The sequence below is a fragment of the Pleurodeles waltl genome, chromosome 9, assembly GCF_031143425.1.
Source record: "Pleurodeles waltl isolate 20211129_DDA chromosome 9, aPleWal1.hap1.20221129, whole genome shotgun sequence".
NCBI lineage: Eukaryota > Metazoa > Chordata > Amphibia > Caudata > Salamandridae > Pleurodeles > Pleurodeles waltl.
The window spans coordinates 555,648,960-555,937,317 of NC_090448.1; the positions used below are offsets into that span (position 1 = coordinate 555,648,960).

Here is a 288,358-nt window from a genome sequence, read left to right on the forward strand (position 1 = left end):
ATGGGAGACAACACAAATGGTGTAGGGACAATTAGTTTAACTTTTTTCAAAAACAAACACCCACCTTGCGTGTTTGTAAAAGCGTTGTAAAAGTTTGAGGAACGTCCGTCATGTTTGACGCATCCGTCAAACTTTTACAACTGTAAAAGGAACTACGGTAGTATCTGTTCCTGTTAATGTTTAGAATCGTCCACAAGGCTGGCAGACAACTGTAAATTTGGTATTACTTGATTCTGTGATGCTACAGCAGTACATAAAACACTAGTCTTCTTATGGTATGCCTGAAGCTTGTAACTTTATATTTATATATCTGTTAGATGTTTTTCAGAGTGAGCTTATCTGTTTAAAATGAAGTTTGGGCTTTCCTAATGCCCTGGTTCAGTCCAGCAGCACAATTAAATTGTTTGTGCCAGTGTACGCCTAGTAGGCCCCTGCAGAAGGTGAATTGAAATTTTCATTGCATAGACTGGCAAACATGCCTGATAATGTGTACATGTGCTTCTATAAAGATGCACAATTCAGCGGGCTGCCTTTTGAATTAGCAGCTCATGCATTTTTTTGAAATGCCAGATGGTGGTTGGGGGCTATGATGAAGGAGGGTATGGCCTTCCAATGGGAAAAGCCATACCAGGAGAGGGCTTGTCACCTGCTGACCTAAGCCAGAACACATCCAAGTGATTAGAGTTGGAACACCCGAGAGATCTGGCAGGTCAATGAGGGACCAGCTACTTGAAGAAGGGAGATGCGGCAAGAGCCAAAAGAATATTGCAGCACAGCCATCAGTTCTATATACAGTTTTTGTTTGACAGGCAACCAGAGCAGCTTATTTAGTAGAAGAGTAATATTCTAAAAGTATACAGGCAATGAGATTTAGGTACAGATTTTCCTTTTAACATAATCTTCACAGTTAGTTTAATTAAGTCACATGACAATAGTAACCAGACAGATAATATTACAAATTCTTTTCAATGGAGATTGTTACCTCAGATGTTAAATAACACACTGTTAGCGATTGTATCATTTTACAAGATATTTCATGAACATTTCTATTTGCCAACTTATTTATAAAATGTAGTTCTTGTTTTTTAAAGTACTAGAGTGGACTCTTGTACTCTCATACTATGTTGCGAGAGTACTTGTATATTACAAATCTTGAAAGTCTGTGTTTATACAATACTGCTTTTCTTCTCATATTAATATACCCATTATTAACTTCCTTGAACATATATTCCCTTACTATGTATTTACATATCTGTTTATTACTCTAGTTCTACTGTACTGGAGAAAAATAAAATAAAATAAAATAAAAAATATACAAATAAAATTCAAATTATAAATGAGTTAATTAAAGTAAAAAATAATAATAATGAATCAATACATTAAAGAAAAATTAAAATTAAAATGATTTAAAAAATGTGTGTATATATATATATATATATATATATATACACAAACACATATATATGTATATATACATATATATAAAATTAGAAATACATAAAAATAATATACGTTTACAGTCCTGTAAGCGTTACTTTGTCTACCCACACCCTATGTCATGTCTATTATTCTATCCTCCATCCCCACTCAGACTCATCCAAACCCATTCTACTGCTTTAATTTCCAAAATAACCCTGCCTAATCTCTCCCCTCCTCTTCCACATCTAGCTCACCCCAAACCTCAGTTTACTTCCATGATCTCCCAAACAACCCTACTAAATTTTCCCTCATTTATCTCACCTTTGACTCATCCAAACCCCTCCTGCTACTATGATCTCCCTAACCCTTTCCACAGACTCTTCCCTCCTCCATCTCTCCTTTACTCATACCAAGTCTCATTCTATTACTATAAACTCCCAATTAACACTCCTCTATCCCTCCATTACTCTAGTGAATCCAACTAACAAACTCACATATCCTCTGCTCAAATTAACTCATAATAATACTAAAACTGTACTCATATTTCCCTATACTAATCCACCACTAATTCCTCTTGGGCTCTGGATTAGCGCGCTACTCGCCGAAAAGCGCTTTGACGCCTCGTCAGGGATAGTCAGAGCTAAATAAATGTAATTACAATTACAATATGAATATACTTCTAAAGCCTCACCCTCTCTTCCTTCCCCAAATAACTCAAGAGAGGCACTTAGAAACTCACAAGGTGTTAGACAAAGGTCAACAGCAGGGTCCAGTCCAGGTCCAGTTGCCACCAGTCAGCTGGGCAGTGCAGGAAATAATTTTTGTAGCTTGTTGGATCTCTGTAGCTTGACCGAGAGACCAGCCTTATAAACTTGGAGTCCAATTCTTTGTGCTGGCTGCAAGAGGAGAAGGTCCAGTCCTTCAGGGCTCTTCTCAGGTCACACACAGCAGATCCAATCTTCTTGTTCTTCCTCAGGTTCAAGAGTGTTCAAAAGTGGGTGCCTGTGGAGGCCACATTTATGCCTAGTATGAATTACTGGGTGGGAGTGACTGCTGAGCACACCATAACCAATAGGGTAAATGTTCCCAGGGCAAACTCTACCCACTTTGCACATTTTCAAAATGGCAAAAGTCTTTGGCCACACTGAACTTAACCGCTGGGGGAGGAGGTCTGTGGGCAGTGTTCTATGGTAATCCTAGTGTCCTCCCACATCCAACACTGAAATCCAGTTTGAAGCAGCCACTGTACCCACAATAAACTCAAAGGTAAACTTCTGGAAGAACATAAGCAGGGATTTCAGGAAAACAGACAGCGGATACACAAGAATTGTGCTGGCATCCTGCCTTCTACCTTTCAAATGCACCCCCAGCATTACATGTAAAACCCAGCAGATCCTGTCAAGCAGGGTTTGACACCCCAGCAGGATCCGACGCTGTCATGTCAAAAAGGATGCTCACAGGCCCACCCTTCTTCTAAACTTAAAAGAGTCATCCTTGCACATTGAAGTCGACCTATCAATCACAGAGACCTATAGTGTATCTCTTGAGAGGAATGTCACACCTCATTCACACCTATTGAAATCCTAATTATTGGCTTGGAGAAGTAGGAGTGAAAAATCAAATTAGTCTCTCAGAACTTCAGGCAGGGTAAATGTGACTTTTTAAAAGTTACTTTTGCTCATTGTTTATTAAAATCCAGACTTCACCATTGAATTGCATTTTTAATAACTATTAAAAATAGTTGTTTTATTATTTTGCTAGCTAGTTCCAGTTTCAAGATTTAGTATTAGAATTGTAATCTATACTCTGCTCTTTTCCATAGAACAGCTGCGCCTGCCACAGTGAGCAATAGCTTTTTGGTGTTAGTCACAGTAAGGACGTTAACATTACATTCCTACATGTCCTATTTTTAAAAAACATGCATCCTATGCTGTGGGATGTATGACCTTCATTTTTAATATTTAGAAGGGAAGACTGACCTGCCAAAATGGTTTATTTTGACCCCTTGAAATGCAGTGTTTAAACTGCCAAAGTTGGTCCGCAATGGTAGGCCTGAAGCCATGTTTTACAGTGTCGCTGTAGTGGATAACACAGTAGGTGCTACAGTCCTCTAGTGACATAACATAAAGGCCCTGTGTACATTTGGTGCCCCATAATAGGGGCTTAGTGGTAGATTAAATATACCGATTAGGATTAAGCCAATTTGACCATGATTAAAGTGGAGCACGGGCACTTTACCACTGGTTAGCAGGTTTAAAGAGTTCTAACTTCAGCAAAAATGTAGGGACCAGCAAAAGGTGAAAAATAATGGCTAACTATGCAGAAAAGGCAGATTTCCTACATTGTAGAAACCCTACCGAAACTTCCTATTATGTGATTCATAATGTCCAAAAATGGGGGCAGATATAAAGGTATGAAAGTGTCCAGTGTTTGGAACTACACAATGGAACTCCACTCATGAGCAATGTTTTTTTTAAAAAGAGCATGCTGTATGTGCTGTAACTACTATAGTTATCACACACCCTGTCTCAAACATCACTGGTCCTGAAACTACTGTCAACTGACCCCTATATGTTGCCCTTATCACTTAAGGCACAGCTGCCACTTTAACACAGATTCAGAATTTTCAAAATAAAATCGAATGTGTAAAACCTTTTAGTAGTCAAGCTTGACAACCCCCTCAGCAGGGAAGGAGGTCTTGTCTGAAAGGGAGGAAACGAATATTACAATGGACATCTTCACCTTAATAATTTTTGGTGATGTTCTGTGTACTTCCCAGAGGTAGTCAAAGCTCCACCCTGTGTTGGGCACTAGGATTCATTTTTTCAAGCTTACCAGAAAATACAGCCCAGTTTTAGAAATTCAAACCCCTCTGGAAAGAAGAGGATTAGTCAACTTCCCAACTTTTACTGGGAAATTACATGGATTATAACCCACATACCTCCCATGCATTGCTTAGAGATGGTGCATATAGTGCCTTAATTAGTACTGTGAGATTTTAGGATTATTTGTCAAGTGAGTTCCAGTGCCTCATTACCACATAGATGAACACACAAGAAATCCACACAGAGGCCTATTCAAACATTCATTTTGTAGTACCTTTAGTCGTACCACAATAGTGCTATTCTCAAACCTATGTGTGGAGATCTACTCCGTTGCCTCTCCTGCCTTTTCTTTCTGGAGATATCTGCCCCAACCTGGTAGATCTCTGAAGACATGCACCACCAATTAAGTAGTAAGTGCAGGAGGGATAGAGTAATGTGGCTAGAAAATGGGAAATACTATTAAATGTAATGGGTTAACGAAGAGCTAGTGAGGGGTTTAAGAAGGGAATTTCCTCCACAAAAGAGTAGGCTCATTGCTAATAAAAAACGGAACTTGCTTCTATAGATAGTATTTCAAAAAAGACCCCCAACAGAAGTAACTTTACTCTAGCTCCGGTGAAGAGTAAGCACACATACATAGCCACTGGTATTGCAACACAAACTCCCATAGAAAATAATCGGGCAGGGTCATAAAATAAATACCCCAAAGTAAAAAAAGATTAAATAAATTATTTTATTTAGACTTTTTTTTTTTTTTAAACAACCATATAGATACTTTTAAATCAATGTTTAAAATGGAATATAAATAAAATATATATTTTATTATAAAATAGTTCAGCAGCCTTTTTAAAGTAAAACTCATGGAACTAATTTATAAAATAGAATTAAAATAATTTAAATTGATTCTATACTTAACTTTTAGTACCTTAATAAATGATAAACACACATTTTACTTTCAATAGTTATTTTTAAAATATATATACATATTCCTAAAAAATGTAATTTGATTTTGTGCTTTAATTAAATAGTTAACTTAAAATTTAGATCCTAGCCATAGAGCATTTTCTTAAATGTGTTTCAAATTACATGTATAAACATTATTTACATAACAAACTTATTTTTACTATGGTCTTAAACATCAATAATCTTTAATGAACTTTCAGAAATTTCCATGTACTCTACCATAGGGAGTTCTCTGCCTCGGTTGTGGAGGTCTGCAGAACGTAAACCATGCTTGTAAAGTTATTATTACTAGTAACCTCAAGGTTATATTTGATGGTTTTTCAGAGTCTGCCCTCTGTTTCAGGGGAAGGGACATGTAAGTCTACACTTTGTAGTAATTTTACACTCAGAAATGGTGAATAGACTAAAAAATAAAGTCCCTCGCCATACTTTGTTTTAGTGTAAGCTTTTGCTACTAAAAACGTTTGCCCGTACTTTGTGCAAAAGAAATAAGCAATTACAGAAGCCTACTCAAATAAAGGTTCTTTAGAGATGGTCTATTGACCAAGAAATAGGTAAGGCGTTTTCTAGATAGGTCCAGAAGGGCCTGAACCAGTTTAGATTTTCAAGCTATCCATGTAATGTTACATTTCCAAACAATACATGTATATGGAACCTATTTATTTATATAATAATCAGTAAATCCTCTTGTTAAACATAAATGCATTCAGACTTCACGGACCCACATTAGGCATGCTTGGGCAAGATGGTTGGAGTGATGACACAGTAAACAACGGTGTAACAACTCCGATTCGAGTTGTCTAAGTTCTAAAGAGCTAGGAAAGCTAACCCCTTTACTCTAATGCTAGCACATCCCTTTCTTTAGACTACACATACTAGAGTAGACAGGCATAATGGCCATGTATTATTCCTGAAAGCGTCTGCACATGGACACCTGCGGCCATCTTTCATTTGACCCCAAAATTCTCCACTGACCCTGATCTTCAAACATAGCACGTTTCTGTTCCTCTGAGTTTCCCAACCAAATTCCTTTCCTCTCTTCCACTAGCCCCCAGCTGGGTTTTCCAAGACAGAACAGGACTGCATGTAAACTATTTACACCGTTGTATAAGTGCACATCTTATTTCACTCACTTTAACACTACTACCTCGGTTTTGGTGTGAACTATGTTGCTGTGGAGACTACATAAATGCAGACCTTGGGCAAGTAGGAGTTAATGCTAGTTTTCTCACAGTCACAGCCTAAAAAACATATTTATTTCATTTTTTTTCATGCCAGGCTTCATGGGCTTAGATATTGTCAAAGGCGGAAACTAATATAGGAAGGCTACAGGAAAATAAATGAGGTAAATAAGATGAGGTGTAGCCAGCAGAAAAAGGATACTGTTAACACAGCACCGTATAGACTGGTAAAGCAACATCAGCCATTATGTGGTCAGTTTTCGAACAACTGCATGGTGAGCAAGAGGACGTGAGAGTGCATTGGGGTTAAGTGAATGAGTGAAGTGTGACTTAGTGCGCAGGTATATGGGTAGGTATGTATATGGCATTTCTATCAAGTGAACCTAGCCAAAAGGAAGCATAGTGTTTTACATGGTCAAAGACAGCATTATTTCAACATAAGGAGTGGAAGCCTAGTAGTAGATAGTTAAGGCATTGTGATGCAGTGTTCTTTAAAGAGGTGAGTTTTGGGGGGCGCGGACAAAATGGCAGTCTAGTAGGATGTGATTTCGGTCCTCTCCCTCACCACCGGCAGGCCCGGACGTCCTTCCCAATGTAATGCACTTTGACGGCACCCAGCGTTGGCTTGGGCTGGTGGCCCTGGGGATTTAGTTACTCACCTGCCAGCTGGCAGGAGCCAAATGAGGACTGGGACCACAGTCCCAAGATGGAGGACGCAATGAGACTGCACTGAGCAGTGCCAGGTTCTGCTAGTGCCACTGTGAAGTTAGAGGCTGCTGGAGATGGAGAGCTGCCTTAGTGACTAAGCAGGATCTCTGATGCTGAGCCAGGGGGCCGATCCAGCACCCAAGCAGACCACGAAACACCTGGAGTGCCTGAGGCAGCAGCAGGGCAGAACAGGAGAGGCCAGAGGCACCCGGGCCCTATTGCAGGCAACAAGCATGGAATGAAGGTGAACCCGGCTCAACGCACCATTTGGGTCCATCTAGCCTGCCCGGTGCAGCGCAACCATTCCGGAGACTGTGAGACGATATAGGCAATTGTTGTATGAGACCCCATTTGCGAACCCAGTGACATGGCTTCCTGGGCTGATTACACGCCACTTACAGAAAGAGGTCGCCAGCCCCCCTGCACATTGGGGCCTGGAGGACGCCAGGGATTGATGCCAGGGGAGGGCCCGGCCTCTAAGGGGCATAGATAGACCATCTCAGAGCAACCATTCGAAAGCCACAGAGTGCCTGGCCTCGTTATACAACGCAAGGTCATCATCGAGTCATCAACCAGTGGCAGGGATGAGCATGAGCATAACATACTGTGCAGCTGGGGCCTGTGATGAGCCTGTTCTGCCTCACATGTCCTTGTGGTGCTTCCCCCCTCCCGACAACACTTTGGGTGTCTGATGGGCCACAACTGATCAGGCCACTTCCCAGTCTCCTGTGGCCTGATTGTGTCCTCCAGTGGAGACCACCTCTGGAAATAGCCTTAGATCCCTAGCAGCATGCAGTGAACAACTCTGTTCTTAGTCAGCAAGCAGATCGACTTGCCTGGGACTTGGTCACTGTGAGCACTTCCAGAACACCCCTGGGTGGGGACGTTAGCTGCAGAGATCACTGGGGTGGGGGGATGCAAACCAACACCGCATATAGTCCCTATCATGAAATATGGTTGCATCGGAGGTGAAAGAGGAGAGCCCCTGGGCACTAGCCTGGACAGGTCCACACTTACATTAAACAGGGCCCCCTGCATCAACCTGTGTCTTGCACATTCCGAGCAGACCTCTTCACTGGCAGCAGACTCAGACAGTCACACAGCTACAGGCACCACACGGAAGAAACATGTCAGCTGCAGAAATCAAAAGAGACAGGAACCTCAAGGGTATGCTGACGAAAGAGCCACTGGGACAGAGTGGAGACAGCGCCTCTCTAGCAAACCACGAAGTGAACCAAGAGAGTGAGGAAGCGGAGAGACCACGTCACTCGATCACTTCTGGAACAGCTATTTGTCTCCTTAAGGAACGAACTTCAAGTAGTCAAAAAGGACCTCTCCCAGGAAATGCAATCTGTCCACAAAGGCATTGCTGACCTTGGGGACAGGGTCTCTGGCTTGGAGGACAGAGAGAGAAACAGAGGCAAAGAAATCGAGCAGTTACAACAAGACAACCTATGCCTCAGGGACCAACAAATAGACCACCAAGCACACATAGAGGACCTGGAGAACAGGTCCAGGAGGAATAACATCTGCATCCGCGGAGTCCCCACCAGGGCAGAAAAGGACAACCTGGAAGCCTATGTCTAAGCTGTCTTCGCACACATCCTGGAGGCAACGCCAGGCTCCACTATTAAATTGGATCGCAGACATAGGGTCGGACCTCGTGGTCCCGGAACGCTCCTCCAGCAGACATCTTGAAATGTGTGCATGAATTCCCGGTAAAGGAACGAATCCTCTGCAAAGACTGGGAACGACATCCCTTCCAGTTCACAGCCAACTCCGTAACACTTTATCAAGACCTCTCCGCTTTAATCTTAAAAAATGCAAAGACTTCCGCCCTATATCCTCGTACCTACGGGCGTGCAATGTCTCATATTCGGGGGGTCACCCCTTCTGTCTTATCTTCTGGTGCGACGGAAGCTTCATCAGCTTTGCCTGGGCATCACCACAGTCTGCGAAGCAGTCTCCCTGCCCTCTGCTGGAACGACTGGACCCATGAAACGCCACAGAGGATGAGAGGGGTCCCTGGCTACCAGCAACTTTTGACACCAAAACTATGGCAGAGAATGCGTTAGCTGCCAGGAAACAACTGGAAGGGTTGGACATGGACTGAGCAGAGAATGCGTTATTGCGTCTCAAACACACCTTCTATACAGGTAGTAACAAATGTGGCAGACTTTTAGCAAATAGACTGCCCTCTGCTGGGACGACTGAACCCATGAAACGCTGCAGGGTATAAGAGGGGTCCCTGGCTTCTGGCAGCTTTCGACCAGACACCAAAACTATTGCGCAAGAGCAGAAAGCTGTCCTGGAATCATTCTCCCAGGATTCTGATAAATGAGACCCTCCATGTGTCATCTTTGCCTACATAAGCTGGGAGTAAGGGGAGAGAGGGGCAACATATCTTTGGAAAATCGAGGGTGTCCATATGTTGCCAGATCCTCGACCCTGCTCTTGGGGGTACCACTGGCTCTCCTGTGGCCCCTTCCGGGGCTCCGGGTGCACCAGAAACAATGTGTCTGTTGAAGTTGTGTTATCTTGTTAATGGGGAAAAGTACTCAAGTTGACACCTAACCCACCTGTGTTGATCTCCTACCACACCTGCTGCTAATATCACTCCCAGGCCCCTCTGTGACTTCAGGATTAGCCCATCAGAATTAAGTGTCCTCTTACACGCACACAGTATGCCTCCCGCACAAGTTACACTATGAATAGTTTCTATCAATGCTAAGGGGCTGAATAAACCAGTCAAGCGGCGGGCCTCACATCATATCTGGAGCACACAGGGGCTGACATATGTCTAATCCAGGAAATCGATTTGGTTTTGTCTGATTGGCACTGTCTAAAATCTTGCTTGTTCCTGCACCAACTATTTTCATCTGGTCCCTCTAAGAAAGCAGGGGTGGGGATACTAATATTCAGCAAATTTTGAAGGGCTATAGGCAGGGAGATAGCAGAAATTCAGGGGAAAGCTCTTGGCCTATCAACTTCAAGTAAGGATCAGGCCATGAAAGTGGGGACCTTATATGCCCCCAACAAGGGACAGGAATCCTTTCTCTGCAGAGCGATAGCAGATTCGCTGCATTCTCCTTGCAGACCTACTGGGGGGTGACTTCAACACAGTCTATAACGAGATAGACCACTCAGCACAGCGGCGGGGTGGGGGAGGCACATGGGCACTGTCCAAAGGGATGAAACACTGGCTGATGGTCCTCAACCTCTGTGATATAAGGAGGGCAAACAATCCCACAACATGAACCTATACATTTTATCTGCACGCACATAAGACCTATGCGAGATTGGACCACTTCCTAGGGACACAAGAGATGTGGGATATGATTAGTACAGTGACCATAAAGCCCCTCCCACTGTCAGACCACACGGCACTAACGGTGGACCTGATGATCCCAACCACACGGTCTGCTTGTCCGCCTTGGCATTTACGCACCACACTCCTACACAAATCGGAGGTAATATACCAGATCCAGAAAGCCCTCAAAACCTACCTAGCAACGAATGAAACAGCGGGCATGCGCATTACAAGATTGTGGGCAGCACTGAAGACAGTTGTACGGGTGGAGTTCTTAGCTATCTCTTCCACAGACAACAAACCCCACAGTGAGAAGCAGGAGTCACTGCAGGACCAGGTGAGGGAGTTGGAGTGAGTACACCAATGGACAGGGGCCTAAGGATATGGCAGCAGTTGGAAGCTGCCAGGAAACAACTGGAAGGGTTGGACATGGACTGAGCAGAGAATGCGTTATTGCGTCTCAAACACACCTTCTATACAGGTAGTAACAAATGTGGCAGACTTTTAGCAAATAGACTGCCCTCTGCTGGGACGACTGAACCCATGAAACGCTGCAGGGTATAAGAGGGGTCCCTGGCTTCTGGCAGCTTTCGACCAGACACCAAAACTATTGCGCAAGAGCAGAAAGCTGTCCTGGAATCATTCTCCCAGGATCCTGACAAATGAGACCCTCCATGTGCCCCCTTTGTGGCCTGCTTTCCAAAGTTCTATGCTGTTCTAGATGCAGCACAATCCCTGTCAGAGTACAAACCATCCCAGTACCTCCAAGTGATTGAAGTACCCCAACTGACCCCGGAGCAGGCACTGGTACTGGATGGGCCGATTTGTTTAGAACAAGTAATTTCGGCCGTAGCTGGGCTCAAACTCTATACATCCCCTGGCCCGGATGGATTTCCAGACGAATTTTATAAAACCTCTTGCACTGCCCTGGTTCCGATATTAACTAGGTGAATTAACTCATTTACAGGACCTGGGTCGATCTTGCCGGAGATGACCGAGGCCTTGATTACAGTCCTCCCAAAGCTCGGTAAGGACAAAAGTCAGAGTGGGTCGTATAGACCCATTTCCCTCCTTAATGTTGACTTTAAGATCTCAACAGGTATATTGGCGGCTGGCTTGAACCCGCTAATACCAGGTCTAATTGCAGCAGATCAGGCTTGATTTGTATTAAAGAGACAATGATCTGACAATACCAAGAGGCTCCTCCACCTCATAGATAAGGCATAACGGTCCACCTGACACCTCATGCTCTAATCCATAGATGCCAAAATGAGGTTTGACCATGTCCGTTGACCTTATCTGATGACAACCCTGGCACGCTTTGGTGAATGCTTCTGCACTTGGATACTCAGCTGCTATAGCTGCCCCAGCACCATAGTGCAAGTTAATGGTCTCTCTTTGCCCACCTTCCATATCCAACAGGGTACGCGACCAGGTTGCCCCTCGTTCCTCCTGTTGTTTGAGTTATACATGGAGCCATTCATTCATCAGATATGCAGCAACCCATATATCGTGGGGGCCCGCGTTGGAGGAGACACACATACGATCAGTCTCTACTTGGATAACATGCTGGTGACCTTGGACAACCCTGTAATTTCCCTGCTGGCCTTTCTCTGGGAAATAGATAAAGTACAGCAGCTGGCTTCCGCGTCAATATCCACAAATAACAGGGCCTTAACCTTACTGTTCCCTGAGCCCAGGAGAAGCACCTCTCCCAATGCTTTCTAATACAATGATCCGACCAAGCTATCAGTTGGCATCCAACTGACAAAACCACTCGACAGCAAACTATCACTCAACTACAGGCGACTTCCTGAAAAAGTGTTCAAAGACAGCACAGTGGCGCTCCTGCCGCCTCTCCTGGTTGGGCAGGATTGGCGCCATCAAGATGACGATTCTACTGTGAATCCTGTTCTTGTCCAGACCCTACCAGTTGCTCCCAAATCCCGACACCCTTTAGTTCTTGCAGCAGGCATTTCTGCAGTTCATTTGGGCCGACAGGTGCACTAGAATGAACAGAGCCCTATGTCACCACCCACCAGCGGAGGGTGGCCTACGCATACCAAATCTCCAACTATACTTCCAGGTAGCCCAGCTTCATTATCTGCTGGAGTGGTCCCGGCCAGAATCAGAAAAGCATTAGCTGTTCATGGACTGGGCTGTTGCTGGTAACCACCTCTGGAAGGTTCCCATCCTAAAGAAGTTCCATAGACCAAGAAGCCTATACGTCTCCCCTGTCATAGGCACTCTCTTGCAGGTGTGGAACACGACAGCCACACACAGGGGTCTAATTTCTCTGCCCTCACCTCTCATGCCTATTATAGGCAACTCGGACTTTGCACCAGGCTTAGACCAGACTGCCTTTCGCTTCCAGAGTGAGGTGGCTTGCCCATCAATGCGCAACCTTTTTGAGAAAGAGGTCCATATTCTCTTTGACAGGCTGAAAGACTCCTATGACATACCTGATATGGAGTGCCTTCATTATGGCCCTCATTATGAACTTGGCGGGTGGCTATCTGACCGCCGGGCGGCCGCCAATACAGCCGCACTTCTGCCGCGGTCATTTTGAGATCCCCGCTGGGCCGCAACACAGGAGCCGGCTCCAGTGGCATGGGCAGTGCTGGGGCCCCCAGGTGCCCTGCGACTCCCCGTACCGGCAGCCTTTTCCTGGCGGTTCAAACCTGGTGCGACCGCGGCGGAAAATGACCCGGAATGCACCGCCAGCCTGTTGCCGGTGCTTCCGTCACAACAGCCCTGCCGGTCTTCGACCGCCAGGGTTGTAATGACCCCTATATCTAGATGAGACACTGGCTTACCAGTCCCATCAACTAAGTTGCAGCAGGCCATCCCATGACGGCATCTGAGCAATGACCCTTGACAAAACCGAACAATAAGCGCCTTATTACGGAACTCTCTAGGATGTTGCTACACTCTACACCAGACTCTAAATCCCCTAGGCAAATCCGCTGGGAACAAGAAATTAGCAGGCAGTTTACACCTAAGGAGTGGAGGAAGATTTACCACTGAGTGTGACATACAGCTAGTAATATGGCGTGCGTAGAAACAGCCAGTAAAATCACCTCCTATTGGTATCTCACACCTGTCCGACTGCACAGGAGCAACCCTAGTGCGCAACCCACACTGCTGGTGACATTGTGGTCAACATGGCACGTTACTGCCCATACTGTGGGAATGCCCTAAACTGGCCCCCTTTTGGAACTCGTTAATGAACGATATTGATAGCTGCCTCAACACCACATTTCCCCGCTTTCCGGCCTACACAGTCTTGAGCCTACTAAATGCCCACACGTTTCCACTGAAAACCTGTAGAGGCAGGCAAATCAGTGTAGCACTGGGGGTCGGCTCACCAGACAATCCTGTCCCACTGGGGGGACAGATGGACTTCAAACACATTCACTATGGCTGCAACAGCTCTGGCATGTACTGGGGATGGAGAAGCTGTCCTTAGTGTTAGCTTTCCAAGGGGACATAAACCTTACATTACGTTCATATCAAAAGATTTTCGGGTACTGACCTGTCCCAAATACCCTCAACCGCCACTGACACGTAGATTTTGTTACCAATACTCATACAATACGATAGCACAGGTTGAGGTTCAGAGACAGCAAGAGTACACTGGGGGGAAGGGGTGGAAGGGATGTTAGGAGCGGGGTTGGGGGGCTTTATATATGTTCGGTTACTTCACATGCACCTTACATTAAACATAACATTCATCTGCCCCTCCCCCCCACTGGCCATTGGTTGCAGGTGGGTGTGTGCCTATTTTCGAATATACTCAATAATAAAAAAGAACTAAACCATAAAGAGGTGAGTTTTCACGTTTCCTAAATTGGAGCAGCGTTGGAGCGCTTCTGATGGGTATAGGGATGTTGATCAAGATAGTGCGTGCATAAATGGAAAAGACCTGCTGTCTTGTGTTTTTTTTTTATTTTACATTTATTAGTCTACAGTCTAATGGTCTCCTAGCTGTTGTCCTGAGATTCACAATAGATGGTGAGCCTGTCTGAAGTATAGGGGGGGGTCCTCGTCATGATAGCTTTGTAAATGTAGCTGGATTTGAAGATGGTGTTGACTGTTGAGGGGTGCAATAGAGTTCCATCAGGATAGGGGTGTTGTGATTATATTTCTTCAGTCCCTGGATGAGACATGCTGCAGTGTGTATATTGTCCCCCTGGGGGTTCCAGTGTGGGGTCTGGGAGGCCATGGAATATGGCATTACTTCCATCCAGATTTGAGAGTATAAGGGCTTGAACAACTGTTCTGAAGACACTTTCAGAAAGAAATGGTTTTACTTTCTTTAGAAGAAAGATCTGGTACCAGGCCATCTTGGTATTTTTTAGCAATATGTTCCTTGAGGGCGAAGGGGGCGCTCAGTGAATGCTGGTGTTCGAAGCCATCATGGTTCATTTAATTGAGCCACCTTTATAAAGTATCTTATTTTGTGCTTTTGGCCAATAACAGGAATTCTGTCTTGTTTGGGTTGAGCTTCAAGTAGGTCCTGGGCAACCATGTCTGGACGATGCATAAGTACTGTTTGAGGCACATAAAGACTGAAGGAAAAATCGCTGGTGAATAGTTGGGGTATGCCACCACTATATCACATGACCCAAATATTGCATATATTACATCAGCCTAATTGCAAGGTAAGTACCTGTGGAGTTAGGAATGGGCAAATAAAATGAATTCAGGTTGATGATGGATTGGTAAGTGATAGAGTGGATGACATACTTTTGTAGATCAATGTTGTTGTTCCCAATGAACAAGTTGCTACTTTCAGTAATTACCTTAGAATTATCCCCAGGACCAGACTAGATCTGAATTTGTTTTGTGAGCAGTACCCCTACCGGCAGGTAGGTGGCATCGTCCCACCTGAAGAGACATGCGCGATGCATGTATAGGTGCCACCCCAGCATGCTGACGTCAGTTTTTTTTCTCAATTTTCCACGCCAGGAGCGCTGAGCCAAGAAGAACACTGGCCGCTAGTATGGAAATTTAGAGCCCTGAAAGGGGAACAACCTTGACCTTAGAAATCTGTTCACAGAGCAGGGAGCATGGGTGGGTTAGTAAGGAATCTGTAGCTAGAAAGAGTCTATACCATATAAGGTGTTACCAAAGGTAAGCAACTTGTTCATCTAAGAGACTTCTAGCCACAGATTCCTTACCTTAGAATAGATACTCAAGCAATACCTCCCTGGTGGTGGGTCTACGTCACAAATTCACACTAGAAAGTCCTGCAGGACCGAATGGACAAAGTGCCCATCCCAACAGACCAGATTGTGCAGTCAGTAGTACTTGGTGAACGTGTACTGAGAAGCCCACATTGCTGCCTGGCAGATGTCCAGGATCGGAACTCTGCATGCTAATGCAGTGGTCACAGCCTAAGCTCTGGTGGAATGAATACACAAACCCTCATGGGGTTGCTTCTTGGCCAGTGCTTAGCAGATTTTAATGCAGAGCACAATTCATCAGGAGATGCACAGACTTCCCCTTCTTGGCTCTGACATTCCCCAAGATGAGCAGGTCATCCACCCGGAAATATTTTGTGAGGTCAAGGTTCCTTTTTGGGACCAGTCAATCGAGTCCCTCCTCTTCTTTAGAGGGATGCGGGGAGCAAAAATGGTAGGCAGGGTGATGGGCTGGCCAAAGTGAAAGGGAGTGACAACTTCCGGCAGAACCGAAGCTTTCGTGAGAAGAATCAGCTGTGATGGTTAGGTAGAGAGGCTTAGATGACAAGGTTTGGAACTCACTGACCTTCCAGGCAGAAGTTATCACCACTAGGAAGGCTGTCTTGATGGCATGAAGCTTGAAAGCTCAAAGGGAGCACACATCAGAAATGCAAGTAAGAGATTGAGATTCCCATTGAGGCATGATATAGGGTGAAGGTGGAAATAAGTTGGAGGCCTTTTAAAAACCTGTTTACAACAGAGGAATTGAAGAGGGATAGGTGATCTCGCAAACACAGGAAGGCTCAGATGGCAGAAAGAGAACCCTTTATGGCGTCCAAATCAGAGCCCTGCTGGGCAAGAGAAAGAATAAACAGAAGGACCTGAGAAAGGGGAGCAGAATGAGGGTCAACTTATTTTTCTGCACATCATGCCACAAACCTGCCCCAGCGGCATGCATAAATGTCTTGGGGAGGGATGCGAGGCTGGCAAAATAATATTGTATACTAGAAGTTTGAAAGTTGTCAACTGTCAGCTCAATCTCCACACATGAAGGCAGAACATTGGCAGGTTCAGGTGGAGAACCCTCCTCTGCTGCTGCAACAAAAAACCCTCCAAAAGGGGCAGCCTGATTGGACGACTGATGGCCATGCTCAACAGCTCTGGATACCAATCACTCCAAGCCCAGTCTGGAGCCACAAGGATGACTTTGCCCAGTCATTCCTGATGTTCTTGAGAACTTTTGGCAGAAGTGATATGGGCTTAAAGGAGTACAGAAGGCCTGAGCTCCACTTTGGACGAAAAGCATTTCTGAATGAGAGCCTCTCTGGAAACTCTAGCATGCATAACTGCTGACATTGCACGTTCTCAGTGGTGGAAAACAGATCTAACCAAGGTTCTTCCTATAGCTGAAAGAAACCTTGCACTACACCTCCGGGTGGAGACACCATTTGTGATCTTCGTGATCCGCTTGGCTTCTTTGGCTGTTTGTCCATTCTGATATTCAGCAAGCCAGCCAGGTGTTGAACCACCAGGGACATAACCAGACATTCCAGCCATGTCCAGAGGCACAGAGCCCTGTTTGTTGTAGTACCACATGGTGTTAATACTGTCAGTGAACATCTGCACTAGCCTTCCCTAGATAAAGGATAGAAAGGCTTTCAATGGTAGCCAGATCGGCCAGAGCTCCAGTAGTTTGATGTGGAATCTGGATTCTGTTGGTTACCAGATATCTCAGATCTCCACCTCTCCCGTATGTCCACCTCATCCCAGGAGTGGCACATCTATCACCACTGTCATATCTGATGGGGAAGGCAAAGGGGTCTGCTGCGGACTTAAACAGTCCATTAACCACCACTGCAGATCTTCTGCAATTCCCTCCAGGATATGGACTATGTCAGAGAGATTCCACTGATGCTGCGCCCCCTGGAATTTCAGGTCCCACTGCTGAGTCCATGTATGCCAGCAGGCATGTGTCACAAGCAGAATGCAGTGAGTCATGAGGCCCAGCAGCCTCCATTCAGTCTCATTGAAACCCCACAATCATCTCAGCCAGAGATGAGGCACTGCTAGATAGCCGGAAAACCCGGATTAGGATGACAGTTGTCACCTAGTATGGAAGTATACTCAGTACCCGCAATCCCTGTGATCTTACTGCCCGAATCCAGTAGCCTCATTAGCATAATGAGAACCTACGCGACAACTCGAAGCACCTTTGTCAAGACCTTAGCCTTGACTGCCACTGAGGGCAGGCTAAGGTCCAGAACCTTGACTGCCCTTTTCACCACCACAGCAAAAGAAGATCCCTTCTCTGTAGCCACGGTAGGAGGCGAGACCATACTAGAATCTGTGAAGGTGTCCAGCCCACTGACGTCTGCCAAATCTTCACACCAGTTCATGTTGGGCTCTCAGGGCTGGTATTCCTTAGGGTCCAGTGCCCCCCCCCACCCCCCTCCCCAATTTTTCCCAAGTCATAGCCCGTAGGAATAGAGCTCAGGCTCTTGCCTGGAGGACGGAGCTCCAGTTGGCGCCGTAGTCTGCGTTGGGCGATGCCCCTCCAGCTCCATGTCAGGGATGAGAATGAGGATGGTGGTGTTGGAAGGTGCTGTGGCGCTAGGAGCATTGTTATCGGGACCTGCGTCGGGGAAGGTTCGAGGTGGTACAACCAGTGCTGGTCCAGATCCATCTGTAGATCCAAGGGACCCCAATAGCACCAGAGGCTGACCAGCTGGCAAGGAACCAATTAGGGCCCCTCCCAAACTCACAGGGCCCCAAAGCATGCCATCAGGGAAGGACACAAAAAATGTCTGGATTCAGTCAGACATTTGGGGATAACTCTAAGGTACGGAATCTGTGGCTAGAAGTCTCTATCAGATATAGCTGCATATAACCTTAGTTCATAGATAGATAAAATATAGATGCTTCTATTTTAGGTGTATTCACTCACAGAGCCCACCTCTGCAGGGGATGAGCTAAGGGGTCAACAGATGACCAATGACAGTGTACTGGTTCCTCCTGAGCAACCACATATGCTTGGGTACAAAACTTGGTAGTGAGGTCCACTGTCTCTTCTGGGACCAAAGCAGTGTACCCTGGAAGAGATAAAACTGTTTACATAAACCATTTGCATAGCTGTAACTTGTTAGGATCTAGTTGAGACCTGGAGCACTTGCAAATTACAGGAGTAAGTAAACCTGTGCCTGTTTTTGATATGACAGTCCAACTCAACACATTAATCAGCAGACTGACAAATGAGGAAGTGAGAGTCCAGAGTTGGTCAGGGGGAAATAAAAAAAAAAGGCCCTCAATATTTGTTTTGCGGTCCAACCACAGGACTGCCAAACTCACGGGAAGGCCACCACCACCATGGCGATGATGTCCCCCCTCAGCGTTTTTCAATGTTCCCGACAGGCTGACCAGTGGGAACATTGTAATATCCCTTAAGGAGCCGAGGCCAATATCATAACACTCCAGCACCCTCAGAATGAGCACTGTTTGCAAAGCCGGAGTTTTTGGAGGGCAGGGGTCTGCCCTGTGGCCCCTTGAACTGGCTTTCCACCAGCCTTTTCATGGTAGGGTCCCCGCCATGAAAAGGCTGGCAATAGGTGGAGTTGTATTCAACCAGGCGGCACTGAGTTCAGGGCCGCCATGGCTGATTACAAGTCGGACCGCCGTCACCCCACCAGGATCTGTGATCCTGGCGGGGACAGCGGTCTTCATGCGGGTCCACCGGCCAAAGTTATAATTTGGTGGTCAGCCAAAGTCGTAATGAGGCCCTAAGTCAGAATTCCTAGGATAGTTTCAGCATGCCAACTCATAGGCGAGAATTTCTTAACTGGCAAGCCAGAGGCATCTTTCCATCTCAAAGGGATTAATAAGAAGTGAGCTCTCGTGCACTTACATAGCCTAGCAGAACCTGCACATTGATTGTGTTCTAACTTGGAGCACTCATCTTGCCAGGCACAGGCTGCTTCTTACGTGCCAGCCATCATTATCATTCATTCCTCGATTTACTTTGCCAGTGGTCTTCCAACAAAACATGCAATAGCTTTTCACAACAGAACCATGAGAAATGTAAGGAACGTGTGCCTAGCTTAGAAAATGGTAGGCAGCCTGCTAGCTGTCACGGTGGCAGAGGTAATTTCTGCTGCTGCTCTGGCCGGACTGCACCCACTGCTGGCCCTCCAGTGATCTCTGTTTCTTCACAGGAGTCACCACCATAGCAGCTTCTGTGAAGGCCCTGAAAGTTAGGTGCATGGCAACTGACGTTTAGTTGGAAGTGCACCACAGGTTTTTGTTTTCCAAAAACTCCCAATGTGCAAATTTGTTTCTGTAAAACAAAAAATAGCTATTGCTAATTTTATCTTCCTGACCACCTGTATTACTTAGCAGTGATGGGACAGGAAAAAAAGGGAATTAGATAATGTCTTATTCTGTTGGACTCTACTTTATTAGAGTGGGTTTTCTGATGGAAGTGCCAGCAGAGAAACAGCTGTAAAAAACAAACAAAAAAAAAACAATGGCCTACCTGACTCAATAAAATGCGGGCAAACTGTGGGTTTGGCAGACAGATTACTGCATCACGTTTGTGACAGAGTGCCCTGTCTGCCAAACTCTAAAAAGGCTTGTATCTTTCTCTGAGGTACTTCAGATTATTTGTGGCTAGGTTTGTTGGTATTTTGACTCTGGGAACTAGGAGGCTGCTAAAATACCTCTCAGTCCATATGCTTTGATCCCTAAAATATGTGACATTTAGGTGAAGCCATAAAAAATGTGAATTGAAATTCTAAGGTGAGTTCAAACTGCAGAAGGATTTACCAGATGCCACAAATATGAACTGCACTGTGGCTTTGCACCACTCACATAGGATATCTTAACACAATGTATCAGGGCTGCCACACCAGTCATCTTCTGAACAACAAAAGCTGCAGCAAACATCAGAATAAACCTTTACAAGTTTAAAAGTCTGCTTCCAATATAATTTGTCACTTCTGAAATGTGCATTTTAGCCGACAAACCCCAGGCGCATAATGTGCATAAGTGAGACATGTCAAATGTGAGGTTACTATCTCTCTACAAATCGAAATAGCTCAAAAGTGCTTTCTTATTAAGAAGCTGAAGCATCTGCTCTCATTAGCAAAAACCTGATTTAAGTATAAAAATCATATGACCCAGTTGGGTTAGGAGAATGCTAGAAAATCTGTCTTTAAGCTATTGTTAAGAATTAAAAATCTAATATTTTGTGGTGAACCTATATTTTTATTTGAATGCCATAAAGATGAAATCAAGAAAACTGTGTCACCTCTGTCGAAGCAAGTGCCTACAAGTCTTTCTAGCCCTGCAGGTACAGTAATTCAATTTTCTCAGTCCAGGTCTGATAAATATAAATCCTCAGCTCTTGGGAGCAAGGGGTCTTCTAGGGTGGTTGCCCTGTCGGATGTTCTCTGGAAGGAAGACAGGGAAGTTAATCGCAGGAACACCAACCCTTTCATAACAAGAAGGCAGGGTAAAAAAAAAAAAACAGCATGAACACTGTAAGATATCTAGTTTCTGTGAGGACATAGATATAATGACGCCCTTCCTCTGAGCTTGGCTTGTTCCCACTCAGGCTGACTCCACTCCCTCAAGTTTTGGCAGTATTGGGGACCAATTTAAGTTAGTTTTTTACTAGTGGGAATGAAGAGCATTTCAATGGTATGGGCTAGCCCAGAGGAGTAATAGCCAAGATGGACAGTCCTCTAGCATCTTGAAAATCTGCAAAGATTTCTGGCATTGTTTTCTGCAGCCACCAAAAATGCTGCAAAGTTGGGAAGGGCTGAGGGAGGAAAGTTGGCAGGGACAGCCAATGATCCTCCACCAATTCTGCTGGGTTAATACTATTTCTTGGGCTTAAGTCACTTGTGACTTGGAACACTGGTGGTCTATAAGAAGACAAGAAGATCACCTGATGCTGCTTGGAACAAGACTGCATCCTACTTCCTCACGTCTCTGCATTTGGGAATTTGGAAGCTATGCTTGGCATCAAGTAACCTGGCCTCCTGTGGTCCACAGGTAAATCTTAAACAAAAGAGGGCACTGTGGACAAAGTAACAAACAAGGTCAGGGGGACTGGACTCAGCTATGGCCCTAAACAAGTAGGGAAGAGTAAATCTCCCACCTCATTTGGCAGAACTAATTTTAAAAATTGTGGGAGTATCTTAGGAAAACTAGGAATTTTTTAACTTCCAGAGTACCTGGACAAATTGCAGAGGCTACACAAGAAAGCAGCGACACAGGTGGGTACCTTTCAATACTTTGTCCGGCTCTGATGTCTTGGCTATATAAAGGTCTAAGTGGGACCTCACACAGAAGGCTTCTGACCTCATGGAGCCCTGTCCAGCTTCTAGCCTAACCACACTGCAGGGCTGGATAAACCCCAAACGTAAAAGCTGAGTGTGAAAGAGCCAAGGCACAGTTTTCAAAGTCTATCATACACAGCGCTTTAGAAGAACTCCAAATTTAATGTACCTGGCCTTGTAGAGCCCTCAGTGACCACAGCACTCCTGGCTTTGGTTCAAGAATTGTAATTTGCAGAAAGACAACACAATCAGAAGGAAAAAATAATTGACTGAGTCGAGACGCATGACTTTAAGCTGACCAGCGCTCCATCATGGCTGGTCTAAAACAGTAACCTAAACCTGAGCACCCACTGCCCACATTCTTCATCCTTTTCTCAAAAAGCATTTTTGCTTTTTCTTTAAAAATCCATATTTCCATACACCTTTTGCCAGTTTTGGCTATATCTGTGCTCAAGAATGCAGCTACCCCAATTCAAAGATAATGAAGCTCACATCAGCATAAAGGGAATTAGCTTGAGACAAACACCCAGAAAAAAAAGTTACTTACCTTTGCTATCACACTTTCTGGTAGACTCTAGATAACCGCGGATTCCTCTTCTTCTGAATATTCCACAGGCTTCAGACTGAATCCAGAATATTTTAAGCAGTACCCTTTGAGATGACAGATTGTGCCCTGCGGATCTGCACCGCCATTGCTCTTGTCTGAAAGTGAGGAGCGGTGCCCTGTAAGTGTCATGCATGTGCACTGACATCAGTAGCTGTTCACACCCATAGATAAGGAATCAAAACTTCAGATTGGTAGTAACCACTGTGAAGATCTCTAAAAGGGAACTTTTTAAATAAGACAAGTCCAGTACAGAGTGGGGAGGATGGGCGTGTTGGTGAGGAATCTGCAGTTAAGAGTTTCTACCAGAAAGACCATTACAGAAGGTAAGTGACTTTGCCTTCTGATAGAGACTTCCAACCACAGATTCCTCACCTAGATACCAAAATAGTCCTTCCACGATGGTGGGTCTGTGAACGAACTTAAACCAAAACGTACTGCATGACTAAGTGGGTAAAATGCCATCCTGACGGATCTGATTGTCCAGACAACAGTGCATTGTCAAAGTATGACGGAACACTTACTTTGCTGCTTGGCAAATGTTCAGGACAGGCACCTGCAGGAGCGGAACTTTTACTGATTATTTTATTAATTAATAATGTACTGATCATTGATGAACTAATATGTGAAAAACAAGTGACTTTTGTAAATGACCACCATAATTAATTTTTCCTGCTTAGGCTAACAAGCTAAATTTGCAGTTGTTTTTCATTGCTCAATGCTTACTTAAAAGAGTGTGATTAATAGCTTATAGACATGTAGACAGCTAACCCTAGTGGGATTTTGTTTTATGTCTCATAAGGTCAGATTTAATAGGTCATTGCTCGAGTTTGACTGTCCTATTGTTTAAAAAATTGTCACTAATTTGTAGTTTCTTCCTCAAGGGTGGAAGTAGATGGCAACTATGTTAGATGTTTCTTCCTGAACCTAAGATTTGGACGAGATGGAACAATGGATCCACAGACGGGGCAGAAGAGAAGAAGAAATTGTTATAAATTGAGTCTAGCTAATGACTGCGTCAATGAAATGTTGTCGAATAAGAATTCCGTGTACAATGAATGTGCAACTTTTAGTTATCCAACTTTAGTTTTATTGGCTGAATGTATAACACTCCATGTCTTGACCAATCATGAGTTTTGTGAAAGTTAATATAATGTTCTGTCACCTATTCTTGGGGGTTGTTCTGGTTCTTGGGAATAGCTGTTGATGCAGACTAGACCTTACGAGATTTTCCAGTGATATGTCAGTCATGTAGGCTTGAGGGATTTATAGATCGTCCTACTGATGGTGTTCCCTTGCTGAAGTGATCTCCTTGTTGTTGGTCTATGGGTAATGTATAAAACTGAGTATTGTTATATGTGTCTTTTGTTTTACAGGGACCAGCTGCAACTCATAAATTAATTGCTGCATAATGATATTATTTTTGTTGTAACCCAAGCTAGTATATTTTTCTTAATTTGGGTTTAATTTGGGACATAAAGCCTAACATGTTAATGGTAACTAGTGGTTAGCGAGGGAATTTGTCTTTACATGCTCATGATTTATATTGATGGTGTTTGATCTATTGCTCAAATGTATTTTATTTCACTGTTGCAAATATTGGTGTTATTAAGTTGTGTTATAATACTTGAGTTAATTTGTTTACTTGCTTTGATTAAACTCAGATATATAAAGTGTTCTAATCAGCCGTGATGATTCTATTTGCTTATCATTTATGTTTGCGAATTATTTTCTTGAATTTAGTGTTGTTATTATAGGGAAATAAATTTATAATCCTTCTTAATAAACTAGTGTGGTTATTGCATAGTGATTAGATTACTGATTTCTTGTTTATTGATGTTTATTATGACATGCATCCTTGACATCCTCGCAAATGAATGTCATGTAGATCCATTGTCCTAAGGCGCGAAATCCACTATTTAGTATGGGGTAATAACTAGGATTTCCTGGCGCTGGAGCAGTTTTTGGTAGCAGAGGATGGTTATCTCATTATTTGGTGATGTCATGATGATGCTGATGTCATAGTTTGTGAAAGAATTCTTTTGAAATCATTTTACTAATTTTTTATGAAATGTTATACGGATCTGAGAAAATGAGTTGCTAGTTGCCGTAAGTAACTTTTCCCAGTCCTCGGAGATGCTCTAGGTTGAATGGTATGTTTCTAACGGTGAACATTTTGCGCTTGCATAGCTGGAGCTAATTTGCAGTTGATTGAGGTGTATATGAGTTTAGAAGGAGTGGGCGTACTCCAATAGGTATGAGAGTAGGCATTCTTCATTTGAGAGTTGCACTTAGTGCAGGAAATATTGGCCACGTGGTTGTTGATGACGAACATAATGAGAGAGGTCTAAGACTCCGGAGTATATTAACAAGTGTAGTGAGACACTTGGTATATGTTGTAATTTGTCCATTTAGTAGACCGATCCGGCGTGGTTGGTAAGTCGAGTTTGTGAGATAATTTGTGTAATTGAATTTTATTGAGATTTGGTGAGTACTAAGTGCACTAGGACAATAATCCAATGATCAGGTGAGAAGTGAAATTTGCAGGTCGAATTTTGCTCACAAATGTGGGGAACTGTGAAAAAGAGTAACTGTAGATGCAAAAGCTGAAGGCAAAATTTGGAAGGTTCCTGAAGCGATTGTATTACCCTACCTGTAGTAAATGGACAAATTTGTTTTCTTATTTTTGGTTTAAGGTTTTGCTTGCGAACTAATATTGCATTGGTTTGGTGTGTTAGTTGTGTAAAAGTCAGGCTGAAAGACTTGGCCAGCGTTCGCTCTGAGAAGGGGTGTGTGCATTAGTGTGACGTAAGTTGTGCCGCGCTAGGATAGGTTGGTTAGTGAGAAGGGTCGCGCAGGGATTCATCTATCAGTCCAAAAATAGTGTAGTGCGATTGGAAGGTGAGAGTGTCAAAGAGGATTGTAGTCACTTTTTCTAATTGGTTATTTTTGAACAGATTTCATTGTTTTGTTTTTGTTTGGAATAGATTTTGTGAATAATTTTTCCTGATTAAAATCGTTTTTGAATAAATTCTGTTGAAAATGAAGTTTTTCAAAGCTTTAAGAAGTGCCTTTAGAGGTGATGTGTATATTCTAGCACAAGAGGGAGAAATTTGTCTGCCAGAAAATACTCTGGCATACATTGTGATTGAGGAGAAGGGTACAGGAGCTTGCCTTTTGGTTGAAACATTGGGTTAAGATCACAAAGAAAGAAGGTTGTTTGGCTTTCCCAGAACATGGTACGCTTATATGAGAATTTGAGGCAGAAAATGTACAGTTTAAAACCTCCTCCAAGACCAGCACAGTATGAAGCCTTAGAGATTTGGGAGCTGGTAGCTGAACAGCAACAAGCATTGAAATTTGAGAAAAGAATCAGGAGAGTAGAAAAGACACTAGCAGAAGCTACATGGGAAAAGGAGCAGAAAGAGTGGAGATTAGCTACTCTACAGGGAATTAGATTATTTCCTGTAAGAACAAAAGATGATGAGGATGAGTCAAAAGGTGAGAAGAAAAAAAGAGTTCTTTAGTAATTAGGAAACAGAAATTAAAAGATTTGAAAAAGAGTTATATTTAATGACGAAGATGAATTGGATGAAGATATAATTAGTTTTTGAGACTTTGCAAATTTATCCACCACCACATGCAGCTCTAGGAGGTCAGAGAAATAGCGAGAGTGGAATGAGTTGAAGTGGGATTGGTAATATGAGTCCTACTGCACCATCCACATCGGGGGTATCACAGAATATCCTGAGCAATGAAAAAGTTCAGATGAAGAGTAGTTTTAATGATTCATTGAAAAATGGACATCAGTTGGAGATAAACATTCCTGAAACTTATCCAGAGGCTCAGATTATAAGGATGACTACTAATTTATTTGTTGTCTTCAGGGCAACAAGGGCTGAATATAATTCAGAAAGAGCCTGTTCAAATGCAGATTCCTCAAATGCAGACACAGAAAACTGGATCTTTTGCTAGTCCAGGTGCAATTTTAGTACCTATTACTAAGGGTCTGCTTATGCCACTATATGCACAGACTTAGAATAGTGGAGTGAGTTCTTTAGTCCAGTTTCAGAATGGGGTTTTGGAAAAATCGTCTCCAAGGCAAGAACAAAACCTGAACGAGACTAACTCTTTAATAGATTTGTCTCCTGTTGGGAATTCTGGGACCACATCCTACAGTAATCAGGGGGGAGAAACTATTGGCTTCACAGCAATGTGCAGTACGACAGCAAGATTTGCATGCACAGTCTAATGAGATTTCTTTAAAAGGCTTATCCACACAAGGAATAACCAAGTGGTTAGAAGACTTAAGTAATTAAAAAGTAATTCAAAGACTTTAGAGAAACAGAACAAAGAGGAAGACTCAATAGATAGAGTGAGGTTGTAAATGGAAGGAAATTAGCTTTTTTGAAGGGACAATGGGTGTGAACAGGCTTGAATCATATACCGAAGCTCAATTAAGATACTTATGTAAGGTAATTACAAAGGGAGCAGGAAAAGTACACCGGCAGTTACAAGAAATAGTGGATGAATATGACATTGATCTCACAAAATTGAAAAGCCTGAAGAGAAGTTATAGGTTAGATCTCGAAGAAGATTTTGCACATATGAGTCTGTAGGGACGAAAATACATCTTAGGGAATTACTTGAAAGAGTGCAGGTTTGGAGAGCATTAGACAAATGGGAAGGCAAATGGGTCAAGAAAAGAGAAAGACCAGAGAAAGGAGACATGGCACAGACAGGAGATTCAGTGAAAATGTTACAGATGAGGGAAACACCAGGAGGGAATTTTTTGTACATGTACCTTGGAGTAAGAGTGATATCATAAGTTTTACATATGATTATCCAAGGTGCAGAGAGAAGCCTGTAGAATGGTATCAGCAGACAGATAGGTTTGAGAAGCTTGCAAAATGTCTGTGGGAAGACCTGAATAATCTCTTTGATATTGTTGTTCTAGCAGATTTGTGGATTGAATGCAAAATGAGTGTGGATTGGCCGACAAGTGAGCCACAATGGGATTTGAAAACAGATGCACCATCGCCAGAAGTAATGAAATATTAATATAAAGTTTCGCTGAAAAATATTGATTGGCAACGCATAGATAGAATAGCACAAGAAGCGAAATAATTTATTCATGCATACTATGAAAGGCTGTTGAAAGTGTTTAAACATTTCAGTGGTACAGAGACAATGGAGAAAGAGAATATGCATCATTTTATGTTTAGGTTTGTTAAAGGATTGAGACCAGAAATGAGTCAGATGATAAAGAATAATTAAATTTGTTGGCAAGTTAAACTGATTGATGAGGTGTTGCAGTATGCGACATACTGTAGTGATGAGATTGAAATGAAGCAGAAAAAGTTGAAGGAGAAAGCAATGGGGATGCAGATTAAGGCTGCACAGACAGGAATGCAGGGACATTTTCATCCGCAGTCACAAGGAAATGGCATGTTTCGGAGTCGAGGCAGAGGTCTAGGTGGAATGATGCTTCCAGTGGTCAATAGAAATGTGGATTTGAATTCAGTGGTGATGCAAGATGAGTAATAAAGAAGAAGAGGGTTACCTTGTCATAATTGCAGGACAATTGGACATTGAAAGAGACATGTTGAATCAAGGTGGTGTTGTGCAACAGACAAATGGTGTCAATTCTTATCAGAGCATGAAAGGACATAGAATGGGAGATCAAAAGCAGAATTTCCAGAATAATGTAAATGCTATGCAGGGTGTTCAGTCTTTGCAGCCGATGCAGCAGATACAAAATGTACAACCACAGGTACAACAAGTACACATGCCACAGGTACAATTGCAGCCACAGGTGCAGATGGTGCCTGCACAACACATTCACATACTGAGGCAGGTCCAAATGATACAGGGTCCTATGGATCAACAAGTAATGCTTTCGCAGGTGGTCACGAATCAGAAATGAAAGTGAAAAAACAGTTGACCAATTTCCTTTACACAGTGAGGATGAAATAAAAGATGAATGGCCATTGGATAGTTCAGATGAGGAGGAGTATGTGATAGCAGGATCATTAGAGGTGGATCAGAAGGGTGCTTATGTAAAGGGTAAAGTACAGGGTCATGTAGTTAACTTCCTGGTTGACACAGGAGCTACACGCTCAACAGTAAGAACTGTAGAGGTTCCAGATATACCTATATCAGAGAGAACAGTTCAGATTGTAGGAGTTGCGAACAAGCATTTGACTAATACTCTTAAAGAGCCATTTTTTGTTAAAATTGGTAAGTTTAAGGATTTTCACAGATTTGTTATTTGCAATTCCAGTCCAGTGTCATCACTGGAAGAGATCTGTTATGTAAAATAAATGGTTTGATTTCATGTTCAACTAAAGGAATTGAGATTGGGACAAACAGTGATGAGGAAGATTTAATGATTACTGCTGAAAATGAACAAGTGTCTAGAGAGTTTCCTTTGATTAATTTCGATGAACAATAAAATGAAGAAAATAACTCAGTTGATTTGATTAATTTCTTTCCAGTTTTTGAAATAAAAGACCTTCCAGTTGATTTGCAGAAAAGCGTTAAGTCAAACGTTTGGGATCTTTCAGGGAAGGACATTGGCTTGATCAAGGGAGTTGAAGTAGTCAGAGTGGCAGTGAAAGAGAATGTGGTATTTCCACAAACTGCATAGTATTCAATGACAAATGAGGCAATCAAAGGAATAAGACTTTTGATAGAGCAGTTCTTGGAACAAGGAGTTTTGGAAGAAGAGATGAATAGCCTGTGTAATTCACCAATAATGGGTTTGAAAAAGCCAAGTAGTAAAATTCGTCTTGTCCAGGATTGAGGAAAATAAATGACATCGTAGTCAAATGCTGTCCAGTCGTGCCAAACCCAGCTGTGTTTATGTTCCAGATTCCGTGTGACACAGAGTGGTTTACTGTGACAGATTTATGTCAAGCATTTTTCTCTGTGCCTCTTCATGAGGACTGTAGATATCGCTTTTGTTTTAAATTCCTGACCAGAGTCTATTGTTGGTGTAGAATTCCTCAAGGGTTTTCAGAGTCACCATTGATTTTCAATCAGATTGTGAAAAAGAATCTGGAGTCATTGGTAATGCCTTACCAATCGACATTGGTGCAGTACATAGATGATCTATTGATTGCATCAAAGACAGAGGAAGGATGCAAGGAAGATACAATTGCATTGTTAAATGTTCAGGGAGACAATGGTCATAAGATGTCTCCTACGAAATTGCAATAGTCAGCGAGAGGTGAAATATTTGGATCATTTGATTGAGAAAGAGTCCAGAAGAATTTCGAGAGAAAAAGTAGCAGCAATTGTGAAAATGAAAATACCAAGTATTTAGAAAGAAATGAGGATGTTTCTGGAATGGTAGAATATTGTCGTCAGTGGATTCCAAACTTCTGAGCTGTTTCAAAACCTTTGGAAAAGCTGACTAATAATGATGTTACAGACCCCATTAAGACGTTTGTGTCAAACTCCAGCTTTAGGTATGCCTGATTACAAAAAAAAAAAATTCTGTTGTTTTCTCATGAACAAGATGGATGTTCCTTATCTGTCTTGATACAACACATGGTGGTGTCAATCGACTGGTAGCATATTTTTCAGCTTCTTTGGATCCAGTTGCAGCAGCCGTACCAGGATGCTTGCGAGCAGTTGCAGCAGTTGAGCAGAGTATTACTCAAAGTAGGAATATTGTGATGGGTTATCCTCTGACAGTAATGGTACCTCATTCAATAGAGATTTTGTTGATACAATCAAAGACGCTATACTTGACCACTGCAAGACTGACACGTTATGAAACCGTGATTCTTGGGGCACCTAATGTAATAATCAAGAGATGTACAGGGCTTAACCCAGCAACATTATTACCAGTTGAAAGAATTGACTCAGATAAAATAGCTGACACTGAACAGGATTGTTTGGAAGTTACAGAATTGTGCACAAAACCAAGGGCAGATATTAGAGACACTTGCTTAGAAGACAATGATCAAATTAACTTTGTTGATGGTTCTTGCTTGAGAGATAACATGGGTACACTGAGAGCAGGATATGGGGTATGCACAATTACTGGCATACTAGAAGCTTCAAGAAGTGTTTTCTGCTCAGATAGCAGAATTGGTGGTTCTTACTAGAGTATGCTAAATTTTGGACCAGATGAAAGTAACAATCTATACTGATAGCCAATATGGACTCAGCATTTTGAATGACTTTGGACAAATTTGGTCACAGAGAGGTTTCCTAACATCGCCAGGTTCACCTGCAAGAAATGGTGAAAGAATACATGAAATGTTACAAGCTGTTCAGAAACCTGAGAAAATTGCTGTGGTTAAATGCAGTGCACATCAAAGAGGACAGGATTATGTGGCTTTGGGAAATGCTTATGCAGATCAGGTTGCAAAATTCTGTGCCTTAAATAGTATCTCTTTCAAAGGAAAATGAGAACTGATGCCTGAACATGATGAAGTTTATACAAATTTTACAGTGCAAATTGTTGAGACTTTGGATGAGCTGAAGGCTATACAAAATAATGTTCCAGAAGAAGAGCATAGAGATTGGGTGAAACAAAATTGTATACAAAGGGAAGATGATTTCTGGGTGACAACGGAACGAAAGGTAGTTTTCCCAAATAGTTATCTGATGCAGATGGCCAGATACTACCATGGTCAAGCACACATAGGGAGAGATGCAATGATTAAGAGCTTAAACTGTTTTGGTTTAATCCAAAATGTAGATAAGTGCTGAATTAGTTTGCCATAGATGCCTTGTCTGCCAGCAGATGAATATTGGTGAAGGAACAGTTGTCAACATGGGACACATTGGCATGGCAGGAGGTCCATTCAGCAGAATGCAAATGGATTTTATTGAGATGCCTGCTTGTGCTGGTTTGAAATATGTGTTGGTGATTGTGTGCATTTTTAGTCACTGGATTGAAGCTTACCCTACAAGGATAAATGACAGCCTTACAGTAGCTAAGTCGATTCCACATTTTGGTTTCCCGGTCTCTTTAGAATCACATAGACAAGTCACTTTAACAATGAGGTGCTAAATTTACTATTTTCAGCTTTAAACATTCAGCAGAAACTACACTGTAGTTACCGCCCAGAAGCTTCAGGACTTGTAGAGCAGATGAATGGAACTCTAAAGTCCTGATTGCAAAGGTGTGTGAATCAACAAATTTGAAATGGCCAGATGCTTTACCTTTAGTTCTAATGTCAATGAGAAGTACTCCTGACAAGAAGACTGGCTTGTCTCCTCACAAAGGGCCAGATGTAGGTAGGTCCGAGATTGCGACTCGGAAATTGCAAGCCTGTCCGACTCGCAATTTCCGAGTCGCAATCTCACATGCAGAACAGTGTCTCAGACACCGTCTGCGACTCGCTATGGGGTCGCAAAGACCCACCTCATCAATATTAATGAGGTGGGTCGCACTTTGCGACCCCATAGCGAGTCCCTGCACTCACAGGGATGGTGGCCTGCTGAAGTCAGCAGACCTCCATGTCTGTGACTGCTTTTTAAATAAAGCAGTTTTTTTTTCATTTTGCAGCCTGTTTTCCTTAAAGGAAAACGAGTTGCAAAATGAAAAAAATACAGAAACCATTTGGTTTCGTTTTTTCAGAGTAGGCAGTGGTCCATAGGACCACTGCCAGCTCTGAAAAAATATTTTTGTTGACATTCACAAAGGGGAAGGGGTCCCATGGGGACCCCTTCCCTTTTGCGAATGAGTTACCACCAGTGTGACACTGGTGGTAACTGAGAGTTGCTTTGCGACCGCATTCGCGGTCACAAAGCAATTCTGAATTGCGATGCGAGTCACAAATAGGAAGGGAACACCCCTTCCTATTTGCGTGTCGCATTCCCAAATTGCGAGTCGGTACTGACTCGCAATTTGGGAATGAGCATCGAATTAGGCTGTTTGCATGGCGCAAACAGCGGTTTTCGCAGTTTGCACCATGCAAACGGCTACCTACATCTGGCCCAAAATTCTGATGGGGAGAGCAATGAGATTGCCAGCAATACCTGCAAATGCACTTGTAAATATTACAGATGCCATGGTGCTAGATTATTGCAAAAGTTTGGCTGATGTGGTCCGATCGTTTTCTTATCAGGTGGAAGCTACAATAGTTCAACAATCTCAAGGTCACAACTTGAGAGCTGGTGATTGGGTCATAATACAAAAGCACATGAGGAAGTCATGTTTAGAGCCACGGTGGAAGGGGCCCTATCAAATCATCCTTGTAACAACGATAGCTGTGAAGTTTGCAGGTTTGCCAAATTGGATGCATGCCAGTCACACGAGGAAGGTGAATAATCCAACAGAACAAGAAAAGGAGCTGTTGAGATTAGCAACAGCTAACAACATTCCAGGTCAAGAGAAAGAAAGAAGAGCTGGACAAGATTCCTGAGAATGTTCGAGATGTCCTATCCTATGACGGATGAAAAAGAGCAACGTTTGAAGGAGAGTGACGGTCTACGGGTGGAGTACAGGACAAATCAGCACAAGAAGAAGGAGGAACAGCGGATAAAAGAAGTTCTGAACAGAGGAGGGTGTCCTCAGAAGAGAGTGATCAGAGACAACCGAGTGAGAGAAAATCTGCTCAGTGGAGGGTGTCCTCAGTAGCAGGTGGTTTGACATACCAAACTGAACAAGTGACTGACCCCAGTGAAAAAGGAATTGCGACAGATCCTACCCAAGTGGATTTGAGACTTCCTAAACCAGCTGCGGGAATGTCAGAAGAAAAGGGTTCAAGCTCAAGTTCGGATCCAATTTTGAGAAAGTTACTGACAAGGAAGACACTAAAAGGAGATAATTGGCCAGAGAAAAGTTTGAAAGGAGAAAAGATAAATGTAGTTCCACCAATTCAGGAGGAAAGAGGACTGAATGAAGGAGAAAATAGTAGTGGGGAAGAAGGTAAAAGTAGCAAAAGACCAAAAGGGAAGATATTTGCAAGCAAGAGATATTCTGGTCCAGAATGGGCATATGTAACTATCAATGACCGGCAAGAAGAATTTTTTAATTGTTTTGCTAGAGACCTTGAAAATTTTAATTTTGGCACGTGAAGAACAACAGAGTATGTTTGGAAAAAGTTGAAATAGAAAGAAAAATGTTAAACTTGTGCTTAGAAGAGGCATTGATAACTGATTTTGCCAAATTGAGATACTGAATTTGACAAGCTGCTATACCGGATTTGACAAGAAGACTGTCCTTTGTGAATGAACATATAAAAAAAAAAAAAAAAAAAAAAAAAGGAACAGTTTTGAAATTTTGAAATGTTTTTGTTTTATTGTTTTCTAATTCTTCAGAGACCGTGAGACACTTTAGTGACCAAAACAGTAGAATTAGCTGATGTAAATGTGTAAGTATTGGTTTGAGGGTAGCGAGTGTGTTAATATGCTTATTGTTATTTGTAGGTGTGATTGTTTATGAGATGAGTGGAGCCAACCATACTATAGGTATTGATAATTCTTTGGAGACTGCTACTACTACATCACTAACAAAAGATAAGTTTAGAATAGATGTCAAATACATGAAGAAAAAGAGCTTTCTTCTAATGTTTTCTATTGCTTATTGCGCGAGTATGTTGATGTGATGGACGCAAAAGATTGTTATGTTTGTACGCTGATACCGACTTCGGTGGAAGAAGGAAATACTTACCATAGTCTACCTGTGACTTATGCTATAAGTTGTAGTCTTTTACTAACGCGTTTTTATAACCAAGAGTATATCAAATATTTAATTTCTAAGTTTGACGTTATGTTTCCGTTTCTGCCTTTCATTGGTTATTTGAATAAAATAGCCAAGGATAATAACATAGTTATTATGAGAGATTTCTTTGAGCCTACTTTAACCTTTGGTATTGATTTTGCTCATAGAAATAACCTAACCTGTTTACTAACACCTATAGAGAAGACCTTTTTAGACAACACAGACGATAGGAGAAGAGAACTAAAGGCTAAAACAAATAAGTGAATGATAAGTCATAGACCTGGGATTGATTATGCTTATACTAACATTTTAAAACAAGGAAGATTAACACTAAATGCTGGACATGTGAGAAAGCTTTGTATATATAGGCCACAGAGTAGTAGTGATAGAGTGTTTGTGGGTACGAGTGAATGTAGGCATGTGTTTATGTTCCAGAGTAAATGGGATTTTATGATGAATGGACAGGATCCACCAGTGCCTGGTGTTTATTATATTTGTGGAAGAAATGCTTATTACCGTCTTCCTAGAGGATGGTATGGCACATGTTATTTAGGAATCGTCTTTCCGAAAATATACCGACTAGAGTAAATTTCCTAAAATGACGAGAATTCAAATGAGACACAAGCGAGAATCAATTTCTAGCATTGTGGGAGACATTTGTGGAGCTATAATTCCTTCAGTGGGAGTAGTTCTAAATTCAATTAAGATACAGAAGTTGTCTACAATAGTGGATACCATGTTGACAAGTTATTCTTGAGCTATTATTCTTCTAGATACTGAATTAGCTGCTACAAGAGCTATGGCACTTAAGAACCGTCTTGCGTTAGACATTCTTTTGGCAAAAGAGGGCGGAGTTTGAAAATTACTTGGTTGGAGTCATTGTTGCACGTATATACCAGATAACGCTACAGAAATTAGAGGTTTGATTAGCAATGTAACAAAGAACAAAGAAGTTTTAAAAGAACTAACTGAAACTACTATCTGGGAGAAAGCTGGCAAGGGAATTGAAACTGTGGGAATTTGGTTTGGCAACCTGGGGAAAGGAATTATAATAAAAATAGTCAAATGGGTTTCAAGAATTGTTTTTTGTCTAACTGGAACTTGGGGATCATATAGATTAATCAAATGGGTGAAAAAGAAAAGGTCTGAAAAGAATCAGAAAAGATTTGATGTTCAAATGAATACATTTTATGGGAAAGGTAAAGGGAAAAAGAAAATGAATGCAAAAATGAGAGAGACAAGATTTAAAAAAATTTTAAAGAAAAATAAATGAATTTATTTAGGTTTTTTGTGATGACATAATTAGTCATCAGAGGAGGGATTGAAGGAGTGGAAATTTTACTGATGATTTTATTAATTAATAATGTACTGATCATTGATGAACTAATATGTGAAAAACGGGTGACTTTTGTAAATGGCCACCATAATTCATTTTTTCTGCTTAGGCTGACTTTAGCTAAATTTGCAGTTTGTTTTCATTGCTCAATGCTTACTTAAAAGAGTGTGATGAATAGCTTATAGATGTGCAGACAGCTACCCCTAGTGGGATTTTGTGTTATGTCTCACAAGGTCAGATTTATTAGGTCACTGCTTTAGTTTGACTGTCCTATTGTTTAGAAAATTGTCACTAACGTATGGTTTCATCCTCGAGGGTGGAAGTAGATGGCAACTTTGTTAGATGTTTCTTCCTGAATCTAAGATTCAGACAAAATGGAACACTGGATCCACAGACTGGATGGAAGAGAAGAAGAAATTGTTATAAATTGAGTCTAGCTAATGATTACGTCAATGAAATGTTGTCAAATAAGAATATAGTGTATTATGAATGTGTAACTTTTAGTTATCTAACTTTAGTTTTATTGGCTGAATCACACCATGTCTTGACAAATCGTGAGTTTTATGAAAGTTAATGTGTTCTGTCACTGATTCTTGGGGGTTGTTCTTGCTGTTGTTCCTGGGAGAGAGTTGGATTAGCTGTTGATGCAGACTAGACCTTACGAGATTTTCCAGTGATGTAGCACACTCCACCTACTAACGACCTGGTAGAAGCATTGGGCTGGTGCAGTGAGCCCACAAGCCTTCCAGGGGCTGCTTTTCTGGTTAGTATGTATCAGATCTTATTGCAGAGCATGGTCCAGCAACACATGGTCCTCTTCAGCAAAGCCTTGCTTTTCTTTGCTCCAGCAAATTTAATAAAGAGCTGATTTTCCGCCTGGTGTTCACTAATATGACCAATAAAGAAAACAACGGCCCTATTCTCATCTAATCAAAGGAGTCTCTCCTCCTCAGAGGGGTGAGGTGGAGCAAAGAATACCAGAAGAGTGATGTTCTGCTCAACATGAAATGGAGTCACTACCTTCGGAAGGAAGGAGGCTTACACGTGTAGAACCAGCTTATCTGCAGGAGGTGGTGTAAAATGAGTTGATGGAGAGGGCTTGTACTTCACTCACTTGTGAATGTTATAACTAAGATAAATGTTTTTTTGAGGGAGAGCAGCTAAGGAGGACAGCAGTGCAAATATTCTAAAGGAGCGCAAGCAAGGAATAGAAGAACAAGGTTCAAATCCCAATGGGGCATAATAAACAAAGGAGGAAGCATATATTGTAATCCCTGAAGAAAACACAACAATATAGATCATTTAAATAAGAGGGCTGGTCCGGCAACCACTAAAGGGCCAAAAGAGGCAACAAATACCATTTAAATGTTCCCAATGCAAGTCATTGCAACCAGTTCAGCACAAAGTGTCTATCTGCTTGGTAGCACATCAAGGCACAAACTTGGCCCAGTGGTAGGGTATACAGACTTGTATGAGGGATCTCTGTCTGCCAACAAGTCAGCAACTTCAGGAAGATCAAAAGTGCTGAACTGCTGCCGCTAAATCTCCAAGTATGGAAGTAGATCATGAACAGGTTGAATGCAGGACTCTGTCTTGCTGCTGCGAAAGGAGATCCTCCCAAAGGTGCAGCCTGGTTGGAGGTCAGATGCTCATGCCTAAGAGCTCTGTTGAGAAAGTGTGTCTGTCAATGGAACTAAGCTATACCTGGCTAAAGAGTCCTAACTAGGGCAAAACCGGTCCTACGTTGCTTGTGTTCCGGTACAGGGAGGACCTGGACTGGCAGTTCGGGCTGGCCTGTTCCCATGAGAAACAGTCAAGACTGATTTGCATATGGCTGGGTCCAAATTAAGGTGGCATGTTGTGTAAAAAAAAAATGAATGATGGAGATGCGGACCTAAACGATTGCCAGTGACTGAGATTAATTCAAGCATTCCATCCATCACCTTATTTTTGCATTTGCCGCCCAAAGTGTGCCGGGTAACCCAGTTGTGGATACTGGGCTCACTGTACCACTCGAACAAAGCTATACCTGCCTGAAGAGCACTAACTAGGACAAGAATGGTCCAAGGTTGCTTGTGTTCTAGTTCAGGAAGGACCTGGCCTGATAGTTCAGGCTGGACTGTTCCCTGAGGAACAGGGTCAAGACTGATTTTCACATGGCTGGGTCCAAACTGAGGTGGCAGGGTGGGCAAAAAAAAAATGGATTGGGGCACAACCCCAAGCGATTGACAGTGGCCGGCTATCAGCATGCCACCTTTCACCTTGTTTTTTTTTTTTTTTTAGGAGTTCTGGATAGCATAATTTCTGTGCCCAATCTGTTGCTGCTAGGATGACTTTGGAGTGGTTGTTCTGATCATCTTCACAACTCTGTGCAGGAGAGGTATTAGTAGAAAACTGTACAGGAGTTTCAAATTCCACTCTAGTCAGAGATGACTAAGAAACTCCAACAAGCAAAAGTGCTAGCATTGCTTGTACTCGTTGGTGGGGAAAAGATAGAGTATAGGCTCTTAGTATCTGGGTGACAGTCCTTGCACCGCCTCTGGCTGTAGGTGCTATCTGTGATACGCAAGGCCTCGATGGATGAGTTTGTCTGCCCTGATGTTGAAAATCTCCTGGTTTTTCAGTCATGTCCAGAAGCGCAGTGCCTCCTGTCATAGGATCCACGACCCCACCTCGCCCTGTTTGCTGCACTACCACATTGTGGTGGTGTTGTCTGTGAGCAGCTGCACCAGTTTCCCTGTAATGGAAGGAAGGAAAGCTTTTAGTATCTTTTAATACCAAGCATATGGCTTGGAGCTCCAGCAGACTGATGTGGAGGTGAGCCTCTTCTGGAGACCAGAGGCCTCAGAACTCCACCACTCCAACCTAGGAGTGAGGCATCAGTCACTGTCGGCTCTGGATATGGTGGGGAGAGGGGTCTGTCGCTAATGCAATTGTAGTCTAGCAGCCACCACAGCAGATCTTTTACAGTCTCCTCCAAAATGTGAACCTCGTCTGAGAGATCCTGTGTCCACTGTGAATTCAGATACCACTGCTGAGCCTCCACATGCCATCTAGACTGCTTGAGCTGGAGGATGGAGTAGGACATCAGCCCAGGCAAAGCCTCAGAGTCATCCTCACTGATATCCAGGATAGAGGTCAAAACATCAGGATCATTGGCCGAACGTCATGGAATCTCTTTTCTGGGGGGAAAGGCGCAAAACTTCACCTTGTCTACAATGGCTCTGATGAAGGGGAACATCTGTGAAGGTGTGACTTTGGCACAAGGATGTCAGAAGTTTCGCCGTAGTCAGGAGGTGGGTGATAAATGCCTGGGGCAAGCCCTCCTTCAACAGCCAGTCATCGAGGTGGGGAAGACTGAATCCCAGGCTTCCAAAGATAAGCTGCCAACACCACCATCACTTTTGAGAACATATGAGGGGCACTGGTAAGGCCAAAAGGGAGCAGAGCACCGCAGGTAATACCTGCGGGCCTTCAAGATGGGAATATAGAAATAAGCACCTTGCAAGTCCAGTGGTACCATCCGGTTCTCTAGGGTAAGGACAGACTGAACCTTGGTGAGTGTGAGCATTTTGAGCTTGTCTTTCCACAGAAAGGCATTGGGAGGCGGAAGGACGGAGATCCCCATCTTTTTTCAGCACCGGGATGTAGCTGGAATGACAATCATGACCAATTTCTGGCACTGGAATCTACTTTATGGTTCCTTTGGCTAAAACAGCCTGCACTACATACAGTAAGAGAGACAGATGGTCCTCTGTCAGCTGGTCGGAGGATTGTGAAAGGTATGGCAGGGTATTGACAAATGGTAAAGTGTAACTCTGCTGAAGAATTTGCAGGCCCAGTTGTTATTGCTTGCCACCCTGGCAGAAAATGTTAGACCCTGCCTCCGACAGGGTGGCTGTGCGCCATCAACACCATGCTAAAAAGGCTTACAGGGAGGGGAAGCTGGCAAAAGACTGGGCTGCACTCTGCCCTTGTTGTCCTCTACTGTGAGCCCCGCGGGCACGCAGTCTGTACTGGCTATGGATGCTGGTGGAAATGAAAACACACCTACCATGGCCATGGAAGGGGGGATGCTGAGGCAACTGGTGGGCAGGAGCAGAGAAACTCAGGGACAGTGAACTGAATCCGCTTTAGCCTTGTAAAGTCATTTGCAGAGCAATCAACAGCATGTCCATAAGACCAGTCTAGATGCCTCACGAAAAGCTAGTGGACCACATCCAGGTGTGCCTGAGAATGGCCACACTGGTTTCAATAGTCCTGCCGAGGAGTCACTGGTATCCAACACTCAACAAATGGTGAACTTGCCCGCATCACATCCATCCTGCATGATCTGAGAAAGTATGTTCCGGGCTTCTTCCAGGACAACAGGCACCTCTTAAGCCACTGAGTCCATCAAGGTATGACAGTAGCAGTCTAAGAGGCAGCTGGCAGTCACTGAGCGAAGGGCCAGCATTTTAGAGGGGAAAAACAGCTTATCAAAAGTTTCAATCCTATTTGATTCCCTATCAGGGGAACAATGGCGAATTAGTTCATGTTTACTCTGCTTGTCGAAACCTGCATCACAAAGCTCTTGGGAGTGCTGTGGTGGGCGAGAAAGGCTGGGTCACCCGGGGCGATGTGACAGTTTGCAGGTCAGCCTGAGCAGAGTTTGGCCCAGGTACTTAAAAGCATATTGGTAAGAGCCTCATTAACTGGAAGTGGGGGCTCAGAACTCAACTGGGCAGACTGCAACACCTCCGTCAAAACACTGGTTTTAACTTCCTGGGAAGGAAGTTGAAGACCAAGAACCTCCACTACCATTCACTTAAACCTAGCAAAGTAAGTGAAGTCTTCGGAGGCAGGCCCCAGGGGGAAACTAGCCCAATGTCTAGAGTGGTATCCAAACCACTGGCATCCTGGGTGTCTTTGCACCAACTGCCGTCTAGGGAGGTCTGGTAAATTTTCATCCCAAGCAACCCAGCCACCATTATCAGAGACTGTGCCAAATGATTAATTCCCGAAGAACATGAGCCCTTCCAGAAGGTAGAGGCACTGTACCAGAATTGGAAGGGTAGTAAAAATGTTGCAGATCAGCAAACTAAGCACACAGCCTCAGTCGAGGTCGCGCAATGCAATCTGTGTCGGATGGCTCTATAGGTTGTTGGGTGAATCAATAGTGTCGGCATCCGCAGATCGTGTTTGTGTGGGTCGTGGCACAAGGGAGGGAACCAGTACTGAAGTTGACCTGGATCCCTGAGCAGATTCAGCGGGCCCAGTTGGCATCAAGGGTGACTGCCAGCTGAAGCCCAGTTGGTGGGTCTCTCAGCTCCTTGTGGCCTGCAGGTTTATCAGACAGCGCTGGTAACATGCCACCAAGCTGCAGCATGGCTTCGTAGAAGTTCTTGGTTTGCTGCAGTGGCGCTGATGGCCCCAGGAATTGCGTTTGGTGCAGAACAACAGCAGGAAACAACTCCAAAGTGGAGTGATTTTGGAGCATGACCTGGGGCATGATGATGCCCTTCTGCCTCCCTGGGAGATTAAGATTGCCAGGACATGGTCGAATCTACTTGGATTTTTGAGCTTCTTTCTTGGATTTACATGAGTAATCTAGAGTGTAAAAAACAAGCTTGCAAGGGACTTACGTTTAGACCTTGACTGATCTTGGTGTGGGGTCTTACAGTAATTTGTGACTGAGAGCTTCGCTTGCTGGTTTCGAATGACCATGAGATACACCAAGGCACAATCACTGCAGACCTTGGAGTTGTAGTACGATCCTAGGCACTGCAGGAAAACCACATGCTCTTCAGTCAAAGACTGTTTGCAACATTCCTCACAAGGTTTGACCCTGAAGATTTGGGGAGATGACATTCCATTAGACATGGAGCAATTTTTCTAGTAATGTTTTAGCACTTGTCTCAATAAGATGAGCAGTAGCTTCGCATCAGCGTTTGTTGTCATAGAAAGAAAGGCACTGATGTCAGCACACAAGTGGTGCCTATTTAGGGCCCTGCGTGCAACTTGTGGAGCGATATATGTGTGGAGCTGTGGGGCCATATTTCGACGAAGGGGCTGTTAAGACGTAGGGAGTACTGCTTACATTTTTTTGGATCCAGCCTGACCCCTGGTGAGTATTCAAAAGGTGAAAAATCTGCGGTTAGACATTTCTATCAGAATAAACATTATGGCACCTGCCCAACTCTTACATTTAACTACAAGTCAATCCCACAGCTACACAGGTGCAATAGCAGCACTCTTTTGCGGAAGGTTTAGGAGTGGTGGTGAAAGGAAATAGCAATCATGTCTGTCCCTTCCATTATTCCCGTCCCTCGAAAGGGGGAAGCATCACCCAGTCACCCCTCCTCTGTACTACCCACCAGACAGCGTGGAAAAGTAGAAAATTCTTTTAAACTCCAGCGTCAGTTTCCCTTGCTAAAGAAAATCTTCTGCAGAAAGATTTCCCGAATCATTACCTTTATTAACTGCTTAAGCAAGCCTCAAACAAAATAACTTTACAATACACTGAAAGCATCAGCTTCAAAATATACAAAGAATCCCTCCCCACCCCCAAATACTTTGTAGTTTGTTACAGACAAGACCTTTGGCTAAAAAGAAAATTAGTCCTCGTGCTTGAATATGGCAAATTCACTAGTATTTAAAATGGAGATCGAACAAAAAGGAGTTTGGGACAGTGAAGTTCTCCAACGAACAGGGGAAAATGCTTAAGGTAAGGGTATAATATAACATGCATACTACTTACAGGCCTTCGTCTATAGACCGGAATTTAGAAAGAGCCTTAATACACAACAAATCTCACTTGAGACTCTTGACAGTAATGGAATATTCACCATACTTTCCAGTTTGAACAAGTCTTTCTACCAATGGTACATTAAATACACTTCTACAGAGGTACTTAGTCAATGTAATCATTCAGAGAAACAAAATAACAGGCAATTGATTATAATTGTGCTTTTAGGCATGTAGGTCAAATGGTTTCTCTTTTTGAAAGCGTTTAAGGCAAATGTCACTCAAAACAGACACAAATTAGAAACACTGAGATTATCAACTCCCTCTTCATGTTGTATCCTTAGCAGTAATCTGGGTGAGAAACAAAATTGTATTATTTTATATATATATATGTGTGTGTGTGTGTGTGTGTGTGTGTGTGTATATATATATATATATATATATATATATATATGTATATATATATATATAGACACACACAGGCTATAGGCAGACTAGCATTGTAAAGGAATAAATGAAACAATTAATAAAAAAAGGTGCAGTTGACCAAATGACCTTGGCTCAAACCTTTATCAATTTAAGAGTACTTCTTTAGAATGCTAGCTAAATTGCTCCATGGTACGCACCATCTCATTCAACAGTTTTGTGGGCCTCCCATGCTGATAAACTACTCTAAAACAAATTAAAACATCATACAGTTTCCTTCTGTGTAGGCCTGGTCAGAGTTCTGTTACGTGGAACTCTGCAAAGTGCAGAAAAAACTCTGCTGCGCTACGCAGAGTTCTGTGAGCGGCAGAGTGCGGGAACTGGTGCTGATTTTTAACGCTGGGAGTTTGTCCCGAACTGCAAAATCAGCACGAGCGACAATACACAGCATAAGAGGGTGCGGCTTCTTTGTGCTGCTCGAGTAGATGTTTTACTCAAACAGCAGCTTCCTCAACATGAGCAGCAGGTTTCTCAATGCAGCGGTTGCGACCTGCCGTGACCACTCGCATAGAGAAATTTCACCTGGGGGTGCTCTAATATTTGATTGGTCTGATTAGTCTTCCTCATCAACCTATGGTTGGTGAGCGAGAGGAAAATCTCCGCTCCACGCCGTTGAGTTTTTGGGAACTCCGCACTCTATGGCAGAGAATTCATCGCCAACCCCTAATTTTGCACTGGTTGTCATATCTTCCTATGAAGAGTTATGGGAAATTACAGATATTAATGTACATGTGTGTAGGAATAACAACAAGAGGACAATGTTACAAGAATTCAACTTGGTACCAAATGAAAGGTTATACTTGCACACAAGCAAAATACGTTGGTAATTTTAGATGCACTTCCCATGAAGGTCACTATATGGAGAAATTAAAACAATGCTGTCAATTAACTGTAAAAGCCCTCACATCTTCATATGTTCTGGAATGCATGTCACTTTCACTCTTCCATGTGCCCCCTCTTGTGACAGAGTGCTATAGTAGGATACTTAATTTGTGAATATGTCAGAAAGCACACAAGATAATCATCAACACGTTACAAAAACACAGTTCTTTAAATCCATGTCTTCCAAAGACCAGCCCAGGGACTATTTTACTATTCCACCCTTCACAAATGTAACACCTAAGGTAAGGGGCGAGTTGTAACAAGCCTCAACATCAGTATGGTACAGAAAAAAAAATATTGGTGCCGATATGGACGTCCACAACCGCAGATTTGCATTGCCTGTGCGTGGGCAAGCTTAAATGGGAAGCTCCCAGATTCCCTGTGGGGGTGCTACCAAGCAGTGAAACTGTCTATGCGAAACACACTAAGACATGAGATTTACAACCAAAGATTAGCAACAAGAACATTACAGGATAAAACCAACTGTAATGTGTTAACTGGAAAATCTCAAGATGTATATCTGCTCCCCACGCCTTGCCTAATCTAGCAGTGGTGTGCTTACGCAAATGGCAAGCGGTACCCGTATGGTGCATCCTGTGCAGCAACATCAGCACTCACATGTTGGGAATATATTGGGCATTAACGGGTGTGATGGAGAAATCCCAGGACATTTTCGTTGATTACAATTGTGGCGGAATCTTCTTTTGGAACAGATGACCTACTCTAAAGAACCAGAGACTATTTATGTCTTATAATACTGTTTCTGGAAAGCAGCACTATAAAGACTTCACACTATCAAGAGTTTTTCTCAAATTCCAATAAATTTGCTGGTTCCGTTTGAATCCTGTTTGTATCTTTGTTTTATCAATGAATGGTAATTTCTTAAAGCAGGTCAGGGTATGGTAATCAAAAATGCCATTACCACATAAATTATAGACGAGCAATGCACTCTACGTGCGGTTATGAGCAGCATTTCGAGAAAAAGCCACACAATTAGGACTTTTATTAGCCCAGCTGAACTGCTAACAGGCATGTAAGCAATGTGGCAGATTTTGCGTTCCCTAGCACACCAGCATAAGGGCCCAGTTCAAACCACTCAATTTTGTCTCACCACTGTGTGAGGGCTCCGTATGTTTCATACCTACCCTGGAAGTCATCCCTAATAAGGGACCACTGCTGTGGAATTTAAATCCTAGGAGATAAAACTGCAACAGGCCTTACGTATTTGCACAAAAAGCTTCATCTTTGGATGCTGATGACAAAACAGCAACTTCAGCCACTGACCACACGTCGTACAAGCCCCAGAAGTCAGCATCTGTCATTTCAAAAGTCCAAAATGCCTTTTATGCACTTTTTCCACTTTTGGAGCAAGAGATGCCCATAGCAAATATATTATTTATGGTAATAATCAATTCTGACAAGAAATTAATTACCGACATATCCTCATAATATAAATACTGACCAGCTGTTCACATGGTTTTTGTTAGCCCAGTTCATTTATTTGTGCCAGAACAAAATATTACCGATTTTGCCTTACTTCCAAATGATAAATGGTAAAAGTGATACACGAATGTAAAACTATTAACGTTTTGTTAATACTATCCACTTAAACGCTACTTGCTTGGTAAAACACCGCACATCTTCTGGGCACATAAACCAAATACAATGTCACTAGAATATATTTCAAGATCTAAGCCTGCAGATGGCTGTTGGTCACAGTTACGGTGGACTGGTGGGAAAAAGTAAGCTGCCAGACGTTGTACCGTGAGAATATAAGGGATAAAGTAAACTGCCATTTTATGAGTAAATCCTTAGGTTTGTCACACCAATGCCATTAGCTGCATTTCTGTAAGGTAGGGATAACTTGGCCATGAAGTCTTGATTCTTAAAATTCTTAGTCACCTGCTTTTCCAGGAGTACCTTATGGACTGAACAGTGATGCAATGTCACTCGAATGGTTTAAAGCCTTATCGAGTTACATTTCTCTACATTAGCAAAGATGTACAGGCATTGATATTCCCATGTTCAAATGATCTACTTGGAAAGGAATCTCATTCAGGTTTCAAACCTTTGTCCCTGAAGTGGTTACAGGCCAACAGCTGTAGGAGGTAAGATGCTTCACTGTATATGAACATACAAGTATTTTAACGGTGCTGTTTGGGGGTGAGGCAACAAGCTACATGGACACAAGAGTTACGTTTTTGTTTTTAACCTAGTTTGCTGATACGATTTCCACTGAGATTCCATAAATTCTGCCAATATCTTGTCCCATAATCGAATACGGGAGCTGGACCAGACTTACCTGCAAAATAAGGTTAAGGTTCTGCTTAGAGTCAGTTTAATGTCAATATATAAAGAACCTTGATGAATGACAATCGCACGGGACACCAATATATTGATGTTATCTCTTTAAGGAGTTTGGAATCCATTCTATTAAATTGAAGATTTTCTTTATGCATCGCCTTTCTGCTTTGCATTTTGGCAGTCATGAGAGAGCACGAAGCAACCCAGGGGAGGTCTATTTTTCACTTTGCTAGGAGGAAAGAAAGGGATAAATCCAACATCCACTGAGAAGAAAGAAGGTTCCAGTGAGGATATGTATGGTGAAAGACAGGGAGGTTTCTCACTTTATACCCCGATTCTAAAGAGAACCTGACAATTCTACCTTAACAAGACTACTCCTTAGACGAACGACACTAAGCACCAAAAATCAGTTTCAACATAAAAAGTACAACTTTATGATGGCATCTCATGGAAAATAAACACAATTATATATATAAAGTTTGCAAGGAATGTTCACAATCCTTGTTCTTCTTCATCGGTACACAAGGAGGGTTGTATTACACAGATGGCTGCATCTTCAGATTAGAGGGAGCAACGCGTCAGAGTAGAGGGAAGAGGCTCCACATATCTGCCAAGTCTTGAACACAGCATGCAAACTGACGTTTAAAATACTCAGCCACATTTGGTTGGAGGAAAGATGCTTTAAATCGTAAAAGGTATTCACAACCACTTTCCACCAGTGAGAATGTGAACAAAACGTATCTACAGGTGAAACGTGCATTCCTGATGGCAGGTGTCCCGCTTTGATAATAAAATATATTTTATAATGTAGGAACCCAAGAAGTGTTGTGTACTGGCGATAGAGAGACAGTACTGGAACGGTCAATTTGTGCTACATTCCAACTCCCTCGGAAAAAATACTTAGAAACACACTGGAACAGAGCCCAGTAGTATGCAAACCGCACGGCTTATATTGTAAATAAATAGTAATGCTCCGAGAGCCTGAAGAACAATAAAGCCCAAGTATAACTTTTGGTACTATGTCAATAGTACGTTATGGGGGAACATGCAAATACAGTAAGCGGGCACAAAAATTCCTAAACAGATGGGACGTCCCACTGTGACGTGTGAGGAGAAAGAAGGCAAAGGCATTCCAACATTCCAGGAAGGAAATTCTCCCTTTTAAATGAACAGAAAGTCATTTACCTTTGCTCCAAATCCTCCTTACTTTCCTGCGTAAAAACAAAGTAAACAATCCCAGCTGCACAATATTTCAGAATTTAGCTTGACAATAAAAACAGCTTTTCCAGGAGTTTAACAGCTTTTGCTCTCTAGAATCATGAACACAAAAAAAACCTGTTGCAGTCTTATACACAGGGAAGTTAGAATCCATGCATGCCAAACACCAGAGGCTGGCAGGCTCACTAGCCCTAAAAACAGTCATTCGGTTTGCTGTTCAAGGATTTCTAGAAGATTAAGTGTTAATATATTTTATTTAAGTCTTATATTGCTATCCTTCCCTCCCCCCACCCTCCAAGTTGATCCTTAATCCATGCAGCGTTTTCTTTTTGAAGCAGCAAAGAGTGACGTGTTTCCTTGCAGGACTTAGCGCAGGTCCTCCTCCTCCCCTTGGATAGTTTTCTTGATACGTAGGAGCATGGTGGTAAGCCACTGGTCCAGCCTGGATATCGAGTCATACTCTTTCACCTGGAGGAGGACAAACAACACAACCAACATGGGAAACAGACCAGAATGATAAGAAACCAATCAGAAAAATGAATTTAAGGAGTTGCCAGTCATCTCCAAATATAAAAACATCTGCAACCAACATTAACTTTGTACAAACTCCGAAGTAGCCAGTAGATGCATGCAGCACAGAATCAAACCACTTATGCCCTCATTATGAGTCTGGTGGTCCAAGGACCGCCAGACTTGGGGTGGCCAATGCGGTGGTCCGGCCTCCACATTATGACCGTGGCAAACGCGCCACAGTCGGACCGACGGCACACCACTTTTTCGCCGGCTGATGGCCTGGCAGTGCTGGAGGTCTTTATCTGCCAGGGCAGCACTGCCCTAGGGATTATGAGTCCCCTCTTTGCCGGCTTTTACATCGCAGTTGCATCGCCATGTAAAAGCTGGTGGAGACAGGGTGCCGTGGGCCCCAGCGCGCTTTTCACTGTCTGCTTAGAAAAGCACGACGGGTGCTGTTGCACCCTGCACCCTGCACCCTGCACACCACAACTGCTGAAATATAACTAGACACTTAAAAGATCTCCAAAGAAGGTCACAGCTTTGCTTCACAATAAGACTGACTACGCCTTCTAACCTCCCATGGTCAGTAAACTGGGTAACATGGAATTGGGCACTTGCAACACCCAATCCCAGTCTTCAAATCAAAAACTGGATTAAATTCTGCTTCTGGTCATTGCATCGTAACAAGGAAGTAACATTAGTTTTTATGTGCTATGGAAGTGAAGATTCTGCTTTGACCTCAGTGCACTCCTGTCTCCTAGTAAAGTAGAGAATGAAGACTAGCGGAGGAAATAGTAATCTGGTTTAAACACGAAAAAGGGAACTAGGAAATGAAGTTTAGAAAAGGGAGACAATTTGACCTAGCTGTGGTAAATGTCCTACGTTCTTACTTCTCTAGAAATAAATGGCAGTTTTTAATTTAAATTTTCCGCTACTTCAAACTCTCCTCCAAAGAGGACTTGGATACCAGAAGGTAACTTAATACCATAGCTTTGTCATGAGTGATTTCACAGGCTGAATGTGGCCATTAATCTCGTAGTTCCCATAGAGAACAGAGGGTAACTCCACTGGATTGTTCCAAGAGAGACCAGAAAATGTAGCTTACACCCATAAAGGTTTAAAACATACAAATACTGCATTTATCAACATGTTGAAATTCAGGAGGGTGGTTCATACCCTTACCAAGAGCATCAGAAACAGGATCCTATCGGAGCATTATGCATCACGCTTAAAATTAACAAATTCCTTATTTTTCAATGTAAAGCTATGATCTTCACAAAAAACCTAAGAAATAAAAGGAATCAAAAGGATATATATATATATATATATATATATATATATATATATATATATATATATATATATCACCTAGAGGCGGTCACCACTAGGAAGTTATAGTTAGGACCATGTTTCCATAGAAAAAGCGTTTTTTGACTTGCCTAAATCTGTGGCACCTTTTGACAAATATTCATAAAAAATGCCAAAAAAAGTACCCCGGTGATTCTTGTTGCGCATGGAAAGTTTTGGGGTGATCCATCAAGCGGGGACCATGAAAAAGGGGGTGGGAGGGTTAAAAAAGTTGCATTTCCAATGTTAATTTACATAGGAACTTTAGACACAAGTACAGTCTGAACCACTGGACGGAATTACACCAAATTTGGCAGGAAGCTAGCTTTCGGTACCCAGGTCACACCTTTGTTTATTTGATGTAAATCCATTCAGTAGCTTTTGAGATATAAAAGGGAAATTCAATTTTAATATGTCTGGCCACAACAATTCTCTAGAATCATGACACAAGAGAATAAGCTTATTTTGAAAAAAATATTGCTGCAGTCTTATACACAGGAAAGTTAGAATCCGTGCATGCCAAACACCGGAGGCTGGCAGGCTCACCAGCCCTAAACACAGTCTTATTCGGTTTGCTGTTCAAGGATTTCTAGAAGATTATATGTTAATATATTTTATTTAAGTCTTATATAGCTATCCGACCCTCCCCCAGCCCTCCAAGTTGATTCTTAATCCATGCAGCATTTTCTTTTATGAAGCAGCAAAAAGTGATGTGGCACCTCCTCAGGGCAAAATGCTTTGTATGTGTGGGGGAGGACTGTCGGCCTTCCCCACAGCCCTGGGGACCACCACCTCCACGTGGGGCGATACATAAAATATGTGCAGGAGGGCCGCCGGGCCGTGGGGACCACCACCTCCCCGGGCATGTTAAATTCAATGCAGGGAGGGCCGCGCACCTGCTCACTGGGGACCATTAACTCCCTGGGGCAAAACAGACTGTTGGAGGGGAGTCGCGCAGCCCCCCTTGTGGCGCCACTGATGGCCCTGGGAACCACCACTCCCCAGGGCCGGTTACTGCTATGTCCCAGGGTGCCCACCCCTGGGACATAGCTGTTTGTTTTTGCTTGGTGGGAAGTGACTGCTCCCAACAAGCAAAAGCAAACATAACTCCGCTTTCTGATAGCGGGACCTGTCAAACAGGTCCCGCTGTCAGAAAGCGGAGTTTTCATTGGTCTTCCCTGCATTCAGATATGGGTGCAGGGAAGAAAGTTGAAAACATTGCTCCAACAAGCAGGGAGCTGCTATTAAAAGCAGCTCCTTGCTTGCTGGAGCAATGCTGGCTCACGCAGAAGGCGGAGCAAGCTGGGACCACGAGGGAGGCCTTGAGGGGAAGGAGGCCGCGCAGCCCCCCTCCCCTAGCCTTTTTCAGGCCCTCGGAACCCCATTCCCCAGGGCAATTTATTTAAAATAAAGAGGAGGTAGGATGTGTGGACAGCCCCAAAACTTGTTAGGCCCTGGGGACCCCATCCCCAGGGGCTTGACCAAACAAAGGGAAGGAACCCCCCCCCCCACCAAAACCGTTATTGGACCCCAGGGCTCTTATTACATGAAGGTTGGTGCCCACACACGGGATCCACTATGCATTTGTTGGGGACCGCGGGAGTAACCTTGCGGCCCCAGCCAGCCTATCACATGCATCAGAAGCCCGAACCGCTCCCTGCTCCCTCTGGGCAGGAGCAATATTTTGATCTATTTCAATGTGGGTAGTCGGCTCCATGCTGGTGGAAGCATTTTCAAAGCTTCCATTGGCTAGAAGCAGACTTTTTGTAAGCTCCTGCATGACAGGAGATTCAAACCTTCACCTGACAAGCGGGGGTAAAAACTGGTTCCCCTGCTTGTGCAGACAGGGAAACCACCATTTCCTGGGGGTGGGCTCCCTGGAACATATATAACATAGATAGTCAGTCCTGGAGGATGGGGTGACTGAGGCATTAATGAAAAAAACATTGTGCCCCATGGTATGGGGATCCCCAGGGGTGAAAAAACCAAGCTGCCTTCTTTTTAAAATAATGTTGCAGCGGATCAGAGGATAGAATTAAGAAAAAAAAAAAGTTATGGGCCTCAGACAGTGTTCTTTTGGGACCCCACCACCAGCCCTAGAGGGTCAGTATATGTCAACACTGTCACTTTGTCTTTTTTGTTTTTTTCAGGGCTGGGTCATGAGTCCTAAGATGACTGCCACCACTTCTTGGTTGACATGGCGGCAGCCAATTCAATCCTAGCTTGAGATATGTTGGGATCTGCAGAGACTCCACGTCCCTAGATATACAAACGTTTTGAGCATTAATTGCGGATTTACACCAAAACATAAAATGCACTGTTTTGGGACCAAGATCTAGCTTCCTGCTAAATTTGGTGTAAATCCATTCAGAGGTTCAGACTGCATCTGTGCCTAAAGTTCTTTTGAAAAAATGAATGGGGTAAACCTTTTTTGGGACCCCCCCCCCCTTTATTTGGGCAACCACTTGCCGGATCACCCGGAAACTTTCAATGCACAAACTGGTCAAAAAGCAGCACTTTTCTGTAAAGGTTCGTGGTGATTCGTCAAAAAGCAGCAAAGTTATAGCAACACAAAAAAATAATTTTCTTATGGAAACGCAGTCCTAACAATAACTGCCCAGTGGTGAACACCACTGGGTAATATATATGGAAAATGTCACTTGCCCAGTGTACATCTGTTCGTGGCATGTAGTGCTGCAGATTCACATGCTATGCATATCCATTCCGACATGTAGTGTTGGGTTCGGAGTGTTGCAAGTTGTTTTTCCTCGAAGAAGTCTTTCGGAGTCACGGGATCGAGTGACTTCTCTCGGTTCCACTGCGCATGGACATTGACTCCCTTGTTAGATTGTTTTCCCGCAGAGGGTGAAGAAAGGAGTGTTAGAGCATAGAAGAGAAAAGAGATGTCCATGCAAATGTAAATGTATATACATATGTACAAATGTTATTAACTTAAACAACGACAGGCTTCCCGAGGAGGAAGGGGGGTGCATGTGAATCTGCAATACTACATGCCACGAACAGATGGACACTGGATAAGTGACATTTTCCGTTCAATGGCATGTGTAGCTGCAGATACATATGCTATGCATAGACTACAAAGCAGTTAGTCCTCCCAAAAAGCGGTGGCTAGCCTGTAGGAGTTGAAGTTGTTTGAAATAATGTTCTTAGGACAGCTTGTCCTACAGTGGCTTGCTGTTGTGAGAAAACATCAACACAGTAGTGTTTAGTAAATGTATGAGGTGTTGACTATGTAGCTGCTTTACATATATCAACCATTAGTATGTTTCCTAAAAAAAAGCCATTGTTGCACCTTTCTTTCTTGTAGAATGTGCTTTAGGAGTGATTAAAAGTTGTCTTTTTGCTTTCACATAACATGTTTGTATACATCTAACAATTCATCTTGCTAAACCTTGTTTTGCTATAGGATTGCCTGTATGTGGTTGTTGGAAGGCAACAAAAAGTTGTTTTGTTTTCCTAAACTGTTTAGTTCTGTTTATGTAGTACATAAGAGCTCTTTTGAGATCTAGGGTATGAAGAGCTCTTTCTGCCACAGAATCTGGCTGTAGAAAGAAGACTGGCAATTCCACTGTTTGATTGATGTGAAAAGGAAACACTACTTTTGTTAGAAAGTTTGGATTTGTTCTTAGTACAACCTTATGTTTGTGTACTTGGAAAAAAGGTTCTTCAAGAGTGAATGCTTGTATTTCACTAACTCGTCTTAAAAGAAGTAATAGCCACAAGGAAGGCAACCTTCCATGTTAGAAATTGATTTTGGGAAGAGTGCATGGGTTCAAAAGGTGGTCCCATAAGTCTTGTAAGTACAATATTTAAATTCCCTGATGGAACTGGTGGTGTTCTGGGTGGAATGATGCATTTTAATACTTCCACGAGGGCTTTAATAACAGGAACTCTGAATAAAGAAGTATGATGAATAGTTTGTAAGTATGCAGATATTGCAGTAAGGTGTATTTTTATGGAGGAAAAAGCCAAATTAGATTTTTGTAAATGAAGTAAGTAACATACAATATCTTGTATAGATGCTGTAAGTGGATCTATAGTTTTAGATTGACAATAGTAGACAAATCGTTTCCACTTGTTTGCGAAGCACTGTCTAGTAGTGGGTTTTCTTGCTTGTTTAGTGACTTCCATACATTCAGATGGAAGTTTTAAGTATCCAAATTCTAAGACTTCAGGAGCCAGATCGCTAGATTGAGAGCATTGGATGCCTGATTTGACTTTTGTTTTGTGTTAACAAATCTGGTCTGTTTGGGAGTTTGGAGTGAGGTACTACAGATAGGTCTAGTAGTGTTGTGTACCAAGGCTGACGTGCCCATGTTGGTGCTATGAGTATCATGTTGACCAACCTGCAACTTGTTGACCAGAAATGGAAGGAGTGGGGGAGGGGGAAAAGCCCTGACCAATTGATCCATAGAGCATTGCCCCTGGATAGGAGATGTGGGAGTCTGGATGCAAAGTTTTGGCATTTTGTGTTTTTGCTTGTTGCAAATAGATCTATGTCTGGTGTTCCCCGCCTTTGAAAGTACTTTTGAAGTACTTGGGGGTGAATCTCCCATTCGTGTGTTTGTTGGTGATTTCTGCTGAGGACATCTGCCAACTGATTGTCTATCCCAGGAATGTACTGTTCTATTAGGTAAATATGATTGTGAATTGCCCAATTCCAAATTGTTTGGGCTAGAAGGGACAGCTGAGATGAATGTGTCCCTCCCCGCTTGTTGAGATAATACATGGTTGTCATATTGTCTGTCTTTATAAGAACATTCTTCTGCTTGAGAAGAGGCTGAAATGCTTTCAAGGAATACAGCTAATAATTCTAAGTGGTTTATGTGTAGCTGTTTCTGTTTGACATCCCATTGCCCTTGAATGGTGTGATTGTTTAGGTGAGCTCCCCAACCAATCATTGATGCATCTGTTGTGATCATGGTCTGAGGCACAGGGTCTTGAAACGACTGCCCCATCATTAAATTGCTGCGATTCCACCATTGAAGGGACATATGTGTTTGGCGGTCCATCAACATAAGATCTTGAAGTTGACCGTGTGCCTGTGACCATTGTTGTGCAAGGCACTATTGTAGGGGCCTCATGTTTAATCTTGCATGTGGGACTATTGCTATGCAAGATGCCATCATTCCTAAGATCTTCATGATAAATCCTACAGTGTATTGTTGATTTGGATGCATAAGTGGAATTATAATTTTGGAAAGCTTGTATCCTTTGTGTATTTGGATACGCTAGAGCTAGTTGAGTATTTAGGATAGCACCTAAATACGGTTGTACTTGTGCTGGTTGAAGGTGTGGCTTCTGGTAGTTTATAGAAAATCCTAGTGTGTGCAGAGTTTCTATCACGTAACGTATATGTTTTTGGCATTGCGTACGATTGTTTGATTTTATTAGCCAATCGTCTAGATATGGAAAGACATGGATGTGTTGTCTTCTTAAGTATGCTGCTACTACCGCTAGACACTTTGTGAACACCCTTGGAGCTGTTGTTATGCTGAAAGGTAACACTTTGAACTGGTAGTGTTTTCCTTGTATGACAAACCTGAGGTATTTTCTGTGAGATGGGTATGTGGAAATTTGCATCTTTGAGGTCTAGGGCAGTCATAAAATCTTGTTTTTGTAGCAGTGGAATAACATCTTGCAGAGTTACCATGTGAAAATGTTCTGATAAGATGTAAAAATTGAGGGGCCTGATGTCTAATATTGGCCTGAGGGTGCCATCTTTTTGGGGAATTAGGAAGTATAGTGAGTATATTCCTGTTCCTTGTTGAGACTGTGGAACTAATTCTATTGCTTGCTTTAACATTAGAGATTGTACTTCTTGTTGTAACAGAACTGCATGTTCGGGGGACAACTTGTGATATCATGGTGGAATGTTTGGAGGGGTGGATATTAATTCTAGGCAATAGCCATTGCGGATAATTGATAATACCCAGTTGTCTGTGGTGATATAGAGTGGAATTCCGGTAATCTTCCCCCCCACAGGAGATGTGTGGAGTGGAAGGGAGGGAAGGAAGTCACTGCTTTGGTTGTGATGTTGGTTGTTTAGAGGTTTGGAATTTACCTCTATTTCTAAAGTATTGACCTCTGTATGTTCCTCTAAACCCAACTCGTTGGTACTGGGTTTGATATGGTTGCTTTGTTTGTGAGGTAGCAGCCTCGGAGGATTGTGCTCTAAAACCTCCTCGAAACTGAGGCTTACGAAATGACCCCCTATATGGTGTAGTGTACAGAGCACCTATTGCCTTTGCTGTATCAGTCTTTTCGTAATTTCGTAGGTTTTATGGCTTTCTCTTAATTTCTTAGAAAGTCCTTGCTCCTCTGTATATGATGTCTTTTTCGGTTTTGAAGTCTGTTGTTTGTTGGGTACCGAAAATGTTGTGGAAGGTCTCGGCTCCGAAGCTGCCTTTCGAATTTTCGACTCCAAAACTTTGTGTTTCCCGCTGGAGTCCGAAATGGAGCCCTTTATAGTTTTACTCGACTCCGAAGTAGTCGGAGGAGTGGCCTTTTTCGGCACCGAACCCAGAGGTCGGTCAGCGACAGCCTTTTCTCAGGCCGATCCATGGCCTTCTGGCAGTGGTGTACCCAAGGCCTTAGGATGTTTCTTGTGTGGGGGTGCAGGGGCAGACATACTCACATGCTGGCCAGCTGTGATGGGTCTGTTGTCTTCTGATTCCTGTTCGGAGTCTGTGTCTAGGATAGAGACTGCTGTCTGCACCTGCTCTTCTTCGGTGACATTGAGATGTTCACTGCTCTTCGACGCCATTTCAAGTCTTCGTGCTCTTCGATCTCTAAGAGTCTTTTTTGATCGAAACGGTCGACAGGCCTCACAGTTTTCCTCCCAATGGTCTGGACAAAGGCACAAGTTGCAAACCAAATGCTGGGTTGTATATGGGTACTTGGCGTGGCACCGAGGGAAGAATCGGAATGGAGTCCCATCCATCAGGCTCTCCCTGCGGAAGGCCCGGATAGGCCCGAGTTGGGTGCACGCACCCCGAAGGGCAAACAGTGATTTTCCGATGGTACTACTGGTTCGATGCTAGATAGAGAATGCGATCGAGACAATACCGATGAAAGGAAAGGTTTTCTAAAGTTTTTCAAATCGAAATCTCGGAGCGGAAAGAAAACAATCTAACAATGGAGTCGATGCCCATGCGCAAGCTCCGAAAGACTTCTTCGAAGAAAAACAACTTGTAACACTCCGAGCCCAACATCATATGTCGCAATGGATATGCATAGCATGTGTATCTGTAGCTGTATGTGTAGCTGTATCTGCAGCTACACATGCCATTGAACACACACACACACACACACATATATATATATATATATATATATATATATATATATATATGTATATAATCATAATATCTTGTACTCCATTGCAGAAGTCTTGCTGACCGTCACGATCACTGAATATCTCTATCGCCGTGGGAAATTCTGGATCTTATTTACACGAGAAATCTCTTGTTCTAACAGCAGTGCCAACTGTTAAAACAACTCATGTGATTATGAAATGAGGCATTTTCTTTTATTTTACCTGATTGCCTGATTAACCTGAAAACTATATATATATATATATTATATATACACACAATGGAGTACAAGATATTATGATTATACAACCACGTTTGTACTCCATGTTTCAAAGAATTGGTAGTCCTTTGTCATGTAGAAAGCACTTCTCCGGAGGTCTGCTTATAGGAAAGATGCTTATTGCTATTGATAAATATATTTGTTCCATCAAAATGTTAATGTTCATCGCCTTGTGATAAACAGATGCTCAATTTGCCTTGTGCTGATAAATGGACTGTGGTATCTCTAATTGTGCAGAGTGTTTCATTTTTAAAAAACAAAGTTGTAACTGAACAGTATTTATGTGCAAGACTAATGTAAATATTTCCTTAAAGCCTGAAAGGAATTTTTTGGGCCTTCTATTTATCACTCCACCAACTGGTCCCACAAGGCAAACATATTACTCTTCTGAAGCAGGATACAAAAAAAAAAAAAAAAAATCAAACAACTCAAGCATAAAAGATGTTCCTACTTCAAGAATGAATGTACAGTAGGGTGACAAGGAATTTATGTTGGGTGTGTGTGTGTGCATGTGTTTTGGATGAGGATAGCATTTCTTTGCATCTTGTGGTTCAGACAGATACAGTTATTTTAGTATTTAAAGGGACGTGTGTACTTGTTTCCTCAGTTATGAGGGGCTAAGTGACAAGGAAATGTGTAGATCAATAAACTTCCTTAATGAAAAAAAGAAATTTTAACAGTTTGAAAAACAGATTTAAGAGACATGGAGGTTGAGGCATTACTTGTTTGATCCTTTTCTTATTGCCACATGTTCAACTTATTCAACAGACATGACGCTAATTACTAAGAACTGTTCATTTGGGCTAGGTAGAAAGCAGACTGATTGGAGGCATACCTTGTTAGAGCAACAGGTGCCTTACTCTACAGTATTGCCTATTATAATTGGTGAGCAAGAAGAGACTGAACTGGGAATTTTAATCTTTCTTTTGACCATAGACTGGATAGCAAGACTAAAGGTTTATATACTTGGGCGCTAGACAGAGCCTACGGTAAACAACAAGTGCAAAAATCAAATTTCCATGATAAATTGCAAATATTAAGGTATGTAATTATCCTTTCCATTCTTCTCGCTTTTATATATGGCCAAGATTGGACTATAGTACAACACTGCTTGAATCTATTATGTATGCGGAGTCTTTGAAGAACCTCCCTGTTGTAAAGGTTTACTAACAATATGTGGAGCCGTTGGCAGAAAGGATAAGATGAAGTCCCAGGCTAAAGGTAGTGCTATTTTGAGTTTCATTAGACTCTGAGTACTTTTGTATTCTAGGGGGAGCTTCGGGGGGAGGGGGCAGTCTCACACGAGAAGCATGGGGTGCAAAGTGATGGCACCTTTTACGGGAGGGATCACCTTGGGGAGGATGGTGGGTAAATCCCATAATCAAGAAACACATTTATGAGGCAACACATCTAGACTGCATAATAGTGGTAATGTTCATTGGCCTTCTATGCCTTGGCAGAGGTGGCAATGTGGTAAAACTGCTTTCTAGCTGAATCTCTTGGGAATTTGTCAATTTCAAGGGATCATAAGGTAGGTGGATCTGGGTTAAAGTGAATGTGTTAGGTGAGGTTCTGAATTTTTGCAATTATTATGGCCCGTACTAGATGATACTGAAGCTTTACAACAAATTTACAGTTTGTCATTACAGACTGAGGGTTCACTGGTAATAAGAGTCTTGATATGTCCGATAGGGACAGGAGACAAAAGAATTCAAAAACCACCAAGCTCCTCAGTATAAATGAACAAGTTACTTACCTTCGGTAACGATTTATCTGGTAAAAGGATCTTGCATTGGAGGATCTCTGGTGGGCAACCTAGCCTAAATTTTCTCAATATACATACTATTCTCCAAAATTTCAGTCAGTTTCATACTTAGATGTTTTTTCTTGTTGCACAATTGTTAAGAAGAGCATCGTTGAAATAGGAGCCAATCCTTTTTTGGATCTTTCAATAGTTTTCTTAACTTTAATTTTAGATCTAAAGGGCAAGGCCAAAATGGCAATTTGACAGGGTGCTGCTCACACACATCTGGGTGGAGGATACTAAACAATCTATTTGGGAATTTTTCCCAATAAATATTAATACTGCTCCACTTTTTACAGTCTGAGAAGCTTTTTAAGCCGCATTTAGGAGGCAGGTTATCTCTTATAAAGCCAAACTAAGATGGGATAGGGCAGATAGGATCCAGGAGCTTCAGGCAGCGTTAGAGGATTCCTGTAGCCACACATGGAATCGATGGGGAGCCCACCTCTTTCATTAAATCATCAGGCTCTTCAAGATCAGGTATCCAAGGCAAAGCAAGAGCTAAGGGATTGTTTTTCCGTAGTGGAAATTGCGGGTGGCAGGGCTTACCAGCAGAAGATTTATGAAGAGAGACAACAGATGGGAAAATGTTTGGCTTGCTGAGCTAAGACTCAGAGAAAAACAACTGATTAATAAAATTAGAAATCCGGCAACAGGCACACTGGAGACGGAAAACACAGAAATAGCAGAGGCCTTTTTTTAAACATTATAGTTCTATTTATGAGGAAGCAGAGCCGGTTTCAGAATACGATTTAGACCAGTATTTTAATGGGCCGCAGCTTCTGCAAGTTTTAGATACTCAAAAAGCTTGCCTAAATAGTGAAAGAGTCCTGGGATATTGCCAAAGGCTTAAACAGTATGGTCAACGTCAAGGCTAGCGGAGGGGATAAAATCCCTACAGAAGTGTAAAAAAACTTTTAAAGGAACTTCTCCCATATCTTTTTTTTCTTTTTACGAGAAAGAAAGTGGGAGTTGCAATACCCAAAAATTTCAAAGAATCAGTTGTGGTTAGCTTTATAAAGAAAGGTAAGGATCCCACAAATCCCAATTCATACCGTCCCATAAGTCTACTGAATACGGACTACACATTATTTATGAAAATATCGGCAGATAAACTTGCCTCATGCGCACAATCTTTGATCCATTTGGATCAAAATGGTTTTCTGCCTGGAAGGTCGATGGCAACTAGTACCTATCAATTGATGTAGGCCCTCGATTATTTTTCTGTAAATAAAGAATAAGCAGTTTTTCTTATGATGGACGCGGAATAGGCACTTAACCTGGTTAATTGGTCAGCCCTTTTTCTTTTTTGATTTCTTTTGGGTCGGTTCGGCATCCCACCCATCTGTTATCAACATGATTAAGCAGCTTTATCAGGTGGCGAGGCTAAGATTATTATCAATATCCAGGAGGCAGGGGTAGTGAAGAGCCAACGCAGCACCCGTCAGGGTTGCCCTCTTTCACAGCTTCTTTTTCCTTTTTTTTTTTTTTTTTTTTTTTTTTTTTTTAAACTAGAGCCCTTGGCCTCCAGGATTTATTTTAATCAAACCATTTTACCACCATTTGAGGGGATGGATAATATTAAGCCATATGCCAATGACATGGTTTTATATTTATGGGCTGACAGTTCTAATATATTGAATGCCATGAATGAAATCAACCATTTTACGCAAATAAGTGGCTATAAAGTTAAGCAGGCAAGACTGAACTTTTATTGTTTAATTCACCTCGTTCTGCGCTTTCTCTTGTCTCACAGCATCCCATAAGGTATTTAGGAATGTTTGTGACAAATGATTTTCCACATTTATTTCCCTTAAATTATGGGGCAACTCTTGTCAAAACAAAAGAGTTATTGAAAAGGTGGGCTTTACTGCCCCTCTCCCTGGTAGGCAGAGTCACATAGATTAAAATGTATACCCTCCCCGTGTTTCTATTTCTCTTTTCAAATCTTCCTTTAAAAATACTGACAGCATACTTTAAAGAACTTGACACTATAATTAGAAGATTTGTCTGGACGAAGAAACAGTCCCGGGTTAGAATGTCGATATTACAACTGGACACTATGCAAGGAGGCCTTGCCGTATTTCAGAACATATTATCAAGTTGCCTTACTAGATCTTGTGGTTCAGTTATTAGCAGATACCTCAGTCTGTGACAATTTCCTATTAGATCGCATGATGGGAAAAAGTTAGGTTACGAACCACAAAACTCCCCAAGAAAACGCAGTATAAGAACCTGCAGTTTTTTTCTTCTCGTGTACAGAATTTTTTTAAAATCTTGGGTAAACATGCATCTACACCGCTGCTGGACTGTGAAGTCTGGAGGATGGTTCTATCTAAAAAGATGGCTCAGTCATGGCAAGCTTTAGGCTTTCTACAATTAGAGTATTTTTATAATGGGCCAAACTTGTTTACATGGAAATTATTAATCCAACAACTCAACAATCAGGATTCGTTTTTATGGTGTAGATTTATTCAGATAATTAGTGTTTTAAAAAGAATTATGTTGTAATGAAGGAGGAGATGTGATACATGGTTTCTTGTTTATATGAAACAAGGTTGGGGGAAGTAGGTAATTGGTATCAGTTGCTGCACCAACAGAGTAGTAAGGTCACACTTTCTGATCTTTTGCTCAAGGTCTATCACTTAACTAATTGTATGTATAATATCAAAGAGTGGCAGGTCCTCTCCGAGACAGGTTAGCGATCTCTTCGAGCAGCCCACGCAGATACTGCAGTGGCAGGTCTGAGACATGATTACAGAGCTACTTATGTGGGTGGCACAACCAGTGCTGCAGGCCCACTAGTAGCATTTGATGTACAGGCCCTGGGCACCTGTATTGCACTGTACTAGGGACTTACTAATAAATCAAATATGTCAATCATGGGTAAACCAATTACATACACATTTTGTAAAGGAGCACTTGCACTTTAGCACTGGTTAGCAGTGGTAAAGTGCCCAGAATAACAAAAACAGCAAAGTCCGAGTCCAGAACACATCAACAACCTGGGAAACAGAGGCAAAAAGTTAAGGGAGCCCGCACCAAGGATGAAAAGTCTAACACGTGTCTCCCCCAGCTGAAAGGGGAGAGCAACTACCCAACCTCATGGGAGTTCTCATCACTAAGGCGGAAGAACCTGGACAGACCATCAGCATTGGCGTGCTCTGTTCCAAGACGGTGTTCCACCGTAAAGTCCATCCCCTGTAGGGAAATGGACCACCTCAACAGTTTTGGATTCTCACCCCTCATCTGCATTAACCATCTGAGGGACCTGTGGTTGGTCTGAACCCAGAAGTGAGTCCCAAACAAGTAGGGTCTTAGCTTCTTCAGCGCCCAGACCACAGCAAACGCTTCACGTTCTATGGCACTCCACCTACGTTCCCTGGGAAGTAGCCTCCTGCTAATGAAGGCTACGGGTTGATCTAGGCCCTCTTCATTAAGCTATGAGAGCACTACTCCAATACCATGCTCTGAGGCGTCAGCACAACAAACTCCTTGGAGTAGTCAGGTGCCTTCAGCACAGATGCTATGCACATGGCAGCCTTCGGGGCATTAAAAGCGTTCTGGCAAGCCTCTGTCCAGATCACTTTCCTGGGTCGCTTCTTCGAAGTCAACTCAGTCAAGGGGGTAACAATTGTACCATACCCCTTGACGAACCTCCTGTAGTATCATGTGAGACCTGAGGAGGCTCTCACTTCAGTCTGGGTCTTGGGGGGCTCCCAAGCCAGAATTGTATCAATCTTTGGCTGTAGGGGTACCACCTGGCCACTCCTCACCTGGTGTCCCAAGTACACCACAGAACCCTGCCCTATCTAGCACTTGCTTGCCTTAATAGTGAGGCCTGCCTTCTGCAGGGCCTCTAACACTCTCCAGAAGTGTTACAGGTGGTCCTCCCATGTGGAGCTAAACACAGCAATGTCAACCAAGTAGGCGGCACTGAACTCATCCAGCCCAGCCAACACCTGGTTGACCAACCTCTGAAAGGTGGCAGAGGCATTCTTCATCCCAAACTGCTTGACTTTAAATTGAAAGTGTCCATCTGGGATAGAGAATGACGACCTCTCCTTGGCCCCCTTAGTTAAGGCAATCTGCCAGTACCCAGATGTTAAGTCAAACATACTGAGGTACTTGGCTGCTCCTAACTGGTCAATGAGCTCATCAACTCAGGGGATGGGGTGTACATCAGTCTTGCTGACCGCATTGAGTCCCCAGTAGTCCACACAGAAACCGAGATCGGAGTGGCACCAGGTGCAGCAGCCTTTGGGACCAATACCACTGGGCTGGCCCAAGGACTGCTGGAGTGCTCATTAACCCCTAGGGTAAGCATTTTGGATACTTCATCCTTAATGCATGCTCTGACCCTGTCAGTCACCCTGTAAACCTTTTGTTTAATGGGTGTACTGTCTCCAGTGTCCACATCATGTGTGCACAAGTGTGACACTCCTGGGATCAGGGAAAACAGCGAGGGGAACTGTCCCAACAGGTGGAGACAGTCACTCTGCTGCACTTCAGTCGGGGGGTGGGGAGGAGCACCCCCTCCACAGACCCATCTTTTACTCCTGCAGGCAGGAGGTCAGGAAGAGGCTCACTCTCCTCCTCCACCACATCATCTGTCACAAGGAGCATGGACAGTTCAGTCCACTCAAAGTGAGGTTTAAGGCAGTTGACATGCATGACTCTTAAAGGGTTCCTTGGAGACTGCAAGTCCACCAGGTAGGTGACTTCACTCTTGCGCTCCACCACTTCAAATGGCCCAGTCCAGCTATCCTGGACCGCCCTAGGCTCCACTGGCACCATCACCCACACTTTTTGACCAGGTTGAAACTAGACCAGAGTGTCATTTCGGTCGTACCACCGTTTCATGTCCTCCTGGATTGCTTCTAGTTTCTCCTGTGCGAGACGCCTGAAGCGTGCAGTCTGGTTTCTCAAAGCCAGCATGTAGCTAAACACATCCTGGTGGGGTTTACTAGGAGCTTTCTGCAAAACCTCCTTCACCAGATTCAAAGGTCCCCTCACCGGGTGGCCATGGTTTAGCTCAAAGGGACTAAACCCAAGTCCCTTTTGAGGCACCTCCCTGTAAGCGAATAGAAGGCATTACAAGAGGACGTCCCACTTCCACCTCAAGGGCTCTGACAGGCCCTGAATCATGCCTTTCAAGCCGCGGTTGGATCTCTCAACCAGACCATTACTTTGGGGGAGGTAAGGTATGGTGATCTTTTAGGTCACCCCGCACACTTTCCACAGAGACTTCATACATGTGGATATGAAGTTGGTACCCCTATCAGATACCACTTCCTTGGGGAACCCCATGCGGGTAAAAACCCCCATCAGTGCACTACCCACTACAGGGGAAGTGACTGACCTCAGAGGAATGGCTTCTGGGTACCGGGTGGCATGGTCCACCAAGACCAGGATGAACCTGTTGCCCAAGGCTGTCTTAGGGTCCAGAGGCCCCACAATGTCAATACCTACCCTCTCAAAGGCAGTACTAACCACAGGTAAAGGTTGGAGGGGAGCCTTACATTTCCCCCCACTCTTGCCAGACAAGTTGGGCAAGACCTTCAGTGTGCAGCAGAATGCTTGTGCATCTGGGACCAATAGAAGTGGGAGACAAGCCTCTTATAAGTCTTGTCCTGCCCCAGATGTCCTGCCAAAGGTACATCATGAACCAACCCCAGGAGGAAGGTCCTGAAGCAATGGGGTACCACCGGCATACAAGCTGACCCAGGCACAGGAACCTTAGGCTCACTATACAGAAGGCCATCCTCCCAATAGATCAGGTAAGTACTGGGCTCCTCGCCAGCCGCCTGGGTTGCAGCGTGCTGCCGCAGTCCCTCTAGAGCAGGGGAAGTTTTCTGTGCTTCACAGAATGCCTACCTGGTGGGTCCCCCTTCCTGCTGCCACTGCAACAGTTCAGCCACCTGTTCCCCTGTAGGCTCCCGGGCGTCACCCTCAGGCTCCGCTACCTCCCGGACCATGGGAACTTCTGGGGTCGGTTTCCCGCGCCCCCTGCCCTTCCTCTTCTTGGCGGTCCCCTAGGCCACTGTTTCAGGCTCCAGGGGCTCTCGACTACCCTGACGGGCTGCCAGTGACCAGGTGGATACACATACCCACCCAGGCAGACCTAACATCTCCAAGTGAGACCTGTGTTCCACCTCCTTCCAAGGAGAATCCTCCAGGTCACTGCCACAGCTACCTTCAAGGAACCTGAGACACCTCCCCCCCCCTCCCCCCCACCAATTCAAAGGGAACCTGCGCCACACTGCACAGGCGCTCTGAGCTGTTCACTGCAACTACTTGGTGAAGTACCCAGGGATCAATCTGCTCTTCAGACACCAGCTGACTCCTCACTGTAGTCACACTGGCTCCTGAGTCTCTCAAAGCCTCCACCCTCTCTCCATTGATGGCCACCCACTGCCTGTACTTCATAGTGTTCTCAGGCGCGCGGGTTCTCTGGACCATCTCACTGTCCCCTAGTGAGACAAGGATCATCTCAGCTGGCTCCCACCCACCTGGAACCAACTCCCCCCCAAGCGCTACACTGGCCAAACCCTGGGACGGCACACCAGTGGGTGCCGGTGTACTTTTGGGGCATTTGGGGTCCCCCCTCACATAACCCACCTGGTCACATGCATAGCACTTACGTGGGGAACCACCTGCCACTGGCTTCCCTTTGGAGAACCAAGGCTTCTCACTGGGGGGGGTTGGGAATCCAACCATGTTTGGGATTCCTTCTTCTTGTAGGACCTAAACTTATCCTTGTACAGCTCAGGGGTGAGACCACACCTTGTGAGTAGGGCATCCTTCATGATAGTGTAGGTGAGATTCTGAGCATCCCCTAAGGCTGTCAGTGTATCCCTCCCCTCTATCTCAAAGTGCTTCCACAGACCTGCCCCCGCAATGAGCTTCAGGGACCAGATTCCTATTGAGAGCAGACTCATACCCCTTAAACCACAAGTATTTGTCGTCCTCCTTTTTATAATCCTTTACAAGATCTTTAGGAATGGCCACCCTCCTCTCAGGCTGCACAGTGATGGCTGCTACCATCCCTACTAGACTGGCTTCTTTGATCCAGCTCCCTCAAGCTGAGCTCATGAGCCAACAACAACCTTTTCTCTTCAATGTCCATCCTCATTTTCTCCAACTCCCTCTGGTGCTCCCTCTCTGCCTGTCTGTCCTGCAATTCTTCAGGGGTCCGACCCTTAGATGAGACACTGCTACCTGCCCAAGAGACCCTACCTGGACATAACAGGCCCACCCACAATACCACTGTGTATGGAATGCTCTTCCTCCTCCTCCTCTGTGTGCCCTTCAGTGCTCTTGGCTGACACTCAAGCCCTCAGAGCTTTTTGTAGCTCCTCCTTCTTGAATGAGCTCTTAATGGGACAGTCAAAACCTTTACAGACACGCTTTAAATGAGCCTTGGTATAGCTATCCAATTTCTCTAGGTCAAAAGCCGCTCCAACTGATCCATCTCCAGATTGAGACATGATGAAAAGTCAACAAAAGTGCAAAGTTCCAAGAGGCAGAGAACAAGTTTCCAAATGAAGTTCAGAAGTCAATCAAAGATTACCACAAAAATGGATGTAGTGAAAAATCCAAGCAAAAGAGAAAAATCAAAAATCACAAGACAAACGGTATGTGGTCACGTAGTGGTCTGTACTCAAAACAGTAGTGTACACTTAATCACTGTATGTCAAGTACAAATACAAGTCCAAGCCCAACCGCTGATCACCAATGTTAGAAATAGGGTCTTTGGTTGGCAGTCAGGTTACCCCTTGTCCAAGCAAGGACCCTTACCCTAGTCAGGGTAAAAGAGAAACACCCTCAGCTAACCCCAGCTTGCCCCCTTGGTAGCTTGGCACGAGTAGTAGGCTTAACATCAGAGTGCTAGGTGTCAAGTATTTGTACCAACACACACAGTAACTTAATAAAAACACAACAAAATGACAACACAGGTTTAGAAAAATAGGAAATATGTATCTACACAAATACAAGACAAAAACGACAAAAATCCACAATACACAAGTCAAGTTATCAATTAAAAAGCAAAAAGAGTCTTCATGTAGTTTTAAACACACACTAACACTGTTAGCGTGAAAATGTACCATGGGTGCGTCAAAAATAAGCCCGCAGGGGCGAGTGTGCGTCAAAAAGGGCTCGTGATGCGTCGATTTCACTCACTCACGAGACCTTGCATCGTTTCCCCTTTCGTCCGGTCGGGGCGTATTGTTTCTTCTCTCCGCAGGAGAGCGATGCATCGATCCAGTCAGCACGCTCGGTCTGGGCAGGCCTTGCGTTGTTTTCACACACCTAGCGGTACTTGCGTCGGAAATCCAGCCGCACGATGATCCAAAAACCAAGCAGCGTGGGTTGAGATCTCACCAGCCTCCATCAGCGCTGTTGTGTGTCGTTTCTCCAGCCCCGGGCGTTGATCTTCGGGTCGCGTTGCAGGCAAGCGTCGATTTTCAGCAGCGAAGCCAGCGGCGCGTTGATTTTCCAGCTGCAGATCGGAGTTGTGTCAATCTTTTCCCCCGCACAGCATTCTGTGCGTGGATTTCTTCCTCTTAGGCTGCCAGCTTTTCCTTTCAGGGTTCTAAGAACTGGATGGGCATCACTTGGCAGAGTAGGAGTCTCTCCAGAGACCCCAGGTGCTGGGAGAGAGAAGTCTTTGCTGTCCCTGAGACTTCAAACAACAGGAGGCAAGCTCTAAATCAAGCCCTTGGAGATTTCTTCACAAGATGGAAGGCACACAAAGTCCAGTCTTTGCCCTCTTACTCTGGCAGAAGCAGCAACTGCAGGATAGCTTCACAAAGCACTGTCACAGGCAGGGCAGCTCTTCTTGCTCAGCTCTTCAGCTCTTTTCCGGGCAGAGGTTCCTCTTGGTTTCCAGAAGTGTTCTAAAGTCTGTATTTTTGTGTGCCCTTCTTATACCCAGTTTCTCCTTTGAAGTAGGCCTACTTCAAAGCAAAGTCTCTCCTGAATGTGAAATCCTGCCTGCCCAGGCCAGCCCCCAGATACTCACTAGGGGGTTGGAGACTGCATTGTGTGAGGGCAGGCACAGCCCTTTCAGGTGTGAGTGACCACTCCTCCCCTCCTTCCTAGCACAGACGGCTCATCAGGAAATGCAGACTACACCCCAGCTCCCTTTGTGTCACTATCTAGTGTGAGGTGCAACCAGTCCAACTGTCAAACTGACCCAGGCAGGGTATCCACAAACAGGCAGAGTCACAGAAATGGTATAAGCAAGAAAATGCTCACTTTCTAAAAGTGGCATTTTCAAACACAATCTCAAAATCAACTTTACTAAAAGATGTATTTTTAAATTGTGAGCTCAAAGACCCCATACTCCACATGTGCATCCGCTCCCAAAGGAAATCTACACTTTAATCAGATTTAAAGGTAGCCCCCATGTTAACCTATGGAGGGGAGAGGTCTTGCAACAGTGAAAAACTAATTTAGCAATACTTCACTGTCAGGACATATACAACACATTACTATGGCCCTCATTACAACATTGGCGGTAAATGCCGCTAACCGCCATGCAAAAGACCGGCAACACACCGCCGCGGAATTCCACCACAGCTATTACGACCCACAGCTCGGAATCCGCCAAAATCTAGACACCCACACAAGTCCGCCACACCAAAGGTCAGTGAAAAACTGGCGATAACAAAACCTCCACCGTCACGCCAACAGGAATACGCACACACTATCATGACCCACGAATCCATGCGGAGGTCTTTCAACCGCGGTATTCCATTGGCGGTACACACAGCTGCGCTCAAAATACACACACATTTACAAAATACAACCACATTGGACAATTCCAAATACACACACCTGATACACATACACACACCACTCCCACACACCCAATACAATATAAAACACACACCCACATTACCCACAAACCCTTACAACAAACAAATTGGAAGAAGCAGAGAGACCGAAAAGCAAAGACCACACCAGCATACAGAGGCACACAACACCATCTCTCATACACATCCACGCACAAAACAACACACACCACTCCATGGCACTGCAAAGACACCCCAGGTTTTCTGAGGAGGAGTTCAGGGTCATGGTGGAGGAAATCATCCGGGTAGAGCCACAGCTATTCGGATCACAGGTGCAGCACATCACCATAGCTAGGAAGATGGAGCTATGGCGCAGAATCGTGGACAGGGTCAACACAGTGGGACAGCACCCAAGAACACGGGATGACATCAGGAAGAGGTGGAACGACCTACAGGGGAAGGTGTGTTCCGTGGTCTCAAGACACCACATTGCGGTTCAGAGGACTGGCGCCGGACCCCCACCTCCTCCGCCACAACTAACAACATGGGAGGAGCAGGTCTTGGCTATACTGCATCCTGAGGGCCTCCCAGGAGTAGCTGGAGGAATGGACTCTGGTAAGTCAAATCTTTAACTACCATATACCCCACCTTACCTGCATGCTATCACATACCCCCACCCTCACCCTCACCCCCATCACTCCAGCTCCTCACATATGTCCCACTATCACAAACCACACATCCCAACACCAAGCCCTGCATGCAACAACAGAGCATGGACACCCATCACCAATGCATGTCCACTACACATACCCACATAGATCCCCAAAACAATTATCACACAAGGTCCTACACAAGAATGTAAGCACTGGGGTACAGGGTCACCCACCCATTGCACACACAGATGCAATAATCATGCCTTTACACCCCTGCAGGACCCCTACCCAACGTCACCGGACAGGAGGTTCCAGACATGTCCACTCTCCCCACAGAAGAGGACCACAGTGATGACAGCAGCTCTGTCTAACTGGATCTAGATGACCAGCCCGACCCATCTGGGACCTCGGGACAGTCGGTTCCCCTGACACAGTCACAGGCCACCACAGAGCCTCCCCCCTCAGGAAACACCACCACAGCACCCACCCAGCTGCCCATACCTCTGTCCCAAGGACACGTCAAGCAGCAGTGTGTCCACCACTATAGGGACCCCAGGCAAACCCACCACCCCAAGAACAGCAGGGACCTGGGGGCAGTGGCAGTAGGCACACGGTTCAGGGGACAGAGGCCCAGGAAAACCGGGGAACTGGGAGGTCTGCTGTGCGACAGGGGGAGGACAGGCCCAGGGAACCCACTCTCCACGAGGCCCTCTCCAACATCATGGGAGCATACCATCATTCCCAGGAGATGATGGCAACGGTACTGGACACGTTTCAGGAGACCCAGCGGCTGCAGGAGGAACCGTATTTGGGGTTCAGGGAGGAACTCAAGTCCATCAATACCACCCTGGGTACCATAGTGGGGGTGCTGAAGGACCTTGTGAACACCAGGAGGGACACTGTGGCACAACAAGGGGCCCCTGACACTAGCCTGGACGATGAACTGCCCACCACCTCGGCCGGCGTTAGTAGATAGGAGGCACCGCCACAGGAACATGACATCATCACCCCACCCCCTGCAGATGGAGAACCACCCCGCAAGCGGTCCCTGAGATCCAGGACAAAGACCTAAAACAATACCAAGACCCCCGCCAAGAAATGAGACCACCCTGAATGTCATCCTTCCTTCCCACTTTGTCACCCTGTCTATCCTTAAACTGCCCTAGCTCCACTTCCTATGCCCCTTTGGACAATGCACCTGTGAGACAAATAGACTGGACTCTGCATTGGACATTCCTCACCATCACCCCTTCCCAATTTACAACCCCCTCCACTATTTTGCACTTAAATAAACACCCTTGAATCACAAAACAATCTGGAGTCAGTCTGTGTTTTCACAACTGTGTATTTGCAATAACTGAGGAAAAACTCAATGTCCAATCTAATGTCTACATACCTATGTCGCACAGCTCTAGTCCATGAGGTAACATAGCAGAGGTCATACAGTGGGACCCACATGTGTGAAATTGAAAGGTAAAGGGACAAATCAGGGTCCATACACTGGGTGAAAGTGACATACAGATGATAGGTCGAACAATTTTATCAGATGTAGGAGGCAGTGATGTCTTCTTACCTGTGTCTCACTGGAAGTATTTCTGGATCACGGTGTTTCTGTTGTCTATGTCCTCTTCTTCTGCCTCCTCTTCTTCACTGTCCACAGGCTCCACAGCTGCCACAAGACCTCCTTCTGGACCATCCTCCTGCAGAAAAGGCACCTGTCGTCGCAAAGCCAAGTTGTGCACCATACAGCAGCAGGTCTCAATGATTTGGCACACCTTCTTTGGTGGGTAGTATAGGGAACCACCTGTCATATGGAGGCACCTGAACCTGGCCTTCAGGAGGCCGAAGGTTCTTTCAATAATCCTCCTAGTTCGCCCACGTGCCTCATTGTAGCGTTCCTCTGCCCTTGTCCTGGGATTTCTCACTGGGTTCAGTAGCCATGACAGGTTGGGGTAACCAGAGTCACCTGCAAATGTCGAGGGACAACTGTTAGACACACACTAACCCTTAGGGACAACCCCCAGACCCAGACAACTATTCACACGGTATAGGGTCCATGTCCTCACCTAATAGCCACACACGGTGCCTCTGGAGTTGTCCCATCACATAAGGGATGCTGCTATTCCGCAAAATGTAAGCGTCATGCACTGAGCCAGGAAACTTGTTGTTCACATGGGAGATGTACTGGTCAGCCAAACACAACATCTGCACATTCATAGAATGTTAGCTCTGCCGGTTTCTGTACACCTGTTCACTCCTGCAAGGGGGGGGGTGGGGTGGGGGGGTAACCAAGGCCACATATGTCCCATCTATGGCACCTATGATGTTGGGGATACGTCCCAGGGCATAGAAGTCACCTTTCACTGTAGGCAAATCCTCCACCTGAGGGAACACGATGTAGCTGTGCATGTGTTTCAGCAGGGCAGACAACACTCTGGGCAACACGTTGGAGAACATAGGCTTGGACATCCCTGATGCAATGGCCACTGTAGTTTGAAAAGACCCACTTGCCAGGAAATGTAGTACTGACAGGACCTGCACTAGAGGGGGGGGGGATTCCTGTGGGATGGATAGCTGACATCAGGTCTGGCTCCAACTGGGCACACAGTTCCTGGATTGTGGCACGATCTAGTCTGTAGGTGACTATTACATGTCGCTCTTCCACTGTCAACAGGTCCATCAGCAGTCTTTGCACTGGAGGATGCCACCATCTCCTCACCTGCCCCAGCGGACGTGCCCTGTGGATGAGAACAGCGAGCACAGTCGGCCAACACTGAGGTAAGTAAAAAACAATTGTATTGCACACATTTGTCAATACGCTATGTGCCTGTCTCTGTGTATATGCAAGGCCTTGTTATGTGTGACACATTTAAAAATAATGCCATGTGGCCACCTGAAATGGCAGCTTCTTGACCTGTAATGTGGGACAAGGGGATGTAAGGTAACTGTGCTGGCGTTCTACACCGTCGCGGTAGGCAGTCGAAGACCGCGGTATAATCCTGCATTGGTTAATATTGGGCCCTATGGGTCCCAGGAGCCAATGATGATGTATGCCGGCGGTGACGGTACGCACCGCCGCGGACGTGACTGCCATTTTCTCTCTGTTCACTCTCTTGATACCGGACCTTCGACAGGAGAGGACCTACACTGCAAATGCTGCTGTGACCTCCGTCTGGAAGCAGCGATGGCTCATGTGTCTGGGGAAAGGGTCCCTGCCTTCACTTTGGAGGAGTTGGAGAAGTTAGTGGAAGGGGTCCTCCCCCAGTACACGCAACTCTACGGTCCTCCGGACAAACAGGTGAGTACACTATGAGCATGCTGTATGGGCAATGCCTGTTTGGAGTGGTGTGGATGGAAGATACGGGGGTGGGGGGGAGATGAGGCCTGCATGATCAGACGGTGAGTGTATGTGCGTCAGGGCAAGGGAGGGAATGTGGGTCAATTCTGTAAAAGATGGGAGGACATTCGCCGCTGGAGCAAGAAGACGGCGGAGGCCCAGCAGGGGATGGCCTCCCAACGTGGGAGGGGTGCCAATCGCACCATGACCACCCTGATGTTCCGGATCCTGGCGGTGGAGTATCCGGAGTTGGATAGGCACTTGAGGGCATCACAGCAGCCACAAGGGGGTAAGCTGACTCTGCCCGCATTACGAGGTGTCTGGGTGGGGGAAGTGGGCAGTGAGTTCCCCTAGGCTAGGGCGAGCTTTGTAGGCATGGACCCTTCGTAAGGCAGGCTTAGTGGCACCCCATCCCCACCAGTGGTAAGAGCCATCTACACCTAGTCAGGCTCCTGTGACTTCCATGTGTGCAGCAATCGGGCATAGGCCATGTACCCCATGTCCCTGTGATGAATTAGGGAACTCCAAGTGCATGGTGTAGTGCAGAGGGCTGCTGTGTCTGTAGTGTCCGCCGACTGTAGCAGTATTGTATGCACAGAACATGTCTTTCTTCTTTCTCCCTCCCCCCCCCCTTTTTGTGGTCTCCCTGTTCTTGTGTGCAGTAGCATCATCAGGCGGAGAAGCTGTGTCACCGGAGCAGGAGGGAGCTGCATCCCACATGGCCCTGGAGGGCGAAACTACAGAATCTGAATTCACCAGTGGGACGGAGGGCGAGGGGAGCTCCACGGCGGGGACAGGAGCCGAGACCAGAGACACCGAATCTTCCTCTGATGGGAGCTCCCTTGCAGTGGCGGACCCGTCTGTGCCCACCGAATCAACAGGTACAGCCGCGCCCCCCCCCCCCCCCACCAGCACCGCCTTCCCAGCAGCCCCTCAGCGTGTGTCCAGTGGCTGCTCACCCAGGAGGGTGGGCATCTCCTTCGCCCCAGGCCTGCCCCAGTCAGCCCTGCTGCCCTCAGTGAGGAGGCTATTGACCTCCTGCGATCCCTCACTGTTGGGCAGTCTACCATTCTGAATGCCATCCAGGGTTTAGAGAGGCAGTTACAACAGACAAATGCATACCTGGAGGGCATTCATTCTGGCCAGGCAGCCCAACAGCGAGCATTTCAGGCTCTGGCCTCAACACTGATGGCAGCCATTGTCCCTGTGTCCAGCCTCACCCCTCCAACTTCTTCCACCCAGACCCAATCCCCAGTTCCTCAGCCTATCCCAAGCGCACCATCAGACCAGCATGCACACACCTCAACACACAAGGGTAGCTCTGGCAAACATAAGCACCACACATCCCACAGGCACTCAAACAAGCACCATCCCCATGCACACATACCAACATCCACTGCCTCCACTGTGTCCCCCCTCCTCCACGTCTCCCTCCTCCCTCCCTGTCTCGTCTCCACTCACACCTGCATGCACTACATCTTCAGGCACTACCTCCATCACCAGCATGCCCATGACCACACACTGCTCACGTGCACTCACCACCCCCACTACCATTCACACATCCCCAGTGTCCTCTACCAGTGTCTGTGAGCCTTCCTCCCAAACTACACAAATGCAGTCACACACCCACCCAACAGCCATCCACCTCACAACAGCCTCCAGCCCATGCACCTTCACCCAGTCAGCAAACGAACACCTCCTACAACCACTACCTCTTCCTCCACTCCCAAACCCCCTCCATCTACCCGTCCCAGTGTGTGAAAAAAACTTTTCCTCTTAAATGTTGACCTCTTCCCTACACCTCCCTCCCCCCCTCCCCCCACAGTCCGTCCCCTACGGCCTGCCCTTCCAGGTCCCAACCCAGCACCTCAGCCACCACATCACCGGGTACAGTGGTGCCAGCAATACTCGGTTTTTGAAGTGCGCCAAGCAGCAGGGCTGCCAGTGTCCCAAGGAGTGAGGCCAAGGACATTCCTCCACCTCCAAAACAGAAGAAGTTGCCCACATCCCAGAGGGAGAAGGCCAAAACACCTGCCACTAAGGGCTCAGCCAAGACAAGTGTGGGAAGTGGCAAGACAGCTGCGCCAGCATCCAAGGTGGGGAAGGGCCTGAAGCAGAAAGGCAAGTCACTATCGCCGCCAACCTGCACGGCGGACAAGACCGCCACATGCACCGCCGCCAAGGACACCGCCGCCAGCAGCCCAGATACAGAGCCCTTCAGCAGCACCGCAGTCAGTGAGCCCGCTACCAGCACCGCCTCTACTGACATTACCGCCAGCCCAGCGGTCAGTGAGCCCGCCACCAGCACGGCAGTCAGTGAGCCCGCCACCAGCACGGCAGTCAGTGAGCCCGCCACCAGCACGGCAGTCAGTGAGCCCGCCACCAGCACGGCAGTCAGTGAGCCCGCCACCAGCACGGCAGTCAGTGAGCCCGCCACCAGCACGGCAGTCAGTGAGCCCGCCACCAGCACGGCAGTCAGTGAGCCCGCCACCAGCACGGCAGTCAGTGAGCCCGCCACCAGCACGGCAGTCAGTGAGCCCGCCACCAGCACGGCAGTCAGTGAGCCCGCCATCAGCACGGCAGTCAGTGAGCCAGCCACCAGCACAGCAGTCAGTGAGCCAGCCACCAGCACGGCAGTCAGTGAGCCAGCCACCAGCACCGCAGTCAGTGAGCCAGCCACCAGCACCGCAGTCAGTGAGCCAGCCACCAGCACGGCAGTCAGTGAGGAAGCCACCAGCACCGCAGTCAGTGAGGAAGCCACCAGCACCGCAGTCAGTGAGCCAGCCACCAGCACCGCAGTCAGTGAAGCCTCCACCAGCACCGCCGCCACAATGACCGCCGCAATGACCGCTGCTAATGACACCGCCGCAGGCCCCACCAGCGCCCCGCGACATCCTGAGCCAGTGGCACCACTGCAGACATGGCTGCCATCCCCAGTGCTCATCCGTACGTGGCTGGTGGTCAGTTCCAGGGGCCTGGGCAGCTTCCATGTTGCCCCACCGCCAGTGGAGTATCACATCCACTACCTCTGTCCTTGGCAGGATAAAGCACTCTGGGCACAAAGCCCCCTCCAGAACCAGTGGAGAAAGACATCCACTACCTCTGTCCTTGGCAGGATGAAGCACTCTGGGCACAAAGCCCCCTCCAGAACCAGTGGAGACTGTTATCCACTTGAGAGACTGCGGCTTTGCACTCCACAGGATACAGCAGTGGGCAACCCACCCACTGGAGAGACTTGAGAGACTGTGGCTTTGCACTCCCCAGGATAAAGCAGTGGGCAAACCACCCACTGGAGAGACTAGAGACTGTGGCTTTGCACTCCCCAAGATAAAGCAGTGGGCAACCCACCCACTGGAGAGACTGTGGCTTTGCACTCCCCAGGATACATCAATGGGCATGGAGCCCCCTCGTGGAGCTGGCGTCGTGCACTCATTCAGCTGAGGTGCCCCCCCTTTTCTTCCCCCAGAGGTGCCTGTTTTATTGCGATCTGAGGCCCCTGCAGTGTTCTCTCCGTTTCGATAGGGTATCTTGTGTGGGTCTCCCCCATGCATTTTGGGCCCAGTGGTCCACGGACTATATAGGTGCAGTACCTGGACTTGAAGTCTTGGTGTACTTATTTGTTTATAGTGTATATACATTTTTGCCTAATGGATGTTTATTGATTACAATGGTTACAATCATTTCCTTTTGTCCTTGCGTTCTTCCAGGGGGAGTTTGGGGGGTGGTCTAAATATAATGTTTCAGTATGTATTGGTGTGTGTGTTGTTGTAGGTGAGGGTGAGGGTGTTGCGTGTGTGTGTCACTCTCTTTTCCCTCCCCCTCCCCTGTGTCGTAGGTGCTGTACTCACTGTGGTCATCGCCGCCGTCGGTCATGCTCCTGGTAGAGGAGCAGGAAGACAACGGCAGGGAGTATTTGGAGTTCAGGCTCCACGGCGTCCTGGTTCCTCGTGGGTTGTGTAGAGGTGAGTGCTTCCCCTTCCAAGTCCTGTTTCCGCTATGTTTTTGTTTGCGTTGAATCCGCCCCGGAAAAGGTGGCGGATTGGCCTGTCATAATAGTGTGGGTGGTACACTGTCTTCCGCCTGTCTGTTGGCGGTAACCGCCATGCTGTTTGTTTGTACCACCGTGGCGTTCGGAGTGTTAAAGTGGCTGTCTATGTTGGCGGTTTCCGCCATGGTCATAATTCCATTTTTTTTTACCGTCGTCCAGTTGACGGTTTTACCGCCGCTTTACCACCGACCGCCAGGGTTGTAATGAGGGCCTATATGTCCTACCTTAACCATACACTGCACCCTGCCCTTGGGGCTACCTAGGGCCTACCGTAAGGGTGTCTTACATGTAAGAAAAGGGAAGGTTTAGGCCTGGTAAGTGGGTACACTTGACAAGACAAATTTACAGTTAAAACTGCCCACACATACACTGCAGTGGCAGGTCTGAGACATGATTACATAGCTACTTATGTGGGTGGCACAACCAGTGCTGCAGGCCCACTAGTAGCATTTGATTTACAGGCCCCGGGCACCTCTAGTGCACTATACTAGGGACTTACTAATAAATCAAATATGCCAATCATGGATAAACCAATTACATACACATTTTGTAAAGGAGCACTTGCACTTTAGCACTGGTTAGCAGTGGTAAAGTGCCCAGAGTAACAAAAACAGCAGAATCAGAGTCCAGCACACATCAACTGTGGCAAAAAGTTAATGGAGACTACGCCAAGGATGAAAAGTCCAACAAATATCAACAATAATTTATCTCAATAGCAGTGGTAGTGGTGGCAAGATCGCTGATTCTTCAAAATTGGAAAACAGAGGTGGTCCCCGCATACTCGCATTGGCATAACAAAATGAACAGGACTCGGACTTTTGAAAAGGCATATGCCAAGCGAGTCGGGGACCTTCAAAGGTTTAATACAACATGAGGCGTTTTTTGTTAAACTGTAGTTCTGCTCATAGAAAGATCAGCGTGGGAATGTCCACGATTCTCTTATTTGTGAGAAGTAATTTCTCTGGATTTCTTTCGACATGGTGACCTATAAGTTAGGTAGTGACATCTTGAAACGTAATGCTGATTTTTGGATTGAGATAGTGCTCAGGGAAATTGGCCAGGTCATTCTATCGGACTAATAAGCACTTTTTGAACTTTAAATATTAGATGGTTAATGTATTCGACTACAATGTGCTTATGCACTTTAAACATCTGCTGCTATATAATGGATTAGGATTCCCTGGATTTATTTTTATACTATGGTGATTTATAGGTTAGGTAGTGACACCTTGAAATGTACACTGATTTTAGGAGCAGGGTACTTCTCAGATGAAATTGTCCAGCTCAATGAATGGGGCTGATATACACATGCACTTTAAATATCTGTTGCTTGATGTATTTGGCTCTCAACAGTGCTGACTAACCCAAAATTTGGGCGGGCTTGCAGGAGCTTCCACCCTCTTCGATAAACAGCCTGAGTACACAACTGATCATCCTTAAGCACCTATGGATCAATCAAGGTAGCTAGGGCTATTTTAGCATTGAAATCATCTTCTATTATCGCATGACATTCATTAGATACTTCAGTTGATCTATGCTTTAAAAGGGTCAGAATATAAAATAAAACATCAATCTGACAACCTAACTCACAAATAGATTATAAAAGTTAACAACAAAAACGTTAAACTTATTAGAAAGATTAGCCCACAAATCTATAATACCTTGATGGTTTACAGGCAATTGGCATAACTCTATAAATCTTCGAAATACGAATCACTGTCACTATTCTCACCCTGAGCTCTATGCCTGGGTGAGGCAATAACAGGAACAATCAAACTCTCAAAACCATCCCAAATTAAATCTCCCAATGTCCAGATTTCTTGCAAAATTACTATATCAAATCTAGAGATATAATCAATCCTGTACAGATTTTGTATCTTAGACTGATAACCAGCAATGTTCCAGCAAACTAAATCAAACACTGAGGCCATTATTGGGCCCCAAGCGTTCATGAGACCGCCAGGTCCGCGGTGGAGGTCAGACCGCCGCCAAAGTAGCAGTCCGGCCTCCACATTAAGACCCTGGCAGAGCCGCCACGGTCCGACCGCTGGCACCGCCAGTCGACAGCCTGGTGGTGCTGGCTGTCTTAATCTGCAGGTACCTGGTGATTACAACTCTCCTCTCTGCCGGCTTTTGTATGGCGGTCCCACCACCATGCAATGGCTGGCGGGAACAGCGTGCCGGGGGCCCCATGTAAAGCCCGGTCTCTCTTTTCACTGCCCGAATTACAGGCAGTGAAAAGTGCGATGGGTGCTGTCACTCCAGATGCAACTCAACATTGCCGCTGGCTTGATTAAGAGCTGGCATCAATGGTGTGGTAAGTATCCCGCTGAGTTAGCGGGCCAGCAGAAAACCGGGGTAGCAGTTTTCCGACCCAAAGATTTTGGCGGGCAGCCTCTGCCACACGCCAAACTCTTAATAATGGCCTCAGTCTGTCTGGTTGGCAGTAACCAAAGGGTGTGAACTCTCCAGACCATTATGGGATTTAACCATACTCTCCTCAACATCGGGTAGGTTACAATTAAATAATGATCAGTCATTGCCCTCCAAGCCTGATAATGCTGCAAACTTGTCAGTAACCAAAGCAGTAGACAACCATATTCCGCCCTAGCAATAGACAAAGGTCAACTGGATGCTGGCTCCATCCTAGGTTGCAGATGTTTATAAAAGACATGTGAACCAGATTTATACCATTAGGCAACTGGCTCTGTCGACAGGAGAAAATCAGGTGGCAAGCTAGGCGTGGGTAACAGCAATTAACAACAATAAAGTTCCTCTTCATCTGTTAGGACAGAGGCCCGATCCATCCAACCATCCTGACAAACAAAAAGTCATTATATTCCTTGACGTAAAAGTCAGCATTTCAACTTAGCCAGAAACACACCTTATTTCTGAGCTGGCTACTGGATTCTTCAAGATTAGAGGGTATGGGTGGCACATCTATCAGAAAAGCAACATATGGGCAACAATCAGAGAAAGATGTATACAAAAAAAAAAAATGCCCCAAATGAGATCCTGAATCGATCTGATCAGGCTCTATACTAGTATGTAGACCTTCAGGATTCCCACAGAACAGGCTCACCCAGCTTGAGAATCAAAGGGCCATGAGGAATCTCTTGGCATGCAGAAGAAACAAAGGGTATAACATTAGGGGGGTCTATATGTATTGTCAGGGTCGACCAAGGCTGGATGACTACACTATTTATTGGCTTGGTTACCCCAGTATTTGTAAATTTTGCCTGCATCTGACTCCAGAGTCTTCAGCTTCTCCACCAAAGGGACTAAACTGACCTCAACATTACCCTTAAATTGATCTAATAATTGATCAAAAACAAATTTAAGACTATATCATTGTGTATGCGCCCAGAGGACTCAATGTACTTGAGCTGAAGGGTCACTTCCAGGGGCTTTAGCAGCTTGTTTGTTTAATGTACAGAATCGTTCTTGCAGTCTTTCCTTTTTAGATAGTGGTCTACCATTACTCGTTTGCAAAGAAATTTTATGATTAGCATCCGTTTTCATCAAATGACAGTCCAAAGCATGAGAAGTAACCTCAAGATCACATCCTGAGGCCTGTGAACCTCCTGGTATCCGACTGATGTGTAGTAGAGAAGCCGTAATTGCCAAACAGTCATTAATCTCAAGGGAAAGGCGCAGTTCTGCAAGATCTATTTAGTTCGAGACCATCCCTACTGCTCTGACCAAAAAAGGAGTGCAGGGTAGTACAAAGGAACTCTTGGCTGCTTTTTTCAAAATCTTTGGCCCCCGGGATCTTCCTCTTTCCAGTTTTGTCTTGGGCTGAGGGTTTCAATGACCTCCTATGGCAAAAAAGAAATTGCTAGCCCACCGGGCTCTGGATCGCTTAGGCTATCTAATGGAGGTTACATCTAATACACCTACCAATTAAGATTCACTCATAGGAGAAGTGACAGTAAAGATTTTAGAAGCTCATCTTAAAAAGCTTTCCGTCTTTGGGCCAACAAGAATAGCCGGCCCAGCCTCTTCGGGTGATGACGGGCCCGCTCCTGGTCTAGCCTTCAACCAGGCAGAGACCGTGAGTGTCCCACATAACAGGGAAAGTGGGCACATTGCAGGGAATGTAGGTGCGCTATCAGTGGCCCCCCCTCCTCCACAGCACCAATCAGAGAAGGGCTACAAGATCAGGGGCAGCCGGGCGATGCAGTCCCCCACACCAGCAGAGTGTCCAATATAGGCACATCTCGCAGCCCCTCCTCCTCCAAAGGGCCAATCTGGAACAGCACTACAAGGGCAGTTCAGGCTGGGCGATGTAATCCCCCACACCATCTGCATGTCCAATATCAGCTTATCAAGGGGTTGGCTTCACCCAGGATCAAAGATTTGAGAAGCAGTTTCTCTTGATAAAATACAACCTGGAAAATACATTTAGCTTACAGAGTTTTGAGACCGGAGACAAAAATATTATAATTGATGCCAGCAGAAACAGTTTTGGAGCTGTGTTGCTGCTGCAAGGGTCTTGCAGCTCAGAAAGGACCATGATGTTCATGTCTAGAAGTGTAAACGCAGTAGTAACTAATTATTCTATAATATACTAGGTGCTGAGAAAGTTTGTGTGGAGCAACAAGCGTGAAAATAAAAATGGATCACAAACAGCTAAAATAAGTTTTCTTTAAAAAAGGTATTGATTCAGGTTCTAATAGAATTCGTATATGGCTGGTTGCACTGAAGAGGCTGATTTTGAGATGACATACATTCTCTGAGTGAAGAACTAGCTTGTAGATTGCTTCTTGAGGCTAGTTGTCTCATGTCTAGTTACCTGGATGTTGAGGAGAGTATTCCAAGAGGATGACTTCAGGATATGCATAATAACAGAAGGTACCATACAGGAAAATGAATGGAAATGTGAGCTGGGGAGTGACCAGCTGTTACAGGAGGTTATGTACAAAATAAAAGAAGGAAAATAGTGCACTGAAGATTTTTGAATTACTGGAGTATCATGAATGTGTTTTCATACAGCACAGCTTGATTATGGGTGGTACAAGATTGGCTCCATCTTTAGGGTTAAGGAAGCAATTACTTGATTGTCCACAAGAGAGTATTTTTGGTTATGTCTAAAACAAAAGAAAAATGTAGAGATGTTTATTGGTGTTCAGGGATGGATCGTTTAGCAGAAAGGTCACTGAGAGATTGCACAGACTGCATGAACAGCGACAAGATTTTAAAGCGTAGAGTACAACCTATGGTTATGAAAAAACTAACAAGTGGTCAATGGAAAGATGCTGCCCTGTATATTGTGGGTTCTCCTGTGACTAACAAAAGCAACTACACTATTGTTGTGTTGACTGTGTAATCCAGAAGGCCTGAGATATAGGCGGTGAACAATGTGGAAACACTGGATATGATAAAGTTTCTGGATGAAATCTTTAGCTGGGAGTATTTTCTCAGTGTTATGTTAATGGATAATAGGGAACTACTGGATTAGAAAGAGATAGAGTTTTTAGAGAAAAGAAGCACAGCAAACAAAAAGACAGTGGCCTATCATCCAAAGGCAAATAGTTTTGTAGAGAGGTTTAATAAGATTTGAAGGCAACCTTTCATACAGCAAATTTGTATAGCATGTGTTAGAGAAAACAGATAACGAGAAAAGTCAATATGTATAGAATAACACATCACTCTGCCGTGGCAAGATACCCTTCAAGACGTTTAGAAACAGGAAAGCCAACTCTACGATGTGCCCTTCTTGGAAGCGTACAGGTCACGAAGCTTTAAAAAATGAGTGTTGGAGAATGAAAGAGGAAATAAGATTGCTGAGAGGAAATTAAGGTCCAATAAGAGAATGGCAGTCAAGCCTAGTAACATGTTAATGGACAAGTGCATGTAATATTAAAAATCTGAGGATGGGAGGTGACATCTCAAAATCTACCAAGCCTATGAAGGTGATAAAGCGGAGACATAATGCCACCAAGACAAAGTGCACAGGAATTGGAACTCGAACAGGAGTAAATTGAATGGGGAATACACACTTTTTAGGTGGTGTGAAGATACCAAAGGGAAGACTGAACACAAGACCGGTTGAGCAAAGATTTTAACTAAATGTTATAACTCCAAACTTATGTTGAATACTTAGTTTATTTTTATCTGCACATATGGTTCTCATTTGTTTTCTTACTGGTTTATTCAGACTGGTGTGCTCTTGATTTGGTATGAAACAGCTTATCATATTATTTATTTCATAGTTTTGTAAATATGGGAGTTGTGTTGTATTCCTAGAACGTGGACTGAAAGAATGTTCTGATTCAGTCGAAGGTAGAAGACGGACACTTGAAAAGCTGCTGAGGATACTGTGCTGACATTTGTGCTGTGTCTGTGGACTCCCCATGTTGTGGAGCCCTTTAATTTGCCTTTATTTCACCTCGTAGGCGACTTTAGCAAAATGGACGGCATTGGTTTTGTAATCAATGGTACTTTACTGGTCAACAATGGTGTCTTGCTAGTCAACGACAGTAACTTCCTTGTTGATGTTGGATCTCTGTCATCAGATGGACCTTGGTCGACAAAAGAGCCTTCATTACAAAAGGGTCTATGATGTCAACAGTGGGACTTGTATCGTTGACGGGATAACCACGACCATAAAGGCTACATCGTCAAGGCAGGCCAGAGGGCCTTTTGAGTGGGCACCGCACATGATCAGTGAAAACACCTGTGACTGTATCTTTTACAGTGGCCATCACCAATTTGTGCTTTATATTTTTTGTCAATTTTTCAATGAGTTTCTGGAAGATTCAGAACTAAGGAATGACTGCATCTGACTCTGCCTTTAAGGGTTTTGTTGTTAAAAGCTGCACAGATGCTGGGTATATGGCTGGTTTTATGATGGTAAAAAAAAACAAAAAAAACACACATCTTGTGAGTAGGTTTTCAGTACAAGTCTTCACTGAATTGCACTCCTCACATGGCCTGGTGACAGTTAATGGATAGGAAAGCCTTAGTAATGGTGTCTAGACAAATACAACTATTTTTACCACACAGAGCAACAGACACCGACTAGTTTATCTACTAGAAGAGAGATGGAGGGCTTTTCTGAGACAAAAAGTTCAAAATATCAATCAGAGGAAAGGGTGAGCAGAGCCCAGAAAATTCCTTGTTACCGGATACTACATAGTATAAATAGTGACACTTGGAGTCTCTGAGGAGAGCTGGAACAACGATCCCCTCCGCTTGGCTTTGGGTGATCAAATCAGGTGGGTGGGCTACTTGTGGCCAATCAATGTTTTTCCATTTGTTTCTAATTCCATTTGTTGCATTGAAATACTGCTATATAAACATTGGCTACCAAGGGTTCCTAGACAGACTTTCAGGAATAATTAAAGCATGCAAATATACAAAAGATCTACTGCTGGAGACAATCATATATCCTAAAACAAAAAAAAACAAAAAAGTAATTGTTCAGTCATTAATGTTATTCAGACCAAGCGTATGGGCACTCTGTTCTTTGGGGAATTATCGAACAAGTTAATTACCTTTGGTAACACATTATTCTGGTAGAGAAAATATCTAGAAGCAGATTCCTTACCTTTAAATTTCCCAGGCATTAGGCTGGATATATAAGATGTTTGCATGGGCAGTACACCTGTGAGCCCAGCATCATCCACGCAAGAAGTGACAATGCAGTCACCTATAATGGTGCCACATTGGCGCACTGATGTCAGTTACTTTTTCACAACTTTCCATGCCAGGAGTGCGGAGCTATGAAGTGCACTGACACAGGTGTGTCCAATCCTTAGGCCTGGAAATCTGTCCGCAGAACGGGGAGGATGGGTGGGTCAGTAGGGAATCTGCAGCTAGATATTTTCTTTACCAGGGAAATGCGTTACCTAAGGTAAGTAGCTTGTTCATCTGATAGAGACATCTAGCTGCAAATTCCTTACCTTTGCAAAGATACCCATGCAATACTGTCCCTGGCAGTGGGCTGCAGATACATTTTCTAAACTAGGAAGTCTTGCAGGACTGAATGGGCGAAATAACCATTCCTGCGAATTTGTCTGTCCAGGCATCAGTGGTTGGTAAATGTGTGTAGAGATGCCCAAGTTATTGCCTGGCAGATATCCAGGAAGGGGCTTCACATTCTAAAATGCAGCACTCGTAGCTTTGACCTCGGTGGAATAAGCTCACATGAAATGGTGTCACCACTTTCAGGAGGAATGTGGCCCTAGTGCAAAGCACCAGTTTGTCCAGAAAAATAGACAAGTAGGGAGGCCTGGATGACCAAACCTGCAGATTACTTACCCTCGAGGCACATGTTACTGCCATAAGAAATGCTGTTTTGATCATGGGCAGCCAGAGGGGACAGTTGTGCATTGACTCATAAGGAACGCACATCAGAAAAGTAAGGACCAGATTAAGGTCTCACTGATGCATAACAAAAAGTAAAGTGGTACTTAAATAAGGAGGGTTGGTCAGGAACCGCAAGAAGACAGACAGAGCAGAAAGGTAACCATTAACAGTACCCAAAGCAGAGTTCTTCTGGGCAAAAGTGAGAATAAAAAGAAGGACATCAGACTGAGAAGCATAAAGACAGTCAATAGATTTCTCTGTACATTATATTATCAATTTCTTCCATCAGCAGGTGTATACAGTCTTGGTAGAGGGACACCTGGCCGGCAGAATGACATTACAGTCTTCTGGAGGAAGGTCGAAAGCCGTCAACTGTTGCCGTTCAATCTCCATGAAAGAGAGTGGAGAGTGGACAGGTTCAGGTGAAGGACCCTAGAGCATTGCTGCACGGGAGATCCTCCCAAAGGGCAGATTGATTGGAGGATCAATGCTCAGGTTGAGACGCCGAGGATTACTCTGGGCAGGAGTGTTATGGGCGGAAAGATGTACAGGGGGCCTGACCTCCACTCAAGGTGAAAAGCGTCTCCGAACGATAGCCGCTTTGAAAACTCTAGTGCGCAGTGTCTCTAGTGAGACACTGCATGTTCTCTTCGGAGGTGAACAGATCTAACCAAGGCTCCCTCCATTGCTGAAAGAGAACTTGCACCACCTGTTAAACACTAGGCATCAACAGGCATCCGCTCTGGCTTTCAGAGAACCTGCCAGGTGGTGAGCCACCAAGAATATGACCTGCTATTCAAACCATGTCTAGAGATACAGTGACTCTCGAAAAAGGGTCCACGACTTCACCCCGCCCTGTATATTGCAGTACCACATGGCGGTGGTGTTCTCCATGAACACCGGCACTAGCCTTGATGGACAGTAAGAATGCCTTCAATGCCAGTTGAATCGTTCGGAGCTCCAGCAAGTTGATGTGGATTCCGGATTCCACTGGAGTCCGGAGTCCTCTGATCTCCAACTCTCCCACGTGGCCGTCCCTTTCCAGGAAGGATGCATCTGTCACTACTGTGATATCTGGTTGGGGAGGGGAGAGGGGTCTGCCTCTGACTCAATCGCAGATCATTAGCTACCATTACAGGTCCTTTGCAGTTCCCTCCGAGATCTGGTCCATGTCGGAGAGATTGCCCTGATGCTACGCCCACTGGAACTTCAGGTCCCACTGCAGAGCCCGCATATGCCATCTGGCATGTGTCACAACTAGGATGCAGGAAGCCATGAGGCCCAGCACTCTGTCATTCTCACCGAAATCCAGGATTGAGGCTTAAACATCTGTATCATAGCCTGAAAATCCTGGACTCGCTGGTCGGGAGAATAAGCCTGAAAATCCATGTGTCCGATGAAAGGGAGCGTCTGAGAGGGAGCCAGTTGTTACTTCGCACATTTATAGTGAACTCCAGTGAACGCAGGAGGTCTGCCGGGACAAGCATGCCTTCAACAGCCAGTCGTCGAAATAAGGGAAGACTAACACCCCTTATTACTGCAGATGAGCTGCGACCACTGTCATCATCTTTGTGAACATCTGAGGGGCGCTGGTAAGGCTAAAGAGGAGCATGGTGAATTGAAAGTGCTTGTGGCCTACCATAAACTACTGGTAACACCTGTAGGCGGGCAGGCAGAACGGGAATATGGAAATATGCATCCTGCAAGTCCAATGCTACCATCCAGTCTTCCTGATCTAGGGCAGACAAGACCTGAGCTAATGTGAGCATCTTGAATTTCTCCTTTTTGAGAATGAGACTGAGGATTCAGAGGTTTAAGGTAGGCCGAAGACCTTTGTCCTTTTTGGATATCAGATATAACGGGAACAGCAACCACCATCTACTTCAGATATTGGAACATTCTCTATGGCCCTCTTGGCCAAGAGAGCCGTGACTTCCTCATGGAGCAAGGATAGATGATCCTCCATCAACTTGTCTTATGTTGGAAGTATGGGGGTGGGGGGAAACACAGGAAGGGAGGGAGTAGCCCCTCCGAATGATCCGTAAGACCCACCCATCCAATGTTATGGACTGTTAGTGCTGGAGATGATATTTTAGACCCGTGTATATCAGTATCAGACACAAGTGGCCCCCAAAGGGGAAGCGTAACCCTTGACTTCCACGGCCACTATTTCATTTGACAACCTCTTCTATGAGGAAATTCTTCAGTAATTAAATGTAGTTTTATTCTTATTTCCAAAAATCTATTTCAGAATATTAAAATATCATATCATCAAAATATCAAGGGTGCGCCTGTACAGTGACAATGCAGTGCAAAGTGACAAAGTAAAAAGGTGCACTGGTGCTATACATATACATGTGACTGAAAGGGATAATATGATGTTCTATGGGATATCTGAACATTGATTATCCCCATTCAAATTAAAAACTAGTGCACATTTACAAATTCAGTCGACGTTTCGACCCCAATAGCACAGAGGGTGGGAACAGCGGCCCAAAAAGCATGTAATGTTCTCCGACCACAATGCAAGACTGGCAGAAGAAAAAAAAATATTTTTCCCTAAGCTATCCAGCCTCTTGGATTCCAGAGATGCAGAAAATGCCCTATGAGAGGTAGAGGCTTAGGTAACCTAGCTCTCGGGGTGGAGTGTTGGGTGAGTAAAGGTAGCACACCTGGAGCAGGGTGATGGCAGCAGGCAATTGTCCTGTTTACAGGAGCCCCGGTGCTTAGCTTAGACCAGGCTCCCAGAAGGACATCGGTCAGTGCTTCATTAAAAGGGAGCAGGGTTCTGATGAGGTAGCTCCCGACTGAAGCACTTCCATCACGATGTTCACCTTGACTGCCACTGAGGGTATTTCGAAGTCCAGGACCTCAGCCGCTCTCTTCATCACCATAGCATATGTCGCGCCCTCCTCCGTCACCATGGTAGGGGGAGAAAGCAAACCAATATCTGGAGAAGTATCCAGTCCTCTGGCATCTCCCAGTTCCTCACAGCAGCCAGGGATTCCAGTTCTTCCAACTGGTATTCCAAAGAGTTCAGTGACCCCTCCCATTCTTCCCCAAGACCTTGCCTGCAGAATAGTGCTCTGGCTCGGACCGTAGACACACGAGTCCTGATGTCTAGAGAATCTGTGTCGGGGACACCGTTCCAGCTTCGTATTGGATTTGAGGTGTCGCCAGGAGCATCGGTGTCAGGACCAGCGTCGGAGAAGGTTGTGGTGGCACGACAGGAACCGGGTCCAGCTCTGTGATCGGATCTATGGGGGCCCATCGGAACCGAATCTGCTGGCACAGAAACTGACGGGGCTCCCTCTGACCCCACGCAGACCGAAGGCACTCCTGAGGGGGTCGGGCCCCTCAAATATGCAGTTGATGGCCTCATAAAACTCTTGATGTTGAGCGGGTGTCGTCTGGCTCCCAGAAAAGCACGATGGTCGGAAGTCGAAACTGCCAATGGCTCCGCAGAACCATGCCTCGATCGCTGATGTTCCGCTGCAAAAGTGGGTAGGTTTAGCTCTAGGATCTTTTATCCCTTTTATTAGGGAGAGGCCAGGTTCCCCTCCACCCACATGCTAGTGCCAGGCATAAATGTGGAATTCCCCTAGCAACCTCTTTAGAACACTAATGCCTAAGGAAGATCAGAAGAGGACTGAACATCCCGTCTGTGACTTGAGGAGACTTGAAGGACTGGACCTTCTCACTCTTGTCCTCAGGACAAAAAAGTGCACTCCAAGGGTCATAAAGATGACTTCCTGTTCATGCAACAGGGACACAAGCTGCAAGAGGCCTTTTCCTGTACCCATCCAGCTGACCACTTCCAACTGGACCTGCTCTGGACACTGCAGCTGGCTTCAGGAGTGAGTCCTGATACCAAGTACTGCTCTCGAGATTTCCAGAACCACTGTATGTGTCTGGACGGAGTTCCTCACCACTCCTAAAAACCTGGGACATTGAAACATTTTCAACTGCAAGACCACCAGAGGACCGGGACCAACATGCCAAGCTGATCTGTCCAAGGTGTGTTGCTGTTGGGCTGAACTGACAGGTTTCTCATGCTCAGAACTGCACCCTAACAGCAAATAAGCTTCAGGGGGACCTTGTGGAGAGGGTATACCTGGCCCTGTGAAGCCCTTTTTGGATACAGCCGTGCCCTGGCCGGTGAGAAGACTTCTCTGGCTGTAAATTCAAATTTCTCCTGCTCTGAGCTTTCACTGCTGAAAATCAACAGTTCCTGTGGGACCGCATCTAACAGCTATTCGATCTCCTTGATTCCTGCTGTGTCCTGCCGAAGATTTGTTTACTTCCATTTTTGACACTACGGGCCTACATATGAGGCAACGTCCCCGCCTGACCTATTATGACTTTCCCTCTGGGTTAACAGACTAAGGTTTCCACCCTTGAGCCCAGTGGGAAAGTGGCGGCAGCATTGTAGACGGCTCTTAAATGAGCCAGCAGCAATGCTGCCACCCGCAGGGCGCATCAGCACAGCAGACAGTGAGCATTGCAAAGGTGCTGGGCAGGGTGACCCCTGCAATGCCCATGTCCAGTGCATGGGAGGTGCAGGGGCCCTGTTGTGCCCACCCTGCACCTGCTGTGTTGGAACTACTTTCTGTATTGACCTTAGCTCCATCTTGGTCGGGCTCCAAACAACTTAGGTCCCAGTCTACTGTGACCAGTTGACCACACCTTAAACTTGACACTTTTTTGTGCTATATTTATTTAAATTTAAAAAAATGCATACCCCTTGTTGCCCCTTACTGGATTTTTGTAATTCTGGTGTAGTTTTATTGAGTAAAATGTACTCTATTTTTCTACCTGAGTTTAGGATTTGTATTGTGCTATGTTCTGATTTCATTACTTGTTGGTACTGCGTAAATATTTTACACATTTTCCTAAGTTAAACCTGGCTTGCTCTGTGCCAAAGCTACAGTGGGTTTGATCTCAGGTTAACTTGATGACTTGGGAAGTTCACCCTCACAAGGATTGTGATTATTACCCAGGTGTGGGGTCACCCAAATTTCTTACCCCAGGTCTCATTTTGCTCAATGGTTATCAAGTGAAGCTATATGCATACACAGAATTCCTACATATTATTTTTTATAAGATTTGGTTCAAATAACATTTTGCACTCTCCAGTTGTCTCTGTTTCACAACATGTAATATTATTTTATTGTATTTTGCAAATTAAAAGTTTCTCTGTTTTCTGTCACTATGTAAAACACTAACGCTTCTAGGTGAGGGCCGTACAAAAATAAAGAAACAGAATACAAAAATAAGATATTAGAAATTGAACACCTTGGAAAGCATTTAAGGGTATGCATAGAACATGGTTAATGGGACAATCAGAAACCATAAAAAAGCAGACGGCCTTGTGTCCCTGAAAAAATGATACAGACTGATTGTGCTCCTTTATTTGCATTTTATTTTGAATGGTGATTCACATAATTTCATAGAGTTTGGCTTCTTTATGTTTTAGGTGATTGTTGCAGAGAAGTATTAAGTATATCAACATTATTATGTCCTTGATGGGCGCTAGTATTATTGACCATCGCCTAACAACTGATTTCATTGTAACTTTTACGTATATATGAAAGAATGTGTATTGAAGCAAGAGCAATTGCTAAATATGTACAAATGCATATATGTTTTCTCTAAGGGATGAAAAGCTACACTCTGCAAAGATATTATACTGGATGAGATAATACAAAAAACAGTTACTAAAGAAGAATAAGGGACCAAGCTTTGATGAGCTTACCAATGAATGCTATTGACGTTCTATAAAAGAGCCTAAATTGATGGAAATATTTTAATTAAAGTCTATTAGCATGGATACTGGATTAAATATTTATTTTTCATTAGTATTAAATGCCATAAATGAAAAACAAAGGTCATTTTCACGGCAGTGATGACACTTAAGCAAAAGGTTGCTGCACCATTCTTCTCTTGCATCACCATAGGTCACCAGAGAGAAAGCAGAAGATGGAAAGGGAGTGATCCACTGCTTAACGTGGTCTCTAAAGATGCAGTGGAGAAGCAAATAATGGTCTGCACCCCAGCCCCCATTTTGCCCTACCCACACTTGGGTCACTGAAAACAAGAGGAAGTTAGAAAAATTTGGGTGACAGTAAAGCACGCCCATAAGAAAACTCCACTAGCAACTGCAAATTTCTGCATAGCCACAGCTGCAAGAAGATTGAATTCCTCTCTTTCTCTCTGTGCTAGCCGGCCTTGGCTCCCATATATTTTGTTTTGAAACATTGAGTTGATAGGGTGTAAAGGCATAAGATACTGCTTTTAGTAGAACGTGGATATAGGTGATGGCATTATGTGTATGAAATCATGTGCTAGTGTGATAAAAGAACAGGGTGTCTCTCTTATGGGGATTTAGTAATTTTATAAGTGTGTGAGGGCAGGCTAGGCAGCCCAATAATTTAATATAAAAAATTGATAAATTTAACTATTTGTGATACCACCCGAGTTGTCTGCCTTTTTTATATAATTTGAATGTGCGAGTTTTAAAAATAAATAAAACCGAATTACTCTATAACTGTATAAAGATGGATAGCTTTACTTCTAGGTAGTTTAAATTATAAATCTTCCTTTATTTTTTGGGAATAAGTATTTCTTGATATGTATTTAATTTGTATTGTTTTTGTCCTTGGCTTCATGACGCTAATAAAAAAATTAACAAGTAGGGGAGCTAGGAACATATTTGTGCAAACCATACCTCTGGTAACACTGTTGTGCCCAAGTAAATGATAAGAGGAGAACAATCTCAACGTAGAGGAAACAACAGTACTGGATCAACCTTGGAGTAGAAAGCCACGACTTGGAATGTTACATTAAAGATCTTCAGCCAGAGGAATCACACAATTTTTGACTGGGGTTGGAAGAATGATTATTAAGGTGGGATTCTGCTCATTTAACAATTCCAGCTCAAAAAGCATGCTTCAGTCAAAAGGGATTAGTAGAGGAACTTTGTCCTGAGAGTTGGAAACATGTTTAATCCCCTCAGAAAAGACTTTCGTTAATCTTTTTTGCCATTTCCCTTGGTGTCTCTGGTGTTAAATACAAAAGTTATTCCCAATTTTACATGCAAATATGCCAAATGCTTAATTCTGAAGTAATTAGGACAAACAGAGGCAGGAATCAAAGATTCTTGTCAGCAACTTGCTCAAAGCAAAAAAAATGCTGCAAATCTACCATTTAACTCTTTAGAAGTAAACCCTAGTTCTGCAGGAATAAAAAAAAAAATTGGAAAGAAGTTGAAATATGGGAAAAAGCCCTAATTTCAGGGATCCTCTGCCATATTAAAAAAATAAAATATATATATATATATATATATGTATATATATGGAAAATGTCACTTACCCAGTGTACATCTGTTAGTGGCATTAGTCGCTGCAGATTCACATGCTGTGCACATCCCGCCATCTGGTGTTGGGCTCAGAGTGTTACAAGTTGTTTTTTCCTCGAAGAAGTCTTTTCGAGTCACGAGACCGAGGGACTCCTCCCATTTCGACTCCATTGCGCATGGGCGTCGACTCCATCTTAGATTGTTTTCCCCGCAGAGGGTGAGGTAGGAGTTGTGTATGTTAGTAATAGTGCCCATGCAATGGAGTGAATACGTATGTACATAATGAAGTTTAAAGTAATATATTTACAAATTTACAAATGTTCAAGATTAACTTCTAAACGGCTACAGGCTCCTGGGGAGGCGGGTGGGCGCATGTGAATCTGCAGCGACTAATGCCACGAACAGATGTACACTGAGTAAGTGACATTTTCCGTTCGATGGCATGTGTAGCTGCAGATACACATGCTGTGCATAGACTAGTAAGCAGTTATCTCCCCAAAAGCGGTGGTTCAGCCTGTAGGAGTTGAAGTTGTTTGAAATAATGTTCGTAGTACCGCTTGACCTACTGTGGCTTGTTGTGAAGTTAACACATCTACACAGTAGTGCTTGGTAAATGTATGAGGCGTAGACCATGTTGCTGCCTTACATATTTCGTTCATTGGAATATTTCCTAGAAAGGCCATGGTAGCACCTTTCTTTCTGGTTGTGTGCGCCTTTGGTGTAATAGGCAGCTCTCTTTTAGCTTTAAGATAGCAGGTTTGAATGCACTTAACTATCCATCTAGCAATGCCTTGTTTTGAAATTGGATTTCCTGTATGAGGTTTTTGAAAGGCAATAAATAGTTGTTTTGTTTTTCTAATTAGTTTTGTTCTGTCAATGTAGTACATTAGTGCTCTTTTGATGTCTAATGTATGTAGTGCTCTTTCAGCTACAGAATCTGGCTGTGGGAAGAACACTGGTAATTCTACCGTTTGATTCAAGTGGAACGGTGATATTACTTTTGGTAAAAAATTTGGATTTGTCCGTAGAACTACTTTATTTTTGTGTATTTGAATAAATGGTTCTTGTATGGTAAATGCTTGAATTTCACTCACTCTTCTTAGAGATGCGATGGCAATTAAAAATGCAACTTTCCACGTTAAGTATTGCATTTCACAAGAGTGCATGGGCTCAAAAGGTGGACCCATGAGTCGTGTTAGGACAATGTTGAGGTTCCATGAAGGCACTGGTGGTGTTCTTGGTGGTATAATTCTCTTTAGACCTTCCATTAATGCTTTTATGACTGGTATCCTAAATAATGAAGTTGAGTGCGTAATTTGCAGGTAAGCTGAAATTGCAGTAAGATGTATTTTTATGGAAGCGAAAGCTAGTTTTGAATTCTGCAAATGTAGTAAGTACCCTACTATATCCTTTGCAGATGCGTGTAAGGGTTGAATTTGATTATTATGGCAGTAATAAACAAATCTTTTCCACTTATTTGCATAGCAGTGTCTAGTGGTAGGCTTCCTAGCTTGTCTTATGACCTCCATACATTCTTGTGTGAGGTCTAAGTGTCCGAATTCTAGGATTTCAGGAGCCAAATTGCTAGATTTAGCGATGCTGGATTTGGATGTCTGATTTGTTGTCTGTGTTGTGTTAACAGATCTGGTCTGTTTGGTAGTTTGACATGAGGTACTACTGAGAGGTCTAGTAGTGTTGTGTTCCAAGGTTGTCTTGCCCATGTTGGTGCTATTAGTATGAGTTTGAGTTTGTTTTGACTCAACTTGTTTACTAGATATGGAAGGAGTGGGAGAGGGGGAAAAGCGTACGCAAATATCCCTGACCAGTTCATCCATAGCGCATTGCCCTGAGACTGATGTTGTGGGTACCTGGATGCGAAGTTTTGGCATTTTGAGTTTTCCTTTGTTGCAAATAGATCTATTTGTGGTGTTCCCCAAATTCGAAATTAAGTGTTCAGTATTTGGGGGTGAATCTCCCATTCGTGGATCTGTTGGTGATCTTGAGAGAGATTGTCTGCTAACTGATTCTGAATTCCTGGAATAAATTGTGCTATTAGGCGAATGTGGTTGTGAATCGCCCAATGCCATATTTTCTGTGTCAGGAGACACAACTGTGTCGAGTGTGTCCCACCCTGTTTGTTTAGGTAATACATTGTTGTCATGTTGTCTGTTTTGACAAGAATGTATTTGTGGGTTATTATGGGTTGAAATGCTTTCAGCGCTAGAAATACCGCTAACAGTTCTAAGTGATTTATGTGAAACTGTCTTTGCTGTATGTCCCATTGTCCTTGGATGCTGTGCTGATTGAGGTGTGCTCCCCACCCTGTCATGAAAGCATCTGTCGTTATCACGTATTGTGGCACTGGGTCTTGGAAAGGCCGCCCTTGGTTTAAATTTATACTGTTCCACCATTGAAGCGAGATGTATGTTTGGCGGTCTATCAACACCAGATCTAGAAGCTGACCCTGTGCTTGTGACCATTGTGATGCTAGGCACTGTTGTAAGGGCCGCATATGCAACCTTGCATTTGGGACAATGGCTATGCATGAAGACATCATGCCTAGTAGTTTCATTACTATTTTGACTTGTATCCTTTGTTTTGGATACATGGCTTGTATTACATTGTGAAATGTTTGAACTCTTTGTGGACTTGGAGTGGCAATCCCTTTTGCTGTGTTGATTGTTGCTCCCAAGTATTGCTGTGTTTGACACGGCAGAGGGTGTGATTTTGTGTAGTTGATTGAGAAACCTAGTTTGTATAGGATTTCTATGACATATTTTGTGTGTTGTGAACACCGTTTTAGCGTGTTGGTTTTGATTAACCAATCGTCCAGGTACGGGAACACATGTATTTGCTGCCTTCTGATATGTGCAGCTACTACTGCCAGGCATTTTGTAAAAACTCTTGGCGCAGTTGTAATTCCGAATGGCAACACTTTGAATTGGTAATGTATCCCTTGGAATACAAACCTTAGGTACTTTCTGTGTGAAGGATGTATTGGTATATGGAAATATGCATCCTTTAAGTCTAGTGTTGTCATGTAGTCTTGTTGTTTGAGCAGTGGGATTATGTCTTGTAAAGTAACCATGTGAAAGTGGTCTGATTTGATGTAGGTATTTAATGTTCTGAGATCTAGTATAGGTCTGAGAGTTTTGTCTTTTTTGGGTATCAGAAAGTACAGTGAGTAAACTCCTGTGTTTAATTGTTGTTTTGGTACTAATTCTATTGCTCCTTTCTGTAGCAATGCTTGAACTTCTAGTCCTAGAAGATCTATATGTTGTTTTGACATACTGTGTGTTTTCGGTGGGACGTTTGGAGGGAATTTGAGAAATTCTATGCAATAACCATGCTGGATAATTGCTAAGACCCAAGTGTCTGTTGTTATTTCCTCCCAATGTGTGTAAAACTTGGTTAGTCTCCCCCCCACAGGTGTTATGTATTGGGGCTTTGTGACCTTGAAGTCACTGTTTGTTTGGAGGAGTTTTGGGACTTTGGAATTTTCCTCTATTTTTTTGAAATTGTCCTCCTCTATATTGTCCCCGAAAACCTCCCCGCTGATACTGGCTCTGGTAAGTGGGCTTTGTTTGTGAGGTTATGGCTTCTGTGGTCTGCCCTCGAAACCCCCCTCGAAATTGTGTCTTTCGAAATGTGCCTCTGCTCTGCGGGGAGTAGAGTGCGCCCATGGCTTTGGCCGTCTCAGTGTCTTTTTTAAGTTTTTCTATGGCAGTGTCAACCTCCGGCCCAAACAACTGCTGTCCGTTGAATGGCATATTTAGCACAGCTTGCTGTATCTCTGGTTTAAATCCTGATGTACGCAGCCATGCATGTCTCCTTATTGTTACTGCTGTGTTGACAGTTCTAGCAGCTGTGTCTGCAGCATCCATTGCTGACCGTATCTGATTATTAGAGATACTCTGTCCCTCTTCTACCACTTGCTGCGCTCTTTTTTGGAACTCTTTTGGTAAATGTTCAATAAAGTGTTGCATCTCATCCCAATGGGCCCTATCATATCTGGCTAACAAAGCTTGGGAATTTGCAATGCGCCACTGGTTTGCTGCCTGTGCCGCCACCCTTTTGCCTGCAGCATCGAATTTCCTACTTTCTTTATCTGGAGGTGGTGCATCTCCAGAAGAATGTGAGTTGGCTCTTTTGCGCGCTGCTCCAACTACAACAGAATCTGGTGTTAGCTGTTGTGTGATGTACACTGGGTCTGTTGGTGGCGCTTTATATTTTTTATCTACTCTTGAAGTAATGGCTCTCCCCTTGACAGGTTCTTCAAACACTTGTTTGGAGTGTTTGAACATTCCGGGTAACATCGGAAGACTTTGATATTGACTGTGTGTAGACGACAGTGTATTAAAAAGAAAGTCGTCTTCAATGGGTTCTGAATGAAGGCTGACATTGTGAAATGCTGCAGCTCTTGATACCACTTGAGCGTAGCCTGTACTATCCTCTGGTGGCGATGGTCTTGCTGGATAGCATTCAGGGCTATTATCTGACACTGGTGCGTCATAAAGGTCCCATGCGTCAGGGTCATCTTGACTCATTCCCGTATGAGTTGGTGATTGCATCATTGGTGGAGTGGCTACAGGTGATGGTGGTGGAGAGTGTTCACTTGTTTAGCCACCTTTGCGTGTGGCTGTTTGTCCTTGTCTTGGAAGGCAAGTTTACGTTTCATCTTGATTGGAGGAAGAGTGCTGATCTTCCCCGTATCTTTTTGAATAAAGAGCCTTCTTTGTGTGTGATCTGGCTCTATTGTCTCTAATTCTTGTTCAAATCTGTGTGTCTTCATTTGTGAGGACAGTCCTTGTTCCTCTGAATAGTAACTTCTTTTCGGTTCCGAGGCCGGATGTTTCGGTACCGAAACCTTTTCGGCAGCCTTTTTCGGCTTGGACGAAACCTTTTTTATTTTCGGCGTCGTGCCTTCTCAATGCCGACCCATTTCGGTGCCGCTGTCTCGATGCCGAATCTTCTCGGACCCGCTACCTCGGGCCCGAGATTGTTGTGTGCCGGTATCTCGACCGGAGTCGGATGACTTCGACACCAGCTCGCCCTTTTTCGGTGCCGATGGACGGTCACCTATTTTTCGGGTTAAGCCATGGCCTGTTGGCGGTGGCGTCCCCTTGGCTTTAGCGGTCTTCTCGTGAGTTCTCTGCTTCGACGTCTTACTCACGGTTTTCGGCGTTTCTTCGGGATTGATCTCCTCCGAGTCCGATTCCTGGGTGGAGAATGTTTCTTCCTCCTCTTCGAAACGCCCTTGTCCTGTCAGCGCCGACGCCATTTGCAGTCTTCTGGCCCTTCGGTCCCTGAGTGTCTTCCTGGACCGAAACGCTCGACAGGCCTCACAAGTATCCTCCTTGTGTTCTGGTGACAAACACAAGTTACAGACCAGGTGTTGATCTGTATATGGATACTTGTTATGGCATTTTGGACAGAAGCGGAATGGGGTCCGTTCCATCAGCCTTGAAGAGACACGTGGCCGGGCCGACCAGGCCCCGACGGGGATCGAAAAAAAACCCGAAGGGCCACCGGAGCTCTTCTTAATTCGGTGTTGATCTGTTGTAACTAACCCGATACCGAACGCAAACAATACCGACGATTTTTCCAAGATTCTAACTAACTTTCCGACCCGAAACCCGGAGCGAAAAGGAACACGTCCGAACCCAATGGCGGAAAAAAACCAATCTAAGATGGAGTCGACGCTCATGCGCAATGGAGTCGAAATGGGAGGAGTACCTCGGTCTCGTGACTCGAAAAGACTTCTTCGAAGAAAAACAACTTGTAACACTCCGAGCCCAACACCAGATGGCGGGATGTGCACAGCATGTGTATCTGCAGCTACACATGCCATCGAACATATATATACACACACACATATATATAAATATGTATTTGATGCACTGCATTCTGGGACCAACTTTTGGAGTGTTTAGGCCCCTTGATAGGACAGAGCATGTGTGGCACATAGCACAGTATTTGTTTGAAATCACTAATGCTGCCGGTACTGATGTGCTCTAAATGAAATCATTGCAAGAAATGTTACAGGACTCTCCCCACCCGTGGAAAGATTCTAAAACATAAGAGTCTAGGCATCATCCCCTGCCGAAGAACCTAACGATGTGCAGGTATGGGAGAGATCCAATTAAAAAATGAACATACATTTTAGGTGAAAGTGTACTTTAAAGTACTATAAAAGCTGTTCTTTATGTTCCTGATGGCTGCAGCGCTTTATGCGAGTGAACACTCTCTGGTTTACATTGCATGTTTGACTAAGTCTTACACAACAGAGTATCAGAGACACTCATGTGCTGCTGCAAGCTTTCATGGTCCCTTCTCACTTCACCCAGTTAAAAGAACAACAACATATTTACTTATTAGGTAACACAGAACACTTACAGAATCTGTGTAGCTATCAATACTCTGTTCTTCATGAGCTTCCAATAATTTCTGAGAAGAAACAAAGAAAAACCGTGGTTATGGACATTATCAACTGCAAATGTCAAATTGGCAGGAAAGTTTCCATACCCCTTTCTTATGACATACATTAAACAGTGTCTAGTTTCTCACCCTGTCCCGATCTTATTCATGATTAAACACTAACAAACATCTAATCTACATTTTAATCAGTTTCAATTAATATGTCTCTCCGCAAACAAACCTATACTACCCTACATGTCTGTTCTGGATTTACGTGGCAGCTACCATACAGTTGTACACCACCAGTCTCTGCTGAAAAGGGTTAGGTGTTGTTTCTGCAAGTAAGATCCACTGTTTAAAAAATAAGTGATCTTTATTCCTTTACCGAACAAGCATCTCTTACATTCAGAGTAGAAATACAGAAACTGCCCTTACTTTTACCAGCTTACACTCCCGGGAATCTGAAAATGCCGGAAACATTTCTTCATACTTCTGTACTGCCAACTAACAAAACATAAAATGTGCAACATTAAAAGTGGAGATATGCAATCTTTTTTATTCACATATAATCACTGTCAAACATGCCCAGATTGCAGGGCATACACTTTCCAATTCCATGGGAATATTAATGATACATATGCAATCCTTTGTAATGTTAAATATTTTTTCAAAAGTCATCCTCCATTCAAGGACTCAATTTAAGCACAGTGAGGTCACATAAAGGCTCAATTTTCAAGTGTAGCTACCTGGCAATTCCTTGTGCTGAAAGCAATACACTTTTAAAATCAAATAGAGTTACTAACCCAACAGAATTTAATCAGATGAGGCTGATACTATGTACCCTCCAAATTCAGCTGCTGTAGCACGAGACACTGTATAGTCATATGTGGATAGAATATCTCGTTCTCATGAAGCATCTTGCGAAACTGAATTAAGCCCCATTTCCCCGTCTTCCACAGAACTCCCCCACCCAGATGACTAACTTGTTTACTTCTTCTGCTGCAACAAATTTTCTACAAACATGAATTTTATTTTGGAAACTGTTTCTAGGCAATATCTTTGAACAATGCACTACTGACCTAATACACGTGTAATTTACATTCAATAACTCTTGTTTACATACTCTAACTGCATATTCCTCACCTTCACAATATCTCCAGGCTCCATACTGGATCTGGAAGATGCAACAGCCATGCTCCTGTGTGTTGCAAGGGGGTGTAGGGTGGCTTCACACTGCAAGGGGACCTCTTATAAGCACCACCCCTTTACACTGACTACAGTTTCTTTCTTAGGTCTGTCTGCGCCCTTGGACGTAATTGTGTTTGTATATCACCTACTACCCCGATGAGGCGTTTACGCACTTTTCGGCGAGTGGCACGCTACTCTGGAACCCAAAGGTGGGTTAGTGGTGGATTAGTAGGTGGGGGGGAATATAAATTGTTAATGGGAGAGGTGGGAGTGGTAGACATGTGAGTCTTTTAGTCGGATGAATAGCAGATAAATAGGATAGAGGAGGGAAGAGTTTAGAAAGGATTGTGAGTTTATAGTAGTAAAAGAGGTTTAGGAGAAGGACAGCCTGTTAGTTGAATGAGCAAGATAAAGGATGGATAAAGGAGAGAAGAGTTGGAAATAGTTCAGTGGGAGTTCACAGTAGTAAAAGAGGATTTGGATGGGTAGAGAGTGGAGGTACAGGATAATTTGGAAGAGGAGAAGGACGATTCAAAGTCAAAGTATGCTTTATTCGTTTTTACATATTAAAAACCATAAAAGTTCACAAAATAAAAAAAAATAAAAAATTCCATAAAATATCCATAAATTTGTAATAGTACAATACCTGTACTACAGAAAAGCAAGATATGATAAAAAAAAAATAATAATAATTCAGAACAGCTTATCCACCCAACTGTTTACGTTTTGAAATAACTCTCCACAGAAATTTAGACACAGCAAATAAACGCCATTGGAATATAGTTGTTGCAGAAAAGCTGGTCTATACTGTCTAAAAATAAAATTTCAAAAATAGAGGAATTTCACAATATTTGAAAAACAGAGTAAAGTGAAATATGCATGTCCTGTAGCACTATCACATGGGCAGACATAACATGTGTTGGAACAATCTATGCTTCGGGTTGTGCACAAGTTCCAGTTAGAATTGGATATCATTATTTGTAGAATGATTTCCATATTGCTTAATAAATTTATCCTCCTCTAACATGGTCTTTGCTGTGTTTAATTTAAGCCTTACAAACAACTATCAGGGAGGATGGATCATTAAAAAAAACTTCCCAGTCTATCAAAAAAGGCCTTGACATATTTAAACCTTGGAATTCTCAAGGCATAATCCTGAGACAAACAATCAGTAATTATTGGCCTATTTAGGAGTGCGTCATGCTCTGACTAGATTCTATACCAATAAGTTTGTATAGGCCCATATAACAGCCTCATTATGGGTCAGAATCGTACATTTCGTTTTATAAATGGTGCAAATCTCTTTAAGTGTCCTCTCCCCAAGTTGGCCACAAATCTGTTGAGTCCAGAAATAGATGTTTTCATCAGCAAGGTTCTGGTAGTAACCAACTGCTTCTGTGAGCCATAGGCATCAAACAACAATCCAAGGTATTAGAAGGTGGAAGATGTTGCAAGCTTAGTAGCTCTTACCTTAAATTGATAGGATTTATCAACCTTGTAGCCACATTTCATAATAAGAGTTCTGGCAAGTTAACTTTTAGATATAACTCAGCCATATATTCCACAAAATGATTATTCTGATTCTGTAGTCCCTTTAGGCTACGAGCCATGAGTACTGCATCATCAGCATACAGTAATATTGGTAAGGCTTTGTGTTCAACCTGAGGAACATTATAACTTTTCTCTTCTAAAAACCTGCTAAGGTTGTTAATGTAAAGGGTAAATAAAAATGGGGCCAAAGCAGAGCCCTGCAATAGCCCATTTCAATATCAGATTTCTCTGTACTCTCTCCGTTCATCCCAAACTTAATTCTGGCCTTAGCAGTCACATAGATGTCCCAAATAAAATCCACTACAGTAAAATCAATACCCATCTTAATGATCACGATCCATAATTTATCATGAAATACACAGTCATTAGAGAGGTCCATAAATGGCAAATAAACAGGACCTCTCCTTGCTAGTGTATTTACCAATGAGAAAACTTAAATTAAGAGAATGTTCTACAGTTCCCACCCCCTTTAAGAAACTGTACTGAGCCACTACCATAACTGAATTTTCCACAGCTCAGTTTTCCAATCTTCAGAGTATTATTCTCCCTGCCATCTTCAAAAGTGACTCCAGCAAGGAGATTTGTTGCTAGCATGCAAAATTAGGACCATTAAGGAGGTGGACCAAGATTTAAAAGGACCAATTCTGCAGATCACGTTTAGAAACTTAGTCAGTAATGGTCCCATAGCTCCAAATTAGTTTTGAAAAATTCAACAGATACCCTGTCAGCAACAGTGGTGTCCATTGCATAGATATTAGATAAATGTGCTACCCAATCTTCTTGCGCTATACCGCATTCAATGGATGGAGTAGAAGGGTGTTTACAATTGGGATTATTAAGAATTTGCCAGAAAGTGCGACAATCCTTGTACCTGCTGGTATTAATAAAAGCTAACCATGTCTCTGATTTAATTTCCTACTTGCCAGTGCAGTCTTATAGACGTGCCTACATTCTGCCACTTCATTAGTTACTCTAGGTAATCTATTTAATGCCTTCTTCAATAATTTCTGGGCTTTCGTACATATGGAATCAAACTGTCCCATATGGTTCTGGGTAGTTTGCAATGAGGTACAAGCGAAACTGGCCTTAACATGCTTGGAAATCACTATAAAAACATTCTTAATACCCCCATCCTCAGCACTGTCATCAAGACAGATATTCGCTACAGCACGATTTTCTAGCACTAGGTTTAAAAGAAAAATTCACAGAATAACACTGCTCAATTTAGTTCTAATACCATTTGAAGTAGCCAATTCAAGCTCATTAGTTAATGCCAGACTTTAACTCGTTTTCTGGGCAGGTTATATCAACACTTTGAGCATTATGGGCACTAAGGCTGTTTAAATACATCCTAAACTTCGTAATTGAAAACATAAATGCACGAGTGGCTAAGATAAAATCAATAGTAGATCTGCATTCACTGCTCATAAAAATATACTGAAATGGGGGTTGGGGGTCAGAGACCTCATTGGCAAAAGCCAGCTCAAAATGAGAAAGTAAATTATTTAATTTCTCACTATACACATCATGACCAAAGAGAGATACACCCAGATACATGTGGTTCACATATCTGCATACTCCCCTAGTGGGACAGGGTCAAAGGCAGGTATTGATCCCCTCACCCCACCCCAAGTTATCTCTACCTTTCACAAAATAGACTGTTTACAATTTGTTTGCAATACTATTAATCACCACTATTTTCTCCTAAGTAAATATATAGTTTTAATAGTTACAAATATATCAATGCATACCTCTAGAGATTTTAAGACCAATAACTTGATAGTAAGGTGAATCAAGCTTTTTATGAAAAAAAACTTTCCAGACATCAAGGTAGAAACACTGGCCTTGGAAATGGGTCAGACAAGGAGGTGGCACTAAGCACAAACCCCAGAGGGGTTAGAGTCAGCGTCAAACAATGACCCTTGGATTCATCCAAACCAAAAACTTACACTAAATTTTGTTTCTTAAAAGATGCTAGCTCTGTCCTCTTTTCTAGCAATAACGGAATTCCCATCCTCCAACCTCTCATGCAACCTTTAGATGCATGCAGAGCAAAGAAAGGCACTCCACTGCCCCGTGAAGAGAGGGAATGGGGGATGAGCTACCATAGTGCAATGGCCCAGGTATCTGATTTGGCCTTGCCACTGCCTAGGCCAACTAGGCTCTTGGTTCAAGTATATGTGATCACTTCATTCGATCAGGCCTCGGGGGGAGCAGCTAAGCGGTGAAAGACCTCTCAGCCCATCACACAATCAGAGAGCCCATCTGCCAACACAACCTATACTCCCAAACCCTGCAGAAGTAGGCATACCACACATGTGCCAGGAGGAAGGTGGCCCCAATAAGGGCACTAGGACTAAGACACAAACAGCTGACCAGGAAGACAGTTTTACCTCTCTGGGTCCCTGCCTCTTTTACTCCTCCAACCTCCAGCCTCCACCCCAGCCGCCTTCTGCTCTCCACCTACATCCAAACTTTGACGGGCCTACCCTCTGAAAATAAGGAGGGGGTCCAGGAGCTGTTGACAGAAGAATGGGTCTCTTTTTAGCCCCTTGAGTCTTCTAGAGTGAGAGGACACACAAGAGCCACACCCTCAAAACCCTCAAATTTCTCAAAATTCTCAAGATCAAGATACCCTTCTAGTTCCCACCTCTAAAACTGCTCCATGCTCAGCCTCACAGGTTGCTAATGTCACAAGAGAAACAGCAAACCATGGCACCGCCTATTGTGCCAATACAGACAGCGCCAGGGCTTCACTAGTCAACACTATGGAACTTCTGGTTATGGGTCTCCAGTATCAATCTGACAAAATGAATGTACAGCTAACTTTACTTAACACCATGGCGTATTTGTTGGGGCACTTTAAGTTTCTTATTAAGCGAGTCCAGCAAGAAGTTCTGGATGCACCCCTGTGCTGCGGATGCGGTCCAATTGTGGAAAAGTTATCCACACTGCCTGATATGCTTAGCACCCTCCGCACAGACCTTAGAAAGGATGTCACAGATTCTTCAGCTACAGTACCAAAGCAGGAATTTGCCTCAACTGCAAGGAGTCCAGCCTTAACCTGCAGAATCAGCCACTCGGAGCACTTAATAAATAACCAGCAGGCAGGCACAGGTTCCCGGCTGGTAGAAGGCTGTCACACTTGCACCGACCCCACTCAATAGGTAACCATGTCTGCTCCCAGCCTCTCATCAGACACAGCATTAGAAAGAAATCTGAAAACTAAAACCAAAATGAAAGCAACAACAAATGCAAAGCATGGGAGACTTCAAAGGAGAAAAGGCCGCAACAAAAAGACAGCCACAAATCATGCTGATGTCTACTTGCTCTTTAAACCAGCATTCAGTACAAATCAAAACAGAGATCCAACTCTGGTCGAGGGGGAAACAGTTCCCCAAACCGAATCCAGAGAGTTCAGTGCAGCAAATAAAGCAGTCAGCACTTTTCAGCCACCAGGGCCTAACAAGAGACAATCTGAGTCCCCAAGTCCAAAGGTAGCTGGGCCTGAGGCGATGCAAGGTACACATCGCACAAAGGATACAGATGTGATGCAGGTCCCTTTGTTACCTTACTGTTCCTCCCCCACGCACCTTACGAAATCAGTCAATACAAATAGAAGGCCTTCCTCCCTGTCCACTCTCCCAACTGGGTCACTGTTAGAAAACTGCATGCAGCAAATTTAGATCACGGCCATTATGGCCCTGGGGTGGGGGAAAACCGTGTTAATGGTGGGCTCCTAAAAGGCACCACTACGTGTGAAACTAATGTCCCTACTATCTCTGCTCATGCTCAGAGTCGCTTGGCAGGGTGCCCCTAGGTTCTTGGAAACCTAGCCACATCCTCCACCATCTGACGTACCACTTCAGGTCATAACGTGGGGCCCATACATTGTAGAGATAACCAGGGAACCCATACAGGCCCCAGAGGGAATCCTCCCCAATCCAGCAAATAGCGACAATTTAGGTGGCCAAATTTAGTACCAGCCAAGGAGCACATCACAGGATCAATGGACAATTACAATACAGACTGCACAACCCCTGTTCTTATCGATCCACTTGTCCCATAAACTTCAATTCCAACTCTACCATGCTGCTACCTGGGGCTTGTGATCATCTCTCTTTTTCAGCTCACTACAGCCACAGAAACCATCTGGGAACAACGCCACCCCTGCCCCTCCCCCTCCACCCCCAGGAGAATACTTATATGCAGCCCAACTCAAATATCTTAATTTTTCACCCTGAATATAGATCATGGGGAAACTGAGACGTACTAAACAGAGGCAACATCTAACTATTTTTATCACACATCCCTTCAATGTTGGACCCGCTCTCCTCAGGCCTTGAGTCTATAGGGTTCACGTGAGGATGAGCCACCATCACTGGGCTAAGTGACCAAAACTATCTTGCGCACACCAATATTTATCCAGAGAATTTTAGAGGAGCACTTTACCTTTAAGAATTGGGGGGGATTCGCATTATCCCCTTCAGTGAGCCTGGCTACCCGGGCCCCTTTACTATCATCATGTCTGTGCATAGGGCAGATATCTTGAACAATGTAACTACTAGTTCTGTACTGAGAGGCGCCTTAGGACACTCACTGAGGAATGAAAGACTAAAAATAATTGCCTATTGAACTACACCATGTATCTCCGCCTCCACTCAAAACTCTGCGCGGATCTACAGATACGTCACTAACCCCTCTGCTGGCCAATGACAAAGCAAGGATTATGGGGCCAACATTACGCTCTGTAAAAATCTCTCTGATTATGCTCCTGAAACGTCAACGGCCTTGCCAGCAAGACTGCTGACTATGCTTTTCTTAGTTACATCACCAGCTTTGACATTGTTTTGATGCGAGAAACATGTTTAGCTGAGCCACACTATCTACAAGGCTACTTAGCCATTTTTACACCTGCGGGCAGGTCGGGGAGACATGGTCACCTGTCTGGGGGTCTATCAAAGTATAGCGCAATCAGCTGTGTAGTCTCAACATGAGCTTTATGCTGCGACTCTCCAGACATGAACACAGTCAGAATCAGTACATCACTCCATGATGGTACGAAAGGGATAATACTTACCAATGTCTATATCCACCTGAAACGCAAAGTCACCGTTGCCTGTAATCTGTTGAATCACATTACAGATGATCTATGCAATGGTGAACCTTTTAATACTGTTCTCTCCAGAGACTTCAACTTACATCTGCTCAGCTATTCCTCTGATGAAGCAGTAGCTGCCCAAACCTTATGTTGGAATATACCAGCACAAAGACAAAGAAGATGGGGATGCGCAACAAAGACTGGGACAGGACTATTGACTGACCTGGAGCACCTTAACCTCAGAGCCCTTAATGGCAGCTGTGCTGAGGATTACACTCCAGTAGCATCTTTTTACTCCAAAGGCCCCAAACAACAATAGACTATACCTTTGTCTCTTCACCACTCTTCTATTGTGTTGCCTCTTATCGATTGGGGGATAAAGGAAAGAGTGACCACCGGCTTCAAGAAATAACAGACAACAACAAATCCTGCCTTTGCCCGGCTGCCATAGGCCTCAGGCACTGTCCATATAGTCAATAACAAAAGGATAAAGTCTGCTCAGGTTAACATAGAGCATATACACTGGACCGACCACAGATGTGTCCACTTCACCTTCCGACGCGAGACTCGCCACCTCCGCACACAACCCATCCCACGTCGACAGTGGAACAAAATCCCAGAGGAACAGCTTCTCTCCACTCTCAACGACAACCAACCCACCTTCTCCTCCGACCCCAACGTCGCAGCCCTCAACCTCACGAATTGGATCACCAACTGCGCAAACAACCTTGCGCCCCTCAGACGCCTCCCAAGACAGACCAACACCAAAAAACCTCTCTGGTTCACCGACTCCCTTAAGGAATCAAAGAAAACCTGCCGCACCCTCGATAAAGCCTGGCGCAAGGACCACACCACAGATAACATGTCTGCCCTCAAGAACGCTACCCGCGAACACCACCAACTGATCCGCGCCGCCAAAAGAAATTTCTTCACAGACAGACTGGACAAAAACAGCCACAACAGCAGAGAACTCTTCAACATCGTCAAAGAGCTCTCCAACCCTAACGCCAACGCCAACGCCATCACGCCCTCACAAGACCTCTGCAACTCCCTCGCCACCTTCTTCCATCTTAAGATCACCGACCTACACGACAGCTTCGGACACCAGACCCAGCCAACCACCACAGAACCTACAACCCGAGCCATCACCCTCAATGCCTGGTCTCACATCAACACGGAACAGACCAAAGCCACCATGAACTCCATCCACTCCGGTGCCCACTCGGACCCCTGCCCACACTTCATCTTCAACAAAGCCGACAACATCATAGCCCCGCACCTCCAGACCATCATCAACAGCTCGTTTCCGTCTGCTACCTTCCCCGAGAGCTGGAAACACGCTGAAGTCAACACCCTACTGAAAAAACCTACGGCAGACCCAAGCGACCTGAAGAACTTCCGCCCCATCTCGCTCCTCCCCTTCCCTGCCAAAGTCATAGAGAAGACCGTCAACAAGCAACTTACCAACTTCCTTGAAGACAACAGCCTACTCGACCCCTCTCAATCTGGATTCCGAGCCAATCACAGCACAGAAACCGCCCTCATCTCAGTCACAGACGACATCAGAACCCTGATGGACAACGGAGAAACAGTCGCCCTCATCCTCCTCGACCTCTCGGCTGCCTTCGACACCGTCTGTCACCGCACCCTAATAACCCACCTCCGCTCCACCGGGATCCAAGGACAGGCCCTGGACTGGATCAGCTCCTTCCTCTCCAACCGCTCCCAAAGAGTCTACCTCCCTCCTTTCCACTCAGACCCCACTGAGATCATCTGCGGCGTCCCACAAGGCTCCTCGCTCAGCCCGACTCTCTTCAATGTCTACATGAGCCCCCTCGCCGACATCGTACGCAAACACAGCATCATCATCACCTCCTACGCCGACGACACTCAACTGATACTTTCCCTCACCAAGGACCCCACCAGCGCCAAGACCAACCTGCAAGATGGAATGAAAGACGTCGCAGATTGGATGAAACTCAGCCGTCTGAAACTGAACTCAGACAAAACTGAAGTCCTCATCCTTGGAAACACCCAGACTGCCTGGGACATCTCCTGGTGGCCCACGGCCCTTGGCACCGCACCGACCCCCTCAGACCACGCACGCAACCTCGGTTTCATCCTGGACCCGCTTCTCACCATGACCAAACAAGTCAACGCCGTATCATCCTCCTGCTTCCTCACCCTCCACATGCTCCGAAAGATCTTCCGTTGGATCCCTGCCGACACCAGAAAGACCGTGACCCACGCCCTCGTCACAAGCCGCCTGGACTACGGCAACACCCTATACGCAGGAACCACCGCTAAACTCCAGAAACGTCTGCAACGCATTCAAAACGCCTCCGCCCGCCTCATCCTCAACATACCCCGCAACAGCCACATCTCCGCCCACCTGAGACACCTGCACTGGCTTCCTGTCAACAAAAGGATCACCTTCCGACTCCTCACCCACGCACACAAAGCCCTCCACAACAAGGGACCCGAATACCTCAACCGCCGCCTCAGCTTCTACACACCCACCCGTCCTCTTCGCTCCGCCAACCTCGCTCTCGCCGCCGTCCCTCGCATCCGCCTCACCACGGCGGGTGGGAGGTCCTTCTCCTACATGGCGGCCAAGACATGGAACTCCCTCCCCACCACCCTCAGGACCACCCAGGACCACTCCGCTTTCCGGAGACTACTCAAGACCTGGCTCTTCGAGCAGCAGTAACCCCTTCCCCCTAGCGCCTTGAGACCCGCATGGGTGAGTAGCGCGCTTTATAAATGTTTATGATTTGATTTGATTTGAACTACCTGAACCTCCAACAGTGCTCTTCAACATCCAATGGAATTTGGCCGCAAACAACCTAAGGAGGTGGGAGGCTTCCAGCTACAGTCTAGCAGAAAAGTTTCCTTCAGTGCCGAAAATCACGCCCTGCAAAGCAACAGTTGAAATAGGGCATATCTCTACAGCACACCGGATGGAGATAAGGTTACTCAAGAGATCCATAAACAGCACTTCAAGATTCCTGCAACTCTACCAGAGGACAGTTGGCTCCAAGCTGCTCTATGTAAACATAAAACAACACTAATGAAGCTGAAGTGGTCTGTAAATCAATTGCGTGAGGACGATATCTGGGTAAAGTTGCTTGCCGATGCAAAACATACTGATGGGGCCCACTTCTGGAAAACAATAAATCAACTGGCATACCCATCACATGGTGGTATGTCCTCGCATATAGTAGAGGAAGACTGGGCCAAATATGTATGGGAACGCTTCAATCAAGGAGGCCATGCCACCATGGGGCAACCGATACGGGGCTTCTCAACATGGATGGAAACTCTCCTCTGCCCAAGGGGAACCCTAACGTGCATCTATCATGGTCAACAAATGGGCTACTGCCCATTCCCAGGACTGCACATGTGAACGCAATCAAGCGGCAAAAAGGCAAGGGAAGGAAGGAAGGAAGGAAGGGAGGGAGGAAGGGACACCAGGGCCCAATGGAATCCCTTCGGCTCTTTTGAAATAGCCCTGTCTTTTGGACTGAGGCCATAGAACCACTTTTTTCAGAAATCCGTCTTGCATGTACAATCACTAACATCCCAATTCACAAAAGCGGGGATACGTTGCTGGCAAAAAAAATTCTAATTGCCTTAATCAATAACGAGGCGAAATACTTGCGGGGACCTTGCTCGAGGACCTGCAGACTTGGGCGTCAGAAAAGTCAATAATCCCAATAAACCAAACTGGCTTCTCAAAAACATCCGGGACGACCACCAGTATTATGTCCACTGAACTACTGGCAGACAGGGCAAAAGTTACAAAACAGTCACTCCATCTTTGCTTTGTTGACTGCACGGCAGCCTTCCACCATGTGGACTGTGCCAGACTCTGGGGCAAGCTGGGGGATCTCAGGACACCTCTAAAATACATTGGCCAAGGTTGAGTTTGGGGGAGGAATACACCTCTCAAAACGCATACCAACTGCTAAAGCAGGGGTGCGTCCTCGCCACCCACACTCTTCAATCTATTCCTGGCCGATCTGACCACAGAACTGGACAACTGCAACTCCCACGCTCCAAGGCTGGGCAGCTTGTCAGTTACGAGTCTCCTTTAAGCTGACAATATTATTTTGATTATACAAACCCCAGAGGGACTACAACATCTTCTCTCCGCAGCACAGAAGTGCTCTGACCAAAATAATCTTGTATGAACTTTGATAAAACACATACTCTGTCTTAGAATCATACATGGAAAAGGTCACCAACCTCGTATTGGAGGAGCACAGCTATTCTGTCAGCAGCAGAAACAAATATCTACTGGTAGACAAAGAAGGCAACTTTACATGACAGAGGGAAGTGACGAAGAGGAAAGGGCTGTCTTTGGCAGTCTCACTCAGGACTCTGAAGTGAAAGCTAACCAGGCCTATAGTCGCCCGCTTCTCCAGGTACCACAAGCTTAACGTTTATCAACACTACCTTATGGCAGCTAACCCCAAAAAGGAAGGGACGCAAAAACTCTGGATAGCTTAATAGTAAAAGTCTACAGAATAATATTTAGCCTGCCAAAGTATATGTCTCCGGCACAGATTAGGCTTGAATTTGGTCTGACAAAACAAGCCCTAGCAAGGCGAGGAGCTTTCATCCTCTTTTGGGATAAAGCAAGGAAGGCGTCAACTGACTCTCTAAACCATGACTTATGGCAGCAGTTGAACAGAGAAAATTATCCCCAGCTGGGGCCTATCTCAATGACTCCCTGCTCAAGGTTGGGTAAACCGAGCTGGGGAAAACCCCGATAAGCCACACTGTGGTAAAAAAAAAAAAAAATGTAGTGTAGAAGACCACGAGGCTCAAATTACTGGTGGAAGACAAGGCAACAATTTTGTCCCGAGCTCATACCTGGATGGCCTTGCACACATATTCCAAGTTGGCACCCTAAAAATATCTAAGTTTGGGTTTCTCAAGAGCAATGCAAGAAAAATATCATCTGGTCTGTTGCCCTGCTCCCAGCATCTTCCAAAATGGCACTGAGCTAATGTGATGATAACCTGCAGACTGTGTGTCACGGCTTTGGAAGACATGCCACACATACTGTGCAGGTGTTGAGACGACTTTTGTTTAAAAAAAAAAAAAAAAAACTTTAATAAAAGGAGAATTCACCCCCCCAGAGAAAGGCCAAGATGGCCTGTTTTGCCCCGGCTGACCTCCAACTGACTCGTAAAATATCTTACGCAGGTCTCTAAGAAATTGCCATAGGTGGACAGCGGAGAGTCCTGATATAGCCTCCTGCGATTTCCACCTGCCTGCAGAGGTGACTTTATATTCGCATGCTACTTATAACGCTTTTCCCACTCATGAAATCCGCACTTCAGCCTTGGCCACTGCAGTTGCTGTTACAAGAGCTTTGCCCAAGTCACTTTACCCTCCTTGTTGCACCATGCGATGGTCGGTGTCGTGAATCCCTGCTACTAATCGTTTAGGCTTGTAAGGCTGAACCAAGCCTGATTTTGCCAATGATAGCAGGTAATGTAAGATTTGCTCTAGCGGTGCTAAGAGAGTGTGAATATTCATTTTTTAGTAACATAAACAAACAAGTTTCCACTTTAATCTGTATGCTTTGTTCGTGCTATCAGCCCTGGCTCTTGCAAATGCATCTGCATTCCTGAGGGACATCTATAGTTGTGAATTCATGGTGTTCAGCAGCAAGGAAGATAAGTGCAGGGAACTAGGGTGTGGGTAAGTACTTGATTGGGGTTCATCAATAATAAGTTCCTCTGTGGTCTCATTTGAATGTGGCTTGTCTCTGACAGTAGTAGAAGTTCCGTGAACCAGTGTTGTCTGGGCCATCGTGGAACATTCAAAATCATCTGGCACGGCTCACTCCTCATTTTCCTGAGGAGTCTGGGTATAAGAGGGACTGGGGGCAAAGCGTATGCAAAGATTCCGGACTATCTGATCGTAAATGCATTACCCCATGACCCCCTTTGAGAATGCCACTTTACGTAAAATCAGCATTTCCTGTTCTCTTGTGTTGCAAAGAGGTTGAGTGTCGTTTTGCCTCATCTTTGAAAGGTTTTGTCCAGAATGGACTGTTTTAGTTCCCATTAATGTCAGCTGTGGTATATTATGCTCAACGTATTTGCCAAACTGTTGTTTGCAGCTGGCAGATGTTCTTTACGTAATGTAATTTGATGTGCCAAAGCTCATGTCTAGATTCTTTGAGCTTCCTTGAACATAACAAGAGATCTTGTGCCCCTTGTTTGCTTTTGTAGTGCATACTGGTTGTGTTGCATGCGTGTATTAGCACTGATGACCTCGTTATTCTTGACAGGAAAGCTTGAAGACTTAGTGAAATTGCTCGGAGCTCCAGAAAGTTAATATGCATCTTCCTTTGACTCAGTGCCAACCTTCCACTTACTTGGGGGTCCGGCAAATGAGGACTCCCACCATCCAGGAGAGCGTCTGTAATAATGACATAGCCGGATATTTGGGATACGAATATTAATCCAGATGACAGATTGTTGGCCTCTGTTCATCAGCGTAGAGCCTTCATTATGGTCAGTGTGTTGTTGATAAGTTTTAACTCTTTGTTTATCAAATTATTTCTGGAAGGGCTTCATTCTCAGTCGGGTAAAAGGCATCAGAGAGAAGGCAGAGGACATGATCATTAGAAGCGATTTGAAAAGGAAAACTGAAACAGACTTTATTTTCGATAATTTGTGTGCTAACATTATGAGTCTTTTCTGTCTTTTGTTTGTTCAGAATGCTTTGTCTTGGAATGTATTCATAACTGCTCATAGAAACGCTATCTTCATTGATGGATGGAGGCATGACTTCTGATAACTGAGTATTAAACCCAAACTTTAGAATAACTGCAGACACTTCTTAGTCGCTCTCAATGCCTGATGGGCAGTTAGTTGATGCTTTAATAAGCAAAGGAGGTTGATGCTGTTATTAGCCAATCATTGAGGTACAGGAAAACCTGGAAACCCTTTTCCCTTAGGTGGTCTGCACATGGAAGGCAAATTTTGTAAAAATGAGAGGGGCTGTCTTGAGAACAAAAGGGAGGACTAAGAATTGATAGTGAGTGCCGACTACCCTGAATCTGAGGAATTTGTGGTATTTTGGATGAATAGGGATATGAAAGAAAGCATCCTGTAGATGTAAGGATACCATGTAATTGCTGTAGTTGAGTAGATGCAGGATGCCTTGCAAGGTTATCTTACGAAAGGAATGTTTTTTTCAGTTATATGTTTCCCTTCGTAGATCGAAAATGGGTCACCATTTCCCCGATTTATTCTTTATTAGGAAAAACCGAGAGCAGAAACCAATTCCTTTTTGAGAATGTGGGGCTTTCTCTATTGCTCCCTTGTGTAACATTGCTAACACCTCTTGCTGAAGTGGAAGGAGATGAGGTGTGTAGGCTCCTCTTGGAGTGTTCAGTGGAATTTTTATGAATTCTAAAATATGATCATATGTGATGAGAACCAATATCCATGTGTTCAAGGTTATTTTCTGCCACTGATGGTAAAAGTTCGCTCCCACAGGTTGAAAAGGGTACATTCGGCACACCTGAGATGTCACTGCTTTCTGTCAGTGTCTCTTGTTTGAGATGCTTGCTTTCTTCATGGCAGTTGCTTGGTGGAAGGTGCTGCTGGCGGTGATCTGCAAGTTTGCTGTTGGTAGGTAGGTCTATACAGCTGCTGAAAGAGCTGATAATGCAAATACCTCTGGTAGCCCCTTCTGAATTAAAATAAACCTCAACCACTTGTCCCTTGAAAAGGCATCTTTCTAACTTGCAAAGTGCCCATGGATCTTGCCATGTCTGTGTCAGCCTTGATTGTTTGAGGCATCATCAATGTGCTAGCCAAACAGAGCCTCTCCGTCGAATATGATATCTTGCTCTGCACCTCAGAGCTGAATGAAGTGGCCTTCAACCATCCTTGACGCCTAAGGACCACTGACCCTGCCAACTGTCTGAAACCTGTTGAGGCTATATCCATAGCACAATCAATAATCTCTGATGAAGTTCTCTCTCCTTCCTGCAAGATTTACTTTGCCGGACCTCTTACCTTCAGGCAGAAGATCTATATATGCGGCAATGTCTGACTTCATTTGCCTGTCTTATCTGCTTAATATTGTTATTGAATTGGATGCTCAAACCATTGTCACTGACATTGAGGAGAACAACTTGCTTATATTATCAGGACATCTGCCTTCCCTGTCAAGTGGGGTTGAGAGTAGTGTGGCAGTATTTCTTGGACCAGTGCTGGGCCGCCTGTGTCACCACAGAATTTGGCTTTGGGTGTCCAACCAGACATACAGGCGGGTCCTCAGGTACCTTGTATTCCTTACCAATTCTTGGCAGGACAGCTGATCCTGTGGCAGGATTTTTCATAATCATTATGCCTTCGTCCCCAATGTAATCCACTATTGGGATTGCTCTAATAGATGCTTTTGTGGGTTCCTTAAATTCATACATGAAGTAATCAGATTACATAATAGTTAAAGGCAGTTGGAATCGTTTTGCAGCTCTCTCCATGAGACTATGGAAGCCTCCGATATCATCCGGTGGGGAGTCCAGTTGAAGTGCAAATGGGGAAGGCGTTTGAATGAGATAATCATCCTGTTCATAGGGCACAGACTGAGTATCAGGGATTTCCCCCTCTTCCCTACCCTCACCCAAGGAAGATCGTATCATAGGAGCATTGCAGTGTGACAGGTCTTACAGTCTTTTACCTCACAGGCAGGATGAAGGCAGTAGATGCACTTCGGGGTGGATTTTCCGAGTGTAGCCTCTTTTTTCCACAAGTCTCAAAGACTCTGGAAGGTACTTTTGTAGATGGTTCCGACATTTTATAGTCAGTCTCCATTAGATGGAAGAGTAAACTTCTGTTTGGATTTCTAAAAGTTAGTTAAATGCTAAATAACTGAACAGAGCTCAGTGATACACCCTTCACTAAACGTGCAGTAGAAAATCTGAGGGAAGATGCCTTAGTAGTGATGTGGATAAGTTAATGAAAGTAATGTCTTCTAGCCATTGTAAGCTATGTGTAATGGTCCTATTGCTATTAAAAGGTACCGTGGGACTCCCACCTAGATGACAGGGAATGATTCAAGCATGCAAATCAAAGAAAGATCCAATACTGGAGAACAAATCACCTGTGGACATTAACAGCATTCCCTAAAGATTCCTACTTAAGGAACCTGGAGTCCAATGTATTGAAGTGCTTTACCCATTCTGTGTTTATGGGAAAAGGTGTACTTGCAGGTCTTTAAATGCATAATCACATCATTTTGTGTTTTCCTTCGTGATGGGAAAATCCAGAAGAGCCACACCTCACTTAAGAAAGAATTAAGACTACATGGATGTAACTTTCATTTGTGTCAATGTGGAAGGTGAGAGACGTGTACGTCTGGAAGGTGTTCTGCCTTCATATACAGTGGCATGAAACGCAGAGAACCACAAGCTCTGGGGTTTAAGTGTATAGACAGCACAGGTAACTTCGCCATTTCAAGAGGTAGCACAAGGCCATAGTGCTGTCAGTCTGGATTAATACTTTTCTATTAACAAATGAGATGAATGACATAAAGGGGAATAAATCTGTACAAAGGATAGATCTGTACAAAGGACAGTGAGATGCTCCCAGTCCATGGGCTGGATAGACCATGGTCTCTCGGAGAGTTTACTCTTTAACCCATGAACAACTGATTAGTAACCATCTTTAAATATGGACCTCAACAAATGTCACTGGACCTCCACCAATGTCACATGCCACACAACTGCATTAATGCCACAGGCTGCAATAAACTTGCAAAGCGCTTGCATCTTAGTATACCCCTCTGAAGCACACCACAATGGTAGACCAGGAATTTTCAAAGGTGAGCAAACAACAATAATAAGATAAGCATTGCCATTAGTGTTTGCAGGTCCTTAAAAAGGTTCTTATTATTGGAAGTTAATAGTGAATACAGAATAATTTGGGGGAAAGGTCAGGACTCAGCATTAACTTTTTGTTCCTCAAATGCAATTACAGTGTTGAGGACCTTTTAGAGACTAAATACAATAAGCTGATTAAAAGTAAGATTGAGTCAGATGACAAGAGCCCAAAGACTCCATCTTAGTAAGGGTATACATGAATCCAAATGTTATTTGAAAACTATGCAAAGCTGCTCATGGACCTGATTGGGGCCAACATGCCCTACTTCTCATATATGCAGATGACACAAATGTTTACATTTTTACACAATGTAGAAGGAGTTGCCTACAGTGGCAGGCTTTGTCTAAACAACCAAAAACTGAATGAAGGTAAGACACATGGAAGTTACTCAAGTTTAAGAAAATGTTCTCCTTCTGGTAAGACCCCACTGAAATCATAAGTACTGAGTAGTCCACTCACATATGAGATACCAAGCACCTTTTGCAATATGCGAGTATTTTTCACTTTATGTTAAAAAAACAATTGTTAACATAAAAAAGATATATTTTTGGAAGTTTATCTGAAGCTTATATTAGTTCAATTGCATTTATTTTCTTCCAAAAAAACAGAAAATCAATATAAAGCCCAAAAAGTGACCAGTTTTAGAATAGGTAAGAAAAAAAGTCTTATAAACCTTTTTCAAATGAATCATGAAGGAAAACACGTGTAATGTTGCCATCAAACTGTTCTATTTTTAGTAACAAAACTGTATATATATTACATATTCCGTCTAAAGAGCAGCTGTTTATGGAACAGGGCTCCCTATGCAGACCTTGGCACAGGTGGGGATATATTGCCAGGCGTTCTGGATTTCCTTAGTCATCCACAATTAGCACTCCAAAGCCCACCTCATATACAGAATGCAAGGGCTTATTCCACTAACTTCCCAGAACTTTCTATTAAAAAAAAAAATAAGGATATGTGATTATGTGAAATTTCAACACTCAATTATGGAACAAGATGAGTGAGCTCTTTAAATAACGAATTACCTACTATGGAAAAAAAATTCCTGGCTACAAGGTCTTCTACTACTATCATGATCTTATTAGCAGATTCGAAAGAGCTTCACCCAGAATAATAAGGGCCGCCACTTTCACATGTAGATATTGAGGGAGGTACCTCTAAAACTCTCTATTTTGCCCCTACTGTTTCTGTCCAAGATACCCATAACGTACGCTGCATCAACAGCATGCAAGCTACACTGGAAGCATGCAACTTACAGTTGTCGAAGTTCAAACTTTTATCCCTAAAACATCCAGATGCAGATACTGGGGCACTGACAGGGGCTTCGGAGAAAAAAAGTAGTATGCTAGAAGAACAAAACTAGGTGGATCACACAAGAGGCATTTTGCCATGAAACGTGGACTACATCCACCAAAGTGACAGGTAAAATACTCTTATGCTTGCTTGGAATCTTCTTAGGGGAAGAATTTTTCCTGAGTCTCGTTTCATTTCAGCCGTAGAAGGCCTACACCAGTGCGAAAGGTATGGTAATCATTTTAAGTGATGACTCTCCCTGATGGCCTAGAGCCTTATTTTCATGTAGTGACTGGAAGCTTGAATGTCATGGCCAGGACGATAACAGTACAGATAATGGAATTGTAGATCCTAACCTGGAAGACTTATAACACTTGGTCCAGTGTGAGAACTAACACATTTAAACTAACCCATTTCACATGAAGGGAATAATAAAAACATAACTATCACTTGATTAGATTGTGAAAAATAAAGAAAGATATCAAGAAAACCTTTTTGGAGACAAAATGTTTTGCAAACATGCAAAACACTTGTGGGCCCTGTTCATATGAGTAAGACCAGCATAGCAAAGACAATAAGTCTCAACTTTTTTTTTTAACCTACTGACTTTACCAATGTTTTTTGCTGACACTGGTCAGCATCAGAAAAAGAAAAAACAAAAATGCAACGAATTGTATGTGCATAGATGTCATGATAAAGTGTACATTCACATAATGACATGCTGGCAGGCCCCCTAAGCACGCTCATGCATACAGTGTGAGCGAGCTGCCATTTACAATGTTTTTATCCACCATTCCAAGATGATTGACATCAATCTTGGAGTGGTAAATATGGAAAAAAAATTGAGACACAGAAGTGCATTGAACAGCAACAATCAGCAGTTGCTGGACCCTTCCTATTTTTTTTCTAAAGGGCACAACAGATGGGTAGGTAGGGGGGAGAAATAGAGGACCACTTTTGAGAAAAAATCAATGAGGAGTGAGGAGTAAAAGGGGAGGGGGAGGTGCAATAATGGAGGTGCCTTATGTGGCAGATAAAAAGCACAAAAAAAAGCCAAGGAATGGTGGGAGAAGCAATTGATGAACTACACAGAGTGTGTGGGTGAGGTGGTGGTATGTGAGTGGGCAGGCAGCATACAAGTGAGAAAACATAAAAACGCACATTCTCATGGAGCGCTGAAAGAAAAAGAATAAGTAATATGTTACTTACTCTGTAAGCATCTGTCCGTAATGTGTAGAGCAATAGATTCACATGCTTTGAATACTCCTGCAATTTAGTGTTGGGCTCAGAAGTCTGTAAGTTGTTTTTCTTCGAAGTCTTTAGATTTAAGAGGTATGTGGTATAATACGACTCCTTCTGTATTCGGCACTGCACATGGACACCAGCTCCACTGTTGGTTTTTTTTTTTGCCCAGCGAGTGAGAGAGAATGGAGTTTTGAGTACAGATAGTATAGTGACTGTGTGTAGATTAATGATCCAAGTATTAAGGATTAAGTAGCAACCACCAACTTCCAGAAAGGTGGGTGAGGACATGCTTACAACACTTCACATTTAGAAAAGATGCTTATAGGGTAACATATTCTGTTATAGCATGTGTGGCTGTCGATACACATGCTCAGCTTAGACTGTGAAGTGGGGGTTAGTAAGTGGAAGGTGCAGAGCTCTGAAAAAAGGTTATTGAGTCTGTTTGGCACCCCCTAGTCTGCTGCTGGTCTAAGACATCCGCTAACAGTGCTTGGTCCGTCCATCATTCTTTTGTGTTGCTGAAGACGCCCCAAGTGGGAAGGGTATGCCCAGACATGGATCCCGTATTCACTGTGCCACTGGATTCAGGCTAGCCTGGCTGATGAAGGGCGATACCCTGAAACCGGTCCCATGATGCTCGTTTCCAGTCCAGGGAGGACCTGCCTTGGCAGTTCTGGCTAGACTGTTCCCATGGAGAGCAGGGTCAAGACTCATTTGCATATAGCTATGTTCAAACCGGGGTGGCATGGTGAGCAAAAGAACGATGGATTAAACCCAGATCTGTGAATGGGGTTGAGTGTCTGACAAGTTTCAGCACTCCGTCCACCATCCTTTTGTGTTGTTGTTTGTTCTCACTAAAACTACCTTAGTCTGGACGTCCGGGGAAATGGCTTTAAAAACAAACTGAATTGTTAGAAGTTCCATCTGGATGATGAGGAGAACTTTTTGGTTAGCTGCCCACAGACCCTGAACTGTCATGTTGTGGATATGTGCACCCTAGCCAATGACTATACAGGTGGGCATCATCCCCTGTAGGCTCATTACTGTTCTGACAGTGAGGGGGCAATGTGGCTGCAAAAGGCAGTAGGTGCTTGAATCCTGAAAGCCATGTTGGTTTGGTTAAGCTTTGCCTTTTATGGCATTTAGCATACACCCTAGGAAGGGCTGGATATGAGAGGGTGGAAGGTGAGATATGAAGGCATTCATGGTAAATCTCTGGCAGTGGAGCAGGGATATAGCTGCTTCAAGTGTCTAGATACTGGTGCCTGCCTGCTCTCTTGACCAGCGTATCATCAAGGTAGTGGAACACATGAATGCACCCTCTTCTGAGGTGGGCGGCTACTACTGCTAAACATTTAGCAAAAACCCCGAGGCTTGAACTGGTAGTGGTGGCCACTTAATATGAAGCAGAGGTAGTGTTGATGAGCTAGATGGACCCGTATATGAAAGTAGGCATATACAGGTCAAGTAGAGGATGAGGCAGAGGCAACCATCCTTCTTGGGAATAAGAAAGTAAAGGTACTACACCTCTCTGCATCGATATTGTGGGTGCACTTGTTCTATTGCTCCCTTGTGGAGGAGCACCTGAACCTCCTCTAGCCGCACACAAAGTTGTTGTGGGATGAGGGTGTGTGTGTGCAGGGTTGGATCTTTGGTGGAGTTGAAAGGAGTTCTAGGCAATAACCGTGCTCGATGATTGATATACCCCACAGGTCCGAACTAATTTCCTGGCAGCATGGCAGGTAACCTTGTTGTTTCCCCTGACAGGTGTTGTGCGACTGTAGAGGATATGGGGCAACTCAGTGCTTGGTGGTAGTGGTTCCCCTACCCGGACTTCCTGTGTAATTGTTGGAGTTATGCGCTTGAAGATACCCCGAGTATAACCTCTATCCCCCTGCTAGTTGAAGGCCTGCATTTGTTTTTGATGGCTCAGGGGAAGCAGTTTTGGCTCCTCCATTATACTGATTTCGCAATGTGCCAATGGGAAGCTGCCCTGACAACTATGGTTTTACCAGCTGTGCTGATGAGTTTGCTCTCCTTTTCAGGTGGGGAAACATCTCCTGTAGCTTGAGCAGCAGCCTATTTACAAGCAGCATGCACCATAAGAGAGTCTAGGGGGCCGTGTTTCTTTATGTATGTAGGATTAGAAGGAGAAGGCTTAAGTTTCTTCCTTACTCTGGGAGTGAGCACCTGGGCTTTTACAGGCTCATGGAAAATGTCAGAGGCAGGTTTAAGCATCCCCTACAGCACAGGCAGAAACTGCACTGAGCATTGTGTTCCTAGAAAGCCTTTCGACCAAGAAGTCGTCATCTTCAGGCATGGTGTGCATATCGACTTTGTGGTATGCAGCTGCTTTTTCTATGATCCTGCGGTATATGGTGATTGTCATTGGGGATTTCGGCTGTGGGAGGTACTTGGCCAGCACATGCTAGAGAGCGGGACAACCAGGTTGGGGAGAGGAAGTGGGGGAGGGCGTGTGGGGGGATAGGTGGTGCGGGGGTGGTTTCAGCTCTATGTTGTAGTTGTCTCATGGGTCATCTGTATGCTATAGGTAGAAAAAAAAGCAGCATTTTCCAGCAGGGGCGGGGTAGTAACATGGACTGGGGCTACCTGAGTAGGACTGTGGTGATCTTTGAGGAGAATCTGGGGGAGGTGGTGATGGTGGTGTGGATGTTGTGGAGGAGGTGGAGGGCTTGTGGCTTTGTCCTTGAGCTGTGACTGAGGTTCTGAAGGGAAGTACAGTGGAGGAGCACCTTCAAAAGCTAGCCTTCACTTCCTAGACAGAGTCTCTATGTTGTGCGAAGAGATGGTTCCAGTAACAAAGGGTGGATAAACATCCTTTTCTGACTCTCATCCAGTTGTTCTTCTAGACTTTCAAGGATAGGCCTCGTAGATCCGTCGGAGCTGGCTACTGGAGAGTGTTGTGAAACCAAAGTGCATACATGCATGAAGAAAGAAGCAGGCAGTGACAAAGCCTTCAGCTTCAAGGGATGTTTTAAAATCTTTGTGTCAGATGCTTTCTTCAGACTTTAGGGCCAACTGGATTCTGAGCTTATGGATAGATCCCTTTCCAGCTCAGCGGTCTTGTCTCAGTTTCAACAAGGGCCTGAAAGCATCAGAGGACCTGTAGGTGGCGTTGCTTTCTGCATAGGACTGAATGTCTGAATCAACTGGAGAGGTGCTGCTGCTCAATGTGCAGCCTCTTGTGAGGTGTGTTTTGACATCAGCCATACATACAGCCGATGTCTTTGGAGGGAGACATCTTTGTATGCAGATGGTGTCTATAGAGGTAGATGGTGTGCCACCAACCTACTCTTCTCCAGATTCGGAGGAACTGTAGTCAACAAAGTCTGGCTGGGCTGATGGGGAGCGATGCCTGATGACTCAGGGTTCTTCTCTGCAGGGAGGATCTGGTTCATCGAAGATGTCAGGCGTGACATTTGATGACTGCCACTGCATTCTGATCTGCACCCACGATCTGTCTATCAGGTAATGAGGTGTTTTCCTGCACTGAAAGGCCAAGCAAAACGTGCACTCTGAGCCGCTGTGGTCTGGGAAGAGACAGACAGAGACCTTGTGGAGGTCTGCCTTGGGATACCTAGAGCGGTACCAGGGGCATATCCTAAACTGTCCATTACTCAATAGCTTCTATGCCTCTTAATCCTCCAGAGTTGATGGGATATGCACTGAAGGGGAGAGATTGCCCAAGAGTCGAGGGGCCATTCTTCAGCCACAACTTCTGAAATACGCTGAGGGAGCAGGACAGGAATGACCGTTGATGAAGGAAGTGTTTCCCATCGACAGGAGAGGAAGTTAACTGTGAGGTCCCAAAAACAAAAGTATAACACTTAGGGTCCAGGGGTTCCATGGGCAATCAGCCACACCAGGTAAAAGAGAAGAACAATATAATGACTCAGCCAATGATCATTCGCAGTATTGAATACAGGAGTCACTTTGTAACTTGCTAATCAAGGTTTTTTCAAACAATAACAACTTGTAAACATCCCATCCCAACACTAGATGGCTGCAGTATGCAGAACATGTGTATCTACAGTCAAACATGCTATGAACAGTAGTTTCCTGAATGTGAGTAGTGGAAGGAAACATGTCATCCAATCAAAATTATGGCAAGGAAACTATCCTCCAGAGAGGGGACAAAGACAAGCAGAGGAAGGTAAGACAAAAAAATTGTAAGCAAGCAAATATGAAACACAGGACTATCAATCAACAGCAAGCAATGGGCTGGCTTTAATATGACCCTCAAGAGGGATTTCAATTAACTAAAAGCAGCCTGTAGGCAAGGGCTCAAAAAGCAAAGGTGAAATTGTTCTGTCCTGAAATAAGGTTCACTCACCCCAGATTATATTTTTAAAAATCAACTGTATGGTGGGTGTTGTAATTCAGAATTCTTTAATTCTTTATTGTAGCTTCTCATTTTATAATGCATTTATAAAAGAAAGGTAGAAAAATGAGTTTTGTTTGATTAAATGTAAACAAATTCAGTATTTTCAGCACACAGTTTGGAGGCCGGGAATCATTCTGCTACTGTTAGCATAATACTGTATGAATGGTCCATGAAATATACCCTTACTGGTAACTCTAGTTTGGTCCACCAAGCAATAACTGCATTCTTTTACAATGACAATTCTTTGCAACGTATGTCCCTATACTGTGTGTCATATCATGAACAAAAAAAGAATGTGGTAAAGGATTCCATGGCTTTTTTAGATACCGATTTAGCTTGTCCTCTCAGAGAGCTGCAGTCTTTACCTGCCTCAGAAATGCCAACTGAAGGTACAGAATGCAGAAGTCATACTGACATGTGGTCTTAAGATTTCAAAGCTCGCAAGACAACTTCTCAGATCTGTTCAGTGGTAAACAGATGTGAGAGTTGAATTTTGTACTAATAGTTTTCTCATACATAATCATACTTATATTTTGATATAAAGATAATTTTTTGTTAAATAATATGTATCACGCATAATGTGCTTGCTAAACTGGCCACCATCGAACGTGAGGCCTACATGAAAACTAACTGTGTGATGTTAGTGTTATGTTAAGAGTTAAATTTCTTTCTGCAGAATTAATTTTCTGAAATAATACGAGTATTTCTTGTTCTCTGCTGGGCCTGAAGCTGAGCAAGGCCACCACGCAATATTATCTGTATTAAATGTTTCTAGTGTACTTCACTCATGACTTCATGTCTGCCGTTTGACTAGCTCTATTCACTTGTGTAAAGACATATTTCTAACTCTTGTTTTCTTCCGAAGATTCACAATATTACATCTTGTTCCTACTGTTATTAAATGTAAAAACTTTCCCTCACGATGTAAAACAAAAGAAAGTACTGAAACCGTACGGAAGGAACCTACAAAGATAATATAGTATACATTTTAGAATAAGTGAATGGAAACGCAACCAACCAGGATCCTGTGAACGTCTAGAAAAGTAACTGAGAATGAAAAGTCAATATCTAAAGTCTTTGTAATTGGTTGTTCTTTCTTCGCCTGCCTTTCTTTATCTTATCCAATGGGAAATTATATCATCTTTTAATATAACAAGACTACACAGTCATTCTTGAGCCTTTTCAGCCATTATTCTTGGGAGCTATTCTTCTGAGAAGAGCGATTACTCTATGCCAGATAGTCTAATGATTTTTTGGTACTTTATTAATTTCGGAGTTTAGCTTATCTGTTGTATGATGAACTAATAATCTGATGGTTTAGGAAAATTATAGTCCAAACTTCTAAACCGTCTCGCCTTTCCCTGTTCCTGTTTATTCCTGACGTTGCTGTCCACTTAATGAAGCTAAACTGTTTGCTGTTTCCAAATAGGATAGGTAATTATGAAATTGTAAAATGACATCTTGTTCTTTTTTTTTGTTTTACAGGTACCAAGCTGCTGCAAATTTGATAGTGCCATAGTTAAGTATTTTTCCAAGTTAGTCTTACTAAAACTTTGGCTTTAAGCCCAACATGCTAATGCTAATCAGTGATTAGTGAGGTATAACTATGAAACTTATGAACTATCATTTATACTTTTCTTTCTGTTTAATTCAATGTATTCAATTTCTCGTGCTCACAAATTATTTGCTATTAGTTTTTGTACTCTCCATTGAAATTATTGTTATTGCATTGATTAAGCTTAGATACTTTCACCAAATAGATCAGCCTGTGTTGTTTCTTTATATGCATCAACTGGTTTTGAGATTGTTATTCGTGACCTTAGCTTTGTTAATAAAGGGAAATAAACTTTCTAATTCTTAATAAAGTGGTGTAGTTATTCATGGTTGAATTGATCATGGTATGTTCTTTATTGGTTTTCTAATGTTGTATATTGTATTGTTTGGTAATTGACTTATAGTTATGATGTTTTCCTTAAACCAGATATAAAAAGGTTCATTGACCTCGAGCATGAAATCCACTATCTAAATATAGTTGTGAATTCCACATGAACAGTTTTGGTAGCAGAATGTGATGGCTGATATCCCTTTAAGTGACATCATTGATTGTACTGATTTTGAATTGATACAATATGGAGAAGATGTGTCCCTAAATGCCAAAAAGTGACTTTCCCCGATCCTTGGAACTCATCTAAATAGAAGGGAGTGTTCTCAGTGGTTTGATTGTGAGAGAGAATGGAGTAGATTATGCGCTTGCACTGCGTTAGCTAATTTGCAGATTAATTGAGTTGTCTGTGAGATTTTAGGGGAGTTGGCGGTCTCCAAATGTTGTTGTAAAAGGAGTTGGCGTACTCTGAAGTGTGACAGTAGGGAAGTCGGCGAAACTCACATGCGTGTGCCGCTTTGTGCTAAAAAACAAAATAATAATAAAAAATAAAAAAAATAATTGTCCAAGCAGTCGTGGAAAGGATATACGGACCTCACAGGTAGGTCAAAGACTCCAGAGTATATTAGTATATTAAAAGTGTATTGAGACATTTGGTTATTGTTGTAATTTGTCTGTTTAGTAGGTCAATTGGGCGTGGTTGACAAGTCGAGTTTGTGAGTTGAGTCGAGTGTAAGGTCCTTTCGACTGAGATTTAGCGAGTCCTATGTGCACCAGGACAGTATCCACTGATCAGTTGAGAATAAAATTTGCAGGTCGAACTTTGCTTGCGGTTCTGAGGAACTAAGAAAGAAAGAACTAGCTGCAAGAGTGAAACGCCATCAGTGAAAGTTTCCCTAGGGTTCCGGAAGCGATTGTGATTTCCCCTGCTTATAGTAAACAGACAGATTTTGGTTTTATTTTGTTTTGATGAAGTGCTCGCAAATAATTTTGCATTGGCTTTGAGTGTTTTCGAATTTAGGAGGACAAGCCGCAAGACTTTGTCAGCCACTGGTGTGTAAGTGTGACGTCATATAGTGACCAAAGAGAGTGGAGATTAGATACCTTACAGGGTATTAGGTTATTTCCTGCTATCTCTAAAGACAGTGAAAAGGATGTAAAGAAAATTTCTAAGAAATTTGAAAGGAATTCCTCTTCATCAGATGAAGAGCAGAAATCAAAGTCTTTGATTAATAATGATGAATTGGACAATGAGGAGTTTATTTTAGAGATATTGAGAAATTGTCCACCACCTTATGTGGCTCAAGAAGATCAGAGTATAAGTGGTACAAACCCTCCTGCACCAATACCAGTTACAGTGACACAGAGTCCAATAAAGAACTCAGTGCAGAGTTCTATACAAGCAACAATACAACATGACGGGGAGTTGCATGCAGGTTAATCCTAACATGACACAGACTTCAGTACAAACTAGTCCTCATCTAATACAGATACCTATGCAGAGTAGCTTTAACCTGCCGAATGATTCTGTACAGTTATCGCAGTCCAGTATTTCTAGGATTTTTCCGGATGTGCCGATTGTGGACACGACTGCTAATCTAGTGGTACCCACAGGACAGAATTTCCAGAAACTAATGTTGATCTAGACAGAAACAACTCCACTATTGCTGCCACAAATGAAGCCACAGGGAATTTCAATTCTGAAGTTTACTTATTCAGCAAGCACTCAGGCTGACATGTCTGTACAAGTGGGTCAGAACACTGGTGGTATACATACACAAAATGTAGGGACTAGATTAAATCCAGATGCAGTGTTGATACCTGTTACAATTGGTCCGCCTGTACCTTTATATTCTCAAAGCAATAACATTACAGCAGATAATCAAAGAGTTCAAAACCAAAATGAAAACATTAGGTTGATTTCACCTATACGACAGACTTTTAGTAAATCAAGGTCATTATTAGATTTAACTCCTATTAGAAATCCAGAAAATAATGGATCACATAATGGTCCAGATTTGAAAACGTTAACACCTCAACCTGCTAGTTCAATGCAGCAACAGATGTTGAGTATGCGAGCTGGCAATATTTCACGGCAGGGTATAAATGCACAGCAATTAAAAGTGTGGTTAGAAGAATTAAGTGCTTCAGATAATCCATCTAAAGAAAAGGAATTTATAAATGGGACATGATTGTCAATGGAAGCATATGAGCTTCCTGAAGGGAAAATGGGAGTAAATCGACTGCAGTTTTACACTGAAGCTGAGTTGAGATACTTGTGTCCGGTAATTACAAAGGGAGCAGCTGAAATACATCAGCAACTACAGGAAGATAAACACAGAATAGATCTTACAAAACACCTGAAAAGAAGTTATAGATTAAATTTGGAGGCTGAGGATTGATCAGCAGGAATGAAAACACACCGTAAAGAGCTGCTTGAGAGAGTACAAATTTGGAAGGCTAAAGAAAAATGGGAAGGCAGATGGGTCAAGAAAAGAGAAAAGCAGAGAAAAGGTTCAGATACTCCTCCTATAGATACATCACAAAATAAAGAGCCAGTGAAAGTCTTACCAATGAGGGAATGTTGTACATGTCTCTTGGAGCAGAAGGGACAGAAGTGTAATTTACAAATGATTATCCCAGACTCGGAGAGAAACCAGTAGAATGGTACCAAAAGACAGACAGGTTGGCGAAACTTGCTAAATGCCTGTGGGAAGATTTTAATACTCTCCTAGAAATTCTTGTTCCAGCAGACTTGTTGATTGAGTGTAAGAGGAGAGTAGATAGGCCAACAAGTGAGCCGCCAAGAGATCCAGCAACAGGTGCACCGCCTCCTGAAGTAATGAAATACTACTATGAAGTCACTGAGTTTCTGAAAATGAGAATTTTGCCCAAAAAAACTGATTGGCAGCGCATAGATAGGACAGCACAGGAAAGGAAATAATCAGTTCATGCATACTATGAGAGGTTGTTAAAACCATTCAAACATTACAGTGGTACAGAAACAATTGAGCCGAAAGACATGATTTATTTGGTGTTTAGATTTGTTGAAGGACGACGACCAGAAATCAGTCAGATAATTAAGAGTCATTTGATTTGTTGGCAAGCAAAGCCTATTGACGAGGTGTTACAGTATGCAAAATACTGTAGTGATGAGAATGAATTGAAACAGAAAAAGTTGAAAGAGAAAGCGATGGTGATGCAGATTAAGGCTGCACAGAAAGGAATTCAGGGAGTTTTATAGGTACAACAGCAGCAGGGAAGTGGTATGTTCCAAAATCAAGGCAGAGGTAGAGGTAGAGGACGTGGAGAAATGGCGATGAGAAATGTTAATCACGGTATTGATTTGAATTCTGCAATGATACAAGGAGAGCCTCAGGGAAAGAAACTGTTTCCTTGTCACAATTGCAGAGGCGTCTGACACTGGAAAAGGCAGTGTCCAATGGTAAATCAGGGAGGTATTTTTCAACAGAGGAATGGTGTCAATGCTTTTCAGAATATGAGAGGACCAGGGATAAGAGGTCGAATTTCACATTTTCAGACTAATGTAAATCTGATGCAGAGTTTCCAACCCTTACAACCCATGCAGCCCCTGCAAAATGCACAACCGCAGGTGCAACAAGTACAATTGCCCCAATTACAACAGATGCAACCACATGTGCAGATGGTACCTGCACAACAAATTCAAATGCCAAGACAATTTCAGGTACCACAATCTCCTACGGATCAGCAACAGGTGATGCTTTTTCAAGTTAAAATGTAAATCAGAGTAATAATGCAGTTCACCAATTTCCTTTACACAGTTAGGATGGAATAAACAATGTTTGGTTGTCTGATAGTTCAGATGAGGAGGAATGTATGTTTGCTGCTTTGTTAGAAGTGGATCAAAAAGGTCCTTATGTTAAAGGGAAAGTGCATGGCCACAAAGTTTCTTTTCTGGTTGACACTGGAGCTACACGCTCGACAGTGAGATCTGCAGAGGTTCCTGATTTACCTTTATCAGGGAAAATAGTCATGATTGTTGGAATAGCAAATCAGTATTTGACGAACACAATTACTGAACCTGCCATGGTTAAAATTGGAAATTTTAAAGGTTTGCACAAATTTGTGGTTTGTGATTCGAGTCCCGTGTCCTTACTGGGAAGGGATCTGTTGTGCAAAACAAGATGTTCAATCACTTGTTCAGACAGGGATATTGAAATCCAGACAAACATGATGACGAAGAGAATCCAATAATTACTATTGACAGTGAGTCAGCATTGACAGAAGAGTTTCCATTGATTAGTTTTGATGAACCAGGAAATAATAGGGCAGAAGTCGAGGACTCTCCCCTGATTAGTTTCTTTCCACTTTTTGATGTGAAAGAACTTCCTGTTGATTTGCAGAAAACTGTTAAGTCTAAAGTTTGGGACCTTTCAGGAAAAGACATTGGGTTAATAAAAGGAGTAGAACCAGTTAGAGTCACAATTAAGCCTCATGCAGGTTTCCCTCAGACTACACAATATTTGATGCCAATAGATTCAATCGAGGGAGTGAAACCCTTAATTGAACAATTTGTGAAGAAAGGAAAATTGAAAGAAGTGTTGAGCAGTCCATGGAATTCACTAATAATGGGTCTGCAAAAACCATGTGGAAAAATTCGACTTGTGCAGGATTTGAGGAAAATAAATGACAGTGGTCAAATGTTGTTCAGTTGTGCCAAATCCAGCAGTGATTATGTTCCAGATTCCAAGTGATGCTGAGTGGTTTACTGTGATAGATCTATGCCAAGCATTCTTTTCCGTGCCTCTTTATAATATCTCTTTTGTTTTAATATTTTTAATAAAATCTACTGTTGATGCAGAATTCCACAAGGGTTTTCTGAGTTACCATCCATTTTCAACCAGATCTTGAAGAAGAATTTGGAATCATTAGTGATGCCCTATAAGTCAACTTTGGTACAGTATATCGATGATTTACTGGTTGCTTCCAGGATCAAAGAAGGATGTAAATATGATAAGATTGCTTTGTTAAACTTTCTGGGGGACAAAGATCATAAAGTTCCAACTACCCAGAAAGATATGAGGATGTTTTTGGGAATGGTGGGTTACTGCCGCCAATGGATCCCGAATTTTTCAGTTCTTTCAAAACCCTTACAAAAGCTGACTCAAAGATGTTTCTGATCCAGTAAAGATGGATGCAGCTTGTATAAAAGCATTTACTGATCTGAAAGAGAGTTTATGTCAAGCTCCAGCTTTAGGTATGCCTGACTACACAAAACAATTTCTACGGTTTTGTCATGAACATGATGCATGTTCTTTGTCTGTCTTGACTCCCTCATAGTGGTATGAATCGACCAGTGGCATATTTTTCAGCTACTTTAGACCCAGTCGCAGCAGCCTTACCAGGATGTTTGCGATCTGTTGTGCCAGTTGAACAGAGCCTCACTCAAAGCGAGAGGATAGTAATGGGTTATCCTCTCACTATTATGGTTCCACATTCAATTGAGATTTTGCTTTCAAGATCTAAAACCCAGTATCTGACCAGTTCTAGGCTGACCAGATATGAGACCGCAATCTTGGGGTCTCCTAATGTTACAATTAATAGATGTGCAATACTTAACCCAGCAAACTTAACCCCAATTGAAAACATTACTACTGACAAACTGGATCACACTGAACATGATTGTTTGGAGTTACAGAATTATGCACAAAACCCAGAGCTGACATTAGTGATACATATCTGGACAAAAATGACCCGATTATTTTTGTTGATGTTTCCTGCTTGAGAGATAATGCAGGTACATTGAGAGCAGGGTATGCAGTGCGTACTATTTCTGGCATACTGGAGGCTTCATTGCTTCGAGGAGTGTTTTCTGCACAGGTAGCAGAATTGGTAGCTCTTACTGGAGCCTGCCATATTTCAACTCGCATGAAAGTCACAATTCACACAGAGAGCCAATATGGATTAGCCATTGTCTATAACTTTGGCCAATTATGGTCACAGAGAGGTTTCCTGACCTCATCTGGTTCACCAATAAGGAATGGTGAAAGAATTAATGAGTTGTTAAAAGCCATCCAAATGCCTGAAAATGTTGCTGTGGTAAAATGCAGTGCACATCAGAGATCACAAGATTACATGTCAATGGGTAACACATATGCGGATCAGGTCGCAAATTTTTTCGCCTTGAACGGCATATCCTTCAAAGGAAACTGGGAATTGTTGTCTGAAAATGATGAAGTCAATGCAAATTTTACAATGCACATCATTGACACTGTAGAAGAGTTAAAGACTCTCCAAGATAACGTGCCTGAGGATGAGCACAGAGAAAGGCAAAAATTCAAGTGTATTCAGCGCGAGGATGATGTATGGGTCAATGGAGAAAGGAAGGTAGTACTGCCTAACAGTCTACTGACTCAAATGGCCAGATAGTATCATGGACAAACTCATGTGGGGAGAGATGTAATGGTCTGCTGTTTTAAACAGCACTGGTTTAATCTAAAATGTAGACAGGATGCCGAAGGAATTTGCCGTAGGTGCATTATTTGTCAACAAATGAATGTTGGCAAGGGGACAGTGGTCAATATGGGACATACGGGGATGGCTTGAGGACCATTTGGCAGAATGCAAATGGATTTCATTGAAATGCCTGCATTTGCTGGTTTGAAGTACGTATTGGTGATTGTGTGCATTTTCAGGCACTGGATTGAGGCATACCAAACACGGAGAAATGACAGCATCACGGTAGCAAAGTTACTGCATAGAGAATTAATTCCTCGATTCGGTTTTCCGGTCTCTTTGGAATCAGATATGGGGAGCCATTTCAACAAAGAAGTGATTAAGTTGCTATGTTCAGCTTTAAACACTGAGCATTGTAGTTACCGCCCAGAAGCTTCAGGACTTGTAGAACAAATGAATGGCACTTTGAAATAGAGGTAGGCAAAAATGTGTGCATCCACAAATCTGAAATGGCCAGATGCTTTGCTGTTGGTTCTAATGTCAATGAGAAACACCCCTGGCAAGAAAACAGGATTGTCGCCCCATGAGATCCTCCTGGGAAGAGCTAAGAGACTGCCAGTTGTACCTGCAAATGCTCTTGTGAACATTACAGATGATATGGTTTTAGACTACTGCAAAGGTCTAGCTGATGCGGTTCGATCTTTCTCTCATCAGGTGAAAGCTACCACACTTCAAGCATGCAAGGCCAGGGGCACAACCTCAAAGCTGGTGACTGGGTTGTGATCGGAAAGCATGGATGAAAATCATGTTTGGAGCCTCGTTGGAAAGGACCCCACCAAATGATATTGATCACTAGTACAGCTGTAAAGTGTGCAGGGATTCCAAACTGGATCAACACAAGTCACACTCGGAAAGTGAATAATCCATCAGAACAAGAAGAACAGCTGTTGAGATTACCAGCCCCTAAGCATATCTCAGGTCATGAAAGAGAAGAGCTGGAGACTGTGCCTGAACATACTACAATCGACTTGCCCACTCCTGTGTCAGACGAAGTGGTGGGCATCCTGGAAGATGAGTCTGAAACTTTCTCAAATGAAACAGTAAGAGAGCAAGAACCTGCTTAGAGGAGGGCATCGGTTACAGAAACTGGTCTGGATAACCAGACTGAACAAGTGACTGACCCCAATGGAAAAGGAGTTGAGACAGATCCAAGCCAAAAGGGTTTGAGTCCTCCTGAACTAGTTGCGGGAACGTCAAAGGAGAAGAATTTGTGTCCAAAACTGAAGAGAGCATTAACAAAGAAACCTCTGAAAGGTGATAACTGTCCAGAAACAAATTCAAAGAAAAGAAAGATTAATGTGGTGCCACTAATTCAAGAAGAAGTCGATTTAACTAGTGAAGAAGATCTAAGTGAAGGAGAAATCAGCAGTGGTCGAAGATTAAAAAGAAAAAGAGTCCCCAATAAAAGAGATTCTAATCCTGAATGGGCATATGCAACTACCAACTAATGGCAAGAAGAATTTTTGAATTTGTTTCGATAGAGACATTCCTGGTCTACATTTTGGTACATGCTAATTAAATGAGACTTTGTTGGGAAATCTTTGCATTTGAAATTAAAAGAAAATAAGAGACTGTGCTGAATTTTACCGGAAAAGACTTTGATAACCTGATATAACAGCTGTTATTTGATTTTTGACAAGCTGCTGAACTGATTTTGACAACCTTACCGGACTTTGAGAAAGGATCCTGAAAGTATAAATTAATTTTTGGGGATTTTTTTTTTAGGAGGGATAGAAAACTGAAGATTGAAGATTATACAAATGAAAATGTTTGTTTTGATTTTTGATGCATAGCCATATATTTGTATTTGCTTTTACTTTCTTATTCCTTACAGACTATGGGAGACTCTTGCAAACAGCACACTAAAAACAAATGCTGTAAATGTATAGGTTTGGCAATTGTTTGTGCAGTTGTATGTTTGTTGCTGATTGTGAGAATGACTGTATTTGATTCAAATGGAGCCAACCATAATATAGCTGTACATACTACTACTCCTTTGGAATTAAATTCTACTCTTTTAGCAAGATAGGTTTAAAATAGATTAAAACTACTCATACGAAGAGAAAGAACTCTCTTCTAATGTCTTCTATCGCTTATTGCGAGTGTATGTTGACACTATGGATGAGAGAAATTGCTATGCCTGTACGCAGATTCCAGTCCCTGTTGAGGAGGGAATTTCATATCACAGTCTACCATTAACATATGGCATAACTTGCAGTCTTTTACTAACAAGGTTCTATAACCAAGTGAGTATACAGTATTTCTATTCTAATTATGACCTTGTGTTTTCCTTTGGCCCCATAAATAGATATTTTAGTAAAGTAGTTAAGGATAATGACATAGTATTAGTAAGAAGGTTCTTTGAACCTACATTAACATTAGGGACGGTATATGCACACCGTAATAATCTAACCTGCTTACTAACACCTGTTGAAAAGAGTTTCTTGGAAAATGCTGAGAAAAGAAGGGGGGCAGTAAAGGCTAAGATAGTCAAGGGAATGCTTCCACGTAGCCCTGGAACTGATCATGCTTATACTGACATCTCAAAACAAAGGAAATTCGCTTTAGATGCACAACATGTAGGCAAGCTTTGTATATATAGGCCAGAATCTTATTTTGATTGGATATATGTGGGAACGAGTGAATGTAGGCATGAGTTTTTGTTTCAGAGCAAATGGGCATTCATTTTAAATGGTCAGGATCCAGCAATGCTTGGAATCTACTGCATCTGTGGGAAAAATGCTTATTACCATCTTCCTAGAGGATGGTATGGCACATGTTATTTGGGAATAGTCTTCCTGAAAATGTACCAACTTGATGACTTGAGTAAATTTCCTGAATCACAACCTAGACACCAGTGAGAATCAGTTTCTAGCATTGTGGGAGACACATCTGAAGCAATAATTCCTTCAGTGGGAGTTGTTCTAAATTCAGTGAAAATACAAAGGCTGTCTACAGTAGTGCATGACATGTTATCAGATTTTTCAGGAGCTAATCTCCTTTTATACACAAATGTCTGCAACAAGAGCTATGACTCTTCAGAACCGCCTCGCGTTAGACATCTATTGGCGAAAGAAGGCAGAGTTTGTAAATTGCGAGGTCCGCGTCACTGTTGTTCTTTTATACCAGACAACAGTAAAGCAGTTGGAAGCCTGATTAACACTCTAACAAAACAAGAATCTGAACTAAAAGAAATAACCGAAACTACTATTTGGGAAAAGGCTGGCAAGAGAATTGAATCAGTGGGAAATTGTACAAATTGTTTAAAACAATCAAAAGGAGAATATTTTAAAAGAATCAGGAGAGTAGAATTTCAAATGGAATAAATATATGGGGAAAGTTCTAGTAGAAAGAACATTTACAGAAATGAACAAGAATCAAAGTTTTAAATCATGCATTGAAATAAATACATTTATTTGAGGTTTTTGTGTGATAACATATAGTCATCAGAGAAGGGATTGTGAGAGCTGAATTTTGCACTAATATTTTTCCCATAACCATACTTATATTTTGATACATAAATAATTGTATGTTAAATTCTATATCACGCGTAATGTGCTTGCTAAATTGGCCACCATTGAACGTGAGGCCAACATGAAAACTAATTGAGTAATGTTAGTGTTATGTTGAGAGTTACATTTATTTCTGTAGAATAAATTTTCTGAAATAATACAAGTATTTCTTGTTCTCTGCTGGGCCTGAAGCTGAGCAAGGCCACTGCGTAATGGTATCTGTATTAAATGTTTCTAGTGTACTTCACTCTCATGACTTCATGTCCAACGTTTGACTAGCTCTATTCATTTGTGTAAAGACATGTTTCTAACTCTGGTTTTCTTCTGACAATTCACAACATTACATCCTGTTCCTACTGTTCTTAAATGTCATGCCTTTCCCTCACGATGTCGAACAAAACAAAGTATTGAAACCAGATGGAAGGAACCTACAAAGATACTATTGTATACGTTTTAGAATAAGTGAATGGAGGCACAACCAACCAGGATCCTGTAAATGTCTAGAAAAGTAACTTAGAACGTAAAGTTGATATCTAATGTCTTTGTAATTGGTTGTTCTTTCTTCGCCTGGCTTTCTTGTCCAATGGGAAATTATATAATCTGTTAATATAAAGAGACTACACAGTCATTCTTGAGCCTTTTCAGCCATTCTGCCATTATTCTTGGGAGCTATTCTTCTGAGAAGAGTGATTACTCTGTGCCAGATAGACTACTGACTTTTTGGTACTTTATTTTTTTTCCGATTTTATCTTATCTGTTCTATGATGACCTAATAGTCTGATGGTTTAGGAACATTATAGTCCATACGTCTAAACCGTCTCCTCTTTCCCTGTTCCTGCTTATTCCGACGTTGCTGTCCTCCTGATGAAGCTAAACTGTTTGCTGTTTCCAAATAGGATAGGTAATTATGAAATTGTAAAATGATGTCTTGCTCTTTGTCTTTGGTTTTACAGGTACCAATCTGCTGCTAATTTTGATAGTGCCATAGTTAAGTATTTTTCCAAATTAGTCTTACTAAAACTTTTGCATGAAGACCAACATGCTAATGCTAATCAGTGGTTAGTGAGGTATAACTCTTATACTTATGAACTATCATTGACACTTTTATTTCTGTTTAATTCAATGTATTCAATTTCTCGTGCTCAAATATTATTGCTATTAGTTTGTGTACTCTCCATTGAAATTATTATTCTTATTGCATTGATTAAGCTTAGATTCTTTCGCTGAATAGATCAGCCTGTGTTGTTTCTTTACATTTATCAATTGGTTTTGAGATTAATATTCATGACCTTAGCTTTGTTAATATAGGGAACTAAACTTTCTAATTCTTAATAAAGTGGTGTGGTTATTCATGGTCGAATTGATCATGGTGTGTTATTTATTGGGTTTCTAATGCTGAATATTGTATTATTTGGTAATTGACTTCTAGTTATAATGTTTTCCTTAAAGCAGATATAAAAGGTTCATCGACCTCGAGCATGAAGTCCACCATCAAAATATGGTCATGATTTCCGCGCTCACACAGGTTCGCGTCTGAGTGTGATTAAAATTGCTCATTCACTTCTTTATAAGCTTGAGTGTACAATGACCCTGTAGCTAGGAGATCAAATGGGAAACTATACCTTTCAAACATGTAAAGAGGCAGAAACCTCTCATGCATCACCTTTCTTACTTCGAATAGTCTCCACCTCTTCCTTTCCATGGGCCTTAATTCATACTTTAAGAAAACCCATGCAGACTTCTCTTTACAGCCAGCTTCTTCAGAAACAGAAGTTACGATTTGTAATTCCTGCTGCTAGAAGAATAAGGTGGAGGTGGGGGGGGGGGTGGGGGGTGGAGAGGGGAGAGGGGAGTAAAGCGATAGGAAATTTCAGATTGCATGATATCATCAACATGCATAATGCTAATCCTTTTGTCCGGAATGCAAGACGAAAATGTGCAAACACCACTGCCTGAAGATGGAAGAATAGATTATGCATTTCTTTTACTTTTATTTTGAATTAACCACTGAAGCTATAAAATCACATTTCACCAGGTTCAACAATATGAGCAAGAATGGTGCAGAAGGCTCAGCTCACCTTTGCGTTGAGCATGTCCACACAAAAGTGGCAAAGGGCTGCTTTGAAGAAATATTCCTTAGCGCTGTATTTCAGCAAGGGGCTGTCCATTGCCATTGTACCAACCTGAAGAGAGAAGCGACACAATGACAAGCTGAGGTAATAAATGTCAAAAATAGGTTCTTGTAATATCAAGAAGATAGGAACACCGATAATTCAAGCTAGGAATGACAGTTAAGAGTTTATTCTGTCAACTTTTACTTTCTACACTTCTCATTCAGAGCCGGAGTTCGAAATCAATAGCTCACTGCAGCTAGAAGATGTAATGAATAATGTGGAGCCATTCTCATTTGTTTGAGAAACGTGACATATTAAACATGTTTCTTAAACAGATAAATATAGACCCTGTAACAGTATCAAATAAACTATTGCTCTGAATATCTAGCAACACCAAATATTTATTTTAGGGAATATAGTCTGCACAATCAGTTATGTAATAATAACGCAGATCATGACCCGGTTTTTATGGTGCACTGCCCATTTGAAAACAGAAATCAAACTCAAGACTATATGGAAAGCATAAACCTATGTACTTTCAAATTCTTAACGATCTAAATAATCTAATGTACTGGGTGGCCAGTAGAACACACTGCTAAATTTATAACCAACATCTTGTTTATTTTCCTTCCAAAATGGTAATTCTCTCCAGTTTCCCTCATTTGAGAAAATGTCTCTGTGGAGGCTAGAGCCACAGCTTTGGTCCTCTTGTTCTCCTGAATGTGGTTATATCAGACTTATAGGTGCTCAAAGGCAATAAACTGGGTGCTGTGAAATTTGCTACAAACAATCTGTTCAGGGTGCATTTATTTTGGTCTCAGGTATCAGCTCTGAACTGTATGGAAAAACATTGCAAACGTATATATGTTTACTATCTACTCATCTGATTTCTATTCCTGGGAGCCAGATTGCTTTAGCCCAACTCTTCTGGCTGGGATAACACAATGAACAAGACATTTTGAATATTTTCGACATTTTCCTCAAAAGCATGCTAGTTTCCTTCTGTGTTCCTCACAAAGGAACACATTCCTCCCAAGGCCTTGCCCAATTCTTTGTTGCCAATAGGTCTTCTGAGTCTGAGGACTTCAGACAAGGGTGGAGTTTTCATGAGTTTGATCAGGGATCCGCACTCCACACTCCAGAAAATGTTTTTGATGGGTGGAGGTGCCACTGGGGTGGACCGCAGTGTTTTCACACAAGGTCGGTCAGAACTCAGGTGAACGGATTAACATGGGAAATTTCTGAAAGCTATGGTGATGCGGCTTGCAGGAATTAAAACATATTAATCAGAATCATCTGCAAATTTAAAAGCAAAGGTAACAACAACAACAAAAAACTCACAATTTCTTCACTTTTCTCTAACCGAAAATTCTAGAACTTCTGGAAAATTGCAAAGGTCCTACTATCCAGTGTTCCTACACTTCTCCAAATAAAAACTGTGCTAGAAGTGTGAGTAGACCAGTTGCACTGGAAATGAGAACAGGCCTAAATTCTGACTGTATGGTTACCCACTGATCCTACAGAGCTATCACATATTTGGTCTGTTCCTGTCAGTTAAGATAGGCCCACCGATAAATGTGAAGTACTTATTTCTACTGGTGGAAGTAAGGGAACTGTACTGGGAGGGAGTGTTGTGTTGTGTTTCTCCACACACTCTGGAACCTTCCGTCACAGAAATGTGAGGAAATCCTTTTTGTTTTTCATCCTGCAGGGCATCCTCCCAAACTACACCACCCAGAACTCCTTGTATCTAGAGTTCAAAATGTCTAGGATTAACAGGTTACCTGAATGCGGAGTGACCTCAGGCCCAGAAGTATGTTTGTGTCCTAGCAGGAAACCACGTTCTGTATGAAATTTTTCTGAAGCTATGAAAATTCAAAATAGTGTCCAGGCTCCTGGCTGGGACACGGAGGAGTGTATGTTTCTGTGCCCCCGCAAACATCTAACTGCTGGTTTTTCCTGAGACTATGAAAACGTCAAACATAGTGCAAGATCCATGCTGCCATGCAGGCATGTGTGTCTTTGTCTCATGAAGCATTTCACTTAGGATAAGAAAAAATCCAAAACAGCATTTGGCTTATTACTGGGACACAAAACTTGGGGTCTGCTCTCCAGACAATACACAGACACTGTTTGGATTTTTTCTTAGAACAAAGAAAATCCAAATAACATCTGGCTCCTTGATGGGGCACGGATAACAAGCTACTTCCGCTCCTAATGATTCTCTTGGACTAAGAAGCACTGGGAGAGGTGAAGGAGAAGTCTGAAAAATAAATCCTGAAGAGGGGATTGAAGAGGGAGGGACTAGAATCAGCTCTAATCCATCCCCTATCAATTCCCTCCTCCTGCTTCTTTTTAGGTCGAGCGCGGAAGCGCTTTTTTTACCCTGTATTAAGTATTTTGTGGGCTGCCTGTCTCACGCCCATCACTTTCACTTCTTTGTGGACTTGCCTTTCAAAAACTCCCTGATGTTATTGGTAAATGCTTTATATTTGTCCCGCCTTGGGGCAGTTTTGTTACTGCATTGTGAACTGACCCGGTTACATGGATTATTGCCGATTTACTTCAGCATGGGCAAACTATTTTTTTTTTGGTCTCTCACCTTCGGGCTCCATGGCAGCCATGGTGCTCACAGCACAGAACACCGCAAACTCCTTCGGCGGTACTGAAGCGCTGGCCCCATTGTTCACTCTGTTACCTAATCAGAGTAATTTCTTTTGGCTATCCCCTTCATGCTCCATAGTTTTCACAAACTAATAAATGTAATTGATAAATGCCTTGCGTAAAAAAACACAGAAATCCTCAAATCGGCTCTCCCGACATAGCAGGAGAGGCGATACTACAATACACACTGTACTCAGGAAACTCACCCCATGATGTTTTGCAGGTCATTACTTTTAGAAAACATTTTTTTTCATAACTAAGCCTGTGGTGGCCCTGGGACAATTGTACCACCACCAAAACGTTCATGACAACATGCTATGTCTACATAATCTCTGGGTCCCCACACAAGGTTAGTGGGAAGGCCAAAATAATAACCCCTTCGACCATTATGTGTCTGTTTAAGCTCTCTCATGGCTGGAACATTTGTTTTACAGCTGGGAGGCAGTTTGTATTTTAAGGGCCTTGTTTGTAATATCATTGCATTTGGCCTGTTAGCTCAGAAAATGTGTAAGTCACTACGCCCTCTAAGGGCTAAATATATAGTTACACTGCATTACTTTCTGCCATTTTCTTTTCATGTGGTTATGCCCTCTAAGGGCTAACTATATGGTTACGTGACGATGTTTCTTACAAATGCTATTTTCTTTATGGTGTCCGCAAGGGGCTGTTCTAAGCATTACAGTCAACATAGTACAATATTCGCAGCACGGAAACTCGTCCCATAATTCTTTGCATGTGCTCTATATACATAATCTCGGGGTCCCCATACTACATTAGTGAGGACCCCAAAATAATAACCCCTCCCACCATGCAGTGTCATTCTAAGCACTCTCATGTTTGTAACTCTTTTTTTACAGCTGGGAGTAGTTTGTGGCATAAAGGCCTTGTTTGTAATTTCATTGCAGTAGGCCTGCTAGCCCTAAAAATCTGTAATGTGCTATGCCCCCTAGAGGATAAATATATGGTTACGGTGCATTACTTCGACATTTTCTTTTCATGTGGTTATATTCTCTAGGGGCTAACTATATGGCTACATGACTATGTGCCTTACAAATGCCATTTTCATTGTGGTGTCCTCTAGGGGCTATTCTGAGCATCACAGTCTAATGCCAAATGTTTATTTCTGATAAAGGCTTTTAATGGGTTTTCATGATAATTGTATATGTTTTATTTATCTCTGGTTACTGCAATTAGGACCATGATTCAGGCCAACTTAACATCCTTATTAAACTATGACTGTTTGAGCGTTCTTGATAAGTGTGGGTGACCCCTCTACTTTATTTCTCTTGTTACTCCTCTGTGGCTGTCTTTTTTTGGGCATTGTGTTAGCCAGCCAGCAGCTCTGATGGTGGGGTAGTAAAAGTGGTATTCAATTGTAATTAGCATGGCAGGTGTAACTAGGATGCTAAACGGCAACATTTTCATTTTTGGCTACAGATAGAGGAAGAAGGCAAATACAAGTGTTTTAGTTATATGCAGGGCCGCTGAAATTATGTGGCACGAAAAGACAAAGTTATGAGGCAGAGCTGACCAATTTATGTGGCAAGAAAAGTCCAGTTATGAATTTACAATGCCAATAGCTCTAACTGAAGTAAAAGTGAGACCTTTTGCATTGCAAATGCTTGTTTTCAGTTGGTGGTCACAAAAGGGGTTAGTGAGAAGGAGGATCGGAAGAACTGGACCACACCTCCTGCCTTCTATCCATCCAACATAAAAAAATGTGGTTTGAGCTGGTGGTCATGGCCAGGAAGAAGTTGAGGGCAGTAATAGCTGTTTAGGAAATTCCTCCGAGGTCCAATGATGTGTATGTGACATAATTTATGACCTCACACGTATACTGATGAGGTTGCCTAGAAGTGAGCGCCAGCCGTCTCCTGGGAGTTAGCTGGGGGCCAGAAAGGGTAGGTGTAAGGAAACTGGGCCTATAGTTGTGCAGGACGAGAAGCCTGCACAAGTAATAGGTCCACAATTATCCAGTCAATGAGAACCAAGCAACCCATTATATAGCTCAACTTTCTCAGTGTAGCCGAAGTGGAGCAGTCCACTGCATACTAATGGGAGGTTAAGTGGGCTAGCTAATAATCACCGTTCCCTGGCATTCAACAATGACACTCAAAACAACGAACACACACACACACACACACACACACACACACACACACACACACACACACACCCACACCAACACACACACAGAAGGGTGATGGAAATACCTTCGGTGACCTTCTGAAATCACATTAGCCCATAATGGGTCATCACAAAAAAAAAAAAAATGTTCCTGACCCCCCCACGCCAGATGGTGTATCACCATGCAGGAGGCTGTCACTTTAAATAAGGCAGGCTTATTGGCTGTGTCAGAGTTACTACATTATAAGACCAAGAATCACATGTTAACAAACCATCTCTATCACTGAAATCAGTAACCATGTTTTCCACACAATCCTCAATAATAATAAAGCACTGCAATATTTAGGAATCAGTTCCCAATACCATTCTAAATAAGGTACTCTTAAATCAAACAAACATAAGTCTGTCTTTGTTTAACCACTTTAGGGCAAAAAACATGCAGCCATAAAAAAAACAAAAAAACCACTATGGTCTCTGCACTCCAAGGTTCCAGCCTAAGGGGTGTTTAAAACTTGATAAAAACCTGGGTGTCCTGGGTTTCATGGCCCTGCATACTTAGATGAATTGTTCACTTGCACAAGGCTTTGTGCTACATGTCTGTTTTACATGTCTATTTATTACTGGTGTATGTGCCCACTGAACACCTGGATACTCTTTATGTTGGCGGTTGTCCACAAAGTTTACTCTAAGATGCCCCAGTTGACTTCCTGCCTGGCCGGTTCTCCTGGTTGCCGGTGCATGTGCTCCTCCTAGACAAAGGAACTGGAAGGAGGGGGGCAGGAGGTTGGAAATGAAGAGACCACCATGGTGCTCTGCCTCCCTTCTGTTGCTTCAGGGAGCCAGGATTGGGATCCCAGGCCCATTTGTGCATACACCATCCTGGATGAAGGGATCCCCGGGCTTTGCTGGACTCTGGGGTGGAGCCCTCAGCATGCCCCCTCCTAGGCCATAAATAATTAATGACCTTTGCACCAATCCATAGGCACCAAACTACTCCTGGGGGTTCAAAGGAAATAGCTGAGGAAATCCACATGCTTGTTTTCTCATTTGGGGCATGTTTAAATAGGCAGAATTCCAAATGGCATAACTCTGGACCTGCTGGAGTTGATTATTATTATCTTGGCTCCTTTTTCTCCTGGTGGGATGCCCTACCCACATAGAGCCTTTGTAGCAGCCCTCCTGGCCTCCGAAATGGCACTTTGCAAGGAGCTGGTTTCACTGGCTCCCTGTACCAGTTTTTCTCATTTGCTTTGTGTAGTAAAGTGCCCTCTTTCTTGGTATGGTTATCCCCATTTTCTGCCTGTTGTCAGTGTGTCTGACTGTGTTCACTGTGATCCTGCTAACCGGGACCCCAGTGACTATGCTCTCTCCCTTCTAACTTGGTAACTGCACCTTTTTCTTCCCACAATTGGCATACTGGTCCATGGTATATCCAGATGTACCTAGGTACCTAGGGCACTGGGGTGCCAAGGGATCCCTATGGGCTAAAGTAGTTATTCTGCCACCCATAGGGAGCCCATGCAAAGGGTTCTGCAGGCCTGCCATTGCAGTATGCATGAAACGGGTGCATGTACCCTTTTCCACTACAAGTCACTGCACCAAGTCACATAAGTCACCCCTACGGCAGGCTCTCTCAGCCCAGAGGGCGGGATGCAGGTACCCATGTGTGAGGGCACTCCTGCACTAGCAGAGGGGACCCCACAAACTCCAGGCCCATTTTCCTGGACTCTGTGAGTGCAGGATGCCATTTTACGCGTGTATTAGACATAAGTCCAGCTACATAATTGTAACTCCGAACCTGAGCATGTTTGGTATCAAACATGTCGGAATCATACCCTAATACTGTTGCAAGTATTGGAAGTAGGATTCCATGCACTCTGGACGCTCCTTAGAGGACCCCCAGCTTTGCTACCACCAGTTTTACAGGGTTTTCAGGGCAGCCCAACTGCTGCCACCCCTCAGACAGGTTTCTGCCCTCCTGCTGCTTGATCTGATCAAGGGCAGGAAGGCAGAACAAAGGATTTCCTTTGGGAGAGGGCCTTTAGAAATAGGTGTGACAGGCTTGGGAGGGGTAGCCTCCCCAAGCCATTTGTATGTTTTGAAGGGCACATTTGGTGCCCTTTGTGCAGAAACCAGTACACAACGGTTCAGGGACATCCCCCCCCCCCCCAATCTCTGCTCTGGCGCAAAACGGGACAATGGTAGGGGGAGTGACCACTCCTCTGTCCATTACCACTCCCAGGGTTCTACAATCTTGCTTCCAAGGTTGGCAGGGAACTCTGGGAGCATCTGAGTGGCCAGGCCAGGCAGGTGACGTCAGAGCCCCTCCTGATAGGTGCTTACCAGGCTACATGACCAATCCCCTTTCAGGGCTATTTAGGGTCTCTCTCTCTTGGGTGGGTCCTCAGATTCAGCATGCAAGATTCCAGCTGGACTTCTCTGCAACCTCCTCTTCGACTTCCGGCCACTGAAATCCTGACTGGACCCTACAGGAACCGACAACGCTGCAATCGACCAAGAAAACTCTTCTGCAACTTTGTTTCCACGGCTCCTGCCAGTTTTGCAACATTTCCCTGCAACTCTTCATCCTGCACAAGAAGAAGGAATCTCCCTTGGAGTGAAGGAGTCACTCCCCTGCATCCGCAGGTCCCTGCTGCAACTACAGCCAGCTGCGTGGATCTCCTCTCATCCCGAGCTGTGTGGATCCTGCATGAAGGGTGGTGGTCCGGAGTAGTCCTCTTGGTCCTCTCTGTCAGCTGTCTAACTTTGGTGAAGGTAAGTCCTTGCCTTTCCACACAAGAAAGTACCCCCGTGCACCGCATCTCTTGCAGCTGCTAAGGCTTGTTTGCATTTCCTCCAAGGGATCTTTAGGAAACGTGTAGCTCCAGTCTCCAGCACTCCTTCCTGCGATGCACAGCCCTCTGAGCGGTTCTCCTGCGGCGTGGGATCCCTTTCTGTAGTACTGCATGGGCTCCTTCTGCAACTTCTGTGTCCCCGTCCTGTGGGACTCCTGTGGGTGCTGCCTCTGCTTCTGTGGATCCTCTGAGTCGCCGAGGGTCCTCTGTGACCCCCCCCTCCTGGGTTGAGACCTCCTGGGCCATGCTGGTCCCCGGCAGCACTGCTTTTCCAAAAACCACGAGTCTGCCTTTGCCAAGACTTGTTGGTGGAATTCCTGCACCAACACCCGTCTGCAATCTTCACTCCAGCGTGGGACATCTGCCTCCATCAGGAACGCTTCTTTGGCTCCAGGGCTTCAGTGCTGACCAGTTCTTCTTCAACAGCGACCAACTCCTGCAAGTACAGCTGAGTGGGTAGTAGCTCCTAGTCCTCCTGGACTCCACTGTGAGTTTTGGACTTGATCCCCTCTTTCCACAGATCTTCTCCAGGAATCCACCACTGGTTTCTTGCAGTCTTGTCTGGGTGTCTTCTTTTCTTTTTTTCCTTCCTTTTGGGTGACTTGGGGAAATTCCAGTGATTTATTGCTGCTTTCCTGCTCACTGGGGGGTACTGTGTTACTTACGTCTGTGGTTTTCTAGTACTTCCAGCTCCCCTCTACACATTTCACTTACCTAGGTGGGGGTTCTGTGTCCGCATTCCATTTTTTTAGTATATGGTTTGGGATCCCCCTAGGGTCTCTATTGGTTATTGCTATTCGCACTATTTTCTAACCTTTTCTATGCCTATTACTGTTTACTAGTGTATATATTTAGTGCATTACTTAACTCCTATTTGAGGGTTGCCCTACTAGTCTTTGTGGTATTGTGTTCCAAAAATAAAGTACCTTTATTTTTGTACAACTGAGTGTTTTCTTTCATGTGTGTTAGTGCTGTGTGATTACAGTGGTATTGCATTAGTTTTGCATGTCTCTTAGACAAGCCTTGGCAGCTCATCCACAGCTACCTGTAGAGAGACAGGCTTCTAGACACTGCCTACACTTCACTAAGAGGGGATACCTGGTATAAGGTGTAAGTACCTGGGGTACCCAGCATGCACCTGGCCAGCTTCCTACACTTTGTCTCTAGTGCTCCTTCTTTCCTTCTGGGCACAGAAGTCCTTGCCTTCCTCCCACTGGTCCTTATGGGTTGTAAGGGAACCAGTCACACTGGTCCTTGAGAGACCACTGGTCATGGGGTCAACTCCAGACAGAGTCCTAAGTTCATTAGGGCATCAGAGGGCTTGTCCTTCCTGATGACCATGGTGTGGCTGACCTCCATTTCAGTGTCCAAAACGCTGTCTCTCCATGGTGCAAGAGCCTTTAGGTGGCGGTGGATCGTTCTAGATTCCAGGCACCCCTGGCCAAACCTGTGGAGCCTGGCCACCCCTCGAACCATGCCCCAACCCTCCTTCATACGAAGCTGGGGCAATCCAATACAGCGCTGTAAAGTGGTCTCTATGCAAATTTCCTCTGGAGGCTCCGCTCCACCCCTAGCTGACATCACTGCAAGGGACTTTCCCACCAAAACTTTAAAATTAAGCTCCTTTCTGTGCTAGCTTCAGATGTCTGGGTTTCCTCCTTTTTTCAGTGGGCCTAGCCTGTCCCAAACCTGGTGCAGTGTATCAGCTAATTACTAGATGCAGATTTTACTCGCCATCCCGTCCTCCTAAGGTGATGAGTAAGGCACTATTAATTGCTCCTTTTGTGTAGGGAGGCCTTTGTGGCCTCTGCTGATGAGCAGAGTAATTAACTTGGCCCAGTAGGGTGACAAAAGTCCCTGGAATGTGATCCTGAGCTGAGCCACAGAAATATAACAATTATGGATGACCAATAAGATGTAGATGTAGGTCCTTGAGACTTGTATATTCAAACGTGAGAGACATGTTTCACCCCAGTTGGATACCTCACTGGACTTTGCTACCTATGCACAATTACTGGGCTGCACACAACTCTAGTCTCATAGGTGTAGCCGACACATATGTTTCTGTGCAACCAGTCCAGTGCACCTTACCCTAGATGCGTCACAATGGCCTTACCTTAGAAGGCAGTCACTGGTGTTACATGCAGTCCAATTAACATGTAAAAATTGTAGGTGCGACTTAAGTAGTGAGACTCACCCTGAGTAAATGTTTAAATCTGGCTAAGCAAAAAGCAAACAATCTGGGCAGAATAAATGGGCAGAACCCATTTAGCTGCAATTGGGCGCTGGCAAACTCTTTCCCTCTAACCCCATGCCACGGAAGAGTTCGTCTCCCATCAGGGGGAACACAAATAAAAAGAATAAAAAAATAATCAAAAAGAGCAGAGAGAACCTTGACTGCCTAATGATGTATATACAATTCGTAAGGACATCTTGAAGACATTCTTACATGATTGATATATATAAGTGGGACAGCAAAGGGGTTAATGCAAGGTACTAATAAAGACCAGAGATAACCAGGAGGGTTGTGACAGACACTGTCTTTGGTAAATATTTACAGGTAAACCCACTCAACCATACAAAACACCTCAAACGGTTTAAAGGTGGACACACTGGAGAATATTTTGTCAGTGCTCATTCTAGTTTCAAAAGCAAAAAAGTAACGAGAGAAGCAAAAGAGAACACCATTCCACAGAGTTCACATGAGTAAAGGTCAGTCCCACTAATTTGTCTTGCATCTTCAACCCCATCTCTCTTCTGCCTCCTCCTTACCCCTGTAAAACTTACAAAAAACATACCTGTTCATATATTTCAATGGCTTTTTGGTACTGTTCCAGCTGTGCTGCATAGGTGGCAACTTTCAGTAAACACTTGTTGGCAGAGCTGCAAATTAACAAAGAAAACATCATCTTTCGGCTGCTGATGCATAATGCAAGGTAGAGCCAAACAGGAGCTCTCAGACTGTTAAAAATACAGTGCAGCACTCTTTCATCCCGGTTGCAGCTATCAGAAACATGCTTCCTTCCAGGCTGGGTCTGGACTACTAGCTATCTCTTCAGCTTAACATGACAGGGCCCCGTCTTTCTCGTCTACCACACATTACTTGAACATATAACGGCAAGTACAAAATAAAAAAACAGGCATTTATCATTATTAAGGGCGTTTAATATGCATAATAAGTAGGCGATTGAGGGCCCCAAATGCAAATAAGACTCAATACCATAATAAGACCATTACTAGATGTCTGGAAATGGCACCAGGAACCTAATGCATATGAATGCACATACAAAAGCTTCTGTCCATTTCAGTCAAGGGCCCAAGAGCGACCAGTCGTTCCTTTGTCATGGATAGGTCCCCGTTGTACACGCTCCCTTGTTGAATTTAAGCACAAGATCTCATACATTCAAACATTTTTAAAAAAAAACTTTAAATGCAGGCTCTGTGGGTCAAACACTATAACTATCCACTGCAGTTTATGGATCACCAATAGTAGTACAGTGAGGGGTAATTCGACAGAAGAGACTAAGGCCTTTTCCTCAAAGAGAAAATTACAAAATAATTTTGCTACTAAATAAAGAGCAGTAATCAGTAAAGGTTGAACATTTAGGCCTGCGTCATTGGGGGAAAAATATGAACTTAGTGGAAATAGCTAACAAATGACCTGTAGTGTTGTGTCCTGGTAAAACGAGACCTAAAGCAAACCTTGTACGAAGGTTTCAACTTTTCTTTGGTTGTGAGCAAAGATTCACTTTAGGTCGAGGCTAGTCATCTGACAGTTGAGAGAAATGTTAGGACTATTGGGGCTTATGAACTGATGAGTTAATTCAAAGTACTACGTGGATTCCTAGCTAGGAGGCACCCTTCCCGATTCAACTTTTGGGGTTTTGTTGCATATTTTGAGCATATATGGTTGGTTATTTAAAATGGCATCCCTAAGACTTTCCTTGGTGTTCAAACTGTTTCTCTTATGAACATGGTGTTCAGTTACCTTTTTACCCCTTCTGTTTGGAGCATAGAAGATGGAAAAGCATCGAGTATCACCCAGTTAGCTACTATGACTTTCAGAGCTCGGAAACTGTGGTAAATCCATGGTGTGAAAAAAACTATAATGTAGCATTGTTACTTTCCATGTGACTTTTAAACACTGATATACATCAGCTCAAGGAATGGATATGTGAGTGGAAAGGATATCTGCATCATATTTCACACAACAGAAAACAAATTATTTGAAGGAGTAGACAACAAAAGCACTCTTCAGAGCAGGCCAGAAAATGTAAGAATAGACAAAAATCCACAGACCAACTGTTAAGTCTAGGAAGTGACCATGCTGAATGCTTTTTCTAGGCCTGTTAATTATTCATGCACCTATTTTCTAGTTGAGCATATTATTCTCTTGCTCTCATACCACTGATAAATGGCTTGCTTACTGAAGTGTACTGTTTTGGAGACTGAAATCCTCTCTGACTTGAAAAAAAGAAAGCCTAGGCCCATATCATCAAATGGGCTGCCAACCAGAATCTGAAAAGCCAGAATGCCAAGGGATGGAAACAAAGTAAGAGGTGAATGTTAAGTGGCATGTTTCAGGAATCCGTTTTTGTGTGGCATGCTTAAAACTGACAAACACAAAACAATTCATATATTACCTGTTGGATTCTTCACCCTTGTAGTAGTCAGCTGCCTGTTCATAATGAGCAATTGCCTAGACGAGAAGAACATAAAGACTAAATGAGAATACTGAGAAACCAGTCCATCAGTTCATGTCCATGTCAAGAAGTGTTTGCAGGGGTTGAGCAATGATTGAGACAAGTGTTTACATGGATTAATTGCTCCTACGACATACAGGTCATTAGACTGCCTTCAAAAAGTAAATGCTAACGAATTAGCAGGCCTGATTAGTAGCTCATTACAGCCATTTTAAATGTAATAACTGAACATCAGGAAACTCACTTTAATGCACATCTGGTGAGTTCTTCTTTGATAACAGAAGGCAAATAACCTACCATATGGATGAGCAAGCTGCTGCAAACCTTACAGAAGTAATTGTTACTTACCCACAACTACAGTGCTGGCTTCTCTTATTTACTGACATGCCTTAAAGTATCCCCTATTTTCAGGCAAGGAAATTCCAGTATTATCTAAACACACAAACAGGAGGTTTATAGTCAACATACTGCATTTATGAGGTGGAGGGGCTTGTATTTCAACTGCACTATTCCCAACTTAATACTATCAATCCTAAGATGTTCATATCAGAAGTAGAGAAGGCAAGTAAACAGAAGCCAAGGAAGGGTCAGCTGTGGTCGATTTGAAACACCAATACTGGAGAACTGTAGTTAGAGGTAAACAAATTAAGGATTCACACCTACTGAATTAATACCGGGATTATATTAAGAAAACCACAGAAGGGAAGAATATGACGCACCTAATTGCAACAGACCTACAGTCTTACTCTAGATTCTGCTAAAGCTTAAATGATTACTGGAGTAGCGATCCATTGAACATTGGCATATCAACAGTGTTGCTGTTTGCATATGTACAGGAGAGGCATTTGGGCAAACACTGATGTCATACCCATAAACTATGTTGTGAAATGTGTAGTGTGTGAACACTTACTCTGACAGAAGTGTTCAATACAGTGAGCAATTACTTCAATTTTTTTTTTAAAGTTGCAACTTGAGTTTTTTATTAAAGCTTAACAAAAGGATACATTTCTGCTCTAAGATGATGGATCTGAAAAGAGTCCATAATTATTGTTTTAATTATGTCTATCAGAACTTACAGAATTATTTTAGGAATGCATCTTAGATTCACATCTTTGAAGAAAATCGGGTTCTTAGAATAAGTGTGGACATTGCCCATGTATCTTGCAAACATGGTGGTCAACAGGAATGTCATTTTTTCATAACCAAACGATTTCAAACCTTCTGGACAAGTCCAAAAGGAGAAATAATTAACGTAGGAGGAACCATGTTGAGATCCAAGGCAGGTGCTGCCCTGCACCAAGAGTGCACAGGTGTAAATCTTGGTTTTTTTCTGTACTTTAATATGGCTACAACATGCACTTGAATATAGAAGTTTGAGGGCAAAGGGCCCTACGTGTATTTGATGTGGCAATACCTAATGGGGTTTAAACAGGCGTGGATACATCCCTTCCTTCTTAGATGAGTGGCTGATTTGCTCCAGCATCATAGTATATCACTGGCTGAAAATGTCTCTAAAGTCTTCCAAAATGTGTGGATTTCCAAACTGTGTATGTTCAAGAGTTTGGCTTTCGATTAAAAGAAGCCAGTGTGTAGTTCCTTCATTGCTAGTGATGGATGAACTAAGACCTTAAATGTTGAGTTACTTGGCAAGCCATTTTTGGGACCCTCTTTGGCTAAGACTATCAACCTGTAACTCTTCTTCACTTTGAATATGGGGAAAGCAAAGAGAACAGAAAATCAAATTAAAACAATTTTGAAATGAATAGTAGCCAATTCCTACAGGCAAAAACTAGCATGTCTTGTTCCTGTTCGCTGCACACAGAATTGATGGATAAGAACCAGGACGGTCACATTTGTTTAAGACTACCTGAAGCAGGCACCATGGAATGCGTTTCTGTCCTTGTTGAAGTTCTTGTATCAGCCAGCTTGCTAGCCCATCACAGCAAGTGCGTTCTAAATAGGGAAACTTTATTTTGACGTACCTAATGCTATGCCACTGCTGCTTCAATGAATAGCAGTAGTGACCTGATGTAGAACATGCAGTCCTTGAGTCCAATAAGATTCTCTGCATGGAGTGCTGAACCCAGGGCAGAATGGCGAGAAGTGCTAAGCTGATGGCTCGTAGCTACAAAACATTCCTGCAAAATTCTCTTTCGAGGTTGGCCAGTGGCAATGAATTGGTAATCCCAGAAGCTGGACACCCTTGCTCTTTAAGGTTGCATCAGCTGTCAGAATGGCTTAAGCAATGTCAAACAGAGAGGGAATTTGATGGACACTGAGCACCTACGCACCAAGAAATGGCTGTTGTTAGATCCCTCGTTACCTTGAAATTGGTCATACTACTTATTTTCCATTTGTTGCCACCAAAAACTCAATTTCTCCCAAATCAACATCATGCATAGCCTAAAATAAATGATCACGAGTAGGAAGCTGGAAACTGTCCGTAACAAAGATCTGCACTGTGCAGGATAACTTCCTTCTAATCTGGGTGAATTGGAGATCAGACATAGTTGATACCATTTTCAAACACCGATTGACCTTTCAGCAGTCTATATTGCAGGTACAGAACACAGAGATGGCTCAAGCAAATAAGGAGCACTGTAACAAGGGGCTAAACAGATTTTATATCTGCCACCTCAAGACAGACAGGTGTCTCTTAGTACTGATAGTGTTGACCGTATGGGTGTTTATTCACCAAAATACCAGAGGAAGTGGAAGTGACATCCTGTGTCCTTTGATGCTCTGTGAGATCATAGGAAGTGACATCACTTTATTCTGACAGCTCAGGAAGTGACATCACATGACCTTTGAGGCTGACATTGTTTTTGAAATGACATTATACTGGATTGAAATACGGGACAATGCAGGACGTGGCACTGTTGATCAAGTGCTATGCGAAATTATTTAAAACACTTTGTAACGTAATTGGAGCAACTGCAAGAATCCAAAAATAAACGGAGTTAACTACAACTGACCCAAATCATATTAAACTGTTACCAAATGATGCTATGACAAAAAGATAAGTGTAAACAGATCTCAAATTATGTAAAGGTGTTGATAAATACAGATTTAAATTGTAAAATAGTCATGCCAGTAACATGTGCAGTGTTATCCTGCAAGGAATCAGTAGTAAAATCAGCCTCTTTGCCACTGCTGCTGGTGATCAAATAAAGTGGTGGCAGAGATGCTATGCAGCACGCATGCAGCAATCTAGTTGTATATAATGTACAGGCTGTGTACTCTGGTGAAACAGAGTTAGAAGCGGAATGGGCACTATCTTCTTGTTTCTCAGGAATAGTAATAGAGAATGCAAACATGTATTTCATGTAATTTCAGCGTCTGACAGATTTATGCGAAATAATAGAATGGAAAGGAGCTGTATACAGATGCTAATCAATACAAATGTCATGAAATGAAATTAATCTGTTGCTGCATTTCTTATCGCATGTTCTCACACAGGCACTCCTCTAGTACTTGAACACACATGCAGCTTTGTCATGCTCCTCCTGCCATTACAGTTTTGGGACCTCTGTGCAGCTCATCCATATGCCTCCTGACCCTAAGCAACAACCACTTATCTTTTAGTACTGGAGTTAGCTGGCAGCTCTGACTTTTACCTCATTCCATGACAATACATGTCTCAACATGAAGCTCTCTTATTACAGCGTAGGCCTCATGTGAAGCATCCAGCCCTATTCTCCCAGGACTTGCATCTGAAATTTGATCTGCACTGCTCAACGCTAATATTTTTGTATTTCTGTACTGTGACATGTAGCAAATGACACACCTCAGTCATGACTTACAAACGCATGGCACTGTTTTTTGACATGCATCCATACATCTCTACCATTACTCAACTCATCACTTTTTCTACCGATACTCGGATGCCCCAATAGCTCTATAACATATCTCACTCGCCACCCACTGCTCTGCTAGTACCGGGATCCAAAAGAAGCACTATTATACTGCTGAATCTTGACATGCAGCAATCAACACTTTTCTTCCTCTTGTTGGACCCAAAGAAACAATATGTATTCTCCAACAACATACCTGCCAAATTTCCAGTTTGTCTATGTGTGACGTTTCCATGTTTTCAGTGCGCTTGAGTGTGACTTTTCAGTCCCATATGTGTGACACTTTGAGACTCTATTGTGAGTAGAACACAGCAGTTATGTCTAGGTAATCGGATAAATATGACATTGCTGCCAATTCTACAACATAATGGTATAGAACTAGCCCTAAAACACCCAATTCTCCTGGAGGGCTCATTTTTCTAGCATGATTATACTGAAAACATTTGTGATCATGGTGGGACTCGCCCTTAGGGCAATCAGGCAGTGCCCAAAGGGCCACTCAGATGGGTCAGGGTGTGGGCCGGTTTTTGGATGTTTGTGTACCTGTTTTATGGTCTGCTGAACCAGTTTTTACTACTGATTTTCCTAATTTAAAAGAACAAAAAACATTGTCTGCAGCAAGAGCTCAATCCATGCAGCCTTTCACACCCAATGAACTCCTATGCAGTGGGTCTTTACAAGATCAAAACTGCCCACATATGTATATATGAACCACTTTTTAGCTATCTAATTCCCTAACAAAGACACTTATTTTTGTGGGCTGGTCTATTTTCTGTTCCAGCCCGACCTGTTTGGGATGTTGGAATAAACAGTATACACTTTTGGTGGTTGTTGCTTAGTTTATTAAAGTTGGATGTTCGGTCCAATACCAATGTGAAAATACAAGTCCGGGAATTCAATGTGATTTTGACTTAAAAGCCAGGCAGGCTGAAAGTGTCATACACATAAGCTACAGGGTTTTGGAAGTTATGTTAAAGGTTGCCAAATCAGCATGACCAAAAAACAGAACACATTGCATGCCTAAATGCCTATGTTACCACTACAAGTTGTTCTCCCTAGTTACTCATGGCAGCATTTAAAAATGGTGCAAAATCTAACACTAACTAAAATTCTACTGAATGAAAGTCACGAGGTTCTGAAGTCTAGTGCAAAATATACAACACATATAAAGCACTCACTAAAACCCTGCACACTTTGTGGTAAGAATTTATGCCTTGACCAATAAGGCTTCACAATCAATATCGTTTTTCATGTCTCCTACAAGCTCACAGATACAGGGGAACTGCAATGCGTTTTAGTACTTTGAAAATGTATTTCATTGTGACATTCACTAAAGGACATTTTCAACCTGGAAATTATCTGACAAGTAATATAACTGTCAAAAATGATGAAATGTACAGTTCTGTAACAAATTCAAACACTATCTACAGTATAAAATACACTTTCCAGTAAATTATATCAAATAAGCCAAAGTCTTTGGCCAAAAGCAAGTACTACCTGCTATGGTAAATGATGTTGGCTGTTAGCGCAGCATATTAAAGTCATGACAAGCTAAACAAGCTGTTTAGTATATATTGGTCAAGTGACCTCATCATTTGACATTGTCAGCCCGTACTGACTTTTTAGCTCATTTATTGTTGAATTCAGGTTGGTGTAGTTTTGCTTATCATCATTGCAAGTATGGTGGGTTGGCTAAAATGACTCAACTGCCTGAAAGGATAAGGAGGGATGGAGGTACCTGATTTGGAGCTATGTTATTTAGCAGCACATTTGCACCATTCCACCCACTGGCTGGACGGTGATTCCAACTGGGAGAGATCTTTGTTCGAGGGCAAACATAATGGATTCCAGTCGAGGAGCGGCGGGGGCTGGGCATCACAGATACCTTCTCACACTTGATCTGACTGATGGACAGAATCTAGGACAGGACAGTGCAATCGGTGATCAGACGAACACTGTGTGCCCCTGACTTAGACATCTGAATAATACTCCCTTTTGTTCAAATAGGAAGCTTAATGTCAGTCAAAAAATGGCAGGAGGGTGGCTGAATAATGCTAATGGACCTTTATTCAGAGGGAGGCTTTCTCACTATTCAGGAGGCGATGGAGTCATTCAACCTAGGAGGTGGACAACTCCTCCAAAATGCTAAAAACACGACCACGGCGCACCAGCTATGTCCGACGTTTCTTGAGGCTATCAAGCCCTCGCACACACTGGTGCCTTTGTTATCTATGGCAGGCGGGCATAGGCTCAGAACATGCCTATATTGGGTGCTGTGCACAGGCCAGCACCTAGTGCCGCTGCGAATAGAGGAGGTCTGGCCACAACCCAGCGAGGAGCCCATTACTCCTACAGCTTGGCTCAAAATGTTTGCTGATGTACGTAAGGTGTCAATTTGCGCTAGATTTAGCTCATACAGTATAGAATCGTTCATATGGCTTAACAAACCCCCAAAATGATGCACTGCATATAACCCACTAGAGATCAGTGCTGTCCCCGTTGTGGTGCGCGGCTGGCAGATTTCCTACATGTAATATGGCACTACACTGTTTTGCATCTTACTGGACAAAGATACTGTCCCAACAAACAGGCAACAGGATTGGATGCGCCACGCAGTTTACCTGGGACTACTCCCCGACAACCCGAAAAAGACACTGAGTAGGCACTACACAAAATTGTGGTTCACTGTGGCAAAGAGGCGCATAGGGATAAGCTGACTGCTGAGTGGTCAACCCAGACAAGGAAGGCCAGGAAAATAGACTTGCTTGAATGTGCCGGGCGGAGAAGGAACATAGGAGAAGAACGCCCCAGGTTGCGAAGGCGGCAGACGCCCTGCTTGCCTGGGGAGCAATGACTCAAGCTTTGCTGGAACCCCCTAAGGGAAACCACCTGGAAGTGGGGGATTAAGAGGGCCTGGATGTGTAGAGTGGTCTTGCAAGAAAAGCCAACCTGAACATGAGTAAATACCTACATTAAAATTTTCCTAACAGCAAGTATGTAAACAACACCAAGAGCAACCCCTGAAGTGTAATAAGATATTCAAATGGAATCTAAGAGGGGAGGGGCTAGGGGGCGCGGGGGACACGGAAGGGTGTTTCATCTAATGTTCATGTAAACTAGGTTTGTTTCGGTTGTACCCTGCAAAACTTGTTTTTTCCCTTTTTTTGGGCTAATTACGGTAATCTCAAACTGTTATGTGGCAGATATCATTGATCTTCACTTTGACCACTGGAGGATTATCTGTTGCACATTGCTTTGCTCAACTGTTTTACTAGAATAAGATGCACATATATGTTTACACTCCTTTTTCTGGGATCTCTTTAATAATGACATTCCACTGTGTCATGTAATATGATTTGCAATGCCAATAAATATATACATATTTTTTTTAACTGTCTGAAGGGAATCACACGACAGCTGCTTACACTTTACATAATTAGGTTACTTAGTATAAGGGTAAGCGGAGGGGTGGGGTGCTGTTGAAGGTGTCTTCATTAAGGAAAAAAATACTCTTAATCAACAATGCAAATAAAAGTGCACTGGGGACTTTAGTAGTCATTTGTAGTAATTTGTGCACAGACAATCAACTTGCATTTTTAATAGATGAATTTGTGGAGAGTATTGTAGTCCCAGAGTGAAATGGCAGGCAATTAAAAGTGGTTGATTCTTATGAGTGCCTCACGCTAAGCTGAGCTACGGTGAGCCCGTGCAGCAGTTGTCGTCAAGAGTCCCATCTTGCCCTCAATGGCTAAGTTTGTCCCCTCTCTAGAGTATTCATTAACCCTCACCACTAATGGATGAGGCAATAGTTTTTGCCAAAATTGTTAAACAATATCATGTATTACTTAGCACACTGCTGTAACAACTGCCATGAATGAATACATTTTGTTTGGTACCTAAACTTACGTGCCCATGATTCTCTGCATTTAGAGGCTGACAGATGTCAGCTACTCACTTTCGAACCAATCTTGTGTAGGATGACAGGGGTCAGAGTTTGAAAGCTACTGTCACATAACAGAAGAAGTTTTGCCTGATACCATGTAGAAATGTGAGTGGCAGAGGTCTTGTAAGTGGGCTGGACAGACAGATTCTTTATTTCAAAGAAGCACCACAACTTTGTGATGGTGTGAGTCACAGACAACACACTCTAAGACAGAGTGAAGAAGGGAACTCAAATTACTGCAAAGCAGGGACATAGTTATCTATAGTGTAGGAGGGTCAGTGGCAAAAGGGTCCAAAGACCCCAGGGGACTCATTAACCTGATAACTGCTGTACTTAACCACCCATCCAGTAGTTAGAGGACCCATTTTACTTGCCTGCACTAGGGCAGTTAGCCCCATTGCTAAACCACGGCTGACCTATAGTGTTTAAAAAATAAATATAATAATAATGCTGCTGATGTAAACAGAAAAAGGTTAATGGAACACTGGTGACTGTGGTTAGTGCTCAAGTTGTATATAATAGGTGCCTAGTATTCTTCAGTACCATGCTGCAAGTGTGGCAAAACGTATGGCTTGAGGAATACCAAGGCTGTGTAGTCTTGATTCTAACCCATGCAGCGGTTCATCCACCACAGCCATTCTTGCCACTCAGATTGTTTTTCTTACCTTCTTTCTCCCCTCCTCACTAATTTTACATCTTTCTCGTCTCTCTTTCTTCCTTTCTACCCTTCTCTCAATTATTTTGGGCCCGTCTGCAGCTGAAAAATAAGTTTTAATCCCAAAAAATGATTGTTGGTCGGCCCCAATCGCAACCACTGGCTCAAATTAAGGGCTAACTGTGGCCTTCTACACAAATGTTGGCATTTCAGAATTTTTGCCAAAGGATGTCAATGGTCCACTCCAAGCACCTGAAAATCGAACTCCTTGTCCTGTGCAGACCAATCTGTCTGTTTAGTTGCACACAAACAGTAAAAAGCCTTGTGGATAAGCATACTCATGCTAGGAGCAGTCTGTGACCTGGGAGGCCCAAGAAGTGTGTTGCTAGGCGACACCTCTGCTGTTCAGGCTGATTTGTAATAATAGTTGCAAGTTTTAACCGTTAGAATCTCAAGTGAGCTACTGTCACAAGAAGCTCCTGTTTTCTAAACTCTGCAGCACTTTACTCAGTAAAATGTCCATGTTCCTCTCTGTTCATGGTGTTGTCTGTTCCCCTCAGAAGCCAAGGGGTTGCAAGGGCATTGCTAGGGGTCACAAGGGAACTGCCAGTGTCCAAGTTGTGACTCCTGGCGACCCACAAATGATTACCATGGTCGCTTGCTTATCATAAAGCAGAAAAAAAACTATTGGTAATAGATTAGTGGCCGCATAGCATGTCTCAGTCAGGTATCTTAATGCCCTGGCTTCAAGACTTCTGACACAAACCGGAATATATTTTCTATTAAACATCAGTAGTGTTGCAGTGACCTACATTTATTTCATAAATATGTTTGGTTGCAAGTTGTATTGTCTGAATACATTTTAGCCTAAATAAATCCTTATCTATTGAGGCACCAGCCATGGAATATATATGTGTACTGCCTGGCTCAGTGTAATAAGTTAACTATGGTGTCTTGTTGGAGTCTACAACTGTTCAGCTGTGGTGTGTTGGCTGGATGTTGATTTAGTGTGCTATGTGTTGTCCTCAATGAGTCTGTTACTTCTGATGAGTGCAGTGGTGCTGTGAGCTTCAGCTATACAGTATGTCCGAGTTATGTTATATGTGTGGCACTGTTCTGAATAAATGTGTTCTGCTGGAGGTTGTGATTGTTTATTATTGAAACTGGTACTGGTCTAAGTGCAGCAATACCCATCTATGAGGAGTACCTGAGTAGTTTTGTATGTGTACTTCGAATTCTGTCTAATGTGCGTTCTTTGACGTTGTCTGGTACATTGTGTGCACAGTGTCTTCTATTTACCAGTTATATTATTATAGGTTTGCCCTCCCAGGTGTAGCTGTGTGATGAGGTGTCAGTTCTGTGTGTTGTTAATGTATGTGGTGTAGCGAGCTTGGTGCTACGCAACTATATGGAATATCTTAACTGTGTTGGATGGACAATCAAAGTACTGTCTGATGTGTTGTGGACACAATCTGCTGCTGTCATGAGGGTACTGCTGCCACGAGTGTGATGATATCCACAAGCATGGTGTATCAGCAACGATTCTATATATAGATCTATATATATATATATATCTATATATATATATACACACACACACACACACACATCTATATATATATAGATATATATATATATATATATGTTATATATGGAAAATGTCACTTATCCAGTGTACATCTGTTCATGGCATATTCCGCTGCAGATTCACATGCTGTGCATACGTCTGCCATCTAGTGTTGGCCTCGGAGTGTTACAAGTTGTTTTTCTTCGAAGAAGTGTTTTCAAGTCACAGGATCGAGTGACTCCTCCTCTTCGGCTCCATTGCACATGGGCAGTGACTACATGTTAGACTGTTTTCCCGCAGAGGGTAAGGTAGGAGTGACAGAGTATAAAGAAAAGAGATGTCCATGCGAATGGAATATATATATATACACACACACACACACACATATGTACAGGTGATTGTTTAACTTAAACCGCTACAGGCTTCCGGGGAGGTGGGAGGGTGCCTGTGAATCTGCAGCGGAACATGCCACGAACAGATGCACACTGGGTAAGTGACATTTTTCACTTAATGGCATGTGTAGCTGCAGATACCATGTTGTACATAGGCTAAAAGCAGTTGTTCCTCCCATAAAAGCGGTGGTTAGCCTGTAGGAGTTGAAGTTGCTTGAAATAATGTTCTTAGTACAGCCTGACGTACTGCGGCTTGCTGCACTGCTAACACATCTACACAATAATGTTTAGTGAATGTATGTGGTGTTGACCAAGTAGCTGCTTTACATATTTCAGCCATTTGTATATTTCCTAAGAAAGCCATTGTAGCCCCTTTTTTCCTTGTGGAATGTGCTTTAGGTGCAACTAAGAGTTGTCTTTTAGCTTTAAGGTAGCATGTTTGGATGCATTTTACTATCCATCTTGCTAAACCTTGTTTTGAAATAGGGTTACCAGTATGAGGTTTCTGGAAGGCCACAAATAACTGTTTAGTTTTTCTGAATGATTTTGTTCTATCTATGTAATACATTAGGGCTCTTTCAATATCTAATGTATGCAGGGCTCTCTCTGCCACAGAATCTGACTGTGGGAAGAAGACTGGTACTTCCACTGTTTGATTGATTTGAAAAGGTGATACTACTTTTGGAAGAAATTTAGGGTTAGTTCGAAGTACGACTTTATGCTTATGTACTTGTATAAACGGTTATTGAATTGTGAAAGCTTGAATTTCACTAACTCTTTGCAATTAAGTAATTGTGACTAGGAAGGCTACTTTCCATGTTAAGAATTGTATTTGACATGAGTGCACAGGTTCAATGGTGGGCCCATAAGTTGCGTGAGCACTATGTTTAGATTCCACAAAGGTACTGGAGGCGTTCTAGGAGGGATGATGCGTTTTAACCCTTCCATGAAGGCTTTGATAACAGGAACTCTAAATAAAGAGCTGTGCTGTGTATTTTGCAAATACGCGGAAATTGCAGTGAGAGGTATTTTTATGGATGAAAAAGCTAAATTTGATTTTTGCAAATGAAACAAATAGCATACAATGTCTTGTATTGATGCTGAAAGAGGGGTAATTTGTTCAGATTGACAGTAATACACAAATATATTCCATTTGTTGGCATAGCACTGCCTGGTAGTGGGTTTTCTTGCTTGCATAATTACTTCCATACATTCAGTTGGTAGTTGTAGATACCCAAATTCTATGACCTCAGGAGCCAAATCGCTAGATTGAGTATGTTGGGATTTGGATGCCTGATCTGCCGTTTGTCTTGTGTCAACAGATCTGGTCTGTTTGGGAGTTTGATATGTGGTACTACTGACAGGTCTAATAGTGTTGTGTACCACAGTTGACGTGCCCACGTTGGCGCTATGAGTATCAGTTTGAGCGTGTTTTGACGCAGTTTGTTGACTAGAAATGGAATGAGTGGGAGAGGGGGAAAAGCGTAAGCAAATATCCCTGACCAATTGATCCACAGAGCATTGCCCTTCGATAGGGGATGTAGGTATCTGGATGCAAAGTTTTGGCATTTTGCATTTTCGCTGGTGGCGAACAGATCTATGCCTGGTGTTCCCCATTGTTGAAAGTATTGTTGAAGTACTTGAGGGTGAATCTCCCACTTGTGTGTTTGTTGATGATTTCTGCTGAGAACATCTGCCAATTGGTTGTGTATCCCTAGAATGTATTGTGATACCAAGTGAATCTTGTTGTGGATTGCCCATTGCCAAATTGTTTGGGCTAGGAGGGAGAGTTGGGACGAATGTGTCCCTCCTTGTTTGTTTAGGTAATACATTGTTGTCATGTTGTCTGTCTTTATAAGGATATTCTTGTGAGTGAGAAGAGGCTGAAAAGCTTTTGAGTGCTAGGAATACAGATAACAACTCTAAGTAATTTTTGTTGTAACTGTTTGTGTTTGGTGTCCCATTGTCCTTGAATGTTGTGATTGTTGAGGGGAGCTCCCCAGACAATCATTGGTGCATCTGTTGTAAGTATGGTCTGAGGCACGGGGTCTTGAAATGGCTGCCCTTTGTTTAGGTTTGTGGAATTCCACCACTGAAGGGACATCTATGTTTGGTGGTCTATCATCCCTAGATCTTGAAGTTGACCCTGTGCCTGTGACCCTTGCTGTGCAAGGCACTGTTGCAAGGGCCGCATGTTTAGTCTTGCGCGTGGAACACTCGCAATACAGGATGCCATCATGCCCAATACTTTCATGACGAATTTGACAATGTACTGCTGGCCTGTCTGTATTTGTGCTAACATATTGTGAAATGCTTGTATTCTTTGCGGATTTGGGCTTGCTAGTGCTCTGAGTATTTAGTGTCACCCCTAAATACTGTTAAATTTGCGCAGGTTGTAGTTGTAACGTTTGGTAGTTTATGGAGAACCCTAGGGTGTGCAGGGTTTGTATTACATAATGCGCATGGTTTTGACACTGTATATGACGGTTTGATTTTATTAGCCAATTGTCTAGATATGGAAAGACATGAATGTGTTGCCTTCTTAGGTAGGCTACGACTACCGCCAGGCATTTTGTGAATTCCCTGGGAGCTGTTGTTATTCCGAAGGGTAACACTTTGAACTGATAATGCTTTCCTTGAATGACAAACCTGAGATATTTTCTGTGCGCTGGATGGATGGGTATGTGACAATATGCATCCTTGAGGTCTAATGTTGCCATGAAATCGTGTTGTTGAAGCAGTGGGATAACATCTTGTAGTGTTAACATGTGAAAGTGTCCTGACAGGATGTAAAGATTGAGGGTTCTGAGATCTAGTATTGGCCTTAAGGTCCCGTCCTTTTTGGGAATGAAGAAATACAGTGAGTAAACTCCTGTCCCTATTTGTGTGGCACAGCATCTATTGCTTGTTTGAGTAATAGAGATTGTACTTCTAGCAACAGAGCGATATGGTCTGTGGACAGCTTGTGTGGTTTTGGTGGAATATTTGGTGGAGTTTGTGTAAATTCTATGCAATAGCCATTGCGGATAATTGATAATACCCAGCTGTCTGTGGTAATGGGTAGCCAATTGTTGTGGAACCTTTGCAGTCTCCCCCCCCACAGGTGAGGTGTGAATTGGGATGGGATGGCACGGCACAAGTCACTGCTTAGTTTGTTGTGAGGCTTGTTTTGCTGTTTGATATTTTCCTCTGCCTCTGGGGTACTCGCCTCTATAAGTACCTTTGAAACCACCTCGTTGATATTGATGTTGGTAGGCCAACTTTGGCTGGGAGGTGGATGCCACAGCAGTTTGGGCTCTAAATCCATCTCTATATTGGGGCTTACGAAAGGATCCCCTGTATTGCGTGGTATACAGAGCACCCATGGCCTTTGCGGTGCCTGAATCTTTTTTCATTTTTTCAATTGCAGTGTCAACCTCTGGGCCAAAAAGTTGTTTTTGGTTGAACGGCATATTGAGGACTGCCTGTTGTATTGCAGGCTTGAATCCTGAAGACCTAAGCCATGCGTGTCTTCTTATGGTTACAGCAGTGTTGATGGTTCTGGCTGCTGTATCTGCAGAGTCTAGGTCTGACCTGATCTGATCTGATTATTGGTGATGGCTTGCCCTTCCTCTAATATTTGTTGTGCCCTCTTGTGCTGTTCCTTGGGGATATGTTGAGTAATGTCTTTCATCTCATCCCAGTGGGCCCTGTCAAATCTAGCCAACAATACCTTAGAGTTGGCTATCCTCCACTGGTTGGCTGCCTGAGATGCCACCCTTTTCCCCGCAGCATCAAACTTTCTACTGTCCTTGTCTGGTGGGGGTGCATCACCTGATGACTGCGAACTTGCTCTTTTTCTGGCTGCGCTTACAACTACAGAGTCTGGAGGTAACTGTTGGGTGATGAAGACAGGATCAGAAGGAGGTGGCTTATATTTTTTCTCCACCCTATGAGTAATTATTCTTGCTTTTACTGGCTCCTTGAATATTTGGTCACCATGTTTTAACATGTCGGGGAGCATGGGAAGAGACTGATAAGTTGCATGTGTAGAGGAGAGTGTATTAAAAAGGAAATCATCCTCTAATCGCTCATTGTGCATGGCGACATTGTGATAGGATGCTGCCCTAGCTATGGCTTGAGTGTAGCCTGTACTATCCTCTGGTGGTAAAGGCTTAGAGGGATAGCAATCTGGGTTGTTGTCTGGAATGGGGTCTGGATCATAAAGATCCCATGGATCCACATTGTCCTGCTGCGAGTCAAATGAGTGTGCCGGTGACTGCATAGGTGTAGGACTAGTAGGGGGAGGGATATGTAAATGTGGAGAGTGAGGAGGAGACTGAGGAGGAGAAAAATCGAGGAGGTGGCGGTTTCTCCTTTGTTCTTGGCACTTTAGCTGGAGGCTGTGCAGTGGCCAATTCATCTTGAAAGGCTAATTTCTTCTTTGGTTTTGGAGATGGTGCTGTTAAAATTATGCCAGTCTCTTTATGGATGTGAATCCTGGCTTGCCTTTCATCCATTACCTCCATGTGTGAGTCTCCCTCAGTAGCTGTATGGCTTTCTTTAAGTGCCTGTGAAAGTCCATGCTCCTCTGTGTAAATAGGCTTTTTCGGCTCCGAAGCTGTTTTTTTTTAGTATCGAAAAAGTCGGGGTTGAGGATGGTCTCGGCTCCGAAAACGATTTTCGAGATTTGGACTCAAAAGAGCGATGTTTGCTGGGCTCAGAGACAAAGCTTCAGCTCGAGTCCGATGGCTTGGGAGGAGTGGCCTTTTTCGGTGCTGAAGTTGTGGGTTGGTCAACGAAGGTCTTTTTTCGGGTTGAGCCATGGCGTTCCGGCAGTGGCGTCCCCAAGGCCTTATGTTTGGGCATGGCTGGGACAGGGGCAGGCGTACTCATGTGCTGTCCTGCCGTGATCAGTCTGTCCTACTCAGACTCCTGCTCGGAGTAGGATCCTCGAATGGACACAGCAGTTTGCATGATATCCTCCTCTTCGACATCGAGACGTTCGGTGCTTTTGGATGCCATCTCGAGTCTCCGTGCTCTTATGTCTCTGAGAGTTTTCTTGGAACGGAAGGATCTGCAGGCCTTGCAATTTTCTTCCCGATGGTCTGGGGAAAGGCAGAGATTACAGATGAGATGTTGGTCTGTGTAAGGGAGTTTAGCGTGACAAAAGGGGAATGGAGTCCGGTCCATGAGGCTTCCAAACGGTCGGTCCGACTAGGCCCGAGCTGGGTGCGGGCGCCCCGAAGGGCGACTAAAAATGTTTGATCCGACGCTACCGAAGTGTTGATAGAAGATGGAACGCGATTGAAACAATACCGACGAGAAATAGAGAGTTTTGAAACTTTTCCGACTCGAACTATCGGAGCGAAAGGAAACACGTCCAAACCCGATGGCGGAAAGAAAACAATCTAACATGGAGTTGATGCCCATGCGCAATGTAGCTGAAGAGGAGGAGTCACTCGATCCCGTGACTCGAAAACACTTCTTCAAAGAAAAACAACTTGTAACACTCCGAACTCCAAGCCCAACACTAGATGGCAGACGTACGCACAGCATGTGTAGCTGCAGCACAGTGATATAGATATAAATTTATTACCTAGTGGTGGTCACCACTAGGTAGTTACTGTTAGGACCTAGTTTCTATAGAGAAAGCTTTTTTTTTGCCAATAAGTTTGAGGTTGTTTGATGAATCTTCACAAAATGTCCCTCCCCCCCAAAAAAAAACAATGGACGTCACTTCAGTTGCTGTTTTGAAACTTGTGGGGTGATCCGTCAAGCGGGGGCCGAGAAAAAGGGGGGGGGGTCCCAAAACACGTTTTTCCAATTCATTTTTTCTTAGGAATTTCAATCAGAGATAAACCTGATGCTGAAACCACTGGATATAATTACACAAATTTGGCGGAAAGGTAACTCTTGGTCCAGAAAGAGGCCTTTTTGTTACTTGGTGTAAATCTATTCAGTAGTTTTACAGACATTAAAGGAAATTAAAACTTGTATATATTTGTGTACGGACACTCTGACCCCTTAACTCTAGTGCCAAGGCAAACGCCCCCCCCCCCAAAAGGGCTAAGGAGCATTATTATTTCCCCCCCCACAAAATCACAACGGGGTCGCTAATGCACAGCAAAAAAAAAAAAAAATTACAAATAAAAATAAACAAAATGGAGCACCAGCTTACCGGCTGCCGCACTCAGTCTGTTTTAAGCCCAGGGCAGGGCCAAGTGCCGGGGGCATTGCTTATATGTAGTGTGGTTCCCAGGGCAATGCATAATAGATGTGATGGGGGCGCCCCCCTGCACCCCAGGGACCCCCATCACCTCAGAGCAAAATGTTGTATTTGTGAGGGGAGACCCATCGGCCTCCCCCACGGTCCCGGGGACCACCACCTCCCTGGGGCTTCAAGTTTATGGGATGCAGGGGGCTGTGTGCCCCCCCACCCCGCAGCCCCGGGGACAACCACTTCCCCAGAGAATTCATCATGTTCTGTGTGGGGGGTTAGGGGGTGCAACCCCCCCCTCCCCAACAACCCAGAGGACCACCACCTCCTCAGGGCTATAATAAAAAGTGAAGGGGGTCTGTTTCAAACTCCCACACCCTGCGGACTACCACCTCCCTAGGGCTTCTTCTACTCTGGATGGCGGCCACACTGTCCCCCCTCGTGGAGCCACTGATGACCCTAGGGATCTCTACCCCCCAAGGCCAGTTCCTACTATGTCCCAGGGTACCATCCCCCGAGACACAGCTGTTTGCTGTGGCTTGACTGCAGTTTTGACAGCTGCAGCCGAGTCACAGCAAACACTCTGCTGTCAGAAAGCGGAGTTTTCATCTCTGCCCTGTTCCCTGCACGCAGACATGTGTGCAGGGAACAGAGATTAAAGCATTGCTTTTTTATGCAGCTCCTTGGATACTGGAGCAGTGAGGCTCTCCCCATTCCCGTCGATCCCAGATAGCCCATAAAGGGCTAAAAAATATATTTTAAAAGAATGAATAGCTCAGGTGTGAATGTCACAGACCTTCACACAGAGCGTTGGAGTCCAGGTGTATCCCAGGTCATGTACCTCCTTTATTTATTTATTTATTTTGAAGTACAAATGTTTAATGCTCATACTGAAAGGTGATCTTACTCTTTTTAAATGACAAATACATTTTTCTTTTCAAATTGTGCAGATATATTGCATTCTAAGTATATCATACATCAAAATCGAAAAAACTCTCTCTCTCCCTCTCATTCTCTCTTCCTCCCACTCACACATCCAGACACTTACGCATCCACTCACAGACCCACAGACACTCAAGCACCCCCTCACAGACCCACTGTCACCCTCATGCACCTGCTCACAGACCCGCGCACACAATGACGCATCCACTGAAACACTGATGTACGCACTCTCACACCCAGACAGACTCTCACAGCCACTATCACCCCCAGATACACCCTCTTACACACATTCTCACTCTCAGAGAGGCCCCAGCAAACTCCCACTGCGCACGGCCAAAAGGTTGTGCGCAGCGTGGGTGTTGGAGGGTTGGCCGCAGGGTCTGGCTGCAGGCCAGGTCTTGCGGGCAACCTCCACTGTGCACGGCTGAAGGCCGTGCACAGTGCAAGGTTGGGTGCTTATAGGGAGTTGGCCTCAGGGCATGGCCGCAGGTGGTTGGATTAAATTATAGCAATACGAAATTAACTGAAAAAAAAACAAAAAGGTCACAGAGACTTTATATTGAGGAAATAGAATTTGAAAAACCATATGAATTATCTTAAAAAAAAAAAAAAAAAAAAAATGTTACAGGGACATTATAGTTAGCCTCAATTTTAAACGTACAAAACCATAAACATTCACCAGTTATAGTTATCTCATGTAACTATAACTCATGCCTTAAGGTAATTATAACTCACTCCCTCACCATGCACTGCTAATTACCCCACAAATTACTGCACTCATGACATCTTTGATAACATCATTGATAATATCAATGTAATATTTGCAGTAAAATTTTGGAAGAAAAAACTGCATGAGGGGGCGTGAGTTATGGTTACTTTAAGACACGAAATGGTTGCCTACACTTCCTGGTTTAAATGTTTGCAGCCAATCAGAGCTGTGCATTTGCCGTGCAGGAGCTCTTAATCTTCGTGAAGTTGTCGTGACTTCAGATATACACATTTGTTTTCCCTTTAATATCTCCTAATCTACTGGACGGATTTACACCAAATACGTTAAAGCGTAATCTGCGTAAAGAAACCTAGCCTTCTGCCAAATTTGTTGTAATTCTGTCCAGCGGTTCGGGCTGTAGCCATGTTTAAAGGTCCTATGGGAATTAACATGGGAAACAACTTTTTAGACTCCCCCCCTTTTGTTTCTTGCCCCCCCCCCTTGACTGATCACCTCAAAACTTTCTGTGCGCACAAGAATCGGCAAGGCACATTTTTTGGAAACTTTTGTGAAGATTCATCAAATGGTGCAAAGACACTGCAAGTCAAAAAATTATTTTTCTATGGAAACATGGTCCTAACTATAACTACCTACTGGTGACAGCCACTAGGTAATATATATCTATACAGGGACACATACATACAGAGACACACATAACTATTTGCAGACAGTGTTAAACATCCCTAGTTGGACTCTTTCACACAATGTGCATGATAATCCCATTTTTCTTTTTCAGACAGGGCAGATGACAGCGTCAGATTACGATCTGTAGTGTCTGTTAATTTGAGTTGAATATCAAATGTGAGTGGCCTCTGAGAGACTGTAGACCGTGCAGCTGGTATCTGGCTGGACCTATTCAAATCTTTTTCAGGCCGATACTGTAACTGCATCAGACTGCAGGATGTATAATGGTCCCTGGATGGTCAGCGCTAATGTATGAGTCTCTATATGTGGTAGCCCGATGAGGGACATGCTTGTAGTAAATGATTTTCATCTACAATCAGACAATCCTGTTCAAAGAAGAGACAACCATCAAAGGCCTTAAACAGCGCACTGGAATGAATACCTCTTAGAGTCACAAGGGACCTACAAGGTGTGTCTATGAATGACCACAAAATAACTTAAAGACCTGGCCACTCAATCCATGTGTTAAGATCAGTTCTAATAAGTTGCCTAGGCAACCTCAAAAATGTCAAATAATTTCAACATAGAAACCTCTCAGGTAGTCTGACGCAAAAAGAACCACTAGCTGGGTGAGCTAGGAAGCGTGGGACTAAGGCCAATGTACAGGTGCCTTTACAGGAGTGACCGCCACATTAAGACCATGGCAGTTGCGGTCGGATCACCAGCAACGCCAGTCCTCCTCCATAGGAAGTACTGGAGGTCCTTATCCTCGAGGGCAGCGCCGCCATGGGGATTTTGACCCCACTCTCTGCCAGCTTTTATATGGCAGCAGCACTGCCATGTAAAGGCTGGCGGAGAAGGGGTGCAGGGGGCCCCAGGGAGGCACCTGCACTGCCCATGCACTTGGCAGGGGCAGTGCAGGGCCCCCCATGGCCATCCCAGTCACGCTGTTCACTGTCTGCATTCAGTGACCAGCGCGATGGGTGCTAGTGCACCCTACACACCGCAGCATTGCCGCCGGCTCAATTATGAGCCGGCATCAATGTTGTGGGCTGTTCCCCGCTGGGCCAGTGGGCAGAAACAGTTACCGCCCACTGGCCCAGCGGGGAACTCGTAATAGGGCTCGCAGGAAGTCGGACGCACTGGCGGGAACCTGACTGCGGAAGTTTGGCGGATGGAGTTTTCCATCTGCCAAACTCATAATGACCCCCTACATTTGGAGCCTCTAAGTTAATTCTAATAGTTCTGCTGCTGCTTCAGCTGCTGATATATTGCAATTTTAAGGAGTTGATTTTCTTCCTATGCTATAGTTCCTAGTCAGTAGATATGCTAAAAAGCTTTTCACAAGATAGCTTGTGCATACAAAAAAAAAGCTTCACTGAGAATTTGTACTGGTAAAACAAAGAATCGAATTGGCAGTGGTTGCAGAGTTCTGTATGATGCATCATTCATGCTGTAAGTTTTGTATTTTCTAAGGAAACAAGCAGGGGTAGCATTCTTACTTTGAGACCGCGCTTGAGATAGTTTGGGAACTCAAAGAAAATGGCTCTTTTAGTATGCCCTTCCCCCAAATCTTGGACTGATGCTGCTTGTGTTTCACCTTTGTGAAAGCACTGGGGCCTGCTGACCATTCCTAGTGCATGTGCTCTGACCCCTTAAATATGTATGCGCAATTGCCTAATCCCAGATTGGCATATTTAATTTACCTATATGTTCCTAGTATGGGGTACAAGATGTACCCAGGGCTAGTAAGTTAAATGTCACTAAAGGACTGCAGCACTTCTTGTGCAACCACTACAGTGACCAGGTGAAAACATTGCTCTACACCGGTCACTGAAGTTCAGTCGAGTAGATTTTAAACTGCCAACCAGACATGGTAATAATAAATAATTTGGCCAAATCAAGACCTTCCTCTTTAATATTTGTAAGTCACCTGTATGGAATGCCTTAGTAGGCTTCAACGCAGTGTGCTTAGTATTAAAAAGAAAGATGTGCTTCCTTTATGTTTGACATGTCCTGACCATGAAAAATCACAATTGTTGTTTTCAGTATAGCAAGGCTCGTGGTCCTACTGGCTGATATGGAGGTAAGCTAGCACACATAGTAAGAGCTAACTTCCATTTGGAACCCTCAAACATTGATATATGGTATCAAATTAATCATTACATTACACCAGACTTATTGATGGAGTCGGATTTAAATTAACTTTTCAAATAAATAGGTGACTTTAAATTAGAAAGTCACCACTTTGTTGCCAGAAGCTCTCGTAGCCTTTCCTGTTCCACTACAACAGTTGTCACCCAAGACAGACTGCTGCCATCCTGCTAGGAGATGCGAAGGGCTCCCAGAAACAGGAAACAAAAAGGACTATTGGTGGGAGGTGGTGTGACCTCCTCCAGCTGGCTGGCCAGAGGGTGGTGCCCACAGATGGCCCAGCTTCAAAGGGGCTACCGTTTCAGAGAAGAAGGAATAAGTCACACCTTAGCTTGCCTGCTCCTTTGTGTAGGTAGACAGGTTCTCCAGAGGGGTAAAATCAATTGCAGAACAGATTTTTCAGGAGGAGTGGCTACTTATACTGGACACACCTCAGAGGATTTTTACTTATACTGGAGTCACTTCACAGGTGCGTGCATAGCTCTGACTCACTGAAGAAGGGTCCCAACATTTTAGATTAGAGCAGAAAGATGCACTGTGGGATTGTTTATTGCCAACCTCACAGGAAATTATGTCAGAAGGGGTAGGTTTGCCCTGTGGGAGTTATAGCCCCATTGGCTCAGGAGTCCTCTCCATCCAGAAACTCGAAATTGGCATAAGATTGGCACCCCTGGCTTCCAGCCTCAGAACACTGCTGGACTCAGAAAGGACAGAACAAGAACAGCACCTGCTGATGATGTGGAACTCAGAAAGAAAGGCTACACCAAGGAAGACTGCACCTTCTGAACCAAGACAGGACTTCAGAGAGAGTGGCTCCTCCTACTTGTCAACTTTGTGGTGAGACCCCCAAAGGTGTGGACCTACTCCCACTCATGCCAAGGTTTAGTGAGTGGGCTCCAAGGCCTAGTTTGCTAATATCCTCTTAAGATTTAGGGACACAAGTGCTAAAGAAGCCTGCATGTGTGAAGTACCGATAGAAACAGTAACCACTGGACCTGGCCTGGATTCCCTTGGTGTAGGCCATGAGATTGAGTCCTAGCCCCTAAGAGGTGCCTCCTATGTCCTGGACCCTTGGATGATGCTAGAGTGTACTCTATTTCTCCCAACAACTGCAACTTGCAAGATAAAAGCAAAAGATAACTATTAATGGGCAAGGGGTCCGGGGCTCATAAACTGCTGGTAACCTTGAATACCTTCAAGAACCAAGACTTTGCCTATCGCTGGACTCTGCCTGTCCATCGACATCGAGACCACAGCCAGCCTCAAACTACAGATGACCTTGTCAACCTCACTGGTCATGAGAAAAAGCCCCAGAAAAGATTCTAAGGGTGAAGGTAAAATTTTGACCAGAACCAACAAGACTCTGCATCCGACTCAGACTTCCAACGCTGTCAGCTTGAAACTTAGACTTTGCCTCGTACCATCACGTTTGAGGCTCATAGACTACCACTGAGACTGAAATTATGTGATTTATGAAAATCTTGCAAAGAACATAATTCCAATTCCCTTCATTCGATTGTTGTTGCTTTGATATTTATTTAAAGAGAGGATTATGTACCATTGTTATAATTTGGGGTTGGATTTTTATTGTGTCGTGTTTCTTACTTGCTTACTGTTTTAGAACTGGTAAATGCTTCACAGTTGTTTTCCTGTAAGATAGGCCTTACTGCTCTGTGCCACAGCTACTTTAGACTGAGCTAAGGTTTGACATAAAGAAACTTAACTGGACCAAACACAGAATTGGGAGACTATTACTAGGTGAGGTCTCACAACCACTTTCCCCAACAGTAGAAAATCTTATCCCCTTATGTGCGACACTGCGGAGTCGTGCATTTCAATCATGTGAATATTAGGCAAAGTGCTTTATCTGGATACCTGCTCAAACTAACAGTCAGTGTTAGTTGCACAACAATACGGAGAAGATTTAATCTATAGTGGTTGAAATGTTTGCAGCCTTTGCTGCTAGTATTACAGAAGGCCAGCTTATGGAGGGTAATTCAGCTTGGTAATGCCACCACTGACTAACGCCTGATTGTTCTCATCTAGACAACACTATTCTGAAACAACAAAGTTTAAAGATTGCATTTGTAAGCACAGGATCGATGCAGATGTGTCTGAAGAGGAGGCTTTATTGTCTGGCTGTTTTTGTATAACTGACAGAGTGGACAAAGGAGCTACAAGTGTTTGGAGGTGAATGTGGGACCCTAGAGGCCACATCCATATAACAATTGCAAAATGTTCTTTCAGATTTCCTCTTCGCAGGAAACTAAGCAATTAGACAGATACCATGCTGCATTGAGACTAGATTTCAAAAATACTCACCTTCTCAATGTCAACCAACTCAGTCTCATAGATCTCAGCTATCGTGATGTGGTGCTTGGCTGCAATTGTGAACCGACCCTGTAGGTTGAAGAATAGAAAGTGACTGCCCAATAAGTTGAGGCTGAAAACAATTGATTCAGGCACCAAAGGAGTGTGTCCTGGGATAAAGGAGAATTACACAAAGCCAAGAACTTAAAAGAAAACCAAAAAACAACACAACAAATTAAAAACAACCCCATTTTGCATTTTCAAAATACTTTCTTTATGCACCAGCTCCTGGCCCTAAAACTCTTGTAGAACCTTGACGTGAGGAACAACAAGCTTTCAATACCAATTTCTTCAGGCACACATTGTCCTGTACTAAAGCTGGAAACCTGAGCCTGATGAGCACCACTAAAAAAAGTCTAACACATTGGTTGCGCTGGGCCATGCACTGAGGGCTAGAGAAAAAAGGAGAGTTCTTTATAGGTATAAACCTAGAATTCGAGTTTTCACATTTCTAAGTGAACAAAGAAAGAACACTATATAGTGAAGGTTCTGAATAAGCATTCCACATTGTTAGAAGACAGTTTTTAGACACATGCTTCAGTGCTAGAAAGCTTGTTAAGCTCACCATCTTGACACTACCCAAGAGGCCATACTCCGCTCCACTGCTGTATGAGGTAAATGTAAATAATGAGAAGCCTGCAGCCTCTCTGTGGCCCCAGGGTTCTTAAAGACGCTCTTTCAGTACTGTAACTCTATCCCATTCCCATCCCCCTCAAGCTTGGAAGGACGAAATGCTCTTCCATTAACATTCAGCTACTTTAACTAAAGGTAGGTATGCCAACTACAGCGAGAACATAATAGTATGACAGCTAAATAGGATGCAGTGCGTATTTTGCAGATGATTCAGTTCGGCATCTAACCTCCCACAATCACCCCTTGCAATCAAAGTCAACAATGGATCTCCTTGGCATTAAAGTCAGTTTTGTAAAGTCTGTTCTGGTTCACCAATTTCTCTCACATCTTGTGAAGAAACAAATTGCTAGGATACGCACTTACTGGCAGCCAGAAAGACAAAAACTCCTAAATATTTTAATGTGCGTATAAGCCAGATGTCTATACTTCAAATAAAACTACAGCAACTTTAACTCCAATTTAGAGTGGGCCCAAATATTATGATGACGTGACTTCTAATCCACTTACCCCAATGAAAACCCTTCACATTCCATGCCACTACTATTACCTACCATTCCCGGATGTCTTTTTGTCTAAATGTGGAGAAGTATACACTAAGAGTTATTACACAATTATCAAAGTGTGTAAACCAACACACTCCACCAAAATCCACAGTCATGAAGGACACGATCCCAATCCCACCATGCTTCTGAGTTACAATTAATAAAGTTGGTTAGCAGCTAGAACAGAGAGAATGCATTGGTAATCTCAGAAACTGACTAAGGGCCTCATTACGAGTCTGGCGGTCCAAGGACCATCATACTCACGGTGGTGGTTCTACCACTGCACTCCAGGAAGTCTGACTGTCTTGAAGGGTCCCCCTGCACAGCACCCTCGAAATGTGCTTTCTAGATCTCTAATTTTACACATAAAAACACAAAAAAGGACTGTTCTGACCACATCTACTCACCATGTCTGTGTAAATCTCAATAGCTCGGATCAAGCAGTTGATGGCCTCTGTAAACAAAAGAACAATTAATTATACAATTTCAAACAAGCAAATGATATCTTGGAAACGAAAATTACATCAAAAAGAGGTCAATGTTACAATGCAAGAATCATTTAAAATAGAGAAAATAATGCAAATGTGTAGAATGTGAAAAGATTTTAAGGCTCTTTTTCTGCAGCAATTGAGGCTGGGTGAATTATCTTCAGCACACAAATTCAGCTCATCATGAAGGGAACAAGCCGAAAGGCTGATATGGATAGCACATTCTAAAAGAAAACTGCAGAGGCTGAAATAGTTCCAAACATGTAAAAGCCTCTGCAAAGATGTAGCTGATAAATATATAACCGACTACCATGGAGTGCAAAAGTTCGACTAAGCATAAAACAAAGGAATACTGCAGCACACTCTTATCGTTTCTGAGCTGACAGGTGAGTATGATACAATGAGACAGATGCCTGCACCTTTCTAATGTTCAACTCCGGTGGTCATCAGGGTGTGTCTATTAAGTTTCCCTTTAAATGCAAATCCATGAATAAAAAGGAAACCTGCTGTATCAAGATTATATATATGTATATATATTCATTGGAAAAAAAAAAAGGTTACAGGGACGTTATAGTTAGGAAATTGAATTTTGAGAAAAACATAGAAATTCACTTAAAAAACAAAGGTTACAGGGATGTTTTAGTTAGGCTCAGATTTTAAATGTACAAAACAAGAGAAATTCACCAGTTATAGGTAGAGTTACCACAAGTAACTATAACTTGTGCCCTAAGGTAACTAGAACTCTAGCCCCTGCCATGCACAGTTTTTTCATCAAATGTTTTACTGCAAATATTACATTGATATTATCAATGTTATCAAAGATGTCATGAGTGCAGTAATTTGTGGGTTAATTAGCAGGGCATAGCAGAGGCGTGAGTTATAGTTACCTTGAGGCAAGCTTTACTTATAGTTATGTTGCGAAACTATAACCCATTGCCTAAAGTTACTTTCTGGCATGAGTTATAGTTTCTTCAGATGTATACAAGTATAACTATGACTGCTGAATTTCTATGGTTTTGTATGGGTAAAAGTCAACCTAACTGTAACCTATCATTTTTTTCATTGGATTTCTATGGTTTTTGTAATACAAATGTTAATATTTCTGTAAGGTAGCAGCCAGCCAATCAGGGCCACGATCTTCCCCTGGATTCGAGGAGAATTCAAGGATCTGCACATCGGCCAAAAAAAAAAAAAAAAAAAATATCGGCAATTATTTTGCCCATGAGGTGTTCCTAAGGGACCACTACATGTGCCCAATGGGGTCAGGATACCTGTGTTCTGACCCCTTATATGTTTTTACACTGTTTTTTCTCAAACCCCCAGTCAATGTGAGAAACAAAATAGCAACCACAACTTTTCTGTCAGGTTGTGGCCAGTAAACTGGGGCCTTGCTTTACCTCTATATCCGAGGAAGATCCGCGCCTCTATAAATGCAAATTTGGTTTTCCTTTACTATCTACCAAAGTATTGAACGGATTTACAGCAAACAACAAAAAGCGTAACCTACATACCAAAAGCTACTTTTCTCCCACATTTGGTGTAAATTTGTCCAGCGTTCAGGCAGTAGTCGTGTTCAAAGCTCCCATGGGAATTAACAAGGGAAATGCATTTTTTTTTACCCTCCCCTTTTCCTCGACCATTGGTTGACGGATCACACAGAAACTTCACACGCACAACAAGATTCTCCAGCATACGTTTTTTGGGGGGAAAGCTTTGTTAAGATTCATCAAACGGCACTAAAGATATAGGCAAGTAAAAAACACTTTCCATGGAAACTAGGTTTTATATATATATATATATATATATATATATATATATATATATATATATATATATATATATATATATATATTGCTGAGAAAAAACAAGTGAAATTAACTTTCTAGCTAGGTGAAAATGTCAGTTAAAATGTAACGTTTTAAACAAAAAAAAACAACAACAAAAAAACTGGAATCTGCCAGTTATAGTTAACTGAAGTAACTATAATTCACGCACTTGCCATGCATAGTGTTAACATCTGAAATGACTTCATTGATATCAGTGATGTCATCAATGATGTCATAAAACATGTAATGAGTGACGTACTATGTGAAATCTTGAGCAGTGCATCATGAGGGTGAGAGTTACTTCAGCTGGTGAATTTTTATGTTTTTTTACATTTAAAAAGTTACGTTTTAATTGACATTTTCACCTAACTATAACATGACCTTAAACTTTGTCTTTTTCAGTGAATTTCTTTTTTCCTAATGCAAATTAAGATATTATTACCAGACCTGACCATAACTTCACTTTAACCACTTTTTGCAGTGAATTTCGGAGTCGTCTTTTTTTAATTTATTTTTTACCTAAAGTAACAATATACCAGATGTCATTTTAAGTGATGCAGATCTACTGGCTTTGTCAAAGGGTCAGAACAACAAAATATAAAAGGATAGCATATTGACTTTAGCAAAGGGGCAGCACATGAACCTATATAAAGCGGACATATTGGCTTTATCAAAAAGTTGTTACAATAATATACTAATATCCATATTCCAAAGTAATCCTTATAAATACACCTATGGCAATGCGTAATAAATATGGTCACAAAGACAATTTAAAAAGCATTTTGATTTCAAACAACATTAAATGTGTGTTTGAATTTTTCTTTAACTCTTCAGGCTAGAAAATGCATCCTAAAAAACAGCCAGATCAAGGAATCCCCACATTGCAGCTGAAGAGCATACAGCTCCATCTTTGGGTGCTTTAAAAATAATAGAAAGCTCTCTCAGGGTTTAGCATTCAATGACCCAGGAGACTCAGGGCCTGATTTAGATTTCGGCAGACCGGTTACTCTCTCACAACAGTTAGCTCGTCAGCCGAAATATAAATCCCGTTGGATACAATGGGATTTATATTTCAGCGGATGGGTCACCTTTCTGACGGAGTAACCCATCCGCCAAATTTAAATGAGGCCTTTAGAGTTTTTCGTCTTAAACTTTGCTTAGGGGCTGCTGTACGTCTTGCAGCTCCCTACACCAGTACTGTAAATTGTTGGCGGTGCCCCTGTCCCTCCTTGGGGCATAAGGAAAACAAATATTTTTATGTATGCAGGGCATTATGGGGCGCACCAAGTGAGCAGCCTGGCTGCTTGAATAGTGAAGTGGTGCGGGTGCAACTATTTTTTTTTTCTTTTACACTCTGGGCCCCACCAGTCCCACCCAGGGCTCCAATAGCATCTTTTTTTTTTTTTTTTTTTTTTTTTAAGGCAGCATTGAGAGCCCACTCTTGCGCAATGCCATTAAAAAAATTAAAAAAAACGTCAATGTGGTCAGTGCCCTAGTCCTACCCCGGGTACCAATAACCCCTCACATTGGAGTTGCAGGGAGAGGCCCAAGGCCCTGCAGCCCCCCTAGCATCTTGGATGCCAGTGAAAGTCAAATGCATTGGCTTGTTCCAACCCAGCAGGGGCAGCTTTTGTTTCTGCTCCCACACGGTAGAAGTAAACAGGTTTGTTGTGCGGTAGAGCACATACAAAGATTTTGCTTTCTGTTCCCAGACTGCACCTATTGGGGCAGGGAACAACAGAGTGTCCAGTGGGATGAGGTCACTGGGAAACTGCCTGATATCAGTTCCCATGCCCTTTATATGGCTAGGGGGGCAGGGGTGTGGCCCCAGGTCTATCTCCTCCCCACCCCAAAAAAAAAAACAATGACCAAGGCCTCGGGGGATGGGTCCCCAGGGCCATTACATTGCTCTGGGATGGGGTGCCACACAACCCTCCCCTAAAAATGAAAGTGAGCCAACCCCAGGGGGATTTTAAAAGGGCGGGCTTGTTTTTTTGTGTTTTTTTTTGGCCCCAGACTCCTCTTCAAGTCCTTTGGGATCAGGATATCCTAACCTGTCCCCTATTCTTTTTAAAACATTTTTTGCAAGACGGGGAACAGTATCCCCACGTCTTAAAACAGCTGCCAAATATCGGTGTGGATGTGAAGCAGCCAATTGGATCAGATCTTTTGAGCTGCCGGCACTGAGGTACTCTCGCGACTCTAGATATTTATACATTTTGAACCTTAACTTCTCAAACACTACTGAATGGATTTACACAAAATCACACTTTTTGGGTAAATATCTAGCTTCCTTCCTAATATGGTGTAAGTAACTGTGTCTAAGATTACTATTGCAAACTGTAAAAGAAAAACAAGTTTGGGGTTTCCCCCAACCCCCAACAAACCTTCTAGGAAGGAATAACTAATAACTTTGATGCTACTTGTTGAATCATCACAAGATATTCCCAAAAATAGGTTTATTCCCCATCCAAACTTCGCCCTCATGGTACTGCAGTACCCAATAAGCTTCCCTTGCTGAAGCTTGCACTATAATGTGGTATCTTGAGGATGAGACTTGGATGTTTGTACAGTGGTATCTGCAAAAACAAATAATAAATAAAATGTGAGATGGTGGTCGGGATAGGATCCATGGAGGGTTGGTTGCCCTCAGCGGGGTTGGTCACATAGTCTGGATGGAGGGCAGGTGCTGTGGCCAACACACTTTTGTGCACGGCCAAAGACTGTGCACAGCAGGGGTTTGGCAGGCTTGGGCATAGGTTCTGGCCAGACACCAGGCTCACCATCCAATCCCCTGCCGCGCACAACCAGAGGCAGCCGTTGTCCACACACCGCAGGAGTGTTGGCTGCAGGGCATGGCCAGAGGCTCAGCACTGAGGCCACTCCCCTGTGTAGACTGCTGAAGACCACATTGGGAGGGGAGGTGGGGGGGGGGGGGTTGGCTGTCCACTGCGGCGTAGGCCGCGTGGCTCTGTGGCTGACTCCCTGCTGTGCATGGCCAAAGGCCGGAAGCAGAAGGAGGTAGGCCGCCCGCAGCAGGCTGGGCGCTAGAGGCCAGATCCTGCTGCCAATTTCCAGCTGCTGCAGGGGGTTATTGGCCTACTTCTGAGATGGGCACAGAATTTGGCCAGAGACCAGGCACCGCTTCCAATCTCCTGTTGAAAATCACCAAAAGCCGTGCTCAGCCTAGGAGTTAGCAGAATGATAAGAAAGCCCCAGAAACTGACTCAAAAAGACAAAAGTTAAAGAGGCACTATAATTAGACGTTCAAAAAGATAAAAACTAATGTATTAAAAAAAAAATAATAATCTGAAATACACCTGTTATCTTTTACTGATCCAACTATAAATAGTGCCACTGCAATCCGCTGCTTATGACCTCACATATTACAACACTTCTAACATGTTAGATGACATCACAAATAGCATCATCCAGTCACTGTTACAGCGAGCTACAGGATATGTGGACTTGAAGTAATTCAACATGCTAAACATGTGGCCAACTTTCTAGTCACATTAAAGGAAACTCCTTCTTAAAAATTTTATCTGAACTGCAATTTTAAGTCAAGAGATTTACCAGTATACATTTGCCACTAAAAAAACATCCTTCGTCAGACCCCTTGGACAACACTCCATAGTTTGATTAAAAAAGGCTGTGGTTTAAGCCCCTACTTAGCTTAAAACACCTATGCAACACACATCGAGCACACCGCTCGGTCTTTACTTTAACATGGAGTAATACTTCCACCCCAAACTTTAGCGATTTGTGCACGGTGCACAAGGTAACTTTCAGCATGCACCTCCTTCCAGGAAGTCTGCTATTTCCATGCTATGTGTTCACACAGTAGCTCTTCGCTATTTATGACTGGTGCTATCAGACATGTCATCAATGATGGCATTTAACATGTCGTGCGTGATGTAAAGTGAGATCATAAACAGTGAATGACAGGGGCGCAAGTTATACTTAGCTCAGTGAACTGTAACTGGTGAACTTCTGGCTTTTAAATGTTAGTGTTTTCCCCATTTCAACAACTAACTACAATGTCACAAACTTTTTCCAGTGAATACATACATTTATTAAATAAAAACATGCTGAAGGCTCCTTTTAAAAAAAATAACCTAAGGTTTGTCAGGGTTCGGTTCAGCATATAACCGACAAGAGTTGTTGAATAGAAAAATGTGAACATTAATTTGAAAGAGCGTTGTTGAAACCCATTGCTGCTGCTGCTTCTTTGGAAAGTGATATTGTCAATGCACTTTCTCAGGAGGAGTCTAGTATGAGTTAATCTCAAAACCCCACTAAATAATCAAGAATAAGACATGAGCATATAGGAGGTACAAAGAGATAGATGTGCAAGTGAGGAAAAAGGAGAAAACCGGGTACCCACGTACCATTGGCTCTCTATGATTCACCTGGTCCCTTATGGTGTGATCATAAGGCGTTTTACTTGCAGTCAAACATTCTTTTGAAAAACAATAATATATTTTCAAGAGCATAAATATTGCTGATCGACATAATAGTTTGCCTGAATATGTTTCACAAAGATATCCAAGGGCACCATCATATAAGATCCGACAGATATCTGAATTTGACTTTTTGTTTTAAAGGTGCGCCCTGCTCTGCTGAATCTGCAGATTTCTCTATGGAAAGCACGTTTACCAAGGAAACCCAACCCTGTCTTCAAAGCATTGTTGCAGAATCTAAAACATGTTGTTACAAGGTAACCCTGGATCTTTATTTTAGAAATTGGGTCCCATCAGCACTTCCTCAGTTTTCAATTGTGAGCCTTAGTGCTCAGTCATTCAATCAAAGGAACACTGCAACCCAACAGACAAGAAAACTAAACACGATTCTTTCAAAACACACTAGAGCTGCACAGCTGAGCTGGTGCGGGCAGAAAGCCTGTCACAGAACCCACCAATAACAGTCACAAAAAGTGAAAGAGCTGCAATACTACCGCTAAATAATCACAGAGGGCATTTACTTATGGACTCGAGGTCCAATTCCAGATCTTTTTAGTATAAGGCACTTTTTAAAAGAAGAGATGGATGAATATATATATATATATATATATATATATATATCTCCCATGACCAGACTAGTTTCTCTTTGTACTATCCTCCTGAAGTAACTCTCTGCTGTGAGAAGTCCACACTGTGCTAATTCAACACAATAAGACTGCTGATAATAATGACTCTTTTCTTTTCAACTTATCCACAGACCGCAGGTAAAAAGAAAGGAAACCATTAAATGCAGTAGACCTGCTTCTAGTAGAACTGAATACTTTTCTTTTCTGGTGAACATGTTTTAGATCAGTGGTTCCCAACCAGTGGCCCAGGGACACCTGGGGGTCCGCAAAGCCTCTTCAGGCAGTCGGCGACAGCTTAGAAAATGAATTAACATCAACAGATTAGTCCCCCAGGTTTTAGTAAAGACTCATTGGGGTGTGGGGGGGGGGGAAATCGAGGATTACAATAATGATTCACTGGGGGTCACTGGGTTCCAGTAATGATACAGTGGGGGTACACAGAAGTCAAAGATTTGGGAACCACTGTTTTATATTGATTCATCTTGAATATATTCCTTTTGCTGTAAGGACTGTTTGCAACTGATTGCACGATAGGACACAGCACACTTGGCTCTTGTACTAATGAATTTTCAACAAGAATTCCAACATGCATAACTGCCATGTTTACAGGATAAACAGGGTATCAGAAGTAAGGCAAATCAAGGCTTAGAGATTCAGAACAATCATATGCCGAGACCGCTTTACTTAAAGGAGTGCTAATTCACTAACAGTTTACTTTACTACACGGTATCAACACACACCAGTTTTATCGACATGCTGGCAGGTCGATAGTCGGAAGATAAGAAAAATGCTATTTACAAAAACCTGATAGGCAAATTATGTAGTAGTCGAAAATATAGTAGTGAAAAAATAACTTTTGTCAATAAATAACCATAGGCTTATATGTAGCAAAAGCTACAAGACAGGACCTTTGTGAAACATAACTAAACAATGAACAGAAAAACATGTCGGACAAAACAGGACCTGTTGCAAAAACAAAGGCCATGGAAACAGAAAACCAAGGCACTTAGAAAAGCGGTACAAGCAAAGAAACCAGACGTGTTTTGTTTTATATTACCACAAATTATTTCTAGAGCAAAATAACTTTTCAGAGGCTCCAGGTCCTTCCCGAAATAGTCTTACAACACACTAATACATTGCCTACTTGGGGCTTGCTTATGTTTTAAGGACCAAAGCTGCTACTGTAGCACAATCCAGGACAGAAGAGGTGGGTTGGTTGGGGGTCAAGCTGAGCCGTCTTGCTCCAGGTTCAAGTAGAATTTAGTCTAATGGAACTAGAAAATCATTTGAGATCCTACTGGGATTCTAAATGTTAAGCAGTTGCTGAATTTGACATGAGAAATGATGCAACTCCTGATCTACTTCGTTTTTTAAATCTATGCTGGTAAACATGTAGATGATAGTACGAAGCAGAAAGGAATAAACTATTTGCCTGTGTACCACAGTGCTGTACAATTTGTGACTGTGAGGATGCGTTCTTGCATTTTTACATTCAGACCACATCAGTGGAGCGATAAATTGGCAAAAAATAAATAAATTCTGACTGATGCACTCGCAGTAGCTAATTTTCATACATGCAGAATGATCAGATTCAGCTGGTGGAATAGATAGTGCCTCAACCCATTTAAAAAAAAATCTCTACAGCACTGCAGTCTGCCTCCAGGGGGTGGGTGGGCAGAAAGACTGTTGTGGCCTTCACGAATAGGGGTAAGAACTGATGCCATGGAAGACTGCCCACACCATTTCTTTGAAAAAAATAAAACAGTTCCCTGGAGATTAGTGGGCTTTCTGCAACGGGGTGGGGTGGCAGATTGAGAGTAATACTCTACCATTAACACCTCCCCCCCAACAGGCCAGTATCAGGATGGCTTCTTAGAGAAGACTCACCACCACTCAAAGTATCACGCTTACAATGGGAATGAGGTTGACATTTCGGGGCACACACAGCACTGTAACGCTGTTAAAAAGTCTTAGGTAAGTATATAAATTACAGTGTTTTTCTCTGGCAGAAGCCCGGGTGTGGGAAACCATATTATCTAATCACTTGACAGGTCTGTTGAGCCACATGTAACACTTTGGCGACGTTGAAAGGGAGAGCAAAGAATTCCAGGACAGTTCGGTGTTATCCCAAGTCTGGTTGCTGGAGGACCCTGCTGTTGTCCTACCAGGGTTCTGCTTTGGGTTTGTCGTGGGTACAATTCCTCTCAAACTGGTGTTTAGTGTTATATGTGAACGGACACTGATAATTACCACAGTTCACTCCCTTACACCTGCACAACCTTTGGAACCAAAGTTTAGAGTGGCTGAAGACTTTTGCCATCTGAAATTGCCCAGACTCTTGGCAATTTGGGCCCGTTTGCAGCAAGGCAAACACAATCTTTGAAAATAGTGGGTAGGGTTGCCCCTGGAAACTTTTAACCCATTAGTGCCAGACTGTCAGATCCCTGTTCAGAGGGCCACTGGCCAAGCAGAAGCTACTCGGCTAAACCGTGGTGATGAGGCCTTTTACTACTGATGTCCCAGGGCCCGCACTACAATGGATTTTGAGCAACTCTGATGCAAAAGCAAATTTCCTTTAGCCTTTCACTCAAAGAAGGAGGGGTCAGCAGCTTCTGGTTCCGATACTAGGTCAGGGATCGGGCCTGTACGGGTTATAAGCACCTGGATACCCTCACAGGTGACAAGCTCACGATTTACAAAACCACATTACATTACCACACCGCCTTTATTCACAACGATGGCATCCACCAGACTGCAATCCTTCTCTTCCTCTGATGACACACTCTGACATATAGAGTCACAACACCTGCTCTTCACTCTAGCGATGGACCGATTGACACATCAGCAGCTACCTCTTCACTGCAGCCCCTTCTGGCATACAGCGTAGCCGGCTTGAACCTGCACACAGGCGATGCCTGGATCGGTGCTGCAGCTCCCTCTAGGCAGGCATTGGAGCTCCAGAGGCTAGTGGTCTTGGATGTCCCCTCACCCAGCTCTGAGACTTGCAGGCCTTAGCCTTCAGCCCTAGCCACAAGCGTAAGTCCTGCAGAGCTTACTCTCCCTGCACAACCCATCTGGCTATTTGACAGCTGACAATTTTTAGGGGCCTCACACTCCCCTTCTTAAAGTCCATTCTCTCACACCAAATGTGATTCTGGGCCTGAAGTCTCTGAAATTTGCGTTGGGGTTTTGCTTCCTTTTGAAGTACCCTCTCCTCTGCCCTGCCTTCCTCCAGAAAACAGTCTATGATAGTAAAAGTGAGTCTACATCTGATAGCCCCACAACACAGGCTATGGGAGTAACTAGTGGTTCACAACTGGGTGTCAACCACAGTTATATCTGTATCAAACGTTTACTCCAGGGCCTCAGTCCTACTCGATTTAATTGTCTTATCAGTTCCATCTCCTTCCTGAGATGTGGCCACGCCCCCTTCCAATGGCCTCTATCTGAATCAAAGTGCACCCTTCTCAAGTGTGCAGGAGAGCCTGGCTCTCCTTCATTCAGTGTATGTCCCACCCAGCTCACAGGAATGCAGCAACCCACCAATCTGTCTTGGGGATACTAATACCACCACATGCTCCTCTGTCCAACCTTGGGTCTTCCGAAATAGAACCCAGAATCTTCCATGTATTGTACCACTCACAGGCACACATAGACCCGCACATACCTATATCACACATGTATTGCACAGCACTACATACTTACTTGGTGTAGTCCAAAGCTAAATTAAGCACAGAGGAGTAGAACTATACAAGAGTGAGCCAGCAGGCTTCACTCCAGTGGCAAGGGTGAAAAGGTTTGTTCACGTCTACTGATCACTACTCAGCATGCAGCCACCACCGTGCATGTGTTGCTTAACACCTGTCAAAGGCAGTAGCCTTTCAAAAATATAAGTCTAGCGCTTTGGGCCTCCTCCTGGTCCAATAGGACAGCAATACGTGAGACAGCCCTATATGATTCTGCACACATATTACAATGTTCCCGCCAGTCAGCTGCGCAGGGACATTTCAATATGCTTTTGGGGGGAGGGGAGTAACGTCACCACCATGGCAGTGGACTTCTCTACGTCAGTTTGGCGGTCTGAGGTGGGACCACCAACCTTAGTTTGCAAACATTTGTGTTATTTACCCATGTTGTCAGAGTTAGTATGGTTGTGGGAACTGCACCAGTGCCAGATTTAGAGTGGTGTGACCGAAGCTACCACAGCGAGCACCAGCCTAGCGTGCCTAGCAATTTTCAGGTAGTAATAAAAACGTAAAGATAACTCTGGTAATTAATGTATCCACTGGGGAGACTTGAGTTTAGGCTAATAGTTTTGACACATCAACTAGTCTCACAGAACGTTAATGTGCCTGCTGCAAAGCACAATTAACTTCCTGATCACAGAATTATATTTTATGTAGATAGCTTTGTGGGTTACTGCTTTTGACACAGAGATCATTTGGTTACTTGCTGTCTCTAAGTTACAATCGTTTTAATGTAGCACAGTGAGTTATGAGCTAACATCAAAGAGCGGCATGAAAACTGCAAGGCATAGGTTGAGGACCTTATGTTTAAATGCTTGTTTGGGTAGAAATAAATTCTAATTAGTAACGCCAGCCACTGTGCTAAGCTCTAAATCCTAAGGGTGTGCTTTTCCAAACAAAGCACTCTTAAAATATAGTGCCTACCAATATGGATGACATGTTACTCCTACACCTGCAAAGAATTATGTAACGTTCCCTATACATTAATTAAGAAAATTGCATGATTTATTATCTCTGTATAATGTGTATGTGACAAAGTGCTCTGACACCATGCATTGACATAAGTAGAGCTATAAAAGAAATTAAATATGTCTCCAAGAATATCTAAGAAGGTATAAGGAGGACCCTATGAATGGTGGTATGGAGGGTATCCGTGGAAGAGGGCATCAACAAAGATTACAGCATCCGGCACCACAAGAGCTAAAGTCTGCCCTGAAATGCACTGTGGTTTTATCATGGGAATTGATAATAGAATAGGAACATGGGCTATATGGAGTAGAAAAGGTCAGAGATGTGTTCTGTGAGATGCGCTAGTCGTAGATGGCAGCAGATGAGAATTCAGTACAGAATTAATTTTACATTTAGCTTGCAGTGGAAGCAGATTAACCACACTTGAAGCCTTATATGATATGGTGCCACTTTACGCAACAGTTTCGCAAACAGCCTTCACAAATCTACAAATAAGAAAAACAGCCAGACACAAAACAAGCCGGCATTTTAGAATAATCTGAAAACAACAGAAATCTAAAAATAGCAAAAATAATTATTTGTAGTCTGTTGGTAGCGTGACGCAAACACTCTCATCCTGAATATCCCACTAACTTGTCCCAAAGTCATTTGACATATTTCAATTCCTGTAGAACAAGTAGCCAATGCTAATGTCAAATGACTTAAACCGTTGGATAGATAGACTAAATTAAACGTATTAAAGCGGCAGAAAATTAACCATTTATAATATTGTGTATTTGCATCGACCACTCGCATGATTACTTCTGTAGGTGGGTGTGTGTGGAGGGGGAGAATACAAAACAGATATGCTTTCACTTCCTCGATTCGCTCTCCTCAGTCAATTATTTACTTCCTTCTACCCTAAAACTTCCATTTTACCTTGAGGGTCAGCTTTCTTGAAGGCATTTCCAGCATCCACAAAGTTAGTTGCAGCGTCATGCTTGCTCTGCACCTGAAGATGAAGTTGTGCTGCTTGGCAGAAGGCATTCCCAGCCGCTAGAGCATAAAATGACAAATGCAGAACACCGTTAGCCCAATGTGTATAACAAAGCATGTGCACGGTTATCAAAAGTTCTATAGGGACAACGACTATGTAGATTTTCATCACACATTTACAGGTTTCCCAATCAACTAAATTCCCAACACCAGTAGAGTTACATCAGTTAAATTGAATCATTTTCTTAAATGAAACATAAGCAGTTTGATCTAAAGGTGGGATAAAAATGTAAAGGTGAGGTACAATCCAGCGTCCAATGCAAACATTTCATCAACAGAGAAAAACACGTGTTAGAATACAAACTACTACATCACTATGTAATTCTAGATGTAAATGTTACCTGCTGGTAATCTTAGGACTCTGTGATAGAAACATCACTCTGCCTCTGTTCGGGGTCCTGGAACACTTTAATATTAACATTTTTTTTTTTTTTTCCAAATATTTATTTACAACTAAACAATATGACTTTATGAATTCTGGCATATTTTCTTTCATTTTGACTCCTTTTAATTCAACTAATCAGAAGAAGCTACAATTCCATGTCACATTATTTTGCAAAACATCTTTTGCAAACAAATATGACTTCAAAACCCTCGTTTACAGTAACATTTTGCTATGTAGAATTTTATTTTGACCAAAATATTTTCAAAAATGTCTCATATAATTTAATTTTTTAAACTGCATACCTATCTCTCAATAGAGTTTATTATTTATGTTTTTGGCGGGTAAACAAACCCTAAAAGCCCAAAACCCCCATTTTATATAACATTATATATGTCATAATAAAATTAAACATGCATAGATGTTTTTGTTTTAGTGAATATGTGTGTTCATTTGGGGACCCCCCTTACTTTACATACATATTTTTTGTTTTTACATTATTTATATTATTTTATTATGTTTTTTGAAAGTATATTTTCCACACCCTCTAAATCTCCTTTCATTATATGTCTTATATACTCCTTTCCTTTATATCTCTATGCATACGTGTATTCATCATATATAATTATATGGTTTATATGCCCCTTTCCTTTATACCTTTATGCATACATGTATTCATCATACACACACACACACAAATACATACACACACTTATTCCTATTTATAGACATCCGTCTCCATTTCATTTTATCATTTTAAAATGTTTTTTGTGAAATTTTTAACATTTTACTTTTGAAATTGCTACAAAATTGAAAAATACATACTTTAAAGCTAAATGTAGTTTTTTGTGTGTCATTGAATACAGTTCAACTTAATACACTCCATTGTGAGAATCCCTGAACACTGCACACTTCAACTTTCAGTTTTGACACTCCATTGTGAAAATCACTGAACAATGGACTCTTTCACTTTCAGTATTTTATGCCATAATTCCAAAGTCAGAATAGCGATTAAAAAGCACAGCATCACAACTAAAATTGTTTTGAAACATTTTCAATTTTTTAATTACTAATAGAAATGGCAGAATTAGGTTTGAAGAGTGTCCTTCTACCAGAAAAAGAAGGGGAAAGGACAGTTCTATCCGGGCTCCAATAGGTCTGTAATTGGCAGCCAGTATCATGCATTCTTTTTTTATAATGAATTGGTAAATATTTATTATAAATAAATAGAAGAATGTTCCAAAGATAGCTAAAAAAAAATGGAAGGTTTCAAAGAGAGGTAAATAGAAGAGGGTTTCACAGATAGAGAGGGTTACAGAGACAGATGGGTAGAGAGGGTTGCAAAGATAGCCAAAGCTACAAAGACGGTTGAAAATACAAGCAAGGGTTGAAAAAACAGAGAAGGTCGAAAATCTAAATAGAGAGGGTTGCACAGAGAGGGAGATTGACAGATAGATGTGCAAAGAAAGAGTTGCACTTGATTGTGTGCATACTAAAAATATGACAACTTATAGAACAGTTTCAAATGGACAAAGTCTGGTATGCTGTGAAATAGCGGCCGGCAAATAAAAATAAAATGGACTCTCCAAAAGGAAACTTACAACAGCATTATAAGAAGACAGGAACCAGTAAATTCTGTCCAGTGCTACATCAAAAACAACATAAAGATATGGTAGAAATAGCAGTGCGATCACATCAGGATCGAAACACAGATCGGAAAGGCAACACTAACAGAATAACAACAATCACTGGCCTTGAAAGGAACTACTTTGTGTCTGGCTGAGCTCTCTCTAAAAAGGTGTAAGCTATCTCTCATAAAGAAGCTAGCCAGTGACTGTAGTAGGCTGACCCACTGCCTCATTGCTGTATTCTGTAGTGGGCAGAAGAAAAATGTGACTGACATACCCACAGACCAATAGATAAATAACTGTCTGAAATCTCTAATGAATAAGTATATCATACACATAATTGTAGTAAAATTAAAAGGTATGGCTAATTCCAGGCTTAAAAGCAGAGCGACATTCTGCCTTCACCTCTATGTCACAAAGACATCTGTTTCAGTTATAAATACACATGTTAAAAAATGCTTCTCTAGCGGACGTTTTCCATGGTCTTACAAGGAGATGTTCACGAACTTAAGTGATGATCCCAGACCAGACTTGACTATCGGAACAACAATGTTTTACCACAAATAGGTGTGTGCTAGACCCACAGAAGTAGCTTGCCATTGAGGTCAGTGTAGATTTTTAGTCTCTTTAAATTGCAAAAATAAACAAAACCCCCAACGTTAGAATTTGTTGTAAATTTCATTGACATGCGTGATAATCACATTCAATGCACCAGACAGAGATTTACAGCAGACATTATACAATTTTAGCATTTATAGCACAAATAATGATCCTATATAAATTAGAGAAATTAACATTCTACCATTCAGCAAGCACATACATAGGAGATGAATACATTTGAATGGCAACCTTCTATATCAAAATGCGAATATGTCTTTAACCACAAATAGAACAATTTCATGTGAAAAAGAAGTTTAGTGACAAAGACGGATATTTCCAAATGAGCTCTGTGGCAACTATGGTAGAACAGAGGCTTATTACATACCGCTCCAATTCTTTGCCATTTTAAACATGTTGGCAGCTCTAGCATACATTTCACATGCTTCTTCCACTTTGGACGATCCTCTGAAAACAACAGTTAGAAAAAGTGTTTAAGAAAACATAGGCAAGGCAAAAAGCATAAATACATTTAGCCACAATGAGACAAGCATGATTTACCATAAACGTAAATGGAACATAGTAGAGTAAGAATATCATTTTTGTAGGGTAAACACCTGAAATTGCTTGGAGGGTCTAACAGTAGAGGACAAGTCCAACAGGCAGCTACTTAAAAGAACATCTCCCGAAACAGTGAAGTGGTGCACTATGTTCAAGTACCTATTTTTCTGAGTAACATGCAAGGCACATTTACTTGACCATCAAGAGTGAAGGTAAAAAGACCATCAGATCTAGGACCGCAAAATGAAACAGGAAACTTTCTGAATTTATCAATGCTTACCATCAATGCACAAATTCAGTATTTATTGGATTTTTTGGACTGCATGATGTGTCAAGCACGTTAGTAACCTTTTGACATTTGAAATTTGTAGAATATCCAGGGTAAGAATTCTGGTCATGGTAATTTTTTGACAAAACAAAGCAGAAACAGTGCAAAGCCAGCCATCAGATATTCTGTTTCGAGGCCGCTAAAAAATAATACAAGCTTACATTCAGCCACTATTCAGATATACAGCAGAAGGTATCACTTAAATTTCCAATTTCCATTCACAGAGACACACAGGTAAAGCAAAGTATCATGAACTTACACAAATGTTAACCTGTGTTGAAAGCAATCAAAATACATCACAGCACCCTTAAAGAAAATCAGACAAGACTACGTATCATGGGTACTTCACATACTTCAAGACTGGTCTTCTTACATCAAAAGGATTCCAAACTGCCAGTCATTAGTAAAGTTTATGTCTGTGTACTGATTCAATCAACCTAATTCGCATTCACATTTCTTAACCCAACGTCTGTGCAGTAACAAGAGGAATAGTAAAACAACTACACAAAAGATTAAATACAAAAAATGTTTTCCTCCAGTGTTATCACCTCCTTTGTTTAAAGGTGTTATTAATGTGAAAGTATTTTTCCATGATGCCATATGGACAAAGCGGCAGAACGGACAAAGTCAGGGGGCTGTGAAGTCTAAAGAGAAAGCCTGGATTCCTAGGAGGTTTCCTTTTCCTCTGTGCCTCTTCGTTCAGCACTAAAGACTCAGGTGTCTGGCTCCACCCTTCTGATGCAGCACTCTATCTTAGAGCGAGCTACTTCTTTCCAAGGCTCTACCTCAATCTCTGATCAGTACCTTCTGGACACAGATGGGCACTGGTAGCGCTCATGCCAGGGGTGGGGGGTGTTCTAACAAAGACATTGGTAATGTACAAAGACTGACAAGGTGATCAGAGGTATAAGGCAAAGTAAGATGTAGTGAAGGAAAATAAAGGGAAGAAAACAAAGAGGCAATAAATGTGACTTTGTTGCACCCTAAATAGGTTTTTCTCACTCCTTAAAGAGTTTACACAAAGATCCCTCTTGACAGTAGAAATGGCACCCAACGTCTCTAGCACCAGGGAGGATGTTTTTGCCTGTTCCTCCAGGGCAAGAAGACATAGAAACTTACAGAAAAAAAAACAATGTTCTCAAATGGGTCAGAAGGCAAAGTTATGTACCAAAAGTAAATTTACACAGATCTAGCACACCTTCCTTAGAGGTGTCACATGTGTACTGTGCATGCTTCTTTGGACATCTGGCCTGATACTTGAAAGGAACCAAATCAGCTGTGTGGTCTCAACGTGTACCACCATATTACTCATACTCATACTCATGCCAGACTCAAGGCCATGTCCTCTACTACTACAAACGGCAGATTACAGTCTCTTACGTCTATGGCTTCACAGACCCTAAAGAAAAAGTTAAAGAGCTTGGATGTTGTTGAAACAGCTCATATGCATTAGCTAGTCTCCTATTCAGGACTATTTATGCACAAACGACAACTGCCAATTACTGTAAGCACCTGTGGATCGTGACTCTCCTGGGAGAACAGCCATCACTCGGATTAAAAATGGCTTGCAAGTGGTTGTTCTAGCTCCTACTTGTCATCTTAAATCTAAATAAATTAAAGTACAATTCTGTCTGATGAAAGATACACAGACCATGTTAGAAGAGTGGAACAAAAAGCCAGTAAGGACCAGATGGTAATTTACAAGTTGTCAATTAAAGGCAAGCACAAATTAACCTACACTAGGTCTATGATACAGTTCTTAAAATAAACTGGCAAGGAGGCTGCTTGGAGGCTATTTCTGCACAAGGGAAGTAGTCTGGTGTGACGTGCTAAACTTGGCTATGCCTATTTCCACATATCCATCCGGTATTCTCTGAAATTTGTGTCCGGCCTGTCCATTCCTGATAAAGTGTACTGGCATGGAATCAATTTCACGCCAAAATTATTTACCAAGTACACACTTTTTGAGACTAAAGTTTTTTGTTTAAACAAAACATGCCTATTAATGTCAGGTCTAACGGTCCCATGCTCACTGTGCCACTGGATTCAAGCTAGCCTGGCTGATGAAGGGTAACGCTCTGATACCAGTCCCATGATGCTTGTTTCCAGGCGAGGGAGGCACAGGCCTGGCAGTTCGGGCTGGACTGTTCCCATGGGGAACAGGGTCCAAACTGATTTGCATACGGCCAGGTCCTAACTGGGGTGGCATGGTGAGCAAAAGAATGATGGATTAAACTCAGATCTGTGACTGGGGGAGAGTGTTTGAAAAGTTTCAGCACTCCTTCCATCATCCTTTTGTGTTGCTCAAGGGAATTGTGCTGGCACATTTGTGTCAAAGGTGGCCACCTCCAGATGTGTATGGCTCAGTAGCACCTTAAAGGATTGCGGGTACACAAACATCCCTCCCTTTAAATATGTTCAACTACACTTATTACTACTGGCTCTTAGGTTGGGATGGGGGTTTAACTGAGAAGCTTTTCTAGCAGTGGCACTGGACACCTGAAGAACAGAATAGGCATTTAAAATGTTTGGTATCTGAGGTATGAAGTGACCTGGAAGGGCCCTGCACCTCATATTCACATTATCGTATGTGTTACTCCAGGCACACAACAGGAATATACAACCTGAACAAAGAAGAAGAAAGTGAGTCATGGCGTAAGTGGGAGGAAGCAATTATACACTGGTATAGTCAGAAGACAATCACATGCCACATATGGAAAACAAAACTCCAAACAACTAATCAAATCTGTCTTTCACAGGTGAAAATTCAAGCAGTCAGCAGTGGGCCTGCTTTTCAGTAATCTGGAAGGACGGGTCCCAAAGTTAGATTTGCATCCAAAGTTAGATATTTAACTTTTTCTCTGTTCTACTCAAGAATGAGGTAAGGACAATTCTGTGGGGGGATACAGAGTGTCTCAGGAAAGGGAATCCAAACCTAATCTTCAACTAATGTATTTCACATTCACGCAGCTGAGTAGAAGAACGAGTTTCAATTACAACTCATTTAACCACTGGCATATTGTATGAAGAAAAACATTCATGTCCAGCATTTGGGGAAAATAACGAGTAATTTATACATAAGTTTAAGTCAAAGATGTGGAGCAATATATATATATATGTAGAATTGAAAATCTCAGATTCTAAAAAATCTACAAGAAAATAAACATGACTAAAACGAGAAGGCTTCCCATCTTATACATTAAAGGACAGTTGGTGTAATCAGTGTGTTATATGAAGTTACTGACATCTAATTAGAAAATATTTCTTGTTTTAACACTGTGTAGGTTAACTAGTGAATAAGAGAGATAGTTAGAAAACATTCCATAAATCTCACATTTTACAGATTTGAGCACAGATGGACTTGTGAAAATACTACATGAATGTTCTAATGTCAGGGACTAATCCAAAAAGAATCTTGAACTTGGTATTAAGGATATTGGTTGGCTCTCCTTAGGACATGCAAGCACTGACCATCACGAAACAGTGATAGTAGGTTATTTCTACCCACCAGTAAAGCGATTAAGGCTTTTATTTCAAACATCAAAACCTATTAGGTGTCTCTTAGAATTCATAAACTTCCTTTTATGGTGATCAGGTCCTCTTTTTACTGACAGCAGCCTGTCACCCTCCTGGTTCCTCTTTCAACCCCTCACTTCTCCATAATGGCTTAAGGCTCCACACAAAAAATGAAAAGGAAGCATTGAAAATGTTGAGTGTAACAATCTTTTGCAGCTTGTTTCTCTTGTTGATTATTCACATACTGCGCAAAAATCACCACCCATTTACTGTTTAGCTAGGCTGATGCCAAATTGTTTTGATCAAAGTTTGTGGGCAGTGGTTTATATATTCCAAGAATGGAAGCAAGGTGACAATACTCAATTGGTTCAAAGAATCTTGTGCAATACCAAAGCAAAGAAAACACAAAGGTATTACTGCCTTTTCAGTAAAAAGCTTCACCAGAAAGAGTGTGCATTTTATGGCAGGTTTCTTCACCGACTCAAAACATTATTGTGCAGATTGAAGAAAAAAACCTATGTCAGGTTTAAAATGGTGAACTTTCAATCATTTTTAGATAACACATTTTAACATTGCACCTTTATAGATTGGCTATCAGTTTTAATAAGTGAACAGTAGAAAGTGGTACCCCAGATAAAATATAAGAAAGAATAATGCCTCAACCCGCCATCTAATTTTTTGCTGAAGTGGGAAGTTCCTGCCTACCTCTAGGGATGGTCCTTGTGAAAGGTATAAGCAAAGTAAAGAAACATTGGCAAAGACGAGTGGTCTGGCATTAGCAAGCTGGTGCATTTCTTAATCCCAAAAATATGCTACAAACCTAATACAAAGAAAAATGAAATATACCATTCCCTGAAATGTGACTGCCTTATGATTACAATTCATTTTCTTAATTTGAAAAGCATTCAATTATGCTGTTGGATTATGCGGATGTTTTAAGTGATTTTTTTTAGGGCCAAACATTTTACTATTATTTGAAAAGGTGACTACAAAAACAAAAATCAGGACCTAACCAAGCACCCCAACCGCAGGCAGCTTTAGCTTCTTGCCAGGCAATTGCTGTTCCGGAAAAAACCCGTCACAGAATACATACATAGAAGGGCTTTTGGTCAGTAGGCTTCATCCATTGGTTTGTTACATTGTCATTCACATTTTGCTTCCGCCCACCACAGTATACAGCATCGGTCAGTAGGTCAGCCTGCCGTATCCACTGGCCCGCTTCATTCCGCATGACTGCACAAAGACTGGCTTAAAGTGCATCAAAAACAGTTTATAACAAACTTTAAGCAGGAGTGCAGACAAAATAAATAGGCAGTATTTAATATTAATTTAAACAATTATTACATTTTAAAATAGCACAAGTGGTTGGGGCCATTATAACTTTTGCCAACCTAACATTCACCTCTACTATGAAACCTGTTGATTCAGACTTGCTTTCATTTTTATTAACTGTTCTTATGCTGGTGCACTACATACAGGTACAAGAGCTCTGAGAAAACACAAGAGTTACTAGTCTAAATCCACAATTACCAAAGATGCTGAAGGGTGAATTCCTTTGTACTTCGTATGGAGTGACTGTATACATAACCAGTGTGATAACTACTTAACGGCTCTCGCACACAACAATTGTCATGCTTTTGATGAAAACTGTTCTACAATTGCGCTCTTCTGAAGCCCTGACGGGAACAAAGCAACAGTCTCTCCAAACCCAGTTGAAGATGCAAGAAATTAACATTCAATGTCATAATAAAGGGAACGCTGGTGACTAAATTCAAGATGTTCACAAAATACTTTAAACTGACTGAGACGTCCTCCAAAGTAATAACAGAATAGGAAGTTGCCTCTACATACAAAGTGTCTGGACACTACAGAAAGGAGGCTTAATGAAGTAAACAAAAGACATAAAACATTTGCTTTTTAAAGGCTATATCTCCATTCCAGCAAAGTTATAGATCTGGAAGAATGCACATAGCAGGACCATATCCATGGCTACTTTATTTCTAAACAAGCCGAAACGGCTGATATGGTAACTTTCCTGCAGAATCCCACCTTTTTTCAGTTGAACCTGCATCTTTTGAATATGTTTAAATTCCAGAGGGTGCATAGGATTCCACGGCATGAACAAATAAACTCTGCCGCTCCTGTCCTATATAAGCCAGTCTGCTGCCTCACCGACATACATGCACCATGCTCCAAACGATGAAGAAAAATTGAGAACCATTCCTGTTTAATGGTCAGGCTATTCATATCTTAGTTGACTAGTCACATAAAACTAACATTAAGAGAGAGACATTTTTAGCACTGGGCACCAGACTGCAGCACAGAGACATTACTTTTGGACTCCTAGACACCTATGTTATCATTATGTCAATGGAAAGACTACTGAGTTCTCCAAATATGACAAACTGGAAGACTATCCAGTGTCTCTTAGCACCTCACTTTTCAAGTGTGGTGCTATGAGAGACCGCTGGCATTGAACCATATAACCAGAATCAAAGACCTTCCATCTAGGAGGGCTTATACCAACTGGATGAAGCTTTAGAATTAGAAAGAGACAAGTCATGGACTTCCTACACATCACCCCCTCCCTTTTTTGATGACCCAAAGACTGATCCCTCTCAGTGCCTGATCCCCCACTCGCCCCTGCCCATACTTCAGGGGACGTGTATCATTCCAACCCACTCTCCATTCCAGCTGTCCTAGAGAAAGGTGGGACTTTTCTCACATACTCACCTTGGAACCCGTGAACCGCCCTAACTGTGAAAGTCTTTCCCGCAGGACTTCATCCACACCCCATGCCCTAACTCCCCTGGGTCTCCTGACGATTTGTACTTCTGGTTATGCTCAATGTTCTACAACATGTCAATGCTATGAGCTCTCAACTTGTAGTAACCTAGCTCCGCTCAATAAAGAAAAGTGAAAAATAAATAAAAATAAAAATTTTAAAAAGAAGAAGAAAGAGGCAAGTATGGCTTCCTCCAAATAATTTCTCTATGGACTGTAGACATATGAACAAGCCTTGACAGGTCTTTCAAAGTCCGATATTTCCCACAGCCCTTCTCTCAAGTTGACCAACCTTTCACTCCCTTCTCATCACTCTTCCATCCTCAAGCCTTTGGGCAGCATGAGAGGAGCCCAGGGAATACAAACACCTGTCCTTTGCTGAATCTGAAAAGGTCCACCAGGATTTGATGGCTCTATAAATAGGGTCTCATAGTCTCCTCACAGTTTCCCGGTTACAAAGTGAACTCAGGAAATTGAAATTATTAAGCAATTATAATTATGGGCCCTATGACAAAACAAAAGTTTATTTAGTCAGATTCAACATGAAATTGGTTCAGAAAGGTGTAAAGTATTTCAGCATCTTGGTCAACTGTGCTTTTGGATCTACTAATTTTCTTTGGCTTTGAGACATTAAGAATTACAAAAAGGCAATTAGTTCAACAATGTGCCCATTTCTTTGAGATGTTGATAGAATGTTTTTGTTTTGCGTGACCTTGCCTGTAAACAGCAATACAATGAAAAGGTTAGTGATCAGAGGTATACGTGCTTGGCAGTCAAGGATGACTATTTTCATGTTACATATGCCTTTTTGTGGAATTATATTTTTGAAGGAAACTAAAATCTTGATGATTTGGCAATAAACTCACAAGGATGGTCATACCTCACATTTAGAAGCAAAAACAATGGTTGTGGATAAGGCCAATGTTACATTCTTTCAATTTTCTTGTGGGTGTAGTTTATTAGGTGACTGCTGGATGGAGTGGAGGTGAGAGTAAAGGGAAAACTAGAACAGTTTCCAAGTTGCATTCCCTGTATAGGTTACCGGACCTCAAAATCTGTCACCATACCAATTCAATTTGCAATCGTGAATTGGGCCACTGCATCTCAAGTATTCAATGATGCTGCTGCATTTCATTTTGAAAGGTTATCTTCAAGGAACCAATTGTTTTCCTTCTCTTTTTTATTTGATGGCTTTGTGTAGCACAGCTGGTATAAGCTATTCAGGACTGTGGGTGAAGAATCCTAAAGGGATCTCATTATGGAACATATGATGCAAAAACAATTAGTTTAAAGAAGCCCTTTGATATCCCATCTGTCTTCGATGGCATTCAACCTGTACCAGATAATCTACCAGTTAAAAGCTACCTAAAGAACAAGCAAGATGAGAGCAGAAAGGTAGGGCACCACCTCCAATTTATTTACCAAGGTGGATTTGGTCTCACTACAGATTGTGAAGGCATCACAATATATACAAACAAGCAGTGGCAAACCCAATAGGTTTCGCCTTTGGAACCCAGCGGCTCATCAATGTGTTATGATGATGCTATACAGCCTGTCCATCTACAAAATGTTGTGGGTGTCAATTTTTTTTAATATGGATCTGTGATGGATCAGTAAATAAAAACAAAATTAAGAAGCAGCACAAAAGCACTTTCTTTGTAATGTGGAGAGGCCAGGCAATTTGTTGCCTGGCCTTCCCATAGATTAATAAATAAATAAATAAACAAATAAAATGTTTTTTTTTTTTAAAAGGGATGGCCTTGGGATGCAATAGAGCAGTAGGAAAAGCAACAGAAGAGCATGAAAGTAATAGGGAGTGTGCAAGGGTGGGATAAAGGAGCACCTAAAGGAGAACAACATGGGGTGGAGAGAAGCAGACAGAGTGAGGGGGAAGAATAGAGCTTGTTTATTGAGCCAGGCAGGGGAGAAGCAAACAAGAAAGCTTGCAACACGATAGAGACAAAAATATGGAGCATTAGGGGCAGGTATTTGGTGAAGGAGAAGCACACGAGAGAGACATCTGGAAAACACATGCGCTTTAATGGACCTAAAACTGTGTGATGTCCCCATTTCCACATAATCAACTGCGTAGATTTGAGGCTTGGTAGTAAAAACAATTTGTTGATACATTTTACCTTGGAGAGAAGCATAAGCATGAGAGAGAGCAACACCAATTGGTGGCCTGGGCAGGAAAAAGCACACAAAGGATACAGCTGGATAACACATGCACTCCAGGTGCGCTTAAGCAACAAGCACTGACACAGCTAATAGGTCATGGCTTTCAATTGCATTACCCGAACATTTGACTTTGCCAAAGGTTTTTGCTGGTGCTGTTCAGCAATATTTGCTTGCTTATGCCGAACAGCATCCGTAAAATACAACAAGCATTGGCAAAATGAACAGATCGGAATTGAATGTCCTAACACACACAACAACAGCACACTGAAGTACAGGTAGATAGACAAGCCCAAACATTCAATAAACGTATGTGACAGATGAGTACTCCACTAGGCTGACTCAAGAAGTGACTGACAGAGTTTCCAACCAATAGCTGAGAGAGGTTGTTGGGTGAAGAATGTCAGTGGCCGAAAGGGGTTGTTGGACTTTTTTGCTTATGTGGGGTCATCCCCAATCTTTGTGCCTCCTGCCTCCTATTTTTTCTGACCTGTTGCTGTTGGCTTTTGAACTCTGAGCACTTTACCACTGCTAACCAGTGCTAAAGCGCATATGCTCTCTGTGTAAGTTGTATGTGATTGGTTTATCCATGACTGGCATATTTGATTTACTAGTAAGTCCCTAGTAAAGTGCACGAGGTGCCAGGGCCTGTAAATCAAATGCTACTAGTGGCCCTGCAGCACTGGTTGTGCCACCCACATAAGTAGCTCTGTAATCATGTTTAAGACCTGCCACTGTAGTGTCTGTGTGTGCAGTTTTAACTGTAAATTCGACTTGGCAAGTGTACCCACTTGCCAAGCCTAAACCTTCCCTTTACTTACATGTAAGGCACCCCTAAGGTAGACCCTAGGTAGCCCCAAGGGTAGGGTGCAGTGTATGGTTAAGGTGGGACATATAGTAATGTGTTTTATATGTCCTGACAGTGAAATAATGCTAAATCCGTTTTTCACTGTTGCAAGGCCGGTCCCTCTCATAGGTTAACATGGGAGCTACCTTTGAATCTGATTAAAGTGTAGATTCCCTTTGGGAGCGGATGGACGTGTGGAGTTTGGGGACTCTGAGCTCACAATTTAAAAATACATCTTTTAGTAAAGTTGATTTTAAGATTGTGTGTTTGAAAATGCCACTTTTAGAAAGTGAGCATTTTCTTGCTTATACCATTTCTGTCACTCTGCCTGTTTGTGGATTCCCTGTCTCGGTCAGTTTGACAGTTGGGCTTGTTGCACCTCACACTAGACAGTGACACAAAGCGAGTTGAGGTGTAGTCTGCATTTCCTGATGAGCCATCTGTGCTAGGAGGGAGGGGAAGGAGTGGTCACTTACACCTGAAAGGGCTGTGCCTGTCCTCACACAATGCCGTCTCCGACCCCCTGGTGAGTGTCTGGGGCCTGGCCTGGGAAAGGCAGGATTTCACATTCAAAAGTGACTTTACTTTGAAGTAGGCCTACTTCAAAGGAGAAACTGGATATAAGAAGGGCAGCCAAAACCAAAGACTTTAGAACACTTCTGGAAACAAGAGGAACCTCAGCCTGGAGAAGAACTGAAGAGAAGTGCTGCCCTGCCTGTGACTGTGCTTTGTGGAGCTATCCTGCAGTTGCTGCTTCTGCCAGAGTAAGAGGGCAAAGACTGGACTTTTGTGCGCCTTCCATCTTGTGAAGAAATCCCAAAGGGCTTGATTTAGAGCTTGCCTCCTGTTGTTTGAAGTCTCAGGGACAGCAAAGACTTCTCTCTGCCAGCACCTGGAGTCTCTCGAGAGACTCCTGCTCTGACAAGTGGTGCCCTATCCAGTCCCTGGGCCCTTGAAAGGAAAGCTGGTGGAAATCCAAGGAAATCGACTTCGGACTGACGCCGCTGCTGAATCTGGTGACGCCGCCTGCAACAGACTCCGTGATCTTCGCTGGAACGCGACGACCTTCGCAGGCCCGACGCCGCTGCAGCCCCGCTGAAGTCCGGGAATCCGTGGAAGTCGCCGCACCACGTCGTGACCGACTCCGCTCAAAGTGCGTGGATTCAACGTTTTGCAGACGCTGCGATCCCCTACTTCGCGCATCAACTTGATTTCACTCTTCACCAAAGGTACTATACTTGGGGGTCTACGCGACTCCGTGTTCGGCGCCGCTGGTGTCGGCTTGTTGGGAACAACTCCGTCACAACGTCGTGTTAACACCTCATTGAAGCATTTTGTGTTTCTAAGCGCTATTTTTGAGTTTAATCTTTAAAAATTCATAACTTGACTTGTGTATGTCGGATTTTTGTTGTTTTGGTCTTGTTTTGTTTATATAAATAGTTCCTATTTTACTAAACTGGTGTTGTGTCATTTTGTAGTGTTTTCATTAAGTTACTGTGTGTGTTGGTACAAATACTTTACACCTAGAACTCTGAAGTTAAGCCTACTGCTCTGCCAAGCTACTAAGGGGGTAAGCAGGGGTTAGCTTAGGATGATTCTCTTTTACCCTGTCTAGAGTGAGGATCCTTGCTTGAACAGGGGGTAACCCGACTGTCAACCAAAGACCTCATTTTAACAGGGGTGCACCCGAAGTCCACTCTTTGTATATCGTTAGCAGTAGGGCTCTATTACAGCTCTGATGTCAAAACCCAAACCTAAGAAAGCACAATGTTTGTTATCATACATGCACACATATGACCATGCAGCGGCCCCAGCATAATGATGTACATGCATCACCAGGCATTTGGCATGTGACACAGATGTGATTTGGTTTTTAATTTACTGTTAAGAAGCCCATCAGTTAATTGTAGCTGCTTGGTCAGGCAGCAGGAAGCTTTACATCACAACTCCACTGCAATAAGTTATTGTAGTAGGGCAGCTACCTCATTTTATTGTTAGAGATAACTATAGAAATCCCAACTTGATGATAATTAGGACATTAGAGACTGGGTTTTACATAGGGATTGCAGGAATAATAATTTGAACAACTGTAATAATAAACTGTTTTAAATAGTGATTCATACTACACTTGCACTAGATAACAGTAGTTAGCATTACCCAATTAATGGTACCCAATGTACAGGCTTCAGATGCATGGACGACTGAGCCTGCATTTATGGGATTACATTCAGGACCTGAAAAACACCCTCATTTTGTCAGAGGTACTCAACCAGCTCATTTAGCCACCCTAGCAGCTTAGAGGGCACCTTTATTTTTTATACAGGCTAGCATTGGAGTTTGTCCAGTTCATATTTTAATTGACGAAAACAGTTAATATGAAAACCACAAAAGGTGGTGGGAGGAATGCTTGCAATTTGTCTATTTACTGGCAATCGCTTGCATCCAACCCATCACTGCGCCACCTCACTTTGAACCAAGCCTTATGCAAATCAGTCTTGACTCTGCTCCTCACGGGAAAGGGGCAGCCAGAAGTGCCAGGACAGGTCTTCCATGAACTGGAACACAAGCAACCCAGGACCAGTTTCACCCTAGTTATGGGCTCATCAGCCGGGTACAGCTTGTTTCTAGTGACACAGTGAAAACATTCTACATGAATTGCATAATAACAAGGTAAACTACATTCTATGACTTAAACAAATGTGTAATGTCACATTATAACTCTGCCTGAGTGCAAAATGTACTCATCGATGACCAGATTCTATCGATGTTGCATAGGGCCATAAAGTTTCAGCTGGCGACTGCTAAAATAAACAATTGGTGTGAAAGTACACCACAAAAACAAAAACATACTTCAGAATTGCATCTTTAGAGTACATCATTAACAAATAATAGGGACGAAAATGGGCTACAGTACAACAACTGTGATTGGTGCTCAAACTGCCAAACAGGAATTTGGAGATACATTAAAAGACACATTCAAAATAAAAAATGGTCAATTATTTTTGCTTAGACAGTCAATATACTTATCAGTGTTTATCAGAGTTTGTAAACTTGTTGACTGTAAAAAGCAAGATGGATTGCACATTCGTTACATGAAATTTGAGAGATTTTCTTTGTACTGACAGAAAAAAATGCATTGCTCACTACAAGTTGCAGCAGTCTAAGCAGCATTTGGACTTGGGGGTTCCTCAAAAAGGCACACTGGATTAATCCATGAGAACTAAAATTACAAAAAGGAAGGTAGCACCTACCTGGTGATGAGCCATAAATCGTACTCCCAGTGTGATCTATAGAACCTTGTGGTAAAACTTTGCCCGGGCGCACAAACACGGCGTGCTGTCTGAATATGTACATTATAACAACACGTTTATCATGCTACTGAGCTACAGCAGTTCATGGAATTAAAAAAAAAAAAAAAAAAGAAAAAACACAGAGGTGCTGCTGTGCTTGGTGTTGGTGGTCATTCGGCCCTGAATGTAATTTCTCCTCTTCATGAAAGGCCCTTGCAGATAGTCACCGCTGCCAACTCTTCACAAATGGCATTGATGGCAGATTTGTGGTAAAACCCTATTTCAAATTAACACGAATTTGCAAGGCCAATGCTCGGGGTGGATTTATAGTTGCAGGGTAGGTAACACTGAGACAATGAATGATGCAAGCCTCATGGATTATGCAAAAGTCGCAGAGCACTTAGGTGGTCTCGAGGACCCCACATCTTGGGGGCGCTAAGCAATATCTGTTTTCTGTTCAATGTAAGAGGGAGGGCTGTTGCACCATACTGAACTCCGCTCAGAGATCTCGCAATACCAGCAGCTAAAACAGAAGAACTTTCAGTAATTAAAAAGAAAAAAAAAAAAAAACACTCTCGAATATGCCCCTGTGCAATTGAGTTTTTTAGCACAAGAAAGCAAATGTTAGTGGATGAAGCAAAACTGGTCAAAAGGGGAACAAAAATCACAAGTTACCGAACTGAAAGCTGCAGCGCTGGCAATGATTCTTACTAAAAGGTCAATTCTTAAATTGTGGCTGCAATGGCTACATATTAGCTGTTCTTTTAGAAGTGGGGTCTGTCAGCTTTAATCGGTCCTTTTTTTCTGCCTCGCATGTTTTGCTGAGGGTTTACACGTCCATAAGGAGTTGGTGTAACGTGTGTAATTTCCTGTAGCATAATTAAGTGAAATTAGTTTAAAAGTACTCAGGATTACGTGAGGAGCAAAACGTAGCATTGAGTAATCTTTTCTTTGCACAAAATGCAACCGCGCATCGCAAATGGACCAAAGGATGCATTAGGCTTTAATAAAATAGCGCTAAATGTAATAGAATACAAACAGCAGCAGCCGGCAGACACTTACGCTCATCAAATTAGTTGTTCCTGTTCTTCTGCCGTAGGATTTGTTTTGCCAAACTACTCATAATTACCTAAATGGGCATAATGCTATCATTTTTTTTGTAATTTCCATCAAAAGAGCAATGTAAAATGACTACGATTAGTCAGCTGCTATTTAAATTTTAACCCAGGTTAAGTGTTCAATTAATTACTTCAATGCTAAAAGCCACATACATGCCTGTTTAGTAAGAAATCAGTGTGATGCTGGAAAGCAAAAGGTGTTCCTGCTACATTTGTGACTAGAGACTGTAAAACATTCTGTGGGACGCTCATAGCTTTTCGCCGGCTGGCAAAGAGCATCCATAAATAATGTAAATGGCGCTGGGTTGAACAGTCCCTCCCTGGGGATTGTCTGCGGAGAGGAACGAGGGAATTACCAGGAGAGATCTAGTAACAGCAAGATGGAGAGCCCACAGAGCAGAAATTCTAAGAAGAAAGAGGGGGTAGAGAGCAAGAAAACGCATGCACTCTTATGGGGTGCCTAACCAAAAAGAAAACACGCATTTGCAATGCACTAGGGTCTCGCATTTGTTCGAGTTACAGCTATTACCAGTTGTAAACTCCCAACCGGATTTTTCTTGCCACGTAAAAAAAAATAAAAAACACACAACAACAGCGCGATCGCGCTTCTACAGTTCATCTTAATGAAACCTATCAGCAAAAGTGCAATTATGTACGTAACCGGCAAAAGTGCAATTAACTGTGTAACAGGGTCGATATTATGCAAAGCGCTCAACTTCTGTCAAGCGAGATCGCATTGTGAAAATAGAGAAAAAGTAGTCCACAAACCAGACAGAAAACAGCGAGCCTCGCATGTTTTCTGTACTTGGTCGCTGCGCTCGAGGAGGGCTAACCACCGGAAAAGGCATGACGTATGCGTGCCTTCCACTAATCAAAGCAAGCAGATTCTAACAGGCAAGCCCACAAACCAATGAAAGACACTGACGTGAGGTGGACGGGGCTCCGAGCCCTTTTCTAATTCCTAAAGCGTCTTGCTAGTGATACGCATGCACATGCGATGCAGGCTTGACCCTAAAAATAGTCACCTAAAAGTGAACTGTGGAAGGACTCAAGTAAGTCAACCAAAAGGATGGTAAAGATGCTACACTGCAGGGGTGACAAACCCAAGATGGACAAGAAAATCCACTGAATATGAGCTATGATAAAGCCAATTACAGTAGGTTGGCTTTAAGCACACTGTAAGATCATGGTAAACTGAAAATAGGTCGTTTTCAACCAGGCTGTTGCGCTGCCTAGTAGGCTCGACCTAAAAGGGCAACTACGTGGCTAAAAGCTCAAAACCTTCGTTTCTCTGCAAACACTGTATGCATTTCAATGGGCACTATTATGGCTATTAGTCAAAAGACAAAGACTGCACAGTAACAATACACTAGGGCTGCAGTCTTTCTTCTGAATGAAGCAAGTGCTCAAAGTCCCTTTCCCTGTGCTTTCTGCCAACAAAGAACCGGTCCCTCCAAACAGTAGGAACTCTATCAAAAAATGACTCAAATAACATCGAAAGAAGAGTCAAACCTGTCCTTGGAAATCACTGATTAGAGACAGGAACAAATACCATGTGTGTCAAAGGTCAGGAACGGGTTTCTAATCAACAGCATCCTTCTGGCCTTCGCTAATTAGAACAGTTTTGCACAACCGTTATTCCTCGGGCTGTGGCTGCGGTACCTTGGAGTATTTTTAGCTTCATGCGTGGTTTGCTTCTTCAGCAATTCGAGCGAGCAGTCCTCGTCGATACTCTAAAGCAATCCATCCTTCTAACAACGGCAGGAACGCAAGTTGATGTATCTACTGCTTGCACATTGGCATTCAGCAGATCACCAATCTGCTTATCCTGGCAAAAATATGAGGCAAAAATACAGAGCCGCTGACCTCCGTGGGAACCTCGCTTGCAGCATTAAAGCCGACTAACACTATAATATGGTTTGACAAGGTTGTTCTTTTCACCTTGCTCCCACATACTGCCTTGTGCTTCTACTAGTAACGTTTTGTATATGTGAGATGTGCAAGAGAAAAGCAGACAAAACGACTGAAATGTGAAGTTTTTTCAGCACTCTCAACTACGTTGAATCACAACGCAAACTTGTGCAGATTTTTGTACAACGCTGAAATGAGGTTACATAATAGGACTAGACAGCAAACCAAACAAGCATTGGAAAAACCAATAGGTCTCGCCTATGCGAGAGCTATCAGCTTTGACAATATGTTTTAGCCATGATGTACACCAGTATGGCAGCTATTCAGCATGGCTAAAAGTTATTGGCGTATAGGAGAGTGTTGTGTAGTGTTGTAAAATAGAGTGTCGTACAGTAAAGTGGGGTGTTATGGAGTGGCCTAGAGAGTCGTGGTGTGAGTAGAGCTGAGTAGCGTGGAGTGCCATGGAAAGCATAGAGTACAGTAGAGTGAAGCAGAGTGGAAAAGAGTGTTGTGGAGTGGCGTAGAGGGTGTCATGTAGAGTGAAGTAGATTGTTGTAGAGTGGAGTGGCATAGAGTGGAGTGTCAGAGAGAAGTGGCAGACAAGCACAGAGTGGAGAAATAGAGTGGAACAGTGTGTTGTATAATTGAGAGGAGTAAAGCGGCTTAGAATGGTACAGAATGAGCTGCATATAGCGTTGTAGAGTAGAATCAAGTCGCAGAGTGGAGGGGCATGGAATGGGGAAGAGTGTCAGGTGGAGTAGAGTTTAATAAAGTAGAGAGTCAAAGTGCAGTGTTGTAGAGTGGAGTAGAGAGGCCTAGAGTGAAGTGGCATAAAGTCCAGTGGTGCAGAGTAGATTGGCATAGAGTGCAGTGGCTTAGAGTACATTGACTTTGAGTAAAGTGGTGTAGATTGTATTGGCATAGAGTGCAGTGGCGTAGGATAGAGTGGCTTAGTGTTCGGTGGAGCAGAGAAGAGCAGAGTGGCGCAGCACAGATTGCATCAGCATAGAGTGGAGTGGCGTAGGGTAGAGTTGTATAGAGTGCAGCAGCATAGAGTAGATTGCTTCAGAGTAGAGTGAAGTGTTGCACGGTCAAGGGGTGTGGTGCAGGATGGAGTGCAAAGGTGTAGAGTGATGCAGAGTGCAGTGTAGATTACAGTGGCATACAGTGTATTGGCGTAGAGATGAGTGGTGCAGACTAGAGAGCAGTGGCATAGAGTGCAGTGGTGCAGAGTAGCGTAGAGTTCAGTGCCGGAGAGTGCAGTCTTCCAGAATAGAGTGTCTTAGAGTGCAGTGGCACAGATTAGAATGTTGCAGAGAAGAGCACTTTAGAGAGCAGTGGTGTACACTACAGTGGAGCAGACTAGAATAGGGTAAAATAGAGTGCAGTGATGTAAAATGAAATGGTGTAGAGTAGAGTGCAGAGGCGTAGAGTTCAATGGTAGACAGCGCAGTCTTGTACAGTAGAGTTCCTTAGAGTCTGCTGCTGTAGAGTCCATTGGCACAGACTGCAGTGGCACAGAAAAAGGTGTTGCAGAGTAGAGTGCTGCAGAGGACAGTATCATACAGTAAATCAGAATGGCACAGAGTGCAGTGATGAACAGCGTAATGGGTTAGAGTGGGGCAGTGTGCAGTGGTGTGGAGAGTTGCAGAGTCGAGTATAGTGGCGTACAGTGCAGTCATGCAGATTAGTTGGCGTAGAGTGCAGTGGCGTACAGGGCACTGGTTTTGAGTAAAGTACTGTAGAGCACATTGGGTAGAGTGCAGTGGTTTAGAGTACAGTGGCATGGAGTAGAGTGGTGTAGAGTGCTGCAGCATACAGAATAGTGGTACAGAGTACATTGTTTTAGAGTAGTTGAAGTGGCGTAGAGTGAAGTTCTGTAGGGTGGAGTGGATTGGTGCATGGTAGAGTGGAAGGTGTGCAGAGTACAGTGGAGAAAAGTGCCATGGTGCACAGTGAAATAGAGTGCATTGGCAGCGAGTAGAGTGGTGCAGAGTAGAGTACAGCAGTCTAGAGTGAAGCGGCACAGAACGCAGTGGTGCACAGTAGATAAGAGTGGCATGGAGTAGAGTGGTGCACTCGCATAGAGTCAGAGTGCAGTGGCGCAAAGTAGAATGGCACAGAGTTCAGTGGAGGAGAGAGCAGCGCTGCAGAAGAGAATGTCAGAGTACAGTGGTGCAGATTAGAGTGACTTAGAGTGCAGTGGCGTAGAGTAAAGTGATGCAGAGTAGAATAGAGTGGGGTAGAATTAGTGGAGTAGAGTGCAATGGCCAAAGTGCAGTGGCGCAGAGTAGTGTATAGTGGCATAAAATGAAGTGGCACAGAGTATATTGGTTTTGAGTAAAGCGGTGTAGAGTGCATTGACAGTGCAGTGTTGTAGAGTGCAGTGTAGATTAGAGTGGAGTGGTGTGGAGTGATGAAGAGTAGAGTGGCATAGAATGTAGTGGCATAGAATGCAGTGTCACAGAGTGGTGTAGACAAAAGTGGTGCAGAGTAGACTGCAGTGGCACAAAGTAGAATGGCAGAGTTCAGTGGCAGAGTACAGTGTTGCAGAGTTGACTGTCGATCAGTGCACTGGCGGAGAGTGCAGTGGAGTAGGGTGTTGGAGAGTACAGTTAAGTGGCATAGAGTGGAATGATGTACGAGGGATGCACCGTAGAGTGCAGTGGTGAAGAGTGCAGTGTAGATTGGAGTGGCATAGAGCGGATAGCAGAGTGCATTTGGCATAGAGTGGAGAGGTACAGAGAGGAGTACAATGGTATAGAGTGCAGTGGCACAGAGTGCAGGGTTGAGAAGTAGAGTGGCAGGGTGGAGTGGCATTGAGTGGAGAGGTGCATAATAGGACAGAGTGAGGTAGAGTGCACTGGCGTAGACTGATGCAGAGTGGAGAGGTGCAGACTGAAGTGGCGTAGAATGGAATGATGACAAGTACAGTGATGCAGTGTGGAGTGGTGTAGTGTGAATGGTGCAGAGGAGAGTGCAGTGGCATGGAATGGAGCTGAGAGAGTGGAGTGGGTTAAAGAGGATTATGCATGGTGTGTAGCGAATTAACATTACAAACAACAGATCTTCAACCGGAATGACCATTACGTTTGCATAAACATACAGTTTTACTGTTTATGATTTGTGGGCATGTCATCACCTAGTGCATTGATATGTTTTGATGGCATTAAAATATGTGTTTCCACTACATTTCAGAATTATCCCTAGTAGCCAGCATGATTGTCACATAAATCCTCTAACTTTTAAGTCAGAGAAGAAAAGTAAACACCAAGTTCCTTTGGAAGACAAAGCCTGACACTTGACCTTGGTCTCAGAATGCACAGCAAATGTGACAAGATAAGAACAAGATTTAAAGGCCTTTTTACAGAAAGGGAACTCTTGGAAGGATACTGTAAAAAGGTTTGGGCAAAGGAAGGGACAAACTCAAGCTGAATGGCCTAAAACAAAGGCAGAAAAAAGAAAGCAAGAAAATGTGATTTACAGACCTAAAAGCCAATGTAAGCAATTGGGGGGAGGGGATGCATTCCCAGGGAAGCTTTCATTACACTATATCCTAATTAACACTGAAGCAACTGACTTGCCACTGATAATACAGAGGACTTACAAGACCAACATATTGTGCCACCATTCAAAGGTTTTTCCTCGCAGTCCCAAATATGTTAATGTATCTACTTTCACTTACAATGTGAAAGACACTGCTATGTGTGGATCACATGTTCGCTCACACGGAGCACTGTGTCGCTTCATCTTTATTGCAACTATTTTTGAGTTTGTGCCTGAATGTTCAGTGTTTGTATATATACTTACTGCAACAAATTCTAAGAGTTACCACTGTTATGTACCGTGCTGAAATGAGGGGAAAATTGCTTCGCAACTTACTGACTTGTTCTGGGAGACTGAACCAAGATGATAATTAATGAAAGCTGCACAAGATAAAGGAGGTACAAACTGAAATAAAAAATAAAAATAAAAACATTAAAAAAACACCTTAAAATCCAAAGTTCCTTTACAACATAGCAGAAGAATGAATTCCAGATAAATAATAACAATGCTGAGGTGTGTCACAACTTGGTGAACTAGGTACATTGTGTATGAATAATAAAGAAAATGCAAAGATTCAGAATTAAAGGAGCTTATAAACTGAAATGAAGATGAGAATGTAATAAGGCCCAGGCAAAATGTTGTTTATGTCAGTGTAATATAGCTTAATTTCTGGCATGTTGTGTTACTACTATTAAGCGAAATGCCCAAGATTACACCACTATGCCACGTCATATTACTGATATTTTGTTAGAGCATAAATATCATCTCAGGAGCCTAAGAACACGAACAAACCAAATGTGTGCACTTTTTGATCATGTCATATGTGATTTTGCACTATATTTTGGAACAATATTTGCGATCGCATGTAAAATGGATGCTAGGAAACATTTCCCACTAAAAAAGAAAAATAGTGCAAAATGCCAGACTAGCATGTGGCGTAATAACACGTAATTTTGTGTAATTTTTGTGGACATTCTGTGTACTTTGTGAAAATGGAATTACATGAATTTCCCCTGAGCCTACTAGTAAACTCGATGAGGGACAGCACTGAGGCCTCTACAAAAAAAGTTTCCTGCTATCATTGTAGGCACTGGTATGCCACCGCTCATGCGGGCCTTTAACAATTAAGTAATAAATTTCATTTCTACTCCAAATTTACGATTAGAAATGCAATTAAAATCATTTACACGCACAGGCCTGTAAAGCCTCTACATGTAAATGTGCTCCCACTGGCTTCTGCGTCTGCATGGGCAATGCCTATTAGCAAAAGGGGATGTTCCCGCTGGTCTAATATGAAAAGGTCTGCTGGAAAGTAAGCAAGAAGACAGGATGTTCTTGTGGCCTAGTCCATCCCTTCTGCCATCAGGTCTCGTTTGTGAATATAACACATATGCTGGTACCATTTCCAGGGAACATTTTTTCAATCAATTAGAACCAAAATGACTGTAACAAATTGCCAAAAAAATGATTAGCACTATCGAAGCCTGAACTTCCGTGGGTCTCCATCGCCAAAACTACAAAGTGAATTAACATGTCCAAAGGTGATCAGATAGCTTAGCAGTCTCTGGAAACATTATTTGAACCTGTGTAAAACAGATATAAATCTTAATATACCACGATGAATGGCATCACTTCATTGTTTTTGCTTGTACCAAATTCAAGCTCTAGACTATTTTTTAATGACTGTTTGCATTTATAGTTGCTCTGTTTTAGAAGGCACCACATAAAATAACTTATTAGTATCTTTAAACGACACTGGGTCTCCATTCAGAAACACTGCCAGTTCAAGTTGCTCACCCACGCCTACAAGGCACTTCACAACCAGGGTCCCATCTACATCAACCACGGGTCTTCACTTCCACCAACCAACCAGGAACCTCTGCTCTGCATCATTTGTGCTCGCCCACACACACACCCGTATCCATAGAAGCAAGACAGGAAGTAGGACTTTCTCTTACCTGGTGGCAAAATCCAGGAAGGACCTCCCCCAGCACAGTTACGTCACTAATGGATTTCTGCAACAAACTGAAAACCTAGCTCTTCAACTGATCCTACTTGCAGAACCCTCACTTACTCAGTGCCTAGATACCATCACGACCGAAAACATTTCAGCTCTACAAATCCATATTACATTATAAGCTTTAGTAGAACACAACACTGATTATAATGCCGGACTATGAAGGTAATACGATCACCTAATTAGTCAGGTGTAAGAACAGGAGCAGTTCTGTATGTCGGAAAGGACTTTGTCAAGGATAAGGAAAGCACGTCCCAGCAGAAGTCGTGAACTATAACATTTTGCACCACCTGGACTTAATCAATTGTACAACAGGAAATGAGGCAGGATTTTTTGTACTGCAGACACATGGCTACAAAGGCAGGAAACAATAGTCACAGGAAATATAATACCAAACCTCTGTCGAAAATACTAAACAAGCACTACCTAAAATTTGAAACTATTACAAACTATTTTGTCGGGTTGCACCTTCTGACCATGCTAAAGAAGGTGTTTTTGCCGTGTCCTATTCTATTTTTCACCTTGGAATGTGCCCACCCATTTTTCAATTAACAAGCTGTTCTTGACAGATACTGGCCAACTTCAACAAATGGTCTCAGATGATAAGAGATTAGAACTGAACTGTCACAAAGCTTAAGGTTTAGGCATAAATCCAACTAAGCACGTGGGAAGGTTTCGTGATGTGTGACAAGTCCAGTTTTGGAACAACAATTAAAGAACTACTGAAAGGTTATAAGTGAAACAAAGATTGTTTCGTGACTTCTTCCAAAAGACTGAGATGTAGTGTTTAGATGAAAAAAAGATCTATGACAGCCCACAAAGTAAGCAGCGTACTGGACTGTTTTACTTCCTATAACATGGAAAGCACTGCCAGAACAAAAATGGAGAGTAAAAGATGCACAGGTCGCAAATATAGGTCATCAGCACCTGCGTACCGAGTGTGGGCTGTACTCTATCCTCGTTTCTTTATATAAAGAAAGACTTTGAGAAGAAAAAAAAGCTTTTGTATATTACCAAAGAAAAAATGAACTACCTAATATATATACAGATGACTAAAAATATATTTTCAGTTTTAAATTTAGGTGCCTGAAAATAGAATCAAGAGGGATGGGAATTACGTTTTTGTTCTATACGGAATGGTTTCGCTCCAAACTTCCAAAAGTAGGGAGTGAAATTCTTCAACTTCAAAACCTTATCCAATGCCACTTCAAAATATCAGCATATTTCAAAACTTCCACTTGAACAAAATATGGCGAATACTACCAAAGAGTCAACAGTTGTTTTACACTAAGTCATGAGGTAATACTGCGGGCAAGGCTTACGAAGACAAACAGACAGAAAAAAAATGTCTACACTATACTAAAGTTTAATTTGCCTCAATACATTCTTTTTTAATTCTTAAGGCAGAAGACAAATCAGTACCAAGAGGTGACTCGCGCAAAAACAGACAGAATACATCTTCCTGTCAGGTACCTGGGGCCCAGCACCATCAAATGACTCAATAGAATATTTGTGGCTCCAGTCACTGTCAACTTTTCCTCTTCAATGTGTCAAGGCATCCCTCTCCATCTCCTAGCTACATGCCTTCATAGCCACGGAAAGCCTATAATCTTAAATTATGATCTTTGTTTCTTGGTCTACTGACAGTCATTGCTTGTACACCTCAAATGTCCCCTGTTCTCTACCACTGTATCTTCACTCTTTCACGGCATCTGCACTGCTTTACTTCTCATTTTGTTTAGCACCCAATTTAACAGAAGCACAAGGATGCAGTAAAGAAGGCCTGCTATATTCTCCCTGTCTTCCTCCCATTTACCTCAAAGCCTTAAGAAGTTGTGCAACACTAGAGATTACATTATCTGCCGTGGCCAGCTCCCATTCCATCCTCCCTCGTACAAACCCCACTGCCTTTACCCCAACCATGCATGAAAGTGGAGCACTTAGGAACATAAGGATTGTGATTTATAGCGCCAAAAAAGGGGCATACTACATCTCCACCCCCCCAGTTCTTCTCCACTTCTGCTGAACCACACATCCCCCCTAAATTCTCTCTCCAACCCTTTATACCCACTCGATTTTCATATAATTCCATCCCAGAGAGACAAGAATTGTCTTCTATGTTGCCACGGAAAGCCCTACTTCCTTCTGTCCTACTCTCTCCATTTCAGAGGAGGTTAACAGATTATTAGATTTTGTAGTCGTGATCGACCCTCAAAATATGGATTCAAGATGAAGATCTAAACAACATTTAACTAATTTTACATTATAAGATACAACAATTCTATACTGCGCTAACTGTGATGGGCGTGGGCGGAACATGTGCCTAACTAAAGTGAAATGGTTGTTCACATTTGAAGAAATATTATTACTGCCTATGTCTTAAACACTCAAACTCCTGTTGCTAAGAACAAATGACCTTTAACAAGATAGGGCAACTCGGGAATAAAATACACAGAATCCAGTAAACAATCCATCGGACCACTAAGGGCTGAAATGCCATTGACAACTTAGTGGACTCATGAGACTGTAATACTGTGCCACCAGATCAACGCTTTTTCCTGGTCTCGCTATCCCACAAATACGAGTCCCTCTTCTTTCACTTACAATATGAAAGACACTTATGTGTGGATTACATATTCACCATCACTGAGCACTGTGCTGCTTAACTCTATTGCATTCATTCGAATTACTACTGTCAACGATTTGTAATTTTGTGTTTGAATGCACACTACTGTACACTAGGCTACCTCGATCCACTGTAAATCATAACGAGCCACCCGGAAGTGCATGTACAGGACTCCAACAGCCGCCCTACAGGTAACGAAAGACAATTTAGAGGATAAAACTGTTTTGGATTAAATGTCTATTTAGACAATTAGTTAGTAAAATGAATCCAAATGTCACCTTAAATACAAATAAAGCTAAATCCCCATTCATAGAGACTTTTTTTTTTTTTACTAACAAGGGATGAAGTCCAAGGTCAGTTGTCATTTTCCATTTAACACTTGTGCAACAGAAAAACATGGTGGCTGGGCAAGTCAGAATTTCATGTCTTAGAAATCAAGGTTTTAAAAACATATGATGCTGAAGGTGCAATAGTAAACACTATAACGACGTATGGGTTATTTTAAATGTAACGAACATGAACAATTTCAGATAAGAAGCCATATATTTTAATGAAACCATAGGATTTACATCAAGCATTACTAGCATAATCTCAACCCTCATTTGGCAGTCCACCAAATTAGTCATGCATAAAAATAAAATCTGATTTGCCTACAGTGGTTCTAGTGAGGCCTACTGAAGACTAAGGGCCTAAATTACGACCTTGGCAGAGGGCATTACTCCGTCTAAAATGTGACGAATATCCCGTCTGCTAGGTTACAAGTTTCATAGGATATAATAGAACTTGTAATACGGCGGCGGGATATCCGTCACATTTGGGATGCAGTAATCCAGTCTGCCAAGGTCGTAATCAGGCCCTTAGTTTCTAAATACGTATCTTTCCAAGTGATAAGGGCAGGGATGAATATTTCAAATCCTAGCAGGAAAAGGACCTCAATTTCGAGCCCATCCGTGATTCACATGCAGACCACAATAAATATGCATCGGATATACGGTACATTTGGCCCACTTATTTCAGAGTTTTGAATCTCCTTCTAATATCTACAAATCTATTGTGAAGCCAGTTAGACAAAGAGTGCATAACCTTTAATAATGTATCACCTGCTATCTTCTGCCAAGAGGTTAATCCAAGCTCAAACGTCAGTCTGAATCATAACATTTGGCAGAAGGCACAAGACGTGCTTCCACATATGCTCCTTAATGGTCTCCCATTAAACCACTGGATCACAAGATAAAGATTCTGTACCACAGACAGACAATGAAGGCACTTTGCTTTCAAAAGCTGTCATTAGTGGAACCAGCAGTAACTCGTCCTATGCAAAATTAAACCTCACTAAAAGAGCCAGCACATACTGCCCTTTTTGACACCAACTAGAGATGTTCAGACCTAGTGAACAACGTTGTGAAGGATACACCTAGTTATCTGTACAAACGTATCCATTCCACTGTAAAGTAAGTCTGCAAAGGTTCCAATTTCCTCTGGAGGCATATGGGAAGTTATTCCATGTATATGTCACCCTCATATAGCACAATAAAACATGAGCCCCCCTGCTTTAGGTGAGGGCTTTGGTTCACAATGTTTGGATGGGGATCTGTTAAATGCAAAGCAAATCGTTTCTGGGTCAAGATACAGTCTCGTTTAAGGCCATACTGAAACTCACTATCATGTGACGGGTGGCTGATTAGATCTCTCTCGACGTGTGTCTAATCGGAAGTATGGGGGGCTGAGAGGAGACCTGGAGCCATACTGTAATTCAGTCATTTCTTCCACAGATGTGCTCGGTCGACCAAAACAAAAGTTGCACTGCAACCGAGGGGCCATCAACTGAACTAGGCCCAAAAGAACAGTCACTGCACCCCAAATACCTAAAGACGTGATTTAGAGGTAGGAACTTCAAAATGCTCGTTAAATAAACTACAAAACTTGGGGAAACTTTTCAAACAGATCATAGGGTACAGCAAAATAATGTTTTCTATCAAGCTGGTCTCTTCTAAACATTTAAACTACACAAATGGAGTACGTTAAACCAGTGTATTAAATGGTGTATATATAGAAGCATTAGTACTCTCTATCTAGATTACCTTTTTTGCTACTGAGAAATGTTGCTATTTACTTAAAAATAGATGGCAGCAGAGCAGGGAATTAAATGTACTCTCCATTTCCAATTAAAGTAGTGCAGGAACTTAGTAACGGACTATACCTGCACATTTAAATCACTGGGTTAAACGCACGGGAATTGAACAAATGGTACAGCCCTAATTGCATTATAGGCATACGTCAAAAGACCGTCTACCCATGTGCCTTATGTTTCACTGTCATTGTTTAAAAAAAACAGACTTGCTATGTATGTGGTATCGGCACTTGATCACGGGGCAAAAAGAAACTGCTCGTTGGCACGAAGAGAAGCCAAGCCAGTTAGAACCATCGTACAAGTGACATGAAAGCAACAGCACGAAATGGGAGATGAAGGGGATGCCACTGTCTCGAAAAGTTTGGAACATAAAGTACAAATGCGGTCAAAGATGATAAATACCGATAGGACACTGCCGGGTGTTACCAACAGCCAATGCTTGAAAGGGAAAGATAAAAAGTCATTAGAAATACTGCAAATATCCCCTTCCATTTCAAACAGAAACTGACAGTGCAAACCTAATAAATGGACTGCCAAACTCCTCCGGGGTCGTGTGAGGCCCCACTATACGAGGTGGAAGAGAAGGATGAGGCGCAGCGAGAGAAGCATAAGAGACAATAAAAAGTAAACGAGAAGCAGGAAGATGACCAAATGCAAGCAGTAGACCATATACCACAACAGACTAAAAATGTCAAATATCGTAGGAAACAAGTAGGAGGTGATATTACGAGAGACATGCGGAGAAAACTCCAAGAGGCATTGAGGATGGTGAGAGACTAGCACAAAAGTGCAGGCAAGAATGAGAAACCAACACCACAGAAAGGGAAAAGCAGTACAATAAAAAAGTAGCGTACCCGACAAAATAACGACCGGAAGGAAAACGTCACGAGTAAGATCAAAAGAATGACACAGATAGACAGGCTCGGTAGGGTGACCACCTGGCATTGAGGAAAACTCTGGACAGGACTGTAAAAAATTCAGGACAAAGGGTCAAAATTCAGGACAAAAATTCAGGACAAAGGGTAAAAATTCAGGACAAAAATTCAAGAACAAACATCAGTCTTACAGACACACGCAGGAGAGGCCATGCCTCACTGTGTTATCAGTGCATTTATTTACTTTTTTTAACACAGCACTATTTATTCACTGTGGTCTTTTTGAGATTGCCTCCTGGTATGCTACTTGCAGGTGTCACATTACGTCCTTGTTCAGTAGTAAATTAATGCACTTCAGTACTGCGGCAAGGCCATCACCTCTTCCCAAATCTACCCAATCTTTCTTGAAGAGAAAGTAACAGCAACATTTTGATTATGTTTCTGAATATTTTAAAACTCCTAGCAAACAGTTTGGGAAACATTAAGGTAATTAACCTTACTCTAGTTTAACAAAAACATCTGGCTTACCCCAACCGTCCATGGACTTTAAACCTAAAAAAAATGTAAAGAGACAGGGCAGATGGTGTGGGCGACTGTCTCACATCTAAGTCAGGATGTGAGGGTCCCACAACTTGTCTGTAGTCTCACAGCACTAGAGTGTATGTCTGGGACTCTACATTTATCTCAGAAATGGGAGCCTGGACTACCAATCGAAGATATTAATAGAGGAGAATGAAATCGAGATCAAATAGGAGATCCACAGCAAGTGATTCAAAGGGTTGTTGCTAAGAAGTGGATAAATAAGAAAGAGAAGAACAAGGTGGGACAATTCCTAAAATCAGACAAGATGGGTCCACCAAGACTATTGGAAGGTATTGGGTACCTGGGGACTTGTCTCTGCACACAGGAGAGAAACAGAAGAGGCACTGTCAAGTGGTTGAACAAGCTGCACCCATTCACCTTGGCAAACTCTTCTGGTGGAATGGTACGCTGTTTGTGCTTATGAAGGGTGAGCAGGGGCTAGATTTGCTGTGCATTCAAAGAACAAAGTCAATTGTCAGGCTTTGTCTTCGTGGGAACTTAGTGTTTACTTTTCTTTCTCTGACTTCAAAGTGGGAGGATTTATGAGACAATCTTGCTGGATGCTAGGGTTCGGAAAGAGTTTTTTCTATCACATGACAACATTTAAATAAACTTCAGGGTATATCACAATTAGGAGATCAAATGAAGCACATTTGTGTTAATTCTGGACTGTGCTGGAAACTAATACCTTTATACGATTAAAACAAATCATTGCATTAGGTGATGCAATTTTCATACATCATCGTCTGTGCACAGTATAGTTTGATTTGAAAAACTGTATATCTGTGCAATGTAATGGTAATTTCAATAATAAAAAAGTGTTGTCTGTAATGGCAGTGTGTTACCACACTATGCATACTCCACTCTGCTCTGCACCACTCCACACCATTGCACCCTACTCTTTATCACTCCACTTTACGCCACTGCACTGCACTCCTCTCCATCCTGAACCACTTCACATTATGCCACTGCCCTCTAAGCTACTTCACACTGCCACTGCCCTCTAAGCTACTTCACACTATGACTCTCTAATCTACTCTGTACCACTCTATGCCAATGCACTTTACGCCTCCCACTGCACTCTACTCCTTTGCATGCTATACCACTCCAGTCTGGGTAACACCATTCTAGTCCGCACAACTCCACTCTATGCCACTCTGCAACACTGCACTGTACGCCATTGCAATCTATGTTAATACACTCTATGCTGGTGCACTTTACTCTATAACAGCCAACTCCATGCCCCCGCACTCTACATCAATACACTGTACGTCACTCTAATTTACTCTGCACCTCTGCACTCTATGCGATGGCACTCTACACCACTTTACTCTATGCCATCACACTCTATGCAACTCCACTCTACCCTGCACCTCTCCACTCTAAGCCACTTCACTCTACTGTGAAACAATCTACTTTATGCCAATGCACTCTATGCCACTGCACTCCACCCTGCACTTCTCCACTCTATGCAACGGCACTCTACTCTGAAACAATCTATTCTAAGCCACTGCAATCTATGCCACACTGACCACTGCACTCTAGTTCAATGCACTCTACACCACTTCACGCTGACACTCTACAACACTGCACTGGCCACCACTATATTCTACACCACTGTACTCTGTACTACTACAATCTGCACCAATACACTCTATGCCACTGCACTCTACACCAGTGCACTCTAAACAACAGCACTGTATGCCACTGCCCTTTACTCTGCACCACAGTACTATATGGCACTGTTCTCTGTACCACTCTACACCACTGCACTGACACTCTACAACACTGCACTCTACACCACTCTACTCTGTACTGCTGCATTCCGTGCCACTGCACGCTATGCCACTGCACTGTGCATCACTGCACTCTACGCCACTGCACTCTAGGCACTATACTCTACTCTGCACTGCACCACTCTACAATACTCTACTCTGCGCCACTCTATGCCACTGCACTCTATGCCACGAGTCCACTCTGCACTCTATGACAAACTGCACCAGTCTGCATTACTGCACTGCCATTCAATTGTATGGCACTCTACTCCACTGCACTCTATGCTACTCTACCCCATGCCACTGCACTCTAAACAACTGCACTGTACACCACTGCCCTCTACTCTGCACCACTGTACTCTACGCCACTGCTCTCTGTGCCACTCTACATCACTGCACTGACACTCTACTCTGCAACATTGCACTCTCTGCCACTGTATTGTACACCAATCTACTCTGTACTACTGCATTCTACGCTACTGCACTCTATGCCACTGCACTTCATGCCACTCTACTCTGCAAACTCCACTCTACGCGACTGCACTCTACAGCACTATACTCTACTCTGCAGTGTACCACTCTACACTACGCCACTGCACTCTCTGCCACGCAAGTGTACTCTATGCCACTGCACCACTCTACACTACTGCACTCTCTGCCACTCTAATCCACTGCACTCTGTCACTCTACTCTGTCCCACGCCACGCCACTCAAGGCACTCTATGGCAATGCACTCTACACAACTGCACTGGTCCCCACTGTACTCTGCACCACTACGCTACTGCTCCTATACCACTCTACTCCACTCCACACTACTATGCCACTAACTTTTAGCCATGCTGAACAGCAGCCACTCTGGTGTATAACATGGCTAAAACACATTAGCAAAGCCAAAAACTCTTTCGTAGACGAGACCTATTGGCTTTGCCAATGTTTGTCAGTACTATAAGGTACTGATGTCCCTGAAAGAACTGTGAATGTGTAAGTCCTTATTTTAAACATGCATTCGATGCCTTGTCAGGGATAGTAAGCACTATATAAGTACAGTTACATCATAATATAGGCTGCTACAAAATGCGCAAATACATTTCGGTTAAATTTAAAAAAGTGCTTCTTAAATACAGATTTGAATAATATGCAGTTTATACATACAGTGAGTGCAGAATTATTAGGCAAATGAGTATTTTGACCACATCATCCTCTTTATGCATGTTGTCTTACTCCAAGCTGTATAGGCTCGAAAGCCTACTACCAATTAAGCATATTAGGTGATGTGCATCTCTGTAATAAGAAGGGGTGTGGTCTAATGACATCAACACCCTATATCAGGTGTGCATAATTATTAGGCAACTTCCTTTCCTTTGGCAAAATGGGTCAAAAGAAGGACTTGACAGGCTCAGAAAAGTCAAAAATAGTGAGATATCTTGCAGAGGGATGAAGCACTCTTAAAATTGCAAAGCTTCTGAAGCGTGATCATCGAACAATCAAGCGTTTCATTCAAAATAGTCAACAGGGTCGCAAGAAGCGTGTGGAAAAACCAAGGCGCAAAATAACTGCCCATGAACTGAGAAAAGTCAAGCGTGCAGCTGCCACGATGCCACTTGCCACCAGTTTGGCCATATTTCAGAGCTGCAACATCACTGGAGTGCCCAAAAGCACAAGGTGTGCAATACTCAGAGACATGGCCAAGGTAAGAAAGGCTGAAAGACGACCACCACTGAACAAGACACACAAGCTGAAACGTCAAGACTGGGCCAAGAAATATCTCAAGACTGATTTTTCTAAGGTTTTATGGACTGATGAAATGAGAGTGAGTCTTGATGGGCCAGATGGATGGGCCCGTGGCTGGATTGGTAAAGGGCAGAGAGCTCCAGTCCGACTCAGACGCCAACAAGGTGGAGGTGGAGTACTGGTTTGGGCTGGTATCATCAAAGATGAGCTTGTGGGGCCTTTTCGGGTTGAGGAAGGAGTCAAGCTCAACTCCCAGTCCTACTGCCAGTTCCTGGAAGACACCTTCTTCAAGCAGTGGTACAGGAAGAAGTCTGCATCCTTCAAGAAAAACATGATTTTCATGCAGGACAATGCTCCATCACACGCGTCCAAGTACTCCACAGCGTGGCTGGCAAGAAAGGGTATAAAAGAAGGAAATCTAATGACATGGCCTCCTTGTTCACCTGATCTGAACCCCATTGAGAACCTGTGGTCCATCATCAAATGTGAGATTTACAAGGAGGGAAAACAGTACACCTCTCTGAACAGTGTCTGGGAGGCTGTGGTTGCTGCTGCACGCAATGTTGATGGTGAACAGATCAAAACACTGACAGAATCCATGGATGGCAGGCTTTTGAGTGTCCTTGCAAAGAAAGGTGGCTATATTGGTCACTGATTTTTTTTGTTTTGTTTTTGAATGTCAGAAATGTATATTTGTGAATGTTGAGATGTTATATTGGTTTCACTGGTAATAATAAATAATTGAAATGGGTATATATTTTTTTTTGTTGAGTTGCCTAATAATTATGCACAGTAATAGTCACCTGCACACACAGATATCCCCCTAACATAGCTAAAACTAAAAACAAACTAAAAACTACTTCCAAAAATATTCAGCTTTGATATTAATGAGTTTTTTGGGTTCATTGAGAACATGGTTGTTGTTCAATAATAAAATTAATCCTCAAAAATACAACTTGCCTAATAATTCTGCACTCCCTGTAGTACTAACATTTTTTATAACACTCCATTAAAACCACTCACTCCACAGCTCACCTTGGAACACCCTTAAGGTACCTCTCTAAAAGAAAATGTATTTGCCATCATAAAGCTTCCAGTGACTCCTTTGGTGAAAATCAATGCAGGTTTTCAATCCCCTTTGCATTTGCAGATTGCCCACATTATCTGTCAGTCCCTTCCTCCCTCCGAGCACAGGAGACTCCCTGCCTTTCAGTCCAGCTGCGGAAACTGACCTGCCCGTAATTTAGCCCTGCCATCCGTTGTCCTTTTGGTGAAAGGCTAAAATTACGGACAAATGCCGTCCGTTAAGCTTTTCATCACGGACGGCAGGGCAAAATTACGGGCAGTCCGTAAAATTTACGGACGGATTGTCACCCTAGGGCTCGGGTGTACAAACTGAGGTGGGGGAGGGGGTGGAACCACAACAGAAAGAAAAGGTGGAAGCAGTATAAACAAAGTGTGTCCTGGTAAGTAAAAATATCCCTACATTCAACTCGACCCTGAAACACCCCCTTTCACCATTCTCCTTTCCGCACTCTGTTGCTCACTCCAGGCGGCATCCTCCCATACTCGACCTCTATCCTGCCCCCATCACAATCTCTACTCTAGGTCGGTTTCCATCCTCATCCCTTACCCTAGCCTCCTCATTATGGCTCTACCATGCTCACTGACCCATACCCATCCTGTCTCCTCTACATGCCGTCAGTCTGCTACTCTACTCGTCCCTTCCAAAGTCCTCTCGCTCCTTCCTGTTACCTCTTTATCTCCACCTCTGTCCTATTCTTCGTTTCCCTCTTGCCCAACGCCATCCTTTCTGCCCTCCTCCCAAATCCCTCACGTTCCCCTTGGAATTCTAACATCCTCACCCGAAGAGGCCACTGAAGAAGGACTTGGAAGAACGCAGCTTGGAATCTGCTTCAGCCAAAAGCGCCAGCGCCTCTTTCTCTTTAGCCGAGGTATCCATGGCTGTTTCAGTGCACCACCAAACAGCAGGGATGACAAGCACCAAGCCGATTGCGTCACTTCCGCCTTCCACTGACAGTACAGACACCTTTTTTCGAAATGCTCATGCGCAGATGAAACTCATTTGGACGAGCCCACTGTTCTGTCATGTGATAGTCACAACATAAAACGCATGCGCAGAAGAACTGGGAGACGGTCAATGTATCCTGGCGGAAGAATACCCAACAACTGTACCTTTCCCCTGAAAGCGCCGTTTATCACCAAGTCGGAGCTCATAAAGCAAAAGCTAAGACTGCAGCTGTTTATTTTGCCCAAAAAATCGGAATCCCACTCCACATTGATTAGAAAAACGACTCACCGGATTCGCCGCCGTCTTACCGGCATGTTTAGTTGGTTCTCCCGATTGCAGTGCAAGAAATAATAAACGTGACCGTGCGTCATAATCAGCGTGGTCCTGTACGACAACATTCGGCGTGGGATCGTCATAGTCGGCACTGTATGCTGGAGTTCCGTAGTTCCGTTTCATACCTGTCAACTCACCCGTATTTTACGGGTGTCGCCCTTTTTTCGTGTCCATTCCCAATGTAAAGGTGGACCGAAACCCCACGTAGCCTCAACAGAACGACTCGACACCAGTGTATATCACACAAGAACTGCCGGGTCAGCAGCCCCCAACTGTATTTATAAACTTGGCAAATGCCCGCCCTCGCGCGGCAACAAAATATAGTATAGCCCGAGTGGCTGTCTACATCCCTAAAGGACTTTATTCAAAATAACAAAAAAAAGACTGAGTCAGCAACCAACCACTTGGGGGGAGGGGGGCAAATGAGAAAGAGAGAGAGATAGCACAGGAGCTAGAAAAAGGAAAACTAATGAAAATCAAAGATTTAACAGATGAGCGTTCCTGGTCGTCAGACCATCACGTCGGGACACTTCACCTCCTTCTCTGGTTATCTCCAAGTCTTCTCATCTACTAGTCTCTTTAGTAGGCAAAGTCTCTGAGTCTCTGGCTGGGGGCAGAGTTAGGCCTGAGGTGATATCTCTCACTCTGACCATTCAACACCACATCTCTGACTTCATCTGCTTGCCACTCCGATGTGGGACGTGGTGCCTCTTGACTACCAATCTCTCTTCCGTCTCACCCCCTTCTTCTCCTTCTTCATCTCTGGCCTCCATGGGCACACCCACTCGTTTGAAGTGCAAAATGTTTCTTGTCACCTGCCTTTCTCCACGGCAGGCTGTCACCATGGACCCCCGGATTCTCGCAACCTTCCACACCTCGGGTTCGTACGGGGGTCTAAAACTTCTCTCCAGGATGTCGGTTTCTCACAACTACCCAGTCACGTACCTGAAGGTCTAGGAATCGTGTTCTCCTATTGGCAGTTGCCTTGTCATTGGTCTGCATCCGGCATTGTTGTGTAGCTTCCACATTTAGTTCAGGGGGCTCCCACTGAGAGCCAGCTGGGATACAGTCATGCAGTCTGCTGGGTTATTCGCCCCAGGGCCTTGAACATCAGAGCGGCTGGGGCACACCCAGTGGTGCTGTGAGGCGTTTGTCAACAGGCTCTCAGGAATTGTTGAATGCCACTTTCTACATCTTCGCCTCTTTCTACCCCTATTCTCAACACTCGGTTAAAGATCCGCAAAAATCTTTCTACATCGCCATTGGCCTGTGGCCAGTATGGTGTGATTTTGCGGTGGAGTATTGCAAGTCCGTCCAGGAAGGTCTTGAAGTCCTGCCCCTGAAATGGGGGACCATTATCTGTCCGGATTTCATCTGGGAGCCCAAATGTCGCAAAAGTCCTCTTCAGCACTGGTTTAACGCTCGCAAAAGAGGTGGAGGCCACTATTTTAACCACAGGAAATTTCGTGTATGAGTCAGTCAGAACTGCCATTAGCTTCCCGTCGGGGAAACTTCCAAAATCTATACTTCATTTTGACCACGGCTTTCGACTGAGAGGTTCGGTGACTACTGGATTAGTGGGCTGTTCAATGGATGTAATTATGCAGGAGTGGCAATTTCCTACGAGTGTGTCTACCTTTGTGTTCATGCCTGGAAACCACACCTTAGCTCGGAGGCGCGCCTTTGTCTTGGCTGCTCCTTGATGGCCCTGATGAGCTAACTCCACCACCCGATCCCACAGGCTGCGTGGAATCACTATTTTTTTGTCTTCTCAGAAGGAGACCGTCGCACCGACTGACAACTCATCTTTCACTTTCCACATCCCTTGCATGGCCGCCCTCCCTTCGGCATCTTAGGTCTTCGACCCCTATAGGAAGTGTTTCCACCGGCTCTGGCTCAGAGTGTCTTTAGCTCGATTAATGACCAGATCCTTTTCTGAAGCATCCGCTATCGCTGACACTGTTAGGGCCACAGGGCAAGCCGCCTGTACCACCATGTTGATGAAGCTCTCAACTTTCTCCTCTTCGTCATCTTGAGATGTGCCCAGTGGTGTTGTCGGGGGATGCCTTGAGAGGTAGTCTGCTGGGTTATTCGCCCCAGGGCGGTAGATAACTTTAAAGTGGTAGGGTTGGAGCAGGACAGCCCACCTTTGTTGTCTTTGACAACTTGAAATTCATGGCCATAGAGGTACAGGTGGAAGTGTTTGCACGCCCACCGAATCGCCAGTGCCGCCGATAGGGCCCTGCTGGCATATGCCAAAGGGGCCCATTCTTGGTGATGCTGCTCCTGCAACAGAACCGCCCCCAACCCCACGGGGCTCGCATCTACCACCACTTCCGTCCGCTTCTCGGGGTGGAAATACGCCATGGTCACCTTGTCTAGCAGCACCCCTTTTACCTCCTGGAAAGCTGTGTCTGCTTTGGGGCTCCATTCCTACTTGCGATTAATTTTTGTGAGCAGTCAAAGTGGTTCTGCCGTTGTGGCTAGTTGGGGAATGAATCAGCCACAGTATGTTGCCATTCCCAGGAAACTCCTGACTTCTGTCGCACTTCGAGGAGTTGGTGCCTGTCGAATGGCTTCTACCTTCTTTGGGTCAACTTGCAACTTGTCCTTCGAGAAGATGTACCTGAAGAAGTTGATCAATGTCTGATAGAATGCACATTTTCTCCTGTGAAGGGTGAGGCCCGCATCAGAGAGTCTCTGCAGCGTGGCTCTCAGACGGCGATGATGTTCCTGACGAGTCTCTGAGAAGATCAGGATGTCGTCGCTCAAGTTGATCACACCTGCCAGGCCTGAAAGCGCCTCTCTTATGGTGTTCTGGAACACTTCCGCCGCTGACGACACCCCAAAACTCAGCCTTCGGAAGCGTCACAACCCCACGCTGGTAGAGAATGTGGTGATATTCCGGCTATCAGGGTCCAACTCCAACTGATGATAGCCAGAATTTAAGTCTAACTTGGCAAACCATTAGACTCCATTCAGGTCTGCAATGATATTGTCCATTGTGGGCGTAATATGCCGCTCTCTCTTAATAGCCCGATTGGGTAGACGCATGTCCACACAGGCGGATGGCCCCCGGTTGTTTAGGCTTGGGTGCAATCACCAGTGGCGAGACGCAGGGGGTGGATCTGTCTACCTTTTCAATCACCCCTTGGCTCTCCAGCATCTGTAGTTCTTTCTCAACTGCTGGCCTCAGATGAAAGGGCACTCTCTGGTGTCGAAGCCCCACTGGTGTCACGTCTGGTTCGATATGTAGCTTGACTTGTTTGTCTTTGAGCTTTCCCAACCCTGTGAACAGCTGGGGAAGCTCGCTGAGGAGGGACTCTGTGTGCGACTCGTGCACTTGGCGTGCGAAGAAAACAAGCTCAAGGTCTTCGACAATGTGGCACCCTAGCAGAGTGCCACGGTCTCCTTTGACTACATAGAATTTGGCTTTGGTTTTGTGTTCTTCAGTGGTAACGGACACCTCTATAGTGCCCTGCTGCGGAAGAGGATCGTGGCCTCCATATGTGTAGATTTTTGTGTTGCTGGGCGACAGACGTGGTTTGGGAGATAGTTGTTGGTACAGTGTGTTGTCCATCATATTGACCGACGTGCCTGTGTCAATGAGCACGGTGGCAGGGGTGTCGTTTATCCTGACTGTGCTCATGGGCGGTGGTCGCCGCTAGTGTCATCTCCATCCTGTGAATGAAATAACAAAAATGTCCTCTTCCTCGTCTTATGTAGACATTCTTGTGTCCACTTCTCTTTGGGGTGTACAGTCCTCTTTTTCTATGTTCTTTACAGTGACCGCCTTCCCTTTGAATTCTCTTTTTGTCTTCCTCTTCCTATCCGGCACATTTTGGCAAAATGGTTCCCTTTTCTGCATTTGTTGCAGACTTTGCCTCTCGGAGGGCATCCGCCCTGTGGCTTGTGTTCGTACCCACAGCTGCCACATGTCCCATCTCCTTGTTTGGAGGTGCTCGGCTGCCACCCAGGGTTTTTTGTGGGTGTGGACGGCATCTACCTGCTCTTCTTTTAAAGTGGGTTTTCGAGGAGCCGGTGTCGCTAACATGGCTTGTCCCTTCACAGCCGCTATGGCATCCGCGCGGACAGCGGAGAGTTCATGGGATCGCGCCAGAATCAAGATTTCGTCGAGGGAGATGCCAGGCTGCCGCATTATAGGTTTTCGCAGCATGTTTAAACGGCACCCTTGGATGGTTTGTGCCCTTCTTCCTTCATGTTGGTTGAGGCCTACGCACGTGCTGGCAAGTTTTCTCATTCTAGCGTAGAACATGTCTACAGACTCTACCTCCGTCTGCTGGGCTTGACGCAGTTTGAACCTTCCATAATCAGGATTTAGCTGAGGGTCGAAGTGTTTGTTTAGTGCTGCCACTCCAGCATCAAAATCTGCTATGTCCCCTGTGTTGGAGAGTGAGTCAAACAACTCGTGAAGTTCATTGTCTCTCATGTGCAGCATCAGCGACCTGCATACTGTGCCATCTGTTTCCCTCATTGCGCAGAAATAGTTCTCTAGGCGGCCAAGCCAAAGGTGCCACCGTGGTGTTGCTGTGGCAGGGTCTGCTAGTTGGCTGAATGGGGGCAGCGCTGCCACTGACGAGTGAGCCCCTGCAGGAGTATGTGTGGGCTGCTGCTCCCTACTCTGCTGCGGTGGGCTAATTTTCCAATGTCACTTGATCAAATCCTTCCTAAAGGGTATGTATTTTTCTATTGTTTTGTCTGCTTCGACCTTGGCTGGGTCGAGCCTTTCTCTCTCTGTTTTTTTTTTCTTTTGTCTGCCCAGCACAGCAGAGACAACCCACGTGTAATGGCTTCACCTTGTGTGAGGTTTTATTTACATGTATTATTTGTGTTTGTCTCTTACTTGGTGTGCACACGTGTTCCAACTTCTGCAGTATACTCCGCAAGGTTTTTTTTTTTTTTTTGACCAGACACCGTAGTGGACGCCCTTTTGGGTCCTCGCGTCCAACCGGCCTGGATTGACACGGCCGTGTCACTCACCGCCTTTCGATCATGGCCTCCTGCCCTTGACCAGCACACCTTAGCACACGCGCCTCGCCCAACTTGGCGAGCATAGTTTTCCTGGAGCGGCCGGGTGACATGCAGGTGAGTCCCTGCACCTGTCGCCTTCCTGCGTTAGCAGCTGCATTGCACACGCACTCTTAGGGTGGCAGGTAGGCAGTGGTGCCGGCGGAGGGGAAGTGCGGTCGGAGCACTCCCCGCCTGCTTAACGGAGATTGTACTTTTTTTTTTCGGTCCTGCCTCATCGCCACTGTAAAGGGGAAACCCCACGTAGCCTCAACAGAACGACTCAACACCAGTGTATGTCAGACAAGGACTGCCGGGTCGGCAGCCCCAACTTTGTTTATATATTTGGGAAAATGTCTGCCTTCGCGGGGCAACAAAGTATAGTAGCGCCAAAGTGGCTGTCTACGCCCAACTCGCCTAATGGAATTACCCTCTTACACTCTTGACTTAACCCATATTTTTTATTCAAGAGGGTTTATGGCTATAAATTTTTAGATGGGGAGGAGTTTTAGCTGCCAGGTTTTCAGGTAGCTCATGTATGACATTCCTTTGTTTCTGTCTATTTATGAGTGACAATGTACTGCTAAATGTGTGGCATCTCGAGTGATATTTTATCGCGGGTAAAATCAAGCAATGATGTCCATGAAAACATAAATATTAATAATGACCCAATTTTGATTAACGAGAAACTATAAAAAGACATTGGTTCTGCTGCAGTGCCCCTGGAATGGAAGGTCACTTACTTGGTGGCTAATGGGCTTGGTTAGTGGCCAGATTTTTAAGACCAAAAACCGTGAAGTTTCAAGAAAAATATAAGTAGGTCTACACTTTCAAATCGCAGAGTGTGCAGAATGACAAAAAATTTCGCTCACCAACGTAGCAAAGACAGACACTGTGGCACTTAGGGGCATACACTAAATATAACTATTACACAGAGAATCATAAGTGTTAATTAAAATTGATTTCTGGAAAGATTGGTACCTATTCCTGCACTGGAATTCATACAAGCTTGTTCACTAGTGCATAGCAAAAGATCCCGGGACATGTGCTTAATTTACTGAAATCTCCAGGGACAGATAACCAAAAACTGGGACTGTCCGGGTAAATCCGGGATGCCCTGGTCATCCTACACTTGGGGGAGAAATCTGTGTGCAATCATGTCACGGGTTTGACTCATCGTTAAATAGCACAGAGGTTTAATATGCCTGTTGCATGAAAAACAGAGTCAATTAGCTGTTGTTTTAAGAGGCCTCAAAGACCTGGACATAATACTAAAAAGGACTTTAAACAAAATGGATTTTTTTTGTAACATGATTTTTCTGCCTTTGTTAACATTAATTGCACAGCACAACAGGTCACAGAGTTGTAGTTTATTCAGACAGTATAGCATTTTATTGCTTGTGCTTGCACAGACTCGTGTTACCTCAGGTGAAAAATTAAAATCCTTGAATTATAGCTCACCGAGTTATGACCCGGCAACAAACCGCTGCATGCAAACTGAAAGACATAGATGTAGTGGGGCAGTTTGTGTCAGCACTTGCCCTCTGGTTCTGAAATTGGGGGGTGCCATCCAATCATACTGTATGACCCAAGCAAGGCTACCAGGAGGGAAATAAGTCCACTGCCTGAGTGTGAAATGCAGCACTTGTAATCACACAGCAGGTAATGATCCCAGGGTGGCAAGGCAACACCTGTGAGTCAGGTCATTCAGCACGGTGTCCATGGAATGGTGAGGCATCCTGGCTGACTTCTTTCCCCAGACCAGAGTTCCGTCTGCAGATGTCAAGTTTTTAATTTCCTAGAGTAGTGTGAGATGAAGCATGAGCAAGAGTGAGTTGAGATGAAAACTAGGAAAGGTGGAGGTAAGAAGGGAGTTATTGAACAGGCAGCCTGACAGATGGAATATGGAAGATTGCTTTCAGAGAAGCAATCTTCAGACATTACAAGGTAATGAATGGCTTTACTACAGAGTGCGTTTACCATGCATTGCATATACAACACAAGTCTTTATAACAAATTTGTCTTTATAATGCATGCCTTTAAATCACAAGGTAAGTGTATGTGGCTATGTAAAGTAAGTGTCTCTCTATCTAATATATATATATATATATATATATAACCTAGTGGCCGTTCCCACTAGGTAGTTATAGTTAGGACCTAGTTTCTGTATAAAAAGCATTTTTCTACTTGCCTGTATCTTTGGCGCCTCTTGACGAATCTTTCCAAAACTTTATAAAACAACTTGCCAGTCACGTCAGCTGCTGTCAGGAAGGTTTTGGGGTAATCTGTCCATGGGGGGCCGAGAAAAAGGGGGCTATCCCAAAACACTTTTTCCCCATTCATTTTTCCATAGTGATTTTGAACAGCGATAGCGCCGAAACTACTGGATGGAATTACACCAAATTCAGCAGAAAGGTAGGTCCTGGTCCAGAAAGCAACCTATTTCGTTTTGGTGTAAATCCGTTAAGTAGTTTTAGAGAAATTAAAGAAAATTCAAATTTGTATATGCATAGCGGTCTTGTATAGTTGAAGTGGTGCACTCTGCTATCGGTGCTGGCAAGCAGGGGTAGACCGGTGTCCCTTGCTTAATTATTTCCAAAAACGACCAAAGTCACTGCCGCGCTCCAGTTCACACAAATCATAGTCATTTATTTATTGAGAGCAAACACCAACTCGTTTCAAGTATAAATGACTAGGATTTGTGTGAAGTGGAGTGAGGCAGTGACTTTGGTCATTTTCAGAATTATTATATATATAAATATATATATGTATATAGATATTCATATATGTATACTTAGGGTTTGAGGTGGGCAGGGGTAAAAGGTGGTTAGGATGTTTTTAGAGATTAGGGCCCATATTTATACTTTTTTAGCGCCGCTTTTTGATGCAAAAACGGCGCAAACTTACAAAATACAATTGTATTTTGCAAGTTTGCGCCGTTTTTGCGTCAAAAAATGACGCAAATGCGGCGCTAAAAAAGTATGAATATGAGCCTCGGGGTGGGTAGAGGTATGGGGTGGTAAAGGTAAATTCAATAAATGGTGGTTTTCCTGCCAATTGAAAAAATGTATATATATACACACACCTATATAGGGTATATAGAGATTTCCTTATGTATACTTATCTTTTGTTGTAAAGGCATATGTATGGAAAAGGCTTGCGTTGTACAGGAAATGCATGGTAATGGATGCATGTAAAGGCAAGTGTGGTAAATGCATGAATTGGTAAGTCATACTGCAGTCAGAGAATGTTTGAAGTAGGTGGGATGGTGGGGGAGGTATAGCAGACGATCAGAGAGAGGGTGAGTCAAGAGATTGCTACAATTAGTTGTCAAAGATAAGGGTGAAGATTGTATGGGAGCGAACTGAGAGAACTCCAGACAGCTGGTCTAACGGAGCAGGAGATGGAAGTGATAATGAGAGAGTTGGGAGGGAAAATGGGAAATTGTAGACAAACATGAAATATGGAGAGAAAAATTTTAGCAAATTACAGTGATGAAGTTAGAAGTAACTGACAAATTCTGAAGCCAAATCGAGCGAAGGACGTGCAGAGAAACGAGAAAGAAGAGAGAGAATCCATCTGATACAGAGGTGAGAGAATAAGAGGGAATTATGAGGGGAAATATATGAACAATAGTAATGAGAACTGATTGTGGGAGGGAACAGGAAATAGAACTGTGAGAATAAGAGAGAGAGTTGGTTATAAAAGTGTGGTTCAGAGGTGAACTGGGAGAGAAGAACACGTCACAGGGTCATGTAAAAAACTTACGTTGATGAATATGACATGAAAGGTTGAAGGTTAGAAGAACATGGGGAAGGAAGGGTATAAGATGATAGCAGCTATGGAGGTTAGTGGGTTCTTGAGGCAGAGCTGTGAGAGGTAGAGATGGGAATGAAAGAGACATGGGATGATATGATAAAGGTATCAATTGCATATCTATTTTATTAATGTTGCACTAATTGTAGAATTTGCACCTTTAGTGATGTACTTTCTGTTACAGGCTCAAAAGACAACAAGGCATCACTGCCGGGAAGACATCTCGGACGGGACATATTATGTCACTTCCTGTGATGTCACCGGGTTCAAAGGACATGTGATGTCACTTCCTCTACCCCTGGCATCTTGGTGAATCGATGTTTATGAATGCTTAGTGCTTGCACAGCCTGTCTATGGATTGTGAATATGTGAAAGGATTGAAATAAGAAAACAAGTTCATCACACACTCTGCATGCAGACCGACAGATCCACCTTGTGTTGCTGACATATGTATATTGCCTGTCAGCAGCACAGGCATGGAGAATATAAACATAGGAAATAACGGATCTCTCATCTGTTTACATTTCTGCGATCCAAGCTGTGTAATGCAGCTTCTTCCCTGTCTTTCCTTTTGCTAGTGTGGCATACACTACAAAGACTCTGGCTGGATGAGCCTGATTGAAATAACCAGAACTGGGTCCATAAACGACTGTTGGAATATAAAATCAATCTTTGTATTTGATTAGCTAAAACCTTGCAAAAAGGGACAGTTACAATTCACAAAATTCATAAGAAAAGAAGACTCTGATACGACGCAACAAGCATATATGTCAAAGAGCATAGTCCTGACTAAGGATTAGCTGGGGCTGGTGACGTGGGACTGGGGGCTTCCCCATGACCTGGTTTAAAGTGCTGGCATGCAATTCAGTGCCCTGAGTTTTGAAAGGACGCGTACATGTCTTCGTGTCATACGGGGGCCCGTGTCTTGAAGGATGTTGATATGTAAAAGCTTTTCCTTGGATTACACCCTACCCCGCTCGTAACCACTTAATCGGGGATACCTGTAAGAACCAAAGATGACTTAAAGTGCGGACATGCAGCAGCTCGTTAAAGAGCGTGTGTGCTACCTAACAATTACCGGGCAGTTAAATTAACTATTGCCCACCCCAGGACCTATTTTGAAGTGCACATGGTCGAATAAAGATCGATGCTACTTCTTAATAGGAGTTATCCTGCTAACACCGTGACCCACTTAAACCGTTTACTCAGGAATACCTGAAGGAGGCGACTGTGAATTAAGGTGCACGCTGGCAACTGCTATTTGATGTGCATAGGTCCTATCTGATAGTTACCAAGCATATAACTTCACTAGCGACCCCCCCTCTGGGACCTAGGCTAAAGTGCAAATGGCCAAAAAGTTAGAAGTAAACATACAAAGAAGGGTAATCACAATTTCAAATGAGTTAAAACATCACACCACTATTATCAAAAACCGGCAGGGAACTTTGTCGTAAAGTCCATGGTGCCAGGGCCAGTATAGCACAAGGTTTGAAAGAAAGGCTAAACTCCAGCTAGCAGCCTGGCCGAAGAGTTTCACACTTTTGGTGGTGGCTTTTCCAGGGAACCCTGGGGCCCTTACAACCCTAGGATTTGGGGTTGAAGCTGAGTTTCACCAGAGAGGGATACGCAGCTTCCAGGGAGTCCAAGGTTTGAAAGGATGGAAGAATGTGGCCATCCCCCGGTTGATGAACAGTTTCAGTGGGTCACAATGCACTCGTTTACTTGTTTCGTTCAAATGTGTTTTAAAATTTCATGAAGCGGAATTCAATATAGGGTCGCCTGGCTCTAGGTAGGATATAATAAAGTGCCTACAAGTGCAGATTCTTTTGCTTTTGAAGAAAGACTGAAGGGCGAGCCTCCTCTCCGTGGCAAGCTGGGGGCAGGTGCAAGTTAGGTGCACAAGATTCTTTTGACTATTGGATTACAAAATTACTCTCCGTAGCTAAAATGTGATTGAAACGTTCAGCTGTTGAGCTAAGGTTTGTCTGCTAGAATCTGGGGGTCCCACGCCAGTGGTAAGGAGGACATTATTCTGTACTCCAGAGATGACCGATCCACCTTCCAACTTGTCTTGCTGAGTTTGTGATCAGAACCTGCAGACAGTTGAGAGAGTGGGAGGAGAAGCTGCCTTGGAGCTTATCTTGAAGAGAGGAGCTGATTGTCTTCTGAGGAGGGGCACTGGAGGTGCCTTGCATGAGGAAGACGTTGTTTATAAAATGAGGACAGTAAAGGAGTTGAGGACATGGAACTGCGACAGGCGCTGTAGCCTGGGGAGGACCTTCACCACTCACTATGACAGGTAAGATCCGGATAACAAGAAGTGTCCCTGCGAGTACTGTGCCCTGTAACTGTCTGCGATCAATGAGCATACCTGAAGGTCAAGGAACTGTAAAGTGGATAATCCCAGTGGCAGAAGAGCTACCATTCCTCGTTGATGCTGTCACTCAGCTGGTCCTGTCCCATCCTGACACTTGGTTCACTCTGAGTGCTCGCGCAGTGTGTGAGGCGAGAGGCGTTTCCGGTTCCGGGTCCCAGGTTCCAGGTCAGCAGCGCTGTGCCAGCGCCGAAGCGCTGAAGCAGAGCGGAGCCGCACACAGCTCGCCACCCGCACCAGTGAGCCTCCCAGTGCTCCTGGCCAGTGCTCCTAGCCTCCGGCCTCACGGGATCGCCCTGTCCATAGCTCGCCTGTCAGCGGAGCTGCCATCGGTGCTCCCAGCACCCTGACAGCGTGCGCTGAGGACAGCGTCCCCCCTCCCCTCCCCCCCTCTGCGGACCCCCGCGGAAGCGGCCCGATCGCGGGTGTGGCTTGCGGGGGGCATAGGGGCATAGGGGCTCCTTTTCCTATAAATCTTTGGGTGACAAGAAAGGATCCCTCAAGGATGGCACACCGGGCATCAGGCATCAGGCTTCAGGACACAGACTACCGGCCTTCTGCTCCAGGTGCTGCCTGTGACGTGACCTCCAGCAAGAGGCAAGTGAGCAGCAGAGGGTGAAGGGGCAAAGGGGCCAAGGGGGGCAAGGAGGGCAACAGGGAGTAGGGAAGCTGGTCCAGGTTCTGGTATTGGTCCCACTGCCAGGGCGCGCAGCACCCCCCACCCCGACCCACCCTGGTAGATCCACCAGGCAGTTCGTGGCCTCAGCCCCCCCCCCCCCCCTTTTGCCCTGCTTCTCCACCCGCCCTTGCACCTTGCCCAGGGCAGCAAGGGCCAGGAGCGGAAGGGACCAACACGGCCCAATAAGGACTGGCACGGTCCAGCATCTCCGGACTCCAGGACCTCAAAAGCTCCAAATTCCCCTGAGGGTGATCGTACACTCAGATATCAACATCCGTTAGAGCCTCTTTTAGGAGGACGGCACTCCTAACTGCCTCAAAACAACAAGGCTCAACAAGGCCCTTCTCCCTCACTCCAACAGCCCGCCCAAAATCATCCTGCTCTAAGGCAGCAAAACATACCGATCATGAGATCAGGCAAAGCACGAGGCAGTACTACCAACCGTCCAACAAAACAAGGAAAGAGAAAAAGGAAGGGAGACCTGGTTCTGGATGAAGCAACCCCAAAAAGGAGAGCAAGCAGCGAACAGGATCTCCCCCACCCCCTCCCATGCAGGAGGCAAAACCTAACAAAGGGCACACGCGGGGGAGGCGACCAAAATTCCAGCATGGGAGAAACAATCTGGGGAGAGCCCGGCTTTTGGAAACCGGCGACCCCGCCGGAGGGGGTTCCAGAGACCGTAGCCTCTCCCAAGCATCACAAGATAACCGATTATTTCCCTACTGCTGGTACCATCGCCACCAGAAAAAGGATCGACTCCCTGGCTCCAACCCAAACAAGTTTTGGGGAAATAACCTCACCCAGCCAAGACCGGCAACAGCAAGGAAGCAGCGAAAAGAAACCCAGAATGAATTCTCCTCCTCCCCCCCCCCCATCGCCAACAGTAGTGATCAGGAAAAATTACTCTACGAAAGTAGACGCATCAAGTATAGTTCAGGACAATGCGATGCCAGCTACCCCTTCACCAGGATCCCTCTACAATCCTAGGCAAGACTTAACTCTATGTAATAAACCCCTAGACGCCACTAAGTACCAATGGACATCTAGTCCAGCGAAACTACCCATCCTGGACTCAGAACTGGTAGCAATCGCAGAACATTTAGAACAAGAATCTCAGGAAGGTGGCTCATTCTGTCAAAGTCCAAAACTTCACTCATTCCCAATGTATAACTGTGAAAAAGAAGAACAGGACCTCTGGGGTATAGAACAGGTCATCACAAATGGGCCAGTAAAAGCAGAAATAGTGACAGCTGCACAGAACGTCCCCCATAAAACAACAATAAACAAAGTACTATCAAGTGGTAACCAAGAGCCCAACTTAAAGTCACAAGCCCCTGTGGCAGCCAGGTCAGATGAAATGTGGGCTGCAATCCTAAACTCAATGCAAGCAACGGTCATGGCGCTGCAATTTCATTCAAATAAAATGGACATTCAAGTTGACTTGCTAAACACCCTGGCAGTATTTGTCTCCGGGATTGACAGTAAGTTGGAAAAATTAAACGCACTTATAACAAGGGCGCAAGTCACTCACTCTAATGACCATACAATTTGTTCCTGTAAAGAGGTAGTAGAAAAGATATCTCAACTGCCGCAAATCTTAGAGGGAATACTTCAAGAAATCCGCTCCACCCGGAAGGATGAACATACATGGCCTAAACCACTCGTCACCATGCTAAAATCTACTCCGAGGGAGCAGAAACAAAAAGAGCAGCAGCCCCTTTCCTCCCTAGCGCCTGCCTCATCGATTTTTAGTGAGGAGAGAATATTGGCTGACAGCCGCCAACTAGCAAGTGCCCAAAGGGAACCCATGGTGAATCATCCTCCGCTACAGTCCATCAATAAGCCTGGGAACCCTGAGTTTCCCACAACCCGGACCCTCTCAAAAAGAGAACGAAAGCGGGCACGGAAGGGAAGGAAGTCCGCCCAACCCCATCAACTCAACTCATCAAAGGATCCATCTAAAGACCAGGCGACGTCAAATGGAGGGTATAATAGAGACATTACTACCCACACAAGTACAAGCTCTAACACAATAATAGATATGACAACACTCCCCGCCACAGCAGACATCACCCACTCAACAAGGTGGGTGAAGCGATTGGCACCATAACGAACTTAAGACCAAGCCCCACAAGGGACCAGCAGAGCACAAAACCAAAACCCATTACGCCTGCGCTGCCTCCCCAACTAACAGTGGTCAATATGGGCAGCAAGTCTGCCATTAGTCAGAGGGAAGATGGCTATATGGAGCAAGACCCGCGCATAGAGCAAAATCAGTCACGTATAACAGACACGAATACCCTCCAGTTATTCTGGATTCCAGAATTCACCTCCAGGTCCCCCACAGATGTTCTTAATCGCTCTTCGATTTTAAGAATCATAAAAGCCTTACCGGATCTTCAGTTTGTAGCCTCGGAGGACCTCGCAGCTATAAAATTTATCCAAGCAAGAGGCAACCAACACACGGATCCAACACTCACCATCTTCTCAGCACCAGATATCCCAAAGCGGATCTTGAAAAGAAAGGACCTATTGAAAGACTTGGGCATTGAGGTAACCACCTACAAAGGAGACCGCTATCCAACTCCGTTACTAGCCTCACAATACCTGGGAACTCCCAAAGGCACATGGTTGGTTCTGAAAGGAGTACATCAGGCTGGCAGACCCATTGAAGAAAGGTGTAGTGAGGAGAATCCACCTAAGCACCCGCTGACAGTCCAAGTATGGAGAGAAGAAGGGAGGGAAATAGTGGTCTTGGGTCAACAAAAGTATCCAGAAAGGGAACGGGCCGATGGGCAACAATTGAATTGGTAAGGATCAACCCGCACACGGCATTTTATCCATTTGCTCCTGGAACGTGGGTGGCCTACGGTCAAAACTGGAGGATCGTGCAGTAATAAATTTTTTCAGCTCCTTCGACATTTTACTCATACAGGAATCCTGGGCAATGGAATCAATACCGATAATACGGATTCATGGAATATCTTAGCCCAGCAACGAAAACAAATAGGCCTGGAAGGCCAAAGGGAGGCCTTGCCATTTACGTTAGCACCATCCTTTTGGTAAAAAATCTCTGAGTATAAGGAGGAAGACCAACCTTTCCAATTTCTTCAGCTAGACGATTGGGGGAAAAACACACAGGAGCCATTGATTCTGGTCAACACATACATCAATCCTAAAAATAAAAAAATTGAAGCAAACAAACTTTTAACTCAACTATTAAGGATAAAAGGTACAATAAAATCAGCATTCTGGTTAATGTCCAGCGATTTCAATCTCAGCTTATTCCACAACCCCAGTGAGGATCACATCCAAACAGTTGTAAGAATGCCCAGCCAAACCCTCCCAAAAAAACTCAGGAAAGACAAAATAGGGGAGAGTTTCATATGCACCTGTGAATTAGTAGGCCTCTGCGCGCTAAACGGACAGAAGTGCCCGGATAGTCCACCGGCATGGACAAGATGCTCCGGGAAGTCGGTCTCCTATCTAGATTAACTTTGGTGTCCCCTGCTTTATATAAGTTAGTAAACACCTTTACCATCATGGACCGCACGGAAAGCGACCACAAACCACAGGTATTTGGGATCTGTGCATCACCGCAAAAACCGGAGAAAGTGGCAGCCCTAAACGGGACACTAGGCACCGAAAATCTAAAGCGACTCAAATGGTCCTCTGACACCATTGAAAGGCAGGCAGAAGAGGCCCTACGGAAGCTAGAATCAACTATAACAAGTGGGGCAAAGTTGACAACAGTCTGGGAGAACTTTGCCCTCAACCTCATAAAAAAAGATTCCTTAAGTAACATGAGAAAGGGAGCACAATTGAATCACCGCCAAAGTTCACTTTTACCGCTACCAGTGCGCAAAAGGAAAGCAGCAGTAGGTAAATTATTAAGGTCACTGCGTAAATGCCCAGATAATGGATCAATATTGACCGCCCTTAGAGAGCAAAGGAAATTGTATAAAAGGGATCTATGGACCTTTAAAAAAGGCCAACAGGAGGTCCTGTGGGCCAAACTACATTTTGCAACCAAAACATCTGACTCCAAAAGATTCTGGAAAATCATCAATACAATAGACAATGGTGCAAAAGCAGGCAATAACGCAAACATAACAGAGGAAGTATGGGTATCCCATTTAAAGTCACATCTAAAAGAATTGACCATCGAAGAAGGCCCCCAAATGCAGTCACATATGATTGGTGGGGATCCCAACATCCCTGAACCTTTGAAATTTACGGCACCAGAACTATTAAAAATCATTGGAAAGTCACGATTGGCTGTGCCCCTGGCCCCAATGGCTTACCCCAAGCACTATTTAAACAAGACACGGAAAGATGGGCCAATTTCCTGGCAGCAATGTTTAATGACGTGATCACAACAGGCATTGTCCTGGCATCCTGGAAATGCTCAATAATCCACCCCATATATAAGGGTGGGAGCACGCTCTCCCAAGCAACTACAGACTAATCGCTCTTTTAGACGTTGACCTCAAGTACTTTTCCTGCTGTGTGCTAAAACATCTAGAAGACTGGATTACAGAGAAGAATATTCCACCCTTTAATCAAACCGGGTTCACCAAGCACCAAGGAACATTAACAAATCTTATGGGGCTAGGCTTGATCATAGACAGAGCAAAAGCAAAGGGGACTCCAACTTATTTATGTTTTGTTGACTTTAAAGCTGATTTTGACTGTGTCTCCCGCGGCAAAATGTGGGCCAAATTACTACAGTGGGGGCTGCCACACTTTATTTTAAATGCCATCAAAATTATATACTCTGATACTTGGGTAAAGGTTAAATTGGGGGAAGGCTCTCACCTATCCAGGGCAGTCAAAACAACAGTGGGGGTGAAGCAAGGCTGTGTATTGGCTCCAACACTCTTCAACCTGTACATAGCAGATCTCCCCGCCAAGTTAAATGGTCACTCATCCCACTCTCCATCACTGGGCGGTCAACAAGTATCCAACCTACTATATGCAGATGACCTACTACTAATCAGTAATACCAGAATAGGCATGCAGAAATTGTTAAAGGCATTAGAAGAATACTCCGGTTCTAATGATTTAGAAATTAATCATAAAAGTAATGAGAGCGAAGCTACTTCCAACTATCACCTATGGGACCGAAATAATGAGGGGGATGGAAGTAGGTCTTCTGGATAAGCTTCTGATAAAAACCTATAAGCACGTTTTTCGGCTGCCCGGACGTGCATCGCCAGCCCAGGTCAGACTGGAATTTATGCTGGTCAAACAGTTGTTAGCCCGACCGGCAGCATACATTAAATGCTGCTACAAACTGAGCCATGCTTCAAAAGGGTCTTTAGCCAATCTAGTCTGGCAGGAAGTTATCCTAGAAAGAGGGAACCCCAACTACATAAGGTATCTAGAAAAAAGTAAGAATCTTTTGAACTTAGATGAGGTATGGAACCGGTCTCTACCCATCCCCGTTTTCAATAAAGCAAGTAAATTACAGAGCTTGTTAGAAGATAAGATCTCATTGGCCAAAAGGGAGCATAGTTGGTTGATCCTTAACTCCTACAAAACATTTAAAGAATCACCACTTATGGCTGGCTCCTACTCACGGAAAATCAAGCAATCCTTTCTCAGACTTAGGCTGGGTGAAGTCCCTACTTTAGACCTCATGCCAAAATGGAAGAAGGAGCGGCACGTAGGCTCCCAGGAGTGCCGTCTCTGTCATCTAGCAGATGAAAACTTGATGCATGTGGTCTGCATTTGCCCAGCCCTGGCGGCCGAAAGGAGACTCTTACTAAAAAAAGAATTTAACGGTTTAACAATTAGATCATGCAGACAAGCATTAATTGCAGCCTTTAACCCTCGAAATACAATATTGAACATTAGGCTGGTTCAATTTTTGGAAATTTTCACTCTAAAAACCACAGCCTCTCGAAATAACCAACTCAATGGGGGGGCGGAAACGATAGCGAAATCCCTATAACCCGCTTTGAACATCTTAAAGAAGGGAAGGCTCCTAGGTAGTCCATTAGGTTTAGCTTGTGTCATAATAAAGTCTGGTACCAACAACCAGACTTAAGTAGGGGTAAATAAAATCGATAGAAGGTCTCTTCCCACTTTGTCCTATTTTTACCAATGCCTCATTGGGCTGTTACTGTTTTCTTTATATTTCTTTGTGGAAGGAAACTTCATTTATCATTTCATTTTAAACACAAGATTTTATTTGGCGCTGTATTTTTCTTACCTTCAATAAGATTGTTCTGTTGCCCTATTATTAAAGCCTTATAGCACTAGTATGTTTTTTTCTTAAACTTTTTATGTGGAAGGAAATTTTACTTACCATTTCACCCTAAGCCAAAGAACTGTAATTGTCTTTTTGCACTAAAATTGTTCTGTTAAATGTTTATGTGGAAGGAAAAGTTTAATGGTTTTAATTAACTAATAAACTTGTTTTTTACTTTACTAGTGGCAGAAGATAACGCTTTGAAGTGTGAGGAGCAGTTCAACTCAGGACTGCAGTCGGTGTTTGCACTGGACGGAACTGTGACAAGGAGGAAGGCAGCATGTCCTCCCGGGTGACACCCACAACCCAGTCAGGTGGACTGCTCTTTGAACCGGAGGAGCAGGACGCAGCAGATTGCGTGTAGGACAAACCCCGGTAAACAGTTACATCTCAAGTACTGGCACTTTCTACTTACCGAAGTGTACACTGGCACATCTACTGTGGACTGCATCCAATGTCAGCAGGACAGGGCGGAGAATAGGCAAGTGCCCGTTAGTTGGCTGTGTGTGGTGCACACTACATGGGGCGGTGAGGCCTGATCTGCCTGAGCCTCAACCAAGGTCCTAAAAGTACTGTGTCAATGGGACCACAGAAGGAGGAGGGAGGAAACAATTGAATGTTTATTCGGGACTGAAACAGTCATTCTGGAGCAGAAAGGTGAACCACGATGGCTATTGGCCAGAGAATATTACTACATATTGCCGAAGAATAGAGAGGAGTGTAGACTGTCCTGCAGATTACCCTAGTTACTAATTGCCGGCGGTATATCACTTGCAGTCAATTATGAACAGTTATTGTGCTAGTGAGAAAGCCCTTTTCTTTCACAAACTAAAGTACGGGGTGGGCAGTTGGTTTATTCACTTTTTAATGGATATTCTATTGAGTTTCAAATCTCTAACCCCACAACACCTGCTAGAACTTGAATGACTCAGCTTTGCTACCCTGATGGTAAAGTGCTAAATGAGTTTACTTGGTGCTCATGTCTTGGTGCAGCAATAGGGCTAAGCCCCAGCACACCAGTGGTAAATGACTTTGATTCATCCAATCTTGCACTCCTAACCCATTACTGTAGTGGGACTCCTGAAAAAGTTCCCAAAGGGTAGCAGAGATGGCATGCAGGAATCATGACAAGAGACTATGATCACTGTTTGTTGACCCATGAGTATAGCAGTCAAAGTATGAATCAGTTGACTCATCCTCACAGAGAAGGTGGAAATTGCTCATTGAGGATTCTCTTAAAACTGTTGGCTTTGATGTTAGACTATAACCAGCCTTATGCTGAGGATGTTTAGTTAAATCCCTGCCCTGAAAAGGGTGGGTGCATTGTCAGATTCCCTTGGGGTCCCGTGTTTAAACAGTGTTTTGTCTAACTTTGATATCATAGCCTCTATTGACATGTAGTTTATCACTTCTGCCTTTCATCTGCTGAACTCATCTACCTTGATAAGCAGATATGTTTTAGAAATCTGTACTTTTGCGGGCTCGCCTGTATATTTGTAACCCTCCACCTCCGGCCTCTCTACTCGTGATTCGAAAAAAGGGTAAGTGTACTGGAAACTTGTTTCTAAGAGTTTGGTGCCAGTTGATCAACAGGGCCAAATATACTAGCCAGGCAATAATTACCTTTCCCGTGGAAGGCATATTTCAATAATATGCCTGTGTCTGAAAAGCTTACCCGTGACTTCAATATTGTGTGTCCCCACTACATGTACAGTTCCATTAATCTAAAAAATCCTCAAACTTTAAAATAGTGCCCTCAAAATTTTCTGTGAAAGCCCTTGAATGCCTATAACAAGGTGCAGGCTCTTTACAGGCAAATAAGGCATTTTCACCCCTCTTGGACATGGCCTCCTGTCCTATCGGCTACTTGAAAACTCATCAGGTCACTGTGTAGGCAGGCTATTGTTAGACATTTTTCACCTCAAGGTCTGAAGACATACCAATGGTCGGAACAAAAACAGGGGCTGATTAGGGCACACTTTAACAGCTAATTAGCTTTTGGAACACACACAATTCTTGAATGTTCACCGAATCTTTACACTTCCTTTAGATATCTATACATTTTATACCTATGATTACGTCAGTGATACTGAAAAGGATGTCACAAAATTTAGAAAAGCATACAAAAGAACGTGGCCCCTATGTGAAACCTGGTGCCATTGTGATGTGATTTTTGTGATTACGGTAACCCAAAAAATAACCTTTGGATTTCATAAGCATCATTCTCAAAGCACGTCTCTGAAAAACATTTGAACCCATTAGTAAATGGGTGTAAAACGTTAAAAAACCTACTTCTATGTGGGTGTGTAGTTAATTTAGAAAATGTATTTAAAAGTACTGTTTTTCACAGTATGTAGTGATGCCATCCATCATCCCTGTTATCTGTCATCCATGGGATCATGAGCAGTGCATGATGGCAGGGTTAGAGTTACAGTTGTGCAGCTTACCATGAGTTGCATTTTCCATGTTTTTTATAGGTTTCTTATAGCAATCATATCTCCACTTTAACGGTTGTTCATTTCCAATGAGTGAACAAAACAACCATAACTTAAATTTAAAGGACACATTCACTTAAAGAGCGTGTTAATGACCTTCTTTGGTACTTTGCCAATGAAGTAAACAGCTGCACACATCATCGGTCTTTTGCAAACGGCTCAGGTCGCAAGACATGTCTTTCTGCCATTCCCTGCTACTGCGTCCTTTCAGCTGCCACGCCTAGAGCCCTACCACAAAGCAAGCAGTAATTCACACCTCTGGACACGTGGTACGGCCTTCAGCTACGTCCTGGACCCCATCACTCTGGCCCTCCTGAACCATGCCACCATGTTATGCGGGACTACTGTGCATGGCTTTTTCCCTTGGGCAGCACCCAGTAGGCCCAAAATGAGCTATTCAGGTACATCCTACAGTCAACTCCAGTGAGCCTTGAATTTACCGCACTTGTGGTACAGGGTCGGACACTAGGGATTTTTGCCCCGTAGGCTGCAGGTTGAGGGAGTGCTTTCAGAAAAGGATGGGATGGCCTGATTCAACCACACTGCAGGGCCCCATTCTAGCTGCCGAATTTTAGTTTCCTGCGGCCTGTTTGAGTACGACCGAGCATAGCTCTCTGTAGGCACATGGTGTGGTCTGCAGCTATGCTTCATGCTCACCTGCGGTGTTCTAGGACATCTGCTCACATTTTACAAATGTTCACAGAGGGTTCTGACCAGGCCCCCTTCTAACCGGTTGGCCAGGCCCACCCACATATGACCTTTGGCCCTCCCAGTAACAGCAAAAGAGGCCACAGAGAAAACACCTGTTAAGTGCTTCCTCCATGTGGGCAAATGTGATTTTTTGTTTTACTTTTGTTTACTTTAATTATCAGTTGGGTCAGTGAGAAATCTCTATAATACATCTTATAGTTAATTGTTTTAATAATAGCTGTTTTAGTTGTGTACAGATTGGGAGAAAAATACCGCCTTTAGATGATTTTCCTTATCTTTCTACTGTCTGAGACAAAACTCTGGGCATGCTTGTAAAAAGAAAGCAGCCCGATGGCGAGCTTAGCTCATGCCTGAGGCAAGCTGCAGTGGAGAGGTGTGTGTTGGGTAAGAGGAGACAGGGGTTTACCTGCCAATGATGAGCAGGTGCATTGGCACCAGAGCCCAGGTTGTAGGATACCTCCACAATTGTCGAAAATTGGGCACACATTGGCCCACCCAAACGCCCCCTTGGCCCATCCAGATATTAATTCCTGAATCAGGCCTGGTTCTGACTGCAGGTGTGGCACAGCGTGGCCTTCATTCATTCATTCATGTGTGCACTCATTGCTCTTGATCATGAACGTCATTTAGGGTTGCCAGGGGTCGCAACTGCGATCCTAGCTTGCAACTTGCGACCCCTGGCATTGCTTTTGTGACCAGTGGCCTCAGAGGTGGCAACATCAGTGCCAGGAACACAAGGGCAGCTCGTTCTTATGGACGTTGCTTGGGGCTCCACCTCCTTATTTTCAATCAGTTTTATAAATTAGACTTTTAATTATACTAACAGTGATTCATATATTATTCACTATTACTGTAATAAAAATGGAATATAGCTAGCTAGAATATGACCCTCCTTGGAAGCTGAGGTACGTAAAAAAACACTTTTAATGTATGTTGTGCATGTTTGCAAATGAGAGTGTGGTTATGTAAAAGAAAGTGTGTGAGAGTGAATGTATATGTAAGCATAGATGTGTGAGGGAAAGTAAAGATGAAATGGCGTGTGAAGTCACTTCCGCTATCCCTGGCATTTTAGTCAATTGACATCCATGCTCTTGATATAAACAATATAGAGAAAATCTGAGAGGTAGAAAGAGTCATATTTTAAAACAAGACCATTTGTTATTGAGCAGAACCTTTTTCATTGAAAAAATGCTTAAACCAACAATTATCATCCACAAGAAGTGTTTTTTTATTTTGCTTACCACATCAGTTATAGACCTTGAACTTCATTCGGCATAGTGCCAATTCTGCTGCTGCTGTCTATAGTTTGCCTTGACACTGGCCCTTTTTAAAACCGTCAGAAACAGGTTTTCACATTTTTGTTTTTTTGTTCTCAGACTGACGTGGGTGCTGTGCTGTATGATGTCTAATCTTACAAAAGGTTGCCAATGAATAGAAATTAAGTTTCCATATCTTGAGTTGCCTTCACCGAGACCAAACTTCACTAGGCAGGCATTTAGTTATTCTTCTCCAATGCAAGACAGAAGACTGATGGGGACTTGCACCTGGGTCTTCCTTTTCTAGAGACATCAACCTAGTCATAGGTACTTGCTGCCATGAAGATCCCCAAATTTGTCTTCCTCTGTTTACTTTTGAGAAAGTCCTAACCATTTTCTTCCTCTGCTTGCTAAATATGTTTTTCCTGTGGAAGATATTGGTTCATATTGGAGGAAGTCATGTTAATTTTCATGATATACAGTTATTCTTAACTGAGAAGAAGCAGAACCTTCCTCTCCTGAAGAAATGCACGTAGATCCTGAAATGCATCAATACAAACTTTCCACTATATTTCTTGAAACAGCACAAAAGCGTTTAAGAGAGTGAAAAAGCCTTCTTTTCAAGGATATGTGTCACAAACCATTCGAGACATGAGGCAAGCAGGGCAACTAGGCCTCAACCACGGGGGATTGAGGTTGTTTTCATCTGATGTCCCAGGATTGGGTCCATTAATTGTGGCTTTCCAAGCTGGGCCATGTACCAACCCTTCAGCTCTTGACGCAGTAGTACCTATGCCAAACATTCACCAGCTTCTGAGGCAGTTAGTGTGAGGGGTGCTCTAGTGCAGCACTCAACAAACAAACATCTGTATAATAACTGATTTTCCAAACCAATTCTTGAATTTCAAGAAGAAAAGGCATTTTAATGCACACTAGAACTTAATGCTACAGAAATATGAACTGTCCTAGTGCTTTGAGCGGCATAACACCTCCTCCCACTACTGACTCCAGTCCTCCCCACTTATGGTTGAGGTGGTTCCCAGTCAGGTCCTTAGCATGATTAGGCAAGATGCAGATTATATTCTTACTTGAGTCTCACCCACAAATCTCGCACAGTCTATGATGGGAGTTGGCACTCCCGTGGCAGCCACTTGGCTCTTCTGGTGCTCGCTCTCTCACTCGCTTCTTCACTGAGCATGAGCCTCCAGCCTTCCTGGGTGTCCTCAGAGGGCCCCCCAGGTGATGTGGCTGCAGTCAGGGATAGCTGCATTGAGGAAAGCAGGATCCACGTCACGGCTGGTCCGGCAAGTGCCTATTGCAGTCCTGCTTGTGCTGTTTGGGTCTGGATCTATTTTTTAATACATATTTTATTGCGTTTTATCAGTAAGCAGTGCATCCTCACACCTTTTCTATGAATTTAACACTGTAAGACTTGTGGAAAATCAATACAAGATGTTTCTGTTGGTGTTACATGCTTAAGTCTCAGTACAAAGTACAATAAGAGAGTGGCAAAAACATGAACATTACCCCCCTTTGCCTTCCCCTTACTTCTTGTAAAACAGTTTCTAATTAGATTCTACTGTTGGGTCCGGATCCATGTTGCCTAGCATGGCTGGACTTAAACTGAGGTAGGTACTTCACACAGGCCTCACAAGTCCAGCGTTGGGCTGTGGGTTCAGGCGCACTGATGTCTTGGTTACACAACACTCTGGGTCACATGGCGACATGGCTAGCTGCAGTGGTTGGGGCCATGCTGTGGATTCATAATTTGGGTGCTGCAGCTCAGGATATGCCACAATGTTCTCAGCTTGGGCACTGTAGCTCAGGTCATGCCGCAGACTCCAACATTTCTGGTGCAATGGCACAGATAAAACTGCACCTCTGAGATCAGGAGGCAGTGACTTAGTTGATGAGGTACTTCTCAGATCATGAACAGTGACTCACAGTCTTCATGATTCTGCTCAGGAATAGTATAGGAAGGTCTGGGGTCCTTCATCACCAGGGCACGCAGATCGCTTTCCACAATGCTCCTCTTCCACAGAACCACTACACCTCCCTCCTTCTGGACAGTAACTACACTTGGAGGTATGGCAGGCTCCTCCCCTATCTCAGCAAGTAAGCTGGTGTCTATCTATTTAACAACAGATAGTCAGCTCTTGCAGGAAGGGGCGGATTCAGGTAATGTCTGCCCACCACTGGAAAGCTGGTTGTCGGGCAGATACCAGGAGCAAGATTTATAAAGGCATTGCGTTACCCATGCTTTACGCACTGTGTCGCAAGGGCAACACAATCCCCAAGTCAGATTTACCAAGCAACTCAAGGTCACCTTGCGTGGTTCTGCATTGATTACTAAATCTGGAGTAACGCAAGGCAGCGCAAGTTGTCACTTTCCATTACGCTGCTCAAGAGAGGTGTTCCATGGTTGGAGCATTAGTGTTCCCACACATCCACCCATGGATTTTGGTGCATTCCCAGATTTACCATTAGTGGTAGACCTGGAAATGCATTAAAATGCTACACCTCCCCAGGGCAGGTGTAACGAGGAGAAATATTTTTATTACTCCTTTATTTTCTTGTTTTATGTGTGCTGCATTCTGTGGCACACACAGAAAGAGGAAAAAGTCTCATAGGATTGTTTCTGTGCAGGAAGTTGTCCCTCCCTGCACACAAACAATCCTGCCTACAACGCAGGCACTCTTGCACCATGACTTAAGGGTGCCTGCGTTAGTGCTAGACAACCAAAAGTGCACCAGCTCAAGGAAAGAACAGGAATGCAGTGCAGCAAGGTGACTTGTTGTATTGCGCTGTGTTAAAGTATGATAAATCTGTGACCAGTTCTATTTGCATAACATTTCTTTGAGTACTCTGTGTAGCACTTTTATTTTATTTTTTAAATCATTCTTATTGGGTTTTTACAATATAGGGACATTTGTTCCAACATGAACAATCTGATTAGGATGGATAGAAAGCAGACAATTGTTTTCAAACCACTGCAATACAGGAAAGGCAATATGAGTGAGCGGTGCAACATGTGAGGATGAAGTAGTGAGGAGCAGGTAAATGTGAGGAGAGGACTGTACTGCTGAGAACATGTCTAAAAAATGGAGAGGAATTGAGGTGTGGAAGTGAGAAGCATAGCAAGTCCCATTTTTATATAATCAAAGCCAACAGGAGATGTAGATCCTCTGTCTGCACTTTAAAACCAGTTTCAAATATCCTCTTCAGGCTGCTCTCCAGCCACAGCCTTCTGCACCTTGGAGTCATCAGCCACACTTAAGAGTGATCAGAGAAAAGACAAAAGTCTGATCTCACGTAAGAGGTAGCTTGAATGACAGAGACTGCAGTCCCAGCCTTCACCCCCACCATGCCAAATAGCAGTGCCACAGGAAGACTTATCATTAGCTCCTCCCAACAGAAGGCTAATTGAACTTCTAAAAGAACTTTTTCTCCTCTTCCCCTCCACTTTGTTAAGGTTTCCTCCATGCAAAAATACCAATACTTTCCTACCATCAGGGAAAACAACCTCACTTCCATCTGAGGTTTGGGCCAGGCTTCGCGTATCCAAAATGAATCCTACGGGTCTTCCCACACAATAAGCATTTACTATTCAGGCTACACATGCAAACACAAACAACATACATTTGCAATGTTTGCTCCATGATTGCTCATGGAAGCAGGGGCGTAGCTTCCGGGCTTGTGTTTGGGGTGTTACATCCTCCCAATAAATGTACTATTTAACATATAGTGGGGACAGGAGCTTTCAGTTGGGTATGATAAGGTGTCTATCAGATTTCACTTCAGATTTTTAAATACTCACTCTAACAAAAGCACATAGACAGATACACTCGTCTCTGTATTGAAGGTCTTAAAACATGGTTATATTACAAATTACAGTGTTTTAATTAGCCCTCAGAGTCTACACTCCTTTCCCCTCCACTGGTGCTTCATCCCCCAATGCGCTCCTTCTCATATAATGATTCACATGATAAACCAGCATGCCTGTCAGAAAATCTGAAACTCACCCACCCACTGTCTTACTGACCAGGCTACCCCCTGCATAGAAGTGGAATTTTACATGAGTAGTCAAGCAGGCCTCCACTCCAGTGACAGGTCTGGCTACAACTATGAAGTCACAGACGATGGTACGTTGTCACCACCCTTGAACCCATGCCAGGGACAGTAGTCCACTGCTAGAGCAATGAGGGCACACTTGATAAGCCCACGCCCACCCTCCCACCCCAACTGCCTTCCAGGCCATAGAGCCGGTCCAGGATCTCCCCAATGTAAGGAACAGGAACACACCTATGGGCGTACACTAGATTATTGTGAGGGTAGGGCCCAAATAATTTTAAAAACAGGATAGCAGGTGCATGCAGTTGGGTATTCAGCGTAGGGGAACATTCCCATCCCTACAATGTGTTCTCCTGAATAGGTAGTGGGAGCCTGCGGAAAATGAGCACAGTCAGACATGGACTTCCAGTTTATTAGCGTTAGTTATCCAGCCTCTATTCATGGTTAAATGAAACTGCAAGTCTCACTCTGTCCTTATAAGAATATCTTTATGGTTGAAACAAAGGTGAGCTCATTTGTGAGAGACACCTAAGAGGGGCAAAAATTCAGTTTTTTTTTGTGGAAAGCCACCCAGAAATCAGGGATGTCTTGTGAACTTGGAGGTGGAAATTTAGTATCTTGCCTACAGTCCTCATATTTTTACTTGTCGATATTGCTCATTAAAATCTATACAATTTACATTTGGAGCTGAGGTAAGGGCACAAAAACATAAATTGCAAATGTCAATGACTGTGTGTTATATAGAACATCATAATGACAGATTTGATTTCTGGTTTCATTGAAAATGTAAAAAGTAATATCAGTGGTGGAGAAAGAATTACATCTCAAGCCAGCAGAAGAAAAATGGTTATTTATGAATCGTAGATAACAAGCATGATAACAATAATAAAAATAATGCATTTCATTACTTTTATGACTTAGGGCCAGATGTAGCAAAGGTTTTTACCCATTCTGTGTCTATGGGAAAAAGTGTTCGTATATATGGCCCTTAATCCCTAACCAACGATAACCAATAATCATGAGATAAAGTACTAAGCTCAAGTATCTGGAGCAGCGGATTCCAGTGCTTAATCATAGTTAATGAGCCCTATAAAGATCCAATTACACTACAATATAATACATATATTGTCAAAAATACTGTTTTTGCATAAAATATGTGGCACTCTATGCCTGAAAGGGTATTGCTTTGAACATGTAAAAGTAATATCAGAGGTGGAGACAGAGAATTAGATCTTAAGCCAGTAGAAGAAAATGGTAATTTATGAATGGGGGATAACGGGCATAATAACAATAATGAAAATAATACATTTCATTACTTTCCATCACTTAAGCCATAACCAATAATAACCAATAACAACTAGACAAACTACTAAAATTGGGTATCTGAAGCAGCAAGCCGCCCAGCGTAAAGTGCTTCATTGCTTTGTCAGAGTTAGTAAGCACTATATAAATCCAATTACAATACAATGTAATACATATTTTGTCAAAACAATACCCTGTTTTGCATAAACTATGCAGCACTCTGTGCCTGAAAGGGTATTGTTTTGATTTATAATGGGTGCTCCCTTGTGTCTTTTGTGAGGACTGTGGTGTATTATATGTTATGGGTGTACGACCTTACACTTGCAACACCATCTTAGTTCCAGTCAGGCTCATTTGTAAAACCTCAAGCTCAACCCTGAGTAGCTGTGGATTTGAGCAGTAAGGCTTATATAAAGGAACTAATATGAAGCATTTAGAAGCACCAAACAACAGAATAAGAAAGCAGCCAATTGACTACTAGGATCCCTCCAGAACTGTGACGACTTCCGGCTGTATGTGGCATTTAGCAACCCCCATGGTGCACTATTCTGCCCACTATGGTGCCCACTCCCAAGATGTCTGAATCCTTCCTTGGACGGCAGGAGTTTGGTAGCCCACCCTAGAGGTGTAACTTCCTTGGTGCTACATGCCCACAGGAAAACTGGCTTGGCAAATGGTGTCCCCTCTCTTTTCCCACTGCCAGTCTGTCTACATGAACAAAGGGCATCCCTCCAGGAGTGTGATGTGATCGCCATTTGCCCACCAAAGGTGGCTTCCCCATTGAAGCACACCTTTTGGGCTAACACCATGTTCTCTATTGTTCACAATACTCCCTAGGAGGGTAGAAGACTGTCTGGTGGCCAGCCACTTTGTGAGGCCACTGGAAAAACTGGGAAACAGAGTGGCAACTTTCTAAAAGTTGCCTTTCCTTAAAAGTGACATTACACTTCATCTTGGTCATCAAGTTGGGCTTAATTTGATAACCTGAAGTTCTCATTTTGGTAGTCCCACTCAGAGGTTAGCCAGACTGAGAGGCCAGCCGGTAACTCTATATTAGCCAATGGGGCTACTAACCCTTCCCCAGCAAAAACAACAATTTGAAAGTTTTGCTGCTAGAAGTACCCCCTAGGTAATGATATACAGCGGCCTGCTTTAGGGCTCAATAGGCCTTCCTTAGGGGAGACATATATATTGTTAAGAAAAGTGTGGGCTTTGCCATTGGCTTAAATAGCAAAGTTGAACTAGCAGTTTTAAAACTACTCTTCCAAGCTGTAGTTGGAGGCTGGTAGCCATTTTGTACTTTGTGACAAGCAGGGTGACACAATCAGTGCTGTTGCCCTGGGTGGACATGCTAACTTACGTGCCCTGGGCACCTTTGGCACCATATACTTGGGACATTTAAGTAAGTCAGCTGTGACGATTTGGGTAGCTAATTCAACATATATTTTGTGATGGGTTGGAACACTGGCACTTAGGTCTGTTTAGCAGGCCTCAGTGCGCTCTCAGAGTAAAAAATCAAGCATTTGCAATGCAACAGGTCTCGTATTTGCTCGAGCTAGAGCTACTGGCATTGTAAATACATAACTGGACTTTTCTTGCCACATAAATTGGTCAAGCCTGCTGCATAGTTTTGTCTTTTCCTACGACATAATTCCAGTGATGGTGCCTGGAACAAATGAAGACTGTAATGATTACTGATATCTGAACATTGTAAAGATGGTTTACTTTGTTTTTCTAATCTTAATTCAATCTGTATGTGAATTAAATCCAGGCAGCTTGTGAGGAAGGTAAACATGGAGCCACAGACTTCTACTTGCGACCGTGAGTACGAGACATATTTTCACAGACATGCTGCCTCATGCTCTGTGGCTGCCAGGGGGCACAGGAATTGGCACCTTTGAATAACACACAAAGCCAGGTTGGGGTGCACTGTGCTGCTCGCATCTGCTACAGGCCATGAAGGTATAGGAACCCGTGAGGCTCTGGGAAAGGTGGGAGGGGTGCCACGAAAGAGCCATTGCCGCGGAAGCTAAAGGAAGGAATGACACGCATTGAATAGGTTATCTTTTCTTATCTTTGGAGAAATCACTATAGCAGTCTGGGGCATCGCTCTGAACCCACCCCGCCCTGTTTCCACTTGCAGCTTGTAGGCCAGAGATTGTCCAAGACCCACTTAATTACTCTACACATCAAACTGCTTGTAGTTCTATATGTAGGTGACGTAATTATGATTCTTCAGTCCTTTTTGGCCCAGCCACCCCAAGGAGACTGCAGAGGAGTCCTTTCCCCATAATAGCCCTCTCATTCCTCATGGTAAAAGGTCCGAAGCTGTCACCCGGTTCCTCTGAAGGCAGTGATTCTTTGAAAAACAAGGTCCTTCATTGGATTAGACATGTCAGACAGTGCCATTCAATCCTTTATTCTGACATTGCCTATGTAAAACGAGTTATAGCGCTTTTTGGTTCCTGGGACTCAATTTAAGTAAATTTAATTTCTCCAGAATTGGTGGAAGGCTTGATTTCTCTAGACCAACATTTTCCTCCCCCAAATGGTTCGGAAATTTATTTTAAAACAAGACCTCGGACCTTAGATACAACAGTGCTCAGGGAAGAGTGTGAACATGGTGACTCCACCATGAAAAAGAGTGCAGCTGGTCAGGAACAAGGGATACAGTGTGACAGTCACCAGGAGAGTGTTCTGGCAGCGATTGATTGACTACAGAGCTCGTTTGTCGCTTCGTGTGCTGTAACTATCCACTCGTTGTCCTTATCTGTGGGGGGACATCCACTTAGGATCCAGTTTAGGGGATATCCATCCCACTCGTAGACCCCAAGAGGGAATCCATCAATCCATATTTGACAAACAATCTTCTGCAGCCTATGTATACCATTTCTAGAACGAATCAGACCTAAAGATCCAGCATCCACTGTTCATCTTATTTCCTGGAACATTGCTTAGATTTGATCTAAAACTGAAGATGAGAACGGGGCTTGTTTGTGGATAAATTCGTTTTCTGCATTTACCAAGAGACTTGGGCTGTTACTCAAGTACATAGGCAGGGCTTCATAACACACAGTATTGAAGCTATACCATTGGCAACTGCCAGACCATCGGGGGAGGGGGTTATTATATCGTCCAAAGTACCTCTTGAGTGTGTTATTAAGAGAATTATTATTGATTCCCTTGATCTTCTAGCTCTCAGTATGTCACCCAAGTCTGGGATTCCCTAACTATTGATTAACATTTATGATAGGTCCACCCCTTTTAATGAACCATCACAGACCCTAAGAATTTTGAATGCTTTCGTAGCGGATTTGAGCTGCAGTCACAACGTGATAATTGCGGGTTACCTTAATACGTGCTTTGAACCCTATTCCCCCCTTTTGGAATGGATCAAGGGAACATGATTGTAGAGGGAATCCCTCTTTTTGTGCCCCCCCTAAATAATCTCCCAGAAAGAGTTCTGCCGCCCTTCAGCTTGTTGATATAGTGGTTTATTATGTTTTGAGACCATGTAATGGTCGTTTCCGTTCAGACGTTGTTCCTAAGCCAGCGTTTGTGAAGGGCAATTGTAAAAGTCATATTGATTTCATCCTCTTGGATGTGCGGATATGGCATGAAATGGCAGACATGGCAGTTATAGACCACCATGATAGTGATCATTTCCCTATTGTTTTGGCCTGGGACAGGGCACGAATAAGGGATATGGATATTCCAGCTCCAACCTTACTATCCAACCTTGTTGTGTCGAGCAATAATAAACGGATGAGATGGGAGGTTCTTTCTAAATCAAAAGAGGGTATACCTGAGAGCTATAGAATTGTATCTGATGAATTACAAACCTTTGAGCATCAAGCCCTGATCCCTTCCCAGATTACGACCTTCCATGAAAGTTTCTTCACTTAGTTAAGGACATGTTTGTGAAATATTGTAAAACTGGAGGGTGTCCTTGGAAAACAAGAGCAAATTAATGGTTTAATGATTACTACAAAAGTGCAAAGAAGGACTTGGTAAATGCCCTAAAAAGTAAACAAAAGAGCAGAGATTGTTGAAGCTAGTTGGAAATATGATAGGTCTGTCTAAACTAGTAAAGCCCAGTGGGAGACTAGCATTTGGGATGATTTGTTGGATGCGTCAAAACATAGGGACAATAAGCGTTTTTGGCACTTGGTTGCACCTAATGGACTTGGAGTTTTAGCTCATCCCTATTGCCACATTGCCGCAGGGGACTTGGTCAAACACTTTTTAGCTGTCTTTGTTGATAAAAATCCATGTGATGGTATAATAGATACTTTGCCATCCATTTCTACTGAATTGATTGGAGACGAGGCAAGGCCATTCACAGTAGGGGTCACAAATGCTGCTATCCAGGCCCAGAACCCTGGGACAGCCACTGGGGTTTGGACAGAATCCCTGCTGACTTATTTCGCTCCAAGCCCCAGATATGGGGCCCCTATATAAACTCTTTGTCGAATGCCTTAGTGGCAGGAGGCATTATTCCATGCTCTTGGGAAGGAACAGAAATAATCCCAATTTTTTAAAAGGGAGATAAATGTATCCGGGGAAATTACAGACCCACAAATCTGATTGACAACATACAAAAAGTCCACAGTGTGCAAATTTTAACTAGGTAGTGGATTTTCTCAGATCAAGTGTTATCGCATTTACAGGCGGGATGTAGACCCAACATTAGCAAAATTGACCAAATTGTGCAGTTTCTGTCCATTAAACGGAAGACTATAGATATTGACCAGGGGTCATTATTTGTTGCCTTTGTGGACCTTCATGCCGCATTTGATCTTGTCCTGAGGGCAAAACACTGGGAGGTCCTGCATAGGGCTGGGGCCCCTAGGGGCTTGCTGTCCTTAATACGGCTCTGTACTCAGAGAATATTGTGAGGGTTAGGTGAGGTCTAGCAGGGGAATTGACAGGATATACCCATTAGGAGAGGAAGCCTCACAAGGGTTCTTTTTGGCCCCAACTCTCTTTGTCTTATATATATCTAAATGGTTGCATCCCCTATCTTTTAGACTGTGAAAATGATTCCCAAAAATGGTGGAGCACAAAATACTGTGCCTTCTTTTCGAAGAGGATACCCTGCTTCTTTCTACAAATTTTTGGTTATCTGAAGAAATTCAGCTTTTTTTTGTTGCAAAGAGCACAGTTTAGAAATGAATTATAAAAAACTAAATATATGGTATTTAGTCCCCACAAAAAAACAATGGTAAAGTATTTTTAGAGGGTAAGGTATTGGATAAGTTTTATGAATTTGATTATTTGAGTGTAAGAATGAATGACTACCACAGATGGTTACCCCAAACAGAGAAAAGTGTTCAGACTTTAAAACAAAGAGCTTTTGCCTTTTGGATTAGGCTTTGGTCAACCAAGGATTTGGGTCCCTATAAGGATTGTATCATGGTCATACTAGATGGTCAATTAGTTGGCAACAATCCCCTTGCTATTAGATATAACAACTTGGTTACTAAAGCTGGGCTCGAAGGATTTTTGGTTACCACCTACGTCATTAACTCAAGATGCTTCTGATAAGTTAAAATTGTGTTTTAGGAGCCAAAATATCTGAAGCTACTTTAGGTAGCCTTGTAAACGTCTATCTGTTGATCCAATTTGTACCAGATTTTGAGCCACATTTGAACTTTTTTATTAACTCAGCTGCACATGCACTTTCCATAAAATTTAGTCTAGGGATCCTACCTTTGGTTTTCTTTTATTTGTTGTTGGACTAAAAAGGGAGACTCATCAAATACGTGTCCGATGGGCTGTCAGGCAGTCAAGAATGTTGAACATGTCATATTCTTCTGCAAGGCTTATGCAAAAAAAAATAGTCATATTGGATTATTCCTCTTTGTAGACTCTTTGGTTTCAGGGATCGCCATACCGCTCTAAGAGTTTGTAAAACCAATACTAGAGATTGTGTTGTTCTTTCAATCTCGAGGTATTTGTCTTCAATATGGCATATTAGGATGAACATATTTAACAAGAAGTAAGGACCATCTCTTGCACCCTAACCACTTTGTATAGTTAAGTCACTTCCTGATGTTATGAGATACAGCTTTTTTCACGGTCAAACATTCATTGTCTCATTTTTTCAATAGCATGGGTTTTAGCTAGACTTCTTTGAAGCTGTCTTTTTTGGGCTAGGGCGTTGTTTTTATTAATTCTTCTAACTTTAATGGAATTTGTATCCTGATAAAGATTTGTATTGTGAATTGGACTCTGTAATGAAATTGTACTTTTAATGACGTATTTTTCTTTAGTAATTACTTTGTTTGTTTTCATTGCATTTTTTAAAGAATATTTCATCTTTTACCTTTTATGTTTCAATTGAGCCAAAATAAAGGAAATGATGATGATTAGTAAAGCTAGATTTTTAAAAAACATTTGTATGGTTAAATTTGACTAAATGACCAATTGTAACAAACATTTAAAATATGTCATTTTAGAAGATGGTGACAAGATTGATATTGGTGACAAAGTACATACATCATATAGTAGGTATGTTACATGCTCTTTTTGGTTACAAACAGCGGAATAGCAAGGTAGGCAGCAATTATTTTATACACAATTCAAAAAAATATTTTATAGTGAGAATTGGTATAACTTTATGATAAGTTTGGTAATCGTAAGGTTTAATAACAACAAATGTTTGAAAGCCATGTTTTGTCAATAATAATTTAAAATAAAAAAAATTGTTCATTCCTACATGGATATATATTGTGTTTATTATGATGAGGCCAAATTTAGTTGGTAAACTTATCAAGGACTTTGGGCATGTCTCAAGTTGTCGCAAAGAAATGCAAGTCCTCTAGTGAGATTTAACATGCCACGTAAATCCACCTTGCGTTGCTCTGCGTGGTTTAGACAAACCAAAGTAATGCAAGGCAGCACATATTGCTGCCTTACATTACCTTGTGTGATGGAGGCGTTCCGTGGGTTGAGTATTAGCATTCCCACCCGTGGTTTTTTAAACAATCCCAGCTTTACAAAGGTCTGTAAATCTGGGGTTTCACCAAAATGGTGCGCCCCCCCAACCTAGGCGTAACGAGGAGAAATATTGTTATTTCTCTTTGTTACTTGGGGCCAGATGTAGTAATTTCCGATTTTACAAATCGGAAATTGCGAGTCTGTGCGCCTCGCAATTTCCGATTTACAAAATCGGATGCAGTACAGTGTCTCAGACACTGACTGCGAGTCGCAAACACCAACCTCATTAATATTAATGAGGTGGGTCGCAATTTGCGACCCCATAGCGAGTCGCTGCACTCACAGGGATGGTGGCCTGCTGAAGTTAGCAGACCTCCATGTCTGTGACTGCTTTTTAAATAAAGCTGTTTTTTTTTATTTATTTTGCAGCCCGTTTTCCTTAAAGGAAAACGAGTTGCAAAATAAAAAAAATAACGAAACCCTTTGGTTTCGGTTTTTCATAGTAGGCAGTGGTCCATTGGACAACTACCTGCTCTGAAAAACCCTTATTGGCAACATTCACAAAGGGGAAGGGGTCCCATGGGGACACATTCCCTTTTGCGAATGGGTTACCACCAGTGTGACACTGGTGGTAACTGCGAATTGCTTTGTGACCGCATTCGCGGTCACAAAGCAATTTAGCATAGCGATGCGAGTCGTAAATAGGAAGGGAACACCCCTTCCTATTTGCGAGTCGCATTCACAATTTGCGAGTCGGTACCGACTCGTAAATTGCATTGTAAAAGGCATTTTTTGGCCTCTTGTGCGTCACAAAAGGACGCTAGGCTGACTAGCGGCAGAGTTTTTGCCGCTAACCAGCCTAATGTAATTTCTGACCCACTAATGCCATCCCTCACTGGCTAGTGCTTTTTTTGAGATGCTGGAAATTCCTTAGCATCGTCGTGAGTCATTTTATAAATATGGCGCACGGATGGCTTTAGGGAATGGCGTTAACCTGTGTTAAAAAAAAGGCGCACAACTGCGTTAGCACAGTTGTGCGCCATTTTCCATAAATAAGGGCCTTGCTTTGCCTTGGCCATGGGCATGAAGTTAGGATGATTATGGGACCTTGGGGGGAGGCTCAAGGCTCCCGCGGTCCCAGTCAGCACCCTGCCTCCTGGGGGAGCCGGCATTGTTCCTGATGCAGGAAGCTGCTGAAAATGCAGGTCCCTGCGTGAGTGAGCAATAGTTTCATCTCATTCCCCGCACATCTGTTAGCAGGCAGGGAAAGAGATGAAAAGTCCACTTCCAGCGAGGCAGGAGCATTTTCACAGCTCCGGCTTGCTGAAAGCTGAGTGTTTGCTTTTGCTTGGTGGGAGCTGTCACAGCTCTGGCCAAGCAACAGCAAAAAGCTACTTCCTGAGGGTGTGCTCCTCAGAAGGGAGCAGAAGCCAGCCAGTGGCAGCCCCCAGGGCCATATCTGGCTCTAGGACATGGGCTGCATGGCCCCCCTCCTTTTTTGTGCTCGTGCTGGTCCCAGGTAGGTGGGGATCTCCAGGGCCATATTTGGTCTTGGAGAGGGGCCGCCCTGCCCTCCTCCATGATTTTAAAATAGTTTATGGCCCCGGGGAAGTGGTAGTCCCTGGGACCGGGGAGTCTGAGCGCCCCTTTCAATATATAATATGTTGCCCTGGGAGGAGGTGGTTTCCGGGGCCCGGGGTCCGCATGGACCACCTGTTTATTTCTAAAATGTAGCCCCAGGGTGGTGGTGGTCCCTAGGGTTTTTTTGGGGAGTTGGCTGAAGCTCAGTCCCAAAATGGCTGCCAACTCTTCCTGGTTGAAGTGTTGGCAATCAATCAGATATCAGCAGAGGATCTGTGTCCCTAGAAATCTATATTTTTAACCTTTAGTAGCTCTAAAACTACTGAATGCATTGCAATAGGTCTCGCATTGGCTTGAGTTAGAGCTATTGGTGTTATTAATGCATAACTGGCCTTTTCTTGCCACGTAAATTGGTCAACCCTGCCACATAATTTGGTCCTCTCTATTACATAATTCCAGTGGCCCTGCATATAACAAAAGCACTTCCATTTACCTTCTTTCTCTATCTGCTGAAAAAAATGAAAATATAGCTATTATTATTATTCTTTTTTTATTATTATTATTTTGGAGTCCCCACCAACCTACCAAATGCTGTCAGTCGCAAGTGCCATAGCTGTGCGAAGTGTCAGATAAAGGAGTTAAAAAAAGAGAAAAAATGGAGTGATGAGACTGACGTTTGTGCACAAGGTCGATATTAAAATATGTATGTATTCATTCCTGTGTATTGATTTATCATTTAAGTCAAATGTGTCATGCATTCCAAAAAATATATGCATTTATCATTAAATCTATCGATTAAATAAATGTGGAAATATAGTAGTTTCAGCTTTATTTTTATTTTTTCAAACAAGTCCAAAGATAAATTTAGCAAATAATAGGTATGGATTAATACAGACGAAAATTAAAAAAAATATAACATATAACCGAGAGCCCTACTTATAATACATGCACATATCTTCATCTTTCCTCAAGCCTGCTTTTGCTTAATAGTACATTTACAATTATGTATAATAAATGTGGAATCTGCACTGAAAAACGAGCATGCCAATATTCAAATTATAACTGATTTCTAAACATATTTAAAGCAGTTTCATTTGTCATTTTAATGTTCAAAAGTAGCTGCAGTTTAGAATAGATGATAACATGCAGATGGGTTGTCATCATCATCAAGAACTTTATTTCGTCCACAAGGGCCATAAAAGCTCATAGCAGCAACAAATAAATACACAGTAAGCATATAGAAATATGTAAAATACATATAATTAAGTGATAAAAATAATAAAACCTAAGCGCTGTTCCAGAGCGATGTTGATACATTGTTACTAAAACCATCATACAGATAAAAGTTTTTCTCTAAGAATCCAACTTGCCCCAAGGAACTTGGCGACAGTGATCACCAGAGTCGAACAAGTATCTGATCTAAGAATTCGAAGGGCTGCATTGGACCTGCGGACTCCCAGCAATCTACAAGCAGGGGCCAACCATTTCCTACGAGAGGCAGCATTAGCAGGGCAAACAAATAAAACATGAGTGAGATTTTCAATAGGTGAATTACAAGCTGGGCAAGTAATTGTCCCCTCAGATGACCAGCGACTGGTAAATGATCTGAGTGGCAAGGTACCTATGCAAAACTGGAAGTACAGTTTCCTTTCTCTAGGCACTGTGATTATGTCCCAGAGGACCTCGTATTTGCAGATCTCTTTTAGGTCAGCAAATTCACTTGATATTGTAGAGTGAAGTGCTAACCCCAGTTCCTCAGAGTCTTCCATCTTCCAATCCTGTTTTTTTAGGTTGACTTTTGACGGAAAGGAGGCAGGGGTTGGAGAATCCCAGAGTTCATTAAGCCCAAGCAAATAAAGTAACTCTTTGATGTGTCTGAGCCAAGGGATACTATGAGAGTTTCTAAAATTACCTGCAGGGCTGCAGTATAGGAGGCAAGCTCTGGGGTGGTCCAAAGACGCTGCCAATACAAGAGAGGACGTAGGCGAACCTTGTAGCCAATGGGCTTCATGTCTAGGTCCTTGAAAAGGGGAAGCAGCGAAGTGCTTGGCGGGAGGGACACAAGATTTCCTAAGAAAATATTTTCAGAGATTGTTCGTTCTAGAGCTTTGACATAACCCCATAGTTCGGCCCCATAAAGAGCTGAGAGATTAAAATCCTTTATTAAAACCCCTGTAGTTTGCTTTAGCTTGAATACCTGCTTTGCAATCTTTGGTTTCCAAGACATTTTCTCTGTTAACATTAGGCCCAGGTAACTGAAGGTGTTCACCGGGATTTTGTGTGTGCTTAATGATGGTGCATCAGCCTCTACTCTAAGTAAAGAGGAAACAGTATCATTAATATATAAAGAGAACAAGCTAGGGGCAAGGACACAACCTTGGTGTACTCCCCTTGACTCCTGAATTTTGTCAGTTAGCTGTCCCCTTTCATCCCATCTAACACGTGCATAATTATCCTCATGAAGCTGAAATAATAATAATACAAGAATATGCTTGGGGATTGCTATCAGAGAAAGAACTTCCCACAGCTTATTACGAGGCACTAGATCAAACGCGGATATCAAGTCCACAAAGGCGACATACAAATTCCCTTTGCCAATGCTTACAATATAGAAACAGAAACCAGAAGGCTTGTTCAATAGTGGATATTTTTTTACGAAAACCAGATGGGTTGTCGATTTGTGCAAAAAACTCCTGAAGTGGAACAAACATTCTGTCATAAGGCTTCCTTATCAGCTAATGCCCTTGAATTTTCATCGAAAAATAGTAAAGACAAAAGAGGGCTAGCCTCGCTTTTATTGTTAAAATAGTAGTTGTAATTCTACTCAATAAGCTGTGTTTCACACTTTGTCACTGGTTCTGATAGCAGTATTGTCATGTCACAATTCAACTGTAATAACTTATTACAGGATGTCTTTTTCATTTAAAGCCGAATGGTAAGATCACAAGTACAAAGTTATGACAAAAACATGAATTATACAGTTATTACACAAGTTATTGTATTATAATGTTATGTTTGTGTCGGTTACATGCATTAATAAAAACAGAGGCAAAAGTGCGAATTTGGTAATGCACTGTGATGTGTGGTTCTTTCGATAAGATGGTCCGATAAATGCTCATACTGAGGGACATATTTCAGTTACTAACTCATGCACCCATACGCTAGTTTCCTGCAAACTCTACTCAATTTATAACTTCATTTTATTAAGCCACAGGGCCACCTAGTGGGGTGAAAAAACATTTCAGTGGCACAGACTTTTCCCTCATGTCCCATTCTTGATATCCCTCCACAATTTTCATTCGGATATTTCAGACTTCGTTCACGACGTACGGCAACGAAGCGGCTAAAAGGATTAATGCACCTGTTATACATATCTATGTGAGTAGCAGAGAAAACATGTTCAAACTCCAACTGTAGAAATCAACATTAGTCACACAAGTGTCACCCAATTAGACAGTAGGGAAGTCGTTAAACAGTCTTTACATGCGCTTAGAACCAGCAGAGATCGCAGATACATTTCTAAAACATGGAAAAATAATGTAGCTCCACGGCCTAAATTCTCTTTACATCAGGCGTGCGGAAAAAAGTACAAATATTTTGAAGCATCTACATATTCCAAATCCAGACGAGGCTCGTGCTTACTGAAAGGGGCGGGGCGGCGCGAGGGGGGTGGATTGAAATAAATGAAATATAAAAAAAAACACTTACCCTTCGCGGCCGTCCTGCGCCGTGCCGCTCCTCTGACTTGTCATGGCGTAACTAGCTAATTTTCGGCAGAGATAACATTGCAAACACGGGAAAAGCTGAAGCGAAGATGGTTAATAACAGACACAATAACAAACAATTAACAGTGTGCTTATCGTAGTTACTGCAGTCGAATCTTCAAAATCACTTAAAAGCTATACAAAACAAGCAAGAACGTGGGAGGGATGGTGGGGAGGGGCAGTCATGAACAAGAAACTCAGGGACAGGCGCAAGGTGCTGAGGGATGGCAGTGCTAGGTAATTCAAAGCGCCATGACCGCCATGAACATGAAGGAGAGACACAGTAGACAAAAAGTAGTTCGCTCACAGTATAACATATCGGCACTTGTGCAGTAATCCATGTAACAGGATCAGTCTGCAAGGCGCTAACAAAAACACCTCAAAGCAGTACAAACGTAAAGCATTTACTAATGCCCTCAAGGGATTTTTGAAAGGTAAGCCCAATAACAAGTGAAAGTTATGGGCGTGAGGTAAGCGTTGTTAAAAGCCCACAACACTTACAACAGGTGAAAGTGCTTGCGGGCTCTACCTAAAAAGCACGATCTGTGCACCAAGATCTAGATTCCTGCCAAATTTGGTGTAATTCCTTTTAGCGGTTCAAACTGTAGCTGTGTCTAAAGACCCTCTGGGAATTAATATGGGAAATGCACTTTTTTTTACAATTCCCCCCTTCTTCTCGGCCCTACCTTGACAGATTGTCCTGAAAATTTCCATGTGCAAAAATACCCTATAGGACACTTTTTGGGAAAATTCTGTGAAGATTTGTCAAACAGTGCCAAAGATACAGGCAAGTCAAAAAAAGCTTTTCCTTTGGAAACTAGGTTCTAACTATGACTACCTACAGGCGACCGCCAGTAGGTTATATATATATATATATATATATATATATATATATATATAAAAATATATATATATATACACACACAGAGTATATCTATATATACATTTATATATATATACATACAGATAGATAGATAGATAGATAGATAGATAGATAGATAGATAGATAGATAGATAGATAGAGATACTTTTACTGTAGGAAACAGTGCACAATCCCAACCAGCTTATGATATTAAGCACACATTGTTTAACATTGGAAAGGTATTTGCTCTTTATCCTACAGAAGAATGTGTCCCTTTTGCCACAGAAAATCTCAGATGCATCTGGTGAAAAATATTCACCCAAACAAGCGACCCCTTCCAATGGATTGATAATTTAGGTACTACAAAAAGCAATTGGTAGAGTGAATGTTTACAGCAGGATTGTATTTGTGTAACTATTTTGTGAAAAAGAAAGGGTGTTCTATGTAGAATTTGCAGTGCATCATAAACATCATTTTGAACACCGTTCTCTTCTGGACTGGCGGCCATATTTTCTCAGTCTCAATAACACTGTTATAACTGCATTCTGAATATGATGCAGTCGTTCTATGGCTTTCACAAACAAGAGAGTAGTAAAGCAGTATCACCAACACTGAGAGGTTTAGAAAGAATTCAACATACCCTCAGACATATATTTTATTAGACCCCTAACACTGCAGCGATCTGTGAGTCTGTGGACACATCCATGTCAATCAAGATGACGAAATATAGAAGTATTATGCGGTTAATAAGGAAAAGACTGAAATTATGACCTGGAATATGCGAGAGGAGAGTGTTTTAATTAAGAAGCAATTGAAATATTTGGGCATTGTGATCACACAAGATATAGACAAAATAGCAGAGGTTAATTTTATGAGAGTTATGTCAGATGTCAGCAAATTAATGAAGAGTTGGGTTAATCTACCTCTTACTATTTATGGGAGGGTTAATTTAATGAAGAAGACGATATTACCAAAGTTATTATTTATTTTCAATGCGGTCCCTTTGAAATATAAGAAAGAATGGTTGGGTAAATTACAAGGTAGAATTAGCAGCTTTATTTGGGCCTCCAAAGGTGTGCGAATTGCATGGAAGAAATTGAGACGGAAGAAGGAGAAGGGAGGGTTAGCACTGCCGGACCTTCAATATTATGCTTGGGCGGTCTTCATTAAGAACATGAGGGAGGCATTGAATGTGTCAAAGATTTCACAGCTGGAGCAGGTCCTTAAAGTTATGATGGAATCCAATTATGATACACAGTCAGGGTTCCTCTATAAATTTGGGGATCCTAAATATTTCAAAAAGGTGAGGTTTAAAATATTGCAAGACTCCGCTAACGTTTGGTATGACCTAAGGAGGACTACCAAGTTACCGTTTTATAGTAAATATGCGCCTCTTTGGGATACTCCGGGCTCACCGGAATGGACAAGAGACATCTTGGCTAAACCTTTGAAGGAGGCTGGGCTGGTGCAATGGGGACAGCTTTGCATTGACGGGGAGTTACTCCCCTATGAGGACCTTAATATAAAGGTAGATGGACTTCTTTCCAAATTTAAATACTTGCAAATATGGAGTTGGGTGAAGAGCGTCAAAGAAGAGGTGGGGGTTCTAATGAATTGGAAGAATTATTATATCAAGACCCTGCAGGAAAGAAAGAAGTTGCAAGATGGTATTGAACATTGATTGAAACGGTGGATGGAGAATTTCGCTTGCCTGAAGAAATCTGGGGAGAATGCTTGCCAGGAGTACAGATAAGAGAATTATGGCAAGTATCTATTACATTATTGTATTCTACAGTCAAACCTGCCTGTCTAAGACGAAATCATTTGTTTTCCATTCACAGGGCCTTCTGGTCCCCAGGGAAACTGTCTAAACTGATGGAAGGCACCCCGGTTAGCTGCAAAAAGTGGGGCATGGATCTAGCAGGCGACATTCACATGTTTTGGGAGTGTCCCCAGCTCAGTTTGTTCTGGAAAGAGGTTGGTGAGATAGTGAACAGAATTATATCCCTAGAGTACCAGGTAAGCCCCTCCTTAGTTATTTTTGGTTGTCGATTGGATTCCAGGAATGTAACAAAAGATAATGCGAAATTACTTTTCTATATGATGCTGTTAGCAAGGCAGGAGATATGTAAGAAATGGATAAGTGCTTCTCCCCCGACGGCGCTAGAGTGGAAGGATTCACTAATATATAATTTAACTTTAGATGTAAGGGATAAAGAAGCAAATAAAAAGTACAAATTTTGGGACCCATTGAAAAGATGGTTGGAATCGCAAGAATTAGGTTTTGTCCTGTGATTATGCCAAGGCGGGTTTCCAGCAGCTTTGAAGGCGGGCCGGTAAGGCCTTGCTAATAAGAGATGCGGGCTGTCCTGGACAGGAGTCTCTAGGGGGAGATTGATTGTTATTTGAACTGATCTCCCTCATCGAGAGGCTGGACAAGTGAATGAGGACAAAATAAAAAAAGAAATATAGAAGTATTCCATCCAAAGTGGGCATTGCCAAAAGCAGTTCATACTCATCTGCCTCCAGCTCCAATGAGCCATCCACCTCCTGATATTCAGCAACATCTGTGTATAATTTGCATACATGTAAAGTGACAAACCTAATCCATGCTGCGGATGAGTAAGAGCAGTAATATACAAGCTGATCAATACAGGTGACAAAGAGGACTTTTGAGGGATGTCCAATGGAAAAGGTTTGAAGGAAGAGATGAAGGAGCCAAGCTTACCTGCATGTCTGTGTCTGCCAGGAAGGATTCAGTCCGTTTTAAGACCTGTCCTCTTACTTCAAGAGTACCTAATGAATTAGGAGGACCTGATGGCCGATGATGTTGGATATTGCAGACATATTTAACACTATCAGGGCTCCAATACATTTGCCATCAATGATTCACCTGAGGATATTCAAGAAAATGTTTCCAAGGCTTTGATTCCATATCCTGGAGAAAAGAAAAGCCAGCCTGCAGAGCGTATAGTGCAAGATATTCTTCTCCACAAATTTATGCAATTAATTAATAGCAGTTTTTTTATGCAACTTTATTGAAGATAAGAGAGAAATTGATAAAAAAAACAAAGTTGGTGGTATCATTGGGCTTAAGGGAAGGTTCTTTTCAACATTAGCCAGATACTTGCAAACTGTGGGTCTCATTTATAAGCCCCTAGTGGCACACTGCGCCACCGAAGCATAATTTTTCTTTTTACGCTCTTGTACTGGCCCATATTTACTAGGCTACAAAAACCTACTGTGCATGGCTTTTCATGGCCTTGTAAATATGCCCCCCTTTCACAAATAACTCTGTGTGAAAGGGGCGTTCCATGGGTGTTGCTGTGGGTGTTCCCATGCAACACTCATGGAATCTGCCGCATTCCCAGATTTACAAGGCTGGGAATGGGTCAGCTTCCTACACCACGTCAGTGGTGGCATTAAAGTGGCAAAACAGGGAGAAATAACATTATTTCTCCCTTTTTTAGAGGTGAGCGCAAAGCGCTTCGTCCCATGCTGTAATCTCTCTGGGATTCTAACCACGCCCATGTCACGTCAGTCACTTTCATTGGTTGGTGGGCCTGGCTTTTAAAATCCGCTTGCTTTCATTTGTGAAAGGCATGCAGACGTCATGCCTTTTCCGGTGTTTAGCCCACCTACACAGCACCGGTAAACTACTGAAATCATTCGAGGCTCGATGTTTTCAGCATGGTTTTCAGACTACTTTATCTTTTTATTTTCCACACAGCGCGATCGAGCTGGGGTTGACATAACGCAATCGCGCTCAGTTTTTCCATTTTCAATTTCAGCGTGATTGCACTGCATTTTACATAGCGCGATCGAGCTGTGTTTTTTTCCTTGTAATTTGGCAAGAAAAGTCCGGTTAGAAGTTTACAACGCTAATAGCTCTAACTCGAGCAAATGTGAGAGCCGCTGCATTGCAAATGCTAGTTTCCTCTTTCTATTTGTGCTGCATTCTGCAGCGTACATAAAAAGAGGAAAATGCCATTATTGATTGTTAATGTGCAGGAAGGTGCCCATTTCTGCAGATAAACAATCATCCCTGCAACGCAGACACCATGGTGCAAGGGTGCCTTCGTTGGTGCAAGTGTGCCTTCGTTGGCGCTAGGCAGCAATTTGTGTGCCAGCGCATAGGAACGTACAGGGATGCGCCGTATATCTGTAAACCGATGCATCCCTGCACTTTCAGAATGATACAGTGCAGCACAGCAAGCTGGCTTGCAGCGCCACACTGCGTCATTTCTCTGTAAATGAACCCCTATACACTTTCGGAAACGTAAGCCATGGGCAGGAGTCTGGAAGAAGTGCTTTGAAACAGCTTCTGCCTATGTTCCTTATCAAATCCCCTTAACTTTATTGTGAAAGAAACTGACTAAAAGTACAACTAGTTCAGAGAAAGGTGAGCCTTGTTAGCAACCACCACTGAAGGAGTAAGCAATCCTAAGGTTGTGAACAAAAGTGGAGGCATATTATCTGCATTTGAAATATTTTAGTGCGGATTGTTTTGCTAATTTTATCAAATGGTTTTATTGTCTAAACTGGCGAAAGTGGGTTGTTTTGTTGGCTGCCAAACCCATTCCTCCAAACATACTCTGATTTGTAGAGTGTGTTTTCCCTCAGGTGTAAACCATCTGCAGTGCAGGCATCTAGCTTTAGCCTAAATGCACAGGTACAACCAGTGCTGAAGTGATTTTAGAATTGAACTCAGGTTCAAACTCAGTGCAGGATCATCACTGACAATCGATCAGATGTTCTTCCACGGTTTATAGCAAAATAGAAGAAACCAAAAATAGATATTTTCTTTGAAGGCTCGATGTTCAACATCCTTGAGCTTGAAGACTTCCAGTTTATTGCCATCAATAAATCGAGTGATGACAAAAAGTATTAGGAGGGTATGGCAATGGCATAGATCGAGAGGTGTCAGCTCTTACAAACATGAGGAAACTGAAAATAAGATCTAGGACATGTCCTTCTTTATGAGAAGGGTTTGCCGCATCTCACAAAAGGTTACATACCCATAAAATGTAGAAAAGAGGGTTGATGGTAAAAACTGATTCATCCTCATTTGGAAATGTTTAAATTGCCTACCATTGTGGTTCATGAAAGTCAGTAGAGTTGCAGGCCCTTGCATCATTTAACTAAGTATAACGTTTAATAAAAACCTTTGGAGAATGGTATACCAAAATGATTCTAAATAACGTAGTGCTCGATAATTTCAAAGCAAGGAGCAGAGCCTCAGCTCCTTAAACTGCAATGGGGAAGGCTTTCATGAAAATTGACAAGTCTGCCCTATTTGCCCTCCTAATCGTTAATATGCAGCACTATGCCTTGGGACTTGATAGGCCTCCTTCTGGGGTGACTTGTGTATATTAAAAAGGGAGTCTTGGCCTTTCGTTTAAATAGGAAAGTCGAGTTAGTAGTTTAAATCGGCTCTGCCAATCTGCAGTGGGAGGCTGGAAGACATATTTTCAAGCTGTCACAAGGAGAGTGAGTGCTGCAGCCCTGGTAGTACACTTTATCTTACATGCCCAGGTACTCCGGTTCTATATACTAAGCACTTGAAGTAAATAAAGTATAATTAAATCAACATTTATTTTTAAAGGTCAGGGCACTGAGATCTTTTTAGAAAGCCTCAGTGCACTCTCAGAGTCAAAAATCCAGCAGCCTCAGTCCAATACTTTGGGGGTGATCATACAAAAGAGGCATTTCCTTACAATTCTGCTTTGTTCTTTCCTTGAAGAGAACAACCTGCTCTCCATCTGGGAAGAGGTATGGAACCCACCCTAATCTCTATTTCGGATGACCCCGAGATAATGGTGGACATTACTGGCATTGCTTCAATTCTTCTTCAGGATCTTCCAAACACATTCAAAACAATTGACTAGCATTCTCTCTTCCCAAGAATCTACAAGAACTGGGAGCAAAAGGAATTGCCCTAGACTGGAACTACACTAGCCACTCTGACAGATCAAGTATTATCTTGCTTCCCCACTAATATCACCGCCTGTCAGCATTACGGCAGGCACATTACAAAGATCTCTCATTTCGTGTCTCCTCTTCATTGTCTCCCTGAGCCAACCACTAGATCTTATAAAATCCTTAACGTGGCATTTTACATTTATGCTCTTGACACTCAGATCATGCTAAAAGTGGCACATCCAGAGGATTGGGAAAGCTCACGATAAGGCCAATGTCTCCAATTCGTTAACCAGCCCTGGTTAACCACGTTCTATTCAAACCATTGAAAAAAGAGACCTTGACATGCAGAGTTTGAAATAACTACCATCCCTTTTTAGTCTGTGCCAAGGAACTTGGAGGACCAACAACAACACTGACAGAAGTTAAACACGAGAAATGGTCCTGGACTCCAGCATATCCCTCATTTCCTAAGTAAACCAAGTCACGAAAAGTGCCTTCTCGCCAAGCTTTCACATAGCTGTATTTTCCCATTTCTAAGATTCTTTGCAGAAACTTCAGCAAACCTCCTCCCTCAATATGTTATATCTTGACTGCACAAACTGACTTTCCTAGGGGCCTGACTCTCCTCACTGTGACAACTACAAAGAATCCAGAACACCCTCAGCTCTAGAAATACTTAATCGGCTAATCTTTTCCAGAAGTTCAACTTTCAATACCTTGTTTATCACTCGTAGAGCCATTAAAATCAGAGGCCCAGTTTTCATTCAGGTAAAGCACAAGAGACTCTGCTCAAGGCTGGCACTATGGCTGAGTATCCTTGCCTTTAGGATGGAACTAATTGTTGCGACCCCCTTCTCTGTAAATGTAGCTAAACTCTGGAACACTCATCTGGCCAGGATAATGCTCATTGAAAACCATCTGGAATTCGAAAGGCTGTGAAGTCCCTTCCCAAGATGATCCAACAATGAGTAAACTTAACCATCATAACAGAGTAGAACATAGAAACTATGAGGCCTAGGCTGCCTGAGGGGACACCATAGGGAATATCCTGAAGCCACACAAAATCCAAGCTTTCTGCCAAGTTAATCTCACTATTATTCACAAAAAACACTCCACTCAACAGGACACCAGATTAAAACTTGCCTGTGTGTAAGTAGAAATGTATTACCTACCTTATAAATGACACTTAGCTCTGGAACTATCTTCAGGGTACAAAGCTACCTGAAACAGATGAAGTCTGTGAGGACATGGACGTTTTGCCTCACTGCTATCATACCATGTAATCTGCTTAATCCCAACTAAAATTAAAAAATATCCAATGTGCACACATCTTGGTTAAAAGGGAAATTAGCATCAAACACCATTAGCAATACATCTACTATTACATCATAAATCTATCTAAGACATGCTTGAATATGAAATGTTTACTTGGACTACTTGTGTTGTGCTTCAGTGCTGACTACACTCTTTCATCTATTAAGGCCCACAGGAGGTACTCTACAGCTGGTTGTTTCCAGCCCATTCAAAAGTTTGCTCTCCTGCCAATCTTAGGTAGAAACCCCAAAGCACTTGCTACAGGTAACTATAACTCGCACAGGCTATGCACAGTTTATCAATAACTTTACAACAAATGTTCCACTGATATTATCAATGATGTCATAGAAGATGTCACGAGCAATGTAATATGTGGGAAATTAGCAGTGCTTTGTGAGGACACAAGTTATAATTACCTTAGGGTATGAGTTATAGTTACTATAACTCCTGAATTTCTATGGTTTTGCGCATGGGGAATGTGAACCTAACTATATATTCACTGTAACCTTTGTTTTTTTAGTGAATTTTTTCTAAGGTTTAAAAAAAAAAATATTTCCTAACTATAATGTTCCTGTAACCTTTGGTTGCTTCAGTAAATTTCTATGTTTTTTTAACCTAAACTAATATTTTATTACCATATGTTCATCTAACCTCTGCCTTGCACAGCCTGCAGCCTGGGCCAGGTCCTGCAGCCAAACTCCCCAAAGTGCAATCCACCTGTGGGGGGCACACAGCCTCACTACCTGGGCCGATTTCTGCCTTGGGAACTCCAACCCCTGTAACCTGACACCTTTTTTTCGGGGAGGGGGTATGTGCCCCATCCCCGGTCCACATGTGGCCCCGGGTACCCTATCCCTCAGGGCCCAACTCCTTAAATTATGCAAAGGTGGGGGCACACCGCCACTCTCCTCGGGCTAATATTAGCCCAGGAGACCACCAAGTAACTAAAGGGGAAAGGGGTATGTAGCCCCCGTACCCAGGCCGAATTTGCCACTGGGACCCCATCTCCCAGGCCCCGGTCTGATTCTTAAGGGGGCGGGGGCATGCATCCCTTGGGACCAATCCCTTAAATTATACAGGGGCAAGCAACACCTCTCCCCAGGCTAGTTTCAACACCGGGGACACCATTTCCTGGGACCTCTCCTTCTTATAAAGAGGGGGCATGCAGCCCCCAAGCCAATATTGTCGCCGGGGACACCATCCTTGGGCTCACCCAGTATCTAATCGGGGGGCATGCAACCCCCTTCTCCTGGCTGATTTTGGCCCCTGGACCCCATTTCCTGGGGCCCGGCCTTATTCTTAAGGAGAGGGGAATTCCAACCCGTCACGGACCGATATTGGCCTCGAAGACTCCATCCCCCTGGGCCTGGCCAGACACTATAGGGGGAGTGGGGCATGAAGCCCCCTTGCCCGGGCCAATATTGGCCCGAGAATCCCATCTCCTGGGGCCTAGCCAGGCAGTAAAAGGGGAGGGAGGGTCACACAGCCCCACTCCGCAGGCCAATATTGGCCCCAGGGACCCCATCTCCCAGGACCTGGCCAGACAATAAAAGGGGAGGGGGGCATGCAGCCCCCCACCACCCTGTGTCAATATTATTCCCAGAGATCCCTGGGCCTGGCCAGTGATTAAAGGGGGCACACATCCCTCCTCGTGGGGCCAGTATTGGCCCCAGGGACCCTCTCCGCTGGGCCTGGCTACTACATGGTGGGTGCCTTGGATCCATAGGGCACACACTGGCTTGTTGATGAAGGCTGCGGGGGGAGCCCCAATGCTCCCATGGCCTCAACTGGCCTGCAAGGGGCAGGTTAAAATGTGTCTCCCTGTGGGCAGGAGAATCTTTTTCCTCTGATTCCCTGCCCGCTTCACAAAGGGCAGGGAAACAGATGAAAGTTTGCTCCCTCCCGCTGGAAGTGGACTTACTATTTGCTCTTGCTTGGTGGGAGCTTTTAAATAGCTCCTGCCAAGCGAGAGCAAACAGCTGTGTCCCGGGGTGGACAGTTTGGGACTTCGCAGAAGCCGGCCCTCGGGGGTGGCAGTCTCCACGGCCATTAATGGCTCCAGTGGAGGGGCCACGTGGCAGATGGCTGGCTGTACTTCCTGGATGAAGTGCTGGCAACCAATCAGATCTCAGCATGAGATCTGTGAGATTTGCTGATCCTCCCGGTCCCTAGATATCTGTATTTCTTTTTCTTTAATTACTCCAGAACTACTGAGTGGATTTACACAAAATTACAAAAAACACTCTTTCATGACCAAGATCTAGCTTTCTGGCAAATTTTGTATAATTCTGTCCAGCATCGTGGGCAGTAGTTGTGTCTAAAATCCTTATGGGAAATAGCATGGGGAAAACTTGTTGTCGGACACCCCCTTGACGAATCACCACAAACCTTTCAATACAGCAGCTGAAGTGAGTTGCATACTAGTTTTTAAAATTTGGTGAAGATTCATCAAACAGCATCAAAATTATTAGCAAAACAAAATACGCCTTTCCTATAGAAACTAGGTCCTAACTCTAACTACCTACTGGTTAAAATAAAAAATATTTTAAAACCCTACCTAATTTACAGCAAAATAGAAAGCCTGAATTTGTAAATATTTAATGACACATGTACATATGTGACTTTATCTAGTATAGTTTTATATCTCCTGATTCTTTTACATAATTGTATCATGTCAAAATCTCTATGTAGGTATACATTTGATATGTTGCTGTGTATCTATGTATATACTGCTGAAAAAAAACTTAGTAATCTCTACAAATCACTGCTCTTACACATCCTCTTCCTCTTTACAAATATATCCCATACCTCCTTTTTGTGACTCATCCCAAACCTCTTTTACTACTATGCACTCCTACACAACCCTTTCAAAACTCTTCCCTCCTGTATCCATCTTTTAACCTATTAATCCAAGTAACAGGCTCACATGTTCACAACTCCCAATAACAATACATATTTCTCTTTACTAATCTATCACTAATCCACCTGGGTTCCGGATTACTGTGCTACTTGCCGAAAACACTTCAATGCCTCTTCAGTGGTAGTAAGCCCTATAGAAATACAATTACATTATAAAGCAAAATCTTGGAGTAGATCATCTACTCATACATGGACTTGGAAACTGTTAGAAATGGGGTCTCTAGTTGGCAGTCCGTTTGCACCCTGTCCAAGTAGGGACCCTCAATCTATTCAGGATAAGGGAGATACCTGATCATACTAACCCAGCTCACCCCATTGGTAGCTTGGCACGAGCAGTCAGGCTTTTCGCAGAAGCAATGTGTAAAGCATTTGCACATAACACACAGTAATAAGTGAAAACACTAGAAAAGGACACCACACCAGTTTTAGAAAAATAGCCAATATTTATCTATATAAAACAAGACCAAATACAATAAAAATCCAACATACAGTAATAAAAATACAGTTCCTTGAAGTCAATAGCTCCACCTGGGGTTATCACGGCGCCGTGATCAACAAAACCAACAGTTCAAGCCGGCCGCGGTGTTGCGGGCCAACTACGGTGTTGGGAAGACCCACAAAAAGTACCTTGGATTTGCAGGGCCTCATGATCCTCGTGGGGAGCTCCGGAGAGCAGCATCGCTGATGTTGCGGTGTCGGTTCCAGAGTCAGTGCAGGAGTCGTCGGGCCCTTGAGGTCACACGCTTTGCGGAACGAACTCCAGGCTGATGAAGTCAGGTGCGCCGACGTGGATAGCGTCGGGCTGCGGTGTGAAGCTGGGCGATGCGACGTGGAGTGCCCACAGGTCACAGGGCAGGCAGCGGCTTGTGACAGCGTCCAGGGGCGTCGGTGAGACCAGGGCTGCGATGTGAAGCGGGGCGGTGCGACATGTGGTGTTCACAGGTCACAGTGCAGGCAGCGGTGTCGTTGCTGAAGCGCTGTAGTTGGTAGGCCTAAGCAAGCAATGCAGGATGGGACGGTGCTTCGTGACCCTCATGAGCAGTGTCCACAGGCCACGGTGTAGGCAGGATGCCTGGTGATGACACAGGAGTCGATTATGCTGGCGCCGGTGGCAGCAGGAGCGACGGGGTCGGTGATGCCCAGGCTGCGGTGTGAGCAGGTGATGCCGGAGTGCGGGGCCCACAGGTCATGGTGCGAGCAGCGGCTCGGTGAAGTCGTCCGATGACGGCGTCGGGGAGACCAGGGTCGCGGTGCGAAGGGGGGCAATGCGACTCCGGGTGGCGTCCAGGCGGTGCAGGCCAGCGGCGCCGTTGGCAGTGCTGTGGTGGTTTCTCCTCTTGAACAGCACAAAACAACACACAGTTCCCAGTGCTGAAGGTCGAGAAAACTGAAGTCTTTGGTGTCCCTGAGACTTCCAACAGGAGGCAAGCTCTACTCCAAGCCCTTGGAGAATTTTCTCAAGCAGGACACACAGCAAAGTTCACCCTTTGCACTCTTTTCAGGCAGAAGCAGCAACTGCAGGCCAGTCCAGCAAAGCAGCACAGCAAAAGGACAATACTCCTCCTTCAGCTCTTCTCCTTCCAGAGGTTCCTCTTGATTCCAGAAAGATTCTAAAAGTCTGGGGTTTTGGGTCGTCTTCTTATACCCAGTTCTGCCTTTGAAGTTGGCAAACTTCAAAGCAAAGCCTCAAGTGTTTGCAAGATCCTTCCTTGTCCAGACCAGGCCCCAGATGCACACCAGGGGGTTGGAGACTGCATTGTGTGAGGGCAGGTACAGTCCTTTCAGGTGTGAACAACCACTCCTTCTTCCTCTCTAGCTCAGATGGCTCATCAGGGTATGCAGGCTACACCCCACCCCCTTTTTGTGTCACTGTCTAGAGAGGTGCAAAACAGCCCAACTGTCAAACTGACCCAGACAGACAATCCACAAACAAGCAGAGTCACAGAATGGTATAAGCAAGAAAATGCCTAATTTCTAAAAGTGGCATTTTCAAACAAACAATTTAAAAACCAACTTCACTAAAAGATGTATTTTTAAATTGTGAGTTCAGAGACCCTAAACTCCACATTTTTATCTGCTCTCAAAGGGAATCTGCGCTTTAAGGATATTTAAAGGCAGCCCACATGTTAACCTATGAGAGGGATAGGCCTTACACAGTGAAAACCAAATTTGCAATATTTCACTGTTAGGACATATAAAATACACTAGTATATGCCCTACCTTAAACATACACTGCACCCTGCCCATGGGGCCACCTAGGGCCTACCTTAGGGGTGCCTTACATGTAGTAAAAGGGAAGGTTTAGGCCTGGCAAGCGGGTACACTTGCCAAGTCAAATTGCCAGTTTAAAACTGTGCACACAGACACTGTAGTAGCAGGTCTGAGCCATGTTTACAGGGTTACTACTGTGGGTGGCATAACCAGTGCTGCAGGCCCACTAGTAGCATTTGATTTACAGGCCCTTGGCACCTCTGGTGCACTTTACCAGGGACTTACCAGTAAATCAAATATGCCAATTATGGATAATCCAATCCCCAGTACAATTTAGATGGGGAGCACTTGCACTTTAGCACTGATGAGCAGTGGTAAAGTGCGCAGAGACAATAAACCAGCAAAAACAGAGTCCAAAACCAGGAGGTGAGAAGGCAAAAAGACAGGGGAGACATGCTAAAAAGCTGCCAGGTCTAACAGATGCCCCCTCCAGCTGAGAGTAGGGGGAACTACCCAACCCCTGGGGAGTCCTCCTCACTAAGGAGGAAGAACCTGGACAGACCATCAGCGTTGGTGTGTGCTTTGCTTTCACTAATGACCAAGCTGACAAAAATCTCTGGAATGCACTTCTGAGTTTAAAGAAGACGTTTATTATTACTTCACCACGAGGTTCCTGAGAGAGGAGATTAGTAGGTTGGAGGCACACGTTTAAAAATAGTCACAGCAATGAAAGGATAATATATCAAAGTGATTCTCAACTGCAATGTACACAGCAAATATATGTGATTATATTATAGCATAACTGCCAAGCAAAGAATAAAGTCAAAATTCATCACCGTAGGGCCTATCACTGTTCTTCATCTTTCTCATGCCAGCAGGTTGATGACCCCTGTTCAACTGCGAGAAAGAGATTTTCCATCCTCACAGGACAGGTCAGGTAGTTGACGTCCACTCCTGACTGAAGCCTCAGAAAATTCCCCTTGCTGCTGCCCAGGGCCACCTTTTATAAAATTCAAAACATGCTGGCTACTGTAGGTCAGAATTGGAAGAAACAATGTCAAAAGTTGGCCAACTTTTCAAGGCTGTCTCTCCCAAGGCCGAGTACTTCCCTGCACTAGAGACAAAATGTAATGTCCAACGTCACGTTAAAGCCAATAGGCAGCTAAACTGAATACAAAATGTAATGTGCTATTGGTGAACATTGAACAACTAATATGCACAGTGGTGAAACAGAAATTCAGCGGTCAAACATACTGAAGTTCATTACAGCGTGTTCTGTGCCAGGGCAGTGTTCCACCGTAAAGTACATCCCCTGTAGAGAAATGGACCACCTCAACAGTTTTGGGTTCTCACCCTCATCTACATTAACCATCTGAGGGGCCTGTGGTCGGTCTGAACCCGGAAGTGAGACCCAAACAAGTAGGGTCTTAGCTTCTTCAGTGCCCAGACCACAGCAAAAGCTTTCCTTTCAATTGCACTCAATCTCTGTTCCCTGGGGAGTATTCTCCTGCTAAGGAAGAGTACAGGCTGGTCTAGGCCCTCTTCGTTTAGCTTGGAGAGTACTGCTCCCACACCATGCTCAGAAGCATCTGTTTGTACCACAAACTCCTTGGAGAAGTCAAGGGCCAGTAGCACGGGTGCCGTGCGCATGGCCTCCTTCAGGGTGTCAAATGCAGTCTGGCACGCTCAGCCCAGATCACCTGTCTAGGTTGCTTCTTTGAAGTCAGCTCTGTCAAGGGGGCAACAATGGTGCCATATCCCTTGATAAACCTCCTGTAGTACCCGGTGAGGCCTAAGAAAGCGCTCACCTCTGTCTGGGTCTTGGGGTGTGCCCAAGCCCGAATGGCATCAATTTTGGGTTGTAGAGGTGCCACCCGGCCACTCCCTACCTGGTGCCCTAAGTACACCACTGACCCGTGCCCTATCTGGCACTAACTGGCCTTGATAGTGAGGCCTGCGGCTTGCAGCACCTTCAATACTTCCCAGAGGTGGTGCAGGTGGTCCTCCCAACTGGAGCTGAAAACAGCAATATCGTCAAGGTAAGCTGCACTGAAGTTTTCAAGCCCAGCCAGGACCTGATTGACCAACCTCTGGAAGGTGGAAGGGGCGTTCTTCAACCCGAAGGGCATGACATAGAACTGGAAGTGCCCCTCTGGTGTTGAGAACGCTGATCTCTCCTTGGCCCCTTCAGTTAAGGCAATCTGCCAGTACCCAGACATTAAATCAAATGTGCTGAGGATCTTGGCTGACCCCAGCCGATCTATGAGCTCATCAGCTCTGGGGATGGGGTGGGCGTCTGTTTTGGTCACGGTATTGAGCACCCAGTAGTCCACACAGAACTGAAGTTCTGGTGTGGCACCAGGTGCAGTAGGCTTGGGTACCAGAACCACTAGGCTGGACCAAGGACTGCTGGAGCACTCAATCACCCCTAGAGCCAACATCTTGGAAACCTCCTCCTTAATGCTGGCCTTCACTCAGTCAGCCAACCTGTAAACCTTGTTTTTCACAGGCAGGCTGTCCACAGTGTCCACATCATGCATGCATAGATGGGTGACCCATGGAGTGAGTGAGGACAGTGGGGCAAAGTGTTCCAGTAACTGACGACACTCACTCTGCTGTTCTAGAGTCAGAGAAGGGGAGAGGACCACGCCTTCTACGGACCTATCCTGCTCCTTGCTAGACAGGAGATCAGGGAGAGGTTCACTCTCCTCTTCTGTCCTATCATCGGTAGCCTGAAGCATGGTTAACTCAGACCTCTCAAAGTGAGGTTTGAGGCGGTTCACATGTAGAACCCCCAAGGGGTTCCTAGGAGTCTGCAAGTCCACTAAGTAGGCGATGTCACTCTTGCGCTCCTTCACCTCAAATGGCCCTGACCACTTGTCTTCTAGACCACAAGGCTCTACGGGGGCCATGACCCACACTTTCTGGCCAGGCTGAAACTCAACCAGAGTGGTATTCTGGTCGTACCAGTGTTTCATGTACTCCTGGCTTGCCTCAAGGTTCTCTTGTGCGAGCTTCCTGAAGCAGGGGTCTGGTTTCGGAAGGCCAGCATGTAACTAAATACATCCTGGGGTGGCTTCCTAGGAGCTTGCTCCCAGCCCTCTTTCACCAGACTAAGAGGTCCTCTGACCGGGTGCCCATACAGCAGTTCAAAGGGGCTAAAGCCAACCCCCTTCTGTGGTACTTCCCATTAGGCCAAGAGAAGGCATGGTAATAGGACGTCCCACTTATGCCTCATGGAGTCTGTCAGACCTCCAATCATGCCTTTCAGGGTTCGGTTGAATCTCTCAACCAATCCATTACTTTGGGGGTGGTAAGGGGTGGTGAATTTGTAGTTCACTCCACATTCCTTCCACATGGCTTTTATGTACGTGGACATAAAGTTGGTACCCCGGTCAGATACTACCTCCTTGGTGAAACCCACTCGGATAAAGATCCCCATCAGTGCCCTGGCCACAACGGGCACTGTCACTGTCCTCAGAGGGATAGCTTTGGGGTACCGGGTGGCATGGTCCACCAAGACCAGGATGAACCTGTTGCCTAGGTCTGTCTTGGGGTCCAGAGGCCCCACTATGTCAGTGTCCACCCACTCAAAAGGGGGGTGCTCACGAAAGGAAAGGGTTGGAGGGGGGCCTCACATTTCCCTCCACTTTTGCCACTTGCTTGGCAAGTCTGACAGGATCTGCAGAATGCATCAGAATGTTTTCTCATCTGGGGCCAATGAAAGTGGGTGACAAGCCTGTCAAAGGTCTTGCCTTGCCTCAAATGTCCTGCCAGAGGCACATCATGTGCAAAAACCAGTAGGAAGGCTCTGAAGCACTGGGGTACCACCAGCACACAGGCTACCCCAGGTTCAGCAACCTTAGGCTTGCTGTACAGGAGATCATTCTCCCAGTATATCAGGTGATCCTTGGGCTCAGCACCAGCTTCCTGGTCTTCCGCCTGCTGCCTAAGACCCATGAGAGTAGGGTACACCTTCTGCTCTGGGCAGAACTCCTCCCTGGTGGGACCCCCCTCTTGCTGCCAATGGGTCAGCTCAGGTAGGTCTCCCAGTTCAGCCCTTGTTCCCCTGTAGGTGCCGTGGCTTCCCCCTCGAGGTCAGCCTCCTCCCAGACCATGGGAGCTTCTGGGTGTGTTTCCCGCGCCCTTGCCCTTTCTCATGGCAGTCACCTGGGCCACTGTTTCAGGCTCCAGGTCTGTGTGATCACCCTGATTGGCTGCCATGGACTGAGTGGTCATGCATGCCCACTCTGGCAACCCCGACATCCCCAAGTGCGACCTGAGCTCCACCTCCTTCCAGGCGGAAGTCTCCAGGTGGTTGCCCAGCAGACAGTCAACTGGCATGTTGGGACTCACAGCTACCCTCAAGGAACCTGAGACCCCTCCCCACTCAAAGGGAACCTGCGCCACATTACATTGGCGCTCTGAGCTGTCCACTGCAACTACTTGTTGGAATACACCAAGGACTAGGTGCTCCTCAGACACCAGGTGACACCAGACAGTGGTCACACTGGCTCCAATATCTCTGAGAGCCTCTACCCTCTGCCCATTGATGGTCACCCACTGCCTGTATTTTTTAGTGTTATAAGGCATTAGGTTTCCCTGGACCATCTCACCGTCCCCTAGTGAGACAAGGGTCATTTCTGTGGGATCCCCACACCCACCTGGGACCACCTCCTCCCAAAGCGCTACACTGGCCAACCCCTTGGTTTGTCCACCGCTGGGTGGTGGTGTCCACTTGGGATCTCCCTTCATGTGTCCGCCCTGGTCACAAGCAAAGAACTTACAGTGCCCTGCTTCTGCAGGCTTTCCTGCAAAGGCCCATAGTTTCTTATCTCCTGGGGGTGGGATTTCTTACCCAGGTTACTAGATTGGGGCCATTTGGAAGACTCCTTTTGGTTACCCTTGTCCCCCCCCCCCACTTTGCTGCTGGGAACCCTGCCCACCTTTGGCAGAATCTCCCCCATATACCTTTTTGTGGACTCTGGTACTCACCCAGCGGTCCGCCTCAATAGCTTTCTGGGGTCAGTCAGCCTACTATCAGTCAAGTGCTTGCTCAGCTCTGCAAAACACAGACTAGACAAGTGTTCCCACACAATTAAGTTTTACAGCCCCTGAAAATCTGTCACGTTACTGCCCTTCACCAAACCATCCAGTGCTCTTCAAAATAAATCTACACACTCTAACCCGGTCTGGGACTCAGTTTTCTTACTCTGCCTAAACTGATCCCTGTACTTGTCAGGAATGAGACCATACTGAGTGAGAAGGGCCTCCTTCCTGCAGCGTAGGTGAGATTGTACCCCTTACCCAAAGCTAGCAAAGTGTCCCTCCCCTGCTCTGTAAATTGGTTCCACAATCCTGCTGCTCAATTCTTCTCAGGGACCCCATTCATGTGGATGGACGCCTCATATCCCTGAAACCATCTCTGTATGTCATCTCCCTTCTTGTACTCTATCCCTATGTTTTTAGGAATGTGCACAATTCTGTCTGACTGAACTGCGGAATTGCTGCCACCATCCTGGCTGGACCTGCTCTTCACATCCAGCTCTTTTACTTTGAGCTCATGGTCCAAAAGCATCATTCTTTCCTCCGTGGCTCGCTGCTCCCTTTGAGCCTTCATTTTTAATCTCTCCAACTCAATCTGGTGCCTCCTGGGTTCACTCCTTTCCTCCAGCTCCTCTGGAGTCAGGCCTTTTGATCAACCACTGTTGCTTGGCACAGGGGGTACCTCCTGCCCTGGGAGCTCCTGCACCCTCAGTACATCTTCCCTAGAATTTGTGTCAGCAGACTCTCCATTTGGATCCTCAGACTGCCCACTGACAGTTCTGGCTGCTACCCAGGCCCTCAGTGCCTTCTGTACCTCCTCCTTTTTGGTGAGGCCTCAGATCTGCACTTTGAGGTTTTTACAAACTGCCTTCAGTTCCTTCATGGAATAGGTTTCCAACCTATCCTCCTCAAAACCCAAATCCTGGGATGAAACTGAATATTGTCTTGATTGAGACATGATGTCATTGGGGCTCACTTGAACTCAAGATCAAAAATAGGTGAAGAAGAAAAAAATAAAAACCAAAAAACTGTATGTGGCACGTAATGGTCTGCGATATGATAGTAGTGTACACCAATCACTGTAGGTCAGGTGCAAATGCAAGTCCTATCCTCACCGCTGACAACCAATGTTAGAAATGGGGTCTCTAGTTGGCAGTTGGTTTGCACCCTGTCCAAGTAGGGACCATCACTCTAGTCAGGATGAGGGAGATACCCACTCAGATAACCCCTGCTCACCCCCTTGGGTAGCTTGGCACGAGCAGTCAGGCTTATCTCAGAAGCAATGTGTAAAGCATTTGCACATAGCACACAGTAATTAGTGAAAACACTACAAAAGGACACCACACCAGTTTTAGAAAAATAGCCAATATTTATCTATATAAAACAAGACCAAGTACGATAAAAATCCAAACATACAGTAATTAAAATATGAATTCTGCAAGATTTATTCAAAAATACAGTTCTTTGAAGTCAATAGCTCCACCTGGGGCTATCACGGCGTCATGATCAACAAAACCAACAGTTCAGGCCGGCCGCGGAATTGCAGGCCAGCTACGGTGTCGGGAAGACCCACAAACAGTACCTTGGATTTGCAGGGCGTCGTGATCCTCGCGGTGAGCTCCGTAGAGTGGCGTCGCTGACGTTGCGGTGTCGGGTCCGGAGCGGGTGCAGGAGGCATCGGGCCCTTGAGGTCGCACATGTTGCAGATCGAACTCCAGGCTGATGAAGTCAGGTTCACCGGCGTGGATGGCATCAGGGCTGCAGTGCGAAGCGGGACAATGCGATGTGTGGTGCCCACAGGTCACAGGGCAGGCAGCGACTCGTGATGGCGTCCAGCGGCATCGGTGAGACCAGGGCTGCGATGTGAAGCAGGGCGGAGCGACGTGGGGTGTCCACAGGTCACGGTGCAGGCGCCGTCGTCGGTAGGCCCAGGCCAGCAGTGCGGGACGGTGCTTTGTGACCCTCACGAGTGGTGTCCACAGGGCATGGTGCAGGCAGGATGCATGGTGACGACACAGGAGTCGATGATGCTGGCGGGGGTGGCAGCAGGAGCGGCGATGTCGGGGAGGCCCAGGCTGCGGTGTGAGCAGGCGATGCCGGAGTGGGAGGCCCAAAGCTCGCAGTGCGAGCAGCGGCTCGGTGAAGTCATCCAATGACGGCGTCGGGGAGACCAGGGTCGCGGTGCAAAGCGGGGCAATGTGACTCCATGTGGCGTCGGCAGGTCACGGTGCAGGCCAGTGGCGTCATTGGCGGCGTTGCAGTGGTTTCTCCTCTTGAACAGCACAAAACACACAGTTCCCAGTGCTGCAGGTCGAGGAAACTGAAGTCTTTGGTGTCCCTGAGACTTCCAACAGGAGGCAAGCTCTACTCCAAGCCCTTGGAGAATTTTCTGAAGCAGGACACACATCAAAGTTCACCCTTTGCACTCTTTTCAGGCAGAAGCAGCAACTGCAGGCCAATCCAGCAAAGCAGCACAGCAAAGGGACAGTACTCCTCTATCAGCTTGTCTTCCAGAGGTTCCTCTTGATTCCAGAAAGATTCTAAAAGTCTGGGGTTTTGGGTCTTCTTCTTATACCCAGTTCTGCCTTTGAAGTTGGCAAACTTCAAAGCAAAGCCTCAAGTGTTTGCAAGATCCTTCCTTGTCCAGAACAGGCCCCAGACGCACACCAGGGGGCAGAGACTGGATTGTGTGAGGGCAGGCACAGTTCTTTCAGGTGTGAACGACCACTCCTACCTACTCTCTAGCTCAGATGGCTCTTCAGGCTATGCAGGCTACACCCCGCCCCCTTTTTGTGTCACTGTCTAAAGACAGTACAAAACAGAGGTGCAAAACAGCCCAACTGTCAAACTGACCGAGACAGACAATCCACAAACAGGCAGAGTCTCAGAATGGTATAAGCAAGAAAATGCCTACTTTCTAAAAGTGGCATTTTCAAACAGACAATTTAAAAAACAACTTCACTAAAAGATGTATTTTTAAATTGTGAGTTCAGAGACCCTAAACTCCAAATTTTCATCTGCTCTCAAAGGGAATCTGCGCTTTAAGGATATTTAAAGGCAGCCCCTATGTTAACCTATGAGAGAGTTACGCCTTGCACAGTGAAAACCGAATTTGGCAGTATTTCACTGTTAGGGCATATAAAACACACTAGTATATGTCCTACCTTAAACATACACTGCACCCAGCCCATGGTGCTACCTAGGGCCTACCTTAGGGGTGCCTTACATGTAGTAAAAGGGAAGGTTTAGGCCTGGTAAGTGGGCACACTTGCCAAGTCAAATTGTCAGTTTAAAACTGCACACACAGACACTGCAGTGGCAGGTCTGAGACATGTTTACAGGGCTACTACTGTGGGTGGCACAACCAGTGCTACAGGCCCACTAGTAGCATTTGATTTACAGGCCCTTGGCACCTCTGGTGCACTTTACCAGGGACTTACCAGTAAATCAAATATGCCAATTATGGATAAACCAATCCCCAGTACAATTTAGATGGGCAGCACTTGCACTTTAGCACTGCTGAGCAGTGGTAAAGTGCGCAGAGACAATAAACCAGCAAAAACAGAGTCTAAAACCAGGGGGTCAGAAGGCAAAAAGACAGGGGAGACACGCCAAAAAGCTGCCAGGTCTAACAGAAACCTTGACAGTTTGCATAGTTGACTGTCAAAGGGTGGTTCTCTCTCTATTGTGAACACTGAACACAGGCAGCACGGCATTGGGTATGCAGACTCCCTTCTCTAGTTCTTACAGAATGCAGAGCTCTCAATTTTTCCATATCCATTCATGAGTGGCTCATATGTCAGGCTTATTCTTTGTATCTTTTTGTAAAGTTGCATGCATATAATGCTTTAAACTCCTTTGTGCAGCTATGAACTGCATTTTTGAACATGTTGCATGCTACACCATAGGAATGTGCACATTTGGCAGTGTTGTATTTGTTGTAATGCTATGTGGGAAGGTTTTTTTTGTTTTGCGTGAGTGACCAGAGACGTGCACTTAACTTGTCTTGGGAAACAACAGCTAGCAGGTGAACTGTGAAAGATAGATGCATAAAGTATAATTATAGTTAGGGCTACGGCATATTTCAGCTACACAGCACTATCCAGTCAGAGGGGCAAAAGGGTATTGTGTGTTTGTGTACACCAAAAAAAGGGATAATCAGAGAAGGTCTGGCAATCCATATGGCAATGTGCAAGGAGAAACGCCATTAAATGACTAAACTGATGCCAAATGAAGCTAGTAACATGACCAATAGTCATGCAGTCTTTCTCTAAAGGCAAGGATACTGACTATTGATGGAAAAATACACCCCACGAAGAAGGAAACAAGTGGAAAAGCAATCAAGGTTGCAAACCTGAGCAGAAACGACACAATCATTAAAGTCCAAGTTTCTGCCTACTTCTACTAAGCCAATGAATCCCAGAATATTGAGCATGGGTTTGCATCCCAAGCCCCTCTCATGCTTGTAAAGGTGAAAGAGCACCAGTTTTGTGAGCCCTAGTCAGGTCATGGCTCAGACACTAGCCTTCCTTACACCTTGCACATGCAAGTGTGAGAGATGAAGCACATGGGAGGTTGCTGCCCGCACAGTACAAGAATGAAACTGTCTGCCCCATGTTACTCTTCAGCCCTAACCCCACCGTGTCTGCCCAATAATTTTCATAGATACCAGAGACCCTTAGGGGCACAGTTATGGAAAGTGCAGCGCCACTTTGCCTGCTCCCCTTAGCACCCCCGTACTGCCACCATTTGTGCGCTCTATTTAAAATACGGTGCACCATGGCGCATGGTGGGGGCAATAGTGTCATTTCTCACAACGCTAGTGATGTACTCTGCAGGAGTAGAGCCAAAATATTGGTGCTACTCCTGCAGAGTACATAGGGTCCCATTCTAAAGAATGGAAGCCCCTAGAGCAGGCGTTAAAAGTGCAATAAAAAATAGCACAAGGAAATCTCATGGATTTCCATTCCGGCTCCCCTAACGGGAGACACCACCTTTGCATACATTATGCCTGGCTCAAAAGGTACACCCTGTAAATACGGCGCGTGGGTTTCTGTCATGTTGGGCAACATTCATGTAAAAAATAATTACGTTAATGTGGCGCAAGGTGGCGCTAGGGCATTATAAATATGCCCCTTAGTATTTTTTGGGAGTACATGAGGTGACATCCTCCAGCTCTTTTAAAATATCTACCTAGACACCTTTGCAGTCTCTTACTTGTAGTCCTGATCATATAATGGGTGAAACAGGTCTATTGATCTCAGATTGCAAAGACAAAAGCCTGGACTGTGTGAACTCATCACACATAGCTCTATGGAACCTTAGAGCTCTGGTAATTGGGAGTGCTCTGCCTTAGAGATCTTAGTCCCACTGAGTTCTCAAGCTTTCCAGTGCCACACAGAAGTATTTCATTCAGTCTGGTAATTTTCGCTGCACAACTTGGGAATTGTGGTCCTGACTTTACAATGGTATTGAAAGGACTTCAAATCCCAAGCCTAGCCTGGCCTGGATTAGCTACTCCCATTCTAGGGTATCTTTGGACCAATAATTTACCAGCTCAAATAGCAAAGGAATCAAAATCTGGAATATGGGCGGCGTGGCCAGACTCGGAAGGGAGTAAAATGTGTAGGATCTCCTTTCTGATCCCCCACCTGAATCCATTGCCATCTACTGCACTGGGTGTGGTCTCTGACTTCTCGATAACAGAGAAGGCTTGCACCCTCCCTTCATCTACCAGACATTCTTGCCTGGCAGTGGTCCAGCCCAGCCTCAGTGTGAGGCCTGGATG

The 288,358-nt window shown here is 43.6% G+C and overlaps 1 protein-coding gene across 2 annotated transcripts; it reads right to left on the reverse strand.

The window, feature by feature from the left end:
• Positions 1-46,360: 46,360 nt before the first annotated feature.
• Positions 46,361-224,273, reverse strand: NAPA (NSF attachment protein alpha). 2 transcript variants are annotated; one of them, XM_069207500.1, is made up of 11 exons: positions 223,977-224,273; positions 190,232-190,311; positions 187,120-187,236; positions 174,491-174,537; positions 172,861-172,938; positions 149,380-149,435; positions 147,535-147,619; positions 137,055-137,159; positions 98,814-98,882; positions 98,358-98,408; positions 46,361-47,640 (listed from the first exon to the last, which is right to left on the reverse strand). In XM_069207500.1, the coding sequence occupies exons 1-11, from the start codon at positions 224,102-224,104 to the stop codon at positions 47,539-47,541; spliced, it is 918 nt and encodes a 305-aa protein (XP_069063601.1). In that variant the 5' UTR covers positions 224,105-224,273; the 3' UTR covers positions 46,361-47,538. The 2 variants fall into 2 exon arrangements, with proteins under 2 accessions (XP_069063601.1, XP_069063602.1); XM_069207501.1 differs by lacking the exon at positions 223,977-224,273 and adding an exon at positions 223,522-223,714.
• Positions 224,274-288,358: the final 64,085 nt, after the last annotated feature.

What these genes read in the sequence shown, in the direction of transcription:
- NAPA (XM_069207500.1), bottom strand. Translation starts at nt 224,104, where the DNA reads ATGACGATCCCACGCCGAATGTTGTCGTACAGGACCACGCTGATTATG. An exon ending in AATGGCAAAGAATTGGAGCG is followed by an intron (nt 187,237 to 190,231) that starts GTATGTAATAAG and finishes TTTATGCTCTAG; the next exon opens with CGGCTGGGAATGCCTTCTGC. An exon ending in AAGGGTGAAGAATCCAACAG is followed by an intron (nt 147,620 to 149,379) that starts GTAATATATGAA and finishes GTTAATTTGCAG; the next exon opens with CTCTGCCAACAAGTGTTTAC.